Here is a 243,793-nt window from a genome sequence, read left to right as displayed (position 1 = left end):
TCTTAGCGTAGGTTAGTTTAAGTTTGTTTAAGTAGTGTGTAAGTCAAGGGACCGATGACCTAAGCAGTTTTGTCCCTTGTTGTTGGTATTTCCTACAAGACCGGAAGTACTTAGCACGTGGCCGCTCTGCGGCTACCGTGTGGCGGTGCATGGTGGTTTAATCAAAACGTGGCTGCATAGTAGGGGCTCTAAACTGCAATGGGACTTTTGCGTACATTTACACAGGCTCCTGTTGATAAATACAGATTAAATGATCATCGAACTAGACTAATTTTAGCCTTCTGTTAAATTCCACTTAAAAGTAATTTTCTTTGTGGCAAGAAACAAACAACGCTTTCCATCACATTAAAAACTTGATAAGCAGTATTGTGCTGTGCTGACTCCTGATAAAATATACCTGACAACCATTATGACATATATGTATCCCCAAGTGTCGAGATACATTTGATCCCGTTGCATATCGTTTAGATTGTGGTAGATTCGTGGGATAATAAGCTTCATAGTGAGCGCTAACAGGAAAGACGTACGTACAGCTTCCTTGCTGTGAATAACCTCGAGAGGTATGGGGGTACTCCACTTTTTATGTTTCCTTAAATAAATACATTGCAATTACACCTATTCTTTTCTAGCAGTAATAACGGTTTTTAAGCATTGAAGATAGGTGTCCCCTGAAATGATAATGTTGTCTGACGTGAGCTAAAAATTTTCTACTTCATCGCTAAAATGTGAGTAGTTGGATGAAGTAGCTGAACCTAGATATGCGGTGGCACAGCGATCCTCATTTCTTAACTATATTACGTCACTGTTTCTAACACGCCTAACAAGCAGGTTAGCACACATCTAATCGAAGTTAAGTATTAGTTTCCAAGATCATAATAGGCTGTCGTTCGTTTTAATGTGTAAATTGCTTAAATAATGCGCTGTGTTACTTTTTAAACGCTTATTTACTATCTCAAAAACGTGAGTATTTTGTACAATCAGCAATATTGTAACAAAACTGTAGATAGCAATGGAAGAAGATGGCCATACAGGTACGTTGTAGAAATGTCATTGGGTACAATACTCTGCTGCAAATTGCAAAATAGAAAACCAATTTGTATCATGAGTGAGGAGCCTGTGTGCTGGTTAGTCGTCAGCCTTCCACTACAGTAAAATGAACACTTGTGGCAAGTCAGTCTGATGGTTAATAAGACCAGGGGTGTGGTGTGTTTTCTCTTTTTTTTTTTTTTTTTTTTTTTGGACTGGTGGAGGAAGTCTCTATTTTTGGGCAATAGATCTTTAGGTTATAAATTATGACAATTTATTACTTAATCAATAAATAGTGATGATAACACTGACAAGTAATAAATAATTATAACTTACATGTTTTTACATGAGATAAGGAGGCTAGGCGAAGTGGCTGGCTTGTAGAGAACAACAGATTCTTGTCCCAGAGACGACTTTGAAGGAGGACAACTGTTATGGACATTGACTTCTGACCTGGGCCTTCCACCTTGCTGTGATATTTGTTCTTCCAGACTCACAATAAATACCAGGACCGCTGTGAAAGATATCAACTCTTGTTTCCGAACACTATATTAATTACTTCTCATACGCTATTCTAATTATACGTAGGGGAAATCACGGCAGGACTGAACCATGAGGCAGAACAGAACTAGGATTTTTTTTTTTTTTTACTGCAAAGTGGTGCACTCTATAATCACTTTCAGGAAGTATTAACCAAGTGACAACCAAGGTAAGAAGCCATTATGGCCGAGTTTGTCTCTGCCCGTTGTGCCAGTAACGAGCTCGTACTCGTTTTCCTTGTGTATATTGCAAGATTGGAATTTTCATATCTGCAAGGTAAGCGAAAATGCTTCATCTGGTAGTTTTCCCTTTCCTAAAATCTCAAAATTCGTGCTAGGCCTTTTATTTTAGTGAGTTTAGACGATGTTTCTTTCTCGAAGCGCTTTGTAGGTTTAAACTTCACCTTCACAAGTTGTACTGGTCCGTGACTGACAGTGCCCAAGATCGATTGACAACCACAACGGATCGTACTGTACCAACGTCTCTGTGCCGTTACTGCAGAGTATCCTTAGGCCACCAGTCGACCACCACACCTTTAATTAGGTACAGTTGCTTATTTTTTTTAAATAGAGGTTAAGACTGCAGAACGCTATCTAACTGCAATAGATTCCAGTTGGAGAGGAGCCTCGGATGACGACAAGAATTTAGCCCTCGCCGCAATCACACTGGCAATGAACTAATCGGACACGAAATCAGCTTTAGTACAATTAATATTGCAGCCACCTCAACCGCTGACCATGCAAACAGCCTGTCTGCCAAATAAGGGGAACAACACCCTGCCTAGACACGACGCCGAAATCGTACCAAGCCACGATATAACTACGAATAATCACTTAACAATATTCAGACACCAATGATTACTGAAGTTAAGCAGTAGTGAATAAATGGGCCTTTTTAATGAACCACTCTCGTTGTCTACGATACTGATCTCGTCAGAGCAACAAATTACTTTAATTTCGGTACCTGATTATCTTGCGTGATGATAAATGCGACATCCAACTAACAATTGTTATCTTTCGCAACGAGCTCACAACGCAGTACGTACTCTCTGACATTAACTCGGAACTATATTTTTACTTGTACTAAAATACCAATCTGTCTACCGTCTTGAAATGATTATTCTGTTTATGGACACTTCCATCACTACTGTTAGGAATTACAATATTTTTAATTCTCCCTTAACTATTTTTCCAATCGACACAGCGATAATATGTAAGTGATGAGACTTCGCAAGCGTCACAGAATAACGAATCTTTGTGCGTAGCAAAATCTTTAGCTTTTCCGTAAATAATTCAATTACTTCAATTAAACATATTCATCATTTAGAAAACTTTTTTCCCTTAATTGAAATCTTTTCTTTAATAATGAGAAGATCTACTTTAGTAGCTTATTTATAATTTCATTCGTTCAAGAACCTTTTACCAAAGACATTTAAAAAACACCACGTTATACGTGATATCGACTCCACTGTATCAATATCTCTGCATTACACTCTTTTATACTTCCGAAAATGATATGGATATATTCACACTAGATACTAGTTAACTAGACTGGGAAGTTTCCTTTAACCCCAATAAAATTGGATTTATTTTCCTTCTAGGTATCTCAATACACGTTGGTTATCACCAGCGAACGAGTGCCAACAAATATATTATCAGTCCCCACAATACGGAAACAAGTCATAAAAAAATCAAACAAATGTCACCGCCACTTTTCAACTAACCTTAAGTTACAATTTAAAAGCAAATCTTGACCTCTTCAGACGTTGACCACACGCGAAGCGCTAAGTCCCCTAACATTTAAATCGGCCAATCGTCACCTTGATGAATCAAGTTTTGGTTTAGCTACGTGTAGCTCGTTAAATGGTTCCTTCAATTTACTATCGCTTGTCTACTCAGTGATACGTGCACACCATCTCCGTATAGTGAAACAGTTCGTCGTTGTATGAGCCAATTCGCTGTCTGCTGCAAGCTAGTGGTCTTGAAAATACAACTACCAACACGTTTTCGAGGCTTCCCTTCTCGATACACACACGCACAATACCCAAACCACCTCAATAAAAACGACAAGCAACCCATTTACCTCTGGGGGCGTCGCGACCACTCAACATACAATGCAGACGGGATATCGGTCACACCGATTCCACAAAACTCAGCACCTAACAAATCAATCTCTCACTTAAATCAGGCTCACGCGGGACTCGCCCCAGCAAATTTTACGAACGAAACTGCCCCCACAACTATAATCAACAAAATTCCGTGCACTCTCCCAAACTTAGGTGTCAACTGAGTAGCCTCACTACACCACGCAGTGAAACGCTTTAAGATCAGACCTGATATACACCACTACCACCACTTGGTCGGTGAGAGGTCTATCCGGGAACTAACCCTTTTCGTTGTACAATAGGAACCATTTAAAACGAACAAACACGCAACGCCACGCCAACTTTTAACAATTAATGTAATAAACATCGATGCTGTCGATTCTTCGCAATAGCGGACGGCTGCTGCGCTTGTCTGAGGCGGCATCTCTGGACGCAGCGAGGGCGATATGGTATATCGCTGCAGTCGCGCATGCTCGAGACCTGCTATTCCGTAGACGCTCTCATATCATCTAGAACACAATTTGATTTTGGTTTTACCACATCATACATGTGTATTATCGTGACCACCAGGTGTTACCATTGATTTATCACGCAGGACGCTCAGCACCAGTAAGGGCGAACGTACCCCGTGCGTTTTGACACAGCACAAAGTGAGAGCTGAACGGACCGGAAGGGAACGTACTGAGGTTTCCTTCTGCCCCACGTAGGGTACCATTCTTCCCTAGTGTTTAGTTTTTTGTATTATATTTATTCTAACACTTCTAAGATAGAATTACCGTATTTTAAGGTTTTGCGCAATGTTGCCAGTGACATTTCTTTCCTTATAGATTATTATAAGATATAAATACAAAACTGAACGTCAAAATTTTTTCACAGAAAACCAGTGACAGCTTTTATGAAAAAAGGAAATGAGATTTAAGGAAGACAAAACTCAGTTAAAGATCCCTTAAAATAACTCTTCAAGGAGTAGTTCAAAATAGACTTAAAAATGAGACTTTTCAACTGACTAGTCAAATGGAAAATTTTGTCGTCTTTTCTCGAATGACCAAGAATTAGAGCTTGTCAATTATTCAAAAGCCATGAAATGTAAATATCTTGAACTGATAATGAAAGATCTCAGAGCTTTAACTTTCCTGTTGACAGAGAAAAAGAAACTGAACATCGTTTAATAAATAGCCGCAAATGGTGGGTGAAGATTGCATGACTCAGTTTCTTTCAACGCATCCGGACTTGAGTATTAGAATGCCAGAGGCTACCTCCAGTGTTCGAAAAATGGGCTTCCATCGTACAGGTGTTTCCAAGTTTTTAAACTTTTTGTTGGTATTGTTGACAAATACAAACTGTCCGCAGAGCGCATTTCCAACTACCACGAGACTGGGACATGTGTCAACCGAAAGACGCATTTGATGACAATACCTCCTCAAGGAAAGTGGCAAGTTATCAGAGAGGAGAAAAACCGTAACACCAGCAATATGCATTTCAACTGCCAGTGCCTACGTGTCTCGTAAGCTAATCTTCCCTAGGAAAGGGATTCGTAAGGAGTTCGAGTTGGGTCTTGCTGTGGGTGGTTGAGCAGAATGCAGTTATTCAGGCTGAATGAACACCGAGCAAAAGGCGAAAAGAGACAGATCATGATTACTGGAAAAAGAAAAATTCAAGTAGGAATAAACAAATGTCGAAAGTGGAGCAGATGTGAATGATGCCGAGTGTCTTCACTGTAATGATTTATATTCAGAGTCGACTGATGTTTGGGTCGCTTGTTTGGTGTCATAAATGGACACGCAACTCTTGAGCAGGAATTGACAGCGAAGAAGATGAAACTGGACTCATCTGTGAACTTGTGCCCAAAGTGACTAAGTTTCTGCCATTTGTAAACAAATATGCTTATTGTGTTTTTGTAAGTTTTAGGAAATGTGGTTAGATTTTGAAATTAGGTTTGTAGAGAAATGTAAATTAGTAACAGCCTTTACGCTATATTAGAGTTGTGGATGTGGTTCCATCCTCCCCAAGACCTGGGGCACAATGAACCAATTAACAACTTTTTTAAAAATTTCTGCGGTATTCGTCTGTGTGCTTTTACATCAAACTTCTTTGTTCCACTGTTTAGAGTATATATTAGTTGCCACGCTGAATTTTTTAGCTTTTTCTTTGCCATTTGAATTGAGCTGTGGTCATTTTAACGTTAGTTTTACCTTTCAGTACCCAGTTCACCCACAAGTCTTAAGTCTGGTATCGTGAATACACTTAATCTACAGAGACGAATAATGTTGTTCTGTTCACACTCAGCTGTTGTCGTCCAGCTTGAGAATCTGGACTTTGTCTTCAGATGTTGAAACCTATCAGCAGAGGCTCCCATTTGAGTTACAAAATTTGAATGGGAGACCACTTGAGCGGCCACTTGTAAACGCCAATCAATAACGGACACACAATAACGAACAGATTAGTAAGAGTGGCTCGTAATGTAGCAATCAGAAAGCAGCCTTATTTCATTCCGATAACGGTGACACAGTGGGGGGAGAGCACAACAGATACAACCACGATCTGCTGACAAAGAGTCCTCCAGTGGTCAGAGAGAGAGCATCATGTCTTCTCTCGGAGTGGTGAGCCTGTTGGTGTTGCTGCTCGTAGCAGCCTCATCTGGTAAGTGTGACTGCAGACTTTCAGTACTTTTCTGCACTTACAGAACGAAAGAATCAAGAATAGAAGCATTAATTCGAGATATAATTTATCTTAATCGAGTGGAATTCAGTTCTCTCTATGAGGAAAATTTAATTACCAGCACGATTGCTCACATAGACCAGCACCAGAAAGCAAGAAAACTCTGCTGGGGCTGGAAACTTAAAAGTAGCCCGATTGTATTGTCTGGACAAGCAGGTAGAGGGAAAAATCACAAATACTCGTTCCGTTACCTCATGATGACGTTGGCAGTTTCAGACGGTTAAACATGTGATTACCATTGCCTTTGATGAGTATGTACGTATGCATTGTTCATGCTTCTCTACCAACATTACAACAACGAAGTGTCTCACATTGCCGGATGTCTATGCGTAAGTAGAAGGAACAGACCATTTAGAAGAGATTATATGAGCCTTCTGCCTGTGAATTTCAAAGTATTTTCACTAATAAACGTATTTTCGACCACAAGCAAGACAGTAAATGAAAGTTCCTCGAGCACATGAATCGCTTACAAACATTGAATTATGTTTGCTAGCAAGAATCAGGTACTGTAAGATGAGAAAAAAATTTCGCACGAAAAAAAAGTACTGCACGTGTTCTGGAAAAGTGATGGAAGCAAATTGTCACCTGAAGAAATTTCTCAGCTGTAGACACTGTTAACATATTGCATCGTTTGAAATACTGTATATCTTCACACTAATCTCTATGCCGTCTCTCGATTTTCGGTATTTGCGCCGATGTTACCTTTTATTGCCACCTAAAGAGAATAGTCTTATATATCTATCACAAACAGGGAGTTCACCAGCCAGCAGGTACCATCCTATTTTTCCTCGTCCCAGTGCAAATTTGCGTTTTTTAGCGTGGTGCAGAAATGACACGTCTGTCTGGCGGGGCTGGATGAGTTATCGGTTTACGAAGACATTTTTTCTAGAAGGCGGGTGGAGTTGCCTTCCACTGCCCGTCGCTGGGCACGCTCTTGAATCTGGACATAGCTCGGCAAAGCTTTGGTGAATATTTTGGCTGCAAAATACACAACTCCAGGTCTCAGATTGTCAATTGTTGCGCGAGTTGTATCGATCCGTTCAATTCCGAACTGCAACACAACTCTCGAAGATCGCAAACCAAGTCGTAGACTTGATTAAAGTTCGAAGATTACTCTTCAGTTCGCTGTGTATTGCACTGTTAACTGCGGTCTCTCGCGACAAACAGCGATCCAAGCAGACGACTTACGCTTCGAAAAAGAGGGTCTGCAGAACCTTCGCTGTTAATGGCTGTGTGAAATATTTTAGATTGTTAGATGAGCATGGGCAGCATTCCATAATCGATCTCTTCTCTTCCTTTTTTTCTGTTATTGCTAGTGATTTCACCACTATGACGATTATTTCAAGGAAGACATGGCCGTGTTCAATACAGAGTTTTTCACATTCTGCATCAGATTTTTGTTCCAGTCCAGCAATCAGCAGCCTGGGCACCGATTTTGCAAATATTTTGTGAAAATGGAGTTCGTCGTTTACAATGTGCTGTGTTAACAGTTGTTTACAGTTGTTGCAATGCCATCCACCTACATAAGTGGTATTCCATAATGATGTCTTTGTTGGTTGCAGTGTTTCCTGGAGTTACATTGCGATAAACCTGGACCAGACAAGGGTTATTCACCATGGAAATCACGTCATCGCCAACTTTCATTTCCATTTGTAGACAAACATGCGTCACCATACTCAAACCTAATTTTCTACTCTCTCTATGCATAAACAGAGTAACGGAATGTTGTTTGTCACTGCTGCACTTTTACCTTTTTCATTACAAATTTATGGTTTTCATTTGACGCCTGCTCCTATTTCTACACATTTTCTGTCGGAGTGTCAAAAAGGGCCAAGAGTCTGAATAGTGCTGATTCTTCCCTGCACAAGACTGCTGGCATAGGCACAGTGAGTGCAGATTTGTACTGAACAGGATTCGAACCTGGGTATCCTCCTGCTTACTAGCCAGATGCACTGACCACAGTGGTCATCGCAACTGGAGGGAGTGCCCTAGCATGCGTCTCATCAGACTCAAATTCTCAACTTACCGGTACCCACATGCTTCTGATGTAGTGCCTCTCGCCCATTGTCCTCATTTCTTACGGCAAGTGTTCGAGCATGGTGTGCATATGCACAGAATTGATGACTTGGTCGTCCTCACGACCTGGATCTCCTCTTTACTAGGCAGCGGGACACGCTGCAGTTGCAGTGACCACGGTGTCTGGATGGTGTGGTGGTCAGTGGGTCTACCTAGTAAGTGGGAGAATCCCAGTCTGGAACAAATTTTCAACTTTACCCATTGATTTAAATCAATGTACACTGGCAGCTAATGGCATTAATTCCTTTATATCTTGTTTCGCAGTGGCTCCAGGATCAAAACCGCGTCTGTTCTTCCAGACATTTCTTACAATATTTTATGCAAATTATTTGTATATCTCCTTATTAATCCCAATTTAAGATTTTCCAACCCTTAGTCATTATTATATTTTCTCTCTTGTCCAGAAGTTACAGAATTTCAATCAAAATTATAAATCGACTAATGGAAACTCTCCTTTCATGGTTGCTATGACACAAATGTGGTACATCAAAATCGGTAAGTAATTCTTACACTAGTAAGCCCTTACACAGTAATAGCCTCTATACGTGCATGAAGACATGTAATTATTATGAACTACAGTTAGGAAAGAGGAAGAAATGAAACTTGAGAGTGGAAAAAATATTCATTCTGCTGGGACTGCACAGTATTCCAAACTGTGTATCCACCCAACAGTGTCTTCTGTCAGATTCCTCTCTACTGATAGGAATGACAAGAAGAAGGAATAAGACCTGGGCGTGGGGATAAAGTTTCATGCAGCTACGGCTGCACAGTTCGCCAGACTGTTTATCTGCCAAAGAGTGGCAGATTCCCTAAAGACTATAAGTCTATAAGCGTTTTCAAGTGGCTTCTATATTATTCTAAATGGTCACTGGTATTCATGTACTTTCTTGACGCCTTCCTGCTGAGAAACGTGTGTCTAGTAGGATCTTTTGAAAAAATATTGCTGAGTCTTTACATCTGAATGACACTCATAACCTTTTACCGCATGTAGGCTATTCAAAAATACATTATAATGGTCAGCATTTATCTCAATTCTGCCCTTTGTTCAATAGAAACGTGTTTGGCATACTTTAGCCTCTATTTTCTCCATCTCTTCCACATCAGCCTTCTGAATATTGCTACTGAATTCAATATCTTCCTCCAGGTACCCCCGTTTTTCATCAATCCAGTGGGTTTCTCCAATGTTTGCTACTATTAACAATATGCTTTCCATTGAAAGGCACAGTAATTACCTCAGAGTTTGATGATGATGATGTTTGGTTTGTGGGGCGCTCAACTGCGTGGTTATCAGCGCCCGTACAATTACCCAATATTTGCTCAGTCCAATTTCGCCACTTTCCTGGATGATGATGAAATGATGAGGACAACACAAACACCCAGTCATCACGAGGCAGGTGAAAATCCCTGACCCCACCGGGAATCGAACCCGGGACCCCATGCTCGGGAAGCGAGAACGCTACCGCGAGACCACGAGTGGCGGACACCTCAGAGTTTGACAATATTAACACTACTTGGCTCTAATCTAAGCCAATTATTCCTTTGTACTTCGATAAGAAATCAATGGAGTTAAAGTATCCACACTTAAACCTGGTACAATTAAACAAGGATTATCAATAATTACGTCTCTTATACCCTTTGTATCAAAGCTTCTTGTTTTATCGGGGTAGATATTTTTCCACTAGCATCTACTATTCTTAAACCAGTTATTTGTATTGCAGCTAACCTATCCCTGTGAAGAATAGAATCAAAGAGTGTTTGGGACAATGTATTTGCTTTGCTGTCACTATCAAGAAGACAGAGGACTACTATGCCTGCTGGCTGTGGTGGCTGAGTGGTTCTAGGCGCTTCAGTCCGGAACAGCGCGACTGCTGTGGTCGCAGGTTCGAATCCTGCCTCAGGCATGGATGTGTGTGATTTTCTTAGGTTAGTTAGATTTAAGTAGTTATACGTTCTGGGGGACTGATGACCTCCTATGTTAAGTCCCATAGTGCTCAGAGCCATTTGAATCATTTGTTAAAACTATTATGCCTGAAACATTTAACTCTATGACAGGCTGATTTATTTCACTTTGTATAAGGGCCTCATGAAAGTCATCAAGCAAATATTTTTCAATGTGCTTCCAGCTAAGAAGGTCTTTTCACTTACAATTACATTTACACTTAGCTTTAGAAGGTTGTCGATATTTATACTTGCAGCTGCCTCTTCTAATCTGTCCACCAATTTCAGATCAAAGCCTATGATGATTTCTTCTGTCTTTGTTTGCAGCACATCAGATTAACTTCTTTTTACCTTTGAGCAAAGGCATTTCTTTGCATCATTGATGTAGAAATCATCATCCAGCTCTATTTCTTTTGATGAACTGGAACAACTCTTAGATCCCTTCATCTTAGTAGATTAGCTACATCTTTCATTTGCTAACTCCTCCTCCTCAGAATTTCACAGTACTGAATCCACTTTTTCCAGAGGAATTTTAGCCTGCACTTTTACATCACTATCATAAATGTAAGCACTTGCTTCATTTTCATTAGCACGTGCTACAAATGAGTTGTTTGGTTATTCCCTATGTTCTGTAATATTTTCTTTTGAAGCTTATCCATACATTTCTAGTTTGCCCAAAAACTGTCAATTAGATTATGTGTAGGGTTCACAAATCACCAGTACTGGTAATTGCTACCAAAATGTCATCCACATCGTCAGTTTGTGTGTGTTGATGTAGTACATTGGTCTGTTTGTGACATATTGATTGTATTATTGACCCTGCCTTGTGAACACCAGTTTCCTCATGGATGGAACTTAGTTTCCCGTATGTGCCCTACCACACTCAGTAATCATAGTTTCAGTTTGGATATGTCTTAATAATACATTCTCTACATGCCTTTCTTCGTCAAAATTTTGAAAATGTGATGGCTATTGACCTCTTCTGCTACCTCTGCCATGATAATAAGAGTTCACATTTCGAACTTCTAATCCCCTAAAATTCACGTTTCCATCCTGATAATTTCTGTTATTTATGTTTCTGCCAGAGGGCACATTATTATTATGCATCTGTTCCTCATTAGCAACCACTCTCTCTATCCATTTTAGGCATTGAATGAATTTGGACACATTATCCCTAGGTGTGGAAACGATTCTTTTCTGCCAATCCCAAGACAGTTTACCTTCTAACTTCATTACAATCATGTTCAGTTTCATCAAATGTGACAGACGTGAAACCCACTTCCTAGAAAATTCTTTAATAGATTCATGACCAATGGTGTACTTATTACTGCTCGAAAGTTATCTTAATATATCGTTCTGTTTATTATGGGGCCAGTTCTCATTCGAGAAAGCAGATTTGAACTCAAAAAGTGTTTGAAAATGTAGCATGACGTTAGCTGATCAACGCAGAGCATCCTCTGACAAATAACTTCTAATGAAAGAAATTTTGTCAACCTCAAGACAGTCTTTCAGCCACATATCTTCAAAATCATTCCAGAACTCTAATGCGTGTGTTCACTTGCTGGATCAAAACGCCAAAGTTGCCGGCATTGAATGAAAGTGGCATCAACAGAAGTGTTACTCCTGCACAGTAGTGTTACACAAACTACCAGAAGGTACTCTACTTCCTATGTCAGCAATGGTAGTGTTTAAAACCGCCAGTTGGAGTTCTACTGTTTCTACCTTGTCAGAAGCCTTTTGTTCACATATCTTAACATTTCTTTGACAGATATCCACTTATTTACTTCTGCAAATTGTTTAGAGCAAAGTTTGTGTTCCTTGCCTATTCTTTCTGTTAACCTGTTTTCTAAAAGTTCGTATCCTTCTTTGTATACATTGCGAACCTCACCAATTTCTGTTTTAAAACTGTTATCCAGTTTGGATAACTATGGTCACATTTTTATTTTCGATTCATGATTGGGATCAATTTTAAAATTTGAACCATCCATTTTTAATTCATTTCCTCCTTTACTCGTTTTTTACTAGATTCCTATTCATGCTTTAAATTATTAATTAATTCCCCATTACTGGATTCTATTTTACTTTGCTGTTCATTATTACTGGATTTTTAACTCTTCATTGACAGACTGAATATTAGCATATAGTAACTGGATCCTATTTGGCATATTACCCAGTCTCAATAGAGTCCGTTACATTATCTGACTAATTTGAATTCCTGAATCATCAAATTAGCTGTCACTACCTTGTACTTATTGTGATCATGTCCCTACTTTCAAATAAACCACATATCTAGTTTTTATTTCTACCTCATCATCGTCAGCGAGTGGTCCTATTTTAACTTTCACATTACCTTTTACTGTAGATTCCATCATCGATAACTTTCTAAAAGCAATAAATAAGTCTTAAGTAGTCTTGACTTAGAGTATTGACCTTGGTGGCCAATGCTTGCATGTTATACCATCAATACGACACCTCACAAGGTAATACAGGCATCATCAGTACCTGCGCTGCTGTTAATGATGGCGGGTGTGGCTTACTGCAGTAGCACTGGGGAGGGGGGGGGGTCTGGAACTGGTGAGCACACACAGCAGGTTGTAGATCCGTGCAGCACTGTGATAACACACTGTCTCCATCTGCACTCAGTGCCAATGATTGCTTTAATGTGACGTCGTCTTCTTTCCTCTTAACACATTCAAGGTCGCTGTTGGTAGCATTCACTCCCAGGCTCACATTCGCGAACAAACCATTACACTGTTCCTACTGTTTCTTTCACTGAATCCTGCTTCTATACATTTCATTTCGGTATTCAAAGTGTGCCTGCCGAGTACAGTTTCTACGCCGATTCCTTTCACCGTTTATTTTCCCAGACCAATCTGCACCATATGCGTCACGCATTAAAAGTTTTGTTATTGCTTCATGGGATATTGTTTGTTTTGAAGGCGTTTAGTATGAGTTCGTGCGATTTTAAACAGCAATGCCGATTACGAGAGCCTGAAAATTATTTGTGCAGACACCATACCGGACACCATACAGTAACTGCCAATAATTTCCCATCAATCAGTCCACAACCCAGCTCGTCAAACTGGAGTAAAAGGTCCTAATAAGCTATTTATGACCCAAAATAATCAAAAATGAATGTTTACTATTTTAACAAATCATTGTATTCACGTACACAAACTAATTTTTGAAATCATTAAAGTTTTTCTGTTATAATCAATACTCAATACAGTTTAGAGGCGACCTCTAGTCGAAGTTCTAAGTACTGCTAATTATCGCTCTATCTCTTAATTAGTTAAGTTAATTGCTCGCTTTAAAAGAAGTGAATGAGCTACAGCTCGCAACGCGGTTTCCTACAGAAGTACAGGCAACACACAAAATAATAAACATCGGAACTAAAAAACAGGCTTTCCAGTGAATTATCAATCCACCAAAGTCCACCTCGACACATCTGCACAGAAATGCGCGATACCCAGTTCGATCCATAAACACTCAAATAAGTCTTCTTCAGTGCCATCCGAGGCTCTGCTTACGTGGCTGCGGACAGAAGTACGGCACATCCTGAAGCATAGCGAGACACACCAACGGCGGCTGATGACGATCGAATGAAAGTTTATATAATGTTACGGTGGTTCCATTATACCGTTGATGCAGTTTCGCACCGGACGGCAAAAACAACACCTTTAGTTAGAACACCTTAATTGCCTGCAGCAGAGCTGACTACAAGGTCTTACATATTATTGTTAATCGAAAACTAACAACTTTCCCAATTTTTCTATGAGCAGTATTGTAATCTATTTATATTCTAGAAAAATACCATTTAGATAACTATTAAATTCTGACTTCCAGAGTTTTTCTAACAGAACCAAGCGTAGATTGCAACATCTGAACTGTCTCTATTCTAATGCCTGTATCCCTGTGTCTGTCACATAATTGTCTTGCAATTTGGTTCAGTTGCCTCATTTCTTCTAATTAACACAACAATGTAAGTTTATCTTGTAACTTACTTCTAGAAGCTAGTTAATCTAACATGATTTTATAAATATTAGCACAAAAATCAGTTTTTACTTAATAACTTGAAACATAAGAAAACGCAAATCCATAAAAGCTTTACTGTGTGTTTCCAAATAAAATTAAAACTAAATCTAAAATTACAGCTTTCTACGTTTAATCTTTTGCACTTTTGAAACTTCGTACAAAGCAGACTTTTGTAGAAACTAATCAGCGGATCATGTTGAAACTTAATATTTGTAAAATGTTCCACGTCATCTGGGAAAGTATTGTGATATTATTTAAATATTTAGTTCTACTTTAGATCATTGTCCAATGGTTTGTTTGAATGCTCGAGCATACATTAAGTGCGGCAGGCTTGGCCTTGGCCGAGTGTCAGGGAAGTTTCGATCTCATTCACTCGCCACCATTGCCATGTACCCACAGTGCTTGCTTCTCCACAGAGGGCAGTGGCGAATCTGGACCCAACAGAGTGTTTCGCCAATCTTGAAAAAACAAATTCCGGGTCCTCTCTAGTCAGTCAAAACACAGTATTAAAATGATGTGTAAAAATGAAAAGTGCAAAGATACTATGTAACCTTCTCAGTCACCGAAGTCCAAGATAATGGCGTAGAACATCTGTCTCTGAATTACGTAAGTGGACATATGTACATACACACACTAACTGCATATTGTATCAGCTCCCTCTCTTCTCCTCTCCTCCAATCAGAACCTAGCAATTCCAATGCAACTCCCTTTGCAGTGGTAGCTATGTCGCGTTCTATTTGTTACCAGCAGATTTCTTTTTCTGGCTGACAGGGCGACAGGGTGTCGGTCCCGGCGAGCAGGACTGGGGCTACATAGACGTCCGTGATGGGGCGCACATGTTCTACTGGCTGTACTACACCACTGCCACGACCGACTATGCCACGCGCCCGCTCGTCATCTGGCTGCAAGGAGGGCCCGGAGCCTCTGGCACAGGGTACGGAAACTTCGAGGAGCTCGGCATTGTTGACGCAAACCTCAATGTCCGGAACTCGTCTTGGGTAAGATCCTCCACTTATACGCTTAAAAGTTGTTGCCCAAAGTCACCTCTCTGGTCGAGGGAAGAAACTAAAAAGCAGCGAAAGCGATGCCACACTTCATCGATGGCTAAATTTGTACTGGGCAACTTATGGTACAGTGCCTGTCAAATAGCTCCGTATTAATAATGCAACACCTGGTGCTCAGAATTTATGTCTGTGAACTCCTATTCCTTCTGCTACTATTCGTGTATCAAAGAAACAAAACCAGTGTAAGACATGTTACAAAACAAATTTCTGTATATTGCGAAAAATCTTCTGTCCTTCATGGTCTTCACTTATTGTTCCGCAAAACTATAACTTTCATAGTTAACTTCATTTCAGTAGTGCGCTGCCAACTTGGTGCAGTTTGCTATACACCTTCGAATAAATCACAAAGTAGTCAAAAAATTGGACTCGGACCACCAGAATGAATCAGTTCTCAGCAATATGAATTCCACTAATATACCATTGTCTCCTTCCAGTAAAAACAACACGTGTAAACATCTTCCACTTTTAGAATTTATGTCGATTATTTCTCCCACTTCTTTAACTAGAAAGCACGAAGTTTCGTGTTTTTTTTTTTTTTTTTTTTTGCTGTTGTCTTCTTTTCCTCTCTTCTTATTACGCGTTTCCAGGGAAAAAGTGCCTCAAAATCGTTTTCATCCGAGTTGACTGCAGATTACAAGAACATGAAAATAAATAACGTACACAATTAGAAGGACCTGCTGAAATATAATGCATCTGATAAAATCCATAAGACAAGGATCTAGTACTAGGGAGTAACTAACAAAAGAAATTTTCTTGTGGATACCACCAACTGTGACTACGAAAAACCACGTACCATGGAGCACCTAAAGTATTGTCAACTATAATGTGCATCTTGCACAGATGAAGATCTTCTGCTTGCAACACTGAGTACAAGATTTTGCAAAGTTTTGGTCAAGAGTAGTGTAATTAGATAATTTTTTTTCATTTCTTTATAATGGTAATTACCAAGTATTGTCTTCGTTCCTGACTCGAATAAACAAATTGAATTGCGGGAATGTAATACCGAATTGAATAACCATCATCTTTTTAGTCCATATGATGAAACTTAAAATGAGTTCTCATTTAAGACTATGTCTTGTCTTGTAATAATATTCTTATGTAAATGTTACAGAAGAATGTTTGTGCTTAGATTTCACCGTTTTATACGCATTAACGAAAGTAAAACAGTAGGCTAGTAAGGGCGCGAAATTTGTGTCGTCTAGGTCAGCATTTATTCATGTTGTCGAACCGTTAAAACATAGACTGTGTTCACTGGATTTTTTTCGTTTCCAGATAACAGACTGTCGCCAGTGCCTCAATCACGTACTGTAAAAGGTATAAATGGTACCAATAAAGTTAGGGGGTTGTTGAGGTTGTCTTGAAAATTGTGCAAAAATACCCATATTCGGAAATGTCATCCAGCGACGCAACAGAGCGCCAGTTACAGGATCCAAGTGGCCTAGGCGATTCCTGCGGCGTACCCTGAGCTGACATAGCACTGTTATGAGAGGTGTTGGACGCACAACTATACTGCGTTCACCATAAAAAAATAAACCTGATGTAAACTTTAAACCATGTATTCTTTCGCATTTGCAGGAATCTCACTGGATTTCTTTTCACCCGAAGCTGAATCAATTTTTCTTGAGTACAGTCAAGTACGACAATAGGGATAATCTTAACGCTGTCAGTTATGCGCACATCTGCTCAACGATGCCGCGGGATAACACCTTCCCCGGCCCATGTAACTTTGACAGCACTGACCAGCCTGCTGGGAACTGCACCTTCATAATAATGTACATCCCCAAATCGCAAATATCGTAACTCTGAAGTTACGCCAACTCAGGCGGGAGACACTCCATCACGCGCCGTATAGCTCGGATCTCTCCTCATGCAGTTAACACACCTACGTTATCTTAAAAAAAGGCCTTGAAGTTGGATGACTCCTGTCGGTTGATGTACAGATTCTGGAGTGTACGGCCTTCGAACAGAAACTTTCTGATCGCCTCTTAAATTTTGATTTTCAGTCATATGACGAAAAGGGAATATACGCTATCGATAAGCAACAAGCCCGTCAATAGATTTAATAGACTTAAACTGTCGATATATTGATAGCATTACTGCCTTTCACCTATCCCTACCTTAGTCAGTACCAGCTGATTCGTCCACTAGCGTTACGGTAAGTTAAACATATGGACACAGTACTATAATAGTCTCTACACAGCTAATACAACAAATAAAAGATATAAAAATCCCAGACACAGCAACACTCCTCTCATTTGATATATAAAACATGTATTCCAACATACCGGTACCAGAAACAATAGAAATTATACATAAGAACCTGAAAACTTATAGTCAACTCCCTGATGAACAGATCAAGGAAATATGCACACTAACAAAGCTCATAACAAAACAAAATGAATTTTATTTACAAGAAGATGGATTGCCAATGGGGTCTCCAGTTTCAGGAGCCTTAGCAAATATTTTTGTAAACCACATGGAACAGATCATTTTCACAAAAATAGTAGCAAAAGAATACAACATATTATATTGGTTCAGGTATATGAATGACATCCTCGGCTTAATAGATGAACCACAAACAAAAATAGAAAAACTACATACTGACATCAACAAGATACATAAAAATATAAAATTCACAATTTAAATAGAACAGAGCAACTAAATTAACTTTCTGGATATAACAATCAAAAAAGAAAACAATAAGCATATGTTTGAAATTTAGTGTAAACCCACAGCAACTGACATTATCATTCCCCAATCCTCAAACCACCCACATGCACAAAACCAAACAGCACTTCAACACGTTTCTTTCCTAAAGATAAAATATAAAATTCACAATTTAAATAGACCAGAACAACTAAATTAACTTTCTGGATATAACAATCAAAAAAGAAAACAATAAGCATATGTTTGAAATTTAGCGTAAACCCACAGCAATGGACATTATCATTCCCCAATCCCCAAACCACCCACATGCACAAAACCAAATAGCACTTCGACACATTTATTTCCTAAGGTACATAATTCTACCATTACTGCCTTTTGGGGCAACGCTATTGATATATTTTCGTATATCAGAAGCCTATGTCAGATGGCAATCAGTATCATTTAAGTCTTCCTAGTTTGCTTTTACACCTTCTAGAATGGCGAAATTATCCTGTAGTTTTTCAGGCATAGGCCTGCTGTACACTCTTTCTGATTCACAGTTTTCGTTTTCAAGAGAATCCCTCAACACCTGCTTTAAATTTTCCAGAAATTATACGTATTTTCTAGCTGCATTTATATCACAGAAAGGCTCATGTAACACATTTAGTTCGATTCCAGCACTGCACATTTCCATTTTCTGCTTGAAGACTATTCCACAGTTGACTACAACGCACGGGATCTGTCAAAGTGTAGTTTCACAAAACAACTTGTGTGGTAGCATTTATGCGTTGAAAAACATACTTTTTTCCACTTTAATGTCACATGAACAATGCCGTACTGACGCTAATAACTCGAAATTTACAGAGTAATTTACCACAGTTTGTATACACGCTGCCATCTTGTAACATTCACAAGGATTTGCTTGTTCTTTCCTTCTAGTGGTTTTTATTAAGATGTGACATGGCACACAAATATTCATACATTGTACAATATTTCTCGCATGGAGAACACTTACCCACTCGTTTTTTGCCATTACATACGGAGTTCACAATGCGTTTATCTTCAACAGCCGCCATCTTGACACAACAAGCGACGTGATCACAAGCCAACACTTTTTCTGTTGCATGTTAGATGGCACTGTAATCGGCAAATAACATAACTGAGTTCCAAAGTGATATTATGTCGTGAAAGATGTATTGGATCAAGAAAAAAAAACTAGACATGTTCAGTAACTGTGGAAAAAGCTTGTTTGAGATGCGTCCTCTCACCTGTCATCAACTGGGTTCGTTTGAGTTGTATCATCTCACCTCTCACCAATGGAGTGGTTGTGTGTAAGAATTATTTCACAGTTGTTATTGTTCTGATCTTCAGTCCAGAGACTGGTTGGATGCAGCTCTCCATGCTACTCTATCCTGTGCAAGCTTCTTCACCTCCAAGTACCTACTGCAACCTACATCCTTCTGAATCTGCTTAGTGTATTCATCTCTTGGTCTCCCTCTATGATTTTTGCCCTACACACTGCCCTCCAGTACTAAATTGATGATCCCTTGCTGCCTCAGAATGTGTCCTATCAACTGATCCCTTATTCGATTTTTACCATCCACACCTCCTTCCAATACTAAGCTAGTGATGCCTTGCTGCCTCAGAACGTGTCCTATCAACCGATCCCTTCTTCTAGTCAAGTTGTGCCACAAATTCCTCTTCTCTCCAGTTCTATTTAGTACCTCCTCATCAGTTATGTCATCACCCCATCTAATCTTCAGCATTCTTCTGTAGCACTACCGTTCGAAAATTTCTATTTTCTTCTTATCTACATTGTTTATCGTCAATGTTTCACTTCCATACAAGGCTAGACTCCATACCAGTACTTTCAGAAAAGACTTACTGACACTTAAATCTGTACTCGATGTTAACAAATTTCTCTTCTTCAGAAACACTTCTTTTGCAATTGCCGGTCTACATGTAGCAAAACTCATCTACTACCTTAAGTATCTGATTTCCTAATCTAATTCCCACAGCATCACCTGATTTAATTCGACTACATTCCATTATCCTCGTTTTGCTTTTGTTGATGTTCATCTTACATCCACCTTTCAAGACACTGTCCATTCCATTCAATTGCTCTTCCAGGTCCGTTGCTGTCTCTGAGAGAATTACAATGCCATAGGCAAACTTCAAAATTTATATTTCTTCTCGATGGATTTTAATTCCTACTACGAATTTTTTTTTCCTTTACTGCTTGCTCAATATACAGATTGAATAACATCGGGGATAGGCTACGACCCTGTCTCACTACCTTCCGAACCACTGCTTCCCTTTCATGCCACTCAACTTGTGTTAACTCCCATCTGGTTTCTATACAAATTGTAAATAGCCTTTCGCTCCCTGTATTTCACCCATGCCACCTTCAGAATTTAAAAGAGATAATTCCAGTCAACATTGTCGAAAGCTTTCTCTATGCCTACAAACATAGGTTTGCCTTTCCTTAATGTATCTTCTAAGGTAAGTTGTAGGCTCAGTATTGACTCAAGTTTTCCAACATGTCTACGGAATCAAACTGATCTTTGCCGAGGTCAGCTTCTACAAGCTCTTCCATTCATCTGTAAGGAATTCGTGTTAGTATGATAAGGCTGCTGCCCCTCTTCAGGAACCACACATTTGTCTGGCGTCTCAACAGATACCCTTCCATTGTGGTTGCACCTTTGGTAACGCTATCTTTTCTGTTGAGGCATGCAAGCCTCCCCACCAATGGCAAGGTCCATGGTTAACATTTCACAGTAAGTGCTCAAACATGTCGCTACTCACTTCGACGCAGGTATTTGTCTGCTCATGGAATGTTTCAACACAAATGGGAATTGTTTCCTATGTAATCTGCTGACATGCATTGATAATATGCTGAATCATGTTATTGCGCATTTTGACACTGGATTATAAACTGCAACGCTCTCCATAACTGTAAACCAATCCAATATTCTCTTTGCCATTATAGACTGCATTCTAACTCACGCTACAGTTTGATTATAACAGAATATATTTAAGAAATGGGGATCAACATGCATGCAATGACATCATGCCAAATTCTGCAAGAATGGAGAAAACTGCAAAACACTGAGTGGTTTACCATACACGTCTGTGTTTATGTTTTTGATCCAATGCATTTTTCTCGAGATACCATTTTCAAAATTAATTGTTCTATTTGTCGATTACAGCACCATCTATATCCAACAAAGAAAGTATTGCATACAGAATCTACATATTTTTTCCCATGGAATCTGATTCTACGATAAAAATGAGATGTTCCTATTTAAGATTTTAAAGTTCCCCCACTCCACCTCCAGGTAGCCTTTTTAAAAGTGCTAAACATGTATTTTCAGTTTTTAACCTGATGCGTAGTTTGTAAGATGTTTCGTTTTCTGAAGATAAAAAGCTCATCCTGTATACAAATTGAAGCTCCCTGTTCTCTTCTTTTTGTGTTTAGTAGGGGCTAATCTCAAGAACTACCATAAGGATTTTGATCCCATTTCAACTAATAGACTGGCTTGATGAGGAAATTTCGAATGTATAATTTATACGTATTTCGTGCAAACTGACTGAATTATGATGAATTAAAGTCTGCCACTGCTGTGGAAAATATGGCACTGCTATCTAGTGGTATAGCAGCTGAAACTCCACACAGTAGTGAAGTTTGAGCTGAATCAGGTCAGGCAAGGTGTTCTAGAATGTGCCTGAAAACCGAAAAGGTCGCGGGATCAAATCCCAATCGGATCCTAGATCTTTTGCTGTCTTTTAACCTAGCATTCACCTTTCAATTAAGCGGACATTCACCAGAAGTGAAACGAGGTTCATATTTCATGTAGGTCTCATTTTCCCAGAGTCGAATCAAAGTCGAGTTTGGTAGTTTAGTGGTGTCAGCATGGTAGCTCTGTGTTTTCAGTCAGGGAACTGGCCATCATATGTAATTTAAAAAACTGCGTGGAGTTCTCATTTATAGAATGTCAAAGATGTCATTTAACATCCACAAAGGACCACTGATGTCATAACAACAAAGAAATATATATTTAAAGAAAGAATATAAAGAAAAAGAAGAACAATCTGTCAAGTGTGGACTCTCTAACTGAAAGGTCTATGGTTTAAATCCCACTTGGCCCACATATTTTTAACTCTGTTTTTAACCGAGCAACCTCTGATGTGGAGATTCATCAGGAAGAAAATATGTTTCAGATTCCATGTTAAACTGCAGGTCGCCTTTTCCTGGTCAGATAACTGGGTAATGAGACGAAAGTTATGAATTACAGTCCCTCTCTGTGTTTTTTCTGTCTTTATGTGATGGCTACTCTCAGGAACAGTTGTAGGGATTCAGAATGTTAATACTCATGGTAAACTGGCGCGACCATCCTACTGATAAATGAGTGGCTGCAGAGGCTGAGATATGCTTTGTTGCGTGGCTTGAATCGTTGATGGGCTGCATTCAGGCAGACTGCTCATGCCTTTAGGCGCCCTAGTATCCTGGCAAGTGGCACATACTGCTTACATTGTTTTATTTATATGAAAGTGACGATGTTCAGCTATCTAACGGTGTTCTCTGACTTTTAGTTATAACTCTATGCCATGCCCCGTAAATAAAATTACCACTGTGCCAAACATTTTGTCCAGCCATTGATACTTAAAAGTTACTGCTATTCCTGCCAAGCTGGAGCAGATCACTAGTATATGATAATTTTGCCATAATTATTTCTTTCAGTACTAGAGACAAATTAACTGCAGTAGTTTCTTTTACATATTATTCAGCATCACACAATATAAACGTAGCGTATTAATTTATTACATCAAGATTTCCTAATTACTACAACATTCATATATCCATAAATGGTTAAATACCAGAAATCTTCAAGATAAAATAGAGCTTAATGCACAACAAGCGAAAATCCGGAAAAAGGTTGCAGAAGCAAAAAACAAAGTTTGGGAACAGTCATGTCAAAAAATTGAATCCTATATTGGTGGTAAAAGAAACACAGAAGCATGGAAAACTATAAAAAATTTAAGAAGGAATTCCAAAGAAACAACACATATTAAATATATTACTCATGACTCTTGGGAAAAATATTTTAAAAGTTTACTAACAGAAAACAGGGAAGAATACTTGGGAAACCCTGAATATAATGAAATGATAGATCTACAAGCAGAGAATTACATCCGTTTGGAAAGAGAGACAGTAAAAACTGCAATAAAATCTTTAAAGAATGGAAGGGCTACAGGCATTGGAGGTATTCCTGCAGAATTATTAAAATTAGAAACAAAGAAATTAATGGAATTGTTAAGAAACCTTTTCGAAAGATGTTTAAATGGGGAAGATGTCCCAAATGATTTGAAAGTAGGATATATTTCAGTGATACATAAAAAAGGAGCGAAAGATGAGTGTAAAAATCATAGGGGAATAACAGTGACCAATACCTTCAGTAGATTATATGGAAGAATTATTAAATATTTGTTAGAACAAGAATACAAAGAAAAGGAGGCTGAAGAACAAGCAGGTTTTAGAGCTGGAAGATCAACAATTGATTATATCTTTTGCCTACAACAAATTATTGAAAAAAAATGGTTCGGGCACAACCTATACATTTAGTATTCATAGATATAGAAAAAGCCTATGATAGTGTGCCTTTATCCAGTTTATGGAAAGCTTTAATATCAATAGGAATAAATCCAAGAATAATTAAAGCAATTCAAAATTTATATAAAAATTCTATTTCAAAAATAAAAATTGGTAAATATCTATCACATGGATTCCAAGTCACAAAAGGATTATGTCAAGGATGTAGCATCTCACCTACATTGTATAAAATATATACAGAAGTAACTTTACAGAATTGGAAGAAAAAATGTCACGCTATGGGAATACCAATAAATGATAGAACAATATACTCGTTACAATTTGCAGATGACCAACTGATTATAGCCCAAGACTATGAGGACATAGAGTATATGACCAGAAAATTGATTCAAGAATATAAAAAATTAGGTCTAAATGTAAACATGAATAAAACAAAGTACATGGTAATGGTGGAGTGAATGGAGACTTAATATTAGAAGAAGGGATGGGAACAATAACAGCTACTGAGGAATATAAATATTTAGGTGTGAAAATTACAAATGATGGGAAACAGGACAAAGAAATTAGATCAAGAATAAATTCTGGAAAGACGACAATCTCTTTATTGAATGGAATTCTCTGGGACAAACACATAACAACTGATAACAAAATAAGGATTTTTAAAACAATAGTTAGGAGCATTATTACATATGGTTCAGAAGTGTGGACAACAAAATGGCAACTGAAATCAAAATTATTAGCCACAGAAATGGATTTCTGGAGACGTTCAGCAAGAATATCAAGACGAGAAAGAATAAGAAATGAAGTAATCAGAGACAAGATGAAATGTAAAAATTCAATTATTGATTTCATCGAGCACAAACAACTTAAATGGTATGGACACATCAGACGAATGGAACAGGAAAGGCTACCAAAATGCATAATCGACTGGGTACCAATTGGAAGAAGAAAAAGGGGACGACCACCTGATACATGGAAACAGGGAGTTCAGTCAGCAATAAGGAAGAACAACATTCCTGAAGATTTATGGACAAATAGAGAAGAGTGGAGAACAATAATTAGTAACTTACTGTAATCTAGAATAGGTGCTGGAAAAATGTACTCACATTGTAAATCCAGAATAATAATAATTCATATATCCATTTTGACAATTTAACGTCATCTTCAGATGTAACAATTAAATAGGTATGTGGAAATGGATTAATAATTGCTTGAATAATTGGAAAATTGATTGGAAAGAACAGTGAAAAATTTTGAAGGTAAATTATGAATCTGTGCAAAATATTGAACTTTAACTAATATCAGTATCAACAGACCTTAGCTGTCATTACATTCAAGGTCAATAAACATAATTTGCATTAGGTACTACTGCTTCCAGTAGTTTGCGGTACCAAATAATCGCCGCAACTGTTGAAATTGTCGATCTTCACATTAATTCCATTGCGTTTAGTCTTGGTTGTGACAATGTCGATGCAGGAACGCTCCTCTGGATACTGCGTAAATTATTCTTGTTTACACCATACCTCTTGATGGATGATCTTGGCGGTGAGTGAAATGATGAACAAGTGGGAGTTGGTTTCTTAACCGTGCGAATAAATAATTCTTTTTCAATAACTTATTACAATACTTTTAATGAACGCTTAAAATACACATTTTTAACAATGGTGGTACAACGGATTCAGGGGTACATCGTATGCTACCACTCCCCGAAACAAAAGGTTCAGATATATGAATTAATAATCTAAAGAGTGTATTTATTACTTTGTTTCACACAGATTCTTACGATGTATTAAAACATTATCTTTGCCGCAAAACAACTCGTTAATATATCTTTGGCGGCGTCTACAACCCATCCAGTTTACATATAGCTTATATATAAGAAAAGGAAAGAAAGAAAAAAATAATATGAGTCAATACACAATTAATCCACTAACACCTTCATCATGATATATAAAAATTCGAGTTGTGCGCTGCAGCCATCATGAAATGGCATAGAATATGTCAGTTATTTATACATATATCATCAGATAGTGAAAAAGACATATTTTATACCATTTCATGATCTTAGTAATGTGTAACTTGAATTTTTATACATATAACAAAGCTCTTAGTGTATTTATTTTCACGTCTGAAGCTGACAATAATACACAAAAATGGTTAATGTGGAGAACATAGTATTTAGGCAATCTTGATGTAATGAAATATTATATAAACTTTAATGCTTCCATTTGACAACATGCCAGTTCTTAAATAAATGTAGCAAATTAGTTTAATATCAGACACATTTTCCTCGCAGTTGTGTTATTTCTATATGCATTTTTAGATATCACTAACATCACTTTCTGTACAATTATGGGAGACATGTATGTGATACTCAGATTTGATATCACAGACAATCAAATAAACTGTAAATATTATTGTTTCTAATGTTAATTTTCTTTTGTAGGTTCACAAGGTGAATGTATTGTTTATAGATAATCCTGTGGGAACAGGATTCAGTTATGTGGACAATTACTTCTTATATACAACTACAAATGCAGAAATTGCTGCTGATTTAATTACTTTCATTAAAGCATTTCTGGAACAGTACCCAACTTTTCAAACTGTTCCACTCTACATATTCAGTGAATCATATGGTGGGAAAATGGCAGCAGAGTTTGCCCTTGAACTTTACAAGGTTAGTGTTTGGCTAACCAAACATGTATCTTCTGTTAGTTGCTATTTTTAGACATTGGCTTCCTCCAAGTATATTACATTTGGGTATGGTATGGTACTGAAAATTATCTCTCTCTCTCTCTCTGTGTGTGTGTGTGTGTGTGTGTGTGTGTGTGTGTGTGTGTGTGCAAGAGAGAGAGAGAGAAAGTTATTGTTACACAGCAAACAAAAAGAATACCTATTTCTGTTTCCTACATTTTGTTTATTGTTTCCAAATAACATAGTCTTATTGTAATTTCATAAAATATGAGTGCCCTATTGATAATATTTTACATATTAAATGTATCAAAGTAATTAGTATATTTAAAAGCTGCAAATGGTTTCATATGATTTTACTTACATGAAATAACACATGGATTAACTTGTTTATTAGATTAGATATAGACATACATTTATAATAACTGTTGCACTAATTTGTAAGTGAAAATTTCTTTCCACATCCTGCGAATGATGAGAGGAGTTGTTGACACAAAAAATACTAGTTCCTTTGTAAAAAGTATATTTCATATTACAGTATGTTTTAATTAAATGAATTTATTTCCTCACTACATGTTTATGGAATGAAGAACATATCTAATCTAGCTTAAAAACTGGCAGTCTTACAGCAATCCATGACCAGTAGTTTTATAAGTGTTCCTGCAGCTTACTGATACTGTGACAGTTCTTCATACCATAAGATATTCACATACCACTATTGCAAACAGTCAGTATTTCTTGTAGTTGAGCATAAAATGGCTTTCTCAATGGTTGGTTAGTTTTTACTTTATTTCATTGTATGTTTGAAACACGACAGTTAATGTTATAAGGAACAGATCCAAATGGCTCATGGAGGGTTCAGGATCCTCCTCCCTCCAAAAACGAAAAAATATTAAAGACAAGTCGTTCTCAAAAAGTACTTGACTAGTTTACTTGAAATTTTTACACAATACTTTAATGGAGATTTGGACGTGAATAGAGAGACATTTTCTCTGGTGCATCAGCAGATATTTTCAATTTCATTTTTGTAATGTGTAGCTGGTCTCAGCCCAAACAAATACTGGCCATAAACTCTCTCATGCGACACCCAGTGTCAATTTTTTCCTGTTCGAAACAAAATGATATTTAAAGCAGATTTTTTATGTCCAGTTAAAAGAGCTGTCCCAAATTAATCTAGTGTGATAACTGTTTCATCAGTGTGCATTAACAGTGACAGTAAAACATGAAGAATAACCAGTACTTCAGCAATGACTGAGCAGTGCTTCTGTATGGTGGTAGCAGTCTGCACGGGCCAGCGCGGTGCTGTCACTGCTAGAGAACTAGTTGCTCTTCATGTTTTAATGTCCCTATTAATGCATATTGATTGAATGTATATGACGCCTGACTAATTTTCAATCTCCTATCGACTGAGCGAATAAAATTCTGCTTTAAAATCATTTGATTTGTAACAGGAAACAAACCAATGTCTTCCATCAACAATGAGTGTTGTATGAAAGATGTGATGAGCAATATTAGTTTGAGCTGGTTACAGCTAAACATTGCAAAAATGAAATTGTAAAATCAACTGAAACACAAGTTAAAATTCACCTGATGATTCTTAGGGGGAACATCCTGAGTAAAGAGGAAGCATTGTTACCAAAAATTTTGAAAAGTTCATGACTGATTTACCTCAGATAGTTGCATTACACTCTAAACACTCAGACGGATACGGGCTATATGTTTTTTTAAGTAACAATTACAGCAGACTAATTACAGTGCACATAGCTGCATATAAGCAGTCATTCTTCTTATGCTCCGTACAAAAATGGAACAGGAAAAGCACTATATGTTGTACAATGATAAGCACCCTCTACTATGACCTTCACAGTGGTTTGCAGAGTATGGATGTAGATAAAAATAAGAGAATAATAATATCAGATTCGCTACTAGTCATAATCTTGTAGAATTCCCAGGTGTCAGTCCAAAACCCATCTTAAGTTCTCCATGATACTTCGACAAACAGACAGTCATTGCCATTTTCAGTTGGGGACCTGATAGCTGCTACTCTGTTCATGCTGGCAATCTGTATACAATGGCAATTATTCCCTTCATCACTACATTCATCAGAAACCACCTGAAAATTGAAAGTGTAAAACTTATGACATTACTGGGGAGGGTGCTTGAGATTTCTACAAGTTAGAAATACACTGGGAAAACAGATCACTTGTCATAATCTGCTTATAATATAAGACAAATTACTAAACATTTTGAAATAAATTAATAGTAAGTGATAACTACCCACAGAATTCAGCCCACTTTTTATCTTTTGACCCCGACCCCCCCCCCCCCATCACCTCTTTTTTTTTTGGGGGGGGGGGGGGGAGGGAGGTCAGGATAAAATGTGTACTGTTCAGCAAAATGTGTATTCAGTATTACATCCAAATGCAATAATTGTTATCATCTATACAATTAAAATTAATTTTTAGCTCCTTGGTATAACACTATGTATGAATATTTTGACAGGCAATACAAGCTGGAGAAGTGACAGTTCCACTTAAAGGAGTTGCTATGGGAGATTCTTGGATTTCTCCCATAGATTCAGTACTCACTTGGGCACCATTTCTTCTGCAAACAGTAAGGAATTGACTGCTGGTCTTGTTTTTAAAATAAGATAATTATAACCATACATTGTTACTGGTGACATTTTAATGTTACATGATGGAAATATGAAATAGCCACATTTACTCTGATTAAAACTTAAATTAAAATCAGTGATGAAATCTTAAGGATTAGACTCAACCAAAGGTTACAGACAAACTGAACTTAAATGAATGCTTCACAGGAGCCACAACATTGGGTTTACATCTGAAGAATTGAATTAATAAATTATAACTTGAATATTAATGCAATACTGTAAATAGCCAGTGAAAAGCACTTATGTGGATTTTTCTGCATTGTATAATTCCTCTCATTTTCTTCTTTTTACCACTTTTCAAATGACAGCTGCTGTTTGCAGGTACTCTTAGATACTTTTCTGTGGACCCTGTTCACAATACTCTTGCTATAACTGATCTAGTCACCCTCACTGAGAGCTAGCATTCCACCTCTCAGAGTTTATGAAGACTTGTGTTGATATCTGTCTATTAACAAAGTCGGCTTTTTTTACTTGCATACTGCATAGTGAACTGTGTATAAGGATAAATGTAATTTCTTAGAGAGAAATCGTGATCTAGTGTAGCTGCCAAACTGCTGGTCACTTAAGCTACTGTATATAAGCGTTATGCTTTGGGAGACATTCTCCCACATTTCCATGGGACCCTTGGTAGTAATTGAAGGCATGCTGACTGCTGTGAACCGCCTGCATCCCTTTATGCTTGATGTCTGCCCTGATGGCAATGTCATCTTTCTACAGTATAACTGTCAAGAACCGGAACCATGCTACAGTGGTTTGAGAAGGATTATAATGAACTCATATTGATTTCTCAGTGACCAAATTAGCCTGATGTAAATCCAATTGAACCCATCTGTGTTCCTATCAGGAGCTATCATCGTATACACAAGTCAGTGGCTAATTATTTATGTGAATTACATGACCTGTACATAGACATCTCATGCCACATGCCTCCACAAACCTGCAAACAAACTGTCAGATCCCCGATATCCAGAATCTGTGATGTATTTCATTCCAAAGATGGATAAACAAGCTGTTAAGCAGCTGATTATAATTTTGGCTGATCAGTGTATAAAGTCACTTGGCACATCATCATTATGCCATGAGTCATAGCTGATGCCTAGTACAAAATGCTTCATTTGATTCAGTAATCATCATATCTTATTGGATATTTGAATGCTGACTGAACACACAAATGTATTTCAGTCATACATTTTTCTCATAAACCTTCATTAGTAATTTAATAATCTTCACTTTGAATATTAGCTCAACATTTATTTTCATTTTCAGCTGCTGAGTCTTTAAATTCTTGGTCACAGCTATCCATGGTTACTGGAAGAGGCATGCTTTTCTTCTGCAGTAATGTCTTTCTTTCAAAAGAATGACAGCTTCTGACAAATACAACAATACTCCACTTCAGTATAGTCATTCAAAATTCCTTTCACAGCCTTCTGGCCCATCATTTTTCTTTTTTCTTTGGAAATTGAGTTTAGGAAACAGACCATATTATAATTAAATACTTTGTCATAGATGTCTCACAATAGCAGTACCATAATTCTTACAGAGACATTACAGACACTGTTACATTCTTCTCACATCTGCAGCCATATTATACACTCATCTTGACACAATATTTCAGTAGTCCATCTGACTAGCATTTTCAGATAAGAACACTGCTAAATCTTGCTGGAATTGATTCAGTGTGTATATGCAGACAAGAAAAAAAGTTCTTTCCCAGTTAAAAATACACTTTCTCCCATGTTAAGTGGCAGTATACTTTCTCTCAGAGCTCTAAAACGTATCAATCCTTTGAATGGCAAAGGTTTTATACACCAGTACAGAACTTCCTGGGACTCCTGGAAACAAAACACTGCTTTTTGGAAAGATCTTTGATGCATGGAAACATGTAAACTGCATATTTTCATTTTTATGAAAACATAAATAAAAATTCCATCAAGTACAGTGTGCTAGCTTCCAAAATCACAGAAGTTGAGATTGCACTACTTGATGCACTTCTGTCAGCCAATCACAGCTCATGCCATGTGGTCTCATCAGTTAATCACAGCAGATATTCACAGTGTGGAACACATAATATAGTCAGCCAATAGCAACATCACTGTTGAGTTGCACGAAGGCACAGATAGAAAAAGTTAATGGTTTAAGTTAATATAGATACAGCAGAGCTACTTGATAAGCTAAGCTTTACATATAATATTGGTTGTCAGAAATGTTTAGCTGTTTTTTTTTTTATCTGGGGGTGTAGTTTGGCAGAACCATAAGAGCACAGAAATGTTTTGCAGTTTTTTTTTTTCTGAGGGTGTAGTTTGGCAGAACCCTAAGAGCACAGCTTAAACTGCAGCAGCTTAAGCTTTCATACAAACATGATAATAAATTTCACTGTTGTACACTGAACATGTTATATTTTTCAGACCATCATTCATAATACACTCCTGGAAATTGAAATAAGAACACCGTGAATTCATTGTCCCAGGAAGGGGAAACTTTATTGACACATTCCTGGGGTCAGATACATCACATGATCACACTGACAGAACCACAGGCACATAGACACAGGCAACAGAGCATGCACAATGTCGGCACTAGTACAGTGTATATCCACCTTTCGCAGCAATGCAGGCTGCTATTCTCCCATGGAGACGATCGTAGAGATGCTGGATGTAGTCCTGTGGAATGGCTTGCCATGCTATTTCCACCTGACGCCTCAGTTACACCAGCGTTCGTGCTGGACGTGCAGACCGCGTGAGACGTCGCTTCATCCAGTCCCAAACATGCTCAATGGGGGACAGATCCGGAGATCTTGCTGGCCAGGGTAGTTGACTTACACCTTCTAGAGCACGTTGGGTGGCACGGGATACATGCGGACGTGCATTGTCCTGTTGGAACAGCAAGTTCCCTTGCCAGTCTAGGAATGGTAGAACGATGGGTTCGATGACGGTTTGGATGTACCGTGCACTATTCAGTGTCCCCTCGACGATCACCAGTGGTGTACGGCCAGTGTAGGAGATAGCTCCCCACACCATGATGCCGGGTGTTGGCCCTGTGTGCCTCGGTCGTATGCAGTCCTGATTGTGGCGCTCACCTGCACGGCGCCAAACATGCATACGACCATCATTGGCACCAAGGCAGAAGCGACTCTCATCGCTGAAGACGACACGTCTCCATTCGTCCCTCCATTCACGCCTGTCGCGACACCACTGGAGGCGGGCTGCACGATGTTGGGGCGTGAGTGGAAGACGGCCAAACGGTGTGTGGGACCGTAGCCCTGCTTCATGGAGACGGTTGCGAATGGTCCTCGCCGATACCCCAGGAGCAACAGTGTCCCTAATTTGCTGGGAAGTGGCGGTGCGGTCCCCTACGGCACTGCGTAGGATCCTACGGTCTTGGCGTGCATCCGTGCGTCGCTGCGGTCCGGTCCCAGGTCGATGGGCACGTGCACCTTCTGCCGACCACTGGCGACAACATGTAGTGTGGAGACCTCACGCCCCACGTGTTGAGCAATTCGGCGGTACGTCCACCTGGCCTCCCGCATGCCCACTATACGCCCTCGCTCAAAGTCCGTCAACTGCACATACGGTTCACGCCCACGCTGTCGCGGCATGCTACCAGTGTTAAAGACTGCGATGGAGCTCCGTATGCCATGGCAAACTGGCTGACACTGACGGCGGCGGTGCACAAATACTGCACAGCTAGCGCCATTCGACGGCCAACACCGCGGTTCCTGGTGTGTCCGCTGTGCCGTGCGTGTGATCATTGCTTGTACAGCCCTCTTGCAGTGTCCGGAGCAAGTATGGTGGGTCTGACACACCGGTGTCAATGTGTTCTTTTTTCCATTTGCAGGAGTGTATTTCCCTGCAACCTGTTAGAAATGTAAACAGCTGTGACATCACACTATCATAAGCCATTTCTTGATACTAAGTATTGCTTAGTCTTCATTCTAAAACCTTTGCCACATTTTGCTATGGCAGATGCTTTCACGTGCACTGTGTTTTGTTGTTGGAAATAGTGCAGTCTGTTTGCAACTAAAGTTTTAGTTTGGTGTTATTCTCTCATTTATGTTTTATAGGTGCAGTGTTATTTTGCAGTAGTTGGCCAAGATAAAATTCTTTGTTAGAGTATGAGTTCTTACCAGTCAAAATTATGAAAGATTAAATGAAAACTAAAACTATGAAAAATTCCCAGGATTCTAAAAAAATTCCCACATTTTTCTGGATTTTGCAGTAGTTCTGTGCCATATATGTCCTGTGATTCCTACCAGAATGGTGGCACTCCTGCACACCTTGGAGAACCGAAGCATCAGTGAGAGAAATTTTGACTGTTGCCCCATAAGCCAGTGTGAAGGTACAGAGCCCAAGCTGTGAAAACTGAATGACTAAATAGTTTTTAGATTTCATGAAAAATGGCTCTGGCCGTGCTCACTACTAGTAAATATGTATTACATTCTCTAACTTCCTTCAATAGGGTGTATGCACACCAGGACAACTAGGAAATATGGGAAAAACCCAAGAATCCAGGAAGAAACTGGGAAAAATCTGGGAATTTTTTATAACTCCAAGAATTTTTAATTGTTTTAGTTTTCAGTTAAATTTTTAGTAATTTTGACTGGTGAGAACTGATATTGGAACAAAGAATTTTGCTTTATCCCACTACTGCAGAATAAAACATAAATGAGAGAAAAACACCAAAATAAAACTTAAATTGCAAAGAAAATGCACTATTTACTACAACAAAATGCAGTTCACACAGAAGTGTCTGCCAACCATGGAGGTATAACACATCCAACAGTGAAATGTGTCAAAGGCGTTAGGACGAAGACTGGCATACTTCATAAAAACAAATTGATTTTGATGAGCATAACATCATAACTGCTTATATTAGATTTGTTTGAGTAGTTGCCAGAGGGCTCACATATATGCACAGTTGAGTCACGTACGAGCAGCAGCTTCTCCCGCTTCTGGCTACTGGAAGTTTTACTTGTAGCTGTCTAAGCAGTAGCAGCAAGCAGCCAGACACTACCCAGAAAAATTTTTCTGGCACACCCAAGCTGCCAGATTCATGCTTTCACAGAGCAGTCTGAGATATAGTGGGGAGAGGCATGGTCTCCACATGACCCGTCTTTACATTTCAATATTTTGCTCTTTTCTCTTTGTTTGCAGCTCTCACGTCAAATGAAAACAAAACAGATTTCTGTGGCTAGGAACTATCAAGTGAATTAAAATACATTCATATAATTACCACAGCAAAATATGTTCTTAATTTCAAATTTCTGATCTTACTTAATTTCCACATTATTGGCAGTCAAGCATTAATCATCTTGCAGAACAATGAAGCTATTTTTGTTGATCTGCTAAAGAAAGTTGGCTTTTATTAATCTTTTCTACAGAGGCACTTAGTTTAATTGAAACTATGTGTTTCATTCCACACTATTGGTTACTTTTGACTGTTCACTGAATTTCAAGCAGGGGTGCCGACTTATAAAAAGTAAATTTTCTATACTTTAGATGATAAATAGTGAGTTTCTAAGTTTTTTAAAGCATTTTAGAGTCATATGATCAACATTAGAACCCTGAAAACTGGACTCTCAATAACTTGACATTCTGGGAAACTTGACAAGCCTGATACATTTTTTGGATTGAAAACAGAAACAAAACATAAACAAGCATGGTATTTTTATAAAAAGCTAATTTAATTTACAGTAATAATCATGCTTATAGACTATTACAGAGCAGTAAATATATACCTCTGAAAAGACTGAAATTATATTTAAATAAATCCTAAACTATCATTAAAAGAATAAAACATAAAATATTGCTGTAGCATAGTAGTAGCACTTTGATTAATAAGTGAAATAGCTAATTTAAGCTTACATTGAATAAAAATAATATCTCAAGATTAATGCTTTAATACAGTTAATAAAGTTAATACAGAATGCCTAATACTTTCAGTCAAAAAGTTCATAAATAGCAGGTTTTAAATGGGTCATACTCAACTAAAAATATTTAAGTAATTGAAGATAACTAATACAGAACTATAGTAATATAGTAATACAGTACTAAACTAGTATTAATATTTCAAAATTGAAAATTTAACATTATGTATGTATTTAATTCTCTATCTTATAAAGATTTTTAATATTGCTCTAAATGCCATTAGTAGGGCTAGAGTGTCTTTAGAATGGTACAAATGTCGGCCGCCTGACTGGATTACTGAATATGAAGCCATTGATGACTGGTCTGATACCCAGTTCATTCAAAACATCTCGGTGGTCATGAAGAACAGCCAAGTTGTTCAATCGCTTCTGTCCCATTGTTGATCGGAGAGATGACTTCAGACATCTAAGGGTGCTGAATGACTGTTCTGCTGTTGCTGTCGTGACTGGAACTACTTGGAGAAACTTTATGCATTTCACTACTTCACATAACATTTCTCCGGCTGCAGTCTCTTGTGTAATGTACTTTCTTATATGATGCATGTTTTTTAAGACCTGTTATTTTTTATTAGTGATATCGGCTAACATATTCAATTGTAAGTGCAATCTCTCAATGATTAGGTCATTTTTGAACACTTCTGCTTACTAAAAGCAAGCACTCTTGTTCAACTGACCTGTGTGAGTCCAGTTGAAGCAAACCTCTCAGTAATGCAAGATTGCACTGTTTCACAAACTTCAGTGTAAATAGCTTTTTAGTATTCCTTTGGGGTTTTGAAAGTGTGTGGTGAGTGAGCTGGCTTTGTTGTTTTCACACTTCTATGGTGTACTTAGATTCCGAGAAAGTATAGGATCATTAACTTGTGCACACAATTCTCAAAAGTGTTCAAAACTATCATGTGAGGCAGGGGGTTCCACGCGCTTCTGCTCCAATCCTTTTGATGTCGCTACAGCTGCAGCGCTGGCCCGCTGATGCCAGACTTTACCCGAAGGTTCACGCACCAGGGCAAACTCTAAGTGTGTCTGCAGCACCATAACACTATCACAATTCACACCACTCATTTTCAGTTAACCTGCTTACTACCATAATAATTATTTGTTTTAACTCATTACTGAATGTCTTTTAAAAGGTAATTATCGTCAAACAAGGAAAATAATAAATTCCAACATAATTTGGTGATTTTACAAAGTATAATATAACTAATAATTTTCTTAAATTATTGTGGGGGGGGTGGGGGGGGGGTGGAGAACCCCCCCCCCCCCCCCCCCCAAATGAATTTTTGAGTGGGCTCAGCCCCCCTCAGGTCTCACGGAGTCAGCACCTGTGATTTCAAGTGCATGTTTTCATCTTCTGGCATGTATGGCTTTAAGCCATAACAAAGAACTAAACATAAGATAATACAGTGATGTTTTATGAAATTCCGAAACCCTTAGAGTATCCTCCAATGTACTTTTCTTTTATGACATAATGTGAGCTCTCTTCATCCTATATAATATGAACATACGTAAATATCCACTTGAAGATTAGTAAGCAGGGAAATTTGGTCAGTAATATTGACTAAAATCTTTTGTTTAAAATATATTGACAGCCTTAGCAGAATTTTACATAGTTTACAAAAGTTTTTCCATCACAAGATATATTTCAATACTTTTGTGGTACCTCCCATAGGGTTGATATTATTTCTTAATTTGTGTTGATTATATCTTAAATTTACAGAACACAATTCTTCAGTAAGTTATAGACTGGCAACACACTATGTTTTATCATTTTAACTCCCCACAAGGCTTTATACTTACTCCTGGAGTGGAATATAAACTATAAATTATACTGTTTCTTGGCTTCACAAATAACCTTGTTAATTTTTATACAGTCTGAAAAAGTCATGAAAAGCTTATTGTTCTTAGTTCTGGTGGTTACAAACAGCCTTTTTTATTTTTGCAAGAAATTTGTGTTCTTTCTTACTAGCTTTTTGCAACGGTGTGTGGATGTAAATCTGACTGAAAATGCTATATAACAGCGTTGCAGAGTACAAATAAAAAGAACCTATGTTATAATCACCACATAGTAAAATATTGGTATACTTTGAGTTCTAGAGTCTAGTTTTGATATGAATGTTATTCCAAGGACTGCTTTCTAATTTTGCATTCCTTATCTGGATAGGATATGATAAAAAAAATTGCCGTAAGTACAATAGCTCCTTATGTTCCTTTGGAACAACATGCTGCACTACTGCACATAGTAATATGATGGTCCACTATTCACAAAATTATGAACAGAAATGCAACAAAGGGAAATGAGTAGGGCAATCACCAAGCAATGGCTTCTTATGGCTTTGTAGCTGTGCATGTGAAGTAATGTTTGTTTTCTAGCACTCTCTGGTAACTGCTCACCTGAACCTTTTTCTAATAGGTTGAGGGAAAATATTGTGAGTGGTAGTCTGAGAAGTATTATTTTCAAAGTAAATTTCCTATTATTCAAGATGAATTATGTTACGTGTGATGAATTTTTTAAATCACAGAGTATTTGACTCTCATTAAAACTTTCCACTTTGGGGACTAGCCACTAAGAAAAATTTCAGGCCCAGAAGACCAGACATTTAAGTCATTATTTAAAGTTTTACTTGCACACCTGTGTGATGTATCTTATCTTATTTTTGTGTTCACACTACTTAGTAGTGTGTTGCTATTGGCTGATTATGTCATGTATCCTATGCTCTGTCATTGGATGGTGAGATGATGTGACCTGAGCTATGACTGGCATCTCTATCTTGATTTCAGTGCTCCGGAATGCTTGGTGGAATCTGTATTTATACTTTTGTAATATGAAAATATGCAGCATACATGTTAGTGCGCATCAAAGACCTTTCCAAAACATATTCTTTTTTACTGGGTTCATTTCTTAAATTTCCAGTAAGTTCTATGTCTATGTATAAAACTTTTGCCATTCAAAGGATTGATAAGTTTTATGGAAAAGTTTCAAGGAAAAGTATACAGCCGCTTAACACAGAAAAGTATATTTTCAGCTGTGAAAAAGTGCCCCCGCCCCCCCCATATACATGTTGTCCCATTTATCTTGACCACCCTAAATAACTGTTTGTCAATATGCAAACTGCAAAATGTTTCAAGCAAATGTTCTTTAGCCATCAGGGGGAAATCAATCAGCATGATTGTCTTTGTTGTAGCTTTGTTTTTTTTACAAAGATATAAACAGTGATATGACTTTTTTAAATGGCACCATGTATTTTTTATTCTGTAATTCATTTCCTCTCCTAAAGACCTATTCAAAAATGCATCACAGTGTACCATTCACTGAAACACAACGTTATTAATTACATAACACAACATTGACATTGACACTCCCAGCACTTAGTGCAGGTACTTTGGGGTAATGGAACACATCCACATGCTGACATTGACAGAGGACAAATGTAAACGTAAGCTGAATGCACACCCATTGTTCTGTCAACCATCATCAGTTGAAGAGTTGTGTGAGTACAATGTACACCAATGAAGAGAAGGTATTTATTTATTCATCCGTAAACAAATTTCTTTGTATGGATGTCATCATTATACATACATATGTACATTATTTTGTCATATAATGTAATGAAATACAAGCTATATATAATAAATTCATAATACGTATATGTATATTACACAAACAATTTGTCATTGAATTACATAATGCTGAAGAACCTGATTCAATCAAAAGAAATATATCACAAGTCTCCTGTAATACTTGTATGGGTAAATTACAATCTAGAATGTCCACTTTATAATTGATTAACCTGATTATTTATTTATGCCAATTTTATGTGGCATGAATTCTCTAGTCGAGGAAAAACTATTTTTTAATAAATATTCTTTAAGGAATGCTTTAAATTTACAGAGTTCCTTTATGCTTTTGATTTCTTTTGGCAATTTAATGTATATCTTGACATCTTGGTAAAACATAGTGATTTGGGTTTTAGTTTTATTCATTCTGTCTAGGTGCAAGCAATTACTGTTTCTGGTTTGGTGATCATGTATGCAGCTGTTTGCTAAGTATTGCTCAATATTTTTGTGAATAAAAACTGTAGTTTGCAAGATATATTCACTTGTGATAGTCAGAATACCACACTTTTTAAATAGCTCTCTGCAGTGTGCTCTTTTGTGACTCTTGCTCATTATTCTGATAGCTCGTTTTTGCAATCTGAACACATATTTCACATTTTGGGCATTTGCACCCTAGAATGTTATACCGTAACTTATTATAGAATGTATGTGTGCAAAGTATGTCATTCTCTGGCATGAACTAATGCACACAGTGACTAATATTCGTAAGCATGCTGTGCTAATTTTTTCCCAAGCATCCTAATATGTTCAGCCCATTTTAATTGTTGATCAACATACATACCCAAAAATTTTGTGCTGAGAAATGCTACTCATCTATGGGGAATGTTAGTTAGCAGAACAGTAATTGCAATACTGTTTTCTTATGTACAGGTACATTTAGTACAGTAGTTTAGTCCTTTTAAATACTATTGTGCAGAGTAGGCATACAGTAAAGGCTGTCCTTCCTACATATTGACATAATGTTTTTTTATTGTTGTTGTTGAAGGTAGGTGAAATGCTATGCAGACAGTGGAACTGTACAGAGAGCAATATCCTGACAAGAACCCACCTTCCCAACATATGTTTTCTTGTCTTGTTGCAACACTTCAGGAAACAGGAAGTTTCAACCCATGACAATGCAGTCATCGTAGCTGTTGCACAGATGAAGCTGCCAAAGTTACAGTTCTCGCTTCCATTGGTATGAATCCACAAGCACACTATAGCTTGAACATGAGAGTGGCATTCCTAAAACCCATGTACATTGTATTCTTACACATCACCGATCCCATCCTTACTGTGTACACCTACACCAAGAACTGCACAGGAATGATTTCCAGAATCATGTACTGTTCTGTCAGTGGGAACAGCAGCAAATCCTCGCCAACCCAAACTTCTTCTCCAGTGTTCTATTTACCGATGAATGTTCCTTCTCAAACAAAGGACAGGTAAATACAAGGAACATGCATCATTGGTCCAGCTACAACCCATGATTGGTTAAACAGGTGGAACATCAGCGTCAGTGGAGAGTTAACGTCTGGTGTGGGATGCTTGGTACTACAACTAGTGGCCCTTATTTCATCAATGGTAGTCTAAATGGCACAGTGTATGCCAACTTCCTCAGATGAATTCTTCCTCCTCTTCTGGATGAAGAATGCTGTTGCGGTATCAACACGATAGATGTCCAGCACATAATGCCTTGCGTGCACATCATGGTCTGAACTGAAGGTGTCATGCCAGATGGATTGGCCTGCTAGGTCTCCTGATTTAAATCCTCTGGACTTTTTTGTTGGGGATGCATTCAAGACGTTGTCTATTGCGGTATTCCAACAACTCCAGAGGACATGCAGGAAAGTATCATGCTTGTTTGTAATTCTCTTCAGCAGGCAACACTGGAAGCAGTAAATAATTCTTTCATTCAATGAGTGCACCCGTGTATCGGTGTCCAGGGTCACCACTCTTAGCACCTTTGAATGTTCTGCTCCTGGGCAATGGTACAGGAGAGTCAAAGTCAATTTTGTGTTATGTTTTTACTTGGTTTTCATTTGTTTTCAGACAAGACAACTCCAGCAAGTGGATGAGATTGTGATCCTGGGCTCAAAGTCAGTGTTGTCTTATGTAATTAATAATGTTGTGTTTCAATGAATGGTACTCTGTGATATAATGTTGTGTTACAGTGAATGGTACTCTGTGATACATTTTTGAATAGGTCTTTCAGGAGAGGACATGAATTACTGAATAAAAAATACAGGGTGCCATTTAAAAATGTCATACCACTGTTCATATCTTTGTAAAAAAACAAAGCTACAACAAAGGCAGTCATGTTGACTGATGTCCCCCTGATGGCTAAAGAACATTTGCTTGAAACATTTTGTAATTTGCATCAGGACAAACAGTTATTTATGGTGGGCAAGATAAATGGTATACCTGTACACCCTGATCAAGTTAATACTTTATAAATATGTGTGTCTGTGTTGCAGGGCATGATTTTTCGGGAGTGTGGAGGAGGGTGGGAGGTGTGGTAGCAGCCCTCAACTTCCCCTGTTGTTGTGCCATTATCCACACACCAACTTTCTTTGTGGGAATCGTAGGACATCGTAATTGATTCACAGCAAGAAACTGTAATTTCTTACACAAAACACTGAAAGGGAAAATTGCAGCTTACATGTTATTTTGGTAACCATCCATCTGCTATCCACTCCCAATGTTATTTGATCAGACAATATGGTTTTGCAGTTATTGCAGGTTATGTTCTTCTGCTACTTGAACTCAATAGAAAATTGCTTCTGTTGTTTGAATCTAATCTAGAATCTTTCTCATTATTTTGTAAAGCTGTTCCATAAGTATATCACTGTGTTTTGAGATTACCAAATGTTCCATCACTTTTAGACATCAACAGTCCACTGGATTTAAACAAGAAAAACGTTTCTTACATCATTCTACAATGTTTTCAGTGTAGATATGTGGCTAACAAATTTTCTGAATTTTTAAACAAAAGATCTGCAAAAGAGGGTCACACATTTTACATTTAGATATATCATTAAATAATGATTCCAGTTCCATTCAGGTTTTGCTCGAAGATAGCCAATGTTGTATCCATTTCCATGCCACCATCACAACTATAATTTTACCACAAATTATGAAAAAATGGGATTAAGTTTTTACTTTACAAATCATGGACACTACACTGGGCTTATAACTTGTTGGGATATTGGTGCAGGGAACACAAGGTTTCCACAAATACCTGACACTTTATTACATTATTAAAACATAATGACCAACTTTTAGAAGTGTACAGAATAACATGAAAAGCATGTCAAAGATAATAGCTGCAGAGCACACAGTAAACAATATGCACAGATTTTTATACAAGAGTTATAAAATGAAATAAAATCGTTTAACATTGATAAAATATGCTAGATCCAAAGCAATAGTCTTTGTTTGTGTGCAGGGGATATCTTGAAATCACTGTGCACATGCACATTGTGTTTATGGAGCTGTGAAATTTTTGGAAATTTGTGGTAAGATCTTATGGGACCAAACTGCTGAGGTCATTGGTCCCTAAGATTATGCACTACTTAATCTAACTTAAGCTAAGGATGTTACACATGCCCGAGGGAGGACTCAAAGCTCCGACGGAGGGAGCCGCATGGACCGTGACAAGGCACCCTAGACCATGCGGTTGGAGCTGTGATAGTGATATACATAGCGTCAGGTTGAGACACAGAAATGGAATGACACGCCTCCTACATGTTTTATCTGTTGTAGCTGCTTAAAGAAATTGTTGCTTGTAGATTATATTTAATGCAGCAGTTTTGTAGTATAATTTTCTGCTGTCAGGGTGTGTTTGGTACGTCTGTGGTAAAATGAAGAATTTTTGCTTCACAGTGTAAGTGGTAGGCTATAACAAATCATATTGTCAGCAGATAATATACTTAAATTGCCATCAGTCTGAAGTGACATACTTTATCACATTGGTTTCAACATAGAAATTAGTTTAGAAAGGAAAAAGAGGAATTGCTCAATATTTTTGTGAATAAAAACTGTAGTTTGCAAGATATATTCACTTGTGATATATATATCCACTGAAGAAATGTTCCAGTTGTTGACCTATAAAACAAGAATTACAGCAAATACATATTTATAAAAACTAAGATTGAGTATTAGAAAACATACTTCTATTAAATTAATCCCAGAATCTTTTAGAAAATGTAGGGTGTAAAACAATTGATAGTAGCCACACACAAAACTGATACATTTCCCAGTACATTTCATAGTCTATCTGTTACACTGCAGTTTGTACAAGACCCTTGTGGCTAAGTTACTTCATATAAAACTTTTGCATACATCTAAAGGCTGTAGCCACAGGTGTCATTACTTGATATTTAACTATAAGAAACTGTACCGAAAACAGCTCACTTTTGATAGCACTGAAATGGCACACTTTCACAACATTGAAGACATAATACAAAAAGCATGAAATATGAGAAGCCTACAACTACCAATATATGGTTTCCTGTCACTTTATTATAGCAAATTATAACAAAAACAGTGCATTTTAGAGATCATATTCAGTGTGCCGGTGCTTAGAAACAGCTTATATTCATATACCATGATGCTGTAACATAAAAACCACTAAATGCAGAGTTCAGCACTACATGAATTAATACTATATGGTATCCCCTACATTCTGCTTGCAAACTAAAATAGTGGCTGCCCCTCATTGTCCAAGTTCCCCTCCAGGAAGCAAAATTCAGACATAGCAGATTCTTCCTTTCATGTTTTGCAATTTAGTGGAATGTGGAATTTCACATTGTGAAGTCACCAGTTCCTTGTCTGTCATTGTTTCCACAGCCCATGAAAGGACACATCTAAGCATTGTACGTGAAACAGTGCACTATTAAACAGGTTTAACTTTCAATAGGCTTCCAGCTGCACTGAATAAGTGAAGACTTCCAAGTATTCATATGCAAGTTGAAATATTTCCTTGTGGCACATTCATTCTGTTACATATCGAAGCTTCTCACAGTAACTGGGAATTTTCTCTGTTATGTATTAATTATTTTATACTCTCTCACACATTCTGTAAACTATATACTGACCATTCCATGACAAAGTAGATTTCTCTTGTATTTTCCCATTGAACTTAATAAAACAGTACAACCCAATTTTCTTCTTGCTGATTCTCCAGACAATCCCTTGATCTTCTAGTCTAGCTCTCGGCGAACGTGCAGCTGCTTTTTCTACTGCAGCACAAACTTACCTAAGCACTTTCTATCCCATTGTCGCCCCCCCCCCCCCTCCCCCCTCTCCTCCTCTGCCCAAATCATGTCACTCCCATTTTTCTCACCATCCACTCCACATAAGATGGGCAGTCATCCCATTTAGGTATCAGGTGGTAGTTTATATTTGTTAGGACTGATGAAAACCTTTTTATAAAATTAGGCCCTTTTCCAACTTTTTAGGTACCTGTTTCATGCTCAGTGCATCCTGCATTTGATGAGTGAGGATCTATTTTCATGTAAATATCAAATGAATAAAATTATTTATGGTTCATGCTAGAATGATTTTATTTTTGTATATTCACAGGGAATGGTAGATAGCGAAGGTTATGCTCAAATTGATCGGTATGCTCAGTTAACAAAGAATGCTATCAATGCTGGAGATTATAGTTTGGCCACATCATTATGGTCAACTACAGAAAGTATTATTTTATCAGTAACAGACAATATAGATTTCTACAATATACTGTACAAAGTGTACGGTTATGGAAGGCACATGGCCAAACAAGGTAAATATATTTTGAGGTGCTTTACTATTCTCATATTATATATTTTTAAATCATTTTATTCAGGTGCAGAAAGCACAACTATCAAGTAAAAAAAGTGCTAACAATAATTTATTTATTTTTATCTATTTATTCATTAATCCATTTGTAGAAAATTTGCATTGTATAGATGTAGTCAGGACATACACAATTACAATTACATTTATACATATAACATACCATAGATTCACATAATTTAGTCAAAATTTAATTTACCATCCTTAGGTAAATACCCAGCACCAAACCAAGATTTCCTTAACATAAGCTGAATGAGATAAAAACATGAGTGATAAGAATTTGATGACCACACAAAATTCACATCTAATCTTCACATTTTCACAATTTTACACATTCATCATTTCACTTCTGCAGTGTGCAGTGTGTACCCACTAGTCTTTAACATCTTATACTGTGTCATCTCACTTTGTAGCACCATGTCTGTCCAGGGCACTCAGAATAATGTAAAAGAGCAGGCGACAGCAATGAGAAAATACATATATTGTGTATTCGTGCTTCCTGGTTTACAGATGTCCTTCTGGTTTAGAAGGATATCCTCTCAACCATTTAGCTTGGTATCCTTTTAGATTATATAGAGGTAAAGAGATTAAATAACCTTTCAATTTAATTCTGAGACCTGATGTTCTCCCAATGCATTCTATTCTGTGAGGTAATTTATTGTATAAAAATGTGACCAACAGTTGTACAATCTTTTTCAGTTAACTTGAGCCACTTCCTTTGTAGATAATAATCGTCCCTATTTCTTGTATTGTAATCATGTATGTCTCTATTTAAGTACCATACTGTTTGCATTCAAGCAAATAATTGTAGCACATATGTATAGTGAAGGGGCAGTGAAGATAAAAAGTTCTCTAAATTTATTTCTGTATGATTGTCTAGAGGTTGATTTATAATGCATGCTACAGCCCTCTTTTGAAACTTCACTGACCTACAAACATGCACAGGTGCTGCATTCCTTCTTTTTCAGACATTTAGGAAATATCGCATTTTCCATAGTTGACTTAATCAAATCAGCCAGAGGTCTCACTGGTCAATGAACACTGTACTTAACTACACAAATAATGTTCCATCAAGATCTTCTGTGTTTTTGGGTTTTGCAGAGTGTATTATTTTTGCCACCTATGATTCACTTCCTGACAGAAGAAAAATACATTCTGCAATGTTGGATATGTTATTCATATTTCTTTATTTTTGGGAACTAATGTTTTATGAATCTTTCCACTACTTCCACATCTTCCTATTCTCATAGTGTTACAATCTTGCCTGGGCCTCAGCCTCTTCAACAAGTTTCCTCCATTCTGCCCTCCAGTGCAGTTCTCTGTTGGCCTGTAACTCTGAGGGATTTTACATTTTCTTCAGCGTCATCTGTCGATTGCTTTTGTAGCTTTCCTCTTTGTCTTATTCCATCTGGCCTCTATTCAAAAACATTTTTAGGTTTTCATCCAGTATCTATCCTAAGGACATTTCCAAGCCAGGCTATTCTCCTGCTTTTTATTATTCTTATAATGTCAGCTTCTTGTATAAGGTGATCCAGCTCTGCGTTTGATCTAAATCTCCAGAAACCATTGTTATCCTGAACTGTCCCATAGATATTGGACAGAACCCCGCTTTAAAATATCATGTGCTGCTGCTCATAAATAAATGTTGGTGTGCAAGTTTCACATTTGTAAATTACAGCTGCGCTGGTCATAACCTTATTACAATTTCTTGAAAGTGTGAAAGCATCTATTACCACCTAGGATGAACTGTTTTATTTCAGTTGACATGGAATCTGATCTATCAGTATTAGATCCAAGACAGTCAACATTCTGCACATGTTCAAAATTGAAACAAGTTATTGGTATTTCATCCAAGTTGAAATGTTCCTTCCTGGTGAAATTTTTGTACTTAGTCTTCAATTCATTAATAGCAAAGCCTCTAGGTGGTGTGGCTTCTTTCAGCTCACCTACTGTTCTTTCTAGTGAAACTCTTCTTCTGCTAATTATACCTACGTCATCAGCATATACACACCTAAAAAAGTTTACTTTGTGCCTATGTAACCGTTTGAAGCTTTTGAATGGCTGCTTCAAGAATCAGATTAAAAAGGATTGTAGAGTGGGCATCTACTTGTTTGACTTGACTCCTTCACTAATGCTAAACCATTTCCTGAGTTCTCCATCCACTCGCACTGCAGCCTTGGAATCAGCTAATGTTGCTTGCATAATTGAAACATAGTTAGGTGTTCTACCAAGCTGTAGGAAAACATTTAGTATTTATGTCCTCTCAAGATCATTGAAAGCCCTTGTGAAGTCTATGTAGAGGTTATGAGTGAATATATATTATACTTGTACACCTTTTCATGTATTTGCTGCAGCAAAAATATCATATCTGTCATTGACCTATCAGGCCGAAGTCCACACTGATATTCTCCCAGAATCTCTTCTGCATGTGAAACAAGCCTGTTGTAGACAATACTAGAGAGACTCCTATATGTTACATTCAGCATAGATTATCACTAAGGTCCACTCTTCTGATTTTCTTTCCTGGTTCCACATCAACTTTATAAGTTTGTGTATTCAGTTATGGAGACCAGTTTCCCCATTTTTCAACAGTTCTGCAGTTACTCCACCAGTTCTTGGTGCTTTATAGATTTCTTAGACAGTGCACTACCTTCTGTACTTTCTCTAATGTGGGTTCTTCTCTCTCTGGATCTGCAGTGTAATAGAGTAGCTGCACTCTCCTGTTAGGGTTGCCCTCCAGAAATCCTTGAAGCATTCTGTCCATCTGTCCAGTACATCTTATTTATCTGTCAGCAAATTTCCTTCTTTGCCCTATGAGCTAATATTTTTTGTTTATATTCTTGAGTTCCTTCTTTTATTTTATTAGAAAACTTCATGCTCTCATTTCTTTGATAGTGCTCTTCCATTTCCTCTGTATTTCTCTTTATCACTACCTTTTTTTTCTCCTACATACCCTTGCTGTGTCTATTCTCTTTTCATTATATAATGCCTTATTTGATCTTGTATTTTGCTGTAAGCACTTGAGTCTTGCCCCTTTTTCTGTTCCACAGGCCGTCTGCATTCATCATCATACCAGTCTTCATTTATAATTCTCCTCATGTGATGTTGTCAGAATATTATTTTTATTAGAATTCCATACTTTTTATATATGCCCTGCACTATCTTTTGCTTGTAACTCAATCTGTTCTGATCTCTTGAACAGTAGACCCATCCTTCAGTTGTTCTATATTCCATTTCTTTACTTTGGTACTATTTCCTTTGGTAGCCATAGCAAGTTTCTGCCTCACTTTGGCTCATACTAGAATCAGAATTAGCTCCTCGGAAAATGTGCTCATTTTCCATATCAGATGCCCACCTCTTCAATACCAATATATGGTCTATTTGCTTTGCTTCATTTGTTCCTGATATTTTTCTGGTCCCTTTGTAAATATTTTTCCTTGAGAAACAGGTACTTTATGCCTTCAACTTGTTTACAACTCGGCAACTCTTGTACAGTTATTACTAGTTTCACAGTGCAGACTTTCTTTACCAAAGATGTCTCTAATAGCGTCTTTTTTGCTAAGTTTGGCATTACAGTTGACTATTTTGGAGTCATATTTAGGTATTTTATCACAAACCTCCTGTAACTGATGATAGAAATCACGTACCATGTCTTCATCTGATTATTCTGTTGGTGCGTATGCATTTACAAATGTCACATTATGAAATTTGTCTTTGATATGCAGAGTGCATATTCTTTCATTATATAGAGTAAAAGCAATAACAGATTTACACATCTTTAGAAAGTATAAACCTAACTCCTTGCTCCCCGTCTTTCATCTTTTCCCGAATATTATAGGTAGAATTTATGTTTATGAATTGCACCCCTACCCTACCAACCGATTTTGTGAAGTGCAACAACTTCCATTCTATACCTTAGCATCTCTTCCACAATACTGTTCATAGCTCTTATCTGCAGCGGTGTATGCACATTCCAAGTTCCAAATTTAAGCACTGGTTTATTCATATTCCTTTTCCTTGACACAATTTATCTTCACAAGGGCAGACTGGCATTCCTTGTTAAATTAAACATAGTGATAGGCTTTTCACAAGGCAGGGTATTGATCCTGTGCTCAACCCCCAACCTGGAGAACCAGGCTTTTATTTTGGGTTAGCTCCCTTAGAGAGGTTGATGACCTAATCTAGAGTGTCTGCATCCCTTACCCTATGGTGTGGGACACACTTTGTCTGGCTGCTCTGCTGTGGCAAATCCAGCTTGGGTGATCCTGCCAGCAGCCACACCACCACCGGCATAGTCTCCCACCTTCTTAAGAGCACACAAGCCTCTCCACCTGGCACATAAGGTGCCTCTGGCAAGGTGATATTGCCTGGGGAGGTCTACTCCAACATAATGTGGATTAAAAACAGTGCTGATGACATTTGGATCTGTACATCCCTTCCCATCTTTCTCTAAAATTATATTACTGCTATCTTTTCAATCTGATCCTTTCCTGTGCTATTTATTGTATGATCACATAGTATTTGTTAGAAATGTTTCTTCTTCTTCTTCTTGCGTTACAGCCTCTGTAGGACCACGGGTAGCCCCTTTATGGACTGCATTTTCCTCTTCTTCTCCTAGATCCTCTTCATTCTTTCTCTTCTTCTCTCCCGCTCTTCTTCCGAGATCTTCAGTTTCCATTTCTCCTGTCGGCTCCACTAGTGACACACTAATCTTTTCCTGTATTCTTCTCTGTCATTGATCTCTGGCATATTGGTCAGTGTATATTTGATCCTCCAATTTTCCTTTCATTCGACCTTGATCCCCAATTCCAATTAGTCCTTCAGAAGTTCAACAACCCACTTGGTTCTTGCCTTTCCCCTTGTCCTCCCTGTTGTTTCCCACACTCTCTTTGTCATTCTGTTCATACTCATCCTAACTACATGTCCAACAAACCTTGCCCTTTTGAGTATGATTTCCCCGGATATTGTTCTTATGTTCCAGTACAATTCTTCCCTAGGTCTTCGCATCCAACTCTCTCCACCTCTTTTGGGACCTAGTATTTTCCTCAGTATTTTTCTCTCTTCTTTCTCTAGTTGTTCTGCCCTAATTTATGTATGCTGATTTTTCCTTTTTGATAAAAACTGGACTTAGTTTCTCTTATTATTCTACTATTTTCTCTCTTCTTGTTCTTATAAGGGCCAGTGCTAGGTACAGTTTTCTTTACTATTCAGTTTTCGTAGATCATCCCTTGATTTTATAATGTCTGCTGTGATCCCACTCTTAGTATGTCCCTTAGATAGGTTTCTGGTTACAATGTGGCAAGCAATATTTATACAGGGTGTATCAAAAAGGATGGCGCAAACTTACACAGTTGAAAGTACACGATAATAGAAGCACAAATGTCCCAGTAAACACAGATCTGCAAATGAGCTGCTTGTGAGATAATCACGACTGTATGGTTCCATGCTGCCACTGATGTCATTGTAAACATTGTCCTAGTTAGTATACATTAATTTGAAATTTAGACTTTAGTATTTGGTTGTACATCACAATTAGTTCACATTTCACGTATGGGGTACCTGTTAAAGGAGGTGTTCAAAATGTTATCCTTGCATCTGGATGCAATACTGTGCTTGTCACTGCAATGAATTTCAAATCCTTTCCAAAAACCCCTGATCATTCTGGAATTCTTGACAAGCATGTACAACTCTCTTCTCCAGTTCTTCAACTGTGTTAATGGATGTGCTGCACACTTTGCTTTTGAGGTGACCCCAGACAGAAAAATCCAAAGGAATTAGATCAGGTGATATTCTACATCTACATCCATACTGCACAAGCCACCTGATGGTGTGTGGTGGAGGGTACTTTGAATACCTCTTGGAGGCCAAGGTACAGGTCTGCTGTGACCTATCCATCTTTGGCCATATCTGTGTGTTGTGCCATCTCACACAAGCACCAAAATGTGCCAGAGCTCCATCATGCATGCACCACATACTCTGACGTTGCTGAAGGGAAACATCCTCAAGCAATCCTGGAAGATGACACTGCAGAAAGCTAAGGTACCCCCATCCATTAAGTTGTGGTGGAAGAATGTGTGGCCCAGTGAGTTGATCACCTGGTACCCCTAACCATACATTCAGTGAGAAATGTTGCTGATGTGGTGGCTCATGAACTGCATGTGGGTTTATTTCACACCACAAATATGTATTATGATAGTTAAACACACCTTCATGTGTGAATTCTGCTTCATCTGTAAATAAAATGTTACATGCTAAATTAGGGTTGACTACAGCCTGCTGTTGCAGCTACTGACAAAACATCATTCTAGGAACAAGTCCGCATCATTGAGACATTCGACTCATTGGAGCTGGTAAGGGTACAGTAAATTGTGATGTAAAATTCTCTGTACACTACTGTGGCTTAGTACAGGCACATGTGTGGTAGTTCTTCTTGTTGAGTTTCCTGGAGAGTGCTGTACTGCTTCCAACACTATTCCTCAACCTCAGGCACAATGCGAGCACAATGCTCTGCCATGTGCAAAACACCAGTGCTCTCTCAGGCACTGATGGACCCTTGTAAATGTATGACTTTCGGGGTGTCTTCAATCAAGATATGTTTTTGGTACAAGCGTGCAGCCTCCTGTACATTGCCGTTAGCCTTACCATACATGAAACACATATCTGCATACTCTTTGTTATTGTATGGTTCCATTGTAATTACAACACAGCACATGTGGCACTCCTGAGACACGAATGATACCCTTTGAGACTGTGTACTGTATCCATCCTGTATGTTCTGCATGTATAGTGTGATTCCAACTCCACCTCTTGGCAATGTTCTGTTGTGTAAACAGTGAACATAGGACGGCCTCAAGTGCAGAAGGGGGAAACCGGACACTGTTACAATGCCGTCAGTGGTGGTATGGAGCCATACAATCATGATTATCTCTCAAGTGGCTTGTTTGCAGTCCCTTGTTTACTGGGACACTTGTGCTTCTATTATCATGTACTTTCAGCCGTGTAAGTTTGTTCCATCCTTTTTGATACACCCTATATAGTAACCTAGTAATGAGCAAAAGTATTCCTGTCTCTCCGGTAAGTTCTTTATTGAGTGTATTTCCCTCCAGTCTTCTCCCTTCAATAAAGTTTGTAGTCTACTTAAATTTTGTGGCTTCAGCTGTCTATATCCTAACAGTATCTTTTTCAGAGGAAACATTCAACCAATTGTCCATCATGATCTGAGATTGTAGTGTTTATTACTTGAACCATTTGCCTATTCTGAGGAATTATTTGATCTGCCAATGTTTGTTAGGTCTGACATCATCTTGTTGGATTTTGTACATGTAACTTGAGATTGTAGGCATTTACCAGATCATGGAAACTTCTTGGATGACAACTATCTTTTAATGTATCAATTTTAGAGCCTCCATTTTAACTACATATGGGAATTCATTTATGGCCTTATCTAGAAATGGGCACTAGCCCTTATAATGATTAGTGACTGAAAACAATAAATACAGAAAATCAACAAATAGATGTGAGGCACTAGCCCCTTCAAATATTAAAGAAACTTTAGCATGTGAAAGGTAAAGCAGACACTAGGCTTCTCATTGCTAATGTAGAAAAATCAGAAAACTAATGTCAGGCACTTGCCCCTTCAAATATTAATTAAAATCCAATATAGGAAAGATAACCCAAATGTTATAACAAGAACAAACACAATATAGGGAGCATAGTACTCTATAAAGCAACACATAAGATGTGGGTTGTGTGTAGCACTGAACATGTAGACTGGATAACAGTAATACAGCTTAAAGAATAGGCAAAGCATTCTTTTGTGATTGCTTAAATAATACTGTTTCTTAGGTGACTCACAAGTGTGTGCCAGAGGGGCAACCCAGGTGGCCTCTATAAATGGGCCTTTGAATTGTATGGATGTGCATTCTCTGAAGTCACTTGTGTCATGAGTGAAGGTACATCACTGATGCTTATTTGATCTGACAAGGTTTTAAAACAATTAAATGGTCTATAGACTATCACTTGTAAAAAATGGCCAGAAGGCCAGAAAAAATTACATCAGTTTCACCTTATCATCACAGTGCATGGTGGATTTACTCAACGCAGTTTATGACTGCCAAATGTACAGTGCCGGAATTAACAGTTGTACAAAATACTGGGGTGGTGCCTGCTGTTGGAACAGCCACTACTGCCCACAGTAAAATACCACACAAATACAACTTGCACATATTTACAATGTAGGAAAAGGCAGATGGCTACTTATCATAAGGGAGACACATGAAGTTGCAGACAGGCACAATTAAAAGACACTTACTTGTGCATTTTTAATGGACAGCAAAACATTACACAAGCAATCAGTTTGAGTTCTAAAACAGATAAACTATGAGATTAGACTTTTCAAAGAAAAGAGGGAGTACCAAGTGTGATTGACCAACAATAATTTAAAAAGAAGGAAAACTGGTTCATCACTTGGTACCACTCAGCACAGGCAGAAGTGTTAAGTAAGAACAGTACCTGCCTGAACCAAAATGGGGAACATTGGAGTACTTGGGAATCTGAGAATAATAACATCCATCAAAAAGTGTTAGTCTCTCTGAACACAGCTTGAATAACCATACTGTCAGCTATTGTGCATTCTAAATAATGATCAAGCACAAGAGTCTGTCACAGGGACAAGGTCCTTCCTGTAAGTGCCCTTGATTGGTCCAACTAATCTGTTCACAATATCCATAGGCTAGTTAGATGCAAGATATGGTCCAGGATTCTGTCTGCTGCAGCATACTTCAAAGTTGCAAGTGTAAATGTCTTGCTATCACACAATGCCTACAACTTCAGACCATATTTTGCAGGCTTATTGGGCATGTACTGCACAAAACCACAACACCCACGAAAATGAACAAGCATTTCATCTATGGTTGCGAACTCCCCTGGGCTGTAGTTATTTCTGTGGTTGTTCAAAAATGCAGGCTGGAGATTGCAGACAGCAGCAGTTTTGTCAGTTGCAAGTTGCTCTTTTCTCGTTATAGTATCATCAAACCTCAGTGATTGGAGCAAGAACAGAAAGTGCTTCAGCTAAATGCTGTCCTGAGAATAATCGTCCCTGTGCCATCTGATGCCCTCAGCTCTAATACGTTTGAGCATACTCCTTTTTGTACAGCAATGAGAAACAATGCTCCTAAGAGAGCCATTGTTTCAGAAGCAGAGGTGTTTCTGCAGTCTCTGTCCCTATGTAAATCACAGATGATCTCTTGTTATTTATCTGTCTATTGGTGTTTGCAATAACACAATCAATTATCTCAGAATCAAAAAATTTGAGAAAAATTTCGGTTTCAGTTTTAGTTCCTATAGCATTGCGTTTTGGACTCAGTAAAACCTTGATAATATTGTTATGTTTTGTTTTACCTGGCACCACTAATTGATTATTTATCCATAATGTTTCCAGTTGTCAAAAGAAATTTGATCGTCTTTAACATACCAGTATTACTAAACACAGTCATTTTTTCATTAAAATCAGTTTTCATATGGCCTGCGATATATGAGATTATGCTGGCAGTTCAATGACTTATACAAAGTAATCAGAGGTTCCTAAATTTACAAACATCTTGAAACATGTAATTAGTTAAAATCCTAACAATACAATTGCTGACTGTGGATTAACTCCAACTTGAATTTTCCTTCTAATTTCAGAACTCAGTGAAGTTGCCGAAATTTATGAGACCTTGTGAAAGATCTTCATAAAGTAAATCATCTACTGGTTCCTTAATATCTTCAGGGATATTTTTTCAATTGAGTCATTCAAAAGGCACTTCAGCCAACATAACATTTTTGCTTTCTACAGCTACTTGACATTTGACTTGCGACCAAATAAATTTTATTACATTGAAATAGCAATGGTAGAGAGGCAGTCTGATCATTTTATTTCTGCATTTTTTGTCATTTAATCCAGAAGGTAAATTGGGTACATTGACTTCCATTGTGATAGAAGTTCTAATAATTGTGTCTGTTTTAGTTTGCTATTAATTTGTATGTTACGTTTCTCTATCCAGCAAACTAGGCATTCCTTTTCTTTGTCTTTGTGGGTAATTATTTTGTGACATAAAATGGTACAGAAGGTATCCACAATAACTGCAGACCTTTTTGTCTAGTCCAAAGCACAGATCCTTCAAATGACTTCACAAAAGCACACATTCCATTTCGTAGTGGTGGTTAGAGGTCTTGAATAAGAGCAGACCGTTAGGAAAGAAACTTTATAAAGTTCCAGTATGTGCTGCAGTATTATCCTGTTTCCTCTGTCCATCAGGGCTATCATACTGCCACTAACAGTATGGTATGTGATGTATTTATTTTCTTTGTGTTTTCTTTTCTGTTCTATTCTTTTCTTTTGTTTTCCTGCTGTGTTGAGTCTCTACACACAATTCATCAAGTCAACTGATATGTTCAAAATTTCCTTAGAAAATGATGCTGCTAGACATATATCTGAGCAGTCCAGTAGCAACCTGGAGCAACAGATAAATTTATATTGGAATAGTAAACTTTTCACAACTTGTGACAAACACAGTTTTCTACCACTAAATATCTCTATTTCTAAAAGGGTAGCAAGTAGCTGGATGACCCTGCCATGAATCATATGCATATATTAGATTAAATATCACATCCTCAACAACAACAACAACAAAAAACACACATACACACATACACACACACACACACACACGCACACACAAAGGTTGATATTAGTAACTCTCCTATAAAAGCACCTCTCCTGCCATGGCAAATTTATCTTTGTTAATAATTAAAACACTGTTTGCTGCTGCAGAAAGCTGTGGTTCACTCCACCACTTTATCCAAAGCAATAAGATGGGGTTCTGTATCCCCCTCTCACTCAGTATATTCTCTCATTAAACTCACTAATTCAAATGGCTGTGGCTGACCTTTTTGAAACATTCTTAGGAGGGTGAGTCTCAGACTATCACTCTTTCAACTGCCAGTCCTTCCATCATACATCTTAAGGCATGCAGAACCAAATGTTACACAAATCACAGCCATATAGGAACCTCCTACAGCAACAGCTCACTGAGATGTGGCAGGCACAATGCTTCTGTGCAACCATGGTGGCAACACTGGTAGCTAACAATCTCAGGCTCCCATTCCTATATTGCTGGAGTGAGCTGTCCAGCTTTCTTGCCATCAAATACCAACTAACTTAAATAAGACTATAGCCCCCAGCACTAAAGAAAGCTCTTTCTACCTGACATAAAATATTTTTAACCCATGTCTTAATCATTATTTCTCTTAGCTTCCACCACAATTAAACTTTATCCATTCTAAGGAAACAGGATTCTCAGTGTATTATTAATATTTTTAGAAAAGAATTAAATTTTTTATATACTTTGTTCCCTAGCTTAGCATCTTTGCACTATTAATCCCTTAAATTCTCTCTGAGAGAATATGTAAGATAAGGTGAAACTGTACTGTTCCTTTTTTAGGATTCCTGGGGTTACTGCTATTTGACCATTATTGTCCAACAAACCACTTCTTATGCAGCTCACATCTATTTTGTAGTAAGAAGTTGGATCTGAAAATAAATTATCTATCAAAGCTGCCATACGTTCTCCTATCCTTTTTGAAATGATAACTGAGGCTGAAATTATTAACCCCTAAAGATGCACATTTAAGTTATGCAGTGAACTTAAAAGATCCTCCAGCCTAAAGTAGCACTAAATATGATTCTGAGTTTTCCTCACCTATAACAGTAATGTGGTTTTTATTTTTGTGACAGAGTTCAGAGGATTGAATCGTGTAAGTGATGCAGAGCTATACGAACTGATGAATGGCTATGTGAAAAACACCTTGGGAGATGTCATTCCTTCTGATGTTTACTGGGATTCTCAGGGTTCTAATGTTTTTAGTGCTCTAAATGAAGATTTCATGAAGCCAGTAACAGATGTCGGTATGTATTATTGTAAATTTAGCAATTAATTGTACTTATAGATGATTTTCTCTTGTTTTGAACTTAGATATATTAGTTTCATCACCAATATTTAAAATAAAAATAACTGCAGGCAAATTAATACAACTGTAGTGCTGTTCTAGTTATTTTAACTGAGTATTTCAATGTATGATTGGAATGAAACACCTTTCTTGCCCTCTTCCTTTTAAGTTAACTTTCAAAACACAATTATGATGAAAAGCTTGCTATTTTTCAGTAGAATTCTATTAAAGTTCAAAATAATTTTTCAATTGATTGATTTATCTTTCCAGGTTTTTTATGCAGTTATTGAAGTTTACTGAAATGTGCACTATTAGCAAAATGAAGTTCATAAAATTATTCATTATTAAGATCAAATTCAGATCTGGAGAAACACAGAATTCAAGCTGTCCCTGCTACCCTATCCTGTGCAAGCCTCTTCATCTCTGAATAACTACTGCAACCTACATCCTTCTGAATCTGCTTAGTATATTCATCTCGTGGTCTCCCTCTATGATTTTTACTGTCCACACTTCCCTCCAATACTAAATAGGTGATCCCTTGCTGCATCAGAATGTGTCCCATCAACCAATCCCCTCTACGATTTTTACTGTCCACGCCTTCCTCCAATTCTAAATTGGTGATCCCTTGGTGCTTGAGAATGCAATGGGTCCTATCAACCGATCCCTTCTTCTAATCAAGTTGTGCCACAAATTCCTCTTCTCTCCAGTTCTATTCAGTACCACCTCACTAGTTATGTGATCTCCCCATATAATCTTTAGCATTCTTCTGTAAAACCACAGTTCAAAAGCTTCTATTCTCTTCTTATCTACACTGTTTATCGTCCATGTTTCACTTCCATACATGGCTACACTCCACACAAACATTTTCAGAAAAGACTTCCTGACACTTAAATCTATACTCAGTGTTAACAAATTTCTCTTCTTCAGAAATGCTTTCCTTGCCATAGCCAGTCTACATTTTATCTCCACTCATCATCAGTTATTTTGCTCCCCAAATAGCAAAACTTATTTACTGCATCAAGTGTCTTATTTCCTAATCTAATTCCCTCTGCATCACCTGATATAATTCGACTACATCCCATTATCCTTTCTTTGCTTTTGTTGATGTTCATCTTGTATCCTCCTTTCAAGATAGTGTCCATTCCATTCATCTGCTCTTCCAGGTCCTTTGCTGTCCCTGACAGAAGTACAATGTCTTCGGAAAACCTCAGAGCTTTTATTACTTTTCCATGGATTGTAATTTCTACTTAATTTTTTCTTTTGTTTCCTTTACTGTTTGCTCTATATACAGATTGAATAATATCAGGGCTAGGCTACATCCCTGTCTCACTCCCTTCTCAATCACTGCTTCCCTTTCATGCCCCTCACACTTATAACTGCCATCTGGTTTCTGTACAAATTGTAAATAGCCTTCTGCTCCGGAGAGTATTCCAGTCAACATTGTCAAAAGCTTTTTCTAAGTATACAAATGCTAGAAATGTAGGTTTCCCTTTCCTTAACCTATCTTCTAAGGTAAGTCATAGGGTCAGTATTGCCTCGTGTGTTCCAACATTTCTACAGAATCCAAACTGATCTTCCCTGATGTCAGCTTCTGCCAGCTTTTCCATTCATTTGTAAAGAACTTGTGATAGTATTTTGCAACCATGATGCATTAAACTGATAGTTTGCTAATTTTCACACCTGTCAATACCTCCTTTCTTTGGGATTAGAATTATTATATTCTTCTTGAAGTCTGCAGGAATTTTGCCTATCTCATACATCTTGCTCACCAGATGGAAGAAGTTTGTCATGGCTAGCTCTCCCAATGCTGTCAGTAATTCTAACAGAATGTTGTCTACTACTCCTGTGGCCTTTTTTTGACTTAGATCTTTCAGTACTCTGTCAAATTCTTCAAGCAGTATCATATCTCCCATTTCATGTTCATCTACATCCTTTTACATTTCCATAATATTGCCCTCAAGTGCATCACCCTTGTATAGACCCTCTATATACTCCTTCCGCCTTTCCACTTTCTCTTCTTTGCTTAGGACTGGTTTTTCATCTGAGCTCTTGATATTCATACCTTTTCTCAAAAGATTTCTTTAATTTTCTGTAGGCAATATCTACCTTACCCCTAGTGATATATCCTTCTAAATCCTTATATTTATCCTCTAGCCATCCCTACTTAGCCATTTTGCACTTCCTGTTGATCTCATTTTTAAACATTTGTATTATTTTTCACCTTCTTTATTTACTGCATTTTTATATTTTCTTCTTTCATCAATAAAATCCAATATTTTCTCTGTTACCCAAGGATTTCCACTAGTCCTCATCTTTTTACCTACTTGATTATCTGCTGCATTCACTACTTCATCTCTCAAAGCTACCCATTCTTCTTGCATTGTATTTCTTTCCCCTGTTCTTGTCAACTGTTCCCTAATGCTCTCTCTTAAACTCTCTACAAGCTCTGTTTCTTTCAGTTCATCCAGGTCCCATCTCCTTAAATTCCTACCTTTTTGCAGTTTCTTCAGTTTTAATCTACAGTTCATAACCAATAAATTGTGGTCAGAATCCTCATCTGCCCCTGGAAATGTCTTACAGTTTAAAACCTAGTTCCTAAATCTCTGTTGTACATTATATAATCTATCTGAAACCTTTCAGTACCTCCAGGCTTCTTCCATGTATACAACCTTCTTTTATGATTCTTGAACCAAGTGTTAGCTATGATTAAGTTATGCTCTGTGCAAAATTCTACCAGGCGGCTTCCTCTTTCATTCCTTATGCCCAATCGATATTCACCTACTACTTTTCTTCTCTTCCTTTTCCTACAATCAAGTTCCAGTCCCCCATGACTATTAAATTTTCATCTCCCTTAACCAGCTGAATAATTTTTTATCGCATCATACATTTCTTCAATCTCTTCATCATCTGCAGAGCTAGTTGGCCATATAAACTTGTACTACTGTGGTACTATGTGGGTTTCATGTCTATCTTGGCTACAATAATTCATTCACTATGCTGTTTGTAGTAGTTTATCCAAATTCCTACATTTTTATTTATTATTAAACCTACTCGTCCATTACCCCTATTTTTTTGTATTTATAACCCTGTATTCACCTGACCAGTAGTATTGTTCCTCCTGCCACCAAACTTCACTTATTCCCACTATATCTAACTTTAACCTATCCATTTCCTTTATTAAATTTTCTAACCTATCTGCCTGATTAAAGGATCTGACATTCCAAGCTCTGATTCATAGAACATCAGTTTTCTTTCTCCTGAGTATTCCCTGCCTGGAGATCTGAATGGGGAACTATTTTACCTTCGGAATATTTTACCCAAGAGGGTGCCATCATCATTTAACCATACAGTAACGCTGCATGCCCTTGGGGAAAATGACAGCTGTAGTTTCCCTCTACTTTCAGCCATTCACAGTACCAGCACAGCAAGGCCATTTTGGTTGATGTTACATGGCCAGACCAGTCAATCATCCAGACTGTTGCCCCTGCAACTATGTTTGTCTGGCCTCTCAACAGACATTCCTCCATGGCTATTGGTCTATTGAGGCACTTGATCTTCCCCACCCACTGGAAGGTCCATGGTTCATGGGGTGGGGAAATCCAGGTTGGAATGTAACATTATTATGAAAAGGACAGTTGCTTCTCACCATAAAGTGGAGATGATGAGTCACAGATAGGGACAACAAAAAGACTGTCACAAAATAAGCTTTTGGCCAACAACACCTTTCTCAAAAATAAACAACAGACACACACACACACACACACACACACACACACACACACACACAAACAAACAAACACTGCTGCAAATACATATGCATGACACAGTCTCTGGCAGCTGCATCCAGACTGGCTTCAGCTTCCAGATTGTGATCATGTGTGTATGAGTTGCATTTGCACTGTGTGTGTGCATGTGTGTGTGTGTGTGTGTGTGTGTGTGTGTGTGTGTGTGTGGGCACACCTTCGCGTACTTTGACAGATGTTAAATCTGATTGCAACAAGTTGACAAAGAATGTTGCAGGACTGGAACAGCAACTAAATGATGACCGTTGACAAAAGTTGATTCCCTAAGCAAACAACTGAGTGAACTTCTCACTAACCATTGTGTTAAAGATAGATATCATCAGAGATCACTCCTCGTTGTGACTACTCACAAGCAGCTAACATATGCTTGTATAATCAGTGGTTTGGTGACCAAACACATAAGCGTAATGTGCCATGTGAATATGTGAACCTTAAGCACCAGGCAGAAGTCAACACATCTGAGCATTCCTCTTCCTGCCTGTTTATGATTGACCACAATCCGGGGTGCAAATTTGTTGTCAACACAGGATCAGACTTGAGTATTTTTGCCAAGAGGCAAAATGCATAAGCACTACTCCACCATTCAGTTGAACAACATGCAACATGTGAAGCTAGATCTGGAATTTCAGTATGAAAATTCGTTGTTGTGGACATGGCAGAGCCAATAATTAGGTCAGATCTCTTAGCACACAACCACCTGCTCTCAAAAACGTTGCCAGTGCCTGCTTGCTCAACACAATTATTGAGCTGTCTACAGGTGGGTTCTGATGACATGCATCCAGCTACAGTGCCTAGGTCATCCAGATAGCAGAAGGAGGGTACATGAAACTTCTCAACCAGTTTCCCTCACTCACGAGGCCTCCCAGGCCTGCAACAGGTATGCCATGATACTGTCCATCATCTCAGCACCACAGTAGGCCCCCTGCTGTCATGTAGGCCGAGATGGCTGGTCCCAGGTAAATACACCATTGTGACAATGGAATTTGGTACCATGCTGACTGAAGACATCCAACAGTGTGTAGTCACTATCGTTCCATGTCATACCAAAAAGAGCAGTGCATGGTGATCATTCCTCACTCACCTAACTAACTTTATCTTAACACATAACTACTTCTCCTTTCCAGGTAAAGTATACAAACAAATCTGCAGCACAGCCATGAGTGCCTGTGTGGCACTGTCCAATGCCAACCTGTTTATGGGCCATCCAGAGATAACCTTCCTAACCTTCCAGAACCCCAAACTCCTGGCATGGTTCAGGTTCATTGATGACATCTTTATGCTCTCGAATCTAGGCCAAGACACCCTAGCCTCATTCCTTCACAACCTCAAAACCTCTCCAACCCATTTCATCTGGTCCTCCTCAACCCAGCATGCCACCTTCCTAGATGTTGGTCTCCTCCTCTCTGATGGCTCCATCCACAACTCTGCCCACATTAAACTCACTAACCCCAAACTGTACCAACATTCTGACAGCTACCATTGCATACAGCTTTCCTATCCTCAGACCTAGTCCACAAACAGATTTTCTGTGCCATTCCCCACACATCCCCAATCCTCCCACCACCCCTCAAGAGCCAGCTACAAAATATTTCCCCCTCCACCACCCAATACCACCCTGCACTGGAACAATTGAACCAAATCCTTCGTCAGCACTTTGATTATCTATCATCATGCCCTGAAATGAGTGACACCCTACCCAAGATCCTTCCTACCCCTCCTAAAGTGGTATCTGTCACCCACCCAAACTCCACAACATCCTAGTCCATAGCTACACTACTCCCAATCCCAACTTCTTGCCACAGGGATCACATCCCTGTGAAAGATCTAGGTGCAAGATCTGTCCAAGCCACCCACTCAATACTTCCAGTCCTGTCACAGGCATATCTTACCCAGTTAAAGGCTGGACCACCTGTGCAAGTAGCCATGTTGTGTATCAACTCTGCTGCAGCCATTGCACAGCTTTTTGTATTGATATGGCTACTAACCAGCTATCCACCAGGATGAGTGGCTACCACCAAAATGTGCACAAACGCAAAGTAGACCATGCTCTGGCACCACATGCTGCAGAACATATCATACTTCATTTCAATGGCTGCTTCACAACCTGGGCCATCTGGATTCTCCCCTCCACCATCAGCTTTTCTGAAGTGTGCAGATGGGAATTATCCTTACAATACATTCTCTACTTCCAAAATTATAACATAGAGTAACCTACTGCCCTCATACCCTGCACCCCTCATCCTATAACCTCCTTCCCTCTTACACATCCTCATCCTCTTTGTGTGCTGCCCTGTGCCAATATACCTGTTCATCCTTTCCCCTTCCCTGTTCCCCTCCTTTTCCACTCCTCTCCTTTACCTTTCTCCTCCTTTTCCACTCCTCTCCTTTCCTGCTCTCCTCCTTTTCTGTTCTGCTTCTTTTTTATTCTCCATTTTCTTTTTTTTTTTTTCTCCTCCCCCATGCCCCACCTCATGACACTGCACCTGCCAGTCTCTAGTCCCACATTCCCTGTTAGACAGCCCTCTTCTCTTCTCTCACCCATACCCTGCCAACCCTCCTCCTCCCTGCCCCACTCCAGATTGCTATTTGTGTGACAGTTGCATTCCAGTCAGAGCTGCTGCTGGTGGCGGCTGAGTGTGCATGACGTGTGCTTGCTTGTGTGAATGTGTGTATGCTTTTTTCTGAGGAAGGCTTTGGCCAATAGCTGCATGTGTAACAGTCTTTTCATTGTACCTGTCTATAAATCAGTGGGACATCTTTACGGTGAGTAGCAATCTATCCTATGCCTTATATTGTTGTTATTCCGGGAGTTTCCATTGTTTGGTCTGTCATCTTTGGTGTATGCATACTTATCTGTGACAGGATCATTTCCATAATTTTATAGCAACACCTTGTACATTTACTCACATTTAAAGTTAGTTTCCATGATACAGAAAAAATACTTCTAACAGTAGTGTATACTGTGCACAGTATAGTGAAGCATTTAATGCTTTGCTTCCCACACGTCTCTTACAAATTATTTGACTTGGTACTGGCAGCAGTAATTCAGATTACTTGGCTCATTGCTGGCCATTCTTGACATTATCAGGAGATTATAGATGGTTAAGTTTTATTAATCTCATCATTAGTTCTCATAAGTTCACAACCCTGTTCCCCCTACTTTCATGAAATTTCAAAGATATATGTATGCAAATAAATAAAAAAATTGTTTGTTTCATATAACTGTTCATTTACATTGTCTTTGATACTTAGTATTTCTTTTTCACATGATATGCAGCAAAACAGTCACAAAGGTGTACTGCAACTCCACAAGACTTCCACATCAAGTCTCTTTTCGGCTTATGTGTCTGGAAAGTCTGTCAAGTGGATCATGATGAGACAAACGTGATGTAGTGGCAACCTCCAAGTTTTTCTTTTATTCATGAATCAGATACTTTCAATAAAAAATTGTGAAATTGGAGACTCTTGTGTTCTGTATTGAAATATTGCCATGTACGATATGCATTAAATAATATGCAATTAAAGAGGTACATGCAAACCTTTTTTAACCATTTTATAGTTTTTCCGTACGTAGGGTAATAACTCAAATATTGGTCTGCCCGATCCACTCCTTTCACATATTTGTTGTAGCCTAATACTCTTTCACGTTTTTTTATTGTGTAATTGGTTTTTCTACATTTTCTTTGAGTCTCAGTCAGAGTGGCATTATGTATTGTAGAGATTATTCATATCATTTTAGTTTTCAAAGCTCTCCATAACTGTGCAACTACTTCACCTTTCCATTGATGACAAGCTTCAAACACATTGACTTTTGTGCACTTTAATTTTTCTGTAAATCCTATATTTTACCATATCATTCCACAAACTTGAATTTTCTTTTCAAGTAACTTCTCTGCAAGTTCTACACTGTTATAATAATTATCCATGTAGAGGTGATGCCACTTTCCATAAGAAGGTGTCAATAGGTCCATCACTGTTTTTGCTAAAGAATGTCCAATGCTTTAATATATCTTGAATGAAGAAATGCATCCTGTACTCAAATCACACAGCATCTGAATGAGTATGCCATATTTCACAACTTTTGACAGAGTGTAAACTTTAAAATTTGACCCTCCACACCACGATATTCATTCATCAATTGAGATGTTTTGACTTAGATTAAAAGTTTCTTTAAACTTTTTGGAAAAATAATCAATTACAAATTGAACTTTGAAAAGTTGGTTGGCATTATACAGTTTATTGTTGTTTTCAGAAAAAATGTAAAAATGATAATATTCATCTGAATCGGTTGCGGGACATCGTTTTGCAAAATATCGGTGTGTCTGTCAATGGATTCATTGACCAATAATCATCAATCCTTGATTTTTTACCTTTCCCATTAGGATAGCAAGCCCAAACCATTTTCTAAGTTTGGGCCCCATAACGTTGACAAATTTGGCATTTTTTTATCCAGTTTCCTTCTATTGCAATTTTGACTGTAGTACTTGTTGGTTTCATTGCTAATATATTCAGATAGGTCGTTCCCAATATATAATTCTATGATATCCTCGACACTCTGTGTGTCTTTGGGAAATATGTTTGGACCCAGAGGTCCTTCAAATTTATTATTGGTCCTCGGTAAATCAAAGTCTGACCACTGTGCACTGTTTTCTCCATCTGAGTCATCAAAATCAATTGGCAACTGTAGCGTTCACTGGATTATTCTTGGACATATTTCACTATCTTTCAACGATTCTGCTTCACTATCATATCCAATGTCTTCTTCCCAGTCAGCCAAGTCATCCAGAACGTCATACAAGACGTCCATGCACTCATAAATAATTGTATCATGTCTTTTGCTGCCATGATGAAAGGACTCAAGTACTTATAAAACAAAACAAAAAAAATTTGACATTTGTAACTTATTGTTACCTGAACAAAACACCAACAGAATGCAAAAGATACTAAAGTGCTGCCGCCAGCCACTGCGCGATACTGTGATCGCAACACCACTGGGGCGTCACCAGCCACTGAGCAATACTATGCACAATTCACCACTGTGGTGTCGCTGGCCATTGACCACTATTTTGTGCACTACACCGCTGAGGTGTCACTGAATGGCATAGTGTTAATACCAAGTACTTGATCATAACCTTAAAAATCAAACTTAGTAATAAAATGATTTGAATATTGATTGTTTGTGAGAAAGTCATGTTATGCATCTTGTAAGATGGAAACTGTTCACTAGCACCTCTTATCATTCAACAGTGGTAGAATCATGATCAAGCCTGCGGTTTATCATTTTGCAATATCTGTGTTCACTTGGTCTGGTTCCCATGACTGTCAAGTCAGTACAGAAACTGATGGGTTCAAGAGGACCATATTCAGTGCCATACAGGATCTCAGAGGCCCCATATGACTATCTCCTAAGAGGACAACACATTGTTTGTTCTGCTGTGCAGGACTGTACAGCCACACTGTGTACCATGAACCAGGGGACTGGCTTGCTTGCAGTAAGGTAACTATGCACAGAAACAATGCAATGATGTCTGGAGCACCACAGCCTGTCAGAATGGTGACCGTTGTTGTGGCCCCCTTTGACATGGCAGTGGAGAGGGGTTTGCCAACAGAGGTGCACCCAGTGACAACACTGGACAAAGGAGTGACACCAAATAACCTTTTCAGATGTGTCCCTGTACAGTATATAACATCACAATGGACATACCCACGTTTGGAGGTTATTAGCTGAACAAACATTGCATAGATGCATTCGTAATTTCCATATGGGCAAGCACCTGGCATAATGGTATGGGCTACCATAGGGTACACTTATGTGTACAGCCAGTAATTTGGACAGCAGCTACTACATTTCTAATATGTGAAGGCCAGTGGCTGTGCAGTATCTTTCCCATAGCATTATCTTTCAGGCAGGGTACCACTTACCAGCCACTATACTCGATGAACTTGGCCACAGAGTTGTAGCAGCATGAAATTTCAGACCCATATGTGTCATCTGAGATCAGTCTGACTCGATACTAAGTGGGATTAGAGCCATTGTTGCTGCCAGAGGTGGCAGTTCTGTCATAAATTTTGTCCCCATGTATCGCCAGATCACCTACAAATCTTATGATGTATTCTTCCTATTACATTCTATATACACAATATTAAAATTCCTTTATTTGAAAAGCATCGTGGAATTGCAATTTTAATGTCTAGTTTTTAATCACAGTGATGTAAAGGGATTTGTGGGCATTTGTTGCATTGAAGTACTTCACACACCTCAATTGTTGGAATTTACACACGACTCATCATATTCCTTCACTAACATTGCAAATTAGAGGAAGCATGCTGTTTGAAACAATGCAAGATGCCAAAGTTTGTCGGTATGCTGAATGCAGTCAATGTTTCAATTAAACTTGATAAATTAAAATAACCAAATAAAAACAATAACTATTTTCAATACATTTAATTTGAGCCACCTCAAACATCAGAAAAAATTTCATCCCACAAGTTTATATGAAAATAGTATAGATGTTTCTTTGGGTTATAAAATTTTATTATTTGTATTTTTAAATGATTTCATGGTACCCTTGAAAAAACATTTGAATCAATTTAACAATTGTAAATAGTGATTCAGCTCCTAAAGAATAAGCATTCTGTGAGGGACTCCCTCCATAATAACGTGAATTTAATGTATATCTGGAATTGACTGCTAGCTAATAGTTATATTATTTACTAATAGTTATATTATTTATAGAAGTGACATGATTTAGAAGACAGATTGGAAGCACACCATTTCTGTTCATGGTATTCATTTGATAAGTCTGATGTATTATACTGACAGTTGCAAAGTGTATTGATGTTATGTATAAAAAAGATTATTCAAATTTTGATTATTATATTTCCTGGAGCATTATATCTCTACGCTCGAGAAGAGAACATGAAGACCATCTTTAGACACAGCAAAGAAGCTTTTAAGTTCAGTACAATTTGTTTCCACTGCAGCTATGTGGATTGTGAGGCAACTATATTGTGGGGGCCTCATATGAAATTAATACACTAACTCAGTAAAATGGAAGATACTTTAAAAACCAGAAATTAATATATAATTTCATAAATTTTAATTGCAAGCTTTATAGGCTTCACTGGACAAGCAGTAAAACTACCCTTACTTAGATGCAGCACTCAAAAACACTCTCAAGTCATTAAAATGCAATGAAACATATACTGTCTGATGATTTTTTGTTATTTATTGCAGTTAAGTTCTACAGGATTCACATCTACCAAATCACTTAACACCAACATACGAGAATGCCAAAACTATTGTGGTTGATTAATGAATAATTATTTTGCTGACCTGAGAGAAACATATGTTCAAGTTTCAAAAATTTGCAATACAATGATTTGATATTGGGTGAGCTGTTCTATGAGCTACCTCATTAACTTTAATGCAAAGGACATAAATATCTGTGTTCTGTATTGCCTTGCCACCATACTCATTATATACAAGCAGTGCTGTTGTAGCCTAATCAGAGAGCTCCCTAAATTGTAATGTATGGTATTCAAATCTTTTCTTTAATTCAGTTTAAGACTGTCATAGATTTGAAGAGCCTCTCCTTAGAACTGGTTAGTTAGTCAGAGCAAGCTTACCATCAAATGTGAGATTTTGAAAAATGATCATCAGAAACAAATCAGGTGTCTGAAAACACAGTGAATAGAATTAAAATATCCTCATGTTCTTTTTATTACTAGAATGTAACATGTACTCTCTTCTTTAAACTGTGGATTGTTCATTTCAGCAGTTAGTCTGCTACTGGGCAGACAAAAAGAGGAGGAAATTAGAAAATAACTAGTAACCAAAGAAAATTTGAAATGGTACTTTACTTACAGCAGCAAAAAACACAATGAAACTATTATGCCAACAGTCAGGTCCTGGGGGAAGGGGGAAGAGAAAAGAGATGAACAGCATTTTACTCTCTCCCTTGCTTAAATATATTTTTTCTATCATTCTCATTTCCAATAGACCACAGTTGGCTAGGTTTCCATTATGAGTACAAAAATGTTTCAATTTAATAATTTGTTCAGATTAATACTTAGTACATTGCTTTAGCATGAGTTATAAGTATAATAATTTATGTGATATAAGATCAAAATGTGCATTCATCATTACCAGTATTTCATTACCAGTATTTCACTTAGAAGTACAACTGTGAATGCAGGTTCATTGATTATGGCTATGCATGAACTTAAGAAGAGGAATGTTGTATCTTTCAGCTGTTTCTGCCCGTAGTCAAGAAAGTCAGTGTTTCCATTACTTTTCCTTTTTTCCTTAGTGGATGGCCCTTCCTTTTCTGTTCTGCCTTATTCAACTTTTTGTGGTTTGCTGGTTCTTCTTGTGGACTCAAGGACAACATCAAACATATTGGCAGCAGGCATGGCCAACCTGTAAATGGACAACTTTTCCTGGTCAGAATGCACTCTGCACCCACTTGTAATTTTGTAGAATTACTTGCCATTTTAAAACTATTTTCATGATACTTTATTTTCTGAAAACTATCAAAGAAATTTGGAAAGTGATTTGCAGACAGGCACAAAGAACGAACACTAAAAATGTGAGTACCTTGCAATACATCCTTAAAAAAAAAACAGTATTTTTGGGAATTTTCTTTTTTTTTCCATTTTTTGACATAATCCGCTTTTAATTCTATACAATTTTCAAAGCACTGCTCCAATTTTTTTAAGCCATCCAGAAAGTAATATTTGTGAAGGTCTGTAAAGTATGCATCTGTTCGGGCGACTACCTCATTTGATGTGCACCATCACCCGTCAAGCCATTTTTTCTAATTTGAAAATAAAAAAAACAGTTAATGCAGTTGATGTTGCAATGATTTGAACTTTAATTCCATAATTTTGGAGATCAAAACTGCAGAGGGAAAAAGTGGGGAGGGGGGGGGGGGGGCAACTGCTCATTGTCTTGATGGAAGAGACCCTTTTTTTCCGAAAGAGGACATTTTTCCTCAATTTCTTCACTCAACCAGTGCAATAATGACACACAATATTCCCCAATTATTGTGTGTCCCTTTTTTAGGTGATCATACTAGATGGCTGCACATGCATCCCAAAAAACCGTGGCCATCACCTTGCTGCCCCTTTTCACCATATTTTCCTTCTTCAGGGCCCAATATCCTTCAAAACACCACTATTTCGATTGTTCTTTAGCCTCTGGAGTGTAGAAGTGTATCCATGTTCTGTCCACAGTTACATATTGACACAGAAACCCAGAAAAAATTTAATGGAAAAGTGCCAAAACAGCCTCAATGTCTTTTCTGGCAGAAGTAAAGCTGTGAGGACAGGGCTTGAGTCATGCTTGGGTAGCTCAGATGGTAGAGCACTTGCCCACGAAAGGCAAAGGTCCCTAGTTTGAGTCTCAGTCCGGCACACAGTTTTAATTTGCCAGGAAGTTTCAATTATGTATATTGTCCACTGAGAGCAAAGGCAACACCCACCTTGCCGAGATTTTTTCACACATTATTTGTTATGCAAAATTGATAAAAAAGTGCCTTGCAGTATGCTTGTGGCCTCAACTATTTTGCACACTTTGATTTGTTGATCACTCGAAATCATATCATTGATTTTGTCAATCATTTCAGGTGTCGTCAATTCCTCTGGATGTTCTGACTATTGTTAATCTTTTGTGGATGTATGGCTACATTTAAACTCATTGATTCAAATGTAAACACTTTTCCCAGATGTAAACAGTTTACCAAGTTGCAAACATTGGAGCAGATATGTTGTGCACTTCATTCAACTCAGTTTTGACCTGTTTCAGTGTTAAACCTTTTAAATAGAAATGTTTAACCACAGCTTAACACTCACTTTTTTTCCATGTTACAAAATAAATATAAGCTTGTTGCTTCAATCGAGGGACAATGAGACCATGTGATGGATATGTCCACAATTTTACCGTCCCTCTAGCAACAGATGTCGCTTACTATCAGCAAACCATTCCAATACGGACTTATAGAATGACCCTCAGATTTAAGAGAGAGAGTGGGCACTGAACACTTTCTGATCTTCCCACATTGGAAGGATAACTTAACTGATCTCTGACTACAAAGTTCCAAAATAAATAACACCTCTGCCTCAGAGAGCTCCAAACTTGCCTCCTGCACCCCACCAGGGCTGCCCACCAACACCTCAATTTTGCAAGCTACTCACAACTCCATGATAAAGGCATGCAGACATTTCAACCAATCAGCCTCCATAGCAGAAAGTAGGCACTGTGAATGGTAACTTCCTGTTAATACTCGTAGTATTACTGTAAACTTCTGCTGTCTGTTGCCACTTTCAGGAGTTTGTTTCCAGTGGGTACTAGAAAATGCCAGCCATTCTGTGGGAAATTCTTTCATTTGAAAACTGTCAGGTCAGACTAGGCCACCACCCTTTAGCAGATTTGTGGAACTCAGCTTTTTATCTTCAGGCTGTAGAATAGCCACAGTGCCATAGACACTAGAAATTTAGCATTGCTGACAGTGTACAAAAGAAAGCAGCACTAGCCAACAGGTATGGACCAAAATGAAATGTTACATATAGACCAATTACTCAGAAAGTAAATCCTCAATTTAGCTTCAGTTCATAGTAAAATGTCAATTATGGCATCAATGAACAGTGACAAACAACAATAATAACTGCATTGAAATTTTCTGTGAGGTTTTCAAGGCCACTGATTAAGGAAACTTTTGAAATGAAATAGTTACTTAATTATGATTGTATGATTATTTGTATGCCATAATTTACTTAAAACATTAATATTTGCAAACACTTTGAAATTATGGTACAGGTATTATGATCCTGCAAAAATTTTCAGTTCCTTTTTCTTTTTTTTTCAGTTGAATCTCTTCTCAATGAGACTGACATCTCTGTGGTAGTATTCACTGGCAATCTAGATCTCATTGTCGACACACCAGGTAAATAAATCTAAAAACAGTGATTTCAAGTACAGTGATATTTTGTAAAGTGAATTAAATGTTCACGAGAGAAAATGACTAAGATGCATCCTCATATAGGTACACTGAAATGGGTAGAAAATTTAAAGTGGGCTGGTGCTCAAAGCTGGAAGGAATCAAATCGTTCACCCATAACAGTTAACAGTATCATTGAAGGATACTACAAGAAATACAGCAACTTCGCATTTTACTGGATTACACGTTCTGGCCATATGGTGAGTAATGCATATTTCATGTCTACAGAATGCCAAAAAATATCATTTTTAAAGGAATTAATATAAAATAATGTAACTTAGCGACACACATCAGTTAGACCCCCAAATTCATCGACTGCTGAATCAAATTACAGTGTTGCTGTTACTATATTTCTACATCAAGTCGTCATATCAATAACCATTAATGTGGATGTACTTTATTTTCACTATATGAACACCACAAAAATGCCCATCATCTGCAACAATACTGCTGCTTTACAAAACAGAGCAACAATTAGCATTTTCTACTACTTTTGTCAGGATGACTTCTGAAAAAAATCAGTGATGTGAAACCCAACCTGCAATTTTTTCACATGACATCCTGAAAACCATGGATCAAGGTAGTCAGGTAGCTGCAGCAATAACTCAGTACCATACTTAAGCTTATTACAAAAAGTATGATGGTACAGTATATCAAGCAATATTTCTGACTGCACTGAGGATGTCTTGATAGGGAGACTGCAGCTTGTTATTCACAGATGATGCAATTATCTATAATGAAGAACAGTCTGAAAGAAGCAGCACAAATAGTAAGATCTTGATAAGATTTCAAAGTGATGCAAAGATTGTCTTGCTTTAAATGTCCAGAAATGTAAAACTGCACATTTCACAGAATGAAAAAAATGCATTTTCCTTCAACTACATCACCAGAGAGCCACAGTTGAAATAAGTCAACTCATTCAAGTACCTGGATGGTAACAGTTGATAGGGACATGAAATGGAATGCAATCCATCTACAAAGGAGAGTGCTTACAAATCACCCTTGCAACCCGTCCTACAATATTGCTCAATCACATTGGACCTGTACCAAATAGTACCAACAGGGGATGTTGAACATATACATACAAGGGCAGCATGAATGGTCACAGATTTGTTCAACACATCAGACAGTGTAATGAAGATGCAGAACACACTGAACTGGCAGACATTTGAAGAACTGAGAAAGCCAACTTACAGAGCTTCAAAAACCATCTTTTTATGATGAATCTAGGAATCTAGCAATATACTGCAACTGCCATAGGGATCATGAGGACAAAATAGATTAACAGCATGCACAGAGGTGTTTAAGCAGCCATTCTTCCTGCACTCCATATATGCATGAAATGAAAAGAAGCTCTAATAATGAGAGGAACCCTCTGCTATCCACTTCACAATGGTTTGCAGAATATGAATGTAGATGTAAGTTACAGTGTGGTGGTGTTAAATCTGGAGATGCACTTGTATGACAAACATTTCCTTGCCCGGCTTTTTATTTAAAAAAAAAAAATGTTCCATACAAAATGTAAATATGAACTGACTGCTTAATGCCTCCTACTGAAGAATCAGTTTTCAGTTGGTAAAGATGGTGAAAATGTAAACTTAAAACCAACATTTTGACCAAATTGCAATGACCTTCCTCAAAGCAAGACAATGACATGACACAACACCCAGAAGAATTTTAACCATAAAACTTAATAAACATTGGGCATGTATATCTAGACCATCTTTGCTGAAACCATAGATGCAATTTTATTTTTATAAAGACTTAAAGGTCAACTGAGACATATGAAATATTAAATAACCAGTTCCTGAACATTAGCAACAACCTTTCTTCTCAAATTAGTGTTCCAGTGCCTTACCTCATCAGACCTAGAGTTATTACCAAAAATATTGTTTCCTTCTCCAGTGATACAAGGTGAAATCTACAGTATTATAAAACAGGAAGTAAATTCACACTCATGCGGTTTTGAAGGTTTATCAAACTAACTTCTCAAATAAATTTTCCATCAATTGTCTTAACCCTGATCAGACATAATAAACTCCTCCTCATCATTGGACCAATTCCCTAATATTTTCAAGGCATCAAAAGTGGTTCCTCTTTCTAATAAAGATGAAAGGAGTTATGTTAATAACTACATTCATCACGATCTTACAGCAAATACCCAACATTTTTGAAAAAGCAGTATATAAACATGTTATTAAGTTTGTAGATAATATCTGTTTTGAGCCCTCATTAGTTTGGCTTTCAAAATGGGAGATCAGAAAATAGGGCCCCATATTCATTTCTAATGAAGTTTATACTGCACTTAGTGCCATGAAGCAAACAACAGAAGTACTCCCTACTGTCACAAAGACCTTCAATCTCATCAGTCATGACTTATTTATGTATAATCTGCCACAATATAGAATTTTGGGTGTAAAGCTACGACTCCTTTAGGTCATATCTCCCAGACAGAGTATAAAGAGTTTTAATCACCTCAAAAACTTTTGCAGCATATAGTCAAAGGAGCAAGTCGTAAGGCAAGGCATTCCTCAGGATTCCACACCTGGTCCACTTCTGTTTAGTGTATTTACCAATGATATCCCCCAAAGCATTCAAAAAGATCTACCAATAATAAACATGCAATTCTGGAGCTCGGCATCCTACCAATGCCTCATATTTATATTCATAAAACAGTGCATTTTATTCATGAAAATTTGTACACACATAAAAAAAAGTTTTGCATCACCTCAGTTCTGAGAGTTATGGAACTTGCACAGAAAATTGGAATAGAGATCAACATTAAATCTTTCTGTGCTCTTTATTGCTCATGGAAACCATACATTGCATGTTGTACTACCACACAGCGAGACCTTCAGATGTTATGGTCCAGACTGCTGTACACACCGGTGCCTCTAATACCCAGTAGCATGTCCTCTTGCATTGATGCATGTCTGTATTTGTCGTGGCATACTATCCCCAAGTTCATCAAGGCACTGTTGGTCCAGATTGCCCCACTCCTCAATGGTGATTCGGCGTACAACCCTTAGAGTGGTTTGTGGGTCACGTCATCCATAAACAGCCCTTTTTAATCTATCCCAGGCATGTTTGATAGATTCCAAGCCTGGAGAATATTCTGGCCACTCTAGTCGAGCGATGTCATTATACTGAAGAAAGTCATTCACAAGATGTGCACAATAGGGGCGCATCCTTCAAACGTTGCTGTACTGGGCACAAGTTGTGTCTGGTGGAGACAGCCTTGGAGTGAAGCTGGAACACCTACAATCAGTGTTCAAAGATAATGGATATTCTCCAAATCAGATCAGCACAGCTGTAGGGAAGAAGAAATGAGACTACCCACAAGAACAAGAGGAGAAGGAGCAGTTTAAGTACATGGCATTCCTCCAGTACGTCAGCAATATTTCGTCTAAATTTGGCAGCATCTCAAAAGAAATGTCATCTCAAAGTAATCTTTCACCCACCTACAAAGACTTGTGTTCTTCTCAATACAGTGAAGGATATATGGGATTGAGGAAGGCTGGAATCTACAGAATACCTTGTCACAATATTAACGTAAAGTTGCTACGCACCATATAGTGGAGATGCTGAGTCACAGATAGGCACAACAAAAAGACTCTTACAATTATAGCTTTCTGCCCTTAAGGGCTTCGTCAACAATAGAGATACACACACACACAGACACACACACACACACACACACACACACACACACACACACACACACACACACACACACACACACACGACTGCAGTCTCGGGCAACTGACACCACACTGCGAGCAGCAGTACCAGTGCGTGATCGGAGTGGCAACTGACTGGGGGTAAGGAGGAGGCTGGAGCGGGGTTGGGGAGGGATAGTATGGTGGGGGTGGCAGACAGTGAAGAGCTGTAGGTTAGACTGAGAGCAGGAGAGAGGTGGGAAGGGGGGGGAGTAGCAGAAAAGGAGAGAAATAAAAAGAGTGGGTGTGGTGGTGGAATGACGGTTGTGTAGTGCTGGAATGGGAAAAGGGAAGGGGCTGGATGGGTGATGACAGTGACTAATGAAGGTGGAGGCAAGGATGGTTCTGAGAATGTAAGATTAATTGCAGCGAAAGTTCCCACCTGCGCAATTCAGAAAAGCTGGTGTTAGTGGGAAGGATCCATATGGCACAGGCTGTGAAGCAGCCATTGAAATGAAGAATGCCGTATTCAGTGGCATGCTCAGCAACAGGGTAGTCCAGTTGTTTCTTAGCCAAAGTTTGTCAGTCTCCATACATGTGGACAGACAGCTTGTTGGTTGTCATGCATACACAGAATGCAGGACAGTGGTTGCAACTTAGCTTGTAGACCACATGACTGATTTCACAGGTAGCCCTGCCTTTGATGGGATAGGTGATGTTAGCGACCAGACTGGAGTAGGTGGTGGGATGATGTATGGAACAGGTCCTGCACCCAGGTCTATTACAAGGGTATAAGCCCCGTGAGTTAAGGGATTGGGAGCAGGGGTTATGTAAGGATGGATAAGGTTATTGTGTAGATTCAGTGGACGGTGGAATACCACTGTGGGAGGGGTGGGAAGGATAGTGGGCAGGACATTTCTCATTTCAGAGCACAACAAGAGGTAATCAAGACCTTGGCAGAGAATCTAATTCAGTTGCTCCAGTCCTGTGTGATTCTGAGTTACGAGGGGAATGCTCCTCTGTGGGCAGATGGTGGGACTTTGGGAGGTGGTGGGAGACTGGAAAGATAAGGCACAGGAGATTTGTTTTTGTACAAGGCTGGGAGGATAATTGCTGTCTGTGAAGGCTTCAGTGAGACCTTCAGTATATTTGAAGAGGGACTGCTCATCACTGCAGATGCGATGACTACGGGTGGTTAGGCTGTATGGAAGGGACTTCTTGGTATGGAATGGGTGCTGTCGAAGTGGAGGTATTTCTGGTGGTTAGTAGGTCTGATATGGACGGAGGGTCTGATATAGCCATCTTTGAGCTGGAGGTCAACATCTAGGAAGGTGGCTTGTTGGGTTGAGTAGGACCAGGTGAAGCAAAGGTGGAGAAGTTGTTGAGGTTCTGGACGAATGTGGGTAGGATGTCCTCTCCTTATATCCAGATAGCAAAGATGTCATCAGTGAACCTGAACCAGGTGAGGGGTTTAGGATTCTGGGTTTTTAGGAAGGATTCCTCTAGATGGCCCATGAGTGGGTGAGGATATAGTTGGTCATGGCGACTAGGAAGGAGGTTGTTGGTTTGGAATCCGTTGGGCATCGGGAAAGATAGTGCTCAATAGCGGACATCTTGAATTTCTTTAAAAAAAAGAAAAAAGACCAATGTCATGTCAAGTGACATTCAATTTTATTAATTTTGACAACTGAATTGCAACTCTGTGAGTGCACATTCTGACAGAGAGTGCTCATGTAGTATCACATTATGCATGCACCTGGGTGCCATACATGGAGCAGTATTCTAAGAGAGCATATACCTCAACAGAAGACACTCGTATAACAGCAGCTGCCTTTTTGCAAGCATCTTTGTGCCTATTTTTGGTGTAAAGATAGTGACGTTAACTAGCTACCTCCATTGCAAAATACTCACCTGAAGACAGTTGTCAACCAAAATATCATGGCAGGAATTTAATGTTATTTGTCTGCGATCCTGAAACTTCAGACAAGAAGCTTAAAATTGAACAGCAAAGGAGTCAAGAAAAAGTTAAAGCATTTTTTCAGAAGAACTCCTTTACACAAGTAGATGAATTGTGAATGCTAATCTCAAATAACATCTAAATATTCTCTTATGTACTCATCTTTGAGGAGATGGTCACCATCAAGGAAAGTGGCTTGTTGGTTTTAGAAGGACCAGGTGAAGCAAATGGGGCAGAAAGTGTTAAGTTTCTGGAGGAATGTGGATACATTGTCCTCATCCTCAATCGAGATCACAAAGTCTTGACCAATGACTCTGAAACAGGTGAGGGGCTTGAGATTCTTAGTGGTTAGGAAGGTTTCCTCTAGATGGCCAACGAACAGGTTGGCATTATCCTATGCCAACTTTTCATGGGCAGTCTAGAGGAATCTTTTCCAGCCATCCAGAATCCCAAGCCACAACACCTCGATAGCTGCCACCCATTCCATACCAAGAAGTCCCTTCCACAAAGCCTAACCATCATATCTGCAATCAAATATACCAAAGGTCTCACTGAGGCCTTCACAGCCCATAATTATCCTCTCAAACTTGTTCAGATTTCCCATGCATTATCTGTCCAGTCACCCAGCACCTCCAAACCCCACCCCCAATCAAAGTCCCACCCTTTGGCTACAAAGGAGCAACCCCTTGTGGCTCAGGACCCAGGACTGGAGCAATTGAATTACATTCTATGTTTCTGTTAGTGTTTCAACTACCTCTTGTTGTGTGCTGAAATGAGAAATATCCTACCCACTATCCTTCCCACCCCTCCCACAGTGGTAATCCTCCACCCACCAAACCTACACAATATCCTCACCCATCCATCCCTGCTCCACCCCTGCAAATGCTTGCCTCATGGATCATATCCCTGTAACAGATCTAGATGCAGGACCTGTCACATACATACTCCCACCACCATCTACTCCAGTATGGTCACAAGCATCACCTATCCCATCAAAGTCAGGGCTACCAGTGAAACCAGTCATGTAATCTAAAGCTCTCTGACTGCACGAGTGACCACTGACAATCTGTGGCCAAGAGATAGCAGGACTACCCAGTTGCTGAGCACATTGTTCAACAAAATATCCATCACTTTAAAGACTGATTCACAGCCTGCACTATCTGGATCCTACCTACCAACACAGGCTTCACTGAACGGCAAAGGTGGGAACTCTCCCTCCAATATATCCTACGTTCCTGTAACCCCCCTGGCCTCAACCTTCATTAGTCACTGTCCTTCACTCACCTATCCCTTTCGCTGCTCCAACTCAAGCACTGCATGGACTTCTAGTCCACCAGTACATCACAGTCACTTAACTTCTCTTTTTTTCATTTCCTGCCCCCTTGCCCGCCCCCCCCCCCCCCCCCTGCAATCTAATATCCCACTTGCACCTAGCTACCCTCCCTGTCTCCACCATACTCCATTGCTTCCACAAGCAGCACTTCACTGTCCCCCACTCCTACTCTGCATACCTCCCCCTCACCACCCCAGACTCCTCCTTACCTCTACCACCTAGATTGCTTCTCCAATCGCTTGCAGTTGCTTGCAGTCTGGCCTTGGCAGCCAGAGACAGTGGTCATGTGTGTGTGAGCTGTGCTTGCTTGATCACTGATATACAATACTTCAAATGGTCAAGAATGGATATATTTCAATCACACCATTTTCTTTGCATAAGTTAGAAATTGATCACATTCACAAGCACCTATTTCTAATAGAAATTCTTTACCCTTCCTTTTGAATTGCAAAATTTGAAAATAACATACTTTTACCATTTTTGATAGATACAATGAAATTATATTGCATCTTTCTTTTTTCCCAGTCTTATTCTTCTGGCATATCATATTGTTGCTAATTGTCACAGTTCTCCTTGATGTGCAAAATACATTAAAAAATAAAAAATAAATGTTGGCAGAGTCATAATTTTAAGTTTTATAAAGCTAGGTCTAAAATGAACTATGGATGCCATTCTGCATGTTAACCTCTTACTTCCTTCTTATATAATTTAAAATATTGGTTGCATTCTTTTGGTGACCTTACAAAACGCTAACATATGTTATATACATACCTATTAAGACATCATAAACAACCGTGACAGTTTATTTAATCTTATCTTCATTGTTACAAATAATGTCAGCGCATTAGTGGGAGGTCTCATTTCAATTGAATAAACTCTATAAGTGACTAATCTGATTGCTTTCTGGGCCCAGAGCAAACCAACTACAACTGTTAACATCTGAAAACGCACCATAGTTACAGTGCACTGATGATGTGATGCAAATCATGTAAAGATGATGTTGATAGCAAATGTGGTTAAATTTCAGTGTGGCAGAGGTGACAAAAAACCATTGTGTATTCCTTTGATTGGTAGAGTGTCTTTTATGTCCAATTTTTAATGTGTTAATATACAATTAGAATATGAAGTACATCTGTATCAAGAATCCATGTGCAGACTTTTGTCTCCCAATCATTAATCATTTCAGTTTGACCATGTCTCTAAAAACAACGATCAGATCTCATAGCCTATTGTTTATTGCATACCCTGTCAATAAGAGACCCTTCTTATTCCCAGTGGTCCCAGGATATCCCATTACTCACACAAACAAATTTTCTGTGATATTATTTGTCATTCTGACAATGTAGCCTCCATTTGATTTGGTAAAGCTTCCATTTGCCTTACCTATTGATACCAATTTTGCAATGAGGAGATGAAAGTGTACCTGAAATGCTTGGATAATTTAAATTGGAAACCTGTAAGAAAGATAACATAATTTTTGTGAAACATGGTTGGGTAAATTTAGAGACCCTATATTTCAAGATTATAGAGCAACTGTTATGCTCTTGTAGGGATCATAAGAAAAAGATTACGAAAGATTGAGGTGGATAAAGATGCATTTAGACAGTCATTATTCCCTCACTCAGTATGTGTATGACATAGGAAAGGAAGCTGATAATATTGTTACAGTATATACTTCACCACACACTATACATCTTCATGTGCATACATACTCCACAAGTGACTGTTTCTTGTATGGCAGAGGGTACCCTGTACCACAACTAGGTGTTTCCTTTCCTGTTACACTCACAGAGAGAGAAAGGGAAGAACAACTGTCTATATTACTCTGTATAAGCAATTTCTTGTATCTTATTTTCATGGTCTCTATGCAAAATGTGTATGTTGGTGGAAGTAGGAACATTCTGCAATCAGCTTCAAATGCCAGTTCTCTAAACTTTCTCAGTAGTGTTCTTCAAAATCAATATCTTCTTCCCTCAAGGGATTCCCAGTTGAGCTCCCAAAGCATATCCTTAATGCTTGCCTGCTGATCAAACCTACCAGTAACAAATTTATCAGCTTGCTGGCCGGCCGGAGTGGCAGTGCGGTTCTAGGCGCTGCAGTCTGGAACCGAGCGACCGCTATGGTTGCAGGTTCGAATCCTGCCTTGGGCATGAATGTGTGTGATGTCCTTAGGTTAGTTAGGTTTAATTAGTTCTAAGTTATAGGCGACTAATGACCTCAGAAGTTAAGTCGCATAGTGCTCAGAGCCATTTGAACCATTTATCAGCTTGCCTATGAATTGTTTTGATGTCTTCTTTCAATCCAACCTTGTGTGGACCCCGAACTCTCAAGAAGTACTCAAAAATAGGTTGCACTAGCATCCTATATGTGGTCTCCTTTACAGATAAACCACACTGTCCTAAAATTCTCCTAATAAACTGAAGTCGACCTTTTGCCTTCCCTACCACAGTCCTCACTTCCTCATTTCATTTCATTTCATATTGCTTTGCAAAGTTATGCCCAGATATTTAAACGATATGACTGTGCCAAGCAGGACACTACCGATGCTATATCCAAACATTAAGGATTTGTTTTTCCTATTCATCCACATTAAATTACATTTTTCTACATTTTCTGCCATTCATCACACCAACTAGGAATTTTGTCTAGGTCACCTTGTATCAACATACAGTCACTTACCTTCGACACCTTCCTGTATACCATAGCATCATCAGTGAACAATCGCAGATTGCTGCCCACCCTGTTTGCCAGATCATTTATGTGTACAGAAAATAGCAGTGATCCTATCACACTTCCCTAGGAGACTCCTGATGTTACCCCTGTCTCTGATAAACACTTGCCATTGAGGTCAACTTACTGGATTCTATTATGTAACAAGTCTTCAAGCCAGTCACATATCTGGGAGCCTATTCCATATGCACATTCCTTCATTAACAAACAATGGAAAATCCAGGATGGAATGTAACAATATTAGACAAGGAAAGTTGCTACTCACCATATGGCGGAGATGATGAGTCGCGATAAGCACAACAAAAAGATTCACACAATTATAACTTTCGGCCATTAAGGCCTTTGTCAGCAATAGACACACATACAAACACACACACTCACGCAAATGCAACTTGCACACACGTCTGCAATCTCAAATAACTGAAACCACACTGCTGTCATTAACAGTCTGCTGTGAGGCACCTTGTTGAATGCTTTTCAGAAATCTAGAAATATGGAATCTGTGTGCTGCCCTTCATCCATAGTTTTCAGTATATCATGTGAGAAAAGTTTCACACAATCGATGCTTTCTAAAGCTGTGCTAATTCTTGGACATGAGCTTTTTCGTCCCAGGAAATTTATTACATTCAAAGTCAGGGTATGCTCTAGAATCCTACAGTAAACCTATGTTGAGGGTACGGGTCTGTAACTTTGAGGGTCCGTTCTTTTACCCTTCTTGTACAGGGTGTTACAAAAAGGTATGGCCAAACTTTCAGGAAACATTCCTCACACACAAAGATAGAAAATATGTTATGTGGACATGTGTCCGGAAATGCTTACTTTCCATGTCAGAGCTCATTTTACTGCTTCTCTTCAAATCACATTCATCATGGGATTGGGGCTAAGAAATGAAAGAGGAAGCCGCCTGGTAGAATTTTGCACAGAGCACAACTTAATCATAGCTAACACTTGGTTTAAGAATCATGATAGAAGGTTGTATACATGGAAGAACCCTGGAGATACTAAAAGGTATCAGATAGATTATATAATGGTAAGACAGAGATTTAGGAACCTGGTTTTAAATTGTAAGAAATTTCCAGGGGCAGGTGTGGACTCTGACCACAATGTATTGGTTATGACCTGTAGATTAAAACTGAAGAAACTGCAAAAAGGTGGGAATTTAAGGAGATGGGACCTGGATAAACTGAAAGAACCAGAGGTTGTACAGAGTTTCAGGGAGAGCATAAGGGAACAATTGACAGGAACAGGGGAAAGAAATACAGTAGAAGAAGAATGGGTAGCTTTGAGGGATGAAGTAGTGAAGGCAGCAGAGGATCAAGTACACTCCTGGAAATTGAAATAAGAACACCGTGAATTCGTTGTCCCAGGAAGGGGAAACTTTATTGACACATTCCTGGGGTCAGATACAGCACATGATCACACTGACAGAACCACAGGCACATAGACACAGGCAACAGAGCATGCACAATGTCGGCACTAGTACAGTGTATATCCACCTTTCGCAGCAATGCAGGCTGCTATTCTCCCATGGAGACGATCGTAGAGATGCTGGATGTAGTCCTGTGGAATGGCTTGCCATGCCATTTCCACCTGGCACCTCAGTTGGACCAGCGTTCGTGCTGGACGTGCAGACCGCGTGAGACGACACTTCATCCAGTCCCAAACATGCTCAATGGGGGACAGATCCGGAGATCTTGCTGGCCAGGGTAGTTGACTTACACCTTCTAGAGCACGTTGGGTGGCACGGGATACATGCGAACGTGCATTGTCCTGTTGGAACAGCAAGTTCCCTTGCTGGTCTAGGGATGGTAGAACGATGGGTTCGATGACGGTTTGGATGTACCGTGCACTATTCAGTGTCCTCTCGACGATCACCAGTGGTGTACGGCCAGTGTAGGAGATCGCTCCCCACACCATGATGCCGGGTGTTGGCCCTGTGTGCCTCGGTCGTATGCAGTCCTGATTGTGGCGCTCACCTGCACGGCGCCAAACACGCATACGACCATCATTGGCACCAAGGCAGAAGCGACTCTCATTGCTGAAGACGACACGTCTCCATTCGTCCCTCCATTCACGCCTGTCGCGACACCACTGGAGGCGGGCTGCACGATGTTGGGGCATGAGCGGAAGACGGCCTAACGGTGTGCGGGACCGTAGCCCAGCTTCATGGAGACGGTTGCGAATGGTCCTCGCCGATACCCCAGGAGCAACAGTGTCCCTAATTTGCTGGGAAGTGGCAGTGCGGTCCCCTACGGCACTGCGTAGGATCCTACGGTCTTGGCGTGCATCCGTGCGTCGCTGCGGTCCGGTCCCAGGTCGACGGGCACGTGCACCTTCCGCCGACCACTGGCGACAACATCGATGTACTGTGGAGACCTCACGCCCCACGTGTTGAGCAATTCGGCGGTACGTCCACCTGGCCTCCCGCATGCTCACTATACGCCCTCGCTCAAAGTTCGTCAACTGCACATACGGTTCACGTCCACGCTGTCGCAGGATGCTACCAGTGTTAAAGACTGCGATGGAGCTCCGTATGCCACGGCAAACTGGCTGACACTGACGGCGGCGGTGCACAAATGCTGCGCAAGCGCCATTCGATGGCCAACACCGCGGTTCCTGGTGTGTCCGTTGTGCCATGCGTGTGATCATTGCTTGTACAGCCCTCTCGCAGTGTCCGGAGCAAGTATGGTGGGTCTGACACACCGGTGTCAATGTGTTCTTTTTTCCATTTCCAGGAGTGTAGGTAAAAAGACGAGGGCTAGTAGAAATTCTTGGGTAACAGAAGAAATATTGAATTTAATTGATGAAAGGAGACGACACTTCATCCAGTCCCAAACATGCTCAATGGGGGACAGATCCGGAGATCTTGCTGGCCAGGGTAGTTGACTTACACCTTCTAGAGCACGTTGGGTGGCACGGGATACATGCGAACGTGCATTGTCCTGTTGGAACAGCAAGTTCCCTTGCTGGTCTAGGGATGGTAGAACGATGGGTTCGATGACGGTTTGGATGTACCGTGCACTATTCAGTGTCCCCTCGACGATCACCAGTGGTGTACGGCCAGTGTAGGAGATCGCTCCCCACACCATGATGCCGGGTGTTGGCCCTGTGTGCCTCGGTCGTATGCAGTCCTGATTGTGGCGCTCACCTGCACGGCGCCAAACACGCATACGACCATCATTGGCACCAAGGCAGAAGCGACTCTCATCGCTAAAGACGACACGTCTCCATTCGTCCCTCCATTCACGCCTGTCGCGACACCACTGGAGGCGGGCTGCACGATGTTGGGGCATGAGCGGAAGACGGCCTAACGGTGTGCGGGACCGTAGCCCAGCTTCATGGAGACGGTTGCGAATGGTCCTCGCCGATACCCCAGGAGCAACAGTGTCCCTAATTTGCTGGGAAGTGGCAGTGCGGTCCCCTACGGCACTGCGTAGGATCCTACGGTCTTGGCGTGCATCCGTGCGTCGCTGCGGTCCGGTCCCAGGTCGACGGGCACGTGCACCTTCCGCCGACCACTGGCGACAACATCGATGTACTGTGGAGACCTCACGCCCCACGTGTTGAGCAATTCGGCGGTACGTCCACCTGGCCTCCCGCATGCTCACTATACGCCCTCGCTCAAAGTTCGTCAACTGCACATACGGTTCACGTCCACGCTGTCGCAGGATGCTACCAGTGTTAAAGACTGCGATGGAGCTCCGTATGCCACGGCAAACTGGCTGACACTGACGGCGGCGGTGCACAAATGCTGCGCAAGCGCCATTCGACGGCCAACACCGCGGTTCCTGGTGTGTCCGCTGTGCCGTGCGTGTGATCATTGCTTGTACAGCCCTCTCGCAGTGTCCGGAGCAAGTATGGTGGGTCTGACACACCGGTGTCAATGTGTTCTTTTTTCCATTTCCAGGAGTGTAGGTAAAAAGACGAGGGCTAGTAGAAATTCTTGGGTAACAGAAGAAATATTGAATTTAATTGATGAAAGGAGAAAATATAAAAATTCAGTAAATGAAGCAGGCAAAAAGGAATACAAACGTCTCAAAAATGAGATTGACAGGAAGTGCAAAATGGCTAAGCAGGCATGGCTAGAGGACAAATGTAAGGATGTAGAGGCTTATCTCACTAGGGGTAAGATAGATACTGCCTACAGGAAAATTAGAGAGACCTTTGGAGATAAGAGATCCACTTGTATGAACATCAAGAGTTCAGATGGAAACCCAGTTCTAAGCAAAGAAGGGAAAGCAGAAAGGTGGAAGGAGTATATAGAGCGTCTATACAAGGGCGATGTACTTGAGGACAATATTATGGAAATGGAAGAGAATGTAGATGAAGATGAAATGGGAGATACGATACTGCGTGAAGAGTTTGACAGAGCACTGAAAGACCTGAGTCGAAACAAGGCCCCTGGAGTAGACAACATTGCATTGGAACTACTGACGGCCTTGGGAGGGCCAGTCCTGACAAAAATCTACCATTTGGTGAGCAAGATGTATGAAACAGGCGAAATACCCTCAGACTTCAAGAAGAATATAATAATTCCAATCCCAAAGAAAGCAGGTGTTGACAGATGTGAAAATTACCAAACAATCAGTTTAATAAGCCACAGCTGCAAAATACTAACACGGATTCTTTACAGACGAATGGAAAAACTAGTAGAAGCCGACCTCGGGGTAGATCAGTTTGGATTCCGTAGAAATACTGGAACACGTGAGGCAATACAGACCTTACAACTTATCTTAGAAGAAAGATTAAGGAAAGGCAAACCTACGTTTCTAGCATTTGTAGACTTAGAGAAAGCTTTTGACAATGTTGATTGGAATACTCTCTTTCAAATTCTAAAGGTGGCAGGGGTAAAGTACAGGGAGCGAAAGGCTATTTACAATTTGTACAGAAACCAGATGGCAATTATAAGAGTCGAGGGACATGAAAGGGAAGCAGTGGTTGGGAAGGGAGTGAGACAGGGTTGTAGCCTCTCCCCGATGTTATTCAATCTGTATATTGAGCAAGCAGTAAAGGAAACAAAAGAAAAATTCAGAGTAGGTATTAAAATCCATGGAGAAGAAATAAAAACTTTGAGGTTCGCCGATGACATTGTAATTCTGTCAGAGACAGCAAAGGATTTGGAAGAGCAGTTGAATGGAATGGACAGTGTCTTGAAAGGAGAGTATAAGATGAACATCAACAAAAGCAAAACGAGGATAATGGAATGTAGTCGAATTAAGTCGGGTGATGTTGAGGGTATTAGATTAGGAAATGAGGCACTTAAAGTAGTAAAGGAGTTTTGCTATTTGGGGAGCAAAATAACTGATGATGGTCGAAGTAGAGAGGATATAAAAAGTAGACTGGCAATGGCAAGAAAGCGTTTCTGAAGAAGAGAAATTTGTTAACATCGAGTATAGAGTTAAGTGTCAGGAAGTTATTTCTGAAAGTATTTGTATTGAGTGTAGCCATGTATGGAAGTGAAACATGGACAGTAAATAGTTTGGACAAGAAGAGAATAGAAGCTTTTGAAATGTGGTGCTACAGAAGAATGCTGAAGATTAGATGGGTAGATCACATAACTAATGATGAAGTATTGAATAGGATTGGGGAGAAGAGAAGTTTGTGGCATAACTTGACCAGAAGAAGGGATCGGTTGGTAGGACATGTTCTGAGGCATCAAGGGATCACCAATTTAGTATTGGAGGGCAGCGTGGAGGGTAAAAATCGTAGGGGGAGACCAAGAGATGAATACACTAAGCAGATTCAGAAGGATGTAGGTTGCAGTAGATACTGGGAGATGAAGAAGCTTGCACAGGATAGAGTAGCATGGAGAGCTGCATCAAACCAGTCTCAGGACTGAATACCACAACAACAACAATGGAATGGAAACACACAGCAACAGAACGTACCAGCGTGACTTCAAACACTTTGTTACAGGAAATGTTCAAAATGTCCTCCGTTAGCGAGGATACATGCATCCACCCTCCGTCGCATGGAATCCCTGATGTGCTGATGCAGCCCTGGAGAATGGCGTTATGTATCACAGCCATCCACAATACAAGCACGAAGAGTCTCTACATTTGGTACCGGGGTTGCGTAGACAAGAGCTTTCAGATGCCCCCATAAATGAAAGTCAAGAGGGTTGAGGTCAGGAGAGCGTGGAGGCCATGGAATTGGTCCGCCTCTACCAATCCATCGGCCATCGAAACTTTTGTTGAGCAGCGTACGAAATTTCGACTGAAATGTGCAGGAGCTCCATCGTGCATGAACCACATGTTGTGTCGTACTTGTAAAGGCACATGTTCTAGCAGCCCAGGTAGAGTATCCTGTATGAAATCATGATAACGTGTTCCATTGAGTGTAGGTGGAAAAACATGGATCCCAATCAAGACATCCCCAACAATGCCTGCCCAAACGTTCACAGAAAATCTGTGTTGCACAACTGCATGTGGATTCTTGTCAGCCCACACATGCTGATTGTGAAAATTTCCAATGTGATCACGTTGGAATGAAGCCTCATGTGTAAAGAGAACATTTGCACTGAAATGAGGATTGACACATTGTTGGATGAACCATTCACAGAAGTGTACCCGTGGAGGCCAATCAGCTGCTGATAGTGCCTGCACATGCTGTACGTGGTACAGAAACAACTGGTTCTCCCATAGCACTCTCCATACAGTGACGTGGTAAACGTTACCTTGTACAGCAGCAACTTCTCTGACACTGACATTCGGGTTATCGTCAACTGCACGAAGAATTGCCTCGTCTATTGCAGGTGTCCTCGTCGTTCTAGGTCTTCCCCAGTCGTGAGTCATAAGCTTGAATGTTTCGTGCTCCCTAAGAAGCCGACCTATTGCTTCGAACGTCTTCCTGTCGGGACACCTTCGTTCTGGAAACCTGTCTCGATACAAACGTACCGTGCCTCGGCTATTGCCCCATGTTAATCCATACATCAAATGGGCATCTACCACCTCCGCATTGAAAAACATTGTACTGACTGAAAAACCACATTCGTGATGAACACTAACCTGTTGATACTACATACTGATGTGCTTGATGCTAGTACTGTAGAGCAATGAGTCGTATGTCAACACAAGCACCGAAGTCAACATTACCCTCCTTCAATTGGGCCCACTGGCAGTGAATCGAGGAAGTACAGTGCATACTGACGAAACTAAAATGAGCTCTAACATGGAAATTAAGCGTTTCTGGACACATGTCCACATAACATATTTTCTTTATTTGTGTGTGAGGAATGTTTCCTGAAAGTCTGGCCGTACCTTTTTGTAACACCCTGTATACAGTAATCACCAGCATTTTTTTTCAAGTAACTTGGAACTTTGCACTGGTTAAGAGATTTGTGATAAATACAAACTAATTAAGGGGCCAGTGATGTAGAGTACTCTTTGTAAAAACAAATTGGGATTCCATCCGGACCTGGTGACTTATTTGTTTCCATCTCTTTCAGTTGTTTCTCTATACCAGGGAGGCTTATTACTATATCACACTCTGTGTGATGTCAAATGATAGTACATTTGTATGATTCTCCTGTGTGAATGATTTCTTAAATGTGGAATTGAAATCATTGGCCTTCCTTTTGCTATCTTCTTCTGCTAAACCACACTGGTCAACACATGGCTGGATGGAAACCTTAGACCCACTTAGAGATTTTACATAGGACCAGAATTCTTTGGTTCTTTGTCAGATCTTTAGCCAAGGTTTGATGGTGGTAGCTGTCGTATGCTTCACACATAGATCTTTTCACATATGCATGAATCTCTGTTAATTTTTGCCTGTCGTCATTTGTGCATCCTCTTTTGAATCGATTCTACAGTTGGTTGCAAAGTATTTAGTAGGGATATGTAGCCTAGCTCAAGGTAGATAAAGTGAACTCTATATAATTCAGACAATAAGCTGTAGACAGGAGTTGAAGCTGTGGTACAACCAATATCATAAAAACCATAAAAATTAAAACAGCAGGACATGTATACTATAGGGAAAAAATACTACAAGAATAAATTAAAAACAACTAGCAGCATTACTGAACAATAAACAGACAGAAATTATTGTGAACATGTAACAATCTCCAGAAAATAGTTATGAAAGAAATGACACACTGAAATAATTGCCTACCAAATTCATAGACTAGTAAACAACCAAAAACAAATGCATTAGATTTACTTCTGCTGACACTGAATGTACCAATAATTAAAAAAATACAAGAATAATGGTGATAAAAATTTATCCAGGTAGCTGCTGCTATAGTCTTAAGTCCCAAGAGTGGTTTGATGTAAAAGTGGACTTAACTTGATGGTTGTATTCTCTTTTTCCCACAGTAGCGCCATAGTCTCAAACTCAAAAATTGTTTTATTGATAATATAATGTAAATGGATGGATAAAAAAATCTACTCACCCAATGGCAGCTGGTGAACACACACACAAGAGGGTTTAACTTTTACAAGCTTTCAGTGGTTCTTTCTTCTAGCATAAGCCCCTTCAGCTCTTCTGCCCGAAGGAGCCACTGGCTCCAAAAGCTTGTAAAAGTTAAACCCTCTTGTGTGTTTGTGTGTGTGTGTGTGTTCCCCTGCCACTACTTGGTGAGTAGAGTTTTTATCTATCCATTTACATTATCTAATGTTTTTGATGACTAAGAGTGTGTGAAGTGAATGAGCAAACTCCCCACTTCTCTTACACGAGTTGACTTACTTGGGAATGCGCAGCCAATCTTCTTCTCTGGATAGCCAGCTTCTGGAATCTCTACAAACTTCTTCTCCAAAGAATGATGCTAGTCACAGGAACCTTTTAAGACTCTTTCTCTCTTTGCGAAATAATGAGGTACTCGAAGAATACTTTTCAACAACTATTGGTATATTTTAACTTCCACAAAGAACAAAATTCACACTTCTCAAGACACTCTCCATTCCATTCAACTGCACTTCCAAGTTCTTAGATGTCTCTCACATAATTACATACTCTCCATCAAACCACAAAGTATTTATTTCATCTCCATGAACTTGAGTTCCTATTCCATTATTTAACTGCTTGCTCAATGCAGGGTTTGAATAACATCAGGGATGGGCTACAACACTATCTCACTCTCTCCTTGACTACTGTTTCGCTTTCATGCCCTTTGACTCTTGTAATTGCAGTCTAGTTCCTATAGAAGTTGTAAATAACCTTTTTCTTCATGTAATTTATCCCTGCAATCTTCATAATTTCAAAGAGTGTATTGTAGACCACAGTGTAAAAAGCTTTCTCTAAATCTACAACTACTTAAATGAAAGTTTGCCTTTTTTTAACCTATTTTCTAAGATAATTCACATGTTCCTACATTTCTTCGGAAGCTAAACCAACCTTCCCTGAGATTGGCTCCTGACTGTTTTTTCCATTCTTCTATAAATAATTCATGTCAGTATTTTACAACCATTAAACTAATGGTTCTGTAATAGCCATACCTGTTAGCACCTGTCTTCTTTGGAATTGGAGCTATTACCGTCTTCTTGAAGTCTGAGGCTGTTTTTCTTTTCTCATATATCTTGAACACCTGGTGAAACAGTTCTTTCTTGGATGACCCTCCCAAGAATATCAGTAATTCTGACTTAATAACATCTCACCCAGGGGGTTGTTACAGTTTAGGTCTTTCAGTACTCTGTCAAATTCTTCTCATAGTATCATAGCCCCACTCACTTTCATCTAGTTCCTCTTCCCTTTCTATAATACTATCTTCAAGTTCATTTCACTTGTATAGCCCTTCTGTATATTCCTTCCATCTTACAGCATTCCCTTCTTTGCTTAGTACTGGTTTGCCATCTGAGATCTGAGTTCTTGATATTCTTTCAGCTGCTTCTCATTCCTCCAGGGATGTCTCATTTTTCTATGGGAGGCACCTACCTTTCCCCTAGTTGTACACTATGGTACATGCTTCTGCATACTTGCATTTCTCAACTAGCCATTCCTACTTGCCATTTTGCACTCCTAGTCAATTTCATTTTTTTAGATGTCAGTATTTTGTTTTGCCTGCTTCACTTACTATATTTTTATATTTTTTCCTTTCATCAGTTACATACAACATCTCATGCATTATCCAAGAAATTTCTACTGAGCTTTATCTTTTTTTCTATTTGATCCTTTGCTGCCTTCAGTATGTCATCTTCTCATCTCTTAAGGCTACCCATTCATCTTCTGTTGTGTTCCTTGCTCCTGTTTCAGTCAATGTTGCCCAATGCTTCCTTTGAAAATCTCAACAGCCTGTTACTTCAACATATCTATGTCTCATGCCCTTAATTTTGTACATTTCTGAAATTTCCTCAGTTTTACTCTGCATTTCATAACTAATAAAACACGTTCAGAGTCCAAATCTGTGCTGATAATGTTTTACAGTTTACAATCTGGCTTTGAAATCTCAGTCTTACTATTATGTAATCTATCTGAAACCTTCCACTTTCTTCAGGTCTGCGATCTGTGCAGAATTCTACCAGGCAGCTTCCTGTCATTCCCTTCCCTCAGTCCATGTTCTGCCACTATTTTTCATCTTTTTCCTGTTACAGAATTCCAGTCCCCTATTACAAATTTTCATCTCCCTTAACTACCTGAATGATTTCTTTTACCTGATCAAATATTCTTTCAATCTCATTACCATCTGCAGAGATAGTGTATGAACATTAAAGTTTGCTGTGATGGGTGTTAGCTTTGTGTCTCTCTTGTCTATGATAATGAGTCCACTATGCTATTTGTAGCAGCTTAAACACATTCCTACTTTCTTATTCATTATTAGACCACCTTCGTATATGATTTTGTACTGATAACCTGGACTCATCTGACCAGAAATTCGGGTTCTTCCTGCCACCTCACTTCACTAATTCCCACAAATCTAACTTCAACCTACCCATTTCCCTTTTTAAATTTTCTAAGCTATCTGCATGATTAAGTAATCCATTCCAAACTCTGACCTGTATAATGCCAGTTAAACACACTACTGAGTAGTCCCTGCCCAAGGATCCAAATATGGGACTATTTTACCTCTGGAATATTATACCCAAGAACATGTAATCATCAATAGACCACAAAGTATGGCTACATGCCCTTAGGAAAAATAATGGCTGCAGTTTCCCCTTGCTTTCATCAGGCATAGGCCCATGTTGTCTGATGTTACACGACCAGATCAGTCAATCATCCAGATTGTTGCCACTGCACGTATGAAAAGATTGCTGACCCTTTTCAGGAACCACTAGCCACTGTGATGCAGTTTTACCTATGATATAGCTCATTTTATTGTAGAGGCATGCACACCATCCCACCTTGGCACAGTCCACAGTTCATCATTCATGGTAAGGCATCAAGCACCTAGAAAGCAATAACCTTTCTGGCTATAACTGGGTTTCCAGCAGATTGTTAAAACTTTGTATTTATGCAATAGGACTGCACTTGAGCTATCATTTTAGTAATCAGGGCATATTTCCCAACAGATTAAATATGCTATAGAAATAACTATCTATAAAATAGGAGATAATGAAACCACGTCTGATTTGAAACTTCTTCCACTTCTCTCAGTTTTTTTTTAAACATTTTTGAGAAAGTGGCCTATGGTAGAGTACTCAATAACTTTTATGAGCAAAACTTTATAACTGTTCCTCAACCTCATAAATGAAGTCTGTTAGAGCTAAACAGGTAACCTAGCCAAAGCCCATAAAATCCTACTTGGCAAACAAAAATGTTGTTTCATTATCAACATCAACATCAATTTTTGCTTGGTCAGTATATTACCTTTTTTAGTAAAAAGCAGAGTGCCACACTGACACTTTAATGTTTGATGATGATACAAGAAACTCAAGGGTCCAAATACAACTTACAGCAAGACTCAGACATTAATTGAACAGGTGTATAACTGGTTCACAGCAATAGTTTTAAATGTTACTTTCACAAAGACTCATATTATGCAATTTCAAACAAATGAAATAGATATGTTGGTACAAAAAGTGTGCACATTACTACTCATGCTCTAAATTAAACAATGTATGTAAAATTTGTTGGAGTCCAAGTAGATAATAAATTGAAAAGGTGTTAAGACATAGATATACTAATGATGGTGGTTGGCTCTGCGTTTTTTTGCTATTAGAAGTGTCTCTGAGCTGACCTAATTTTGTATGTTTTACTTCTTGTTGTTTTAGGGAATTACCCTTTGGGGCAATGCATCTCACGCACATAAAACACTTATTCGGCAGAAGAGAATAGTATGAATATTACCTAAAGTAGATAATTGGTCATCATGCAGATATCTTATTAAGAATTCTGAAAGTCTTATACATTCATGTCTAGTACCTTACTCCTGCTAAAAATTACTGTGTCATCTAGATTTAAGAATCACAGACTCCTATTAGCTACAAGGCAAATTGCAGTATTTGTTGTAAAGCTTCATGACACACAGTAGTGCACTGCAGTCAGGCCTGTGCTGTTATGGATGGAGGTAACTATTTTCTTTGTAAACCAATGTAATCAATTAAATATTCATCATCATCATCTTGGGTAGTTTCCAGCCTCTGGCCAGGTCTGTATGGAACATAGGCCGCTCCATCGTCTTCTGTCTTGCCACACCATCTCTCCATCTTCACCTTGGTCCAGTCTTCTCCTTTCTTCTGGACACATTACTCTACTTGTTACAGCCATATGTCTCTTAGTCTTCCTCTTGGTCTCTTTCCTTCCAGTTTCATCTCATGTATCCTCCTTGGTATCCTCTCCTCCTCTATTCTCTTAACATGTCCATACCATCTCAGACTTGATTTCTCTATCTCCCCCTGTAATGGTTCCATCTTCATTAACTCTCTGATCCTCTCATTTCTTAACCTGTCTGTCTTTGTCACTCCAATACTGTTTCTCAAGAATTTAATCTCACTAGCTTGTACTTTGCTTTTCTCTCTTCCTTTCATAACCCAGGTTTCTAATGCATATGTCAAGATCAGGACATAGTATGACTGGTATATAAACTTTTTTACTGATTTGGGGTACAGCCTTGCTCCACATCAGGCTTCTGACACTCTTCTGAAATGCTTCTGCTTTCCTCCCTTGCTCGTTTATTTCTCAGTCATTTTTTACAACTTCATGTATCAGGCTTCCTAGGTATTTGAATCTCTCCACTCTCCTCAATCATTCCCCACCTATTGTTGTTCCAGCTGTTCCTCTCTCCTTCTTTCTTGTTGTGATAATCATCTCACTCTTACTTATACTAAATTTCATGCCATATTCTTGTACTGTTCATTCCCATGTGTCCAACTGCTCTTGTACTTCCTCCTCCTTATTCCCCCAAATCATCAGATCATCTGCAAACACCATAGCTTTCATCTTCCATTCACCAATTACTTGTGCTACTGTACTCATTATATCATCCATCACTAAAATGAAGATTAATGGTGAAAGTGCACTTCCCAGCCTCAAGTCATTCTTCTGTTCAGTCCAAGCTAATCTGTTTCCTCCCACTTTCACAGAGCTCACACTTTCATGGTACATTTCCCTTATCCTCCAAATAATCTGTTTTGCTACTCCTCTGTTCTCCAGGGCTTTCCACACTTTGCTTCTACGTACACTATCATATGCTTTTTCAGTGTCCAGGGAGGTCATTAGTAGATCTATTCCATATTCATAGTGCTGTTCCTGCCATTGTCTTATAGCAAAAATTAGATCCACTGTGGACCTTCTTGTTCTGAGGCCATGTTGCCCTTCTCTCTTTCTTCCTTCCAGTTTTGCCCGAATTCGTGCTTCCAAAATTTCCTCAAAAATCTTTGCACAATGACTCATCAATGTTATCCCCTGATAGTTCTTGCACTCTTTTCTGTTTCCCTTCTTAAAGATTGGGACAATTATTCCCTTCTTCCAGTCTTCTGGGACCATCTTCTGTCTCCACACAATTTTCATTACTCAGTATAGCCATTGTATCCCCACCTCTCCTGCTGCTCTCACCATCTCTACACATAGCTCACCCAGACCTGGTGACTTCCCTCCCTTCATCTTGCCCAGTGCCTCTTCCACTTCTCCCCATGTAAGATCTTTTTCTATTTGCTATTCCTCCTCTTTTTTCTCCTTGGCTTGTTCCTCCTCATCCAGGTCTCCATTCAGGTTCAGGAGTTTTTCAAAATACTCTTTCCACATATTCTTGAGTTCCTCCTTATTCTCTACATCTTGTCCACTTTTGTTCACCATTCAATCATAATCTGTCGTACTGTTCTTTCTCTTACTTTTAATAATCCTTTATAACACCTTTTTTGAACCTTCACTATCCTCCTCCATCATTCTGGTCCACTGTTCCCTCCACTTTCTTCTTTCCTCCACCAACACCAAAAATGGTAGAAGAGGAATGGGATAGATTCAAGGGAACATTAGTAAGTGTAGCAGAAGCAATATGTGGGAGGGCAAGCAAAAAAAAGAGATGGAAAGAAATGCCCTGGTGAAATGATAAAACAAATGATTTAGTACAGAAGAAGAATAGAGCATTTAGGGTATGGTTCCATAAGAGAACAGTAGAAACAAAAGAAGAGTATCAAGCAAGAAAGAAAGAAGAAGCAATCAATTAAATACTAATGAAAATAATACATTTTAAAAAATATAAGTAACTGGATGGATGAAACATCTAATCACCAAGTGGCAGCTGGAAAACAACATGTAAAAGGTATTAACAATTTGCTAGCTTTCAGAGTCAGTGGCCCCTTCTTATGACACAAAGGTTGTAGTGGAAGGAAGAAGGGTGAAGAAAAAGGAGTGGTGAACTTTAGGAAAAGGGGTGGAGTTCCATTAAGTCACCGAGAACTCTGGGTCAGTGGAGACTTTGTGGACAGGATGAGAATGAAAGACTAATTCATTAGATCTTAAGCTGCTAACAGATGACAAACAGCAACTATGTAATACAACTGATAAAAGCAACATTTTATTTCAAAAAGTGCCTATTTCTCTCATTTACTGGTTGGTTGGTTTGTGGGATTAAAGGGACCAGACTGCTACGGTCATCGGTCCTTCTCATTTACTACATTGCATTCAGTTGACATAGTCACAAATATTATTTAGGTATATAGTGACAGTTTATTGTTAATGTAAGGTACAATTTAAGTTTCAAAGATCTGATAGTTTTTTGTTAGTTCTTTTCTTTGTGGCATCTGTAGAACATACGGATCAAGTGAGTGACAGACAATGCAGGTGTGAAGGGTTAAGACTATGAACTGAACCAATTGAAATGAATCATCCAAAAAGACTTCTAACTGATATAATTGGCAAGATATAAGAAGAAGCTGAGTATACTGAGACAAGAAGAAAGAAGGATGCCTGAGAATCATATTCCTACCATATACTGGCATAATACATACAAGACTCAGCCAAATTTTGCACAAGAAAATGATCATGCCCATCTTCTGACCACCTGCAAAAATAGTCAACTTGTAGGAGATGTGGGAGAAAACCAGCAGTTTCATACGCCATGGGTCTATCACACTGCTTGCAAATGTGGCAGACATAATGTTATGTTTTGTTAATTTTTTTGGCCAGATTCCCATATAGGTATAATGCTGTTTCTCCACATGCTGCACTCTACATACAATGTAAGACTAAGCCAAGAAAAACTACCACTGACTTAGACATCTTCTTCATGAATCTGTGCTATCTGTACAGTGGATGGTTCTACAACAACGTTATTATGCAGGGAATCAAAATACATGCGACACTAAACCTTGTGAATTGTGATTGAGTTTAGCCATCAGTGCAACTCACATTGAGAATTATAAAATAGAGGAACACCAAGAAGCTACATTTCAGTGTGTACCAGTGGTAGTGCACAAGCTGCCAGTACCTGTCTCCTACTTTCTGAACTCCACATAAGCTCTCCATCATGCATAGATTGTAAAGTTACATTATACTGTTGTTTACTCTCAGAGGAAACCAATCTATAGTGATGTCTGGTACAACAATCAGTGGGCAGGCACTCAACCATTTCATCCATTTTATTGGCTTGACTTTTAGATTAGGGGCTGACTGTGCACTGTTGCATTGTGTGCTGTATAAATTCAATAATAGTGATACAGCCTATTAGTCACTGAACAACTGGGAGTGCAAATATGAACATCAAATATGAAGGTGGGAATGGTCTATGTTAACAATATTGTGTCTTGACACAGGTTTTGACTCAACTTTAATTTTATTATATTCAACAAAACATTTCCTCAACTGTTGATCATAAAGAAACTAATATTCAATAATTAAATAAGTTCCTACATAGGCAATGGTTTTATTTGTGCAGTGGCATGATTCAGTACTCAAAACTCACTGATGCCAGTTAATTCCCGACATTTATCTTGCTCACACAGTCTACTGAGTAACATAGTCATACATAAAGATAAGTAGCATTGTTCATGTTAACACACAGTATATAACATGTGTCTCCACAATTGGAAACTGGCTTCACCAAAAATGAATAACTCGAAACTTCTTAACATGTTATCATGAGCACATAGCGGCACTTGGCTACTCAGTTCTTGCCTCAGACAAGGTGACTGACAAAAGACCCCTAGTCCTCCTATGGTCTCTTCCTTCGAGTCTAGCTCTTAACTTCTACACTGTGATTGGAAATTATTTGTAATTTTTTTGAATGTAATTCATATTAAACAAATATGGTACAATTTTATGCTACATTTGCATTCCAATATTATACAGATTAATTTTCTATATGGATGAAATTATGTCATTTAGATAATTAGGACTTGGAACTGTAGGAAGTTCACAACTTACTCCTACATGCCCTGCATTACTTTTTTAGTCAAATAATGCACTACAGTAATAGACTTTGTTACTAACACACAAATGATAATTATAAATATTTATTCCAGGGATAATTTGTTGTGCAGTTGTGATGGACTTTTTGTTTTGGCACACAGCCACTGTGCAATGCTTAAAACTTCTTGTGAAAATATAATTTAATTGTTAGATACACTCAGATTCCTACCATGTGAGCATACTGCCTCCTATCACTTGGCCATGCAGTGTATTTAAAAATGTAGGTTTGCCTAGAAGTGGTTGCATAGCTGTCTATACATGGCTTTCCCAACCTTTCTTCTTACAAACACTTCACTTATTTTATGCTGCCACCACACTCATTAGCTGTATGTTGCTGAAACCAACCTTCACTCCCCCTGATCAGTTTAAATGTATATAATCTATGGATTGTAACATTAAAAGTTCATGTGGTAAGAGCATTGCCTATGAAAGACAACGTTCCTGCATTAAGTTCTTACCTGCCTCCTACAAGATTTTTCTATACTGAAGATTAACAATTGACCAACTTACTATAAAATTCCCTAAATGCTTAAATACCTTACACAGGTTGTTATTTTGTGATATAAAACTGATTCTGACAGTTTGGTTATTCTTGTTGAACTGTTGACCAATTATGTAGCACCAGTGGAAATGCCAGGTAGGAATATTAACAATGTAGAAAAGACAGATTGCTATTTACCGTAAAGAAGACACATTATTTTGCAGACAGGCATAATTAAAAGACACTTATACACACATAAAAAAAAGTTTTGCATCACCCCAGTTCCCAGAATAGATGTTGACTGTGGATATTGTATCACAGACACAGTCCCTTTGACTGTTCAGAGATGTCACTAAACCCACCCAAAGATGTAAACAACCATGCATGAGCAGTGCCTATTAGAAGGATGGGGTCCGACAGCCGATCAGTTCTAGTCATTCCACCAGGAAGGAGATGCACGGCTCGTGTTGTCTGTAGTTCAACCATGCCTAGACGGTTGATATCGTGGTCCAATCGCATCCACATTTTTACATTGTGCCAGGAAGGGCTCTCTCAACAAGGAAAGTGTCCAGGCATCTCGGAGTGAATCAAAGCAATGTTGTTCGGACATGGAGGAAGTACAGAGAGAAAGCAACTGTCGATGACGTCTTGCTCAGGCTGCCCAAGGGCTACTACTGCAGTGGATTACCACTACCTACAGATTGTGGCTCAAAGTAACCCTGACAGCAATGCCACCATATTGATTAATGCTTTTCATGCAGCCACAGGATGTCATGTTAAGACTCAAACTGTGCGCAATAGACTGCATGATGTGCAACTTCACTCCTGACATCCATGGTGAGGTCTATCTTTGCAATCATGACACCATGCAGTGAAGTACAGGTGGGCCCAACAACTTGCCAAATGGACCACTAAGGAGTGGAATCACATTCTCTTCACTGATGAGTGTTGTGTATGCCTTTAACCAGACAATCGTCGGAGATGTGTTTAGAGGCAACCTGGTCATGCTGAACACTTTAGACACATTGTCCAGCAAGTGCAGCAAGGTGGAGGTTCCCAGCTGTTTTTGGGGGGCATTATGTGGGGCAGAAGTACGCCACTGGTGGTCATGGAAGGCACCATAAAAGCTGTACGATACATGAATGCCATCCTCCGACTGATAGTGCAATCATATCAGCAGCAAATTGGCGAGGCATACATCTCCATGGATGACAATTCATGCCGTCATTGTGTACATCTTGTGAATGACTTCCTTCAGGATAATGATATTGCTCGACTAGAGTGACCAGCATGTTCTCCAGACATGAACCCTATCGAACATGCCTGGGATAGACATGCCTGTTTATGGATGACGTGACCCACCAACCACTCTGAGGGATCTATGCTGAACCACCATTGAGGAGTGGGACAATCTGGACCAACAGTGCCTTAATGAGCTTGCCACAATTAATACTGGCATGCATCAATGCAAGAGGACATTCTACTGGGTATTTGAGGTACCAGTGCGTACAGCAATCTGGACCACCACCTCTGAGGGTCATGCTGTATGGTGGTACAACATGCAATGTGTGGTTTTCATGAGCAATAAAAAAGGCAGAAATGAAGTTTATGTTGTTTTATATTCCACTTTTCTGTACAGTTTCCAGAACTCTCAGAACCAAGGTGATGCAAAACTTTTTTTGATGTGTGTATAAAGTTTCTGGCCATAGCCTTCATCAGCAGAAGAGAAACATGCATCATTCATACCACAAGCAGGCACACCTCATGCACTCATGTCCACCAACTCCAGCATCTCGGGCTAGAATATAACTATCATGTGGGATGCAAGCAGCAGTCTGGAAAAGTGTAGGGAAGGGGAGGGAATAGTAGTGTACAGATGGGGAGAGAGATGAATGCTTTATGGTAGAGTGCCCAGGGACTAAACTGTCAACAGGAACAGCATCATGAGGTTGAAGAGCATGGAAGTGGGATAAAAAGGAGCAAAAAAGGGGAGGAATGGGGAAAGATGGGTGGGTGCATTGGCCAAGTGCAGCAAACAAAGAGGGTGGGAGTTGAGAATCCGGAAGAGTGGATAGGACAACAGAGGGGGGGGGGGGGAGGGGGGAGACTATTGGGTGGAGGGTTTGGGGACAGTAAGTTACATGGGTTAAAGCTGGGATAATTATGAGACCAGATAATGTTTGTAAGGATAACTCCCATCTGTGCAGTTAAAAAAAGCTGCAGGATCCAGATGGCTTGGTTAGTGAAGCAGCCATTGAAATCAAGCATGTTATGTACAGCTACATGTTGTGCCACAGGATGGTCTACTTTGCTCTTGGCCATGGTTTGGTGGTGCCCATTTATCCCGGTAGACAGCTGGCTGGTAGTCATATTATAAACAGCTGTGCAATGATTGCAGGAGAGCTAGTAAATGACATGGCTGCTTTCATGGTGGCTCATCCCCTGATGGGGTAGAATAAACCTGTGAAAGAACTGGAATAGGAAGTGTTGGGTGGTTGGATTGGGCAGGTCTTGCACCAGGCTCTTCCACAGTGATATAATCCTTGTGGCAAAGGGTTGAGATTGGGAGCGGTGTGGGGATGGACTAGGATGTTGTGAAGTTGGGTGGGCAATGAAAGTATCTTGGGTAGGTCGTTCCTCATTTCAGGGCATGGCAATAGGTAATCAAAATACCGGTAAAGGATGTGGTTTAGTTGTTCCCGTCTGGGGTGGTACTGGGTGACAAAGGGGTCACTCCTTTGTGGCTGGTTCTTGGGGGTGTTTGGAGAATTGGGGATGTGGGAGGAAATGGCACAGAGGCCTGTTAGGGGATTAGGCCTGGGGGATAGCGCCTGTCTGTGAAGGCCTTGGTGACACCCTCAGCATACTGAGCAAAGGCGTTCTTGTCACTGCAGATATGCTGTTCCTGGGGGGGCCAGGCTGTATGGGAGGGTTGTTTTTTTGTGTAAAAGGGATGACAGCTGTCAAAATGCAGGTACTGTTGGTGATTGGTTGGTGTAATGTGGACAGAGGTGCAGATGGAGGCATCAGAGAGTAGGAAGTCACCATCTAGGAAGGTGGCATGCTGGGTTGAGATGGACCATGTGAAGTGGATGTGAGTGAAGGTGTTAAGGTTGTGAAGGTACGAAGATAGGGTGTCTTGGCCTGAGTCCAGATCATGAAGATATCATCAATAAATCTGAAGTAGATTAGTTGTTTGGCATTTTATGAAGCTAGGAAGATCTCCTCTACATGGATTAGATTATGAGGGTGCCTGCAAGTGCCCATGGCTATGCTGCAGATTTGTTTCTATTCATTCCCTTCAAGGAGAAGTAGTTGTGGGTTAGGATAAAGTTAGTAAGGTGTATGAGGAATGAGGTAGTGTGTTTGATGTCTGAAGGACATTGGGAAAGGCAGTAAGACCATGGGCATGAGGGAGGTTGGTGTTTATGGAGGTGGCTTCAACAGTGACAAGTAGGGTTCCAGGAGGTAAAGGGTGGGGATAGTGGAGAGTCAGTGAGGGAAGTGGTCGGTGTCTTTGATGTGGGAGGCTAGAACACAGGCAACTGGTTGTTGAATTAGGGCCAAAATTCTTTCAGTGGGGACACAATAACTAGCCACAGTGGGTCATCAAGGATTGTTGGGTTTATAGATTTTGGGGAGCATTTAGAAGGTGGGGGTGCGGGGTGCCATAGGAGTGAAGAAGGAAATGGGTTCAGGGGGAGGTTCTGGGTAGGGCGTAAGGTTTTAAGCAGGGGTAGGAGGTAGTGTTGGACTTCTGGCATGGTAACACTCTGGCAGAGTTTATAGGTGGAGGAGTCAGATAATTGGTGGAGGTCTTCTGCCAGGTAGTCACTGCGATTGATACTAACAGTGGTGGAACCTTTGTCTGCAGGTAGGATGTTTGGGTGAGAATTTGTTTTGAGGTTGTGTATGGCTATTCTTTCTTCTACTGAAAGGTTGGTGTTCTGAGGAAGGGACCTGGGGAAGGATGGTGAGGCTAAGTTGGAGGTAAGGAATTCTTGGGAGGTGAGAGGTGTGTGGTTAGGTGGGAGAGGGAAGGATCACTACTGGATAGTGGTATGGACTGGAAAAGGCAGGGTTCAATGTTGGAATTAGCATGGTCTTGGTTGGAGGGATTGGTGGCAAAGAAGTGCTTCTGTTGCAGGAACCAGGAGAAGTCTTTGATAAGTTAAATTTGGATGTAGGGCTAAAGGTGAGGACTTTGGATAGGACTGAAACTTCTGTGGAGCTGAAGATTTTTGTGGAAAGGTTAACAACAGTGTTACAGAAATGTTTTGTCTCTGAATTTGGTGGGGAGTTGATAGAGAGTTTTGGGTGACATGGCAAATAAAAAAGGTCAGCTAGGCAGGGTCTGGTTGCTGTGAGAGGCAGACAAGGAGGTACACTGTGGGTAGGATCAGTGTTGGATGGTCGTGCCCGAAGGTGGCAGTAGGCAGTTAGAAGGTTGGATAACTTATCTAGGTGGTGTCTGGAATTCTCCTCCAGGAACTGGAGAGCAAGGGATTCCATTTCAGAGATGTGATGTATGGAGTAGGGATTGCACAGCAGTAGTATTTTTCAGAGAGCAGAGGAGGTACTCGGATGCCCGTGCCATGGAGATATGTTTTTTTCAGTACCAGGTTTGTGAGTGCCATTGATTGGCAGAATCTGAAATGGTGTAGGTCACAGTGAAATGAGGGGTAGGGTCTGCAGAAAGGGATCTTTGTGGTTAGGTAGTTTGGTGGGATTCCATGGTTTAGGCAGCATTTGAGAAATAGGATGTGGCACTGTGTTTTAGACAGGGAAAGGGATACTTTTCTGGACTGGTGCAGAAATATGGAGCAGGGGTCCATTGTGGCAGGAGTGGTGTAAAGGAAATGGGAATGATGGAGAAATGGGCAGAGTAGGTGTTGATGGTTGTGAAAGGAGCTGGATGAGCAAAAAGACGTGTAAAATGCGTAAAAAATACATATAGATACACAGAAACACATACAGATATGCAAAAATATGCACAGGTACATAAAAATACGCAAAATGCGAAAGCTCGAGAAACCACATAAAAATACACACAAATACGTTAAAAACATACAGAGATGTAGGCGAAAAGGAACGATGAGGTATTGGAGTGGGTCTGTGTTGTGATAACAGAAGAGAGGGGAAGGAGGGATGGGTTAGGTCAAGGATCCAAAATTTGCGTAGCACAGGCAGTTGTGGAAAACAAAACGCTAAAGTACATCTGGATGATGCATGAAAGGGGGGTCAGTAGGAATAAATATACCTAAAAGTATCAGAGGAAAGAATCTGGGGCATCAGATGCTGCATCAACAATCTGTGCAGTCTGAAAGACTGTATTGTCCTAGGACGATCATTGATATAGTATGACTCAGAAGTAGATACTGTTTGGAAGGCGGTCACTAAGTATTGGAAAGAAGAGAAAGAATGGACACTGGGAAGAGTAATTCTATACGGAACAGTAACAAAGGAAAAGGTCACAGGGTTGTAGAATGAAAGAAAAGCCATTAGGCTAAATCAACCAGTGGGAACACCAGGCAGGAATACTTACTGCAAAGAAGACATATTAAGTTGCAGACAGGCTCAATTAAAAGACACATACATAAAGCTTTTGGCCACAGCCTTCATCAGCAAAAGAGAAACACATACCATTCAAACTAAAAAGCAAGCACACATCATGCACACATCATGCACACATGATCATCAACTCCAGCATCTTGGACTAGGATGCAAATATTATGTGGGGTGCAACCAGCAATCTGCAGGGGGGAGAGATGAACACTATCTGGTGGAGTGTAGAGGGACTAGAATGCCAATAAGCACAGCACCAGGAGGTTGTGGGGCAATAAGGTGGGAAAAAAAGGAGCAAAAAAGGAGAGGATCTGGGAAAGATAGATGGGTGCAGCAGCAGAGGGGGCAGATGAGATGAGAATGGGGAGGAGGTGATAGGGTGGAGGTTGTGGGGACACTAAGTTACTGTTGGTTGAGGCCAAGATAATTACAAGAGTGAAGAATGTGTTGTAAGGATGACTCCCATCTGTGCAGTTCAGAAAAGCTGGTGGTGGAGGAGAGGATCCAGACAGCTCTGGTAGTAAAGGTATACAAACAAATCTGTGGCATAAGCATGGGCACCAGCATGGCACCCTCCTATGCCAACCAGTTTATGGCCCACCCAGTGTAGACATTTCTAGCCTCTAAACACACCAAATCCCTAGTCTTGTTCACATTCACTGATGATATCTTCATGATCTAGACCTACAGCCAAGACACCTAGTCTTCGTTCCTTCAAAACCTCAACACCTTCCCTCACATCCACTTCATGAGGTCCTTCTCAACCCTGTGCACTACCAACAGTACCTGTATTTCAACAGCCGGTATTACTTACACACTAAAAATCCCTACTATACAATCTGGTCATCCAGGGGTGGCATATCTGCTATGACAAGAACTCTCTTGCTCAGTATGCTCGAGCTATCACCAAGGCCTTCACAGACAGGCACAACCTCCCCCCCCCCCCCTCCAAGACCCACTCCACAGACAGATCTCCCTTGCCATTTCCCCTCACATCCCCAATCCTCCCACCACACCGCAGACTGGAAAAACTGAACCACACCCTTCACCAGTGCTTTGATTACCTATCATCATGCCCTGAAATGAAGAACATTCTAACTGAGATAGTTCCATTGCCCACCCAACTTCACAACATCCTAGTCCATCCCTACGCCACTCCCAATACCAACCATTTGCCACAAGGATCATTTCCCTGTTGAAATCACAGGTGGAAGACCTGTCCAATCCATGCACCCAGCACTTCCTAATCCAGTCCCGTCGCATGTTTAGCCTACCACATCAGGGGCAAGGCCACCTGCGAATGCAGCCATGTGATTTATCAGCTCTGCTCCAATCATTGCACAGCTTTTTATATTGGTATGACTACCAACGAGCTGTCCACCAGGATGAACAGCCAATGCCAAACTGTGGCCAAGAGCAAAGTAGACCATCCCGTGGCACAACATGCAGCTGAATATAACATTCTTGATGTCAAGCTGCTTCACTGTCCAAGACATCTAGATCCTTCCATCCACCACCAGCTTTTTTGAACTGCACAGACAGGAGTTATCCTTAAACAAATTGTTCCCATAATTATCCCAGTCTCAACTTATGTAACTTATTGTCCCCACACCCTCCCCCCAACAATTTCCACCCCCTCTGTGCAATCATCTTCTCCCCATTCTTGTCCCCCTCCCTCTTCGGTTGCCACCCTCTGCCAATGCATCCAACTGTCTTTCTCGACTCCTCTCCTTTTCACTCCTTTTTTCGCCAGCTCACTACCCCACAACCTCCTGAGCCTGTGCCTGTTGGCATTCTAGTCCCTGCACACTCTGCCAGACACCGTTCATCTCTCTCCCCACCCATACACTACTATCCTTTTCCCTTCTCTGCCCCCTCCAGATTGCTGCTTGCATCCCATGTGATAGTTGCATTCTGGCCCAAAATGCTGGAGTTGGCATTCTTGTGTGCATGAAGTGTGCTTCTTGTGTTTATGAATGGTGTGTATTTCTCTTTTGCTGATGAAGGCTATGGCCAGAAGCTTTATATAAGTGTCTTTTGATTGTGTCTGTCTGCAACTTAATGTCTCTTCTTTACGGTAAATAACAATCTATATTTTCCCACATTGGGGGTATGTAGTACAAAAAGCTATACACAATGTTTAAGATATACAGTGTGGTCCATTGATAGCGACCAGGCCAAATATCTCACAAAATAAGCTTATTTCATGAGATATTTGGCCCAGTCACGATCAATGGACCACCCTGTATAAGAGTCTTCTGACAGTTTTTAATGGCCTATTTGTCTTTATGTTGTCATATAAAATGGCACTCGATAGTTGTATTGCATATTAATAGGCTCTGTTAAATGACTGACAAATGCATTAAAATTTTAAGGGAGCAGGAAATGCACATATACACATCAAAAAGAGTTTTTCCTCAACCCGGTTCCCAGAACTCCTGAAGATAGAAGTTGACTGTGGATATTGTATCAAAGACACAGTCCCTTTGACTGTTCAGAGAAGTCACTAAGCCCACCCAAAGATGTAAACAACGATGCATGAGATATGCCTATTAGATGAAGGGGGTCCAACAGCCAATCAGCTCCAGTCATTCCACCAGGAAAGAGGTACACGGCTCTTGTTATCTGTAGTTCAACCATGCCTAGACAGTCAATATCATGGTTCAATCATATCCGTATTGTCACTTTGTGTCAGGAAGGGCTCCCAACAAGGGAAGTGTCCAGGCATCTCGGAGTGAATCAAAGCAATGTTGTTTGGGCATGGAGGAGATACAGAGAGACAGGAACTGTCGATGACATGCCTCGCGCAGGCTGCCCAAAGGCTACTACTGCAGTGGATGACTGCTACCTATGGATTATGGCTCAGAGGAACCCTGACAGCAACGCCACCATATTGATTAATGCTTCTTGTGCAGCCACAGGACTCATATTACAACTCAAACTGTGCGCAATAGGCTGCATGATGTGCAACTTCACCCCTGACGTCCATGGTGAGGTCCATCTTTGCAACCATGACGCCATGCAGCGAGGTACAGGTGGGCCCAGCAACATGCCAAATGGACCATTCACAATTGCCATCACATTCTCTTCAACAATGAGTGTTGCATATGCCCTCAACCAAACAAACGTCAGAGACATGTTTGTAGGCAATCTGGTCAGGCTGAATGCCATAGACACACTGTCCAGTGATTGCAGCAAGGTGGAAGTTCCCAGCTATTTTGAGGTGGCATTATGTGGGGCCGACGTACGCCGCTGGTGGTCATGGAAGGCACAGTATTGGCTGTACAATACATGAATGCCATCCTCCAACTGATAGTGCAACCATATCGGCAGCATATTGGCAAGGCATTTGTCTTCACTGGTGACAATTCATGCCCCCATCAAGCACATCTTGTGAACGACTTCCTTCAGGATAATGACATCTCTGAACTAGAGTGACCAGCATGTTCTCCAGACATAAACCCTATCGAACATGCCTGGGAAGATTGAAAAGGGCCGCTTATGGATGACGTGACCCACCAACCCCTCTAAGGGATCTACGCCAAATCGCCATTGAAGAGTGGGACAATCTGGACCAACAGTTCCTTGATGAACTTGCAGATAGTATGCCACGATGAATACTGGCTCGCATCAATGCAAGAGGAAGTGCTACTGTGTATTTGAGGTACCAGTGTGTACCACCACTTCTGAAGGTTTCACTGTATGGTAGTACAACATGCAGTGTGTGGTTTCATTAGCAATAAAAAGGGTAGAAATGCTGTTTATGTTGATCTCTATTCCAATTATCTGTACAGATTCCAGAATTCTCAGAACTGAGGTGATGCAAAACTTTTTTTGATGTGTATAGATCATTGTTAATTTCGTTTACTACCTGATTAATTATACATCACAGATTTCAAAATTTTTATCTTCTGTGAAGAACTGAAGATCAAATTTGACTTTAAAGTCCAAAACGTTTTTATGTAATACATGATCCTGGGCCTTTATGAGATTTTCTTTTACAAAAAATTTTACAAGAGGGTAAAAGTCATTTGCTACTTCTGCTTCATTATACCAGTGCTCTGTGAGTCATAGTGATCTAGTTTGTGAAGCAGTGGATTCTGCTTGATGATACTGGACTTGTAATTCTTGTGTCAATATTTTAGTGGTGGATTGTTAGAGTATCACTTTCCACCTCAGTTGTTCATTTTTTCTCTCTGGCCAATAAAAAATCCCTTCAGATGTAAAGGAAATATTATCTTTCACATAATGAGCAAGGTGGGAATGAGTCATTTTGCAGGTCTACTCAGCTTGTTGTAATCTACCATTCCCTCACATCATTTGTTGATTGTTTCTGTCCTTATGGTTAATTCTTTTAATAAGCTTTGAGAGGAGTAGGATTTACAATAAACTTTTTACTTATCTTCTTTTGTCATAGTTGGCTTTAGTTATTCACACCTAGGGGCTGATTATTGAAGCTGAAATTTTTGACATTATAGGTTCTCACAGCTCCAATTGATGTAATAACTTCTGAAGAATTGCCTGAGCAGTAATTTGTTTTCAATTTAATTTTATTCTCTCACATTTTTCTATATCACATTGTCTTTACAATTTACACTTCAACAAAACCGAAAATTACATTGTTGTTTCCAAAAATAAAAATATGTCCAATCCCTCAGAGGCACGCCTAATACTCTCTCACTGTGCGGAACTAACAATATTCCAAAGAGTTTACAAATTCTCTTGACAAATGAACTTATATTATTATTCTATAAATGAATCCAGAAATGAATTTAATAATTAGCATCAGATTGTATAATTAATAATATTAATTTTAAGTGTTTCTAAAAGAAAATAATTTCAACTGTACATACAGAGCTAGTACATATCGATTGTAACAACGAAAATAAAGTACTTTCTTTTCACGGATTTTAGGCTGAAATATAATACATCATGTACAGAATTATACAAAATTATTTTAAAAAAAACAGCTGAGATAATATTAACCTATTCAAAAATTCGAGGATATTTCTTGTATCGGTTACTTCTGTTGAGAAAAAGTAATACTAGAGGAAGGGTGTCCCTTTACAGCATGCATAAGAACCCCCTCCCCCGCAAACACACACACACACACACACACACACACACACACACACACACACACACACACACACACACACACACACACACACACTCTGCAGTGCCTTCTTCACTTTGTATTACAATCAAAATTCCAATTGCATTTCATTTCAGTTATATTGAGTTACCTGCTGCTGCTTGGGTTTGTCATCACCTTCTGATATTAGTATTTTCACAATTTAGATACAGGTTTGTAAACAACTATTTCCAGTGCATTTCTGTCATCTATTGCTGTAGTAGCTCTCTTCTCCACTTTCTGCATTGAGATTTTATTTATTTATTTATTTTTCTTTTAGCTTTCATTCTACATTTAGTAGTTTCCTCATTTCTTCATCCTTCTATTTACACATCATATTCTGTAAATCCTGCCATAAAAGATAGCCTTTAAGGATGTGGAACAAGTCAAATTATAATTCAAGCACAAAAGAAACCACTCGTAGCTATTTATGTGAAGTATACTAACAAAAAATGTATGGCCCTCTTTCACTATTCTGGACACTGTTGAGTTACCTGTTGTTTCTGTTTGTGTATGCTCCTCTTCTAAGTATAGTTTCCTGGATGATTTCTCTGCTTATCCTGACACTGCTGTTTGTGTTGATTTTTCTGTTGAGACACTCGGTTTAGTTTCTATGGCTGCTTATGAAGTTATCATTGATGGTGGTTGTAACTTGTTGCTTGATTTGTTTTACTGTCATCTATCTAACAACTTTTTATAATTTATTGTCACATGTATCATACTTTTTCCAAAAATTGTGACGTAGCATCCATAAATTTTATATTTGGCAAACTACTACATATTTTCTTCTACTTTTTGTTGTAGTTCTTTCTGCATTTACAAACTAATTTTCCATTAGATCATGTTCTTGTAAAATGGTTACAATGAAAATGTTCACTTTTACATTTCTACACAGCTTATGGTATCTTTTAGTATGTTTTCTTTCATTGTGATACTCATTACATATGCCTCATAGCTGTACAGTTTGAAACATTCCTCTTTCTTGACCTCAACGAGATCCTGTTGTGCGATGTCTCACTGCCAGCCATTCTTATAATCCACAAACTCTTAGGGATGTGTGTTGTGTGAAGCAAATTACACAACATATTGCTCTTAATATTAATTCAGAAATATTATTAGCACAACCAAATTAATTTTATGCACTGCTACCTATTAAAACCAGTCTAAATAACAGTTACCAGCATCGCTTTTAGCCACAAGACCAGGGTAATTTGTCACTACCGCAAAATCAGTAATTAATGTTATATAGTTATCTAACTGTCTTCAGCAAGATTCTGAGATCTGATGAATGGACTGGAAAATACACCGCAAACATCTGGTTTCTAACAGCTGATACTGATAATCCCCATAATGACAAAATTGTATAACAGTTGAAAGTCAACACATAATAAATCACACAAAAACACCACATTTCAGGTTTCCATGATAAATTAATTTATTGACCTCACCAAGTTTGTCACTTTTATTAAACACCACTTCCATCAAGCTAATGACTCCATGTTCTAATATGATCCCCCTTAATACTGAGCATGTCTGTACACAGAGGTGACAAAAGTCATGAGATAGCAATATGCACATATACAGATGGTGGTAGTATTACCTACACAATGTATAAAAGTGCAGTGCATTAGTGGACCTGTTATTTGTACTCAAGTGATTCATGTGAAATGGTTTCAGATGTGATTATGGCCACATAACGGGAATTAACATACTTTGAACACGGAATGGTGGTTGGGGCTAGACACATGTGACATTTAATTTTGGAAATCATTAGGGAATTTAATATTCTAAGATGCACAGTGTCAAAAGAGTGTCAAGAATACAACATTTCAGGAAATACCTCCCATCAGGGACAAGGCAGTAGCCAACGGCCTTCACTTAATGACCAAGAGCAGCAGCATTTGCATAGAGTTGTCAGTGATAACAGACAAGCAACACTGAATGAAATTACCAAAGAAATAAATGTGGGACGTACAAGAAAGATATCTGTTAGGGCATGCAGTGAAATTTGGTGTTACTGGACTATGGCAGCAGATAACTGATGCAAGTAACAGCACAACATTGCCTGCAGCATCCCTTCTGGGCTCATGACCATATTGGTTGCACACTAGATGACTAGAAAACCTTGACATTGTCAGGTGAGTCCTGATTTCAGCTGGTAAAAGCTGATGGTAAGTTTCAAGTATGGCACAGTCTGCATGAAGCGATGGACTGAAGTTGACAACAAGGCACTGTACAAACTGATGGGGGCTTCATAATGGTATGGACTGTAATTAGAAGGAATAGACTGGGTCCTCTGGTCCAACTGAACCAATACTTGACTGGAAATACTTTTGTTTGGCTGCTAGGAGACCTTTTGCAGCAAATGATGGAATTTTTATGGATGACAATGTGCCATGTCACAAGGCCACAAATGTTGACGACTGGTTTTAAGAACATTCTGGAGATATTGAGTGAATGATTTACCAACCAGATCACCTGACATTAATCCCATTGAACATTATTCAGACACAATCAAGAGGTCACACAAAATCCTGCGCTAGCAGCACTTTCACGAGTATGGAAGGCTGTAGAGGCAGCATGACCAAGTATTTCTGTGGGCAATTTCCAACGACTTGTGAAGTCCATGCCATATCGAGTTGCTGCACTAGTCCAGGCAAAATGGGGTCCAATATGACACCAGGAGATATCCCATGACTTCTGCCATCTCAGTGTAAGGTTTCGGTGTGGGGGAGTAAACACTGAACATACTGGCCTCCACTCAACTACACCTAAACTAAAGAAGCCTAAAAGACAATTACACCTTAGATCCAAAAATCTTTTTCAGATTCAGTAAGATAATTTGTAAAACAAAAGGTTAATAAAATGGAAACTCTTTAGTTCATGAAAACTGAAGTCATAGAACCAGCACGATATTACTGATTCACCCTGCTGTCACTCACTATTATTACAAGACCAATGGAGAAATCCTGTGTTGCCCAGGTATTTGTTTATAGCTGTGTGTCCATGCCCATACCGTACAGTGCATGGCATATTACAAGGGTCATTCAATAATTAAAGAGATAAATTGGTCTGGAGAAAAAAGCGTTTATTTTTACAAGACAATACTTTTTCTACTTTTCAACACAATCCCCCTGAACATTTATGCACTTGTTCCAATGGGCTACAAAATTTTTATTCTGGCTGCAAAGAACTCTCTGTCTTAATGTTTGAACCAATTTCCCTCAAGCTTTTCTGCGTACTCGTTATCCTGGAACCTCTTCCCATGTAATGCCTCATTCAGTGCACCAAGCATATGGAAATCACTGGTGCTAAATCAGGACTGTAAGGGGGATGAGGCAGTACCTCCCAGCCCATTTTGTTGATGGTTGCATGGGTTAGTTGAGCAGTATGAGGAGGTGAGTTGTCTTGCTGGAGACTCACAACTCTCCTCTGAGATCCACGATGTTTCTCTCTAATGGCTGGCTTCCCCTGTTTAAAATCAAATCTGAGGAGTATTGGCTGTTCATTTATGCTGCTCATTGAGATAACCATAAAAATTGGACCTTCATCATCCCAAAGCACTGTCAACATGACTTTTACTGCTGATGCTTGGGTTTTGAATTTTTTCTTGACAGGTGAGTTGGTGTGCTTCCACTCCATACTTTGTCTTTTTAATTCTCGCTCATAAGAGTGAAACCAAGTTTCATCACAAGTTAAAATTTTGTTGAGGAAGTGCTCACCTTCTCTTTCATAACATTCCTTTAGCTCTGTGCACACTCTCAACCTTGTTTCCTTGTGTAGCTATGTCAGCTCCTTTGGGACCCATTTTGCACAGGTTTTTATTTATTCATTTTTATTTACTCGTCAAGTTCCATAGGACCAAATTGAGGAGCAAATCTCCAAGTTCATGGAACGTGTCAGTACATGAAATTATAACATAAATGTAGTAACAGATAAAAATAAATGTTCATGAACCTTAAAGAAGTTAGTCCATATGTTTGATTAAACGCTGTCAGCAATACAATAAAAATCAGCTTAATTTTTCAAGGAACTCCTCGACAGAATAGAAGGAGTGACCCATGAGGAAACTCTTCAGTTTTGATTTGAAAGCACGTGGATTACTGCTAACATTTTTGAATTTGAGTGGCAGCTTATTGAAAATGGATGCAGCAGTATACTGCACATCTTTTTGCACAAGAGTTAAGGAAGTCCGATCCAAATGCAGGTTTGATTTCTGGCAAGTATCAACCGAGTGAAATCTGCTTATTCTTGGGAATAAACTAATATTGGTAACAATAAATGACAATAAGGAATATATGTATTGAGAGGCCAATGTCAAAATACCCAGACTCATGAACAGAGGTCGACAAGAGGTTCATGAACTAACACCACTTATTGCCCAAACTGCCCGTTTCTGAGCCAAAAATATCCTTTTAGAATGAGAAGAGTTACCCAAAAATTTTTGCAGTGCTGTTTGATGTACAGAAGACTTTACTAGATGGTCAACGGCACTCTGTGTCGATTATCTCCTAAATCAACTATTTACTGTAAACTATGTGTAGAAGAGGGCCTATAACACATTCCCTGGGAAACTCAACATATCACATCGCGTAATCGTCAACGGGTATTTATTAAGTGGATCACGTATACAGGATGGGTATTGCCCAACAATAGTGAATGAAACTAAGCAAAGTAGACTAATTTTCATGTTGAACGATCACTCACTTCTGATACCGTTTGAATAGTAAAAATGGCAGTATTAAGTATTTGAACAAGATCCTGAATGTGGGCTTTCCACAATAGCTTACTATCTATCTGAACACTTAGAAATTTGAACTGTTCAGTTTCACTAATCATATGCCCATTCTGTGAAATTAAAATGTCATGTTTTGTTGAATTGTATGTTAGAAACTGTAAGAACTGAGTCTTACTGTGATTTAGCGTTAGTTTATTTTCTACAAGCCATGAACTGAGGTCATGTACTGCACTATTTGAAACCAAGCCAATGTTGCACATAACACCCTTTACTACCAAGCTAGTGTCATCAGCAAACAGAAATATTTTAGAGTTACCCGTAATACTAGAGGGCATATCATTTATATAAATAAGGAACAGGAGTGGCCCCAACACTGATCCCTGGGGCACCTCTCTCTTGACAGTACCCCACTCAGACCCCACATCACAGCCGTTTTCAACATTGTGAATAATGACCTTTTGCTGCCTGTTGCTAAAGTAAGAGGTGAACCAATTCTGAGTTACTCCCCGTATTGCGTAATGGTCCAACTTCTGGAGCAATGTTTTGTGATGAACACAATCAAATGCCTTAGTTAAATCAGAAAATATGCCAAGCGTTCAAAACGGTTTTGCAGTACTTCAACTTGTTACAAATAATATTATGAACTGTACCAGTACTAACTTTAACCTTATCAACTATCACTTCCGCAGTCACACTATGGATTGCACAAATAATGTTACCAATTCAACTTTCAAGTGACAGGGTTGCACCTGCGACTGATAGGCCAGAACGGTGTTCGTCAGTCACTGAGTCATGACGATTTTTGAACTGCTCTACCCACTTGTAAAAATTTGCATGATTCATGCAAATGAAATGGAAGAGGATGTAGAAGAAGATGAAATGGGAGATATGATACTGCGTGAAGAGTTTGACAGAGCACTGAAAGACCTGAGTCGAAACAAGGCCCCGGGAGTAGACAACATTCCATTGGCACTACTGACGGCCTTGGGCGAGCCAGTCCTGACAAAACTCTACCATCTGGTGAGCAAGATGTATGAGACAGGCGAAATACCCTCAGAATATAATAACTCCAATCCCAAAGAAAGCAGGTGTTGACAGATGTGAAAATTACCAAACTATCAGTTTAATAAGCCACGGCTGCAAAATACTAACGCGTATTCTTTACAGACGAATGGAAAAACTGGTAGAAGCCGACCTCAGCGAAGATCAGTTTGGATTCCGCAGAAATGTTGAACACGTGAGGCAATACTGACCCTATGACTTATCTTAGAAAATAGATTAAGGAAGGGCAAACCTACATTTCTAGCATTTGTAGACTTAGAGAAAGCTTTTGACAATGTTGACTGGAATACTCTCTTTCAAATTCTGAAGGTGGCAGCGGTAAAATACAGGGAGCGAAAGGCTATTTACAATTTGTATAGAAACCAGATGGCAGTTATAAGAGTCAAGGGGCACGAAAGGGAAGCAGCGGTTGGGAAGGGAGTGAGACAGGGTTGTAGCCTGTCCCCAATGTTATTCAATCTGTATATTAAGCAAGCAGTGAAGGAAACAAAAGAAAAATTCGGAGTAGGTATCAAAGTCCACGGAGAAGAAATAAAAACATTGAGGTTCGCCGATGACATTGTAATTCTGTCAGAGACAGCAAAGGACTTGGAAGAGCAGTTGAACAGAATGGACGGTGTCTTGAAGGGAGGATATAAGATGAACATCAACAAAAGCAAAATGAGGATAATGGAATGTAGTCGAATTAAGTCGGGTGATATTGAGGGTATTAGATTAGGAAATGAGACACTTAAAGTAGTAAAGGAGTTTTGCTATTTGGGGAGCAAAATAACTGATGATGGTTGAAGTAGAGAGGATATAAAATGTAGACTGGCAATGGCAAGGAAAGCGTTTCTGAAGAAGAGAAATTTGTTAACATCGAGTTTAGATTTAAGTGTCAGGAAGTCGTTTCTGAAAGTATTTGTATGGAGTGTAGCCATGTATGGAAGTGGAACATGGACGATAAATAGTTTGGACAAGAAGAGAATAGAAGCTTTCGAAATGTGGTGCTACAGAAGAATGCTGAAGATTAGATGGGTAGATCACATAACTAATGAGGAGGTATTGAATAGAATTGGGGAGGAGTTTGCGGCACAACTTGACAAGAAGAAGGGATCGGTTGGTAGGACGTGTTCTGAGCCATCAAGGGATCACAAATTTAGCATTGGAGGGCAGAGTGGAGGGTAAAAATTGTAGAGGGAGACCAAGAGATGAATACACTAAGCAGATTCAGAAGGATTTAGGTTGCAGTAAGTACTGGGAGATGAAAAAGCTTGCACAGGATAGAGTAGCATGGAGAGCTGCATCAAACCAGTCTCAGGACTGAAGACAACAACAACATGCAACCTTCACCATAAACTTTAGACATTCTACAGTATATATTCACCAGTTTCTTGCCTTCAGCAAGTAAAAAATGCATAACGAATGTTGTTCAATTAATGTGTACATTTCAAGTAGACTCACCAACTTGAAGTGTATTTTTAAGGTTATAACCAAGACAATGTTGATACATCATCTGATCAGGGCTCATCCCAGTGATGCCAATTTAAAGCCATAAAAGTACCAAGCTTGCCCTACTAACAGTATTTTCCCCAGACCAACTTGTCTCTTTAATTATTGAATGACCCTCGTACTTTATATTTATAACATCATATCTCCCAAAATATGTGTCTTACAGTGATATAATTTTGCAATTACATTCAGTGGTACATGTGCATACTGTCTGTAAAATGTATTGTGAACACAGTTAGTGGTAAAGAAGTAAGAAACTATAATGCCATACCTCATGTAGTACTTTTAGTGCATTAACAGCTAAAAAGTGGTAAGTGATAAACATTTTTCCTTTCATCATGTTGTAGGGATTGATAGTAAGAAAAGAATTTGTTAAGGCTTGAAGTTGTGTGTAAAGCTTGTTACAAGTCACTGAGTACTCTCATTCTCAAATATGGATGACTTAAGTATGGGAATTCATGTGTCACAGACTACACTTCTTTTCCACCCCCATCTCCAACCAGTAGGTGGTTCTTCCTCCACAGTGACTGTCACATGACTGTAAGGTTTATGTGTACCAAGTTTGGCTGAATTCGGTCCAGCAATTGTGGAGGAGGTGCGGAAAACACACACACACATTTTTGTAATCTGTATGGGTTATTGGTAACACATTTATCATGTTATACCTAAACAAAGCATTACATGTACATGCATGCACAAGATCCACCCTAACTGCCAAATGTAGTGTCCCTTGATTTAAACATAAGAATATCCAACAATAATACCAACAATAACAATAATAATAAACAAGTTTCACTATTAACCAAGATAATCTAACAAGAAGCATAACCTGATTATAATTCAGTTTTACAGACATTGAAACTCAATATATTACACGTATTAAACTATTATATCTTTGCAACTGCATCATATTGAGTCAGAGTCATCATTATGTTTTCATTTTCACATGCACTACATTGGCAATGTTAGAGCTTGTGCAATATAACAATGAAACTTTGTCTCAAAACCTGGCAGAAAATCCAAAGATATTCTGGCCATATGAGAAGTATGCTAGTGGCAAGACACAATCTCTGCCCTCTCTGCATGATAGCAATGGAAATACTATCAATGACAGTGCTGCCAAAGCAGCTTCACCAAAGAAGATGAAGTACATAGTCCATAATGTGAATCAAGAACAGCTGAAACCATGAGTAACATAGAAACAGATATCCCTGGAGTAGTGAAGCAGCTTAAATCGCTTAACAAAAGCAAGTCTTCCAGTCCAGACTGTATACAAGTTAGGTTCCTTTTAGAGAATGCTGATACACTAGCTCCATTCTTAATGATCATATAAAACCATTCGTTCAGCAAAAAATCCATACCCAAAGATTGGAAAGTTGCACAGGTCACACCAATGTTCAAGAAAGGTAGTAGGAGTAACCCACTAAATTACAGGCCCATATCATTAACTTCAATATGCAGCAGGATTTTGGAACATGTATTGTATTTGAACATTATGCATTACCTTAAATAGAATGGTCTATTGACACACAGTCAACACGGATTTAGAAAATATAATTCTTGTGAAACACAACTAGCTCTTTAGTCACATGCAGTGTTGGGTGCTATTGACAAGGGATTTCAAATTGATTCCATATTTCTAGATTTCCAGAACTCTTTTGACACTGTACCACACAAGCGGCTTGTAGTGAAATTGCATGCTTTTGGAGTACTGTCTCAAGTTCTGTGACTGGATTTTGTGATTTCCTGTCAGAGAGCTCACAGTTAATAGTAACTGATGGAAAGTCATTGAGTAAGACAGAAATTATTTCTGGTGTTCCCCAAGGTAGTGTTATAGGCTTTTTGTCTATTTAAACAATTTAGGAGACAATCCGAGCATCCATCTTAGGTTGTTTGCAGATGATGCTGTCATTTATCAACTAGTAAAGTCACCAGAAGATCAAAACAAATTGCAAAACAATTTAGAAAAGATATCTGTATGGTGCAAAAATTGGGAATTGACCCTAAATAATGAAAAGTGTGAAAAAATCCACATGAGTGCTAAAAGGAAGCCATTAAACTTTGATTATGTGATAAATCAGTCAAATCTAAAGGCAGCAAATTCAGCTAAATACCTAGGAATTACAATTATGAACAACTTAAATTAGAAGGAACACACAGAAAATGTTGTGTGGAAAGCTAACCAAAGACTGCGCTTCATTGGCAGGACACTTAGAAAATGTAACAGATCCACTAAAGAGACTGCATACACTATGCTTATCAATCCTTTTTTTAGAATACTGCTGCAGTGTGGGATCCATACCAGATAGGACTGATGGAGTATGCTGATAAAGTTCAAAGAAGGGCAGCACATTCTGCATTATCACAAATAGGGGAAAGAGTGTCAGAGTGTGTCACTGAAATGATACAGGGTTTGGGATGGACAGCATTAAAACAAATGCATATTTTTTATTTATTTTTTTTTTTTTCAGAATCTTCTCATGACATTTCAAACCTCAACTTTCTCCTCCAAATGCAAAAATATTTTGCTGATGCCACACTACATGGGGAGAACTGATCAGCATAATAAAATGAGGGAGATCAGAGATGGCACAGAAAGATATAGTGTTCGTTTTTCCATGCACTGTAGGAGATTGGAATAATACAGAATTATTGTGAAGCTGAGTTGATGGATCCTCTGCCAGGCACTTAAATGTGATGTGCAGAGTCTCCATGTAGATGCAGATGCACATAAATGCAATATCATTCTCAGCACTCGGCAAGTAAAACCTACTGTTCTGAAGGGATGGCCACCTCAGTTTGCTATTGCTTACTGAGCTGTGTGCTTCATCTGTTATGAATGAGACAGTTTCTTCCCACATCAGCTAAACTGCAGCTTTTCTCAAATTATTTTAAAGAATCTGTCCTACAGGATTCTCTCACACTTCTCATAGCCTCATTCACGTGTTACTGCCTATCATTTCATTAATGGTAATAGACATTGTGATATTTCTGTATTAAGTAGAGTAATGTGCAAAAATTCAGAGAGTTTCCAATGAAAAACTGCGGTTGCTTTGATTTTTCATTGGTGGGTATTAGGCCATACATTGTTGCGTATGAAATGTAACTTGAGACAAGGTCTATAACTACCTTCAGTCTCAAGAAAAGTGACTATATGTACTGCACTCACTTCCAGTCATGTGCTCAGTTAGAGTTGAAGTGGTAAATTCATAAAGTCACTCATATGACAAATGATTTGAGATATCAAATCGAGTTTTTGGCAGATGAATGCTTTGTCATATAGTTAACATGAAAACTTTCTTATCTACTGCAATTTACAAGTAACTACAGATTTTTTAAAATGAAATGATGATGTAATTCTTTTGAGGGCCATTGACAGTTTGTCAGATGAGAAATAGTACGGGGTTGCAGTAAAATAAGTGAAGGAAGCACACATTTATTTTTATAGTGAGCATGGATTTTTCATAAGCTACCGACCTGACTTGTCCTCAATTGTTTGTCTAGTAATAGACTGCTTCAGGGTTCTGTCACAACTTTAACTGCATTAGTATATTAGTGAGATGAAGTTATGTAAACCCCACTTTGTTTTTGCAGAGGAAGATAATTTCAATATGGCAACTAGAAGGAAAGAAAAATTTTTACAAGTATATTGATCACTCATTCTGTTGTGATTTCAGCATTATGTAACACATTGTGTGTTTTAACCCTCAAGCAGGCGTGCCTATCTATAAATTGTGTCAACCACAAATAACATTTTCTTGTACCGTTCCATTGTTGCTGTACAATTCTGATCCTATAACCATTCCTTCATTATTACATCAGCTAACATATTGATAAACTGTATTGTCATACATCCAAATGAGCGGCAGTAACATAAAATAAACAGTAAACTATAAATGAAAAAATTTACAATCCAAGCATGAAAATGACCCAGGTTATGAGCTAACAGCTCAAGCCCATAATGAAGCAGCCATCTATGAGAGAATTAGTAATTGAACAAGCACTTGGCTGAGTTAGGAAGCAACTGTGCTGTTCAGTGCTTTGAGTGGATCATTTCTGTGGGGTAACACTTGCACACAGCAAAAGAATGATACAATGAAAGTGTATTTTATGTTGTTTAATGAAACAGTGCTTTAGCTCATACACTGTAAGTTTATTTTGTCATTGTGTTTTTGTTCATACATATTTACCTTGACTACACAAAGACAACTACTCTTTACATGTGTACAGAGTGTGCTGCATGCCCTCTTGTGATATGAAACACAGCTTCCCTGGTCAAGGGTTAATAACAAACAGCTGACTTGTCAAATTATTGTTTGTCCTGACATAGCCTGTTACAATCATTTGCTGATTTGCTAGCTGTATCTGTGAGATACAAATAAGTGTACAGGCTTAAGCTGTAGAACTAAACCTCCATTACCATGCTGCCCAACCAGCAAGGATGCCCTCATCACTAGCATTGTCCCCTCCCCTACCTCAACATCTATGCTGCTAGTTGCCAAGTAATATTGTATATACTCCACTATTAATTGTCTGCAGAAAGTCAATAGAATGGAAATTTACAAAACATTAATTGAAATGCACTTCTCTTCCCATTACTACTCACACACAGAAGCACTGTAGTTTAGTAGCAAAATGATATTTATCTCTTGGTATGTTGTGGTAAGGAGGGTTACACATTCCCCACCAGAACATAATTTTGTTGATAATCAGTGGCTGGTTTGGCACAAATGGCTGTAGGTCAACACTCTCTCTGCATGGCTGGCCATGGGGCCCTGCAAATGTGTAGCCACATCTGGTGACCCCATGTGTGCCCACTGTGCATGGAGCAAGCAGACACTCTCAGCTCCTTGGTTGGTGGATGGGAGCAGTCCTACATCATGCATGCATTGACTAATACTCACCCTTACTTCTGCTGTTGCCACTAGCTCCTGAAAAGTCAAAGCATGTAGTAAAAACAAGCTGTACTTAAGCTTCCAACATAATTTCAACCATTGACATGCAATCACTTTTACTTATCATTGCCACTTCACTAATTCCCTTTCATCACAAGTAACATTTTGAAAATTGTAATGTCATTTACATGCTAAAATTTGTATGAGAAACCACTAGGTACAGTCTGTAACTATAACGTAACATGATAGCAATCAGTTTTTGATTCTTTCATTATTTTCATACTGTAGAACACTATTTCATCTCTCCTTTTTTGGTGCCCATTTGGTGTTTTCAAGTTAGATGCAGATCTTCTATCTTATTCTGTTTTACAATCTTATTCTTGTTTCATTCTTTTTTTTATCACCATCTATTTCCTCTTTGTCCAGCATTTTGGGTTCATTTACTAGTGTCCACATCATTTAATTTTATTTCTCTTCTGAGCACACTTCTTCCAAAAATACTGCCTCAGAATCTGCTCAGTTGTTACTGTCATTTTTGTGAGCACGTGCTTCACACACTTCTGTGTCTTCTGTTAGCTTTGATGATACAGTTTTGATGTTTTCTTCTTCAGTACAATTGGCAGGCTAACCCTCTGAATTTTGTAAAAAATGTGACAGGATGGACTGCACTTTGTAGATAAAATTTTCTGATTTTGCTTAACTGCGAGTGACATTCTACCACGGTAGTTTCACTGTGTTTCCTACTTGACACTGTATCTAATTCCTATTCAGTGTATTCCTGTTTGTCTTCCATTTTTGTATTGTCCTCTGTGACCTCATTCTTCACTCTTGGTTATATAGTCCATCACACATTTCATTTGTTATTGTTACAATCTCCTTTATTCTGATTACATTAGTTTGCACTGATTGTATGTCTTTCTGTTCTTTTGAATTTTCTTCCTTGCATAAATTTGTACTTGCTCAAAACACTTCATCCATTGGTAGATTTAGAGGAGAGAATGGGAGGGGAAAAGATCAATCAACAAAGTCATCAGTCTCTTGATCCAGAAGTAGAGATATCCACTGGTCTAGTTGGGAGATTAATAACAGTAAAATTGAGAAGTCTAAACACATAATGGACATCTTTTGTAGCACGAGATATAATAGCAAGATGAAGTAAATAGGAAAATTAGCAGGTGGGCATTCTTAGGGCTCTACATGCTATGGAAAACACTCTACTCACAGCTATTCCAGGCTTGATCCATTACAGTCAAGAGTGCCCATTATTCAACAGAGTCTCCTAGAACAGAAAATTGTGTGCAGCAGAAAGGAGACAAACCAATTCTACAGGTGATTAAAAGTGACTGAAAGAGTAATGAAAGAGTAGCCTGGTCAAAGAGGTGGAGCCAAGAACCCCCAGATGTAGTATACAGTAGGAGATACCCCAGCCCTAACCATCCTGGTCTTGCTCTGTAGTCAGATTAAAACCTTATAACTGGGAATAAAAACCACTTTCACAGAGAAAACTGAGAATCAGGTCAACCATCCATGAATCACCTACCAATATTAGAGGCAATAAGTCTGGAAGTCCAAGGCTGCAACTGTTTTAGTCTGATTTAGTCTCTGTAGTTCTACATCTACATCTACATCCATACTCCGCAAGCCAACTGACGGTGTGTGGCAGAGGGTACCTTGAGTACCTCTATCGATTCTCGCTTCTGTTCCAGTCTCATATTGTTCGTGGAAAGACGGATTGTCGGTATGCTTCTGTGTGGGCTCTGATCTCTCTGATTTTATCATCATGGAGGGAGCAATATACTGCTTGAATCTTCAGTGAAGATATGTTCTCGAAACTTCAACAAAAGCCCGTACTGAGCTACTGAGCGTCTCTCCTGCAGACTCTTCCCCCGGAGTTTATCTATCATCTCTGTAATGCTTTTGCGATTACTAAAGGATCCTGTAACGAAGCACGCTGCTCTCCATTGGACCTTCTCTATCTCTTCTATCAACCCTATCTGGTACGGATCCCACATTGCTGAGTAGTATTCAAGCAGTGGGTGAACAAGCATACTGTAACCTACTTCCTTTGTTTTCAGATTGCATTTCCTTAGGATTCTTCCAATGAATCTCAGTCTGGCATCTGCTTTACCAACGATCAACTTTATATGATCATTCCATTTTAAATCACTCCTAATGCGTACTCCCAGATAATTTATGGAATTAGCTGCTTCCAGTTGCTGATTTGCTATATTGTAGCTAAATGATAAGGGATCTATCTTTCTATGTATTCGCAGCACATTACACTTGTCTACATTGAGATTCAATTGCCATTCCCTGCACCATGTGTCAATTCGCTGCAGATCCTCCTGCATTTCAGTACAATTTTCCAATGTTACAACCTCTCGATATACCACAGCATCATCCGCAAAAAGCCTCAGTGAACTTTCAATGTCATCCACAAGGTCATTTGTGAACGTTGTGAATAGCAACGGTCCTACGACACTCCCCTGCGGCACACCTGAAATCACTCTTACTTCGGAAGACTTCTCTCCATTGAGAATGACATGCTGCGTTCTGTTAACTAGGAACTCTTCAATCCAATCACACAATTGGTCTTATAGTCCATATGCTCTTACTTTGTCTATTAAACGACTGTGTGGAACTGTATTGAACGCCTTGCGGAAGTCAAGAAACACGACATCTACCTGTGAACCCGTGTCTATGGCCCTCTGAGTCTCGTGGACGAATAGTGCGAGCTGGGTTTCACATGATCATGTTTTTCGAAATCCATGCTGATTCCTACAGAGTAGATTTCTAGTCTCCAGAAAAGTCATTATACTCTAACATAATACGTGTTCCAAAATTCTACAACTGATCGACGTTAGAGATATAGGTCTATAGTTCTGCACATCTGTTCGACGTCCCTTCTTGAAAATGGGGATGACCTGTGCCCTTTTCCAATCCTTTGGAATGCTACGCTCTTCTAGAGACCTATGGTATACCGCTGCAAGAAGGGGGGCAAGTTCCTTCGCGTACTCTGTGTAAAATCGAACTGGTATCCCATCAGGTCCAGCAGCCTTTCCTCTTTTGAGCAATTTTAATTGTTTCTCTATCTCTCTGTCATCTATTTCGATATCTACCATTTTGTCATCTGTGCAACAATCTAGAGAAGGAACTACAGTCCAGTCTTCCTCTGTGAAACAGCTTTGGAAAAGGACATTTAGTATTTCGGCCTTTAGTCTGTTATCCTCTGTTTCAGTACCTAATCTGTAAATCCTGGCTTTAACATTTCCTTTCTTATTCTGCCATTTTTCTATCATTCTTCCCGTTCATCCTTATCTCTTGGCTGTTACATTTCTAGTGCTTTTCTTCTTTCTTCTGACTCACTATATAATGATAAATATTGTGCAAATCCTCTTAGTTTCTTTTACACTTGATCATCCATTAATTCTTCTCTTAGCTTTTATTCCTCCATCACTCTCCTCCTATTTAACTCCTGTCTTCTCCAAAACGTTTTCCATTGTTCTCCCCATAATTCATTAAGAGTCATGTGTTCCTTTTGATGACCTCCACATGACCCTGAAGTAGGTGCTCTGCTGTACATAGACTATCTCCCATTTTGATTTCACTACAATCCAAAAATCATTAGATTTGCCCCCTTATTCCACTTTATTCTCCTCCTGGTCCTTATCATATCTCCAAATATTTCTTCTGTTTTGGACATACTGATAATTTGCACTGATACTCTTAACAGCTGCCCTTTCACTTGAATAAACATTTAAAGTACAGTTCTAATCCATTCACTCCAGATCATCACATGCTATGCCATGCCCCAAAAAATATGGCTGTTGCACTAAAATATTTTACTGCAGTATTGCTAGGCAAACTATAGCATTGCTTCTTGTGACACTTGCTTTTCATTGTCTTGAACTGGTATGGCTACATAGTGTACTTTGCTCTGGAACATTGAAAGTTGCCCCTGGGATTCTTGTAATTTCTTCCATTCTTCAATTGTTTAAACACATTTCATTTATCCAGTTCACCATCCACTGAACACTGTTTTGAATGTGTGTTTCACTCCTACTAGCGACTTGACAATAGTTAGCCTCCCGTCTACTGTTAGCATGTACCTGAAGTCCGCTCACCATCAGTTTTTGATTTTAATATCATTCTTCGTTTATTTTAACCCTTATAATACTTCACCAAGGATTGTCCAATGACTTGTTGCCACCTTTAAGTTATCACTGTGGGGGAGCAAACATTGAATATTCAAATACCAGATCCATCATCACTTTGGACATTTGGAGCAATAATCTCCTCCAACACCATGGATAAACCAAATACTATTTATCAGACAAATTTATTCTTGATCACAAATAAACACAAGCATATAATTTCTCTTCTTATTTGAACTAAGGCTACTTTTATAATCTTCCAACAATAACATTACTTATTTGGCACTCTTGTCTTCACATCTACCACTTGCCGACTCCAAATATAAAATTATTTTTACATATTTATGATTTTCTAATTTTTAAGCATCTTCTTACAGGTTTGGCACTCAGCCTACTTTTATGTTTCTTACAAATGAATTATTGCACTTGACATTCTGGCTGCAAATCCACTAGCCACACTGTTATCCACTCAACTCCACCTACACCAAAGACCCCAAAAAGACAAAGATACGTTACAATGTGCAGTCTCACTAAATCAGAACATTGCCCAGGAAACTAGATATCAAGCAGAATTCAACACTCACACATGGTAACACACTTCCTGACTCTTTCAAAGTTTTCCATACTGGCAGAGCAACTTTACTGATTACTGAGAATCATGTGATCCTAACTAGACATACTTGACATTTAACACAACCGTGCTGCAAAAGGCCCCTAGTTGTCTCCTACATCTGTGATGCTGCTGGTCAAATCCTGTTTCATGTACTCTTAGTAGATTAACTAAACTGTTTCAATGTTCAGCTCTTCCAGCCTATCAGCCCCAGAAACAGGCTATAGGAATTTTCATTGGCTCTTTCCTGTTCACGGTAATGGCGTTTCTGTGCAAGTGCTGCCCCAGCAAGCACTTTTTGCAAGTTTATTTCCAACAGATGTAAAGCATTTGTTATTATAAGAAATTTATTAGTCCTTAAGCCAGCATAATAGGTTTTGGCCGCAGACCACTTAAAAAGATTGTGGAAAGGTCAACCCATCATCTCCAGGCTGGGCAAAAGCCATTTCCACCAGAGTCCAGAAATTAATCCTGACATATTCAGTCATGAAGAGAACGGTCCCAAGGTGGGACCAGAATGAATACATTACAAATTGTGTTATGAACTGATAGCATTGTATTAAATTTTTAGTGTGTCCTGTAAGAGGGAGAAGCTATCGTTGTTTCTTGATTCCATTTCCTTTGATTTGGTATATTTATTTCGTATATTTGCTATCATTTCCTCTCTGTGGCTGTGTGAAAGAGTAACAGTTTCTCTCTCTTGAAACATTTTTGTGTCTTGAATACCATTTAGTACATATTACAACTACACAGATCAACACAGTTATGCTACAACACTTAGGACATACACAGTAAAAAATGAATTTAAAGACATGGGGACACCAATGGGTTGATGAAACATTCTAAAGCTTTCACCTCCAGGTGCCAAGGTGATGGAACAAACTTCCGTTCTATGCCTATCTTCTTCTCCTTTCTTATTTTTTTTAATATACACATACATGCATTTCCCAAATCATGCATGTTTCTGTTAATCAAAGAACAAAGAAAAGGTCCACATGGTGTGGGGAAGGGCAATGGTGCATGCATGTGGCAGTCTGGGATGGGGCTGGCCACAACACATCTCCACTTGAGTTTAGCTCACCCCTGAACTAAAAGGCACACACTCAAAACCAGTGAACTGTCATGGTTCAAAAACATATGCAGAATGCACTGTTACTGTTAAGATGACATTGTTTATTCTACGTATTTACATTTGCTAATAAGTTATAGAATCATCTTTTGTGGAAACTTGGCTTGCATAGGTAATATTTTCAAAATATGGAAGTATTTTATATAAATTGTGTATGTAAGCTTAGCTCCAGAACATCCTACAAAAACTTCTTTCAGAAATTATGTTTTTAATATTTCACATTAATCATACATAAACGTTGATGTTCTTCAGATCATACTATTGTAATTTGTCTTTGGTCAAGAAAGTTGACAGTACAAATATCCATTTATGACTAGAAACATCTCTAACATTTTCCATAGGCACAGGAAGGAGTCGGATACATGGGTGCATATGTACTCAGCAGCCTACCACAGTATATCAAATATCTTGTAAATAGTACTGAAGTCTGTAAGAGTGAATTAAGTATTATATGTGGGGGCACTCTGAATTCTTAAACAAGTTCATTAACATTTACAACAATTTTGACCATTTATAATCTTCAAGCACATAAAATAAATGGAAATATGCACACAGGCATAATACACTCTCTATTCTGAACTTGAAATGTGCACCACTGTTGTGCAGGCCACACAACAGATAAATATCCACAGAACTATGAAAAACCCACAGCAGCAGTATGCCCATATTTTATTGTTCAAATTATTCCCTTAACAGCTGGATTATGAAATGTTCAAAATAGCAGTCACAATAAATAACAAAAAAGATTGACAATCACAAGGGATCATTACAATGTTTAACTATGACCTTCTTGTTCCTCAACAATATGGAAAAAAAAATGGGTAGATTGCTTCCCACACCATAGAGGATGCACTGAGTCTCCAGACACAATGCAAAGACTGCTAAACTTTTAGTTTTCAAACACTTTGGAAACAGAAATACACACACACACACACACACACACTTATTTCATTCTGGAATTTCCTTTCTCTTCAAAAAAGATTATTTTCATAGAAACTCATAAAAATTAAATCTTAGTTTATAATTAATATTAACACTGTAATATTTCATCAACTTAAGTCATTTCATTATATTTTATCTCAGGAAAGTTGGTATTTTTCATGTGTTGTCATGCACCAGATACTTATTTCCTTGGGATTTGTGGGATTTAATTCATGAAATATAACTGAAGTCTCATTAGCTAAGGCATCCAATAATTGTTGGTTTGACACTGGAATGAACAACAGAAGGGGGAACTGTAAGATTCAAATATTTCACTACATAAATTGTTGAGGTTGCTAAGAGCAACAGAATTCTAAATGAAATCAGTGCAAAATGCAAGTGATGTAAGTACGATGAAAACAGTGAAAGGCTTAATGGTTAACATTTGCTGCTCAGGTACTGCTATCTAATCTTACTACTGTACTCTTATAAAAACAAGGTTCTTTGTGATTTTTTTAGTATGTTAGATGAGAACATTCTTCAGAATAATTTATAATGTTTACTTCTTTATTTTAGGTTCCAACTGATAATCCCAATGGTGCAATTTGGCTGTTGAAAGACGTCACTCAATATGAGTAAAAATAGCCAAGGAAGAAGAACTGCTGTGAGATAGGTTTAATTTTTCTTGGGTAGGCCTAATATGTATAACTAGTAATTCACAATAAATTTTCACACTAAATTTTTCACAATAAATACCTGAAATACACAATATTATCCTGGAGCCCGCAGTGGGCATCATTGTCTTCTTTTAGTACAGGTGGACTCTCTTTAATATATTGGCAGAAGAGGACTTGTAAGAGAGCCACTCAGGGAAATGAGAGGATGGAAAAGAAGGCTAGTGTGCATCCAGTATGTATACCAGAACATCTTGTCCAAGGTGTGGAGAAGGCTCTGTTGGCAGCTATTCAATCCAGTGGGTGCAACTGGCTGTGTATCATAGCTCTTGTTGGCATTAATGATGCTTGCTGCCTTGGTACTGAGGCCATCACCAGTTCTTTTAGATAGTTGGTTGAAATGATTTAGGCAGATAACCTCACTCATGAGTTGGAAGCATGCCTCACTACAGCATCATATCCACAACCAACTGTGGTCCTCTTGTTTGGAGCCAAGTAGGCCTAAACTAGTCTTAAACAATTCTGCAATGATCTCTGATGCACAATTCTCAGCCTCCACTATCAGATGGAGAGTTGTAGATCAGGTGTGTACCCACAGACAAAGTAGCTACACTGGTACCAAGGTATGTATGGCATGCTCATAGGTGTCTTTTGCATAAGAGGAACCCCTACATAGGCTCAGTGATGGATTATCTTATGAAGCAAGAGAAAGATCAGCCATATTGCTCTCAGAAGAGAACATTAATCCTTGCACATTTTAAGGAGAACCTGTTAACATGATGTCAGTAAACTGCAGGAGTATTCACGGTAAAGCTGCAGATAAATTTTTACTTATTAAAGGTAATAATTCTCATGATGTATTAGTAACAGAAAGCTGGCTCAAACACAAAGTGAACAGCAGCAAAATCCTTATCCATATCAGAATATATCCCACAAGGATAGGTTAGAAACTAACATTGGCAGTATATTTATTGCCATAGAGAACTCAACGTTATCTCATGAGATCGTTACAGATTTTGAATATGAACTAACCCGGGTGAGAGTAAGGATCAAAGGTGAGTCAAAACATGATAATCAGATACTTCTATAGACCACTTGCTTCAGAAGCTGTAATGACAGCGCACTTTAGATAAACCTAGGAGACCATTGCAAGAAATTTCCTTGATTGTGTTATAGTAAGAGGGGCAGACATCAATTTGCTAGTTATAGAATGGCATAGTCATTTCTTTCAGCTGATGCAAGAAACAGGTAATGATACAAAATAGTTCTGGATTTTTCTTTTCTGAAAATACTTCAATCAGTCACAGAAGTGGAGCAGGAAGGCAATGTCTTAGAGCTTTTAGTAACTGGTAGAACCAAATAGCTTCAAACAGTTGACACACAAGTGAATCATAATGGATTTACAGCATCTATAGCTAGAGAAGCCACAAAGAATGCAAAAAAAGGCAGGGAAATATTTTTGCTGTCTAGGATGAAAGGAAACAAAATGCGGAGTAGCTTGGCAGTCAACATCAAAACATACAAGCGACAAAGATGTGGGGTACAATTAAATAACATTCAAAAATCTTGTACAATATATTTTACACCTTACAAGCTGAGAAAGCTTTTGAGGGATGCAAAAGATTCAGAGTGGTTCAATACCCATGTTACAAAGTTGCTACAGAAGCATAGAAATCTTTGATTTTATGCTGCTACTGGGTTCTTTAGAAATCCTGACAGGTTCACCAGATGGAAAGTTTATACTACTTGCTCTCACTCACTACATGCTTCATCTTGCTGCCCCTAATGGAATTTAATCAGAGTCTGACTCAATACACACACTTCTATGAACATGTGTGCTGTTTTCACTCATTATGGAACTGGAGCAGGTTGAAGGCTATGAATGAATATGATGTCAAGTGTGAATATTACCAACTGAAATGCTGTGCAGGCGCTGTGTTTGACAGAATAGTGATGGGACAGATGACTCATCCATCCTACATGAGATGTGGGGTTTTTCCAGCATATGGTAGCGTTGTGACATCACACTGAGGCAATGGCTGTAAGCTTATCCATTGTGCAATTGTGGGTTGGATCAGGGAGGAGCAGTCATGAGAATGTACTTATGCCATGTTTCAGTGTTGTTTAATTGAGCAAGTCCATTGTGTCCATGAATACCAACAGGCTGTATACGTTCACCCATGCATAATACGCAGACATATTGTTTGTGTATGGGTACTCTAAAGGCAGTGCCATGCAGCTGTGACAGAATACCAGAGACATTTCCCTGATCGACAAACCCCCTGTGCCAGGATATTTCTCAGGGATTTTCAAATATTCAAATATTATGTGAATTTGGAACACTACTCGATGTACATGAAACATCAGAACATGCAGTTGTCCACTCAACTGAGGAGAGGGAAGACATTACTGCAATGCAAAACAGAGTCCCACCACCAGTACATGGCACACTAGCTGTCAGCTCAATATTCCACAAACATGAATGTGGTACACATTACATTCCGAGGGCCTGTACTCACTCCACGTGCAGTATGTACAACACCTGCATGTAGGTGACTTAGTGAGCAGACAATTTTGTGAAGTGTTGGCTGTACACAGAGACGTCATGCAATACATTGTATTTACAGATGAGGCTATGTCTACACACAGTAGTATTATGAATACCCACATGATACCAGAGATACAAGATTCCAAGTTATGTTCTCAATTAATGTCTGATATGGTATGATCAATGACCTGTGTTCCTGCCAAACTGTATGACAGCCGCAGCATATGGACATTTCCTGACAGAAGATCTACTTGCACTTTTGGAAGATATGGCATTGGAGCAATGACAGCAAATGTACCTTAAAAATGATGGATCACCAATTCACTATACCAGACAAGAATCCTAATAACTGAATAACATATTTCCTCAAAAGTGAATTGGCCATGGCGGACCCATTAACTGGCTCACCAGATCACCCGACCTAACCCTATTAGACTTTTGCTTATGAGGCTGCTTAAAGGGGGATGGATGTGTACACTGCAAAATTGGATGCACATGAAGAACTTGTCACATGCACCATCGACACTGTTGCCCATGTTGAAGCCCCCCAAGATAATGTTTGATGTGAAACATAACGCACCCTCCAACCCATTGACATGTGTAGTGAAATGGGTGGGAGACTTTTTGAACGCCTGTTAAAGGATGGATCAGTCATCTGTTCCACCATTATTCTGTCCACCACAACACCTTCACAGCATTTTGGTAAGTAATATTCACAATTTGGAAGGTAGGAGACAAGATACTGTCAGAAGTAAAGCTGTGAGACCGGGCGTGAGTCGTGCTTCGGTAGCTCAGATAGTAGAGCACTTGCCCGCGAAAGGCAAAGGTCCCGAGTTCGAGTCTCGGTCGGGCACACAGTTTTAATCTGCCAGGAAGTTTCATATCAGCGCACACTCCGCTGCAGAGTGAAAATCTCATTCTGGGAATATTCACAATTGTCTTTATAATCATCTGTGGATGTGTTAATGTTCAACCTGCACCAATTCCATAACAATCGACAGAATAATGACTTCATAGGACTTTTTCAGTTTATTTTCACTTGTAGAACCATCACAGAAATGATGTGACATTCCTCCTGAATCACACTGTATATGGCCTGTAACAAAGGTTTGTGTTATAGGGTGTGTAACACACAACAAAAGATCACACATGAAGTTGAAATGTCACAGTACAGTTGTGAGCACAAGCTTTGAGCAGAAGGCTTTCTTTGAATGACATTATTTTTCTTACAACCAAACTCTCCCTGAGGAGCTATTACTGACAGGTGGGTATGAATCCCTTGGAATGGGATAGGACCTGGGATGGCATTACAGTGTAAAAAAAGTCTTATTAACCTTTTACCTATGTTTTATTATAATGACCTTGCAATGGATATTCAAACTGAAACCCACAGGTAATGTATCTTATGAACAGTACAAAAGCCCACATGACCAGCTAAGTAATTATTACTCATGAGAATTAATTATGCATATAGTCTATTAATACAAAAGGAATAATACCGTAATTCACCAAGGTGCTTACAACTCAGAGAAGCATCATAAGGCTTGAGAAAGGTGGGAGAATGTATTAAACAGTGATGAGATAGACACAAAAAAAAAAAGCTCAAGCATGTTCTCGCAGACAGTATGAGAATAACAACATACCTCACTATGACCAACAACCACATGACTGTAGTAACTACAGAGAAAGGAGGGGGGGGGGGGGGGGGGGGGGAGATTTACTAATTTCAGAGATAAGCTCAAAGTTGCAAAGACATGGAAAATCAAATTTTAAGCATATGTAAGGAAATTACCCTAGAAAGTAGTTCTTTTTTTTAATTGAAAGCCACATATTCGTTGCTGAATGAGCTGATTGGGAACTCTCCATGTGGAGACTGTTGCAGTTTCAAAAATCACAGTAGGCATTTATCAGTCTTATTCTGGATTCCTACAAAAAGGTGAAAACATTTGGTAACACAACATCAGAAGGAAAGCAAGCTAAAGAACTCATGATTGCACATGGTCACCACAAGGGAAAAGGAAAATTTGTCTGCTACAAAGATTTGCGAAACTCTGTTAGAAATTAGGAGTAATGTGTTGCTACATAAGCACTGGAGGTGCAAGCATCTTATGTCTGCTGAAAGAGTGGAATGCCCAAGTCCCATTCAGTGCCATGTGAGAAGCCAATGAACAAAGCCCCAAGTCTCTAACATCCCACAATGCAGTTCAAATTATATGGAGGCAAAAAGGAACTCACATTACATTAACTACTGGAACTCACATGACTTTAGTCACCAAAGGCTTTAGAATACCATAACCACACCGTACTGCCAGTTCATGAGGCAGCAGTTTGGATCAGAAGAAAGTGCCCTCTTGTAAATACTAATTGTTTTCATACACAGAAAATTAAAAGTAAAGGAACAAGAATAAATTCTTCTGAACATCACATACCAGAAATGAAAATGTTAAGTGTTATGATTACTCAAAGATGAGACATTCAAATACCTGAATCTGTAACCTACATAGAGCATTCACAAGAACACATATGTTTGCACTCGCCACTTTTGATAGAATGTCTTGACCCAGTCAGTGTCAATGTTTAGTGTTGCAGTGGTAGTAGGGGCAAAATATACTAGCCACATTACAACAACTGGTCAACTTAATCATTCAAATGCAAAAACATGCATGCCCTATTGATGCAAACAAACCTCTCTGCTCTGCTCCTACAGTGCATCAAGTTGGCAGCACTTTCACATCATGCTACATGTTCCAGTTGCCCACAAAAGTTGCAAACTCAACTTAATCACACAATCATGTGTCCTTGTTTTCAAAAACATGGCAGGTATACAAAAATATAAACATATTAGATGTACACAATAACTTCACTTCCTTCCAAAGTCTTGTTACCATCACATGTTATATTGATTACTGAGAATGCTTATATTGAGAGCCTTACTGTATGAAGATGGTTCCAGCTGACTTGTTTCATCAGATGATTAGATTATATATACTTTTTGTTCCAGTAGATCCACAGTGAGGAGCCATCCAGAATGTAGGACATGTCTGATAAACAAGAATATACAACGAATATTTAAAAAGGAAAACAAATATGTTAATAAATAACTATTCACAAAGCATGTAAATGGTCAATATAGTGGGATGCATACGATAATTCTTAGGTTACTGCAAACCACGTGTCATTAAATAGAAAAATAATTTTCCCATACTAATGTACAATTATTGTATTACTGCACAGAATCTGTACAGAAGTCAGATTGTACTAAAATTCCCACTATTTGATATTATTACTAACATATACACACCAGTAGGTTCTACTAAGAAATTCATCAGTGGAGCAGGAGTTTGCTACCAATAAATCCTTTGGGCTCCTCTTAAACTGAACTTGGTTAGTAGTTTAACTTTTTATGGCTCCTGGAAAGGTATTGAAAATGTATGTTCTTGAATAATGGACACCTTTCTGGACCAAAATAACTTTCAATCTTTGTACAGATCCTTATTTCTAGTGTTGATTCCAAGAACTCAGCTGTTGGTTAGATACGGATATATCTGCTCGATGACAAACTTCATTTAGGAATAAATATACTGGAAGCATTAGTTAGTATCCCTGGTTCCCTCAACAGGCCCCTGCAGAATATTCTTGAGTGCATGCCACAAATAATTCTTGTTACATATTTTTGTTTTCAGAAATCCTTAGACTGGCATGCTATGAGTACTGATACACACAATTGAAAAATTCAGTTCCTGACAGTAGGGGAAAAAAAGACTCACTACCACCTATGGATACACATTAAGTATTACAAAACAGACATCTCAGGGTTCTCTCCCTTCTGCTTTCTGTTCCTTTATCTGTTTTTACTCATACACATTTTACAGCCTAGCACTAAAGACTGAAGGACTACTCATACATTACAAGGGATTACATTTACACCTAATTCACCCCTGTATCATCTATGGTCTTTTATTGTAAACTGTCAAACTCATCCAACTTCCTTTCTCTTGGTTGATCTTGTGATAACCACTTCCTTGGACTATTATTTACATTGGTATTCCTGAATGACAGTTAACAGTGACTTTGGAATAAATGAGACAAATGAAGCACATTGTTATCCTGATAGCACATTACTACTGTATACTCTATCTGCTTTCCATATTCGGATTGGATGATGTATAAAGGCACAACTCTTTTGCTTCATAACTTCTTGTAAGCACATGCATTGCTACAGACACAGCACTATCCCAGAAGATGGCAAAACTTCCCTATTGCATGATGATTAGGCATGGTGCTCCTTGTCACCAGCATTATCTTATACAACAAAAGACACAAAGTTTTTTTCACATTGGCACAGTCAGTGCTTAATCCAAACTCACTTCCCAATGACACCATCTCCTGTGGCTTCAGAGAAATTTAAAAAAATGCTTCATAAAGCTCAAATATTGCATAAACACACTCATGACACACAGAAACCATTCAAAGCCTTCTCTTGTAGTGAAACTACCATCATTCCTCTCTGAATTGTATGAGAGACAATTTCTAGGTCTGTGATTGTACAAATTTCATTGGTGGTCTATTCCGGTATGTTTCACCAAGTCATTATTTTCCATTCCCTTATATCTGAGTTCCAGCAACAGTCTCTGAAATGTACAGCATACCAAAACAAAAGGACAGGATATGTGACTAGAATACCAGAGGGATACTTTATTTATTTACTTTTTAAGAAATATTTCATGGAAAAGTGAAATCTGAATATAAAATTGAATAAAAGTCAAATGCAAATAAAAGATCTGTCCACTGAACATTATAATTAAGTGCATGAAGTATTATTCTGGAAAGGATTTAATGTAATATTATCTTTTCTTTTTGCTATAAAGAAGCAAGATCCCTCTATTATGTTTTGTTTCATGTCAAATGCAGTCACCGTATCTGTTGAAGTGAAATTATGTGTGAATTTGTATATTTAAAGGTTAATATGTATGTATGAGATATTGATTCGGTATCATTTATAGAAACCTTGCACACCCATGTCATGATTTTAATTATTTCTAACTACAGTGCCATCAATTAACAGAGCATTGCTGATGGATGACAAAATGCCACCATTGCACAGCAAATTCAAATTTACTTAAATGTTGCTTTTCACATTTTTCACTAATAGCAGGGAGCTACCTAACATTATTTCACTTAAGAGTGTCTATCAGAGCATCAAGATATTTTTCAGGTTTCCTCAGTCTCTACAGCTTTTTTAAATCGAAGTTACGAATAGCAGCTTGGTCTGTACTACTCACAGAAATTTAAATAGTAGGGCCCATAAATTATGTTGACTCCATAGGTGGCAGGAGCTATTTCAACTAACTTTTCAAAGATAATATTCACTTTTACAGCTCTCATCTCATTCTTGTTCTACAGAAGCCAGACCACAATAGAGAGTTATTTTCCACAAATATTAGACAGGCTTGTAGTCAGATTAATACTAAACAGACCCATATGGTGAGAAACAAAATAAAGGATTTGGTATCACATGTTTCTTCCAGAAATGACAACCTCTCAGAGGAGCCATTTCAGTATCAACTCCAGGGAATCATAAGATGCACATAGGTACTGATTTCATTTCACCATTTCTTTGAAGTAGAGAATCAGATTCCAGTGCCCCAAGTACATATAATTCAGCATCATCAGAACACTAAATTTAACTCAGTCCTGCATACTCTTCAACCAATACTCTGACAGAACTCTTCATATGAACAACATTCATACACAGTCAGACTTGTCCAAGCTGCACCTTTGTCCTGTAATATAGGTGGCTAGAAGGAAACTTAATTTTTAATAGTGACCCCCAGAAGAGTGGCCCAAATGTCCATACTGTGATTTTCTGTAGTTGCAATGTCAGCTACCATTCACACAGGCCATGACAAATTAATAGTATAGGGCAGGCTGTGGCATTAGAGCTGTGATGAGAGTTAAGTCAGGTTGACACGCGCAACAAAAGTGCCGCCACAGCTAGTGGCATACTGTAGTTGTGTGTGTGAACTCACAGTTTTTAGTGGCACAACTTAACAGACATCACTTTTGTCATGCCCCAAACAATTCAACTTGGTTGACTTTTTTAAGTCACTTTCGTTCAACCACTGATGGCAGTATTTCAAAACACAAGCACTGATGGCAGTATTTCAAAACACAAGCTTTCTGGTGCAGTTACTGTGGAGTAATTGCTGTTGTACCCCATTTGATCTTAGTATGTTTTCATTTTATCGCTGAAAAAGGTGAAAACAGTGGTCGACAGGTCTTCTGGAACTACAAGAACAGCAACCTATATTTAATTTTGTGCAGCAGTGTGTGTGTGTGTGTGTGTGTGTGTGTGTGTGTGTGTGTGTGTGAGCAATATTTACAAACCAATGATGTATTCCACAAACGTAAAAGATTTTTGGATTAATAGATAAATAAATTTAATACATCCTACCAAAAAAGAAGTCGCACAAACTTCGTGATTTGTGAGACCAAGCATTATATAAATTGTGGATTAAATGCAGGAAATAATTCCTGAGTGTGCCATGGCAGCTCTTAAACTGAAAATTAGGTATTCAAAATGCCATACCAGCGAATACAATAAGATTCTGCATCTTGGAAGAGTGGCACATCTGTAGATGATATTTACATGCTGTCTATTGTATGTATGTATTAAACCAAGGACCTAGAAACAATGGAGAGGCTTCGTCCCACCATAGCCCTCAGTGGTTCACAACCCCACAACAGGCCACAGCAGTCCACCCACCCCACTGCCATTCCACACCAAACCCGGGGTTATTGTAAGCTGTCCAACTACATAGAATTTGTGGAGTCCCATGTGAACGATAGCTCATGATGCCACTACGGAAAGGCACAAGATGTGGCGGCACATTACAATTCGCGTCACGTAGGAAGGCAGCCATATTTTCAGTCATTCTGCACATCCCCCACCATTGCAGCCAGTAAGACTCATTCTCTCTCCAAGCAGCTAGCCATGAATTACGAACTAGACAGTGAGAATCTCTCTCCTGTATGCTGCACTGTTGCCGAATTTCTCGGCAATGCTGTTTCATTCACAGAGCAACCGACTTATTCACTCAAATGTCGATATTACTTTCGTGTAGCAGTGTAGCTGTGAATGTTTATCTGCAAACATTTTAGTGTGATTTACAAATGAAAATGCCAGGTGACGGGAATAAATGTGAAGTTCCTCACAAGAAACTTTAATTAGATTGCATATCTATGGAGTATCATCTTAGTTGTGCGACTGGATTCGTGATTGCCTGTCAGAAAGGACACAGTATGTAGTAATTGACAGAAAATTATCGAGCAAAACAGAATTGATGTCTGGTCTTCTGGTGTTCCTGATCTAAGATACAATTTAGGAGACAATCTGAACAGCTTTCTTAGACTGTTTGCAGTTGATGCTATGATTTACCATGTTATAAAGTCATCAGGTAATTAAAACAAATTACAAAATGACTTAGACAAAATATCTGTGTGGTGAGAAAAGTGGCAGTTGACTCTAAATAATGAAAAGTCTGAAGTCGTCCGCATGAGTACTAAAAGGAATCCGCAAAATTTCGGTTTATGGGATAAAATACACAAATCTAAAAGTTGCAAATTCATCTAAATACTTAGGGATTACAGTCACAAATAACTCAAATTGCAACGATCACATGGATAATGTTGTGTGGAAAACAAACCAAAGACTGCAATCTATTGGTAGAACACTTAGAAAATGCAGCAGGTCTACTAAAGAGGCTACTTACACCCACTGGCGGATACAGAAAAACCTCAAGGAGGGGGCATTAAAGATATCTCGAGCTACCTTTACTTTTACCACAATAAAAAATAATCAAGTCACAGGCAAAGTTTAAGAAAATTTTATTTAAACTGATTATACACATATACAAGACAATGCCATCTTATGATATAAAAAAGCTACATAAGAGAGTACAACAACTCGATTCAGTCGAGTCGACTGACGAAAGAAACGAATGAATAGCGTGCGGGCTGACTGGCAGGGGCGGCGCAGGTAGCAATGCGGGCGGCCCTGCAAGGGGGGGCGGGGGGGGGGGGGGGGGGGGGTAGGGCCCGGCCATATGTATCCGCCACTGCTTACACCATGCTTTTCCGCCCTGTACTGGAGTATTGCTCTCTGGTGTGCGATCCACAGTAGATAGAATTGATTGAAAAAGTGAAAGGAATGGCAGCTCGTTTTGTATTATCGTGAAATGTGACAGAGCCTGCCATGGATATGATATGCGAATTGGAGTGGCAATCATCAAAACAAAAACGTTTGTTGTTGTGACTTGATCTTCTCATGAAATTTCGGCACCCACCTACATAGGAAAGAATGATAACCATAATAAAGTAAGAGAAACTAGAGCTCACATGGGAAGATTAAAGTGTTGCTGTTTCCTGTGCGCTATTCGTGAGTGGAACAGTAGAGAAATAGCTGGAAGGTGGTTCGATAAACCCTCTGCCAGGCACTTAATTGAAAATGCAGAGTAATCGTGTAGATGTAGATGCTTCACAAGTAGTCAAGGAGGTTTATGTCCCACATTTATAACTTTTACAAATATGAATCTGAAAGCGAGACTTCTATTTTTGATATTCTGAAGACTCATGAACGAACTGCAGAAACACATGTTGGCACGAGAACTGTACAGAGAATAGTAAACAAAAGCGTTAAAGCTGTAGAAGCCTCAGGAATAAAATTTTAACACAAATATATGGTTTTGATAACGATATTTTAAAGCCATCCATGTTTGAAATGTACATAAGAAGGGAAAAACCAACATCATAAAAACTCACTAGAATTATGCCTCAGCAAATTGGTTCCAAAGGTACACTTAGTCAATGCAATGAATTTTAAAAGACATTAATTCCAGATATGTTAAGAAGAGAGTTTTTAATTGAAAGAAGTGACATAGAAGCAGCGCAAACTATGTTCCTTATAAAGACACACAATACAAGAGGAGATAGTTCTACAATGTATTTCCTTGGTGAAACATGAGTGAATCAGAATCTTTCCATGAATACCTGCTGGAACACTAGTGATAGTACTTTCAGTTATAAAGTTCCCAGAGGAAAAGGTTCTTGGATACATTTTTTGCATGATGGCTCTTCTTGTGATTTTGTTTCTGTGAGTAAATTATACTTAGTTTTAAGAAAAACAGTAACAACTACTGTCTGGAAATGAATGCTGTCAATTTCAAGAAGTGGTTCTCTGGACAATTCTCGCCATACCTTGCTTCAAAATCAGTCATTGTAATTGCCATGCCAGTTATCATCCAACTGTCACAGAGAAAAGACCAATTACGTACACCAGGAAAGCAGATATTGTGCTCTGGCTTAAAAACAAAAATATCCCAGACAATATAAGCCAGACTCATGCTGAACTCCTACAACTCGTTCATTCATAAAAGTCACATGACAGAATGTACAGATTTGGCTAACTTGCATGTGAATATGGTAATTTGCACACGGGTTAGAAGTTATGTGTGGAGGAAAAAAAAACAGAACATTCAGAATAACAGAGAGTGAGTCACTTATGCACGAAACAATAAACAACATACCACTTCAGCATGGGCACACTGTGTGTGGCACACTGAAAATTTTCAGAAATAAGACTTTGACAGGAAGGTGAAGATGGATAAAAACCTTGAACCTATCATCCTAAATTTACCATCAGATGGTTTGGACATGGACTCTGATAGCAGATGATATTACAATGTAGACTTTGAAACAAAGTAAAGTAATAATCTTTCTTGTTTTTGAAGAAGCATGGTTTAAAAAAAATTTTTGTCAACATATCAACTGCATACATAGTACTTGAGAACAGTAGTGAGACAAATGGAGAATCATCCCACATCGCACTGTTACCAGATTTATTCAAGATGGTGGATGCAAGATGGCTGCAATAGATGTGCCAACATTGCAATAGGTGGGATGTTCACATTTTGGTGGGAAAATAAGTCAACTGGGATACCTGCACTAATCTAACCCCTCCCCTCCCACCACCCCTCCTCCTCCTCTTCCTAAGAAAATGGAGGGAAAATTTTTGTGGGATAAAATGGCAGGGAAAAAGGTCACTTGGGGTACCCCCATTTACCTAAGAAAATGGTGGGAAAATTTTTCCAGACGAAAAGGTCAATTGGGCTACCTCCACTAATCTAAGTCATCCATCCACCACATCTTCCTTGGAATTAGCAGGAAAAGGATCAGTCTGCTCAGGGCTGCTGGATAGGATGGATAAGTATTTTCCATGCATTGTTTATGTAAACAATTTGAGTTGTCATAGGCAGTAGCTCGAGCCAATATGTTTACCATGAGGTCCAGAGTCCAACTGACCTACCCTCCCATGACATAATTCAAGATGGGGCTCTGGGGAAAAATGATGAGAAAAGGATTCTGTGTCCAGCTGCTGGAGAGGAAGGAGTATACTTTATTTATTTTCAGTGGGAAGTTGGAACAATTTGTTTAGGGATGCATTACACATAGTTTACTTATTATAACCCCCCCCCCCCCCCAACATGAACCATGGACCTTGCCGTTGGTGGGGAGGCTAGTGTGCCTCAGAGATACAAATAGCCGTACCGTAGGTGCAACCACAACAGAGGGGTATCTGTTGAGAGGCCAGACAAACGTGTGGTTCCTGAAGAGGGGCAGCAGCCTTTTCGGTAGTTGCAGGGGCAACAATCTGGATGATTGACTGATCTGGCCTTATAACACTAACCAAAACGGCCTTGCTGTGCTGGTACTGCGAACGGCTGAAAGCAAGGGGAAATCACAGCTGTAATGTTTCCCGAGGGCATGCAGCTTTACAGTATGGTTAAATGATGATGGCATCCTCTTCGGTAAAACATTTCAGAGGTAAAATAGTCCCCCATTCGGATCTCTGGGCAGGGACTACTCAGGAGGACGTTGTTATCAGGAGAAAGAAAACTGGCGTTCTATGGATCGGAGTGTGGAATGTCAGGTCCCTTAATCAGGCAGGTATGTTAGAAAATTTAAAAAGGGAAATGGATAGGTTAAAGTTAGATATGGTGGGCATTAGTGAAGTTCGTTGGCAGGAGGAACAAGACTTCTGGTCAGGTGAATACAGGGTTATAAATACAAAATCACACAGGGGTAATACAGGAGTAGGTTTAATAATGAATAGGAAAATAGAAATGTGGGTAAGCTACTACAAACAGCATAGTGACGCATTATTGTATCCAAGATAGATACAAAGCCCACGCCTACGACAGTAGTACAAGTTTATATGCCGACTAGCTCCGCAGATGACGAAGAGATTGATGAAATGTATGATGAGATAAAATAAATTATTCAGATAGTGAAGGGAGATGAAAATTTAATAGTCTGGGTGACAGGAATTCGATAGTACAAAAAGGGAGAGAAGGAAACATAGTGGGTGAATAAGGATTGGGGGAAGAAATGAAAGAGGAAGCCTCCTGGTAGAATTTTGCACAGAGCATAACTTAATCATAGCTAACACTTGGTTCAAGAATCATGAAAGAATGTTGTATACATGGAAGAAACCTGGAGATACTAGAAGGTACCAGATAGATTATATAATGGTAAGACAGAGATTCAGGAACCAGGTTTTAAATTGTAAGACATTTCCAGGGGCAGATGTGGACTCTGGCCACAATCTATTGGTTATGAACTGTAGATTAAAACTGAAGAAACTGCAAAAAGGTGGGAATTTGAGAAGATGGGACCTGAATAAACTGAAAGAACCAGGGATTGTAGAGAGCTTCAGGTAGAGCACTAGGGAACGACTGACAAGAATGGGGGAAAGAAATACAGTAGAAGAAGAATGGGTAGGTTTGAGAGACGAAATAGTGAAGGTAGCAGAGGATCAAGTAGGTAAACAGACAAGGGCTAACAGAAATCATTGGGTAACAGAAGAGATATCGAATTTAATTGATGAAAGGAGAAAATATAAAAATGCAGTAAATGAAGCAGGCAAAAAGGAATAAAAATCTCTCAAAAAATGAGATCGACAGGAAGTACAAATTGGCTAAGCTGGGATGGCTAGAGGACAAACATAAGGATGTAGAGGCACATATTACTAGGGGTAAGATAGATACTGCCTACAGGAAAATTAAAGAGACCTTTGGAGGAAACAGAACCACTTGCATGAATATCAAGAGCTCAGATGAAAACCCTGTTCTAAGCAAAGAAGGAAAAGCAGAAAGGTGAAAGAAGTATATAGAGGGTCTATACTATGGCCATGTTCTTGAGGACAATATTATAGAAATGAAAGAGAATGTAGATGAAGATGAAATAAGAGATATGATACTGCATGAAGAGTTTGACAGAGCACTGAAAGACCTAAGTCAAAACAAGACCCCAGAAGTAGACAACATTCCATTAGAACTACTGACAGGCTTGGGAGAACCAGACCTAACAAAACTCTACCATCTGGTGAGCAAGATGTATGAGAAAGGTCAAATACCTTCAGACTTCAAGAAGAATACAGTAATTCCAAACCCAAAGAAATCAGGTGTTGACAGATGTGAAAATTATCGAACTATCAGTTTAATAAACCACGGCTGCAAAATACTAACACAAATTCTTTACAGACGAATAAAAAAACTGGTAGAAGTCGACCTCAGGGAAGATCAGTTTAGATTCTGTAGAAATGTTGGAACACACAAGGCAATACTGACCCTATGACTTATCTTAGAAAATAGATTAAGGAAAGTCAAACCATATTTCTAGCATTTGTAGAGTTAGAGAAAGGTTTTGACAATGTTGATTGGAATACTCTCTTTCAAATTCTGAAGGTGGCAGGGGTAAAATACAGGGAGCGAAAGGCTATTTACAAATTGTTCAGAAACCAGATGGCAGTTATAAGAGTCAAGGGGCATGTAAGGGATGCAGTGGTTGGGAAGGGAGTGAGACAGGGTTGTAGCTTATCCCTGATGTTATTCAATTTGTATATTGAGCAAGAAGTAAAGGAAACAAAAGAAAAATTCGGAGTAGGTATTAAAATCCATGGAGAAGAAATAAAAACTTTGAGGTTCGCCGATGACATTGTAATTCTGTCAGAGACAGTAAAGGACCTGGCAGAGCAGCTGAACGGAATGGACAGTGTCTTGAAAGAAAGATATAAGATGAACATCAACAAAAGCAAAACGAGGGTAATGGAATGTAGTCGGATTAAATCGGGTGATGCTGCGGAAATTAGATTAGGAAATGAGATGCTTAAAGTAGTAAACGAGTTTTGTTATTTGGGGAGCAAAATAACTGATGATGGTCGAAGTAGAGAAGATATAAAATATAGACTGGCAATGGCAAGGAAAGCGTTTCTGAAGAAGAGAAATTTGTTAACATCGAGTATAGATTTAAGTGTCAGGAAGTCGTTTCTGAAAGTATTTGTATGGAGTGTAGCCATATGGAAGTGAAACATGGACGATAAATAGTTTGGACAAGAAGAGAATAGAAGCTTTTGAAATGTGGTGCTACAGAAGAATGCTGAAGATTAGATGGGTAGATCACATAACTAATGAGGAGGTATTCAACAGAATTGGAGAGAAGAGAAATTTGTGGCACAACTTGACTAGAAGAAGGGATCGGTTGGTAGGGCATATTCTGAGGCATCAAGGGGTCACCAATTTAGTATTCGAGGGCAGCGTGGAGGGTAAAAATCGTAGATGGAGACCAAGAGATGAATACACTAAACAGATTCAGAAGGATATAGGTTGCAGTAGGTACTGGGAGATTAAGAACCTTGCACAGGATAGATTAGCATGGAGAGCTGCATCAAACCAGTCTCTGGACTGAAGACCACAACAACAACAACAACAACAACAACTTATTATGATACAAAACACTCACCATGACATGCCTGGGGTCACAATAGATAACCTACAGACCTGGAAAGTGCTCGTAAATTGCTGATATAATGCAGTATACTGATGTACAGAGACGTTAACTACATGTAAAACTGGCATGTATAACACTCTGCAAACACGCTCTCAACTCTTAAACAGCCGAAATAATGCAGTGCACAAACAGACATCGCATGTAAAAACGCGTTCAAACAGTCGTTAACAAATTCGACCACAACGTATTTGCAAACTGTTCCCTACAGCGGTCCAAATTGGAATGATGATTGGATGTGTCGATCATGCATGCCAGTCCAGCCTGTCCCATGAGTGAGACGCATCTGGGTGCGCACTTGTTTACCTAGCCACCATGGCTGATGCATCGTCTTTTGTACCTGTGGGTCCAGTGCCAGCCTAATTGTTGAGCGAGATGTTTGCCTAGCATCACACCCTCGCAGGCTGAGGCAAAAGAATGTGTGTTTTACTAATGTCTCATGTCTATGTAAATAACAGCCAAGTCTCTCTCTAGATGCGCTATGGAAATGTTTTGCAATGTTTCAGAAACTGTTCACGAGAATATCCCAGAATAACACAGATTGCATTCTTCTTGCGATCCTAATGAGACAGATTGTCCATTATATAATAACCCTTCCTGAAAATCGTAAAGTGCCACAGAAATAGTTAATTGTCGCTTTTGTCGTAGGAGCTATCGTGATATCTCAGATTGTCTGCTTGAAAATTCTTGTCCTGTCAGGACCTGTTTACGAAAATATCCCAGAATAACACCGAATGCATTCTTCCTGATGGTCTTAACAAGGCACCCTGTCCATCACGTGTTACTCTTCTTGGAAATCGTAACGTCCTGCTTTCAACATGCATCTCAGAAACAGTAAAGGTTCGCTTATGCTCTCACCACTAAAAGCCTTCATCATATCTGTTCATGCTTACAAAAATACCGTTAATCATAAATGCAATCTTGTTGTTTGGAAAGAGATCACTCTCTAAAAATGGTTCAAATGGCTCTAAGAACTATGGGACGTAACATCTGAGGTCATCAGTCCCCTAGACTTGGAACTACTTAAACCTAACTAACCTAAGGACATCCCACACATCCATGCCTGAGGCAGGATTCGAACCTGCGACTGAAGCACCTAGAACCTCTCGGCCACAGCGGCTGGCGAGCACTGTCTAAGCAGAAATGGGGAAATCAGAACAATTACGAAACAATGCGAAGCACTGGCCTACAGAAGAGAAAAACGGCTGAAATTTTACGTGTCCTACAACTGTTGGTATGGCAATGTCCTAATGCCACAATGGCGGATGAGGGACAGCATCCCACCAGAGACGGATGCTCTGCTTCAACTTGTCTCTGAACACTCGAACAAAGAAGGCATCACGTTAGTCTCAGAATTTTCTTTAGATACATTGTCCCCATCTTGTTCGAACCAGTCTGTAGAGGCTTCTGCGTCCTGCACAAAGGATGTCTTGTGAATGAATGAAGCATTCTGATTGACTGTTACTGAATTTACCTGTCAAGCTGCTGCTGCTGCCAGTGTGGGAGCACTATCCACCATTTTTTTCTGCAGGCGAAACTTTCAGCAGCAAAACTATTTTGTACAGATAGCCATTTTGCACTGACAGCTAAACCCTGCAAAAGTGGTCTACAGATCATCAAATACGGAAAGACACTTCCTCTATTACCCTGCTCTGCTACTGTCAAGGAAATCTTGAATATTTCAGCGTGAAACCGATCTCCAACCCGGCTTTATCAACACATACCAGATCAATATAGTTAACATAATTCATATCCTGCGCCATACAAAATCACCACTTTTGCAGCCTGCGTATAGTTATCGACCACCAGACATTTGTACATATACTGCAAAGACATATAGCATAAGCACACTCACTGCATCTACTCCTTGCAGCACTAGATATTTCCCGCAAGGTTAGGCAGTTATCCACCACAGCCAATGGTCACAAGCCATCTGCCTCCGCACACACACTGGCCCGACTTGTGACCAGAGCACCCTCAGCAAACTGACTGCACTCTCCGAACTGCTGTACAAAGGCTGGATCAGTTCCCCTCGGCACAAAGGCGTTTCTGTTTCTAACCCCGACCTGCTTGCTTGCTTTCTGCACCTATCTCCAGACTACAAATATGTATGTATTTTCACATGATTTACCAGAATATCACACCATTTACGCGATGCTTCTCGATATCAAGCACATAGCAATATCGCTTGCATAACAGTATCACTTGCACAGTATAATTCTGAAGATATAGACTGGAAAATATTTCGCTAGAAACCCGAAACTTTAGCGATGTGCAGCGAGATGGAACATGCTGTAAACCATAGAGAACGAGCAAATTATCTCTTCTTCGAAGACCTTTAGGTGAAAACTCGGAAAAAAATAGAGGAAACTGATAATTCCACTAGCGAATACCAATGTTGGTGATGTATCAGATTCCAAATCATCCTTGTAATTTACATAGTCAACTAAGGTGTTTCTCATGTCTAGAGAACCAGCAAACGCGTCTTCCACCCTTCTTCCATCCGCTAGATACACATAACAAACACTACAATCGATTTTCTCTCAACCAACTGAATACGGGAGATATGCAGAAGCAGTCAACCGGACAATTTACATGGGAGGATGTAATGCTTCAGCGCAAACGCAAGTCTATATTGCATCGTCTCAAATTTCCAAGGAGAATACATGCGATCACGAAGGCTGTCCAACACATACTGAGTATTAGTTCGCTATTCAGCCTTCTAGAGAGCTTTCTTTGGCCTGGCGTTAGGAATGACTGTCGAAAGTGAACAAAGGTATGCCCTGCCTGTTAATGTTGTAAGGAGGGATGTTAGGTGAAGAAACCAGTGGGACACTCTGACGAACCATCTGGTCGTTTTGAACACATGTACTTCGACATTGTTGGCCCTCTGCCGATGTCTTAAGGTTAACATTATCTGCTAACGGCAACTGACAGATTTAAGAGGTAGGCAGAAGCAATACCGATTCAATACATATCGTCAGAGACAGCCATTCAAAGTTTCTTGGCTATGTGGGCAGAAAGATTCAGATGGCCAGTGCATGTCGCAACTGACCAGGGTCGCCAGTTCGAATCCTTACTATTTCTTGAACTGGCTAACACTTGTAGATGAAGACATCACCATGAAAGAAGTTACAACACACACACAAAGTAATGTAATGATCTGATGGCACAGAACACTTAAAACTGAATTGATGTGCCATGGTGACGGTTGGTCTAAAGCATTTCCACTGGTGTTAATGGGTCTGTGTAATGTTTTCAAACCACACCTAGAGCATCCACAGCAGAGCTTGCATATGGAGAAAGCTTGCACAATCCCAGCGAGTTCTTTGGAGAGAATAAGAATGAGACTGACCTACCGTATTTATTGAAGAGTGTTGAACCACAGTTGCTAACCTCCAGTCAAACCATGGAAATGGTATGCGACATTCTATAATTTGTGCACTGGCACTGATCCAAGTATTCACACGTGATATTCCGAACTGATTCAATAAGAGCCACATTGCAGCCACTGTACACTGGACCTTATACAGTGCTGCGACATAATGCACACACAATGAAGCTCGAGATTCGTGATAACCTAGTTACTACGTCAGTCGATTGAGTGAAGCCTGCTCACTTACTGGCAGAATACTTAAAGCAGGAAGACGTACAAGATTCACAGCAGAATATGGTGTCAACATAGGAGAAAGCATCTTCCACAAGAGTACATAAACAGAATCTGATGGAAAATACAGTGGCGGAAGAACAAGACACACACTTAGTGATTTATACAAGGTTGTGCCGAAAGGCCCAATACAAGTTTTCACACATATATGCAGCTCTACTCTACTGCGAGCAGGAACATCTATTAGCAGTTCACTAACTTTATCTCTAATACCTCTTATATTTTGATGAAATATGCTAATTCCTTCTCTACTTGGAAACATTACATCCTCTATCAGTGAGCCCTTAGTTAGAGGCACTTCCTTTAAGCAGTTACCAACAGTGCAGCATTCAGGGACAAAGACGTTAATTATCTGAACTCTGTTTATTCTTTGCCTTTGTTTTATGGGGTTGGAAGGTTCTGTTGTTTATTATTCGTTTTTATGATTTACGAGAAAGAGAAATGAAGTTGTATGTTCTCACATGTACATATAAGAAGTTATTACTTAACATGATGTTATCTAGCAGCTACCCCTACATCTAAAGTACACAGAAACTGGCCCTTAGGATATGTTTTTTTTTTTTTTTTTTTTTTTGAGAAATACATCCAAACAAGTGAAAACTTCAATAGATAAGAGGAAATGGCTTTAGTTAACTTAACTGGCAGTGATTTCAGAATTAACTACTTATCTTAACCCTTTCGCGGGCTGTGGGAGATATACTTCCCACTAATGGTATTCCTTTACTGCAGTCATGGAAATACGTCTTCCCACTTCCGTACGCTCCTGAGCCTAGTGGTAGTCCGCTGCACTAGCTTGGTTTCTGCTTGTTGCTAAACATAGCTGTGGGAAGTATATATCCCACCAAATAATGGTGTTCCCAGGATTCTTGGGAAGTATGCTTACCACCAAAAGTCGTTTCTGAAAGGGGCTCGGGAAATATACACTCTTGGAAATTGAAATAAGAACACCGTGAATTCATTGTCCCAGGAAGGGGAAACTTTATTGACACATTCCTGGGGTCAGATACATCACATGATCACACTGACAGAACCACAGGCACATAGACACAGGCAACAGAGCATGCACAATGTCGGCACTAGTACAGTGTATATCCACCTTTCGCAGCAATGCAGGCTGCTATTCTCCCATGGAGACGATCGTAGAGATGCTGGATGTAGTCCTGTGGAACGGCTTGCCATGCCATTTCCACCTGGCGCCTCAGTTGGACCAACGTTCGTGCTGGACGTGCAGACCGCATGAGACGACGCTTCATCCAGTCCCAAACATGCTCAATGGGGGACAGATCTGGAGATCTTGCTGGCCAGGGTAGTTGACTTACACCTTCTAGAGCACGTTGGGTGGCACGGGATACATGCGGACGTGCATTGTCCTGTTGGAACAGCAAGTTCCCTTGCCGGTCTAGGAATGGTAGAACGATGGGTTCGATGACGGTTTGGATGTACCGTGCACTATTCAGTGTCCCCTCGACGATCACCAGTGGTGTACGGCCAGTGTAGGAGATCGCTCCCCACACCATGATGCCGGGTATTGGCCCTGTGTGCCTCGGTCGTATGCAGTCCTGATTGTGGCGCTCACCTGCACGGCGCCAAACACGCATACGACCATCATTGGCACCAAGGCAGAAGCGACTCTCATCGCTGAAGACGACACGTCTCCATTCGTCCCTCCATTCACGCCTGTCGCGACACCACTGGAGGCGGGCTGCACGATGTTGGGGCGTGAGCGGAAGACGGCCTAATGGTGTGCGGGACCGTAGCCCAGCTTCATGGAGACGGTTGCGAATGGTCCTCGCCGATACCCCAGGAGCAACAGTGTCCCTAATTTGCTGGGAAGTGGCGGTGCGGTCCCCTACGGCACTGCGTAGGATCCTACGGTCTTGGCGTGCATCCGTGCGTCGCTGCGGTCCGGTCCCAGGTCGACGGGCACGTGCACCTTCCGCCGACCACTGGCGACAACATCGATGTACTGTGGAGACCTCACGCCCCACGTGTTGAGCAATTCGGCGGTACGTCCACCCGGCCTCCCGCATGCCCACTATACGCCCTCGCTCAAAGTCCATCAACTGCACATACGGTTCACGTCCACGCTGTCGCGGCATGCTACCAGTGTTAAAGACTGCGATGGAGCTCCGTACGCCACGGCAAACTGGCTGACACTGACGGCGGCGGTGCACAAATGCTGCGCAGCTGGCGCCATTCGACGGCCAACACCGCGGTTCCTGGTGTGTCCGCTGTGCCGTGCGTGTGATCATTGCTTGTACAGCCCTCTCGCAGTGTCCGGAGCAAGTATGGTGGGTCTGACACACAGGTGTCAATGTGTTCTTTTTTCCATTTCCAGGAGTGTATATATCTCAATGTCTTTTGTGGTCCTTGGGAAGCATACTTACCACAAACGTCTAGGCACCACAATGCTTCTGGGAATACGTCTTACCACTGCAGTATTTGCCTGACATCTTGTGTTAGTACACTGTACCAGTTGTATGAAAACTGCTACAACAATCAGTTTGTGTGTATCGCGGGATCACTACTGTAGTCTGAAGTATATGTCTGTGTCACTATTATCAGCTCATAGCTTTACTGTTTTCACATTGTGGTAAGTAAATTTTAATATTGATGGCAAATATAATTGGAATATCATATTATCACTTATTGTTCGCCTCACAATCTTTCTTTGATTTCGTAGCAAAAAAGGCAAAGAAGCACGCCTATACTAAGAAATACACACCAGAAGAAGCATTGGAGTTGCTATTTTCATTACCTAGCGATCCTGAGGATTCTGAAATAGAAAGTGATGAAGCATCAGAAGATGAATTTGTTTCAGACGTTGATCCGTGTTTGGTTCCACAACCTAATATCAATAACAGTGCAAACAATTCTTGCTCCATGGGCGTCGATATTTCTAGTGACAGTACCGTAAATGCAGAACAGCCATTGGCAGAAGAGGAATGGTCTGGTGACATTGCTGTTTTCTACTTTCTTTACGTTGATACAAAAGAAGAACCAGTTGTCAACCATCCATTGACAAAACACAGCACAGAGAGAGACTACCGGTACTTCCTTTCTTTATTTACCAATCAGATGCTGGCGTATGTGGTTCAGCAGACAAATTTGTATGCACAGCAACAGAAACAAAAACTGCAATCTGGCCAGACTGCGAGTGAGTCAACAAATAACTGGACAAATTTATCTGTAGAGGAGTTACAGGCCTGGATAAGAATGAATATCTTGATGGGTGTGGTTGTGTTGCCAAGTGTAGTGCACTACTGGAGTTCAGAACCTGCCTTAGGTCATCCTTACATATCGGAACCTATGACATGCGATCTTTTCAAAAAGATATGTGAAACTATTCACATAAATGACAACAGGCTGAATCATCCAAGAGGGCATCCAAACCACTATAAACTTCACAAGGTCAGACCTCTTATAACCTTTCTGAACAACACAATTCGCAAGCCATACACTGCTAGTAAGGTATTGGCTGTGGATGAAAGCATGATACCTTTCAAGGGACAGTCTTCGCTCAAGTAGTATATGCCTCTCAAGCAAGTAAACCGAGGATACAAGGTATGGTGTTTAGCAGATTCAAAGACTGGCTATGTCATAAAATTTGATATTTACACGGGAAAATCAAATGATGGATGTATAGAAAATTCTCTGGGAGAGCTTGTAGTCATTAGCCTCACCCAAGACCTGAAATATAGTAACAGTTTAGTAGCGTTTGACAACTTCTTCACTACAGTGAATCTAATGCAAATGCTTTTGAACAATGGAATCTACTCTATAGGGACTGTCAGCAAACTGGAAAGGGCTTCCTTCAATGATGAAAGATAAATATACCTTGAAAAGAGGAGAATTTCAGTTTCAATGCAAATGTGGCATTGCAGCTATAAAATGGATGGACAACAAACCTGTCAATATTTTGACAACTTCAGACAATCCTAGAGATACCACACTTGTCTCAAGAAAGAATATGGATGGCACAACCAAGATGGTTACGTGTCCCACATCTGTGGCAACATACAATACCATAATGAGAAGTGTAGATCACTTTGACTGACTTAGAGAACGTTATGCAATAGGCCGACGTTCTTGTAAGTGGTGACATCGGATGTTCTATTTCCTGTTACACATGGCAGTTGTAAATGCCTTTATATTGTACAAAACTAATAAAAGACAAGAGGGATATGATAATCAATTGAACTTTTGATTACGACTCTCAAAACAATTGACACATTCCGCAAAAAAAAGGACGTCCAGTAACCATTTTAACCAAGAACACCGTACCAGATCATGTTCGACTGGCCAAAGCAGGCGATCATGTGCCTGTTTCAGAAACAACCTACAGACGGTGCCGAAAGTGTTCAACAAAAGCTCGTGACAAGAGAACAAAATATGTAAGCTGCTCCTGCAACGTACCCCTGTGTATCGAACCATGCTTCCGTCAGTTTCACGGAAAATAAAAAGAAAATGTAACAATCATTTGAACATTTTGTTGAAAAAGAATTATTACTTGTAAATTTGTAATGCAAATGTTTTTGAAATAAAGTAAAATAAAAAGAAATCACCGTCATCTTAAAAATTTTTTACATGTAATGCCAACATGTTACAGCTTATAAAATGGAAATGGGATATCTTCTTCCCACCAAAGTGTAAAACTCACAAGTGGGAAATCGGTTTACCACCGAAAATGTAAGGTTTAAAAAAGTGCTGTGGTGATATATTTACCACCATAATTTTTAGACCTAAATCACAAAAATAAAATTATCAAAAAATAAAATATAATAAATTGATCACAATTCTAATTCGATGCAAAAAAAATTAGCTGAGTCGCTATAAAAAATGCGCCCGTTAAAGGGTTAAACAAAATGTGTCAAGCAAATGTTCTTTAGCCGTCAGGGGGACATCAATGAGCATGATTGCCTTCATTGTAGCTTTGTTTTTTACAAAGATATGAACAGCGGCATGACTTCTTTAAATGGCACCCTGTATTTTTTATTCCTTTCCTAAAGACCTATTCAAAAATTTATCTCAGTGTACCATTCACTGAACGTAATTAATTACGTAACACAACACTGACTTCATGGCCGGGATCAGAAATTCGTTCACTTGCTGTGGTTGTCACAAAACAAATGAAAATAAAATAAAAGAAATAGCACAAAATTGACTTCGACTCTCCTGTACCATTGCCCAGGAGTAGAACATTCAAAATTGCTCACAGTGGTGACCCTGGACATCGATACACTGGTGCACTCGTTGATTGAAAGAATTATTTACTGCTTCCAGTGTTGCCTGCTGAAGAGAATTACAAGCAAGCATGATACATTCCTGCATGTCCTCTGGAGTTGTTGTAAGACCGCGATAGACACCGTTTTTAATGCATCCCCAAAGAAAAAGGTCCATAGGATTTAAATCAGGAGATCTGGCAGGGCAAGAAACTTTTCCTCCTCGACCAGGCCATCTGGCAGGATACCTTCGGTTCAGAATACGACGTGCACGCAAGACATTATGTGCTGGACATCCATCACGTTGATACCACATAAGCATTCTGGTTCTTAGCGGCACTTTGTCCAGAAGAGGAGGAAGAACTCGTCTGAGGAGGCTGGCATACGCTGTGCCGTTTAGACTACCATTGATGAAATAAGGTCTAATAATTGTAGTACCAAGCATCCCACACCAGACGTTAATTCTCCATAGACGCTGATGTTCCACCTGTCTAAGCCATCGTGGGTTGTCACTGTTCCTTTGTTTGAGAAGGAACATCCATCGGTAAATAGAACATTGAAGAAGAAGATCGGGTTAGCGAGGATTTACTGCTGTGCCCACTGACAGAACTGTACACTATTCTGGAAATATTCCCATTGATGTAGGTGTACATGGAACTGGTGACGTGTAAGAACACGATGTACACTGGTTTTAGGAATGCCAATCTCGTGTTCAAGCTGTCGTGTGCTCATGTGTGGATTCATAGCAATGAAGCGAGAACAGTAACTTTGGCAGCTTTGTCTCTTGCGATACTACGACGATTGTGTTGTCGTGGGTTGGAACTTCCCGTTTCATTAATCGTTGCAACAAAACGAGAAAACATCCATCGAGAAGGTGGGTTCTTGTGAGGATACTGCTCTCTGTACAGTTCTGCTGCCTGTGTAGCATTTCGCCTACCTTCAACAACAACAATAAAAGAAATGTTATGTCGATGCAGTTTGTAGGAAGGACAGCCATTACTGTATACCTACTCTACACAACAGTTTTAAAAAAGGCTAAACTACTGTAGTAAAGGTACCCATACATAAGAAAACAGTATTGCAATAACTGTTCTGCTAAATGACATTCCCCATAGATGAGTAGCATTTCTACTTCTCTTCGTTGGTGTAATTCTACTCACACAACTCTTCTACTGACGATGGTTGACGGAGTGACAGGTATGCATTCTACTTATGTTTCCATTTGTCCTCTGTCAACGTCAGCACGTAGATGTGTTCCATTACCCCGAGTTCCTGCAGTAAGTGCTGGCAGTGTCACTGTCAATGTTGTGTTATGTAATAAATAACGTTATGTTTCAGTGAAAGTTGCACTGAGATACATTTTTGAATAGGTCTTTAGGAGAAGAAATGAATTACCGAATAAAAAATACAGGGTGCCATTTAAAAAAGTCATAGCGCCGTTCATATCTTTGTAAAAAACAAACCTACAACGAGGGTAATCATGCTGAATGATGTCCCCCTGATGGCTAAAGAACATTTGCTAGAAACATTTTGCAATTTGCATATGGACAAACAGTTATTTTGGGTGGTCATGGTAAATGGGACACTTTGTAAATATAGGGTGAGTCACTAACTATTGCACCTAGAATAACTCCGAAAGTATAATAGAGGCTGAAAAGTATGTGGGACAAATGTTGCATGGGACAACAGGGGCCATAGTATGACGCCAGTTTTTTGTTGTTAGGTAGGGTCACGTCAGAGATATGAAGGTCAACTTTGTTTTTTTTAGATGCTATGTTATAGTTTGATACTTATTTTCTGATAGCGGCTATCGAGACGAATCCAATATTGTGTAACAGTAAGGTCTTCGAAGGTCAGCAAAGGTCAAAAAGGTGGCATGAAGGTCCATTTACAGGAGGTGTTCAAAGTGATGACCAGTGACATCAATGCAGTGCTGCAATCTTCTTATCATGGATTGAGTGGTATTCTTTATCACTTCGGCACTTACCGAAGCACATGATCTGACAATTCTCTCTCATATATTGTGAAAATAGTAAATATTTGCCGAATATGGCGTATTCATCTAACGTGCCATTGACATGTAAACGCCATTCGACAGTTTCATAATACAACACTAATGGGAATGGTAAGACTAGTATCGTCGAATCAAACGAATGTGAATGATGTATTCCTCCGAATAAGGAGTAAATATGCTTCTCATTTACAGAGAATGCCAACGTAAAGATATCATCAATGTACTCACCCTACACATCGCACATTCAAATATATGTATGATAAATTGAGAACAACTGGATCTTTAACACATCAGAAACATATCTGGCAAAGGAAATGGGAACTGGCAGTTGGCAAGAAGGTAGCTAGGAATAGGAGGTATTCAGACAGTTTTACTTTGCATACATGCAATAGATACGACCAACTGTCAGAGTTGAGTGGAGAGGAGCCTCGTGTAGCAGTAGATGTAGGTAACTTGCAGCAGTCCTCAGCAATTAGGAGGCCTAGGTTAGTTGCAAAGTCTAGCAGAAAGAAGGTTCTGCTGCTAGGTAGTTCCCACAGTAGAGGTGTGGGCCAGCAGTTGCAGGAAGTGTTGGGGAGTGAGTACCAGGTCACCAGCATTGTGAAGCCTAGTGCAGGGTTGGCTCAGGTGACTGAAAGCATAGGGGAGTTATGAAAGAATTTAACGAAAGAGGATCAGGTAGTGATAGTGGGTGGAGCAGGGAACAGTCTCAATATGGAAGGGACATATGATGTCAGTGGTGACTTGGTTAAGATAGCTACTCAAACTGGTCGCACTAATGTGTATTTCGTGCAACTGTTTCAGCGTCATGACCGGCCTCACCTTAATGCGGCTGTTAGGCGCATTAATGTGGGGCTGAGGAGAGCACTGATGGCGGAGGGCATGGATCACATTTCAGTGGTGCCAGTTGGGTCTATCAGTAGATGGGGTTTCACTAGGCATGGCCTGCACCTCAATAGGTATGGGAAGGGGAGGCTGGCTAAGCTTATAGGTGACAGTGTAGTGGGTGGTGGTGGTAGCAGTGGTGTCACTCATGCAAAAATTCCTGTAGTAGTTGGTGTTAAAGCTGCACCTTTTTTAGACTGAAGTCAGCTGATAGGTATAGCTGCTTAAAGGAAGTGCCTCTAACTAAGGGCTCACCGATAGAGGATGTAATGTTTCCAAGTAGAGAAGGAATTAGCATATTTCATCAAAATATAAGAGGTATTAGAGATAAAGTTAGTGAACTGCTAATAGATGTTAACTCTGAAATTATTGGTATATCAGAGCACCACTTAAATAATTTGATAATTCAGAGGCTTCCTTTACCAGGCTACAGATTAACTGGCGGCGAGTAGAGAAGCAGTAGTAAGGGGCTCCGGGAAAAACGTATTTTTCACCGATATAAAATGTATTCTATGCAGTGAAAGTCTTCTAAATGGATTAAGACTGTGTTCAGCGAGTCAAAAATGGATTCATACAAAATGTGCCAAACGCTTCGTCGCAGTAAACATGAAGCGTGACAAGGGGGAAATTAGCTACTGTTGTTTTCAACCGACGTGTTTATCAAGACAAGAAAATGCACAGGAAGGAAACGCTGGCTATACACAAGAACAGGCCGTACTTCAAAAGGTAAGCACGATTTGTGACTGTGGAGTAATCAGTTGTTGTTTACGATCAATGAGTTTATTAAATCAAGCAAATATGCAGGAAGAAAACGTCGTACAAACTCTAGATCAGGATCTACTGCAAGCTAAAGTTGGTTGGTTGGTTGTTTGAGGTTTAAGGGACCAAACAGCAAGGTCATCAGTCCCTTGTTTCAAATAGGCTCCATTCCGCTAATGGGACATCTCAGTAAAGTCAGAAAAATAAAACGGAAAAAGGTAAAAACGTAAAAGAGCAGTCATGTTGTCATTGGTAAAAAACAAAATGAGGGAAGTCGGCAAGAGAACGAACCCAATACTATGCTGAAGCAGCATAGTGTAATATTATTGGTATTTCCGTCCTACGAAAGCATTGAGTACCCTTTGAAAGACATTTGTTTTGTATAATTTACATAACTGTAAAGATGCGCATCTAGCGCGGACGCTAATACATCGATTGCGCAGTCAAAGAAACATTTTAACAGAAGCTGAACTTCGATCTAAATAAAAGATGACGGTAGAAAACTTTTGTAGATCTTCAGATTTTAATGTGCTTCTGCTTGTTATGTGAAAACGTAAAGGAGGTCGACTTTAAGTTAAAAAAGTGAGCGGTCTTGCTAGCGTGCAGACAACATTATTAATTAATAAAATTCAGGTAATTCATGTTCGAAACTGTAAATCAGCAAGTTATTGTTATCGGAGGTGTTGAACAGTGCAAGAATTGTCTTCAACGAAAGGAGAAAAGTAGTGACTATAATTTGTGACAAAAAAACGTGAACCAAGGAGACAGCACAGGACAGGCTGAAATCTGATCGCACCATACTGTTAGAAAAGTAATTATGTAAGTTGTATTGTTTATAAATAAGCCCTAATTTTGCTAGTGAGAATTGTTTGAATATATTTAGTGTTTACCAGACTTCTTATTCTGTTCTTTTCCTTTATACTTTTTTATCCTCCATGCCATATTATTTTTATAAATGTCAAACAGCCTTTACTGCAGCAGAGAATACTGCGGCATCCTGGTCGTAGACAGAAGGCCGCTCCTTGTCTTCTATACAATTCATAGCTGCCCCATTTATTAATGATTTCATTTGCAAATGCAATTTTTTTTTACTATTCATTGTTAAAGGTCCCTTAGGTAATTATAAAATTTATACTGATTACGCAAAGAAATTCGGGTTGTTCTTTTCCAAATAATAGAAGTCTTTGCGTAATCAGAAACTAGCCTCCTTCTGACAACGATCAGGAGCCGACCAGAAGACGGACGTCTTCGACCGCTTTCGTGTCTCCTGTGGCAAAGCTGTGCCAGACTGGAAACACGACATTCTAGTATGAAATACAGATTTAAATTGATAGAATTGAAATATATTTAACGTAAGAAAAATAATTTTTTTATCATACTAGATCTGGCGCCCGAACAGGGACCTGATAAAAAATTTTAATCTGTTCTGTTATTGTTTCATGACATCATCCGGTGGACATCGGGAAGCCGTAAAGGAAGTACTGAACGAAACCGAGGAAGTATTAAATAAAAAAAATTTCGAATAATAACAGCAGTGCGCAAAACGACTGATGTAAGTACGGTTTTCATTACTCATAAAATCTCGCGTCTTGTATAAAAAAAAACTGATTTCCGGAATTTCTTTCCTTACTGCTTCATTTTATCCTATCGCTGTTATTTCCTTGCAGAGTTGCTTATTTACGTAGTTTGCATCTCTTCATGCAAAGTTTATTTGTTAGCATTATTAGCATCTCCATTGTTGCTACGGTTAAGAACACAAGATGGATGCCATAATAGCTGGATTAAGTGTCTAGTAGGTGTTTGTCACTTATTTTCAAAGTTAGGTGCCATCTTGTCTTCTACCCGGTATAGCTCAGCAATTGTCAACTACCGCGGTGTGACGTTTGACTATCAGCGCGCGCATCTGAGAGTTGACGATCGGCGTACCGCGAAATATTTCTTTGAGCAGTTACGTCACAAACTTGAAAATAAACATGGCAGATGACAAAGGAAAGCCGACAAACAGTCTGGATGACGGTGATGACACAGTTGTCAAGTCATACCCACTACGTTCGCGAACGGGAACAGGCAGACCCGATTCGCCAATGGAGAGAACGGTAGACGATGATGGTGTGCGTGACGTATCGTCACAGCAATCATCGTCACAGCAAGCGGGAGAAAATTTGATGGTTGAAATGATGAGAATTTTTTTTCAAGAAAGAGAACAGGAGAAACTGGAAAGGGAAGCGTGTAAATTACAAGAACAACGTGATAGAGAACAGGAGAAACGGGAAAGGGAAGCTTATAAATTACAAAAACAACGAGATAGACAAGAAGGGGAACAAAAAGAAAGGGAAAAGGAACGGGAGACAGAGCGAAAATGGTTTGACCTGAATACCATGATTGGTACAATGAAAAATAGGTTAGATAATATTGATGCCAACTTAGAGGCAAGAATAAGGACAGTCACGGTGGAATATATCTCGGAATTAAGTACTAAAGTTAATGAAAGGATAGAAGGTATTCTGCAGAAGGTAGATGCATGTGAGAGCACAGTAGGTAACGTGCACAAAGACATCAAAGTACAAATCGGAAGTTGCCAGGCAGTTACAACAGAAGTTTCAAAAAAGTCCGCTGAGGACGGAGCTAAAGTAAACAAGCTTGCAGACAATGTCGTCACTCTGCAAGCCCAGGTCAATGACCTGACACAGGCGCTATCCGAAATAAACATTGAAAAGAGGGTGAATGATGCTGCAGCCAACGTACGTTTCACGATAGGAAAAGAATTTGTAGAATGGGTCGAGACTAAGGAACAGTACATAGAAAACAAGGTTCAACACGACTTAAAAGAAGCCGTTAAGTCAGCCACAGTTGAAGTTTTAGCTGCCCCAGGTACATCAGGAGATACGATTCTCACTGAATTAGGAGAGGTTCGTAGAGTTTTTTACCGAGATCTTCCCGAGTGGAAACGACACCTCACTGAGGAAATAGAGCAGTTGAAACTACAAGTCAATGATTTTCCTAATGGAATAGAAGTGAGCATTCACACTTGCTTTCTTCAGAACATGAATACAATAATAATCCCGTGTCTCGTGTAGAATTCTCTCCACTTGTACATGGACACAGCAGTAAGAATCCGTTAGTACGCAACCAGAATGATCAAGTAACTCTTGTCGAGCTCATGAAAGAAGAAAGCGTTCTCAAGCACCGCGTATTCCAGCCTTTTCTGCCAGAGAAACGCAACATCCACCCAATGGTTTTTCTGAAGTCATTTAATAGTGTTTTTCCTGAGAGCTGGGATGACAAGCAACGTATGCGCTTTATAGTAGGTTACATTCAAGGAGAGGGTTCTGTCTGGGGAACAGAAGTAATTGACAGATGTAATAATTACGCTGACTTCGAAAAGCAATTTCTGAACAAATTCTGGAGTTCAGGCATACAACAACGCCTTAGAAAGGAGGTATATAATGCTGAACCGTTTAATACGAGAAGTGCTGGTCTCCGTAGGTACTTCGAGAAATACCTGCGAAAAATACAATATTGGGACACGCCCAATTCCACGAAGGACGTAATTATGATCCTTAAGTCAAAGCTACCGGTATCAATCAGGGAGAAGTTAGTAAATGTCAGTGACGACGACACGGAGGCTTTTCTGTCAGTACTTGACAACCTTGACATGATTCAAGAAGACGTGCGTGCTAGTGCGCGGAGTAATTGTAATCTTGGCCCGCACACTACACAGCCGCACGGTGTAGGCGCAGACTCAGGTATGTCATACCAACCCAACAACAGTAAAGGACACGACGTTCCGTGTGATAATAACAACTACTATCGCCGTAACGAGAAGCAGAAACATAAATTCCAGGATCAAAACAGGTACCACCCCATATACCAGACAACACCACAGCAATACGGTAATTCACCAGTTAATTACAATGATCGCTATCACTACAATAACGATCGCCAAAATAATAATAATTTCAATGGAAAAGGACGTTGGATTAACACCAACAGTCAACAGCAGTATGGTAACCAGCCTAGATTCCAGCACTGTTTTCAAGGGAGAAATCCTCCAGATCCTTCCAAGCAATACAAACAACAGTATGCTCCAAACTTTAGGAATAGTCCTCCACCTTTTACCAACTATCAAAGTCAAAATCATGAACCTCAAAATTCTCGCATCTATTATGCCAGAGCAAACCCGCCAACACACACCATCTTGACTGAAATTCCGGCAAATAGCTCGCAACTTAGGTGGAATACGGAAGCAAACTTCGTACCGAGCGTACCGCCCGGTACTTCAAAAGTAATTGTGAGCGAAATTCAATCTAATGAACATGGGGAAAACTAAAAGCACACTTCGACCGGTTTCACACCTTCAGAACTAATCTCCAGGCAAAAGGGAAAGCAATGAATGGACTGATCCCATCCCCAAGATAGAAGGTCCAGAAGTCAACCTAGATAATAAGTTAAGACAAGCCCTGATCTCTCTCACAACTCATGCCAATTGAAGAAAAAGGCATTTGACAAGCATGTCAATAAAGTTCTGTCGTATCGCCTGAACGAGCGTGTTCTTCTGAGAACACACTTCAAACCATCTCTCATCTTACGTAAAAATCGTAAGTGGCAACACCTATACGAAGGACCGCTTGTTATAGTCAAGGAAGCCACATATTGGTTGTTACGTGTTGGCAGATCCAGTTAGTGGACGAATAAAAGGACTTTACCACCATGTAGACCTAAAGAAGTACCATGAAAAACATTTTAAAAAAAATCATTTATTATGTTAAGATGCAACTTGAAACAAGAGTGTGATCTGTTTAGAAAGTATGTGAATCAACAGCATGTACATGTATTCTGCAGGTGACGTAATCATTTGAGTGAGGTGGACACAAAGTAATGATGGAGCTTGAAAGATATGAAGTGATTGAAGAAGGTACTCTACGGATTTGGAAAATAAGATTTGCTTTAGTTTTAAGGTAGTTTTAAGTTTCTTGAGCAATAAAAGACTGCAGTCGTTGAATTGAGTATGGGATGTGCCAAAGTGCCACCTGCTGTTTTAGTTTTAAGTTATGGCAAATCTCCTTTTTACCAAGTAGTAAAGGTTTTCCTTAAATCCCTCATTCAGACCAGAATGTCCGTATATGTGAAGTATTAACCTAAGTTAAGCTTTCAAAGGACTGATATTTTAAGTCGCTAGAACCATGTACGATGCAAAACTGATACATTGTAATCTGTAGATTACACCGAGTATAAGCAGCAACATATAGTTAATATACAAAGAAATGAATAGTGGTACTCACAACTGGAGAGCAACTTTAATTTATTTATTACTATGAGTCAACCAGTTAAGAAATTTGCATTTATAATAAGAATTAGGTCCTGTATTGGAGAAACTTAGAGAGACTATTCCTATGTCACGAGTATTGTACAGAAACCTTCGATATTAATACACCTAGTTGAGGGCTGAGATAATCTGCTTATATTCTTCTGCTATGTCCGCATGCCGTGATTTTGAGATATATATTTGAAGATGCTTTGGAAGCGGATTTATGCGACATTTTAATACTGAAGTCAAGTTATGCTACGTGGATGACACTAAAAACGGTGGAGCCGAAGAATGAATTTGCTCAACTGATTATTTCACCTATTATCTATCTTCGTATCTTTCATTTCCTTGCACTATCCTATTGTAGTTTTCTTCTTTAGCATTCTTACCTTTCTACCCTACCCGGTAGGGGAAGAAATTTGGAAATTGGTTCAAAAGACTTGACGTGTGTATGTTGTGTGTATTGACGATCGTGGCTCGTTGGTTAATGCGTATCTGCAGTTACTTATCGAAACGTGATGTAAATCTGATTTGCTGTGAGCAAAAGCATCCTAGGAAATAGGAATAATTTTCCCGATTTCTGTTAGATGAAGTTTTGAACGTGAACTGTTCGGCACGCCAAAGTGGGTATATTTTACTGATTATTGATGTAACCGAGAAAAAAAAGGCTGTTATAGAACAATAAGAAAAGGAAAAGAATCACATTTAAAATACATGTAAAATCTAACGTGCATCGGAAGCACCATTCAGAATAGCAAACACGTTTTTCGTTAAGTCTTGGACAGTAATAAAAAAAAACTATGTATTTTTTTTTAAATGATCCTTTCATGATAAGTAATTTTAGCATTACCTGTGCTACTCTGTGGTATAGAGACACCTATATGGACACGTATGGATTGCTGCGTGTGACTCAGTGACAAAACAATGGACACGTGTGTAAAATCGTAATTTGACAAATGTATGGACACGAAAAACTAGTTATCTCTTGTGTGAATCAAAACTGTAATAAACTTATGGACACGAGTGATGTTCCACGTGTTAAGTAGCATTACAAGTATTCTCACGTTGCAACGACGATACAGTGACTATCAGTCAAAGGATAGACAAGCTATAGTACTCACTGCAATAGGTGACAGTAGTCATTTTCATCGATGACTGTTCTTCGTCGCTGGTGCAGTCAATTTACCGTCCAGGTTGACCATGTCGCCTTGACGAGCTGCTCCAGTACCCACGATTCAACAAAATGCACAAGTTAAAAAAAAAAAAAAAAGGTTGGCAGCCACAGAACTATCTGCCTCGTGCAGGACGCGGACTGCCAACGCTGTCAAACCGCCAGTTCGTTACCACATGACTGTGAAACACTGTGGCAACATTAAATGACTGCTCGCCGGCTCACACTCAACAATAAGCATTCCTCTCCATAACGGGCGCAAGCGTGCTCAAGATCTGAGATGAAAATGGACATAAAAATAATAAAACGTTGATAAACTACGCACGATTTTACTATATTTACATTAAAAGGACCCTAATGATGACTTTTCCTTAACTATGAAAATTGCTACGGCAATATTGCTAAATATATTGCTTAAGAAAGACCTGTACAAGACGAAACGTGATTTGCTAATATTTGCTAACGAAAGAATATAAAACCTAGACACAAAATATGAATAATATACAATGTATATGTACATAGTCTATGTAGTAATTTCTATTGTCTTAAATTCTTACTCTATATTCCCTTAGATTAAGATGCTAGTTAATGAGCAAGTCCTAATACAGATTTTTTTTCTGTATTTTCATGTGCTGAAACATGAATTGGAATGAGATTAAGACAGCCACCAAACTGACTCATTCGTCATTGAACCAGTCATCAACTTTCCCGATTCCCGACATGACCCGATGGATCGTCGAGTCAAGAAATATCACTTCCCCCTTTCACATAGTGAAATTCCCAGTGTTTTTCCACCAGAATGTGAAAAGGTGATCCCCAGTTTTAGTGCAGTGAAAAGTGACAGGTAATGAAAGAATTCCCCTGTGAAAATCATCCGAGTTCATGGGAAATACTACCAACTACAAAGTGAAGAGTGATGTCGCTACGAGAAAGACTGATAAAAGTTTTACGTTCTGTTCACAATTGGCGGAAATGCACCAATACTGTAATAGAATTTTTTTTCTTATTGTCAATATTTATGTATATTTGTATCTGTATGTGTATTTAATTTGTACTTGTATCTATGTTAGTATTTCAATGTTTCAATTCACTGAATGAGAGTAATTCTTGAGAACCTATGTTAAATCCTTGAACACTTATGATGGCATCATGCCACAACCAAGTTTGTTAATGATCAAGCAACTGTGAGTAGCTTTGACGACTTAGTATGAAACGTATATAATTCTATGTGCCTTATGTTATGTTTGTTTTGCTCCCTACAAGGAGAGATCCTTAAATACTTCATTCACTAAGTACGTGAATCCAATAATATTACGACTGCGCGTGAGTCGTAACGATCTTTCAGACTCATTACTCCTCACGCGGGAAGCGATGTAATATTATGGGTATTTCCGTCCTACGAAAGCTTTGAGTACCCTTTGAAAGACATTTGTTTTGTATAATTTACATAACTGTAAAGATGCGCATCTAGCGCGGACGCTAATACATCGATTGCGCAGTCAAAGAAACATTTTAACAGAAGCTGAACTTCGATCTAAATAAAAGATGACGGTAGAAAACTTTTGTAGATCTTCAGATTTTAATGTGCTTCTGCTTGTTATGTGAAAACGTAAAGGAGGTCGACTTTAAGTTAAAAAAGTGAGCGGTCTTGCTAGCGTGCAGACAACATTATTAATTAATAAAATTCAGGTAATTCATGTTCGAAACTGTAAATCAGCAAGTTATTGTTATCGGAGGTGTTGAACAGTGCAAGAATTGTCTTCAACGAAAGGAGAAAAGTAGTGACTATAATTTGTGACAAAAAAACGTGAACCAAGGAGACAGCACAGGACAGGCTGAAATCTGATCGCACCATACTGTTAGAAAAGTAATTATGTAAGTTGTATTGTTTATAAATAAGCCCTAATTTTGCTAGTGAGAATTGTTTGAATATATTTAGTGTTTACCAGACTTCTTATTCTGTTCTTTTCCTTTATACTTTTTTATCCTCCATGCCATATTATTTTTATAAATGTCAAACAGCCTTTACTGCAGCAGAGAATACTGCGGCATCCTGGTCGTAGACAGAAGGCCGCTCCTTGTCTTCTATACAATTCATAGCTGCCCCATTTATTAATGATTTCATTTGCAAATGCAATTTTTTTTTACTATTCATTGTTAAAGGTCCCTTAGGTAATTATAAAATTTATACTGATTACGCAAAGAAATCCGGGTTGTTCTTTTCCAAATAATAGAAGTCTTTGCGTAATCAGAAACTAGCCTCCTTCTGACAACGATCAGGAGCCGACCAGAAGACGGACGTCTTCGACCGCTTTCGTGTCTCCTGTGGCAAAGCTGTGCCAGACTGGAAACACGACATTCTAGTATGAAATACAGATTTAAATTGATAGAATTGAAATATATTTAACGTAAGAAAAATAATATTTTTTTTATCATACTAGAATAGGCAAGACCACCTGTGACGTAAAAGGTACAACTGCTAGAATGTAGAAAGTACGTATGGGAATAGAAAGACTAACCAAGCCTTAAAAAAAGGGTAAAAACAGAGTAAAAGGGGAAGAAAAGAGGATTTCGGTCAGGGAGAGTATACAAAGAACCTAGAAAAATCGATCAGGGAACTAAAAGTGGAAAATGAGTCATTTGCTAGTCCTATAAAAAGCTGGCGTGTGAAACAAGGGGTAAATTGGGATCGTAAACGAAAACAAGAAGTGGAAATCGAGCAGAGTACTAGGCATAAAATAACCTGGCGTGTGAAACAGTGTAAAAATCATCACGATCTGAAAACAACGATTAAAGTTGAGCCTCCTGACACCAGTGAAGACTCGATTAAACAGGGAACTAAAAGTAAGGATCATATGTATGAGACAAGTGAGAATAATAGAAATAAAAGTGACGTATACATCTTCTCAGACAGCCACGGAAGAGGCTTAGCAGAAAAAAATGGCCAATATGCAAAACAAACTAAAAGTAAGCGGAATCACCAAGCCAGGCGCGCCATTAAGTGAAGTGTTGAAATCCTGGGAAACATCCGTAAGAAAAGGTGCGAAATGTGTCATTATAGGTGGAGGAAACGACATTTATAGAAACGAAAGTATCAATGCAAGAAAAGTACTGAGGGAAACCCTAGGGAAAGCTACTCATTCTGAAGTATATGTGCTAAGCATTCCTCAAAGACACGACTTGATGGTAGAGTCCTGCGTAAATAAAGAAATTACCAGAACAAATAGGATATTTAGGAAGATATGTAGCAGCTTCCCAAATGTGACTTTCATAAATGCAACAAGCTCATAAAGAGAGCATTTCACAAGGCATGGTTTACACAGAAACAACCGCGGAAAAACTATTCTGTGTAAAGAAATTTTGGAAAAATTTGACAAACTACAAGGGCAGACACACACACCCATAATACTACCAATGAAGGAAGAGGCAGGAAAGTCTCCATCACCAACAGAAGCAGACCCACAAACCTCACCATGCCCGATAGAGGAAAAAGAAGCAACATCATCAGCAACAGAAGAGGACCCACTACCCCCACACCCAAAAGAGGAACAGATAACGCAAACAGGAAAAGAAGTAAGGTCATCAGAGACCCGACAGATAAGATATGGGAGGGGAGAAAGAAAAAAGAAACCTATCAGGGATCAGGACTTCCTATATAATGAAGCCGGAAACCGGCCAACCTACAAGAGGCTGTCATCGAAGGAAACTCAGGATTTTCACTGGCCCAAGACCAGCAATGCCACAACATAGCAGACAATCTGAGAAGCACACCAGCACTAGAGTGTCAAAACCAGATGTACCCGGAGACGACAAAACCATGAGAAAATGAAGGGAGAAAAAGCATGAAGAGAATGTTATGGAATGTAGAAGGATTGAAAAACGCAGCATGCATAGCTCCAACAGACTTTCTCGAAGATTATGACGTAGCAATATTCACAGAAACTTTTCTCACAGATCATTGGCAACACCCTAAATTCTATAGCATAAATATGCTGGCAAAGCAAGGAGCAAGGGGGCGACCCCAAGGGGGAATAACAGTCGTACTGAAACTGTGGATAACACCAATTATAGCGACAACAGAACTAAATCACTCCATTCTAATAGAAGTAAAACACATCACAATATTAGCAACCTACTTCCAGCCAAGCGAATCGACCATAGGCATAATCGATGAACTGAGCCAACAAATAAGACGGAGCAAGAAAGACATCCCCTTACTTATCGCAGGGGATTTAAACTGTCGGTTGGATGTATAGAATCACAAAACAAAATTAGTGATCGAATCACTACAAGAAGAGGGCCTCATCCTGCTAAATGACACAAATGTCCCTACGTACTTCTGCCATAATGGCAAAAGTGCTATTGATATCGCCCTCATAAGAGGAAACATAAAAGGGGACATAAGCCCACTTTGGAATGCAAACCACACGCCTATAAGAAAACACATCCCGAAGAACATAGTCATACAAAGTAATTGGAAGGCAAGAGAGAACCAAGAGAAGAGACTGCTCTCAAGGAGACTGGATCCAAGGAAAGTGGAAGAATACCACGACCAGATAGAACAAACTGAGTCCTTAATCGACAACTCAAAAGTAGAGGAGGCAGCACTTGAACTGGAGAAACTCTTAAAGCAAGCAACTACCCCCAGGAAAGTGAGAAGAGCTAAACCATAGTTTGATCAAGAGTGTTATCAGCAAAGAAAAGAAGTACTCCAAGCTTTACACCGACTAAATACGGACGCAGATAATCACTCACTACTACAAACATATGCTGAGAAAAGAAGATCCTACAAAACACTAACAAGGGAGAAGAGAATGGCACACAGGGAAGAAGAGGGAAGAAGACTAGCTGAAGAAGCCAGGAGAGACCCATTCATTGCAATCCGCCCCCGAAAGCAGGCACAGTCACACTATATAAGCATGGAAGAATGGACGAGACATTTCAAAGACATTCTCAACAAAGATGGTAGAGAAGGAGCACAGGTAGCAAGTCAAGAGCTCACACCGCAAGAGATGGCAGCCTGGTCCCCACTCACTCCGAATGAGGTCCGAAACATCATTGAATCAACAAAAAGGAATAAAGCAGCGGGACCGGCCATGCTTTACAACGAATACCTTAAAGACACAGCCCATCTGCTAGCACCAACCTGGACAAAACTTTATAACAAATGCATTGAAACAGCAAAAATCCCAGGGCAGTGGAGAAAATCAATAGTAAGGGTAATGTACAAAGGGAAGGGCGACCCAAAGGACACAAACAAATACAGAGGAATAGCCTTGGAAAACAACCCTTTTAAGGTATTCACAAAACTAATCACAGGAAGAAAAGACACACTTTGGAAGACCACCTCCCAGAATCTCAATTCGGGTTCAGGGAAAAAAGATCCACTATCATAGCAGTGGAGCTGCTTTTAAAAAACATATGGAAAACCATCGATAAGAAGCAAAAATATTGTGCTGTATACATAGACTTCACAAAGGCCTTCGACCTCCTCAACCGATCATTAGTAAAAAGGATGCTCGACGAAACCCTGGGAAGAGACAGCGTCTGGACGAGGATTATAAACTCTATAAATGAATGGAATGAGATAAGGATCTCGGACAACCTTGACCTGTCTGAACCAATAAGGCAAACAAACGGAGTACTCCAAGGAGACCCACTAAGCCCGCTCCTGTTCATTCTGGCAGCAAAGGACATTATGGAAATCGCTCATGACGAAGATGTCGAAGCCTATGCCTACGCGGACGACATCGTGATAGGCTCAAAAAACTGAAAGAAACTACAGGAGACTATAGAAGACATGGAAAAATGGTGCAGAAAGCACAAGTTTGTAATCAACACCGACAAAACGGAAATGATGGTATTCAGACCAGGAGGGCAAATCCCAAAAACGACAAGAATTGCGATAAACGAAATAAGTTCCATCAGAACATTAAATCTAGACACAGCTATGGCACTCTTCAAAGTTAAAATAATACCGATACTGGCTTATGGGATAGAAATCATATGGATACACCTACATGAAAAGAACTTAGAAACATTGGGAAGAGTAAAAGCAACCTATATCAAAAGAGCATTAGGGGTAGCAAAAACCACAAGATCAAGATTAGTCTACCTTCTCGCCCGAGAATCTTTCCTCATCGAGGATCTAAGGACAATGTTCTTACTTCCCAACACATCAGCATCGGAGAACCTACTAAGATCAATACTCAAGAAAAGAGAGGAAGTACCAACGGAATTCTATGGATCCGGGGCCATGATCGACCGCACTTGGACAGCAGCAAATTTTGATATGAGACACGTACTTACAAGACTCGCAGTACACGGATTCCCCCATGAAATTTGTGCAAATACAACATACCACGAACCGTCAAACCTTTGCAAGTGTACACTATGTGGACAGTCTTGTGAGAGATACCATATAGAAACATGCAACAAGAGGACCAGATCAATTAGAGACTATGCAATAAATGGTTCAAATGATAATCTGATATAATACCTGCACTGAATGTAATCTACTAAGAATTGTGCAGACACTCAGTACATCCTTGTAATTCACTCTCAAATGATTGAAATCTAATGTATAACTAAAGTGGCTATTTTGCTGCAATAAATCGTTTATAGATTAGCTGGCTGTTTCTCAAGGAGTTCCTTGCGGGGTGGGGGAGTGGCTCAGTACGTAAAAAACAGTGTTTCCTTTGAGTCCATAGACGTATCACGACACTGCACTGAACAGATATTTGAAAGTTGTGCAGCATTACTTGAATTTAGTGAAACTAAACTTCTAATTACTGTTGTTTATAGGTTCCCTAACTTCGACTTCAGAGGATTTTTGCTTAAGCTATAGAGGGTTCTTGATTCACTTTGTAGGCAGTACCAGAAAGTAGTTATATGTGGTGAGTTCAATATTAATTTTGTACATGATTGTGCAAGAGAAATGATCGCCTAAATTCATATGATCTGATGCAAACAGTGTTTTTTCCAACTACGGTGCAGGGGAACAGTAGCACAGTCACAGACAATATTTTTATTCATTCTTCATTACTAGATGGGCATTCTGTTAGTAAAAGGGTGAATGGCCTTTCAGACAATGATGCACAAATTTTAACACTAAAAGGTTTTTGTACTCAAACCAATGTCGTATTTAATTACAAACTACGTAGGAAAGTTAATGCAACAGCAATAGAGAATTTTTCAAAACTTGTCAAGGAACAAGTGTGCCTAGATGTTTATAGTGCCGATAATATAGATGACAAATACAATGCTTTCCATAACACATTTCTCATGCTCTTTGAGAGTTGCTTTCCATTAGAACATTCTAAACAGGGTACTAACAGTAATGGACAGCCTGGTTGGCTGACTAGTGGGATAAGGATATCATGTAGAACAAAGTGGGAATTATATCAAAATGTTAGAAGTAGTCACAATCAAGCTACAGTAGCCCATTACAAACAGTATTGTAAGGTGCTTAAAATGTTATTAGCAAGGCAAAAAGTATGTGGCATGCAAATAGAATAGCTAATTCACAGGATAAAATTAAAGCCATATGGTCAGTTGTGAAGGAAGTGTCTGGTCAGCAGCACAAGGTTGATAATATAAAGTCAGTTTGCAGTAACAATATTTCTGTTACTGATAAATCAGATATATGTACAGTATTTAACAACCATTTTCTGAGCATTGCTGGTGAATTAAATAAAAATTTAGTTTCTACAGGAAATCATATAAATTTCTTAGCAAATGCTTTTCTGAGATTCTGTAGTAAAGCCGCTTTATAAAAAGAGAGAAAGGGATAATGTAGATATTTTAGACCTATTTCTATGCCATCAGTGTTTGCAAAAGTTATCGAAAAGGCTGTGTATGTAAGGTTAATTGATCATTTTATATCACACGATTTGCTATTAAATGTACAGTTCAGCTTTAGAAGTCGTTTGACAACTGAAAATGCTATATTCTCTTTTCTCTGTGAGGTACTGGATGGACTGAACAAAAAGTTTCGAACGCTTGGCGTATTTTTTGATTTAACAAAGGCATTTGACTGTGTTGATCTCACAATATTGCTCCAGAAGTTGGACTATTACAGAATAAGGGGAGTAGCTCACAATTGGTTCACTTTAGCAAAAGGCAGCAAAAGGTCATTATTCACAATGTTGATAACGGCTGCGATGTGGGATCTGAGTGGGGTACTGTCAAGTGAGGGGTGCCCCAGGGATTAGTGTTGGGGCTGCACCTGTTCCTTATTTATATAAATGATATGCCCTCTAGTATTATGGGTAACTCTAAAATATTTCTGTTTGCTGATGACACTAGCTTGGTAGTAAAGGATGTTGTGTGCAACAATGACTCGTTTTCAAGTAGTGCAGTACATGACCTCAGTTCATGGTTTGTAGAAAATAAACTAACGTTAAATCACAGTAAGACTCAGTTTTTACAGTTCTTAACACACAATTCAACAAAACCTGACGTTTTAATCTCACAGAACAGGCATATGATTAGTGAAACTGAACAGTTCAAATTCCTAGGTGTTCAGATAGATAGTAAGCTGTCGTGGAAAGCCCATGTTCAGGATCTTGTTCAAAGACTTAATACTGCCATTTTCACTATTCGAACCGTATCGAAAGTGAGTGATACTTCGACACGTAAATTAGTCCACTTTGCTTATTTTGATTCACTTATGTCGTATGGTATTATGTTTTGGGGTAACTCTTCCCATTCTAGGAGGATATTTTTGGCTCAGAAACGGGCGGTTCAGGCAATAAGTGGTGTGAGTTCACGAACCTCTTGTCGACCTCTGTTCATGAGTCTGGGTATTTTGACATTGGCCTTTCAATATGTATATTCCTTATTGTTGTTTCTTGTTACCAATATTAGTTTATTTCCAACAATAAGCAGCTTTCACTCGGTTAATACTCGGCAGAAATCAAACCTCCATTTGGATCGGACTTCCTTAACTCTTGTGGAAAAAGGTGTGCAGTATACTGCTGCATCCATTTTCAATAAGCTGCCACTCGAATTCAAAAACCTTAGCAGTAATCCACGCGCTTTCAAATCGAAACTGAAGAGTTTCCTCATGGGTCACTCCTTATATTCTGTCGAAGAGTTCCTTGAAAAATTAAGATGATTCTCATTGTATTGCTGATAGCGTTTGCTTAAACTTATGGACTGATTTTCTTTCAGGTTCATGAACATTTATTTTTATCTGTTATTACTTTTATGTTGTAAGTTCATGTACTGACACGTTCCATGACCTTGGAGATTTGCTCCTTAATTTGGTCCTACGGAACTTGACATGTAAATAAAAAAATAAATAAAAATAACGAGGAAACAGAAATTGGTACTCTTGCCACTGTCGTCAAAGATCCTTGTATTAGTTCGCGTCAAATCCTAAGAGAATATGGCATAAGCCAGAGTAGTGTTGTTCGTATTCTGCATCATAATAAATATCATCCTTCCCATATCAGTCGCAAACATGAATTAGCTGGTACGGGTTGTAAGCAATACATTGAATTCTGCTGATGGGCTCAACTTCAGATTCAGAGAGATGACACATTTATTAATTTGATTTTATTTACTGATGAGGCTATATTTACGAACCATGGAAATGTTCATTTGCATAATATGCATTATTGGGTGAGTGAAACTCCATGATGGCTGCAGCAAGTTGCACACTAGAAGCAGTGGTCAGTGAATGAATGGTGTGGAATTCTGGAGGACAGAATTATATGCCCCTATTTCATTGAAGGAAATTTCTATGAAAGGAACTACACCACATTCCTGCAAGAAATATTAGGTCTGTTGTTGGAAGAAATACATCTAGGAACAAGGAACAGAATGTGGTGTCAATATGATGGGTGTCCAGCACAGTTTTCGCCGATGGCTAGAAATGAGTTTCAGAGACAATTCCCAAATCGGTGGATTGGACATAGAGGAGATGTGTCGTGGCTCGTACGCCAGATTTGACGCCTCTGGATTTTTTGTTGTGGGGATTCGTAAAAGACATTGTTTACAAAGACATTCCAACTACATCTGAAGATATGTGTGGGAGAATTTTCAGAGCATGCGCTTCGATAAGTGCCGATGTGATAAGGAATACCACTCAATCCATAATAAGAAGATTGCAGCACTGCACTGATACCAATGGTCATCACGTCGAATACCTTCTGTAAATGGACATTCATGCCATCTTTGTGACTTTCATTGACCTTCAAAGACCTTACTGTTACACATCATGGGATTTGTCTCGATAGCTGCTATCAGTACCAAACTATAGCATCCCATTAAAAAAAAAAAACAAAGTTGACCTTCTTATCTCTGACGCAACCCCACCTATCAACAAAAAACCAACATCATATTATGGCCTCCATTGTCCGTGCAGTTTTTGTTCCACAAACGTTTCAGCTCCTATCATCCTTTTGGAGTTATTCTTGGTGCCAATAGTTAGTGGCTCACCCTATATACATAGCTATTCCCATGAGAAAGCAAAAGTACACATTGAAACACTCATTTAATTGGCACACTCACTCACACACACACGCGCGCGCGCGGGCGCACGCGCGGTTTACTCTAGCTATTGTTCGGTGTGAGAATGCCTCTCTACCTGGACTCGAATCATTTGCCGATCGAGATATCATCACTTACAAGACTTGGCATTGTGCAGTAGATGCTAAGTCCCAGTCTAGACCTAGTTATGTATATAGTGTGTGTGTGTGTGTGTGTGTGTGTGTGTGTGTGTGTGTGTGTGTGCGAGTTTTAGTGTGTGTGTCATTTAAAAAAGTGTTTCAATACGTGCTTCTGTTTTGTTGTGGGAATAGCTTGAGTGGAGTCCATTAATTCTATTTTCTACATCATCTGCAGTGCGTCCAGGCCATATTTCGGGCTGTTAATTTTTGTTGTTGTTGCTCTCTGATCTTTGTTATCTATTTTTGTATTCTGGATGTCTCACATTGTAAAGTGCCTCATCTGTTTCCTACCTTTTTATTAATTTTATAGTTGAAGGAACACACAAACAAACTTTGCAGTCATGTCTACAAACACACAAAAGCCATCAAATGGCTGCAGTGGTGCTAGTGCTCCAAGCACCTACATTTCACATTGTACTGAATGTAAGATGAACGATTATCAAGATCAAATCTACGTTGAGGCCCTAGATTTGCACATATTTCTTTGATGAAAAGTGAGATTTGAAAGCTCCCTATTACACTATCAAATTTGTTTCACAATTTGATAAAAAATATATAATAGTGTAATAAAGGCCTTAACACCCTACATGTCTCATATCACCCCACTCTACACTACGATTACCATACAAAACTTATCAGCAGTCATAAAAAATATCATCATCTGGTAGTTACAAATTAAATCTATAGAATGTGATCCAAAATCAGTCACATTTCATCTGTTTTATGGAAATATCGTTAAAATGCTTTGAAGGAACAGTGCTGATTATATTTTTGTTAATTATGCAGACACTATTTCATCCCAAATCTTCCTAGCATGTTTCTGGTTTATAATATGCATTCATTATTTTTTGGTGTGAACAGAATTTTAATGAATGTCACTATAGGCCAAATAACTGCATTGTTTACATGATCAATAGTATTTGGTTTTATGGGTTTCTGTAATTTGTAAGTAATTAGATGTTATTGTGATTTGTAAATGCATAGTAAGCTGACAATATGTTAATCAGAGTTGTTACAGGTTTAAAAGACCATAAAAACAGTAATTTTGGTGTCTCTTGCATTATTTGATTGTGGGTAACTGAACAGCTATAACTGTAACTAAATGAAGTGATTATAAATCTTCCTAGTGGTAGCAAATGGGTGTGTTGAGCATACTAGGCATGTTTTTAATGTCCAACCTAATTTTTAACGATTTTATACAGATTTTCGATAAGACAAAAACTCCAACCCAATTTTGAGTGCACTAGAATGAAATAAAATTTTTGTTGAAAGTAATGGGTATTTTGAGAGCACCAGAATTAATTTAAAAAGTAATTTCAGTCATAAAATTTTATATTCCAGTCAATAAAATTCGAGCAAAACCTTTCAACGTGTTTCAAATGGAAAACTATTGGTTTTTTTTTCTAATTGTACTCTCTTTAGTTCATTTCACCCCACTGTGTTTTTTTTGCATGACTGTCGCTATTGAACTACGACTTGGATGCCATCCATAGTCCACCTATCTCCTTTCTACTGGCTGCTTGTTGTTTAGTACTCATCAACAAGTAGAGAGAAGAGCTGCTGATGTCGGATGTTCTCATCTTCTTCCAGATGGACTCGAGCAGTGAATAACAATAGCAAATAACAATGGTAATGGCTGGCTGAGCCAATCCCATAGCTCGTCAGCTGTGCCCCACAGATCAAGGAAATAACGTTCACAAATCGTATGTATAGTTGTCATTTGAGGAATGAAGTTGATTCGAGAACAAAAATTAGGTATGTGTTACTGTGACCATGAACCAGCTCCGGCTGCTAAAGTCATCCAAGAAACTCTGGCTTGATAGCACAGTGCGACCTTCTGACCATGGTGGACCGCAGTAAAAACTCCATTCAGTGGTGAGGCACATTAGAGACTGGAGCTGTGCAATATTTCCACCCATCCAACCTGCTGAATAGATCGATTTTCGTCAATTTCTCAACCAAATGTTAACTGATTTTAAAAATTCAAAATACTAACATAACCTACATGAAAATGTAATGAGAAAAATGGTAATGAATAAAATTGTATATCATTAGATTCACAATTTTTTCAGTTTAAAATTTCTCAGTCAGTATTCAGGATTGAGAATCCCATGTTAAATTTTTCTTACTATACATGGCTACCTAGAGAATTGTGTGTTTTGGTAACTTATCGTATAATGTACCAACCAATTTCGTTGTTGTCTTTTGATTTGTAACAATATTTTTTCTATATGTTATGTTAATCACATATATAGTATAATTCGTTATGAAATTGTAGGGTTTTTATATCAACATTTCCTTTTAGTTAAGTAACTTATTTAAAATAGAGTGAAGTGTCATAAGCTTTCAAATAATTATCTGGTGGTTCTATATTCCATGCTTCTTGATGAAATACTTCATTCTTTCCATTTTTCAACTCAGATTATGCAGCTTTACATGATCATACAGTGATACAGCCAAATGGTTGTTTTTTCGATTAGTTCAAAACACAACAAAAATAAAATAAGGCATATCAAACTCTACTGAATTGTACCAACTTGTGAGATCTAGCTCCAATTTTTTCTTGTTACCTAAACCACCAAGTTTCACAGTATGTACTTCATTGTAAGATATTGGAAATTTGGTATTTTTCGGTATATTTTCTCGTTGTTCAAGCTCATAATTCAGTTCATGTTTAACAATAGGTAGACGAATTTTCATAGATTCTACTACAATTTTTCCCTCTTTTGTTTGTGCATGTTTCATTTGAACTCCAGCATCATTGTAGTCAGCTCATCTATGAAGAGCATCTTCAGCACTGGTGTCAAAGTAAAATTTACAGTAAGATCCCCTTCCCATAAAATTTCTTTATCCTCACCGAAGAAACCATATTATATGTATATATATATATATATGTCCTTACATCCCTATTTTACCATTAATGGATAAAGTCTATCTAATAAATCTAAACTGATGATGAAATAAAAGGATGCTCTATTCTTGACTAACAGGATTTCCATTCTTTATCGACATAAAAACAAATAGCTGTGCCATGTTAATTAATTTTTATTAGACTTTCCATCATCTCTTGGATAATCTGCACCATCGGCCCTAATAATACTGACGCTCATGTACAATTAAGCATGATTAGGATGAAGCCATCGATCTCCTGTATTTATTTTCATTTCTGTATCCTTGTTAGGGATATTTATATTATTTTTTGATTTCTCACTCACAGGGAATAAGTAGAACTGATAGCTCTTTATTTCACTCCTATTTATCAAAGATAAAAATTTATTAAGCCACTTCTAAAATAAGTGTTAGAATAACACAATTGAACTCGATCAAATAATCATTTTCATCAGTTACAGTTACTTCTAATTCCTGTACAGTATCAAAAATTGGAACAAATGCTCGGTAAAGTGGTTAATGAACTATTGATCCACTAAATTCAACATTAGGCTTGAATGAAACAATAATATTAATTTCTTGATGAAAATGTAAAGTATGTTTCACAGACATTCTATCAGCTAGATTAAAATCTATGTTCATTTATTCAAATGGAATAAATTTAGGAACATTTTTAGCAATTATTTTTACATTAGCTTCAATACTTTGGAATTTAAATCAAAGCACACTTCTGGTACTGTTTTATATGCATATATAATTTAACATCACTTTCAACAATAATTCTATTTCAAATTTCATCTGCTTTAATATGGATATTAGGCTTTTTTAATGAATGAATTTTTCTAAGCTTTTCACACTATATTGGCCAACAATAATTTCTATCGTTTCCCAATCACAATATAATTTAAAATTTTTTGTGTAATATTTGGAGTTACAAATGTTGTATAAAAACAAATTAGTGCAACATTGTTATACCTTTCTCATATAGGTACAATTGGTCTCTTTTTTAGAGGAGATGACCTACTAAAAATAAGAATTCCAGAGAAAAAATCAAAAAATAAACACAGTATACTTTTACATAATTCTAGTCGATGTGCTATAATATGTCCAAGGTGTGAGGGGAAAACAACATTATTGATTGATAGTTAAATTCTAGCTACACGATGATTACATTAGAATATGGTAAATCACTTGAATGTTTATTCAAAAAGTTCAGATCACCTCAAATATCAAGAATTCATAAAAATGTGTAAAACAGTTGCAGATAGAAATAGTGAAAAGGTTACCACATTCATTCAAAACGAAGATGAATTTTACCTCTAGACCAATGCCAAGATTATCCACTGGTAGCATTCAATGATTTTATTCTTGAAAATCAATATGCATTTAGCTAATATTTTACTACAGAAAGAGGAAAAGGAATAAATTTTTTTAGCTCATGTATATTCAAGCACACCAAAACAATTATTAACGGACAATCTTTTTTTAGTACTTTTCCACAAGGTGTTACAAATTTAAACCATATATACTGCAAGTTTGCTCATGGTGATTTAAAATTTGATGATTTTAAAGAAATATGACTTATATGTTGGAATGATCTTTTCGGATTTTTTACAATAGATATTACTAGGAACCTAATGTTTTTTACCCTTCTTAATGAGCACAAAATATTATATTGCATACCTATTACACCATGGTGATGGTATTTCACTTCAACATATAAACGAATATAAAGAAACTCTTCACTACATAATCGTATATGAAATATCAGAAACACTTGGACAACATTTTACTAATTGTTCATGGGCTAGTAAAGAAGCTAAATGTGAGCCATGTAGTTGCTATTTTTTAATAAGTATAAAGGCATAACGAATTATGTCATTAATTTTCATAAACTGATATATAAAATAAATTTCATTGACGTTTTTTATTCTTAGTAAATGTTTTCGAAATATAACCGAGCGGTTGTTAAATACGCTGGAAGAAATAGAAAAAATTGACGAACTGTAAGAAGAATTCAAGTTTTAGAAAAACAACCAATAAGAAAATATGAAAAATATAAAAAAGAAGATCAACCTGTTAATATTGCAATCGAAAATGTTAACGAGGAAATTGAAGGATTGGGCGATTATGAGCTGAAAAATACTGAAGAAAATAGAGAAGTTGAAAAACAAATTGTTCATTATGCTCATCATCATCAAGCAGTATTTGGAGATATACCATAAATTAAACAGTATGATAGTCCTCAGGGTAACTGTATGGCAAATGAAACAGAAATACAATATTTATAGACAAAATACAATGAAGAGATTAAAGATAAAGAAATAGCTCAAGCTCAGCATGCAGTTACAAAGATAAAGCAGGGCAATGTTATAAAACGAAATATACATGAAATACTGTTAAAATGTATTAAGCATTGTGAAGATAAAGTTTTTGTATCGAAACTTGTTGGTATGTTTAAATATATTGTCAATAAACCAATAAAATTTCATGGAGATAAATTAACGATCAATGGAAAGGAATATGAAGGTATAGATGGACTAATGAATCTGTTAACTAAAAAACACATTAGTATAGGTGATATAGGTGAAAAATTTTATGGTGTTGATCTATCAATTTATATAGATACTTTATACCATTCAAACGCATTATATTCTGAAAACAAGCCAAATAAAATAGTATTAAGAGACAGTCTTAAATACAACAAATCGATAAAAATGTTTGATGACCACTTCCGAAAATTAAGACGATTACAGTCAAATACATATTATTCAGAAGTAAATGAGTCTCCAAAAATAGAAGTAGATTTAGATTCAAGTGAAGATTACTCAATAAAAATGTACAGAAAAACCAGCTTTATATGTTTGTGTGAATGATGTTGGAAGTTTAATCGATAGACTAGCAGAAATTGGTGGAGAAGAATTAGCTGTGAACAAGAATTACTATAATTAAAAAGTGGGAATAATACAAATGTTCAAAAATAAATCTAATGATTCTGTTATTAACAGTCCAAAGGGAATTCCACATTTGATTAAAATTTTGAATAACTTGTTACACACATTTTGGAAGAATGAAAAATATGGAAAAGGGTTATTTAACACATTAATTAATAAATTATCTTGTAAAATTCATCAACTAGGCTACCGATTTTGTAATCTGGGCACCAAATTAGATGAAAGATTAGTTATAAGAGATCAAGAAATAAACCCACTAGGTGTTTTTACACTATCATCTTCAGTGCAAAATATCGACGAAATCACCGCTGCGCCAAGGAATTGGGATAATTTCCCAGAATAGTGTAACCAAAAAAAAATTAAGAAACAATATATTTAATTATCCGTAATGCATACGAGTTGTGACCAAAAATTAACAGGAAATTTTTAATCTCTCGAGTTCTATACAACCGACTTTCAAAATCAGTTTTATCTTGTTGGTACATTTGTTTCTGATGTATATTTGCGTTTTCATCTGTTTTCAATATTTATTTGATTGCTGACAGCAGAAGAAGGTATATGTGTTTTTGAGTGCAAGGCGAATTTTCGCTTTCGAAAAAGATGGATCAAATTTGCTTGAAAAATGTTATCAAGTACAGCACCACATTCGAAATGTTGACTGGGGCTTTGGACGAACCTACTATGGGTAAAATAAGAGTATATGAGTGGTATAAACGCTTCAAAGAGGGTCAAGAAGATGTTGTAGACGACTACTGCCCTTGACACCCTAGCACATCAGTTACTGACGAGAATATGGAAGAAGTAAATAAAATGGTTCTGGAAAATCTCCATATCACCATAAGAGAGGTTGCTGATGATGTCGGAGTATCCTTTGGCTCATGCAAAGCAGATTCCTCGGATGTTTTGTGCATGAAACATGTAGCAGCAATATTTGTCCTGAAACTGTTGAATTTCGACCAAAAATAACATTGTGTAGACATCACTGCTGAATGTAGCTGACAACGACCCAGAACTTCTAAAGAAGCTTTTAACAGGTGATGAAACATGGGTATATGGGTTTCACATCGAAACCAATGCCCAATCGTCCCAGTGGAAACTGTCTGAAGAACCAATACAGAAGAAAATATCGACAATTTTGATCATGTGCGAGGGTTCATCTCACTGTTTTCTTCAATTACAATAGGGTAGTTGTTAGCAGAGCAAGGTTAGACATTGACAAAGATAAGTAACAGGTTGTTTGTACTACTTATATTCTGATACCAACACATGACATGTATCACACTTACAAGAGTGAACATCAAGAGCAAAGATAGTCTACTAGTCATACTCAATGTATACAAACAAAAGAATCAAGAATCCAGATTACCAACATAGCACTACCACTTAATCTGACGACAATTTCAGTTTGCGAACAAGATACATGTGTTGCTCTCTGGCAAGTGGTTTAGTTAATACATCAGCAGGCATTTCCTTTGACTGAATACTTAACAAAAATCTCATTTCTTTTAACACATTGTCTAATAAAAAGTATTTCAGCACAAACATGTTTTAATCTAGAATCCAACACAGGATTTTGTGACAGTCTAATAGAACTCTGGGTGTCTTGGAAAATGATTACAGGATTTTGGCGCTTATTATTTAACAATTCATTTATTAGCCATGCCAAATAAAGTGCCTCTTTGGCTGCAGAATTCAAAGCTGAATATTCAGCTTCAGTAGTTGAGGTTGCTACATACTTCAGTTTCTTGATCTCCCATGAAATTATGTTTTTCCCCAAAAGAAAAACACTTACATATTGTAACAACCCTGTAGTTAAATCATCTACAAAATTCGAATCAACAAAACCAGTTATATTCAGATCCTTGAAATCTCCTTTGTCAAACACAATGCCATAATCCATAGTACCCTTGAGATAACGAAGCACCCTTTTTGCTGCCTTCCAGTGAACACTAGTAAACTTACAATTATACTGGCTTAAAACACTTGCTGTGTAAGATATATCAGGTCTTGTGTTAGTGCTGATATACAGCAAACAACCCATAAGTTCTGAATAAGGCACTTGAACTTTATCACCCTTCATTACCCAAAGCCTTAATCCAGCTTCCATTAGTGTTCTAACAGGAGCACAATGGATCATATCAAAGTGCTTCAGCACATGTGCAATATAACCCTTCTGGTTAAGTTTTAAACCATTTTCCTCCCAGTTTCTGATTATACACATACCCAAACAGGACTTTGCTTCTCCTAGGTCTTTAAATTCAAAATTCCCAGACAATTCCTGATACAACTTGTCTTTCACCACACTGTTATTACACAAGACATAAAAATCATCCACATGTAAAGCAATAATTGCAACATTTTTATCTCACCGTTTAATGAACACACAATCTTCATCGGTATTTGCAACATAACCTAGATCTAAAGGCGTACATTTTGCCTTTTCATTCCACTGTCTGGCCAATTGTTTCCAACCATAAATGGCCATAGTTAGTTTATAGCCTTTACCTTCACTCCCTTTTAAAACAAAACCATCTGGTTGCTTCATGAGACTAGTTTCCTCCAAGACCCCATACAGAAAAGCAGTTTTAATATCAAAATGATAGATCTTCAGATCAAGATTTACAGCTAAACTAATGAGAGCTCTAAGAGTACTATGTCTCACAATAGGTGAAAGTCTCACAATAATCAATACCAAATTTATGTGTAAACCCATTAGCAACAAGTCTAGCATGGTGGAGTGCTGTACCAATCACATTCCTTTTCAGCTTAAATACCCACTTGTTACTTACAATACTTTTATTACCCTTTGGTGGATCCACAAGTTCCCAAAAACGATTGTTTTAGAAATGCTTAATTTCCTCTTTCATGGCCTTTATCCAGTCTTCTTTGTCACTCCTCGACATGTCATCCTCCAAGTTCACAGGATATCCCCCAAACTAGAAAAACCACTTACCAAATAGGTGACATAATCTGGGTACTCCTTGGGTTTGGGTACATGGGCCGACCTTCTGACTGGTTGGTCCTCTTCTGAAGCATCAGGGTCCATTGACTGCATCTCAGTCTCCTCTGTGTCTGCCACAGACTGATCATCTGGGATGTAGTGTGGGTCTTGATCGCTGTCACTTCCAGCACTGCTGACTTCTTTCTCTGCCTCTCCCCGTTCAGTATACTATTTTGCCCATGCTCTGCAGTTTGTTGGCTACATCCAAAATGTGAGTAACGTAATTTTGAATATTTCCTTCGCATTTGGATAATATAGTATCCAGCAGAACATCCCAGAGTTCATCCATATACCGAGCGAGGTGGCGCAGTGGTTAGCACACTGGACTCGCATTCGGGAGGACGACGGTTCAATCCCGTCTCCAGCCATCCTGATTTAGGTTTTCCGTGATTTCCCTAAATCGTTTCAGGCAAATGCCGGGATGGTTCCTTTGAAAGGGCACGGCCGATTTCCTTCCCAGTCCTTCCCTAACCCGAGCTTGCGCTCCGTCTCTAATGACCTCGTTGTCGACGGGACGTTAAACACTAACCACCACCACCAGTTCATCCATATGGTTTTATTCTTACCAGCAAACAGGTTTTCCAAAGTATCCCAAGCTTCCTTTGGTTTTGTTGTGTTTTCCACGTGTGCAAACAGAGATTTATCCAAATGCAAAAGAATAAGTGTCCACACATCTACATCCTTATCTGCATTTGTAGCAGTACTTGCACCTATGGTATAATCCCATAATTTCTCGCGAATTAGAATGAGTTTCATTCCGAACGTCCACGTGTTATAATCATCCTTGTTTACATTTTTCTGACACTCGAATTCAAAGCACTAGAATACGTGACTGATTTCTCCTGGAAGACGAGAGTTCAAATGCTAATGTTGACAAAACACAAATAAAAACAAGTATCACACAGAATGCGGGCACATTACCTAACACGCTTCTTCAGTAATTTATCTTCCTACCCACACAACAAGCATAGTTCATTGCACAGATTTACCGTTCTTGGCCCATAACTTGTTACCAGAGCAAGGTTAGGCATTGAAAAAGATAAGTAACAAATTGTTCGTAATACTTATTACATACATCAAGAGCAAAGATAGTCTACTTGTCATACTTGACGTATGTCGTATACAAACAAAAGAATCAAGGAGCCAGATTACCAACGTAACAGTAGTGCATTATAAGTGCCTTATGATCATATGGTCAATAATGAATACTACTACAGAAGTTATGCGCCTTTTGTGTGAACCATTCTGAAGAAAACGACCAGAATTGTGGAAATTGCATTACGATAATGCTCGCACACACTCGTCAATGGTTCTTCACGCTTTTTTGGCAAAAAAACAAAACCGTTATCTTGCCTTAGGCACCATATTCACTAGACATGGCCCCAGTGACTTCTTTCTATTCCCTAGGCTAAAGAGAATCATGAAAGGGTGTCATTTTGCCACCATTGATGAGAATACACCGTCGCTGAAGGAGTTGAACACCATAACGAAAAGTTAGTTCCAGAAATGCTTCCAAGAGTGTGAAAAGCGCTAGCACAAGTGTATTATATCTGAGGGGGATTTCTTTGAAGGAAACAAAGTTGATTTTAGCATATTTCAACGCCAATATTTATCAAAACACTGCTTGGAAAATAATGCTGATGTCGTCACTATCCTAGAAGCACATACAAATGATGAAGATCAACACAATACCAAAATACAGCCTTCTGAGTGCAACTTACCATTCAGCCAGTGTGCTTTCTTAATCTCGACTTTAACCCCCTACCCAGCCATTTACACCGGTGATTTCAATATCTATCTCAAGCAATATAAGTGTAACTCCAATTATTTCAGTGGAGAAACTTTAATTTCATGGGTAGAAGAACTCAGTCTCCACCCAGTTTTCAGTGCCAAGGACCAATCCACATTTACATGGAGGCAAGAGCTTATTACTTAAGTTAGCACATAATATATCGAACGTGATGAACTTGGATATTTATTTGATGCACAGTTACACACACAACATACTGGGTAGAAAGGGTACATACAACAACAATACAAAGATACTGGACTGCAAAGGAAATGCACACAGCAAAAAGTTGTGAGAACCAAAGAAAATAAATCACTGAGATTCGAACATAAGTATAACAAATAAATTTGCTCTTCTTTCACACATTTTCAACAAGTACAATCCTAATTTATGTTTCGTGCCTTGGGAGAATAACGTTTAACCACTATCAATTACATGGCGAGTTATGTCTGACTTTCCATATAGTCAGTACAATTGTCTGGGCTCTGAGGTCTTTCTTCGTTCATTCCAGAGACTGGAAGAGAAGATTGAGAAGACCAGCCTTGCGCATGGAGTTTCAACAAAGTTCTTAGTTTGCAACATTGTCCCCAGAACTGATCGTGGGCCTTTGGTTCTGTGACAGTCTAAGTTGTGACTTCATGGACTTGTGCCATAGGGTTGAGAACTGTAGGGTCTCCCTGACTAGTTCAGGTGTGCACTACACATCAGAAACTGCTGTGTGGGGTGCAGACAAGGGCTTTTTAGATTAGGTGAATCCCATCCAACCCAGAAGTGTCAACGTAAGATCGAAAGAAATGCCTCTCACAAGTGAGAGTATTAAAATCCTAATGGTCTAATGGTGAAACTGCTGAAGCATTCGGAAAAAAAGTGTCAGAGTTTGAAGCACCCATGAAAATCGGTGTATCTCACATAATACTAGATACAAAAAGCTGGTTGAAATCTGAAATTGATAGCAGTGTGATTCCTGGGGAATATTTAAGTGAATATCAAAAGGATGGGCAAATGGGAAATGGATGTGGTGTATTTGTCATAGCAGACAAGAAACTCAAATTTACTGGGATAGAAACTGAAGCTGCATGTGAGATTGTTTGGGCAAGGCTCAGTGCCAGGAGTGGGTACAAAATGGTAATTGGATCCTTCTATCGCCCACCAGACTCATCTCTGATGTAACCAAAAACTTTAGAGAAAATCTAAGTTCACTTGTACTTAAGTTCCTCAATCATGCTGTAATCACTGGTAGAGACTTTAATCATCCAACAATTAATTGGGAAAATTACAGTTTTGCTAGTGACAGGTGTGATAAGACATCCTGTGAAACATCACTAAATGCCTTCTCTGAAAACTACATAGAACAGATAGTTAGGAACCCCACTCATGATCGAAATACAGGGTGATTCAAAAAGAATACTACAACTTTAAAAATGTGTATTTAATGAAAGAAACATAATATAACCTTATGTTATACATCATTACAAAGAGTATTTAAAAAGGTTTTTTTCACTCAAAAACAAGTTCAGAGATGTTCAATATGGCCCCCTCCAGACACTCGAGCAATATCAACTCGATACTCCAACTCGTTCCACACTCTCTGTAGCATATCAGGCGTAACAGTTTGGATAGCTGCTGTTATTTCTCGTTTCAAATCATCAATGGTGGCTGGGAGAGGTGGCCGAAACACCATATCCTTAACATACCCCCATAAGAAAAAATCGCAGGGGGTAAGATCAGGGCTTCTTGGAGGCCAGTGATGAAGTGCTCTGTCACGGGCTGCCTGGCGGCTGATCCATCGCCTCGGGTAGTTGACGTTCAGGTAGTTACGGACAGATAAGTGCCAATGTGGTGGCGCTCCATCCTGCTGAAATATGAATTGTTGTGCTTCTTGTTCGAGCTGAGAGAACAGCCAATTCTCTAACATCTCCAGATACTGTAGTCCAGTTACAGTAGCACCTTCGAAGAGAAAGGGACCAAAAACTTTATTGGCTGAAATGGCACAGAAAACGTTCACCTTAGGCGAGTCACGTTCATACTGAGTTGTTTCCCACGAATTCTCAGTGCCCCATATACAGACATTGTGACGGTTGACTTTCCCGTTAGTGTGGAAAGTTGCTTCATTACTAAACACAATCTTTGAAACGAAAGATACATCTGTTTCCATTTGAGCAAGGATAAAATCACAGAAATCGATTCTTTTAATCTTATCAGCTGCAGACAGTGCTTGAACCAATTTCAGACGATAAGGTTTCATAACTAACCTTTTTCGTTGGACTCTCCATGCAGTTGATTGTGGAATTTGCAGCTCTCTGCTAGCTCTGCAAGTCGATTTTCCTGGGCTGCGAACCAATGCTTGCTGGATGCGTGCTACATTTTCATCACTCGTTCTCGGCCGTCCAGAACTTTTCGCTTTGCACAAAAACCCATTCTCTGTAAACTGTTTATACCAACGTTTAATACACCACCTATCAGGAGGTTTAACATCATACTTCGTTCGAAATGCACGCTGAACAACTGTCGTCGATTCACTTCTGCCGTACTCAATAACACAAAAAGCTTTCTGCTGAGCGGCCACCATCTTAGCATCAACTGACGCTGACGCCTAGTCAACAGCGCCTCAAGCGAACAAATGTACAACTAAATGAAACTTTATAGCTCCCTTAATTCGCCGACAGATAGTGCTTAGCTCTGCCTTTTGTCGTTGCAGAGTTTTAAATTCCTAAAGTTGTGGTATTCTTTTTGAATCACCCTGTATATTGTATCTGATGGCTGCAAAGTGCAAATAGACCTGATGTCTTTGAGGATGTCCAAATCAAAAACGCTATGTGTGAGCATGATCCAGTTGTGGTAAGAATGATTACCAAAATACAAAGAGCAACTAAAATAATCAGAAAGATATATATGTTCAGTAAACTAGATAGAAAATCAGTAGTGTCATATCTTAATGAGGAACTTGAAACTTTCAGCACAGGTCAAAAGTGTGTAGAGGAACTCTGGCTCAAGTTTAAAAGAATAGTTGACCACATGCTGGACAGACATGTACCCAGTAGAACAGTTCATAATGGCAGGGAGGGGGGAGGGAGTGAGGAAACCTCCATGGTCTACTGTCACTGTAAAGAAACTTCTAAAGAAACAGAGATTACTGCAAAATATGTGTAAAACAAAGTGTAGGGCTATAGATAGAGAGATGCTGAATGAAATATGTTTGGCTGTGAAGAGAGCAAAGCATGATGCCTTCAATGACTACCATAGCTGAATATTGTCAAGCGAATTTAACAGAATCCAAGGAAATTCTGGTCATATGTAAAGGCAGTTAGTGGCACCAAGGTTAGTGTACAGTCTCTAGAGAATGAGACAGAAACTGGAATTGAGGATAGCAAAGCAAAAGATGAAATGCTTTATCCTCTTTTTAAATATTGGTTCATGAAGGAAAACACAGGAGAATTGCCCCAATTTAATCCTTGTACCACTGAAAAGATGATGAAATAAATATTAAAGTCAGCTTCAGGACCCAGTGGAATCCCTGTCAGGTTGAATACTGAATTTGTAGCTGAGTTAATCCCTCTTCTAACGATAATCTGTCACGGATCCCTCAAACAAAAAACTGTGGCCAGCTCTCAGAAAAAGGCACATGTCACAGCCATCTTCAAGAAGGTTAATAGAACTGATTCTCAAAACTATCATCCAATGTCCTGGACATCAATTTGTTGTAGCATCTTAGAACATATTCTGAACTCAAACACAATGAGATATCTTGAACAGAAGGACCTCCTGATCACAACCAGCATGGATTTCAAAAACATCGATCATGTGAAACCCAACTCACACTTTTCTCACATGACATACTGAAAGCTTTGGATCAAGGCAACCAGATAGATGCAGTGTTTCTTGATTTCTGAAAACCATCTGACTCAATACCACATCTACACTTGTTGTCAAAAGTATGGGTGTAAATCAAAATTTTTGATTGGAATGAGTACTTTTTGGTAGGGAGGACAAAGCATGTTATCTTGGAGGGAGAGTCATCATCAGATGTAGAAGTAGCTTTGGATATGCCCCAGGGAAGTTTGTTGGGACCCTTGCTGTTCATGTTGTATATTAATGACCTTGCAGACAATGTTAATAGTAAGATCAAACTTTTTGCAGATGATGCAGTTATCTATAATAAAAACAGACAGGACTAACAGGGGATATTGAACATATACAGAGAAAAGCAACATGAAAGGTCACACATTTGTTTAATCCATGGGAGGGTGTCACAGAGATACTGAAGGAACTAAACTGGAAGGCTCTTGAAGACAAATGTAAACTATTCCAAGAAAGCCTATTAACAAAGTTTCAAGAACCAGCTTTAAATGATTACTATAGGGATATACTACAACCGCCTAAAAATCACTCACTTAGGGATTGTAAGGATAATACACTCCTGGAAATTGAAATAAGAACACCGTGAATTCATTGTCCCAGGAAGGGGAAACTTTATTGACACATTCCTGGGGTCAGATACATCACATGATCACACTGACAGAACCACAGGCACATAGGCACAGGCAACAGAGCATGCACAATGTCGGTACTAGTACAGTGTATATCCACCTTTCGCAGCAATGCAGGCTGCTATTCTCACATGGAGACGATCGTAGAGATGCTGGATGTAGTCCTGTGGAACGGCTTGCCATGCCATTTCCACCTGGCGCCTCAGTTGGACCAGCGTTCGTGCTGGACGTGCAGACAGCGTGAGACGACGCTTCATCCAGTCCCAAACATGCTCAATGGGGGACAGATCCGGAGATCTAGCTGGCCAGGGTAGTTGACTTATACCTTCTAGAGCACGTTGGGTGGCACGGGATACATGCGGACGTGCATTGTCCTGTTGGAACAGCAAGTTCCCTTGCCGGTCTAGGAATGGTAGGACGATGGGTTCGATGACGGTTTGGATGTACCGTGCACTATTCAGTGTCCCCTCGACGATCACCAGTGCTGTACGGCCAGTGTAGGAGATCGCTCCCCACACCATGATGCCGGGTGTTGGCCCTGTGTGCCTCGGTCGTATGCAGTCCTGATTGTGGCGCTCACCTGCACTGCGCCAAACACGCATACGACCATCATTGGCACCAAGGCAGAAGCGACTCTCATCGCTGAAGACGACACGTCTCCATTCGTCCCTCCATTCACGCCTGTCGCGACACCACTGGAGGCGGGCTGCACGATGTTGGGGCGTGAGCGGAAGATGGCCTAACGGTGTGCGGGACCGTAGCCCAGCTTCATGGAGACGGTTGCGAATGGTCCTCGCCGATACCCCAGGAGCAACAGTGTCCCTAATTTGCTGGGAAATGGCGGTGCGGTCCCCTACGGCACTGCGTAGGATCCTACGGTCTTGGCGTGCATCCGTGCGTCGCTGCGGTCCGGTCCCAGGTCGACAGGCACGTGCACCTTCCGCCGACCACTGGCGACAACATCGATGTACTGTGGAGACCTCACGCCCCACGTGTTGAGCAATTCGGCGGTACGTCCACCCGGCCTCCCGCATGCCCACTATACGCCCTCGCTCAAAGTCCGTCAACTGCACATACGGTTCACGTCCACGCTGTCGCGGCATGCTACCAGTGTTAAAGACTGCGATGGAGCTCCGTATGCCACGGCAAACTGGCTGACACTGACGGCGGCGGTGCACAAATGCTGCGCAGCTAGCGCCATTCGACGGCCAACACCGCGGTTCCTGGTGTGTCCGCTGTGCCGTGCGTGTGATCATTGCTTGTACAGCCCTCTCGCAGTGTCCGGAGCAAGTATGGTGGGTCTGACACACCGGTGTCAATGTGTTCTTTTTTCCATTTCCAGGAGTGTATAAGAATAATTAGTGCATGCACAGAGGCATTCAATCATTCTTCCTACACTCAGTACATGAATGGAATGAAAAAGCCCTAATAATTGGTACAATGGGATGTACCCTCTGCCATGCACTTCACAGTGGTTTGCAGAGTATAGATGTAGATGTAGAATGCAGAAATAAAGGAAGCAGCCCTGCAGATCCCACTGGTAAATTCCATTCTCTGCCCAGGCTGGAACTTTTCAAAAAGCAGGCTCGTCTGACATCTCTAAAAACCTTTATAAGACCTTGGTGTGGAGTCCTCCCTTGAGCAATAACTATGGCACATTTATGGGGTCAGAATTAAACATTCAAGAAAGTGTATTCTCAGAAGATACCAAAAGGTGTACATTCCTGGATGATCTGAGATTAGTGAGAAACACTATGAGGAATTACTCTCAACTGGAGAACAAGAAATAGCAGATGAATTTCTGCATAGTCTTGATGCCACATGCCACCATAAATGGCTGGATCTTGTTGAGAACTTGACTTAATCCAGTAGAAATGCCTGGTCTCTGCTATGTAACTTTGGATGTGGAAATCAAATAGCATGTAACAACCACCTCATAAACCCAAATACAGTTGCTGCAAGCATTGTCTCAATATCTGAATCATCTATTTCCTGACTACATGTCATACAAGTGAAAACCAAGAAGGCCAAATGTTCACACCGTAGCTAATATTCTCTCCAATTCACTCCTGAAGACATTTCAACAGCTTTACAACACATAAAATCAACTAATGCTCCATGCTTTGACAGTATACATCCAGAATGCCTTCTGCACTGTGGAAAATACATGAAAACATGACTAGCCCAATTTGTCTTCCACACTCTGCAAAAAGGATCCATTCTATGACTTAAGAAAATGGTGAAGATCATTGATATCTTTTAAAATGTAATAAGAAGTTGCCATCCTACTGCCATTCTGAGTATGAGAGGCTGCTGTATATCAGAATACATATTGAGATACCTGGAAAGGTACAGGCCAGATTCTGATCAAACAATAGCTGTGTGGATTAAGTACTTTAAATGACAACTCACATAGAAGTCGGCTTCCAGAAACAACTAAAGGCCTCTGCTGTATTTACTGATCTGTCTGCAGTGTATGGTACCATGTGGAGACACGGTGTTCTCGATGCTGAGCGACAGATGATTTCAGGTACATATAGACAAAACCACTGATGACCAGAAAACACCCAGCAATGGCCATCTGCAAAGCTCGGTCATAGCTCCGCTACTATTTAGCTTGTATATTGTAGATATGCCAACCAGTCAGTTCAGGAAGTTTGCTTGTACTGATGACTAGGTGATATCAACACAACACAAACAAACCAAGGTTACTGAAGAGATATTAACAAAATAGATAAATATAACAGGGCAAAATTTTTGTAATTGCTTCATAACAAAACTAAATCCATTTGCTTTCACTTGACTAGTATCCTAGCCAGCCATGAGCTGGACATATTTTTCAATGGTAATCACCTGGCCCATAACAAATATCTGTGATCCTTGGAGTTATTCTTGACAAAACACTGTCATTTAAGCAAACTCTAACAAAGACAGGAGCTAAATTCGGGTCAAGAATATTATATTGCGAAAATTATGGGGTACAACATGGGGTTCTGCAGCCTTGTCACCTTCTCTACTCAGCAACAGAATATTGTTGCCCTGGCTGGATGAACAGCAGCGACACAGAGCTGGTAGATATGCAACTAAATCAAACAATGCAGACTGTTATTGGCACAATGAAAATAAACTCCAGTATTTTGCCATGATTCAAATTGCACCATCTAATTTGAGGAGAAAGAATATCCTCCTGATGGCATAAAAAAACTGCAACAACCAACAGCTGGCAGTTCATGAGTACATATCTGCTATCCAAATCAACAGACTCCATTCCAGACATCCCCACTCCAAAGAGCAACCTGGTGGACCATAACTTCAATCTCCATGAAGTTTGGACAAAAGAATGGTATAATAATACTCCACCAGAGCTCCATAGCTTTCTCTAAGACAACAACAATCCATGGAAGCTTGATCTCCCCAAAATTACATGAAGTACACTCAACAGGACCTGGGTAACTATGGGAGATGCGGAAAGACTACCACTGTGGAGTGCACCTATAGCTATCCAACACAGACTGTCAGACACATTATTGAAGAGTGCCCTCAAAATTCTTACTCCAGAAATAATCAGTCTTCTTTGACACTACAGAAGACGTGATAAATTATGTAAATAACATGTGTGTAAATTTGTAAATTATGTACATATTTTATTTCTATTTTAAAGGTGATTTGTAACTGCACTCTAATTAATAATAACAATTAAGAATTATAATTGTAAATTTTCAATAGCTTAAAGAATTATTCACATTTTGCTTTGTAACAACAAATATTTAAATGAAACTCTTGCAGCAATTACATTAGAATTATAGAATATATTTTGGAACCCAATTCTATTAAAAATAAACTTTGAAAAATACACAAAATCTTTCAAAAAGTGATATTTCAACATAAAAATAAAACAAGAATGAACATAGAGTTTGTGAGAACCATATTTATCTCTGTAATGCATATTTTCCACCAAATTGTAACACAGAAAGTATACAGAGAGCTGCTTAAGCCATGTTAAAGCTAAAATCAAGCTGTGAATACAATAATGATGGAATGACAAATCATCTGCTGTATGTAGCACAGCTCTCAGAAGAGATATTGTACATTTCAAGAAAGGCAGGAATGATGAATTAACTGCCTGGAAATTGTTAGTCATTATATGGGTGCGGTTCAGATTTGACAAAAAATTAAACATAGGACCTAAACACTGTGCTGTGAATCAACAAATGAAAATCAGATCCTGTTGCTCAGACATGTATTTGCAAATGACTATAGCTTCCCAATAAGTACTGCTGCAGCAACAGTGTGCCAGGAAGAGGAATTAGAAATTAAACTGGGTATCTGCGCCAAAGCACTATATTAAAAGACATGCAAAAAATACAAGATGTAATAATGTTGCAGTGTCTCCACTAACATGCTTTGTTCTTGTCACAATTATAAAATTAATAGCCTCAAGATATATACAAAAAGAAATTTTATATTGTTTCTTCATAATAACAGTAATAATAATAATAATGATCTTTATAGGGTTATCATCTGTAGTTGGAGGCAGAAGGAAGGGTAAGCACATAGGGCAAGTGGTATGTGTGGCAGTAATATATTAAGTAACAAAATCAATATGTTTGATGCTGATGTAAGGGTATTATCTCTGTGTTACAAAAGTCTATATATGCAAACCTCAGGTAAAGAGACAGCCCATGTAGCTGACAGAAAAATAGCTACTGAGTGTACTAAAATTAAAGTGCTTCACCAAAATGTGCACTATGCTTCCAGTAAATCAGATTAAATACATGTATCATTATGTACTGAGATGCCAAACATTTTTATTATGGCAGAGTATGGGCTTGTGGCGGCGATGAGGTCGACACCAGCATCGATATGCGTTCGTCTTTGAACTCTGAGCATTGTCATTGGGCTGTTCTGCCATGTTCAGTTCTTTGTGAGCCTTGCATGCGTTTAGGTGAATAAATGAACTACTGCTAAGTGGATGTTGTTTGGTGTAACCAACCCGAACTTCCCCCTCACTGGTGACCCCGAGTTGTAACGTCTTCCGTTTTCGCCATTTTACTGTGTCCACAACCTCCCCATCGGTTATTTTCGCGTGTATTACATCGACACAGCATTCAAATAATGACTTCGGCCCAGTGCCTAACACCAGATTTTGTGATCAAAATGCATTGTGTTGCAGGCGATATACACCCGCCAGGACTGCAACACGATGCCTCTCACTACACAATAATGCCGATTTCGCCGGACGTTTTTGAGCCTGCAACAATAAGTGAGGTTATGAGTGTGCATGACTCTGGCTATCAAATGCCTTTGTTCCCACCACATGTGCCCTCCCTCATCAACTGTGGAGTTACCTCTTACAGATCTCTGTGCAGGGCGGGACCATTGCCGGTTTCTGCAAATACTTCATCGGGCAACCTACCACCACCAGGACAACGATTTGCCACACCGCAATTCATGCAGTACCAAGTGGATACCTGCCACATGGCCGGAACTGCTTCATTCACAAGTCTACCTCCTCAGCATCCGACCACGCCCGCGCCTTCCTCGGTTCAGCATCAGCACATGCCTTCCTCCTTCGATACCTCAGCCTGCAACAGGAAGAATAACTTGTTATCTGTGCCTGACCTCCACCTCCGTCCCTCTGCTATGCCTCAGTGTTTTGTGCCATGACATTCACCTTATCCGCACACCGTTTTGAGTGGAGTGACTATGAACAGTGAACAATCACACATTCCATCCCACGTTCGACATCATTTCCCACACTGTGCTTCTGGACAGCCTGCACCTCCGCAGCCTCCCTGTAACACAGGTGGCCCTGGCTCTGATCATACGTCAAGCTTTCCGCAGACTAACACGCGTTCTCAAACTTTGAACTTTTTCTCACCTGTTGCCACCGCGCCAGCTCCAGTCGAGCTTCTGCTACCGTTCTCGGCACATCTCAGAGCCTCATCCACATCAGTCTTCTGCGACGTGTCAGTCCGAACACACCCACAATGTGCTGAGCTTCTGCAACTGCAATCGACACATTACGGTGTCTCACCCGTGTCGGCCTTCCATGTCACGACAGATTGTGCTCAACCACAATGTGTCACCTTCACGCTGCCACCCAAACAGCCATCGCTGCCACATTACCTGGAGGCACACTCTCCTGGAATAGTACAGCAACAACAGCTCGATTCAGGCAGTGCACCGACGAACTCAACTCAACCTGTTCTTCCGAACATTCTACAATGCTTACCGATGCTGCCGCCATTTAATCCCAATAGAGCAATGACCTGGTTCAAAATTGTGGACGACGTGTTCGACCATTACAAACTCGACGAGTCATCCAGGTTTCTGTGCCTCATCACCCACCTGCACGACCAGGAGGACTTGATTACTGACCTGGTCGATGCCCCAGACTCATCTAACTGGTGCACTCTAGCCAAAAAGACAGTTCTACGTCAGCTTGCATGCTCAACTGAGGCAGCAATAGGGCAAGTGCTCCATGTCGAGCAACTAGGCAACGACAAACCTTCCCAGCTCTGCAGATGGCTACGTGCCCTGGTCAGTGCCGATCTATTCTCTTACACAGCTCTCCTCACCATCTGGTCAGATAAACTATCTCCTCACATCCGCTTTGCTCTGGCCCAAAGGTCTCCTGAACCTGTCGGGCAAAGAATGACAGTTGCTGACAAGCTACACGTTGCATCACTGCTCTATTTCGCCAGCCACTGCCTACCTGACAAGTCTCAGGTTCAGGCTCATCGCCCTGCGGCCAGACGCGGCGGGGTTGTACTGTGCCGACCATTCCGCTTGCTCCGGGAAGCAGTAAACAAGCACCTGGGACGTCACCGGCTCCACTCACGGTCACGCCCCCTCCTGCAACTGAACCTGCTGTGGCCACCTAACCTCAGCCACCACCACTGGCAACGAACTTTCCACAGGAAATGGAACCGCACTACCTGTTCTGTTACTTCCACACCCGGTTTGGTGAGGCGGCACGGAACTGCAGACCACCCTATTACTTCCCAAAAGCTGCCTCCTGCGCACATGACAGGCACCCACCAGTGCTCCATTTTGTCTGGGAACGACTGGATAATTGCGGACAACTTTACATTAAAGACATTTCATCGGGATACCTTTTCCTAGTGGACACAGGCGCCGATGTTTCGCTGCTGCCGACGTCCTTAGCGTCATCAAACATCTGCTCTCATCATACTTCACTGCAAGCCATGAATTCAACTAAACTGCAATGCTTGGGTTCAACTTCCCATGGCGTCTCACTCTCCACAAACTGCAAACTCGAGTGAATTTTTTTAGTGTGTGAAATTGACAAACTGATACTAGGCATTAACTTCTTGCGACACCACAAACTTTCACTGTACCTAGTGTGAAACACCATGTTTCATCATCCATTCAGGACTCACTTCCCCTGTGCTCCATCAAGCAACCCCCCCCCCCCTCCCCTCCGTGACACATCGGTCTGGGCTCATCTCATCCGTACATTCTCGTCTCTGTCGATGACGTTACAAGAAACAACGCACAAGTGCCTTGTCGAGCTTGAACACGTGGCTCACCTATGCAAGGAAAACTTCGAGCTCTCCTTCCAGCTCCACGAAACACAACTCCAGCTCTCTGATGCAGCAAAGGAATTACAGACACTACAGCAAGGTCAGTAAGTGCGCCGAATCTGCTTGCAATCTGAGCAATCGAGCAATCGAGCCTCTGTGTGTTTACCTCCCACTACCCCTCACAACTGTGCTATCAAGGCTGCCATAACATGTACTGACAGTTCCGCAGGGCCACAACCCCCTAACATGGCAGCGTATGACATTGTCCGGACACAAGTGTGCACGCGCGACGAGCGTCACCTGTTGCCGAACTGACGGCTCCTACCCCACCCCTCGCTGACAGCACCTAAAACTATGCAACTTTGGTTCCTGTGCTGACAACACAAACAGTGCACTCGCGCCAAGCGTTTCGCCCACGACCGTGCTTCCACAGGCCGCACCCTCGGACAATGGACTCATTAATGGCTCACGAGCTCTACCAAGCTTACCCAACCATGATGCCACTGCTTTAGGCCGGCGGCCATCTTGTCATATTGACTCCTGGGACACTTCGCCGCCTCAGCTCCCATCGGATCTGCCAAGTGGCTCCGAACACCATGACTACGTCTTGCCTGCCACGCCCGACGCACATTGTAAACAAACCACCTCCCGTACTGCTGGCAACATTTCCGTCGTCACCAACAGCATGGTTCACAAGCTATGCCTCATGCCAGGTCCCTCGATATCCAGTAAACCATATCGACTTTGTCCCGAGCGCCTCTCCAACCTTAAAAATCAGATCTCTGAACTACTAAGCTCCAACCCTCTGCCAGTAGCTGGTCTACACCCATACACATGACACCCAAGAAAGGCGGGTCCTGGTGCATGTGTGAAGACTACCATCAACTGAATGCACGAACAATTATGGACACCTACCCCATACCCAACATTGCCGACTTTACCATTTCCCTCACAGGTGTGACCACGTTCTCTGCCATTGATTGCAAACGGGCCTACTACCAAATCCCCATGGTACCTGAAGACATTGAGAAGACAGCAATCACCACCCTGATCAGGTTATTTCAGTTTCGATTCATGCCCCTCAGTCTGAAAAACGCAACCCAGACCTGGCAACGCTTCATCAATGAAGTGCTATTCGACCTAAAATTCAGCTTTGCATATCTTGATGACATTCTTGTGTTCAGCTCCTCCATCGAGGACAACATTTGACATGTGCAAACTGTTATGAACACTCTCGCGGTAGCTGGCATCGAGACCGACCAGGACAAATTGCTGCTACATCACCCCACTGTCACTTTTCTTGGTTTTTGGGTCTCTGCCGATGGTATTTCACCACCCCCTGAGAAAGTACAAACAATACTAAACCTACCCAGACCTTCATCATTCAAAGAGCTCTGGCACTTTCTGGGGACGGTTAATTATTATTGTCGACATCTACCTCGGGCTGTGGAGATTCAGGCTCCACTGACAGATGCCTTGGCAGGCACCAACACTTCTGGATCTCAGCTCGTTCCATGGACCCCTGCTATGACTGACTCTTTCACTGTCCTCATAAATCTTCTTGCTGAGGCCTGCACCATCTCGCATCCTCATTCCAATGCGCAGCTTTTAATCACTACAGGCGCAAGTGATACTGCCATTGGCGCTGTCCTCAGCCAGACAATTGATGGCCAAACTTCGCCACTTCTCGCGCAAGCTCACCAATGCACAACAGAAATATTCCACGTTTGACAGGGAGTTGCTCGCGGTCTATGAAGCGAACAAGCATTTTAAGACTGACGTTGAGGGATGCCCTTTCTATGTTTTAATGGACCGCAAACCCCTGGCTGCGGCCATTACAAACCCGCCAACTGATCCGCCTTCTCGCCGCTTCAGATACATGGACTTCATATCTCAGTTCACCACCGATGTCAGACAAATAAAGGGTGCTGACAATATAGTTGCTGAATTCCTTTCACGAGTCGACGCTGTCCATTTGCTGTTAGACCTCTCTGAACTGCCTAACCTCCAACCCGCCGATGAGGAAACACAAAACCTGATTTCAGACTCTACTTCTTCACTACACTTTGTCCGCACCACCTTGCCTGGCATATCTGGTGAGATCTGGTGCGACAGCAGTACAGGCACGTTACGCCCCCTCATTCCAACTATGCTCCGTCGAGCTGTCTTCAACGCTTTGCATAATTTAGCCCATCCTGGTGTTTGTGAGTCTGCGCACCTTGTAGCAGAGCGCTTTGTGTGGAGAAATGTCAACAAGGACTGCCAGCAATGGGCATGCTCCTGCATCGCGCGCCAATGCTGCAAAGTACACAGGCACACTTCAGCCCCCCTCGGCGCCTTTCCAATCCCTCCAGGGCGTTTCCAGCATATTCATATTGGCATTGTCGGCCCTCTCTCCCTCTCTAATGGCTTTCATTATGTTCTTTCGTCTATCGACTGAACAACTCGCTGGGTCGAGGCTGTCCCCCTCCCCAATATTACGGCAGAAACTGTTGCTCGAGCTTTCATCGAGTCATGGGTATCGTGTTTCGGATGTTCAGCTATCATCACGACTGACTAGGGCAGACAATTTGAGTCGGCCCTGTTCAACGAGATTTGTAACATTTGTGGCATCCGGTGCATCCATACCACAGCATATCACCCATAAAGTAACGGGCTAGTCGAGTGCTGGCACCGAACATTCAAGGTGGCTCTTCGATGTCACGACTCTATATGGACAGAGGCCCTTCCTCTTGTGCTACTCGGCATTCGTGCGATCTATAAGGTAGACCTTAAAGGCACAATAGCCAATTTCGTATACGGCCAGAACGTTGTTATCCCTGGCGAACTTGTGAGCCCTTCTGCTTCTTGTCCTCAGTCTGACTTACCTTCCTTCGTGGACGGCATCAGACACCACTTCATCCACCTCCATATCCCTCTGCCCGCCAGCGATTCCCACCCTAAGGTTCACGTCCCGAAATTTCTGGACAATTGCAAGTATGTCATGCTTCGAGATGACACTGTCCGTGCTCCCCTCCAACCACCATATACCGGCGCTCAGCCAACACCTATGACATCCAGATGAAAGATTCAGCTGTTACAGTCTCTCTCAACAGACTTAAGCCTGCTCATGTCGAGCCTTTTCTACCCCCCTTCAGGCCATGACCATGACACTCGCTGTCGTGGCTCATTACGCTCTGACCAGTCCCTCCATGTCGGACTTACACACTCGATCGAGTGACTTCCAGCTCCAATCGTCGAGCTCTCCTCCGACCTCACCCTCTACTCCGGTTTCACGTCCGTTGAGTCATGACAGGCTCCCCATGTAAAGCTTACCTACAATCACACCCTCACCGCCGGACCCTTAGCCGGTCCCTTTGACCTCTCCACCGTCGCCTGCTTCGCTCTGTCGAGGTTTCTCATGCCCCCCAATCTTGACCGTGCCCTTGCTTGAGGTGTTTGTGCCTCTCCCCCCGGACATAATCCATGACATCTCAATAATACTGCATGATTATACACTGTTCATTATGTGTTTCTCTTCATCCAGTGCTCATGACACAACCTCCGCCATTCCCTGCCACCTGGTGAAATGTGTTCCCCTCCCGCCCGATATCGACCTGGACATGCTTCATGTGTTTGCCAGGGCCACCGGAGACATCGCCGTCATCGCTCCGTTCCACCTGCAAACCGCCAGCCTACCTGTCGCCGCATGACCAGCACGCCCAGCCGAACCTTCCTTCACAACATCTACCCACACAGCTCTTCGACGACGCTGTCGAGCTGACCGTGGTCCGGCTCCCGTGGAACACCCCTGCCAACGCCTTAGCCCCCGCCCCCCCCCGGGCTCTCAAGAGTACTCCGTACTGTGTGTGTGGGGGAGGGGGGAGACTATGTGGCGCCGATGAAATCGACACCAGCACCGATATGTGTTCGTCTTTGAACTCTGAGCATTGTCTTTGGGCTGTTCCGCCATGTTCAGTTCTTTGTGAGCCTTGCGTGCGTTTAGGTGAATAAATGAACTACTGCTAAGTGGATGTTGTTTGGTGTAACCAACCCGAACTTCCCCCTCAGGCCAAAGGAAAGCAAAACAATGGTGCATAATCTAGAAAGATAATAAGAGAAATGGCACATTATAGTAGAAGAAAACATGAAAGTGCTGGAGTAGCTGTGTCTGTTGATAGTAATGTAACTGATGGCACTGCTTATTTCATAGGTAACTGTGCAGAACTAGTCACTGAAGCAGCAGCCATTTAAATACAGCTTCTAGAAAAAAGTGTCTTGTGCGAGGATATGTTGCTCAACAGTTTCAAGAGTGGATAATTTCCTCTTAGAAATCGAGATATTACTAGGCGGACTTACCAGAGAGTTCATTTTTTTAATAATAGTAGGTGACTTTAATATTAATACAATTATAGAAAATGTTTGTGCAAGAAATTTCCTTGATATTTTATGCTTCTTCAACCTCCAGACATATAAAGAACCCAACAAGATGTACAGATACAGTAGACACTATTGTAGATCATGTAATCACTAACACACCTACAAACAGATTGAATGTACAAATCACAAACACAGTAATGGATGACTATTATGGCCAATCAATAGAAGTATATGATAATGAGCAGTGAAGATAGAGTGACACAATTAAGAGAAACCAAAGCAGGAAACCTAAATATCTTAGAAGTTTTACTATAAACAGAAAACAGGGAGCAGATTTATAGTGAAAAAATGTGTAAAAAGAGTTGGGATGTTTTCTGTAAAACTGCAAGTTGTTTCATAAGTATTAGCTGTCCAACAGCATCTACGTAAGTATAAAAAAGCTCAGTTGATACTGGATCACAGTAAAAATTATTCAGGATAGGGAAGACTTAAAAGAAGTATATATAGATTATCAAAATATCCACGGGTGTACTGCCGGTCTACGGTGTCCAACGGGCACAATATTTCGGCGATCATACATGTCGCCATCATCAGGTGAACTGACGGACTGAGCTCCTATGAACGTGCTGGCACGGAGATCCATATGCTATGGCTGCTCAGTTCCCTCTGGGCAGCCATAGCATATGGATCTCCGTGCCAGCACGTTCATAGGAGCTCAGTCCGTCAGTTCACCTGATGATGGCGACATGTATGATCGCCGAAATATTGTGCCCGTTGGACACTGTAGACTGGCAGTACACCCGTGGATATTTTGATTATCAAATACGCCAGGAGAAACTCAAGAATCGTATATATAGATTATCTAGAGGATAAATGTTTAGCAAAGGGAGAGGCCTATAAAGACATGAAGAAAGCCCACAGCAGATTGATAAGGGAGACAAAAGACATCTACTATGAACAAATAATTGAAATTTCCTCAAATGTCTCCAAAACTGTGTGGGCATACATAAACACAAGCAGGAAAGAGAGAAAAGTAGCAGCTCCTGTTAATGTCTTACTGTATGAAGTCTGTGAAATTTTCAGCCAGTACTACACAGATGTAGTGGACAGGTTGGTCAAAATCAAAAACAGTCAGCTAGTAGATAACATAAGAAGCTCTCAAAAAGTAGCAGATTGTATATTTCTAACATCTACAGATGAGACAGAAGTCATAAGTATAACTGAATCCTTAAAAACAAAAACTCAGAGGGACTGGATGGCATTCTACTAGAATAATTAAGCATATGTCTCAGTACATAACAAAGCCTGTCACAATCCTCATAAATCAAACACCACAGCCAGCAATATTCCCAAATTGCCTAAAGAAAAGAAAAGTAATGCTTATATATAAAGAGGGGGAGACAAAGGGAAACCCGGTAACTACAGACTTATTACTATCACACCTATACTGTATAAAACTGCAAAAGTAGTCATAAATGAGAGGATAGTAAATTTCATAAAGAACATAACACAATAAATAGGAAAACATTTGGTGTCAGAAATGGTTGATCTACAGAGACAGCAGTTGTGGACATCACAGCATATGTAATCAGGTCATCAGAAAAAAAGGAACTAGTTTGTAATCTGTTCCTAGCATTATCAAAGGCTTCTGATAATATATGTCACAGAGTTCAGTTAGAAAAATTGAACCACATAGTACATCATTCGCACTTAGCTGTGTGAGAAAGTATTCAGAAAATGACTCCTTCTATTCCGTCAAGGAGTTCCTTGAAAAATTAAGCTGATTCTTATTGTATTGCTGAAAGCGTTTACTTAAACTTATGGACTGACTTTTTTCAGGTTCATGAACATTTTTTTATCTGTTATTACTTTTATGTTGTAATTTCACGTTCCATGACCTTGGAGATTTGCTCCTCAATTTGTTGCTATGGAACCTGACATGAAAAAAAAAAGTTAATTTCTGATAAGCAACAAGCAGAGATATTTGTCTCTGAGCAGCTTTAGTGCTTTGAGACATTAATAATTTTTATTTATTTTTTTCCTATGTTAATCTTGAGTTGGTAATCAGCATTTATATGTAATTGTACCAGTAATAATAATAATAATAATAATAATAATAATAATTCTATTGTCATTTGGCTGATTACAGCAACAGACAAAGTCAAGAGCATATACTTCTATATAAACTACTATATCAATGTAAATTGGTTTACATAAAATAGGTACACATTAGAATACAGTATTTTCAGCTTCAAAAAATTCATCAATGATGTTAAGTGGATTGTTCACTAGTAGCTTGTATAATGTAGCTTTAAAAATATTTACAGGTAGTTCTTTAAAGTCAACACTTGGTCTATTAAACATCCTTAGTCCAAGAACTAGGTAGGCGTTCTGCAATTTTGATAATCTATGATATGGCATGTCTACAGATGTTCTGTTTCTAGTGTTATGGCTATGAATAACACTTCTCAACACAAAATTAGAGACATTGTTTCTAATGTACAATAAAACATTGTAGGTGAACAGGTTTACTACTGTAAGACACTGCAATTTAATAAACAGAGGTTTACAATGTTCTGTTTTATCAGAATCGGTTATTATTCGTATTACTTTCTTCTGTAAAAGTAAAACGTCATTTACATGACAGCTACTTCCCCACAGTAAGATTCCATAAGAGATGATGCTTTGGAAGAAGGAAAAATATGCTGATCTCTCATAGTCATTGAGAACATGTCTTTTTAAATTTCTAATTAGATAAATAACTCTTGAAAGCCTAGCCAATATATTTTTAATGTGTGGTTCCCATGTCAATTTATTGTCAATAGTAACACCTAAAAATTTTACAGTTTCTAATTCTTGGGAGTTAGGAATCTTTTTGAGGATAAAGTAAAGTGCCTGGGTTTTGTTTTCATTTGGTAAGAAGCCATTAGCTTTGAACCATAATCAGGACTGAGCAAGAGTATTTTTGGTCAGTGTTTTCAGTGTACCTAGATCAGAGCTTTTATGTAGAAAAGTTGTGTCATCAGCATACAATTTGAACATTAACCAAATTTGATTGTTGAAGTAGAGTTATCCAACAGCAAGCGTCTTTGTGTCATGGTACATTGTTTAAGGCCACCATTACATAAATTCTTATCTTGGAAAAGTTCAAGTCATAAGATTGACTAGAAAATTAATTACTTGTAAATGTCAGTAGTGGGAAAGTGTGTCTAGAAAATACACTAGAAGATTCTGAAACAGAAGGTATGTTTATTTAGCAATTTTCAACGATGCCTCAATTTCACATGAGCAGCATTGCTTAGGTCCTCTCAGATTAATGTGAACTGATTTGGTGGACAAACCTGCTCACAGTCGCAACTATTGCAAGAGTCCAACTATTCTCTTGTCTTGCATTGTGGAAATTTATAAGACTACCAATCATTTCTTATTAAGATACTGTCATTACACAAGTAAAGAGTACAGTGGATCTAATGTGAGATGGATGAAGACTATTTAAGGTTTCAATTTCATCAAGATCTCCCACTTCAATGGAGAAACATCTAGCAGATTATCCAGAAAGCAAAACAATGAACCTACAAACTTCTTTGCTCTACTGGAACTGTAATCACACCATTGTTCATACTATCACTTTCATTGAAAGAAATCTTGAAAATGCGTTTGTAATTTTGTTTAAGTTATCAGTTTCCTTGCACTTGTGCAAAGAATTTATTAAGCTTTACTTAATAAGAGACATAATAGTTAATTTGCAATGAGCTCTGGATAGTGTAAACTTGGCAACTGTGACCCTTTAATGTAGTGTATTAATCAATGTTTAAAAAATTGTTTGACGATCTGAGGGAGTCTGGTCATCTGCAGCTGTGGAGCACCAGCATGTCGCACATGAATCTAATGATCCAGAGCTTCACACAAGCAAGCAGATCTCACAACTGCTGCCTTTACACACTTGTGCCACTTTATAGTTTTTTCTTAAATGCAAATGTTGTTGAAAGTATTTCATTTCTTCCATATTCAGTAGAGTCTTCAGTTGTAGATTACTGTTATTTAGCTGTTTTTACTAGGAATTATACTTGTAAAAACTGGAGTGATTAATCAAGAGTGCTCATATTAAGAATTTTGCTCAGTTGAAGATATTGTTAATTGTTCTGGGATTCTTCTATGTTATGATCAAGACCAGAGCACAGTGCAGAGTATCAACAGAGCAACAGTCAAACATTCACTCTATTAGTGAGATTACTGAAAAGGAAGTGGCAACAGTTTCAACTCAGGCTGTAGTTGATCCCCTGTGAAAAATTTGGAACAATGAAGGCTTTTAACATCTCAGCAGTCTAATATGTCCACTAAATTATGTCTACTAAGGGTGAGAATGTTTCATTTCAGCAAGAGAATGTTGCATCTCAGTGAATTGAAATATCAAAAGCTCAGTCCAAATTATCTGCTATAATCTCCATAATAGCTACATCTCTGATGAGATTAGACAACTCTGGGAAGTAGAGGAGATGCTTCCTACCCAATTACTGCACAAAGAGCAAAATATTTGAGATATTAGTAAGAGACAGGAAAATACAGGTACTACAATGAACCAACTCAGTGAAGTAGTTTCTAATTTGTTGTCAGGTAGTGAAGACTTAGTACTAAAGATGTTTGATGAACAGGAAGCACAGTTTCCAATGAAATAGAAGTCTGGATAACAAAGAAGCAATAGCATGTCATTCATCATGTAGATAAAGGAATTAAAGAAGCTATAGAGTGTATCTCATTAGATAAATTACCCTCCACTGAAGGTTCATTGAGAAGTTACCAACATAAAGGATCAGTTAAGTGCTGATTTCTCTTAGTGAAGAATAAAATGGCACCACTCATTTAGAATTTTTTGTGTCTCATAGAGGAAGTGTGGGAGGTGATAAAGGACAGTTGGGCTGCACCGCAGGGGATAGATATACTACAGACCTCGAGCTCGGGTCCAGGCTATGGCAATACACAAGCACCCAGTGCATTTTGTGGAATCAATCTGGCCTGACACATGGTGTCTTGTCACATAATAACTTATACACCACAATGTCAATGGAGGAGAAACATTTTAAACACACTTAATTCCAGCCATTTTCGCCTGATTAAAATTCAGTTAATCCAGCAGTATTTATAAGAAGTTTTCATGAAATTTTGCTGAGGTTCTGGACAGATTTACAAGATATAAGTTATGTCTCAAAAGGAACTGGGTCAGTTTGGACAACCTAGATGATGAATTTCTGTTTGACATATGATGAAGCTGAAAGGCATTTCTAGGAAAATATTGGTCTAAAGGGGCTTAGGAAAGATTGCAGAAACAAGTTTTTAACCCACTGCCCTTTCCATTCAAGAATGGTAGCCTAAGAAGGTACTTTGGAAAGTATATTAATAAAGTGAAATATTGGGGTAACCCCATGACTCTTGTGAACATCTTAAGAATTTGGAACGCTAAGTTGCCAATGAGATCAGAGATAAACTTATACATATATCTGAGGCAAATCTCAACGACTTTTGTCTCTTTTAGATTCAACAGGCTTCATACAAGAGGATATCAAAATACAGTTAGGACAAAATCACTTTAATGTGCATGAATCTAATTCGTACAATCACGGTGCACACAATACCGTATTTACTCGAATCTAAGCCACACTTTTTTTCCAGTTTTTGTAATCCAAAAAACCGCCTGCGGCTTAGAATCGAGTGCAAAGCAAGTGGAAGTTATGAAAAATGTTGGTACGTGCCGGCACAACTAACTTGTGCCGTCGAATATATGTAGCACTATGTAGGCATGCTTTGTAAGCACAAAGATAAATACTGGCGCCAAAACCTCTGCGTCAGTAAATAAATTAAAAAAAAAGTGGAAGACGAGTTTTTTTCTCCGCCGCGAGTTTTGACCACTGCATTTTCATACATTATCCAACGAAGTAAATACAAATTCCGTATTGTTCATTTTCGAATGTAGCACAATTTCAGTGTATTACGAAAATCTGACTGGCAAGACTGTTTGGGATGTTTGTCAATATGGCCAACTCTACGTTCTGAATTTTTTCCTATCTGTGAGAAGAGATGGTTGCTAATAGGAACCTGATGAATCACATACAGTATTCTCTTCACCATAAGAATAATACGAATATAAACATTTTGCCATGTATTCTTTCGTGTTTGCTGCTATCTCATTTAAATCCTGTCTGCCTAATAAACTACGAAACTAGAGTGAGACAACAGCAAACGCGGAAGAATATACGTATCGTGTCATGTTTATATTCGTATTATTCTTACAGTCAGAAATGAAGCACGGCAAGTGACTAGATTTTTAAATCTAAGATGACTCTAATTTCTGTGCAGAATTTGATGTAATAAAGAAGCGGCCGCAAAGATTTTCAAACGGAGAAACATTTTCGCCTAACTCTCGTTCAGAACATGTTCTATCATACGCAGTCTATTATTTGATTCTTGTTGATCATTATCAAAGAAAGCAGCAGTGTAAGTAACAACAAATAGCAGTCTCTTGCCATTGTTTCGCTAATGAGACAATTCCTCTCTCTTTTTTTTAATTGTACGCGGCGGTAGCGCGCACAAAAGCAAGCCATGCCGCGACAGGCCGTAAACACGCACTATCAGAATGCGACAAACAATGGATGACACAGTGCAGTAATGCATTTTCAGCTTAAGAGTGACGCAAACACCTATAACAAAGAAAACGGCATTTATCAGATCAAAGCAAAATAAGCAATCGATTCAAACCAGACGAAGCACGTGAAAAAGGAAGGGTACCCGTATAAATACGGACGGAGCGCCTGACGCATAGCAATGGCTACGTGGTAAAGCTTAACTGCTAAGCTTACGACGCGAACCAAACTACTGTAGCTCTATCGTCATTCATTCGACCTAAATTGTGTCTCATATTACAATGGACCAACTTCGTTTCGATTTGGAGGTGCCGCCTAAAACTTTTCTCTCCCCTTGAATTTCGAGTCTCAAATTTCAGGTGCGGCTTAGATTCGGAAAATTTTTTTTTCCTTTATTTCGAGTCTCATTTTTCAGGTGCGGCTTAGATTCGAGTGCGGCTTAGATTCGAGTAAATACGGTAACCATCTGTCTGTCTATGCAGCAAGGACATAGTTCAGGACCTAATAACAGTTATTTACAAAATGGTAATGGAAATGGTTTCCATCCAAAACATAAGAGAAAATGATCAGAAAGACAATTTAATCCAGTACATTATCCTCACCACAATAAACAGCAATGGCAGCATAGAAATCAGAACAATAATCAACAACAAGAACAGAACCATCCTGGAGTGACTGTTGGGAACAACCATCGATTATTACAAATGTGTCAGATGATCTAGTTCACCATCGTGAACCATGTTCGAGAAATTAAGATCAACTGTGTTATGCTCCGGAGTTATTAGGTGAGGAACTGAATGGGTGCTATGGGCAGGAAGTAATTTTTTCAGATCCATTGACAGTGTGGATATTACAGTGGATCTTTCTTTGCACCAATATGAATCACTGCAGTACAGATAATGTCTCAATGCTTAGCTCAGCAACCAGAGTTACAGTTGAGGGCATCCCTGTCATAATGATTTTGGATGTAGGAGCGTCTGTAAACATCATCTTCAATAATTTCTTCCGACAGGTATTGAAAAGAACTGACTTACTGAGTCTTCCAGCACAGAATAGTAAAATACTTGGATCATTTGGAACTAAATCTCAAAATGTATGAATACAGTCTCAATTATAAGTGAAACTATGAAATGAAGCTATGGAATTAGCATTCTTAGCAGACTGTATTTTGGAATTAGATAGTATCTTCACATGGACATTATCAACTTCTCAAAAGGAAAGGTCAGTTTCAAGATCAATGAAGCTGTAGCACAATTAGATTTACTTTGGAAGGAAGTAAGACATGGATGATATGGCCATGGATTCAGTACTCACTTGATATGAAAAACGGCGACCGATCTTGTACGTGCTGCACAGAAAAGATACATGCTTTAGGCTTAACCTAGCAAGCACTGCAGAAGGTGAATGGACCAGAGCACCTTGCAAAAGAATAAAAGAAGCAATTATTGGCTCTTTCAAAGTATTATTACCTTGTTTTTGAAGAGAAACTAAGAATTATTAAGGGGTATGCTACAATATTGAAGTCTTTCCTCACCAGAGATATTGCCATGGTTTTTATTGAATTCCTTGGAGACTGAAGCAAGCAGTGGAAGAAAAATTAAATGGTATGTAATAGGAGCATCCATCAATTTCAGGCTGTACCTCATTTCTTGTGGTTTCTAAAGCTAGAGGAAAGGTCTGACCTGTCTTAGATGCAATGGAGATAAACACAATTGTAGTACCACTCTGTACACACCCTGAGGACATAAATGAATTAGTGCCAAAAGTCTACAGATTCAAGTATTTTATGATCCTTGATATGCAAGTTTTTTTCTGCCAGGTCTAAATCATGGAATCTTACATGGAATATACAGCATTTGTCTATGCAGGACAAAGCTACCATTTCAAGGTTCTTTGTTTGGCCTCAGTATTAGCTCAGGTGTTTTTATTTCAGCATTGGATATTGGATACTGTGCTTGGACCCAAACTAAGGAGTCCACTTACACTATGTGTCACTGATTTATTAATTGCAGCAGACATATGTTGGAATATATAACCATCCTTTCAAGGATGCTCAAAAAGTTTAAGAATGTTGGAGTAACAGCTAACTTACAAAAATCACACTTTGCACTACAAAAATGAAGTTCCTTGGTTACCTTATAACCTCAAAGGACATAGACATAGATAAAATCAGAGCAATTAAAAATTTTCCTATACCCTGGAATAAAAAGCAGTTCAAAGGATTGTTGGGATTAGCATCATTCTTCTGGGAATTTATTGAAGTTCAGTTGATGAATTCAAAAGTTCTATTGAGTTTGTTGTGGAAAAACATGTCCTGGCAAGTGACAGGTGACTGCCAAATTGCATTTAGTGATATAAAGTGTATGCTTGTTTGAGTAAAGATATCGTATCATCCAGTTATGTCACTTGATTTTCAATTAATGACCAATTTATCACCTGTTTGCTTGGGAGCATGTCTATTTCTTAATTGGATCATTGATGGAAAAGCAACATTTTGTCCAACTGCTATCACTAGCAGATCATTATCCAGTTTTATGAAGTCATATACTACCACAGAGCTAGAAGCATTAGTAGTGATTTGGGATTTTAAAAAATTTAATTATTATTTTTATGGTGCAAGAACAAATGCTTAGTGTTGTCATCAAGCCTTCAGCTTCTTGCAGACTTTTAAATTACTGCATGCAAGATTAGCCTGTTGGACTCTGACTTTTCAAGAGTGACTACCATTAGAGTTAAGGAGAATATCATCACAGATGCTTTGTTCCACTTGCTGAATAGTTTAAATCAAGAGGAAGTTTCTGAAGAACAGTTTGAAGGGTTTTCAATTCTGCTGATGAAAGACCAGGTTCATTGGATATATTACTTAAAGCTGTTCAAATATATGTCTCAATTACAAGTGCTAGCTCAATGATGGTCTTTGGTATGGCAAAGGTTATTGCAGTAAAATGATTCAAGTCTGCAAACCTATTATAAACTAGTGAATAATGTGTTACATCACAGAAAAAAAAGGAAGAATTCAGAACTGGTATGTTTGCATAACTTCTGAATATGAAGAAACATTAATCTGGTACATGTGCTACACATGGGACCATTTCAGCATTCTCAAATGTGCCCATAAAATAGGAGCATACTGTTATTTCCCAAATATTTGGTGGAAGATGCAGCAGGTGCTGCAGACATGTGGTATTTGTCAGAAGACTAAGCTAAATGACAGAGGAAGCAAGGCATTCTTTCACTCAATAATACCTGTCAAGCCTCTAGCCATTGTATTCATTGATGTCTGCAGCCCATTGCTGAGATTAAGGGACATAGCCACTAGCCCACTGATTATTAAATGTCTGCTTGATGTTTGCATGCCTTCAGTGGACAAACCTTGAACTATTCTTTCCAACAACACGTTGAATTTTACTTCTTGTAATTGGAGGAGTGCTTTAACAAGAAACAACATCACATACATCCTAACATCCTGGAACCACTCCAAAGGAAATCCTTTGGAATGCATTTTTAGGGAATTAAACATATTTATGAGGAAATGTCACCACAATAAGCAAACCAAGTGGGTCGAAAATCTAGAGGAATTTGAAGAAATTATGAATCACTTACTCCACATGTTAACTCACTTCACCCCAACCAAACTGAGGTATCAGTAGCCACAAAGAAATGACTGGTAAACTGGATTCCAAAAGTACCTATAGAAGATGACTTGTGGGACGACCAAGTGAGAATCGCCCCGGTCAACCTAATGGGTTATGAAAGGGAAATGGTAAGGATGCAAAAATTCTGATAGGAGAAAATGTCTTATTGAGAGAGCACCCTGGTTAATCACTACTATTGAGAAAGAATATAAGATGTCAATTATTGTATGTAGGACCTATTGAGATTCTGAGGATAAGGATCATATCTTTTAAGATATCGTGACACACATCAAGTAAAAAGACTTTATTCACATCAGATTCTGAAGAAATATTAGTCACAAGAAGGAAGGCATGAAGAATGAGATAAAGATGAGTAACGGCCTATATACCAAAGGCTGAGTTCTTATATGTCTACATGTATATATTTGTGTAAAGTAGTTGACTAAATTCAGTGGATATTTATATCGTTTTAAGAGGATTAACATGATTATTTTTTACTTTGTTTGTGTTTGTATTTCTACGTCCACAGATTATTCTTTTGTGTGTAGCTGTCTTTATGTGCACTAAACCAGTTATTCCAGGTGATGGATACTTCATATAGTCATGTTATAATATTTATTTAGTGATGATCTTTCAGCTTTTCACTACTTGCTATTCTAATATGTTAAGGTTTGCTTACTAAGTTTTAATCCTATTTCCATGTTTTCTGATTGGAGTCATACAGAAATACTAAAAGAATTCATCAATCTTGCCAATAATGTGGCTATCCAAGTATAATTAACTACAGAGTTTAAGTTGTGATGATGCAAGTCATCTAGCCAGATGGTATACAGGTACCTGTCAAGCTGTGTCAGGCTTTGTGTTTGTTAAATAAGCTCTACAGTTAAGATAAATAGCCCTTTTGCCAGAATCAATTGTACTTTCTAAATTAATTGACACTTGATGTGAAGCACTAAGATTTATTGGAATACTGACCTGAACTTTTTAAGATTCAGAGATATTTTATTCCTTAATATTTTAATAATTGGGGTAATACGTTACAAACCATGAACTTCATAAGCATCAGTGCATGAAGTAATGTGATTTGACACATGAATGGTATCAGCAGTGCAACTCCTGAGAAGCTGTTATGTCATAACCAAATGTGAAGGTGACATTTCAAACTTGTACATTTCCAAGTTTTATATGTCTTTAATGAATCTGCGTGGACTGTGAGATAATCCTTTTATTTGTGTGATATGCGATAATTGTCAGGTTGTACAAGATACTTATTCTGCCATGGAAAAGTAGACAAATTGTCACAATCAAAGTATGAACCTATAGGTAATTAAGGGATGATACCAAGGACAACCCAAAATAGTTGATTAGGTTGTCACACCTTTCATTGTAAGATGAAAAAGATTACTCTGTATGAAAGGCTCGATTTCTAACACAAAAATTTAACCTGGAACATATAAATTTTGTCCAAATCACAGAATTCAGATCAGAACCCAAGCACAATCTATTGAAACCCCATTCTCTCCTAAGTTTTTTATTAAATTTTAAAACTTACTTATGTGTGTTTTGATTCCCTGTATGTTCACATTTTTTAAAGAGAACATGGCACCTTGGGGGACTAATCTACCCAGGCTCTTTGTCCAGTGATCACCCCTATTTCTGACCATCCACACCAATTCCAGATAGAGGAGGACCATCCTCCAACTCTCACTTCCAGACTTGCCTGACTTTGGTGCAGCATCACCTAACATTTTGTAAATTTCTGAATGGGAGAAGGTTGGACAAGCTTCGATCAAGGCTGTTCCATGGTTTTACTTTGAACCCACACCAAAATGGGAAAGCTCTTTAATGATTTTCTGTCCATGGCAAGCTAATCACATAACATTTCATCTTTATTATTGCGATACATATCGAAGAGATAAAACATGGTGCACCACAAGGTTCTGAATTGGAACCATTTCTATTTATTCTATACGTAAATGGCACACCAGAGGCTGTATATGAAACAGTGATCATGTGTGCTGATGACATATCTCTTACTAGTCCTCAGTAAATCTTGAAAGCACCTTGAAATTAGGACGTGTTTAGGGCACGCAAATATTTTGGGTGATGCAACCTATTTATAAATTGAACTAAAACAACTTTCATGAGACTACAAGCAAATAGGGCAGTCAAACCAGATGATCTTGATATCACACTTGACAACTCAACTGTTTCGGAATTTCATAGCACCAAGTTTCTGGGATTTTTTTTGCTGACATGGGGGACTCTTATAGATAAACTATGCTCAAAAATTAGCACAAATATTTTTCTCAAGCAAAAATATCACAAACTGTTCATCAGAACACTTTACTAAAAAGTATTACAGTCTAATTCATCTGCACATCTCTTATCATACACCAGTTTGGGGCAGTGCAGCTAATATACATATAGATATACTACTTCAACTGCAAAAGGAAGTGATTAGATGCATTGGAAACCTGATAACGAGCACACGATGCTGTAACAAAAATTTTTGATAACTTATCCAGTGATATAAGATGTTTGACAGATAGCGAAGTAAGATTTGAAAACATACTAAAACAGTTTCTCCTTGACAACACCTATTCTGCAGAAGTATTTCTATACTGTACTGTGTAAAAGGTGGCAAGCAGGAATTACTGACTCACATCTGTTGACATTTAAAAACAACTTGCCTTTACGAATGTTCGGCTTTTAACCATATTTAAAAATTAAGTTGCAATTTTCATTCAAAATGACTTGTTCCTTATCATTATGATTTATTGTGCAAATGATTCATGGAACATTGAACTAATTGACAGTGCCTGCTCTGTACATATATGAAGCTATTATGTTCCAAAAAATAAACTGCACAGCTATGATGAACAAAAATGAACATAATTACAGCGCTAGGTGTAAAGAAAACTACCACATGTATACAGACAGACTTAAGTTCAAATGGCTCTGAGCACTATGGGACTTAACTTCTGTGGTCATCAGTCCAGACTTAAGTGACAAAGACCATAAGATTGCTGGATGCATATTTTATAACAAACTTCCAAGCAGTATTAAGAACTTAAAATCATTATCTGCTTTCAAACAAAAGCTGTCATCTGGTCCCAACCTGCTGTTACAGTATAAAGAACTTCTTAGATGCAAATACACAACATTCTTGAATAAGAAATTGTTCTGCAAATTCCAAGTAAATAAAGACATTGTGCTAACCACTGTAGCTAAGCACAATTGCATATATTTTTGCTTAACTCTGTCTGATACTACTATGTGTAGGGCTGTTTGTAATCTTATTTATATGATGTGAACTCTAAATCTCATCTACAAATGGCTGAAAATTAGTGTATATTTATTTTTTTATGTAACTAAAAAATACGTTGTAACACATCCTGATGTATGCAATATCACTACCAAAAGTGATCACAGAATGCATAAATAAAGGCCCAAATTGTGTTGAGGACAATATTCAGGTTTTCCTTTACATTTTATGTAGTGATTTATGTCTGGTTGTCTGTTGTGATGATCTCCTTAATGACTTTCTGGTGGTGGTGCCTTGTCAGCATAGCTGGTAATCTTATATCGGCTTCAAGGTGGATTTTACCTTCAAATACATGAATATGATGATTCTGGGACTGTACATTTATAGAGGGATTACCAGCACATATAGCTTCCTTTCACTGCAGTTTCTCTGTGTGCTAGTGTTACATTAACCAAGTTTCCAATGCATTCAGCAGGTACCGAGAAATTCTGCTACAACACACTGGATTTCCTTGGATGTGTGAGGATTGTAGGTTAACCAAGAAATTCTGCCTGCTGATAATGTGCTTTTATCTGTGGTGACACTGAGGGGGTTATTTGTATAACTGATACTGATGATATCGGCCAATTTGCTAGGTATTCACACTCTGTGTAAAGACTACATTGTCTGCATACAGTGCGAGCAGCTTGCAGTCTGCGATTGGTATATAGACCATTTTAAGAGTGCATAAAATTGGCTCCAATGGTGACCCTTGTGGCACATCAGCATTGATGTTTGACATTGATTAGATCCTCACACAAATAAAATGTTTTACCATGGAGATACATCCGAGGAGATGGATGTGAAACATTGGAACTCCTTGAGTGAAACTTATGGCCAATGGTGCACTTTATTATAATAATAAGAGAGACAAAGTCTAAAGCATTGCAATCACTATCTGTAGTCGATGTGAATCTGCAGTTGTGTTTTGAATCTTACTAGTATGTGGAACCCATAACAAATAGGTATAACAAGGGATACAGAACATAGACAGATAATGGCAGCATGACTGCTCACATGTGCTTGGCCTGTTTGTTTAAACGATGACTAAGAATATGCTACAACCCCATGTGTATTGCTCAGATACAGATCATAGGGACAAAATTAGATTAATTACAGCATGCCCAGAGGCATTAAAACTATCATTCTTTCTGCACACCATGCGTGAATGGAATGGGAAGAAACCCCAATAACTAGCAAAATGGGATGTACCCTGTAGACAGAAGCAGTCCATTAATATTATGTCACATCAGTAGTAAAGTTACATATGCTTCATACATTTAATAAATGTGAAACGATTTATGGGGAAAAATGTTAGAGGATTCTGTGGGGACTTCCTTCTTCTTCTTCAAGTTTTGATTAAGTTGCATTCCTGAACATGAAAATACTTAAAAACTGATCAAAGTGAAAAATATTGAACATAATGAAGACATGTATTACTCAGTGATACATCCCAGGTTCAGGTATATCATCATTGAATGATCATCATATATGATGCAGCAGTCAAGAGAGTCTAGTAAAAGTGAAAAATACTATGATTTATATCATTGCTTTTAAAAAGAAATATCATCAGCTTTGTGGAGTTTTCTTGTGTTCTTACAGCAGTTGATGCATTGGTGCACATGAAGTCAAAAAGCCCAAGGAACACTACAATGGCTTATGTATTCAACTTTATTTTTGTAAAGGATGTTGATTATTAAAGAGCCAGTCAGAAACCAAAATAATAAAAATGACAAAACCCTTAAGAAAAATTGCATTGTTTAATATGCTTGTTTACAGTCTTAAATGACAGTATTACAAGACACAATACATTCATCTATTCTTCAGACAAACCATCAATACAAATAGAACATTTAAAGATTATAAATTTCACAAAAAACATAAAAACCATTTTGTCATAAGAAGCTAGATATATGGCACAAATATGTGCTAATACAACTTCCTGATTCTTTTTTAAAAACAATACATGATGAATAAGCAGTACACATACAAAACATCTGTAAATATGTAAATTTACATATCAAAACTGATTTATAATAGTGAATTTGTATTAGTAAAAGATTTCAATATACTGGTTAATAAGCTGCTTCCTATTGCCAATATTTAGTTTGTTTACTTCAGAACAATTTCCCAGTTCATTGTCACCGGAGGCTACAACTGCTGTCAATATGAATATAAAAATATATGTTTTATGCAGGCTAGTTTTGCATCTGAGCTTATTGTACTCTTCTTCTTCTTCTTTTTTAAATACTATCAGTTTTAAACGTGTTTATATCTTACATCAGTGTACTTATATTATAAAGCTTTTCCAGTTTTATTAGTTAACCATAGATTATATTCACAACAAACACAATTATGTGGACATGTTAATTGAAAAAAGTTTCACATATAGCTGCACTAATTCATTCAATTCAGTTCACTTTCTGTTCTTACACTTTAAAAGATATTATAAGTCTATAAAATTATAATCTTAGATTTTTTATAAAGCAAATGTTTAAAAAATAGCGCTTTCATAACAAAGTAATACAAACAGTAGAATATACACCACTGCATCATAGGTAGACTACATCTGACCCTAACTAAAGTCATAAATAATTTACAGACACACATACCAGAATTTAAACTTTCTATTTTCCACATAAATCAAACATTTGTTAACAGTATCTGACATCTGTCTTTGTAGTTACCAAAAGATGCACATTAAATTTTCCCACAAGTATTTAATTTTATTCACATAAAACATCAGCAATCTGGAAGCAAACATATTTACAATTTTGGTTTGCCTCTGGATTTAAAAATAATATGTTACAAAAGATGTATTAGTGTAATTTTTAACTACTGCATTTTTGTCTGTTTCTGTCAATAAAAATGGACACTATTATATCTTTTGCAACAAGTTGTCTTTATTTCTAAAAGCTAACCAATATTGAAAATATATTTCATTTTATACCACTGATATTGTTTTAATTGGATAAAATGAAATGAGTATGGCAACATAAAAAAGTATTGTGAAATTGTTTAAAAGACAGATTCAATATACCTTTAATAATTGTAAAGCAACTTACAGACACAATGTTCAAACATTAATATTTAAAGGGAATGCACTTACAAAGCCACTGTGCACCTGTTTTAAAATACTCCGTATAGAGTGAGATGGAGTGAGTTGTGGAATGGGAGAGAAGATAAAGGGACAAACTGCAATAAGCGAAAAGGAATAATGATTATTATCTGCATAAGTGAGAAGAGAGAGGGAGAAAGACAAAAAGGCTGCCAACATGGAAGAATTAAAACAAATGGAATTACAATACAAAAATGGCAGGTATTAAAGTAATTTTTCCTTTATCTGTCTATTCGCTTCCTTATGGTGTTTCTTTTTACCTTCTTACTTTGTCTCTGATTGTAATTTCCCTTCTGAGGTCCCTCTCTCCTCCCATTTTTCAAAATCTTCTACTCCGCCCCTCTTCCACTCAACATTCACCCCAATCAAACATTAGTCACTGGAGAGGAAACTCACTAATCTCAATCTCCTAAGCCTCCAAAGATGAATGAAGTTGAAGAATATTGTCAGTTCTGGTACATGTGTGTATTGTCTGTGTATACACCAGAATGCACATTTTACTTGAAACTACAAAGAATTTGCATTTTATAGAAACAAGTATCTCTACAAACTACACACAAGACCTGTGCTATAATCTTTGCTTTCGAGTTTATTTATGAAAAATGTCACCTGCAAATGCAAACCAGGTTGTAAAATTTTCCAAAGGAGAAAAATACACAATGAATAATAGCAAAGATGAAATGATAAACAATTCTACACTAAAAAAGACCAACAAGAGTACAGTACATTCTAATTAATTACAAGTAAAACTTCTTACTGTAGGAGAATGTTGCGTGTATTCCTTTAACAAAGCATAATTCTGTTGCAATAAGTGCTCCTCAAAAATTCATAACATATTTAAAGTTGCTGAAACAAGAGGTTACCTGCGACGTATTAGTCTGGGCTGGAAACAATTCATGTACCAATCAATCATGATTTATATAGAAACATATATACCAAATCCTCTCTCTATTTTGTCTGTTCTACATATAAAATATTTTCTAAATTAAAAAAAAAAAAAAACTAACAGTTTTACAAACACATAATTTTAGTGGAATAGGTATGTGGTTCACTTTAAAGAAAAACAATGGCGAATTCTAAACAGCACCACCTATGTCCTACTACAAAGAAACACATTTTGTCACAAATTAGAAAGGCACATATACTGACAACAGTACCTTTCAACCTACTAATGAAAATGCAGTAATTTATCTCAGTACAATATGACAAGCACTTCACAATTTATTATTTTTATTATATAGGAAAAACTACACAACAGTAGTGTGCTGTTTTAATAATGTGATTTATATTAAAGCACCAACAATGATTTACAAATATCTACATTCAAATAAAGAGTATGTTTGTAGCTGACTCACATGCTAGACAGAAGCACCAATGACATGATTAAAAATATATCTGCTATTTACATGGATTCACAAAATGGAGTTGTGAAAAATACTGATAACACCGTATACATATCTGTATTATATTCACGTATATGTGAGCACATAATTTGTGATTTTCAAGTATGAATAGATTTTTCTTAGGTTTGGCATCTGCACACACAGCCCAACACGAAGAGATAAACTCAAAGGAAACATTTTAAGACATAATAACATAATTGTAACAATAGCAGAAGGAGCTACTGAGGGAAGGAATCATGAGGGAGAAACAGGGATATCATATATGCAGCAGATATGGATGATGTGGGAAGCACTATGTATGTGGCAATGAAAAGGAGGATAGACAGAAGAGTGGAATGAATGGCTTACTGCTGCAAAAGCAATCTCAAGGTTGAACAACTAAAGAAGAAGGTTTGCCATGCTTCAGAATCTGCAACTTTTAGGAACATCTTGCTTAATCAGCGAGGAAACAATAATGTAATTAGCACTTTAGATGCAGTCTCTGGAAGTCCTGGCAATGTGTGTGTGTGTGTGTGTGTGTGTGTGTGTGTGTGTGTGTGTGTGAGTGTGTGTGTGTGTGTAGGCATTAGTGGGAAAGAACTCATTTCATACAATTCCTATGGTGACCTCCCATATTAAAATTGTAACACGTTAAGCACAGAAGACTCGACAATCAGCTGCGCCAAAATCATATATGAGGAAATATTGTCTTGTTGTCTGCAAAGTGAATTTGTGGGAAACACACTGTTTTAATGTATCATTGAGTGTGCACTTGATTATACAACACACACACACACACACACACACACACACACACACACAACACACACACACACACACAGAGCAAACCATATCATATTTCCTTGTGCAAAGATCTATATAAACAAGACTATATAAATTTATAGGTTAATGCCTTAATGCCAAATTCAGTGCATGTATCCAAAAAGAAATGAGACATCCTTGTAAATTTTTACAGTCTAATTTTATACCTGTACTTATATAACATTCATTCTAATGGACATATTTTTCTCCAGAATTATTTCGCCTGTCACTTTTCATACAGGAAATAGAAAGTCACATCGACTTCAAGCACTTTCCACAAGTTCAGACAGCTTGAGAGGCAACATACCCCAAAATTGTGGTTTCAGTTTCCCTAAGAATATACAATTAGTTATTGACTGTTACTAGTGTAAATACGGGCAAACGTAACACATATTCTCTCTAACAATAATGGAAATTCCTGGATGGAATTCTCTCTTCTCTCCCTGCCTGCCCCCTTCATCTGCATCTTCCCCCCCCCCCCCCCCCCCCCCCCCCCCCCCCCCACCCCCCCCCTGCCACTCTCTAAAAATTTCATATTTGGTCTACCATCTGAACAACTTTTCACCTTAATGTGCACCTTCTGAGTCATCTGTCAAAAGACCTACCTCACACTATCCCATTACTCTCTCCTCATCTGTGCATCTTTGACTTATCACTGTCCCACCTCCATCTACCCAGACAACTGCTCTCAATTTGACAATTAACAGTCTCACTGCAGCTATGTGTGTGTGTGGGTTTGGCTGTCTGTGTGGTTGTGTGAGAATGTGTGTGTGAATGCATGTACTTTTGCTAGGAAAAGAGCAAGAGCTCAAAAGATAGTGCAAACATTATTTCCTGTTGCCTGTTTCTATGCATCAGACACTCTCACTAAATTTCCAAAGAAATTTTGAAAATAAGGAGTGCATGTGACAAGAACTTAGAGAAATTAAGCCAAAATGAATACCAATACAGAGTATCCCAGGCCATGCACTATATAGTGGCATGCAGAGACTATATTATTTGGTATGTGTACACAGTCTAACTGTGAAAAGAAGGTATAAAATAACCATTAGCTTTTGTCTTGAAATTTTTCTTTGATCATCAGTTGCTAGTAATTTTACTTTAAGCACTGTGGGCAGTAGATTCTAAAGAAACAATGAAAAAAATAAGATAAAGTACATTGTAAGTTGTGAGGGAAAGATGAGTACCTCATTAGCCGTACTGTATCTATGTTAACTAACATGAGCAGTAAAGATTTTTCATGAACAGATGACACAAACAACTCTTTAGTGCGACCATCAGAAAAAAATCATCAAAAAATGAAATATGAAAGGAATTTTTTCAGTCAGATACAAATGAAATTATAGGCCTAAAAATGACTGAGTGCAAGGCACATTTGTTATGTAAATAGTGAGTCTTATTATGAACTACTGAACACATCTTGCTGCATGAAAACTTGACATTTTTTAAAATTTTTGCCAGTTTCTTTGAATATAAAAGTTTGTTTTATGCCAGTTGTACCCAAGAGTATCAAGTCTGTATGTGCAATAAACATTAAAGTACAATAAATATCTTACACTCTTGCTTATAAGACATGAATATTCATGTTACTCAACATATTAAAAGCTGTGATGCTGTTCTTTGCACAAATGATTTTTCTACAAACACTTGGTTCTTTTTTGCCATTGTTGTGATTGGCTCTAAAATGATGGCTACAGCTATTTCACAACTTTTGTTGGAGTTCCAGAACTCACTATCTAACTCTTACACAGTATTGGTGAGCACTGTTTCCACAGTTTTATAAATGTGCTGGCTCATCAGTTTGAATTTTTAAACTACATACATTTTGCTCATACAGTTCCAGGAATATTTACTGGACATGTATCTCGCTAGAAAATAATCCATGCATTCAATCACCTTGAGATCATAACATTTGCACAAATGACCAACTAAAAAACTAAAAACATTGAAGTTCATCAGAATAGAAACCACAGTTTTTTCTTCTTGTGCTATTATGGTATTTGTTCAAGGAATGCTTCAATAATAAAGAGGATAAAATAACCACAACGAGGCCTTATTCTTCCGCATAAATACTGAATCTTGAAGTTTTTGGAATTGGAAACTGTTCCTTCAGAAGGTATGAAAAAAATAATAGAAAAGAGCAGCATGGAATAAACAATAAATAGAGCAAAAAAGTGACAATATATGACAACAGATGAGATTCTAGACTTCTGATTTGCTGTCTGATGTTTTATCCAGGATTTTCTCTTGCTTTCCCGCTGTCATTATTTGCATTCTGTATGCACTCTTGTCTGTTAATGTGTTCACTGACTATGGGTTTCAGAACTTTAACATTCGATGACCTTTCTCAGTCCCCCCTTCATTACAAAATTAAGGATTTATATCTCCACAACTTCAAGATTCAGGGTTTACATCTGTTTTTATGTAATTATGTTGTGATCCTTATACACAGTAAGAAGCTGTCCTTTGTTTCCTGATTTTGGTTTATGGATGCTCTTCTTTTATAACAATTATTACAGTAATTCAGACCTTCCACAAAGAGTAAAAATTATTTATTACATGAGCTCTGAATGATTTATAGCACTTTAAAGCATTTGTTATCCCCCCCACCCCAATATGCCAACAGAAACATTAACTCAATAAAAATATCTTCGTTTGCAACAATATCCAAATGGTGATACTTTTATCACTAAATAACAACAACCTAAAAGGTAATAGTTTTCTCCATCTCTTATGACATACCATAAAAAAGTCATTTGCTGCCTGCAAAAAGGTGAATGCACAATAATATATAATAGGATTATTGCTACAGCAAAAAGTTCTTGAGGACAGTAACTCAAAATTAAGTTGTTCAGATCCTCTCCTTCCTCATATAAGACAAACATGCATCAATTAATGCTTTTATTGTGTTGCCATTGGCTGCAATTCAGTTCCACGAGTTTCTCTTCTGGCAATACTTGATGTCTGCCAGTGGCCACCTTCAGGATTTATCCTCTCATCCTCACAAACACAAAGGAACATAGTGTCTATCACAACCTGCAACAAACATATGGAGATATCATTATCTATTTAACATGCTGTTCCACATGATGCCTATATTCTTATGTAAAACAGTTTCACTAACTTTACTTCAGAAGGAGACTAGCACAATTATTTTAAAGGCATCCTATACTAAAGTGAAAACAGAACTGTGATGTTGAATCTAGAATCAGAGAATAGATCTGATTACATCTACTTTATGTTCTGTGGATCATCAGTGAGGGATCCTCAAAAATAAAGAATATGTCTTAGAACAAGAATACATACTAACAATTATATAGAATAGAATAGCATAAAGAGGAAGCACTGAGCAGCAGGCAAAGACATTTAAAGTACATTTAAAAGTAGACTAAGCTATTTGGATCAAATTCTTCTTAGATGTAGAAAAAAACAACACACACACACACACACACACACACACACACACACACACACGGCCACTGTCATCTTCAGGCACTGAGGCCCAAATGCAATGGGCAGCAATCCCGGCTGGGATGGACTGTGGACTACAGAAGAGCTATAGAGAGAGAAAGGCGAGGGGGGGGGGGGGGGGGGGGGGGCGGCACAGTAGGGTTGGGGGAAGATGCTGTAGTGCTGCATGTAGGAGTGTACAGGGTATGGTGGTGAAGTGTCTTGGACTGTTAGGTGACAATCAGGAGGCTGCACTTGGGGGGAAAATGGAAAAGGGGAGAAGCAGAGAATGGGAAAGGCTATGCAGGTGTGCTGGAGGGATAGCAAGCAGGAATGAGAGCAGGAAAGGGTATAGAGGCAAATGGGGACAGGGACTAGTGCAGGTTGAGGGCAGGGTGGTTATGGCATTGAAGGATATGTTGTAGGGAGAATTCTCACATGCACAATTCAGAAAAGATGGTGTTCGTGAGAAGAAACCAGGTGGCGCAGATTGTGAATTAGTTGTCAAAGTACAGCACACAGTGTTGAGTAGCATGCTCAGCAAGAGGGCAGTCGAGCTGTCTCTTGGTCACAATTTAGCAGTGGCCATTCATGTGGATAGTGGGCATACCTGTGTACAATACCACAATGTTTGCAGTTAAGCTGGTAGACAAGTGGCCCTGCATTTGATGGGATAGGAGAAGGCAGAGCTACCTGTGATAGCAGGCATGTGGTCTATCAATTTAGATGCAAACACAGTGCAGCATTTTACAGAGGCATGACAACTAACGAGCTGTTTGTTTGCATGAATAGCAACTGCACAGCCTCCTGACACACTTAACAGCCCAGCATCCTGTAGCCACCACCTCCCTCTGCTGCACTACAGTATCTTCCCCCACATCTACCCTGCTATCCATCAGCCTCCCCACCCTATGCCTGTACCCCCCCCCCCCCCTATTATCCCCAAATGAGGTCAATGCTCATATGTGCTGGAGATGATAGACACCTTCTTTGTGTGTGTGTCTGTGTGTGTGTGTGTGTGTGTGTGTGTGTGTGTGTGTGTGTGTGTTTGTTCTAAGCCTGAGGAAGGACATTGTCCAATACCTTAGTCTACTTTTAAATATACTTCAAATGTGCCTGTCTGCTGCCCCCACACCTCTATTTTGTAAGGAGAAGGCTATTCTATTTCACTCTCTATTGCATTGTGTTATACCATCCTGTATTTTCAATTGTTTGAAGAATACATAATATACATCTTCAAACAAGAGAGAGAGCAGGTCCTAAGTTATTTGAGTCTAACTGAAGAGGAATAAGTAAAAAAAATTTAGACAAATTTTCATTAAAAGTTAATAACAAACTTGTCACTGACCACGTGAATGTATAGTTCACTGAGGTATGTATAGCAATTCTTGGGCTATTGTACACATGCACTGAAGACGTGCAGAAGCCAGATTTTGTGTAATACAAATTATGTGATACTATTAATAATATATGCATCAGTCTGTTCTACTAAGAAATTTGTCATGGGAGTACAAGTTGGCTACCAACAAGTACTTAATTCTTGTGATCTGTAAAGTGAATAAAAGAGTCTTTGATTGCTGGAAAATCTTGCCCCGAGTATTTAACAAATTGTAAATACTTTAGGTTCCTCTTAAAGTAAAGTTTATTAGAAGCTTAACTTTTAATGCTGCTGGCCAGTTATTGAAATGTGTGTTCCTGAATGATATACACATTTCTGGATCAAAGCAAGTCTCTGTAAATCTCTACGCAGATTTTCCTTGAAACTTTCAGGCAGATTACAACTGTGTGTCAGGTCAAGACACAAATCCAGAACCTTTGCCTTTTGAGGGAAAATTATCTACAGACTCAACTATCATGACTCACAAACCACCCTAATATCCTCAATTCTACCAGCACTTCAGCACACACTCCACTGCAGAACTGAAAATTCAGTCCACATTAAACTTATTTCTACCATCAATCCAAATGATTCTATCTATGATTTTGAATATTTCCTGTTTCTTCAAAGTTATAGCCAATACATGACTACATTTGAAAAATATGCCAATATTATGAAAAAGATAGTTGCTACTCGCCATATAGTGGAGATGCTGAGTCACAGGTAGGCGCAACAAGAAGACTTGTCAAACAGAGCTTTTTTCCAAAGAGGCCTTCAACAGAATAGACCACACACACACACACACACACACACACACACACACACTGATGAAGGCCTGTTTGACCGAAAGCTTTGTTTGACAGTCTTTCTGCTGTGCCTATCAGTGACTCAGCATCTCTGCAATATGATGAGTGAAACCGTCATTTTCATAATATTGTCATTATGCCATCCTGGATTTTCCACTGTTTGATTTTTCCTGAAAAATATTTGCTCTATATGACCAAAAAACTTCAGTTATCTATTGCTATTCATTTGCAACATGCCAGACAAGAAATAAATACAAGGTGTTGCCACTTTTTGGTATTGTAGCTGCCTTCAATCTTCAGGACAGACTTACCACTAAGTCTTGATAAATTAACAATGATATTGGACCCATGCTTCCTGAAACATGGTGGACAGTTGTTGCTTGAATTTTGGATGAACTGAGCTGAGATGCAACTGACACCCTAGGTGATCCCAAAGAAGTCTCACGAGTATGAGTAGGGCACTGAGTACTTCAGTCCAACAAATTGCACTGCCATCTGACGTGTGTACTGCTAAATACCACAGCCTGGCTATTGCTAGCTAGTGTCTCACAGAGTCACTGAAACATTCAGTTATGTATCACTTGACTTTGCCTGCTTTGCATATGTGATTTGAATTGCTCTCTGGATTGTTGAATATACATAAGATGGCTTTGCTACATTCAGGACTTGGTTTGGTTATTCATTTGCTTTGCAATCTCCACTGTCATTTACCTTCAGAGCAACAACTGCAATAACAGCATTAGCAAGGAAGACAGTAGGAATTCCACCAGGAACAGCAGACAGAGCTGCTGTAGCCCCTGTACAACCAACAACAGTTAGCAGTTGCAGTTTGCTCACCTCCCCATCGGCATTTCGCTTGTTTCAATGAGGTAGACAAGAGGTGGGAGGTCTATTTACATCATTTTGTCATTCACTGCAAGGCAAGTCAAGTAAAGTCAAGTCAAGTCAAATAGCTGACCCTGAATGTCACTGTGTGCTCTCACTGTCTTCTAGTAGTAAACAGCACAAAGTGGTGGAAAAAATATGCCCACTCTTTTATTCTAGTAATTTGACTTTTTCTGATGTTTATGGTTTTCTGATTGATTACTATGGTCACTAAACTCACATCATCACTACTAGGTTCAAGTTTAATCAATATGTTAAGCAACGTAAGCACACCTATGCTACATGGGGCTGACTCACAAGGCTTGGCTCGCAAGTGTGGTTTTTCTTGTAAAGAGTGTGACACATCATATGTGAACCCTTTTATCTGTGTCCCTCTCGTTCCTGATCAAGAAATTACAGCAAAGGCTTTAGACATTGGTTGGTTGATTTAGGGGAGGGGACCACATAGGGAGGTCTTTGGTCCCATCGGATTAGGGAACAGAGGGGAAGGAAGTCAGCTGTGCGCTTTTGAAGGAACCACCCTGTCCTTTGCTTGAAGCGATTTAGGAAAATCATGGAAAAACTTCAGGATGGCCAAATGCAGGTTAGAATCATCAACCTCATGAATACGAGTACAGTGTGCTAACCACTGGGCCTCCTCGTTGGGTTGGCTTTAGTAGCATGATCCCGACTTGAGTGATGTTAAAAATTGTCATAGCTAATGAAGTAACTGCATCAGTGCATACTATGTCCTACAATTCCTCTGGTTTTAACTTTGTCAGTAATATTATTCACCATTGTGATCTACAACCATCCGGTGACTTCCCATCAACGCCATCATCTGATTTACCAAGCATCAGTTCATCCAGTAATCTGACAACATGGGATTCAGTAGTAGTTAGTACAGTAGCTATCAATCCTCCACCCTCGTCATTGGTAGACACACTCAAATGTAAATGGTTTGTGACCCATTTGTGTGTCTCAAAATGAGCAGAGGCTTATGTAGGATTTTCCACCCCATTATCATCAAAGGACAGAAAGTCTGTGCCGTCAAATCGTGTCCAGTTGGAGGCCACACCATCAAAGGCATCACTGTCCTTTCAGGATATCATCTGTTTTGCTGCCACAAACCAGAACACCTAGCAAATGCCTGCCTTGGCCACTAAGCATCAACAACATTGGCGATCAGCATGCTACATGTTATCTTGGTAGTGCCCATGGCAGCAGGAGGAGGTGTGTAGCTTCTCTTGTTGCAACTGGTCATTAATGGGGTGACTGCAGATTTTCAGTTGGGCACAGGTGCAGCCGTGCCTCTCATTAATGAAGACACTTACTAGTGCACTGGCTACCCACAGCTACAGTCTCCTCAGTGTGAAGGAGTGATGTACAATGACCAGCTGATCCTGTTGCGAGGTCAGATCATCGTCCATGTTCAGTATAAAAATATAGCACTTCAACCGACCTTGCTTTTAGACAAGTCTTGGATGACAACTAACATTTTTAGTTTACACACTATTTCACTTTTTGGTTTTCAAATTCAGGACCAGGTAAATCTAATTTCAAATGTGATGCCATTTACAAAACTTAATACATTGTGTGCACAATTTAAGCAGCTGTTTGAAACTACATTAGGTTGTGCAACAGGGTTCAAGGTCCACATATCCTTAAAACAATTGGCAGTGTCTTAAGTTTTGCAGAGCTCATCCAGTACCTTCCGCCACACATGAGCAAGTTAAAGCAGAACTAGACATGTTGCACAGTTTGGGTGTTATAATCATAGTATCACCTAGCCAGCAGGCTAAGCCCCAGCTCATGGTTAAGAAACCTATTGGATCACTTCACATTTGTGGTGATTTAAGACTACCATTAATGCCCAAGTAAGTGTTAATTTGTATCCACTTCCTTGACCGGAGGAATTATTGATTAAATTGACTAGGGCCATTATTTTTTGAAGACAAATCTCACTGATGCCTACTTTCAGTTGCCTGTAGATGATCAGATGAAACAGCTTTTAGTGATTAATATACCATTCAGCATCTATCATTCTAACAGATTGTCAGTTGGAGTTGCAAGTACTCTCGTGATACACTACTGGCCATTAAAATTGCTACACCAAGAAGAAATGCAGATGATAAATGGGTATTCATTGGACAAATATATTATACTAGAACTGACATGTGATTACATTTTCACGCAATTTGGGTGCATAGATCCTGAGAAATCAGTACCCAGAAAAACCACCTCTGGACATAATAAAGGCCTTGATACGCCTGGGCATTGAGTCAAACACAGTTTGGACGGCGTGTACAGGTACAGCTGCCCATGCAGCTTCAACACGATACCCCAGTTAATCAAGAGTAGTGACTGGCGTATTGTAACGAGCCAGTTGCTCGGCCACCATTGACCAGACGTTTTCAATTGGTGAGAGATCTGGAGAATGTGCTGGCCAGGGCAGCAGTTGAACATTTTCCGTATCAAGAAAGGCCCGTACAGGACCTGCAACATGCAGTCGTGCATTATCCTGCTGAAATGTAGGGTTTCGTAGGGATCGAATGGAGGGTAGAGTCAAGGGTCGTAACACATCTGAAATGTAACATCTGCTGTTCAAAGTGCCATCAATGCGAACAAGAGGTGTCTGAGATGTGTAACCAATGGCACCCCATACCATCACACTGGGTGGTACGCCAGTATGGCGATGATGAATACACACTTCCAATGTGCATTACCGCAATGTCACCAAACACGGATGCAACCATCATGATGCTGTAAACAGAACCTGGATTCATCCGAAAAAATGACATTTTGCCATTCGTACGCCCAGGTTTGTCTTTGAGCACAACATCGCAGGCGCTCCTGTCTGTGATGCAGCATCAAGGGTAACCGCAGGCCTGGTTTCCGAGCTGATAGTCCATTCTGCTCCAAACGTTGTCGAACTGTTCGTGCAGATGGTTGTTGTCTTGCAAACATCCCCATCTGTTGACTCAAGGATCGAGAAGTGCCTGCACGATCTGTTACAGCCATGTGGATAAGATGCCTGTCATTTCGACTGCTAGTGATACGAGGCTGTTGGGATCCAGCACGGCATTCCATATTACCCTCCTGAACCCACCGATTCCATATTCTGCTAACAGTCATTGGATCTCAACCAACGCGAGCAGCAGTGTCACGATACGATAAACTACAATCGTGATAGGCTACAATATGACCTTTATCAAAGTCGGAAACGTGATGGTACGCATTTCTCCTCTTTACACGAGGCATCACAACAACGTTTCACCAGGCAACACCAGTCAACTGCTGTTTGTGTATGAGAAATCGATTGGAAACTTTCCTCATGTCAGCACATTTTAGGTGTTGCCACTGGCGCCAACCTTATGAGAATGCTCTGAAAAGCTAATCATTTGCATATCACAGCATCTTCTTCCTGTCGGTTAAATTTTGTGTCTGTAGCACGTCATCTTTGTGGTGTAGAAATTTTAATGGCCAGTAGTGTATTTCAAAGATATCTCCAACTGCGTTAATAATTTTATATCTTGTTACTTACCGGGCCCATGTGGGAGAAGCACCTACACAATTTACAGATGAAGTTTGAGCGATCCCAAGCCTAAGGTCTGCATTGTTGCCTTGACAAATGTAGCTTCTTCGAGCCAAGTATCATGTACTTAGGACCTATATTAAGTAGTGATGGGCTCATGCCCACACAAGATCATATGATCCAATCACTAACGTACTGACTCCTAAGACCCTAAAAGAACTACAGCTATACCTCAGCAAAGTAAACTATTATGGATGCGGCCCATGTACCCTATCCCAGTCAACCAATTGTGTAAAAAAAGTGTAAAGTCTATGCGGTCACATGAGTGCCAGAAGACTTTCATGCAACTTAAAAGTGCCTTTGGTAGGCCCCTTGTTTAGTGATGCCCAAATCAAGATACAAGCTTAATGCTTGACACTGATGCATCAGATTGTGGCATTGGTGACATGCTGTCCCAAAATATGCCAGTGGCAAACAACAGATCACCGCATTTGCACCTAAAACGTTAAATGCTGCATATATAAATTATTTGCAAATTGAAAAGTGTTGGCTAACACATATACAGTGTCTGGAAGTTTCATGTATATCTTCATTGTGCCAGTTTCACCTGGCGAATCACAAGTCCCTTATTTCATTATTCTGCCCTTACTCAAAAATTCCTAATGAAATGGTGCACCACCTGTGATAATGGACATTGCTCCTAAGTAACTATACCTGTGAGATTCATTATCACCCACCTCACAGCTCTCCAATGCTGATGCACTTTCCTGACTGCTGTGCAACCCGAACGCCAAACTTCATAGGCTTGAGGCATTGCTTTTAGCCTTAGATGCAAATCAGTGACATATCCTTTACAAATTTTTGAGTACAGTGCATGAAGTAGCAGCAGAAACTGTCATCTGCTCCTGTACAAGGTTTTGCTTGCTGTTAAGGTGGGGCTGACCAGAACATTTGCCTAAGGAGACTGACCTGGAATGGCACTCCTATTTTTCCTTGTGGCACATGCTTAATGTCACTGAGGGGGTCATTTGTTGGCTACAGACAATGCTGAATGCCAGTGGCAGTTCCTCCCAGATCCTGCCCCCCACATATTGATGGAGCTCCTATACATTGGACACTGGGAAATGAAGGCAACAGCACAGCATAACATGTATTGGCCTGCAGTTGGAGCTGCCTTTTGAACATATCCGTCTGGAACTGGCAGGTCTGCACCAACAACCAGTCAGCCTCAACACAGCATTTCGACCTACGATCATGCCCTGACCATCTCTGGCATAGAGTGCATATTGATTTTGTTGGCCCATTCCAGGAAGCATTGTGGTTTCTTGTTGTTGATGCCCCCTCTAACTTTCCATCACAAGGACAGCTACAACTACTATGGCAGCTACTTCCATACCCTGTACACCATATCTGCAATAGAAGGGGCACCTTCCACCCTGGTTTCTCGCAACAGCCCTCAGTTCACAAAATCTGTGTTTCAGGATATTTGTCGGCACAATAGAACTGAGTACCTGAGCACTGCCCCTTTCCATCCTGCATCTAATTCGAAAGCCTTGTGGATGGTCAGGACATTCAAGATGCAGATGTGCAACTACTGACAACATCCGACTCCGGTGAAGCACTAACTAACTCTCTGTGAATGGACACATCCTAGCCAAAATTCTACATGGGTGTCAACTATGCACCCTATTTGATGTGTTGCACCCAACTCAGTGGACCCACCATCCTTGTCTATGTGGGCTCCCCAACTGGGCTCATACTTTTGGCCATAACCCTGGGTGCACCCAAGGCATTGTTATTAGCAATAGGAGGAGACAGATGTCCAAGGCTGAGGCCAGCCAGGAGCAGCTGGTCCAGCAATGGAGTGCGCCCTCTCTGACACACTATACCTTCTTTCGCCTCCATCAGAAACTGGGCATTCCATCACCCTCAACTACTCCAGGGACGATCCATCCCACCAGCCTGCCTCTTGCTGCTACAAGCTCCACCTCATATTAGGCATCAACAAGAAGTCAACAATGACAAGCAAATGAAGTCAAACACTTTTTCTCCCTACGCCACTTCTGGCTCCCACACCCACCCCTGGTAGGTGGAGGTGAACATTATAGACCTGTGGTGTCCATGGAGACCAACCCCTAATCCCCTACAGGTGGACCCAAGTTGGGTCCTGGACTCCATAATTCAGTCAGGACTTCCACAGATAGCGCTGCTACCCACCCCAGTTGATAATGAGGGACTACCACAGCAGCCTTTGAGGGGGAGGCTGGGGAGGGGTTCAGTAACCAGTGGTGATTCGGATTCTCTGCATAGCCCGAGTATGAACAGAGAGGACATGTTACAGATACTAAGGCTCCAGGAGACAGATGTGGCTTGTGCATGTGAGAGGCACAGCCTCCACAGCAAACATGATGAGGCGCCACCATCTGACAAGTGTTCACCGATAAATACTGCAGGCCAGTCTCTTATTAGCTACTGAAGCCTTTAGTTACGCACCATTCAATAGTAGAGTTTTGACCTTTCCTAATTTGGATTGCTCTCTGGGTTGTTTCATATGCTTAAGACAACTTTACTATGCTTTGGACTTGTTTTAGTTATTCATTCACTTTATTATGTCTGCTGTCACTTACTTCCTGAACTGCCTGTTTCATTCTGTTGGTCTCTAAGTTGCCACCAGTGTGAGTTATTGTAAACTGTTTTCTTCTGTCTATGGGCAGAGTAGGGTAGAAGATGGAGTGCTGTATATATTCAAAACTTAGTCATCCCTGACTTCTTTGTCCTTTGTCGCTCACTATAACACGATGGACAGTCTTCCTTTACATCTTAACGTATGTTCTATCACCCTGTCCCTAATTCTTGTAAGTGTTTTCAACATATTCGTTTCCTTGGCAATTCTCTCCTGAGTACCACCTAATTTACTGTCTTAACAGTACACTAAATTTTCAGCATCCTTCAGTAATACCACATCCCAAATGCCTCTTTTCTCTTCTTTCCTGGTTTTCTGAAAAGTGCTGTTTCACTTACATACAATTCTGTGTTCCAGATTTACAGTCTCAAAAATTTCTTCACAAAGTCTGATTTCATACAAGTAAACTTCTGTTGGTGAGGTATGATCTCTTTCTCCCTACTGTATGTATCTTATATATGCCTTGATTCATCAGTCACGTGTTATTTTGCTTTCAAGATGGCAGAATTTCTTCGCTTTGTCTGCAATATGGTCTCCAATTATGATGATATGATTTTGCTATTCCCATGTTTACTGCTGCTCTCTCTCTTTCTCTCTCTCATTTATTCTGTGCTCTGTAGACTGTTTATTCAATTCAACATGTTCTGCAATTCTTTTATGCTTTCACAGAGGAAAGTAACGTCATCATCAAACCATGAAAACAGAGTACTATAACCTCACAACAGAAAACTGTCACTGTGATCACTATGTTGCAACAAAAGTTCCCTGCAATAATGACACAAATATCAAATTATTAGTTTATTCAGAATGCTTAGATCTGAATGCTCCTAATGATTAAATTTCTTTGTTCATACAAAAAATGAGTGTAGGGTGAGGAGTCAGTCATCTTTCTCACCTTCAATCTCCTTTTTCTACACTGTCACCTGTTGTCATCTTTTAAAATGTTTGACACCTTTTTCAACCTTTTCTTTCCTTTTAGGAAGGAAATTAGTTATTTTCCTTCATTTCCAAGTTTCTGTATTCATGTTCACTCATTTAACTTTCTGGAATGATTAATTAATGGAAGACGACAAAATCTCTGAAATTGAAGATAGATTGTTCCTTTTTAATTTTTTGGTATTATTTTATATTGTTCACAACTGTTATTGGTGTCCAATGATCCTCTATTATAACCGCTTACATTTTTTTTTCCCCCCCAGATTCTAATTCTGCTGTCATAATGGATTGCTGCTGCAATACTAGTTCAATTTTGAAAATAAACTTTTCAAGATGGGGTAAAATATAAATTCCTTAGTGAATGGCTTGAAAAGACAGATAGTTCGAAAAGTAAAGTATCTGCATGAGGGGAAAAGTTAGTGAAAGTGAACTATTTTGCAATGTGTGTTCTTGCTCTATACAGTACAAGGCAAGGGTTTTCAGGCAATTTTTAACAACTTCCTTTCAAGAAAATATAAGTGTAACTTTGAAATTAAATACGGACCACATAAGTTGCATTTAGAAGTTTCAGATCAGACACAACATTTATGTTCAGTACACGCACTAACAATACTCATGTTAAGTACCATGGATAGTTTTTCCACCGCTGAATCTATTTAGACAATGAAGTTACTGATTTACAATTACTTTATCGATTTGTCAAATGATATTTATAATGTTTTCTTCAAAACATCCTCTGATAGTATTTCTAACGCTTTTTCCAGTTTCATCTACAAAAATGAGATACCTAATGACTGATGAACTGAAGTATTTAGGCCATTAGATAGTGATGTCCAGGAGACTTGGGGCAGGCAACTTATAAAAATTGGAACCTGCAATGTTTATACAATGTATAATACCTATGCAAATGCTTCAGACAGTTTAAGTGAAGAAATATTCATATTTATGGTAAGTATTTACCATTATTTTGATAGTTTGCCTGTTAGCTGGGAAAAATGTGAAGGAATTCAGTCCAAGTTTAACATTCCACATCTCAAGTTTTTGAGGCCTACAACCACATGTTGGCATGCTTTAGGACATTCAGCCAACAGGATTTTGGAACAGTGAGATGGTATTCAATATTATTTTTTCCGATGAGAATTCTGCTATAGTTCAGTACAAATCTGACAATGCCATTGTGAGTGCTTTAAAAAATGCCTTCAAATGAAAGTGTTCCATAAGTTGTTCAAGCTTCTCTTACATTGCCCCAAGGAAATGTGGACATGAAGACATGTAGCCTACCAGCTGTTATGTAAATGCTGTTTGGCCTTTTACATTGGCAAGGCTGCAACCTGGTTATCGCTTAGGATGAATGTGCATAGGCAGAGACTGTATACTGGCATCACACAATATCCCATTGCACAGCATGCTTTACAACATGACAGTTGTGACTTCGGTACCTCTTTCACCACATGTGCCATCTGGATTCTTGGCCCAGACACTAGTTTTTCAGAACTCCACAAGTGGGAACTGGTGCTACATGTCCTTGGTTTTCGCCACCCATCTGGCCTTAATAATTTCTTCAATCTTGGCATTTCTTCATGGTAGCTAATGCTTTCTTCTCTTGCTTTTAGTTTTCTACATCTTTCATTTTCTTACCTGTTTATTTTTCACCATCCCACTCCCACCTCTATCACATACAGTGTACTTAGCTTCCCACTCTTATCAACTTGTGCATGATGTTTTGGCAGTAATCTTTGTCTGGCGTATTACCCTATCGTCCACCTATAGCCTCTCACATTTTCAAATCTCATCTGGTGCAGTCCCTGACAACCAGTCTTTCCTTCTCACCCTGTCTGGTAAGTCTAACCTAACCTGGCATTCTGAGAAATTTTTCCACAAACCACTCCTTTTCCTATACCTCACTAGTCCTTTTCCTTCGCCCCTCCTCCTTCCTCTCCAAATCTTCTGCCAGGAAAGGAGCCACTGGCTCTGAAAGCTTGCAAACTTTAATAGATTGTTTTCAATGACATAGAAAATATTCCATTTTGGAGCCAAATTAAGAGAAGACAAGGCAACAATGACAAATATTTTTAAACAGTGTTTTGATTGTGAGGGATGCTTTGAAACAATACCCACATTTTCTTTGTGTGCCCACTGACTCACAGTTCATTATGTATGGACAGCAAGCACATGTAAATTATACTACTTGTAAGGAAGAATGTGAAAGTAAAAGAAAACTCGAGTGAGATGAAAAACAAAAAGAGATACAAAACCAAAGGCATTTTGAAAAGAAGCTTAAAAAATGAATAACATGAAAAAATTGACTATGAGACAGCTGCTCTGAAAGAAAAGATAAAAGGACACCAACTATCTGAGGACGCACAAGAACTTCTCTCTCAGGCTTCAGCTAACCTGAAGAAAGCAGTTGAAAAAAATTATTTATAGGCAATGAAATTGGCCCAGAGTAGGCTTGAGGATGCATGAATCATGGAAGTAGAACAAAGAGTGAAAGAAAGGGAGGCAGAAATCATTCAAAAAGATCTTGAGAAAAGAAAATTTACTAAAATTACTTCTTTTTTGGGTAAGATTCCAAACAAACAGTAACCCAAAAATATTTGTTCGATATTTTTTCAGTACTGATGTGCAAAATTTTGTTAGATATAAATATGTTATGTAGATTTTGTTTGCGAATTACAATTATCTTCACCAAATTACCAATACCCAATTACCTGCATATATTAATAACTTTGTACGAAGAAAAAAATGAGTGTTTCCCCTCCAGGATCATAATGGAGAAATTTGGTATGGTTTTCACTGCCTTTTTTGGTAGGTAACTATCCAAAATGAAAACAATTCATTTGGGCCATACCTGATTATTGAAATAATGTGTCACCTTTTAACCACCTTTTTAAAATATTTTATCATACTTTCATCACCTTGTCCAAATATTTTGTCACCTTTGTCATCTTTTTCAAGTACCACCATGGCACCTCACCCTGGGAGTGGATTTAAAGGTTCCCAGATACTTTCCATTACATTTTGAAAGGACTGCTGGGTCACAGTAACTTGTTGCAAATTATTTCAGTGTTCTTGTCTCTTACACACAGTACAAAATTTCTCAGTAACAGAATTCTTTAGCCCTCAGAAAAATCTCAGCACTTCTGGAATCCATCAAACACAACGTAGTGCTGTGCAAGGCAGGAGGATTCAGTGTGAGTGCAGTAAATAAACAGGACAAACTACACACTCCATTCAGCAATGTATTGTGAAGCAACAGAGGTGTACTAGACTCCTCCAAGCCAGTAAATCTGCTACTGAATAATACAGTATTTCATCTGGTCATTTAAACAACTATAGTGACAGGAAAGTTGTGGTCCATAAATTGAACTTTTGGGACTCATCATCATCATGACATAACTAGAATTACAGCCTTAGGCTGATCTGATATAGATCAAGTGAGCTTCCCCCAATGACACTCAAAGTGATATGCACAATTAGAGCATGTGCTATACTATATGCACTCCTAATGTGTCAGAGGAGACTTAAATAGAGGATCTTCATGTACTTTCACCAGTATACACCTGAAGAGGCCAGAAGATTCTGTATCAAAATATTGTGGCAACAAGTAACAGACATTGTGAGGATAAGTTACCTCATTGTGATCTACAGCTCTAAGTAGTCTCTGAACCCCTGACTTGTTAAATATTCTTCTTATCTGTAGAATAACTTAGTTTTTACTAAAAACCAGGGCTTGGTAACTCTGTTCTTTTTAAGGCTTTTACTGTGCATTTACATACAAAACATATTATATGATAAGCATCTTGTTACAGGAGACCTTTTGAGTAACAAATAACCAGCATTTTTCCAATACATACATATATACATTACTGATATAAATGTCTGGTCACGGGTATCCCTTGACAGAATAGCTGGTGCAGAACACTCTTTGCTGCCTTTGAGTACTTTGCCCATCTTCAACTCTCTTGGAATGGAACAGAGACCATGCACATAATAAAATACTCAAAACAAGACTTGTCCCCTAATAAATCTTCTTACATAACAATTAAAACTTTATATTCTGAATTATTTTCCTGGATAATAATAATGCATACGATTGTACTAATTTGGCTTGTTCACTTATATTCAAAATTAGTATGAGCTTTCATTAGCACTCAACAAAATTATTTATTTCCAAACTTTGGTTACAAAATATCTGGAAAATCTCTTACCCTCACAACATTCAGCAGTTCTCTTGAAATTTCACAGAACAAACTACCTACATGCTAACAAGTGTAAAATCTCTGACAGAAAGCTTAACTGTGTGGAGCACATTCACTCAACTTTTTCCAATGAGGTTTCATGACAGTACTCACACCTACGGTACTGATATACTGCATTTGCATTTATAGATCTCCAATACCAAGTCTGACACATCAAAATGTGCATTCAATACAGTGTCTGGACTCAGTGTATTCACTCAATGAAACGATACATACTATCTGTTGACATTTGAGTTTGTACTTTATATTTTGAATTACACTCACTTCACTCTATGGAAGCCACTTAAGATCTCTAAATAAAATTACCAAACACTGTCAAATTGGGTCAATGAATTTCATGTTTAAAATACTCACAATTAGATAAAAAAGCAGTAATTAAAACGATAATCAGTGTGTATGATCTCCAGTATCTAAGTGGCAATAATACAACTGGAAGCAAAGTTTAGAGTTAAATTTCATATCAGTGCCAATCCCAGACTGGAATTGGATGAGGATAGGACAAGATACTGGACACAGCCTCTTCAAAGGAAGTATTCAAGAATTTGCCTGAAGTGATTTAGCAACACTGGTGAATATCTAAATCTGGTTGACCTGAAAGGTATTTCTGCTCCAATTCTCCTTCATAATCACTAAAACATCTTCCTAGGTGTAAGAAACGTTGTTGATTATTTTCAGTGATTATTTCAGAGGAAGCATGAAGCAAATACATGACAGAAATGGAAAGCAAATACACTCTAGACAGACGATATTGGTCTTTTGCTTGAAACCAAGGAAGACGTAAAGAAACTGTAGGCCACATAGCATTAATGAGTTAACAAGCACAGCACATGTAACAGTAATGAAAAAAGAAAAAGGAAAATCAGGCAAATGTAAAACTAGTAACATGTAGCAAGAAAAGGAAATGGTGCTATCGAAAAGCAAATTACATAAGGTTGCCGAGGCACAGGAGACATCAGAAGCTGATTAGCTCAGGGGGGAAAAGTATTCTTCATCAAAACTTTTCAAGTACTGAACATCACCCTAATACTGCGGCACAAGTTTCTGAAACTGGAGTTTTTAGTAATGTTTCTTCAGCTTTCAGCCAAAGGGAACAGACCTACAGAAAGTTAATACAGCACATACTATTATTTAAGTAGGCTATGCACTGCAGATCTGTGAGCCTCTCCTGTCTGTCATAGTAATATATAAGAGAAAATTAGATACTATTGTGGAGGGATGGGAAATGTCCAACATTATCTCATGCACGAGCCTTCGTTTCAGTAGCATAGGCAAAAGAAAACTGATACCATCACCATAATGACTGGCAATTTTACATCATTTTATGCATATGAGCTTGCCATATTCCATAACACTAATACAAAAAATTATTCTTGTGTTTTATCCTTACTTTTGTTAGCATTATCAACTCCTAAAATGGCATTGTATGCAGTCCATACAGAATTAGTATGAGCTATTGTGACAGCCAATCTAGTATTGGTGCCCCCAACTACCATAACAGAATCTATTCAATGAATTTTATCCATAGTGGACGCTGTCAAACTCCGTGACTGTTCCTTTATGGGGTGTAGAAAAATATCCGCTACCAGTCACAATAAAAGGTTATTTATTCGTCACATGACCGGTTTCAGGCTTGCTCCCATCTTCAGGTGTTTATACATTCATGTACATGTTTGAATCTATTCAGTATGTCTCTTAAACAATGAGTACAGATTCCCAGTGGAAGTCTGATGTCTGAGCTTCTTCACCACAGATCATATATGTTCCACTGGCTTTGAGATGGAAGCCTTTGTACAAGTCCAATCATGGCATTAGATACCAGCCTATTAGAAAGCAATGCCATAAACCAATAAATTAATATGAACAGGCTGAAAGTGTATCGTATCCAGTGAACATCATAACTTCAAACTGGGTAACAATTACAAATACCATTACACGCACATGGATAAACTCCATAAACCCAACCATCCAGGATGCTCCAATGTCGTCAGTAACTGTACCCCCATTGAGAGAATCTATGCTGTGACAGATCAACACCTTGAATGTATTACCCATAAACTATCCTCTTATATAAAAGAAACCGACCATTTCCTCCAGTAACTCCCACCATTTTCTATTCCTTTACCACATGGTGACTTGCTCGTCACTATCGAAGCCACCTCCCTTTACACTAACACCCAACACTTCGACACTACTGAACACTACCTCTCCCAATGCCTGATGGATTCCAAACTTCCAACCTCCTTCCTGGTCACCACCAATAATTAGAACCTCACCCAAAATTACTTCACCTTTGAAGGCATTGCCTAAAAACAAATCCATAGTTTAGCAATGGACACCTGCATGGCAGCATCCTATGCCAATCCTATTCATGAGCTATCTACAGGAATCTTTCCCAACCACTCAGAATCCCAAAACCCTCAACACCTGATTCAGATTCAATTATGACATCTTCATGATCTGGATCGAGGGTGAGGATACCCTAACCATGTTCCTCCAGAACCACCTCAACACTGTCTCTCCAATTTGCTTCATTTTGTTCTCCTTAACCCAACAAGCCACCTTACTCATTTTTGACCTCCATCTCAAAGATGGCTACATCCACATCTCAGTCCATATCGAAACTACCAACCACCAGCAATGCCACCACTTTGACAGCTGTCACCCATTCCATATCAAGAAGTCCCTTCTGTACAGCCTAGCAACCTGTGGCCATCGCATCTGTAGTGACTGGTCATCGCATCTGTAGTGATGAGCAGTCCCTCTCGAAATATACCAAGGGTCTCACTGAGGCCTTCACAGATTGAAATTACCCTACCAATCTTGTAAAGAAACAAATCTTCCATGCCTTCTCTCTCCAGTCACCCCCAATCTCCAATTATCCCAACGTCTGGCAACAAAGGAGCATCCTCTCATGACTCAATACCACCCAGGACTGGAGCAACTGAATTACATTCACCGCCAGGGTTTCAACTACCTCTCATCATGCCCTGAAATGAATAATATCCTATCCACTATCCTTTCCATTCCTCCAGCAGTGGTAAGGTATTCTGCCTCCCACTGAGTCTAAACGTTACCTTTGTCCATCCCTACAGAATCCCTGCTCCCAACCCCTTGCTTCATGGCTCACATCCCTGTAATAGATCTGGATGCAAGACCTGTCCCATACAGCCTTCCACCACCACCTACTCCAATCTGGTCACAAGTGTCACCAACCCATCAAAGGCAGGGCTACCTGTGAAAATAGTCATGTGATCTACAAGATAAGCTGCACTCCAGGTGAGCATGACAACCAACAAGCTGTCTGTTTGCATGAACAGCCTCTGCCAAACTATGGTCAAGAGACAGCTGGACAACCCAGACAACCTAGACAATTTTCTTCACTTCAATGACTGCTTCAAAGCCTACACCATTTGGATCCTTTCTACCATTTCTGAACTGCACAGGTGGGAATTCTCCCTGCAATATAACCTGCATTCCCATACCCCCTGGCCTCAACCTTTGTTAGTCAATGTCCTTCACCCACCTATGCCCTTCCCTGCTCTCACTCCAGCACTACACAGATTTCTATTCCACCTACACCACATGCACAGTCGTTTTAATTCTCTCCTTTTCTGCCCCCCCCCCCCCCCCCCCCGCCTGCCCCCCTAACCTCCTGACTGCATCTAACTGCCCTACCCTGTTCCCCTGCATGCTCTCACTAGCAGCACTTTACTGTCCTCGCACCTATCCTAATATCTGTCTCCCTCCTTGCCACCCAGATGGCTTCTTTCATCAGGCACCATGGCTTACAGTACAGCCTCAGCCTCAGAGGCCAGAGACAGTGGTCATGGGTGTGAGAGCTGTGCTTGAATGAATGCATGCATGTGGGTTTTTTCTACTTTAGGAGAAGCACATTTGGCCTTTTGCTAGCAGGCTTTTTGTTGTGCCTGTCTGCGAAACAACATCTCCACTGTACGGTGAGTAGCAATCTATTCTTTTCATAACATTGTAAATGTTAATGAGTGGAATTCAAATAAGTGCATAAATGTGATATGAGGTCTCAGTTTTTTTCTAATATTTAATAATTTCCTATGTTTAGGTCCTAACTAGATGGCTCCTTTGGAGGATTTAACATTTTTCATGGTATTGTCATATGTATGTACAAATACAAATACAAATGTACTGACACAATATCATATCAATATCAGTTATACTGTTCAAACAATGTGACATCTGGGAGATCATTCAAATACACTGTTCTTAGCTTTTAATCATCTACAGATGTTTAATTCTTGAAGCACTCACAGGTAGCTTACTTTTGATCCTTACCCTTTGATACTTCTGTGTCCAAACATCTACTAAATTTTGATGTCATCAATACAATCACTAAAATAAAGACATTCTATTGCATTTTACATCTTACCTCATATAATGACAGGACACAATGTGATATAAAGAAGGCAAATATGCATACAACCAGTGTTGGTATGGCATAGAAATGTAGGTTTCCATTGTTCTGCAGGAAAACCAAACCAACAGATCCTGTTACAGCAGTAACAAAGCATTTCCCCAAGAACAGGATAAAATCACCAACACTGTTTATAGTAACTAGTCTCAGAGCATTACTCCCAAGTGTTGTAAATGCCTGAAAACAACAGAAAAAGTATTAGTTACAAAAAATAAAAACAAAAATTTATCAATATGCAAACAGTTGGAAACAAAATTTTTATGTCAGTATAGTTTAAATTCACAATACATATTAAAAATGGGTATCAATTGTTACATATCTTAACTGGCACATGACAACCAGGAAACACATCCATCTCTGCTGACTTCTTAATTATAGGGAATAAGCAGTAAATGAACGGGCAAAAGGTGGAGGAATGAAGTTGACACATGTTCCAAGATACCATCACTCAAATATCCAGGTACCACAAAGACTAAAGGGGTGTGGTGACACTGGGTGGGGCAAATAAAAGTGGCCCGGAGAACAGATTTTCAGGGTATAAAGAAACACAGTGGAGGAAAGGAAATACTGTACCTAACCTGATTGTAGCACATTTTTAAAGCGACCCATCATTCATCTCTTGGCACCTTTGGACCCTGTTCAGCAAGTTGCTCAGGGCAAATTGAAGCTGGACTTCTGTAATTGCTACAGTCTCATCCAAAATGTTGTGCTGTGGTTGGTGGAGACTATGAGGGTTGTTGCGATACGCCTTAGACTTGAGAGCTCCTC

The 243,793-nt window shown here is 39.2% G+C and overlaps 2 protein-coding genes across 2 annotated transcripts in view; one reads left to right on the top strand and one right to left on the bottom strand.

Moving 5' to 3' along the window:
* Positions 1-6,176: 6,176 nt before the first annotated feature.
* LOC126183829 (retinoid-inducible serine carboxypeptidase-like) lies at positions 6,177-128,634 on the top strand. Its single transcript, XM_049926089.1, has 9 exons — positions 6,177-6,310; positions 15,209-15,435; positions 26,205-26,435; positions 28,952-29,062; positions 44,224-44,425; positions 56,255-56,425; positions 71,138-71,215; positions 71,315-71,469; positions 128,487-128,634. The coding sequence occupies exons 1-9, from the start codon at positions 6,253-6,255 to the stop codon at positions 128,547-128,549; spliced, it is 1,296 nt and encodes a 431-aa protein (XP_049782046.1). The 5' UTR covers positions 6,177-6,252; the 3' UTR covers positions 128,550-128,634.
* A 94,705-nt stretch (positions 128,635-223,339) lies between these two features.
* The window catches only part of LOC126183801 (choline transporter-like 1), a 163,146-nt gene continuing 142,692 nt past the window's right edge, over positions 223,340-243,793 (bottom strand). The window contains exons 14-15 of the mRNA XM_049926047.1: positions 242,981-243,202; positions 223,340-223,700 (exon numbers count right to left, since the gene is read on the bottom strand). Coding sequence (XP_049782004.1) covers positions 223,566-223,700; positions 242,981-243,202 — 357 coding nt within the window. The 3' untranslated portion in view covers positions 223,340-223,565. The remainder of the gene's footprint in view (positions 223,701-242,980; positions 243,203-243,793) is intronic.

Source organism: Schistocerca cancellata, chromosome 1, assembly GCF_023864275.1.
Source record: "Schistocerca cancellata isolate TAMUIC-IGC-003103 chromosome 1, iqSchCanc2.1, whole genome shotgun sequence".
Classification (NCBI taxonomy): Eukaryota; Metazoa; Arthropoda; class Insecta; order Orthoptera; family Acrididae; genus Schistocerca; species Schistocerca cancellata.
This window is presented reverse-complemented; position numbering and strand designations above follow the sequence as displayed.

What these genes read in the sequence shown, in the direction of transcription:
- LOC126183829 (XM_049926089.1), top strand. Translation starts at nt 6,253, where the DNA reads ATGTCTTCTCTCGGAGTGGTGAGCCTGTTGGTGTTGCTGCTCGTAGCA. An exon ending in CACCATTTCTTCTGCAAACA is followed by an intron (nt 29,063 to 44,223) that starts GTAAGGAATTGA and finishes GTATATTCACAG; the next exon opens with GGAATGGTAGATAGCGAAGG. An exon ending in AAGGCACATGGCCAAACAAG is followed by an intron (nt 44,426 to 56,254) that starts GTAAATATATTT and finishes TTTTTGTGACAG; the next exon opens with AGTTCAGAGGATTGAATCGT.